Here is a 244,209-nt window from a genome sequence, read left to right as displayed (position 1 = left end):
TAATAACTTTTCATTATTTTTATTTATAATTATATCAACATTATAATAAATTTTTTAACTATTATTATTTAAAAAACTTTTATTCTTGTTACATAATAGCATATAAATATTGCCTATTATTAGTTATCAATTGTGTATTATTAAAGAAATTTTTTAATAAATATTTACCTATTATACATTTTTTTATAATTATCGGATTAAAAATAATATGGATATTTATTAAAAAAATATTAATTTTCTTTTCATATTACTTTATTAGTAGAAAGTAGTCGACGTTGAAGGTCTTCCAAGGAAGAAATCGTCGAAGTAATATCTTCCACATTTAAAATATCAATCAACAACAAATCAAGAGATTTGCTTTCTACTTAAAATAAACAGTATTGGCTCTTTATCAAATTTATAGCTCTTTTAGTGATCACCTGAACCAATCACCGCAGTGGTGTCGGGATTATTGGGTTCATTAGTTGAGAGAGTCGTGTTGCTTCTACGTATAAGTGATAATAATGAGAATAATAATAATGAATATTTATTTAAATATTATTTATTTTTTACTATTAAATTATTGTTTAACTATATTTCCTCTAAAAATACTTTTAAATTTATATTCATAAATAATTATAATAAATAAATATTAATATAATAACAATATAATACTACTTTTGGTTCTCACTAAAATTCTTCTCTAAAGTGGTTTCAGCTTCTAAATATAACAAAAAATAAAATTAACAAATTAAAGCAAAAGTAACAAAAAAATTAAATTTACTTTTTTAGTATACGAAATACTTTTATTTATACATTTTGTTTCTTTTATTTCTTATAACTTTCTTAAAAAAGGTCGGCTACTTTATTTTTTTAATGAAACATTTTGTGATTTGCAAAAATGAAATAAATATAAATATAATAAATAATACCAAAAAAGTTAAAGATAACTTATTTAGAAAAAAGTAATAAAAAACTTTATTTATAATATAAATGAAAATATAATTGATAACTTTCAACAAATATAACAAAAAAGTGTTAAAATAAATTGTTAATAAAAAAAATGTTTATATAATAATATATATTTACTTAAAACAGAAAAGTTACATAATAACAAACTATAAAAAATTATAAAATCTAAGTTAATTGCTGTTAACAAAAACATATTTTTTAATGAAATAACTATTATTATTTTTTATAACACTTTTATTTATTTAAACAGTCACGCATAAATCTGGCTAATTAGCGAAAGAGCGAAAAAGCTCAACGACGTCTAGTTCTAATAACCATTAGCCCATCCAGTCAAAATTTTTATTATAAAATACAAGTATAAGAAATATGTATACAGTAAGCCAAAAAGTAAAATGTTTTTAATATACATGAATAGAAATAATAAATTTTCATTATTTATAAATAAGAAAAAGTTATATAATATATATATTTACTATATGCGGAAACTGAACAAAAAAGTTAAAAACTTATTATTGCTATATTAAAAATATTTATACAAATTATTTAAAACACATTCGACAATTTTGAAACGAAGAAAATATTTATTAAATATATTTATGAGCAGAAATAAAATACTAAAGCATGAAAGTTAACACATCTTATTGTCCTATAAAAAAAAATTATAATGTATTTATAACACTTCAACAATAGTACAAAGAAAGTATAAAAATATACACTTTCATAATAAAAATTATATACATTTATATATACATAAAAGCACTAAAGCGTAACGCTACATATAAAAAGTTTTTAAGAACATAATAAAAAACTTGAATATTAAAAATAAAAAAATAAAGCTTAACGCTACATAAAAAATATTTTGTAATGAAAACTTTTTACAGATATTTATATAAAAATAAATACCTAAAAGTATAACAATACATAATAAAACATTTTTTCTTATAAACAAAAACTATATATATATATATATTGATTTATAAATGAAAGAACCAAAGCAAAACGTTACATAAAATTATAAGTGTAATCTAAAATAAAAATAATAAAACATAAAAGTAGAAACTTTTTATCGCTCTATGATGTAATATTTTATAACAATTTTTAAAGGGCTCATAATAATAATAATAATATATATTACCGCCTAAGCCAAGCTCTATGCAAAGAATTTTATGATAAGAATAAGATAAACCCTTCAACTTTTCAAGCATTTTCGGTCCAACTTTGCTATAACACTAAACAGTTATAAAATTATAATAATGAAAAATATAATTATAACCAATAATTAAATAAATTAAAAATATTATTATAGTAACAAATTTTATTATCATAATAAACATATAATAATAATAACTTAAAAAAGTAAAAATATAAGGTTTACGAAGATTAAAAAAAGTAATAATAATAAACAGTATAATTTTTATTATAAATATATTAATAAATAATAATCATAAATAAATAAACTTTTTTAAAAAAAGAAAAAACGGAACGCTTCACACTTTTATCTTCAGAGTCAAATGCAAAAAGAAGAAGTTCCAAAAAGTTTTTAGGAAGAATAGTAATTCCGTACTTCTCAAGAACGCCCTCCATTTCCTATAAAAATAAATATAAATAGTAAATAATAATAATAAAAAGAAATATTATCATTATTTATTTCTGTAAATAATATAAATATAAATAAAATTTTATAATAGCCGTAATATAAATTTTTTATGATTAGTATAAAAACTTTTTAATAACTTTTGTATTCCATATATTTATTTTTTTAAAAGTATATAAAAAGTTCATCATATTAATAAAAAAAAATTTATATTTGATATAAAACTTTATAAACTATATACTTTCATTAATATTAACATAAAAGTCATAATAATAGTATTAATATATTCATATATGTTGTGGCTAAAAAAAATGCCGGCTTCTCATTAATGATGCAGTAATATAATATTAGAATATAAAGTATACTGACACAATAGCGCTATTTACCAGTGTATATATATATATAAGGCGGCCTCCCCCCGATATTGTGTCCATAAAGTATACTTTAGTAAATAGCACTATTGTAACAACGTTTCGTTATATGTTATTATACAACCATTGCACTATATATTAGAAGCAAGAACTTATTAATTTAGCCAAAATACCTCAGCCAAAGAGTATCTACGTCTAATATATAGATACAATTTTCGGAAAGTAATACCAGAGCACTAACTAATACAATACAAATAATGTATCACTGACGAGATAAAGCACCAATAGTGCAACTTATGATTGCTCGCTGAGGTAGCCTTTTAACTCGTGACGCTTGAGTCAAATACTGGAGTGCACACCCATAGCTATCATCCGGAACTATTCGCCTCTGTTAAGGTGCAGTATAAAATCTCGCTTAACCCACCCAGATGCTTCTCATTAAAAAGTGAAACAATGGAAGCTCAGAAAAGGCCCAGCCGGATCAACGAGGGATGATAGATATTTATATGATTCAAAGATCAAAGGACGGACACAATCCGGCTAGTATATCAACAACAGATGCAAGAGATGACACAGAACAAATCCTAGAATCTTTTATTGTCAAACCGTAGGAAACCTGGAAGTATAACACAATTTGTCGAGATCACATGTAAGCTAGAACCTGCCTAAGATGAATAACTATAGCACTAGTATTAAAATAGTCGTTAAATTATGAATATATTTATATAAAGTTAATTTAAATAGTATTATTATATTTAAGTTTGTTATAAAAATTATAAATATATTAATATTTAAAATTTATATGAATCTCATAATAATAATAATATCAACTGAATATTTATTATAAGAATTAATAAATATCTGTTTTGATATAGTCATTAATTTCATAACTATAATATTGATATTCTAATACTTATTATAAAATTATGGATATTTATATTATGATATTTAATAAATTTTCTTATAATAATTTAATATTTATAGTGATAAATATTTAAATAGAATTTTCTTTAAAGTTCTATATTAATGCCATAATAATAAAAGTATTATTTTTTATAGATATTCGTTACAAAAATATATATATATTCATATTTATAAAAATTTAATGTAAATAAAAGAACTAACTTTTTGATAGTGCTATAGTTAATAATTATGATAATATAAAAATAAGAAGAAATAAATAAATAACATTATACCTCAAAGCAAAGTTTTCGTATAAGCATTTTCTCCGACTTTGCAGCTTCCAGAAGAAGAAGAAAAACTTTATTAGAGGGATAACAACTACACAACGTGCGTAGCAAAAGTTTAGCTTTTTCGCAGGTAGAAACGTCTTCAAACTTTAAAATATATATAAAAGTTAATAATTATAATGATCAGAGAAAGTTTTAAGATAATATATGAATGATAATAATAGAAATACATTATTAATAAAAATAGTAATAAATATTGGAAACGGATAAATAATAATGAAGAGAAAAATATTTAAACAAAGATTTTCAAATAATTATAATATTAAAGAAAAAATTTATATTTTAAAAAGTAAAATAATTAATAAAAAAAGGTTCATAAATAATAATTATAATATGATATAAAAAAGTTTTCAGAAAATATAATCGCTTAAGAGATTTATTTATATAAACTATAAAGAAATTTATTTTTCAAATAATAAAATAAAAAAGTTTTAAGAAAATATAATCGCTTAAGAAATTTATTTATGTAAACTATAAAGAAATTTATTTTTTAAATAATAAAATAAAAAAAGTTTTAGTATAAGGTTTATCGATAATAATAATAAAGTATTAAAAATAATATTAATAATAATAAGAAAACTTTTTCAAAAAGCGCTCCAATAAACAAAGAAATCTGTTGATCGCTGAGCCGCCCGCCAAAATAAGAAGTCCAGTTCAAAAGGCTTTCTAAAAGTTCAAGTGCCTTAATATATTCACAATTATAATAGTAATAACAGTAATCTTTTTATTGGAGAGAAACTTTATTATAATTATTATTACTATATTTTAAATAAATACCTTTAATATTTTTCAGTATACATACTTTCTATAATAATTTCTCTTAAATTTTATTATATAACAATGATAGTAGCAGTAATTATGACCCTTTTATTGTATAAAAACTGTACTATTATTATGATTTGTTAAAGAAAAACCTTTTTACGAATTTATCATCTGATACTATGCTTATATAAAGATCTTTTGAATTTTATTATATAATGATAATAGCAATAATTACTCTTTTACTGTATTTAAACTTCTATTAATATTACATTACAGATAAAAACCCCGTTAGAATTTTCATGTTCTATACTTTTTATGAAAAGATTTCTTTCAATTTTATTATCAATAGCATCATTATACTTTTATATATAACTTGTTAATACTTAATAATAAGAATAAATACGCAATTAATATACATTTATTATTTTAATAAATTTAATAAAAATTTTCTTAATAACTTTATTTGAATAATTTTAACATAAAATTTTTTATAAAAAAATTTCATAATGGAATTATTAATATAATATTTTTAAAACAATAATAATATTTGTTTGAACAAAAATTATCATGATTGAATTTCAAAGAAAACTTTAATAAATTATTATTATTCAACTGTTTATTTTTTATTTATTTTATAAAAATTGGTTAAAACTTTTATTATTTATATATTAATAAAAAAAATTAATATTTTCAACTTATTTTTATAATTTTTATTAATATAATTACTATTATTTTATATTATATATATTATAAAACTTTTTTACTTTTAAATGAAGCGGCGACGAGGGAAGTGTTAAAAGCCAATTTGCATAATATAATAAAAGAGGTAAACATTTGACAAGAGCCTATAAAGAAAAATTTTAAAGAATAAAAAAATAATAATTATGAATAGTTTATTACTTAAAAAGATATTATATCACTTTTTTTGTTACTATTGTAAAATTATTCTATTAGACATCACTAAATAAAAAAATATCTTTGTATAAAAGTAAAAATTCTGTATAAAACTTTTTAATAAATAAACAACTTTATTATTCTGTTCAGAAGAACATGCTTCACATAAAGTTTGCAGCCCTTCTAACTTTTCTCTATTGGCTTCACTAAAAAGTTGGTAAAAAAGTGCCTTAAAAGTAGAAAGAATATAAGTGGAGAGTCTTAGTAATAAAAATAATATATTACACGTTGCACGCATTGCAACATCAATTTTTTCAACAAATTAACATCAACTGAATGGTGATGGGATACAATAATGTCGAATGAGATGCTGCTATCGTCTGGATCAAACACAAAAACCCTCATATCAGAGTTAGAATTTTCAAAAGCGGGTTGTTTCATTGGCTTAGACTCTACTAATGGCCAAGCATGCGGAATCTGCTCTTCATTAGTTAGAGAATGGTATTGGCAAGTGATCGTTTCGGGCTCTTCTGACGATGCCGTTGTATTTTCGGGGGCTGACGGACGCGTGGAATAAGAGAGTTTTGATTCGTTGGGAGAAGACTAGCAAAAAAATTAAGGAAAAAAGTTAATATCTAAACTTTTTTTAACTGCTATCAATATTAGTATTTATATATATTAAGAGTTTTAACAGAAACTTCAGAGCCAGATTTTGCTTTTTCCAAAAGAGAAAGTGCATATGTTATAGAAAACTTGCTGATTGGCGCTGTCTCAACTTTACTTTTTATACTGTTTTGTAAAGTGTTATGCAGGTAAACTTCAACTACACTAAATATGAAGGAAAAAAAACCTTTCATAATTCAAATACTTCATAAAAATAGAAAGCAACGTGCCCGCCTTTTTGCGTACGTCGGCGTTACGGTCCTTGCAGGGTAGTACAGAATTAAAGGTAAAAAGAATACGTAGGTATTTATAAAAAAGGTAAAGTATATGATACGCAAAAAATGTACTCTTATTGAATCAATCAACCATTCATATAAAGGAACCTCAAAACAGTGAATAACAGGGGCCAATAGCTGAGAAGCGGTCTCAGTCAGAGCTTTACTTGAAGGCTTTTCTGAAAAATAAGATGAAAGCCAGCAAAGTAGTTCCGCACGAAGAAGAGGTTGAGGTTGTAAAAGTGCTTTTGAAAAGTCTTCATTCCCTTCGTTTTTTTTAAATATTAATAATATAAATGAATATTAAAAATAATAATCAACAATAATTAAATAAATATTATAATTAACAATAATATTAAAGTATGTCAAGTATTATATAATAAAAGATACGCAGTAAATATTAAAAAGTACATATAAAATATAAATAATATATAAAATAACACAAATCGTTCACTAATATACTCAACAGCAAGAAAAAATATAAAGTAATAAGGTATAAGAGATAAAGCGTACTAATGATATATATATAAATTATTATAATGTACGTTAAAAATAATGAATGGATATTAAACAATAGTTAGTGGCAGTGATAGTGATAATTAAACTTATACCCAACAAATTTTCTAAAGCTATTTCATTGGATATTGCGGTTAATACTTTTAGCGCCGCTTCTCTAACGTTTGTTTTGTTATCGCTGAGACAATTCTCATAAAATAATGAAAAGTAAGTTTTTCATAAAAAATAGAAAAAGTTTAAAAAAAAAACACCACAACAATATTTAAATTTAAAAAGTTGCAAAATGAAGTTCCATTCATACCAAAACAGCAGGTATGTATTTTTTGGTATATTTTGTAAAAGCAGAGCCCAATGAGTGCACTTGGTTAAAAGAGCATAATTATAAAGAGATTCAATCCCCAAAAATTTGGTCATACCCATATCACCAAGCACGTGGAGAGCCAAAGCAACTTGGTTCTTATTTGTATCAAATAGTCGTGGATACTGGCATGTTAAAAAAATTGTGTAATTACTAACAAGCAGCAAATAATAATATCAAGTGTTCTGGTAGTAAATACCTTTATCGGTACAAAAAACAGTGAATAGAACCCAAATTACTTACCAAAGTTTCTGGTAGTTCTCCTATGTTCGCTTCCACGCAAAAGTTGGCCTTTGCGAAAACTTTTTGAAGCTAAAAAAAATATTTGTTATTATAAAATTAATATAAAAAACCTTTTCTTACTATTAATTTATTATTTTTTATAACATCAAAAAATATTTTATATTTTTTGTCTTTTTAATATTTATAAAAAGTATATTAATAAAAATATTTTATATGTTCTAATAGAAATTGAAATAATATAAGTAATGAAATTTAAGAAACCTTGAGCATTCCTTCGTTCCGCGTGCGCCAATTACTATCTTTTAAATCTTTTACTATTATAAAAATAAATAATATAAAAAATATATAAATAATAGTACAAGAGCAATATCACTACACAAAAAAACTTGAAAAATCATAATAACAGTAATGATAATGATAATATACAAATATGTTCTTTTGCTAGGAAGCCTCGAATATCCGTTCTTGCCGCTTCCACAGTAGATATTGTCTCACTAATGGTGGAAATGAAACAATAAATTGGTGAAAAAGCAAAAAAATATTATAGATTGGCTACTGTGTACGTCATTAAAGTCGCAACAAAAAAATTATTTAATGTAAAATAATAAGAAAAGTGCAAGACTATATAAAAACTGCAAATTTTTTAATGATTTTAAGATATGTAAACGCTTATTGAAAAATATTTATAAATATATAATACTGTTATAAAAAAGTTTTTAACTAATAAATTGTTATTACTTTAATATAATAAAAATTATTTATTACTTTCATTAATATTATTATCATAACTATTATTATATCAATTAAAAAACACTTTTCCATGTAAAATATAGTTTTTGTTATAGATTTACTCTACTAAAAACTTTTATAAAAGAGATATAAACTAGTAAATTACTATAATAAAAGTTTTTCATTACTTTTTTAAAGATTACCATCATAACTTTTATTTTATTAATAAAAAAATAATACTGTTCCATATAAAGTAAAATTTATGATTATTATTATTGTTGATCATAGATTTTTTAAAACACATGCTTTTATTAATACTTCAATATAACAATTGCTATTACTTTTAATATAACTTATAACTAAAAGTATAGATATTGATCTGTATATAATCATTATATATACAAACCAATACCTGCCAATGTAAATATACTTATTTTTATAATACATATACTTATTTATTTATTTAATATTAAAATAATTATAAAAATTTGTATTGGTTTGAAAATTTTTTACAGTTTGCGTAAAAGTTTCTTATTACGATCATATGAAGTTAAAAAGTTTTAAAAAAATTGTTTTCTATTTACTTTATGTATATTTACGAATAATAAATTTAATTATTATAATATTTTATAGTAATTATATATTTTTATTAAAGTCTTCTTTAAAGAAATATACTTTTCATATATTTGCTAATAAAATATTGGATTCACTATTATTATATTTTATTTTTGTAATAGTTTCAGCTAACAGTTTTCTTTAAATATACAAAAAAGGTTATTATTAAATGAATACAAGAAGAGTTGTTTTTATTTATTATATTATATATTATTTATAAAATTCACGTAATGAAATTATAATTATAATATTATTCCCAGTAATATTTACTGGCTTTATTGGTTTAAATGTTTCCCTAATAAATATCTAAGTTTATTATTGCTTTTATATAAAGTAAAAGAAAAGAAAGAAAAAGTTTTATATTTATTATATTTAGAATTCATAAATAATATATATTTTCTATTTAAAATTTTTCTGGCTTTATTAATGTTAAAGTATACTTTCATAAATATTCATTTATTATTATTTTTACATGACGTAAAACAATTAAAAGAAATAAAGGTTTTATACTTATATTAAGTCATTTGCTATTATGTATAAATTTTACTATAATATACTATATTAAAAGTTCCCCTGTACGTATATATAAGTTTATTATTACTTTCATATTAAGCAAAACAGATAGAAAAGAAGTTGTTTTATATTATTATATATATCAGTAAAATTTACTCTAAATATATTTTAAATTCATTATAATTTTTTAAAACTTTATATTCCCTTATTTCTGTGATATTATTATATATAAAACAATAATAATATATATATAAGTTTTAATAAGTAAATATATTTCTTTTATATATATTTTTCACTCTCATAAAAAATAAAATATTAAGTAAACTTTATTTAATGTATGTTTTCTTTATAAATATGTATATCACTAAATATCATTTATATAAACATTGATATGAATTTTAATTATTATTCTTCTAATAATAAAGTTTATAACTTTTATACATAATAAATATTACCAAAGAGTATTTCTTTCATATTTATTATTTCTTTTCATTATTAATGTAAAAAAATTATAGATGAGTTATTAATATCTTTAACAATTTTATTATTATTATTTTGTTAAAAGTAAATTCTTATAAAAAGTTGTCATAATAAATACTTTTCTGCAGGAAGAAAGTTTTCGTTTTCTATTTTTCTAGTGGGCTTGGGGGGGAGCATACCGGAAACCTTTAAAAAAAATAATGATAGATAAGTAGATGAGCTTTTATTACAAAGTTTAATGACTTTTTTATTAAGTTTAAGGAAAATTTTTAATAACATAAAGTTTTATTATTAATTATTATTATTATTATCACTATTATAAATATTATTATTATAGTATCACTACTAATTTGTTTTAAAAGTAAAAACTTCCAACAATAATTTTTCTTACGCAGAATACAGAAATGATATCTTCATAAATATTTAAAAAAGTTTAAAGAAAATATTTATTATTTTCTTTGAAAATTGAGACAATTTCCATAAAATTTACTGATTAATATATTATTTTAAATTTTATTAAAACGATCCTTACTACTAATAATAAATATATACTCGCATAATTTTCTTTACTTTAAATATTTGAAACGGTAAATCTTCCACATAATAATAAATAAATAAAAGTTTAGTTAATAAAGTAAAAAATAATAAAATATTTTAAAAAGGATAACCTTGGAAAATTCTGATTGCAACGTTAACAAAAGAGGAGACTTAACTTCCTGGAATTTTACTTCTATATGCGCTCCAGCTAACAAACGCAATATCGTGCAAAACTTTACAGCTTCCTTGCGAACAATAGGATTGCTATGGCATAAGCAGCTCTAATAATAATAGTAGTGGTTAAAAATTAAAGATAAAAAAGTTTTTAGTAGCTTAATCAGTGAATTATTATATATAATAATATTAATAATAATAATAATGATTATAATAAAACTTAATTATTATAATTAGTTTTTGGTATATCGATATATTAATTTTTATATATAATAATATCAATAACAATAATAATAAAAGTTAATAAGTAATATGTCTGTATAGTTTTTAGTATCTTTTATTTTTTATATTAGCGTCAAGTACTGTGAAGGAAGCTTCGAAAGAGACCCTCAAGGGAGTGGCAAAGGTCTGTTGATAAACCCATAGAATAACCGGAAAAGCACTGCAACGTTATACCACAATCCTAATACACCAATCACTAAAGCACTTAGGAAGTAACCATACTTTTTACCGCCTCAGTAACGTTATCGTTCGAAAAAGTACCGGATTATTCGTAGTATTATACCATTTTATAACTAATAATTATAATGAAAATTAAAAAAAAATAAAAAAAAGTTTTGGGTACTTTTGTTTTCTTTATTATAGCTATAATAAAAGTGGTTAATAAATAAATTTATATTAATAAAAAAGTAATAACAGTTTTCTTTAAAAAAAAGTTATGATAAAATTTTTTTATGAAACATATAATTTTATAAACAATGAAAATACTAAATTATTAGTTAATAATAAAAATTATAAAAAGGTTTTTTTGTTTTGTAAACTACGTCAGTAAAAGTAGTTAATAAATTTTTATAAATAAAAAGTTTTCCTTAAAAAAAGTTAAAATAAGATAATAAAATTTTTTCTGTAATCACTACTACAAGAAAAGTTTTTAAAAATAATCTTTTAATGCTTTAATATACAAATAACGATAATACTAATAAAAGTTTTTCTTAAAAAAAGTTTATAAATAACGTATAGAAGTTTTAAGGCATTCTTTTGTTTTATTTATTACGACTAAAAAAGTGTTTTATTAACAAAAATAGAAATTATAATAATAATAAGAATAAATAGTTTTCCTTCAAAAAAGATAAAAAATATACAAGTTTTTAGTTTCTTTTGTTTTTTTTAATTCTACTATAAAAAATTGTTCAATCAATAAAAAATAGAAATAATAACAATAATATTAAAGATTTCAGAATTTTTTATAAAATTTAAGCTGAACAATAAAAAATATGATGATCATGAAACACGTAAAAAGCAGTAAAAAGAAGTATAATTAAATTTAAAAATATAGCAAATATTATTTATATTCCAGTATTTCTTAAGCTCAATGGCTGTAAATATAATAATAAACAAAACCAGGCAGAAAACGCACGCCTTTTTCGTGAATTCATTTTAAAATGGATATAAAATAAAGGCGTACATGCAGTGCATTGGCCAATAAAATTAGATCATTAAATTATTTGTAAAGTATAAAAAAGGCAAAGACAATCCAATCAGATTAAGTCTGGCCGTCATGTATAGCATATATTTTCCAGCTCTATTCTACGAAGCACACGAGGAAGTCATTAACTTGCAATATCTACTTCTCAAATTTGAGTGGCTAATTCAAATTTAAGTAGGCTTATTGGCTGCCTCTTGTAGAGATAATAATACCAGAAATACAATAAATTCTGAAATAATAAAAGAGCCCATTATTTTTAGTGCCTTTTGCGTCCATAAATATGCAATAATAATTTGCTGGGATTGTTAATAGTATTTAAATTTTTATGAAAAATTTCACACATTTTTGTTGGATATAAATTTAACAATTTCTAGATAAATAAAAAGAAGAATTTTTTAATATAAAAAAAGGCGGGCGACCCAAAAGAGTTTTATTGACGGAAGTAATTCGATTCAGCTGTTTACCCCAAAAAATTGAAAGCATGTGTGCGAAGGATGAAATAACGAAATCACCCAATAAAAAAGCACTAATAAGCCGGTTGAAAATACAGACTTCCAATTAGTCGTAAAAAAAATCTCTTTAAGCCATATGATTGGCCACGCCGCGCTAGTAAAAAGAGTGAGTAGCGACGGTAATGAGGATCATATAAAAAGTTTATAACAATAGAAAAAAATCTTCATGCTTTTGCTATAAAAAGTTTTTTCCCCGTAATGTAAAATAATAAATAACAAACTTCACTAACTTTAATCAGAATACTACTAAAAAAAGGCTCTTTTCCAGTAAACAAAGTGAACAGCGATAACTGGTTTTAATTTTTTAAAGAACTACAAGTAAACACTAAATAGTATTATATAATACTATAAAAGATTTACTGTTAAAATAAAACTTTTTTTTATAAGTATAATAATAATGAGCTATTCTTTAAAAAAAGGATCAAAAAACTTGTAGGTAGCATGATTGGTTCTTCAAAGCATATTTCTCTGGTATGAAATTTCATAGTTTTCACAATATTATAACTTTTCTATTATTTACTTTTTGTATAATATTTATATGTTTTAATATTTATAAATTTATATAAAAAAGTTAAATAAATATGATTAACAAAAATAATCTCATAAATAAATATAGAAATAGTAAAAAATAGAATTATTGTGGATAATACATATTTTAAAATAAATAAAAATATATATTAAAAAAACTACAGAAAACTATATCTGGTCAGCTTGATTATAAAATATTGAATAACTGAAATAACAATCAATTTTTTTAATGAAATATTAATATATTGCAATATATATGTTACATATATATATATAAAGAAAAGATCGGTACAAATAAATTTTCAAAAAAAAATACGTAAAATAATAAATAAATATTATAAAAAAATAATAAAAAATATAATAAACTCTTATAAAAGTAATATTAATATAGTATTAGTATAATTATTTATAAGAATACTATTACTAGAATTTATATATTATTATCACTTTACCTTCGCAAAGGATATGCTTTTATCCAAATTTAAAAGCAGTCCGAACTCTTGAATAGTTTCACTCAACCATATTAAACTTTCATAAAAATTATATATATAAATATAAATATATAATAGCAATTACTAAAATAATTGAAGGAGAGTAAAAAATATTATTATAAAAAGTAAAAGAAGCAACAGGAAGAAAAAATAATAAATTTTTAATCTTTATAATGATTGAAATATTAGAAGTTTCGTAAAACTATCCATTATAATGAAACTGTACTAGATTATACACAAGAGTATAGTATAATAAAGTTCTTAGAAATTAGTGGTTGTCACAATTATATTACTATTAGTGCACGGAAAAACAGTGAATATTATTTATTTTATATATATAAATATTTATGCTTTTATTTTATTATTAAACTTTAGTATTTATTTAAAAGTATTATATACCATAAAAACTTTGATTATTATTATTATTTGCTATTAAAGTTTCTTAAAACATCATTATAATAATATAATAATTAATATATACTCTTTTATTTTTTTATTCATTAAAAAAATATAAACCAGTTAGATAAAACTTTGGGATTCTTATGGGCCAGCGCGCTGCCATAAATTTTTTCAAACACGTGGCTTAATGAGGTGCGCTCGCACAGCAGCTTTAGAATTTCTCCTGCGGCTTTTCCATTCTGTTTTGGGTTTTAAATTTTTATAATTATTGTCTTTGTTGTTGTTGGGTAAAAGAAGCAAAAAAAGAATGAAAAGAATATTATTACCTACAATATATATATAATGAAAAATAAGTAATAAATATATATGTAATAGATAATAATATATGGATGATTTCTTTCAAAATTTTATAATCCTTTTGAAAAAGTATAAAAATAATGATTACACATTTATATAACTTTTTTCTTTATAGCTTACTATCAAAAACTTTTTTTATACCGCTCAACTATTAGTTCAATTATATAAGCAAAAAATATTGCGAGCATTTCATAAATGATATTAATAGCTAAAAAAAAATTACATAAAAGTTCGAGAAAAAACTTTTATAATACAATTCACCTTCATATCGGGAAGCTTATCTAGCACAGCCTCGCAAATTACCGAGACTGATTGGATAGTCACCTTGCCCGTTTTAAAAAGTTGCAATAAACACTGTAAAAGAGTACCGGCAACCTATAAAACAACAATATAACATATTGAGTAGCAGTTTTTATTATAAATAATAGAAAACCTGAAAGTTTGTATCTTTTATATAATGAATAATATAATGAGCAAAAGCTTGAAGAGGTAATCGACCTGAAAAAAATAAAAAATAAAAAATAATGAATAATTAGAATTAGTGTATAATTAATAATATTCATAATGTTTTTTACTAAATAAATAAATAATGACAATAATAATAATATACAGTAAAAAATAAGAATAATGATAATTATATCCAAGAAAAACTTAGTAGTAATAACAAATAAGAAATAGTAAATAATAATATTTTCCTATTATATAAATTTAATAATGATAATGTACTTAAAAAATATATTCTATAATAATAATATACCGATAAATAATTGATATATAAAAAAATGAATAATGGCGTAACCAAAAAAGGTTAAATAAGTTTAAAAAATGGTATATTTCGTTTCTATTTATATCAATACATCCAAAATATTAGTCATTGTAAATACTTTTATTATTAACTAAGTAATTTATTATAGTTATTTCATAATTTTCTGTGCATATCTCCATCATATTAATATTTGCTATTTTTTGTTTAAATTATAAATATTTAAATATATTATTTCCATCTCAAGAATTTTTTTCAATTTTATTAAAAAATATAAATAAATATAAAAGAATTAAACATATTTGAAATGATAAATAAAAAAAATTACTAATAAAAAATAAAATAGAAAAGTCAAATAAAGTAAAATAATATCAAAAACAAAAGAATGCAGCAAAAGAAATAAGGAATAATAAAAACAACATATTGAAGGCTAATAATAATATTGTAATAAAAAAAAAATAATTATAATAATAAATATAAAGAGCCATAGAAAATAATGAACGGGTCTTAGCAAAGAGGCTCTTCTTACTTTGCACGGAATTCTCTAAAAACTTTAGCAACTCTTTCGAGGCTTCGTAGCGTTCCTTCCAAAGTTTGCTGTTCAGTCCAGTTTTGATAGAAGCGGGAATAGTAGAGTCCACTATTATAAAAGTTATAATTATGCTGAAATAAAAAATAAACATAATAATTATTATTGGCCAACATATTCTCATCGCCTCTTCAGCCTGCAATAGCTGTTCTTCGGGAAGTTTTGGTTTCTTATGTAACAGAATAAAATGGTTTGTAACAATAATAATATAATGAATAACCTTATCATAATCAATAGAGTTTGACGAGCAGCTTTCCTTAGTAACGCTTTGTTTTCCTTCGTTAACTTTTTTGTTGGATACAGGACGTTTCAAACTGTCCGTCTTAATAGAAATTTTGCTTGCAAGTTTGGGGGCCAAGCCGCTTAATGCAGGCTTTTTAGCCAAGTGCTTTTCTTTAGCCGGTAACTTGGTTGCCGGCTCCTCTATAAATGCACGGGACTTTTTCAAAATATATTCATTAAAAAAAAGTACAAAATTGTTACTGATAAGTTTTTGGGGAACATTCCTCATAACATTTTCGTTTTTCATTCCTTTAACAACTTTTTAAACAATTTTATTATAGTAAAAAATTTATATCATTAAAAAACTCTCACTGCCTTCATATCAACCTGCTTTATCGCTGAACTCTTTCACTTTAGCAGTTTTAATAGTGTCCAACTCTTTAAGATACTTTGAAAGAGCTGCCTCCCCAAAAAGTTTAATAAGAGTTCCTATGAAATATTCATTATTATTACTATATATTATCAGTAGTAGTGGTAGTAATTTTAATGAAAGACAAATATATATACGAGATCAAAAATACAATGACAATATTATTATAGTAAAACTCTTCTAGCAAAGTTTCATGAATTTTCCTATTGGTCAAAAAATTGAAAATAAAGTATTTTTTTTAATATAATATGAATTTATGAAGCAATCAGTGATGTCTATAAAGTGCCCAACCGATTTACATTGCATCATCACATTCGTTACAATTATATTGGAGCACAATATAAACCAATCACAGTATATGTTAAAAAAAGAGTCAACAGTAACTCTAATTTACACATTCATTATTATATTTGATGTAAAACGAATTTAACCAATAATAAGGCTTTTAGTTTTTTTTATGGGGAAAACAATTAAGTTTTCACACTAAATAATTATACCAAAAGTTTGCATGGCACTTCCCCGAACTTCCGGAGTGCTGTCATTCAAAAGCTATAAGTGAAAAATATTTTTATTCATTATCATTATCATTACTCTTATCATTATGATAGTAGTATTTTTTACTTCTCCATGAAATATATAATTATATTTTAAGAAAATTCATAAATTAAACTGATTATTTCATATTTTAAGTTTCATTAGAGAAACGGAACACCATTTATTGGTTCCATTATTTCACTTAATATAAATATTTTAAAAACTTCTTCAAAAACCGAAAAGATTACTTTTACTACAACAACAAACAAATTTATACATAATATTCGTAAACAAATATATTTATTAAAAGTTTTATATAATATTCTTATCAAGATACTTTTTGCAATCACTAAAATATTAGAAAAATGCTTAACAGTCAAGTGTAATCGACTATTGGTTATTATTTTAACTTACTTGCTGTAAACACAAACAAAGTTTATCCCGAAAAGTAGGCGGAATGGGCTTATCAACAGAACAAAATATTCTATTAATAATAAATAAATAAATTATAAAAATCAACAACTTTCTTTATATAATAATAGATAAGTAACGGTACGTCTTCGTAAAAAAATTATAACTTTTTTTATAACAATAATGATAATGAATTTCAATGTTAATAATAAATATATGAGAATAATAATTACAAATTTTGATATATATAAAAAAATAATAACCACAACGCTTTTTATATTATAATGATGAATAAATAAATTATAATCCTTTTATATAATAATAAATAATAAAAAATAAAGATTACAAATTTTTATATATAACAATAATAATATAATAACTTTTTTATACAAAAAGAATAAAATATTTTAAATTCTTTTATAAATAATAAAAAAATAAAAAATACAGATTTCATTAGATAACTAATGATAATCACAACTTTTCTATATAATGATAATAATAACGAATAAACAATTAAATAATGAGTATTAGAACTTTCTTTTACTTAGTTATAGTATTGAAAGTACCTCGTAAGAAAATCACAACTTTCCTTCCTCACATTAGGATTTCTATGGCTCAGCCCACCTTCTATGCAAAGCTCAAGCACTTCGCTAATCTCCGCCTTTTTTTTGTATATAAAAAAAATATTAATAATAAAATTTAACTTTATATAAAAGCTAAAATATTATAAAAAAATTGAAATATTATAGAAAATTTTGAATTAAGTTTAGCATTACTGTGAAGTAAAAAAAAAGTTTTCATACCACTTCATAAATAGCATCCAAGGCGCAACGTAAAGGCTCTAAAACGTTTTTCTTTTTTTCTTTGCATTTATCAAAAATGCAAGGAAGTAACTAACAAAAATAATAATTAAAAGAAATAATGTTAATATAAATAATAATAGTAATGCAGCTGAACATGTTCTTTCCCAAAAGTTGTTTAGCCCAAAATATAGCAAATTATAGAATTTTTACAGCTAATAATTCACAATTCGCAAGTATTTACACACTCTTATGCACTTTCTGAATGACTGTCTTGAAAATAGCGCATTTATATTACTTTTTTTTTTAAGAATTTTATTATTATCCTGTTCACCATATAATGAAATAATAACAAAGTAAAAGTTTAATAATATTACTTATATATAAAATATAAATAATAAGTAAAAATAAAAAAAGCCTAGATATGAAATACTAACGAGTAAGCCATAGGAAGAAAAGGCAGTTCCCAGACCTTTAGCAAGAGCAGCAACGCAGTTTAACGCAGAAATAGAAACATTCACATTCACATCAACGAGGCACTTTACAGAATAATAATAGCAATAAAAAAAAATCTTCACTATTCATAAAAATAACTCTAAAAATACTTCTTTTAATGAAGTGGCCAATGGAGTGAAGTCGCCCTGCTTTAGCCTTTTATTGGTTACTTTTTTAGTCAATTCCTCCAATGCGTCGCGTTTTAGTGACCATTTTTTTTCTTTCTTTTATCGTTATGATTGCATGAAGATAAAGAGGGAAAAGTTATATACAAATCAGAAAGCTCAACAAAACTTCAAAATAAATAAAATAATAAAAAATAATATTAAGTAATACTTTTTATAAAAGTATAGATTATCAGACTATATTTTATTTAGTATAAAACTTTAATAATTTTTTTAAGAAAAATAATAAAAAGATATACTTTAAAAAAAAGTAAAATATTAAAGAAAATATTATATTTAATATAAAAAGGTATAATAAAAAAGTGATAAACATAAACAATATACTATGTTTGTGAAATAGTTATTCAAGTTTTGAAGGATATCAATTTCCTCCAAAACTGCTGCCCTTGCTTATATATTAATGTGTAAAAAAAAATAATTAATGTTTAAATATAAAAAATAAAAAATAAATATAATAACTTTAGGAACAAGTTATAAAAGTTTCTTTTCTTAAATATTATTTATTAATACAAATTATCGAATACAAAAAACTAAAAGAGCTTTCAAAAAATTTCCAAAAATATTATTATAAATAGATAAATTCTAAAAGATAAAGTAACAAAAGTTATTTTACTTTGGCAATACTTCAAAGACAAATATTAAAGGTAAATTATTATATAGAAATGTTAAAAAAACTAAAGGGGTTTTTACTAAATATTTATATAATTTTTTATGTATTAATATATTTAGTATAATCCCTCTGTTTATTATTACGTCTATATTGATATTTTCTTTTTCGTATATATTATATTGCAAACGTATATTTTATAACGTCGTAAAGAAAAAAATAAATTGATAACTTTGCAAACATGTTATAAAAGTTTTTTATAATATAATATATACGAACAGTATTTTTTTTTTATTTTTTTTTATTTTGAACAAAAATAACAAGTATTATTTGTAAGCACTTAAAAGTATATTACCACTAAAATTTATTAATAAGAAAAATAACAATAATAACAACTTAAAAAAAATATTCATAATTTTTTTATCATATAAAAAATATTGAAATTATTATTTATATTTTTCTTAACCTGCATAACCCGTATAAAAAGTTGTTATATATATAATTTCACAATTATATAAAAGTATATTTAGAAAATATATAAAACATAAGAAAGCCTTCCTCTATAAAGTCTCGTATATATCTTATTGTACAGTATATGCAATAAAAATAATCCTAAAACTTACTCGTGCCTTCATCGGAGCTTTCACTGGTGTTATTGAAATCATTAACTTCGTTTTCTTTAAAAGTAGGGTTCGATTCTTGTTGTGTTCTTGATAAATAATAAAAGTATTAAAAGTAATAATAATAATAATAATAATAATAATAATAATAATAATAATAATAATAATAATAATAATAATAATAATAATAATAATAAAACCTTGTTAACCGCAAGGGCGTTGGAGTTATGGTTATATTTTCAAAGGCAACATTGAGCTCCTTTGCCTTTTATTAGATTATTATTACTATTATTATTATTAATTATTATTATTATTACTTATTACTATTTTTATTATTACTACTATTATTAGTTTAACTTCACGAGTATAAACATGAAAAATAACACACCTGAACTGGTTTTATGTTACTTATATAGCGACGAACATCGTCCTTTATCCACTTGTAAAGCTCGACAGTCAGGCTAAACGCTATATTTATTATAAACAATAGTAGTTACAAATATAAATTCACCAAAAACATAAAACTTAAAATAATATTTTTAATAACAATAAAGTCCTTTTAAAAAAGTTAAAAAATATATAATATACAAGAAGTATAAAATTACGTTCAAAAGATAATATAACTATCACACACAGAGAGGCACGTGTTTGGAAATTAGTCCACGCGTTTATAAAAATACAGAATACCGGACCTTCCGCCCTGACGACTTTATCGTTGTGGCCAAAAAGTGATTCTAATTTTTCAAGCGCGGGTCGTACATTAACAACTTTAATGCCAAATTGTCTATAGATATTGAATTAGATTTTAAAAATGGAAGTGCAATATTTTCATTAAAAAAAGAAAAAATCAAAAGAAATACTGTTCCGCTTAGTAAAGTTGATATAAAATAATAGTGAAAAGGAATAAGGAAAAATTTTTATATTTAATAAAACCATTACAAAGTTAACTTATCAAAATATTAACTTATTTAAAAGAGATTTACACTATAAAATAGTTTAAACTCATTAACCAATTTTTTATTATATTTAATAATATTTTATATATTTAAAAGTTTAATAAACATATATAAAATTGTATCTTCATAATCTAATACACATTAGATAACAATATTTAAAAAAAAATTCCTAAGCTAATTAATTCCATAACCAAAAGTCTATAAAACATAAAAATAATTAAACGTACTCAACGCAAAGGCGGATAACCAAAACACACGCCGCAACGATTTTTGGTTGCTTAGAGGTAAATCCCTCCAGCAATTCTTCCTGATGCAGAGAAATTTGTTAAACTCAAAAAATGAAAAAAGTAGTAACTGCCGTAATATTTTTAAAAATAGCAGAAATAGTTTGGAGCTATTTATGATAAATTTTTTGTTAATTTTTAACAAAAAATTTAATATAAAATTGTTTATCATAAATTTATAAATATAAAGCGTTTTTAATAAAATTTTACTTATTAACCATAAAAATAAAGATTCGAAATTTTAAATTACTTTAAAGTCAATTATAATAATTTAAGTATGCTACTTGTTGAAGTCCACTTTATAAAAATATATTCTATTACAAAAAGCAAAAAAGAGACCATGCAAGATGCAGATTGTTCAATTTCTACAAAAAGTAAAAATAATTCTTGTGATAAGTCACGTGTCCTTTTTTTAGAACTTGTTAAGCACTTGATCACCACATTCTTTAAAACAGCGTTTGAAATCCTAAAGATTTATAATTTTCAATAATATCTTATAAAATTTAATATTAGTCGACCTCGTGGCACAAGCTGCTTTCTTAACAAATTCAAGGACACACTCTAAAGCTTTTTCTTGAACGCTCATATTCGTCTCTACAGCGAAGTCGGCCACAGAATCCACATATTCCATCCACTCCTTACTATTCGGATCTTCAACGCTAAAAGTAAAAAAATACTCTTTTTTAGTAGTAGTATTATTAATCACTGGCTCCAACCTTTTAAAGGATTCCAAAAGTTCTCCATAAGCGCTAACTTTGGCTCTCCAATTCTATATTAAAAATAATAAAATAATTTGATTAAACAATAATAAAAATTATGTTTTATTTCACTTGATGGACGAGCCTTTCTTTTAAAGGAATTATAGTAAAGTCTTCGTTAACAGCAGCCATTTTATAGGCATTAGAGATATTAAAAAGAAGTCAACTTAGTCAAGCGAACCCTCTAAGAAGATAAGCACGAGTAAAGAAAATTTGGCGGAAAAAAAAAGATGGTTATATACACCAACACAATGTTTATGCTTGCTCTAACAAAACGATTTTTTCAAAACTGTTTACCTATAACGTGTGCGGGCTCTACAGAGATATTTAAAATGATTAACTTTTTAATAAGTAATAAATTATGATACCACGCGAAACTTGTAGCTTTATTTTTAAACGAACCTGAAGAAGGAAATAACTGTAATATTATACCTAAATGTGGCTACACTGAGTAGTTATTTAGTCTTTAAAGCAAAATTGTGTTAATAATGTTGCTTGTGTTAACTACTTAACCACCAAATCAAGTACAATTCCAGTAGGCAACTCGTATTTATTTAACCACAAGTTTCTGTATAACCTAAGATATTTAACTTTTACGTCCTCATAAATAGTGGTATAAAACTTTTATAACTATTGTGTTGAACATCTTTTGCACTCCTTTAGAGGTATTAAAGTTATTTTAATTTAAGATGTACATTATACATGTAGCCTTTCTTTCCACCATTTAGGGGGTTTTAGCTATTATTGAATTAATTTTAAGGTTTCTTATCCAGTTCCAGTTATGCAACTAAGTTTCCTGTTCTGTTTCTTGATGTTATATATTTCCTCTATCCAGAAAACAACATAGTATGAGCTCGCCTGAGCCCGCCTCCTTACAAACCGATTTAATAAGTCATCCTAAATGGATTATCTATGCTTCTCTTTTCACAATTTCATTACCAATTTTTATTATTATCAAATAACCTTTCCTTAATAAAACTTTCTCTTAAGCTCTTTAGCAACTGAGGTTTCCTTACAACAAAAGCAAAATGGAGGCGTACAGCGCATTGTAACCTCGAGAATTACCGGTTCCCCGTTGTTTTGTCCACAACTAAACTTGATAATTTTTTTTAGCTTGCTCTCTACTATTTGTTTATAAAGTGGACCCCTCCGTTGAAGTTTTTATAACTAAGTTTACTCTATGTTCTACAGACTTGAGATCATTTTGTTAGTAAGTAGTGAATTCTCACTGGGACCTGTAGATATGAATTTATATGTTTAGCAGGTATTTTAAAAAAAATATATAAAATGGAGAAGCCGAGTACTCCGTTAATTTCGCCTGCCTCGCATACTCAGTCGGAGAGTCTTTCAATCCCTGTACTTTCAACTTCTTTGACAAATATTTCTGAATTTCCATCGTCTGTTCAAGAAAATATATTAATAGAGGAATTGCTTTATTGTTTACTGGTAAAGTTTTTATTATATTATAACAAGATTTTGATTTTAGTTTTTTTCACTTACCTAAAAAGGGGATCTACGATGGGCTAAAAATAAATTTTACCCGAAAAAAAACTTCTGAGGGGCTTATACGTCTCCGAATGGAGGACCAAGTCGGTTTGTGGATTATTTTAAAACACTAATTTAATTATAATTTTCTTTTCTCCAGAGCCCGTTTTACGCCAACTTGCCGAAAAAATAGCGCTTAGTGGTATTGTTCATCTTCTCTTTAAGCGTAGCAGTTTTTTTACTTTACTAAAGGCTTGTATTTCAGTCAAATAAGTTCTTTCGTGGAAAAGAGACAAGTTCGGGAAGCTGGTCTCATTAATCATTGCCTTTCTTCTTCTTTAAGAACAATTTTAAAGGTTTTATGCATTCTGCGTGATTTTTCTTTTATTTGGAAAATTTTACTTCTTTTCATTATAAATAAAACTCAATTTAATTTTATAAAGAGAATTGTGTAACAACCATCACAAATTTAGTTATTCCATTAAATCAAGCATTTATATTTATTCAATGTATTAAGCGTTTCGCCTTATTTCGCATTTCTTTTGGATTTAGGAACTAATATATTTTTGGGGTTTATTTTTTTTGGAATTTTCACAACTAATTTTTTATTTATAAATGCTTTTATCATTCTCTATAGGAATACTACTTATTTGTAGCTCAATTAGAAAATCAACACAAACAGGGAAGGCTCACCTTACAACTTCTTTGGTACCTACAAACATTAACTTAATTAACTTTTTCTAAAAACTAATCTTTTTTTAGAAAAATGATTTTTTTTAGGACTTTAATTATAAAATAAAATTACGTTAAAGTTTGTTAGAGTAAAATCTAGTGTTTAGTTTTCTTTTATTAAAAATATTATACATAATATTGAAAAAATATTTTATGATTTTTCTTGATTATAGTTTTTGATATTAATATCGTAAAATTAAAAGTTTATTTATTTATAGATTATTACTTTTTTTGATTTTAATTAATTCTTTATAGATTCTTAAAGTTTCTAAAGGTATTTATAAGTTTTTTTTTAAATTTTACTAAAAGTTATTACATGAAAAACTTATTATAAAAAGTCATCAAAAACTTATTATTTGTTCATAAAATTTAATTTCTTAATTTAAATCAAATAAAAAAATAGTATGTTCATTTCATCTTTAAACTTTTACCTTCTATATAAATCATTTGGGCTATGAAGTTGATTCTGTCATAAGAATATCAACTTTTTTTATTTATTTAATATTTATATATATTAATTCTTAAATTTGTTTTATTAATAAATTTTAATTGCCATCTTATTAACTTTCTTAAAATTAATTCCTCCCGATGTTGGTTATGTTAATTTCTAATTTTCATATTTTCTAATTTACTTTTCTTTTTTTTGTAGGTTTTACGTTGATAATAATATAAAAACTTTGGAATTGATTTCAAATCTTTTGTCACTAATCGGAAAACAAAAAGGCTTCATTTTTAAAATCCTCAGTTAATCTTTAAATCTTTAATCTTTTTTTGGCAGGCGCTGCTGTCATCACACTGCTTCACTCTAAATTAGATCGTTCTTTGAGGTTTATTATTAGAGCTACTTCTTTATATATTATAATAATTTATAGTTATTAGATTATTAGATTGAAATTTTTTTACTTTCATTATAATTTTATTTCTAATTCTGAATAAAATTTAGTGTAGATGATGATATCATTATATAACCTTATTAATATACTAAATTTAGCTTCAATAGCTTTGAAAAGTTTTCTTTTTATTTTAAAATTTTAAAGCAAAGGTCTCCTTAAAGCAAACAGTTTAGCTAAACATCGCTTTAGAAATATTTTTTAATTTATTTATATACTCTTGTTTTTAATTTTATTCATTAAACTTAATTTAGTTTATTTTGGTAAAAAAAGTTTAACTTTTTTTAATTTAATTTTTTTATAAAATTTATTAATTTATCTGTAAACGATTTAGGCAAGCATAATTTAATGTTTTTATTTTTGGTTATTTAAAGGGGCTATACAACATTTTTATCTTATAATTTATAATTTTGCGTGATAATTTACAAATATGGGAAGCTATATTACATATTAAGTTTTTTCTAAGATTAGATGAAATAAATAATCATCCGACCTTTAATTTTTTTCCAGTATTATATTTAAGTTTTATATAATTTCTCTTTTTATTTTTTAATAACAATTTAAAAAAGTTACTTTTTATTTTGTTCTACTCTTAAAAGCTATTTTTTTATCAGTTTTTTGAGGCGCTCGTAAGGTTTATATAAATAGATGAGCTCTGCTACACAGTTCTGTTTGAAGTGAAATTATTTTCTGTCTGTAAATTTTTTCATCTCTATCATATATTTAATTAAATTTTTTTAAAATTAATTATTATTTTTGCTATTAATTTTTAAAAAAAAAACTTTTTTTTATAAATTTCAAAGCTCTGCTTTACGGTTTTATTGGTGGTGAAAACAATTTCTGTACTTAAATATTTTCTCTTTATTATTATTGACCTTTTTTCAAATTTATATTTTAAACAAAATTTTTGGAATACTAATAATATTAATTTATATTACTATTAGTGTTGGCTCTGATTACGACTTGACACAATACTTAGCGGAGGCGGCCACTCGTCCTTTTTTGCAGATGCTGCAAGATTGGATTTATAAAGTTTTTTTAAAAATTATATAATCATTATTATTTCAAATAATTTTATACTTATATTCATTATGTTTATTATTACTTCGTATTTAATGTTATAATCAATTTATAATGTTTAGATTTTTTTACTGTTATCGATATAGACATAAACTTTTGTAGTATTTATCTTTTATTTATGATATTATAAAAAGGGAAAGTTTGAGGATCCCTACAACGAATTTATGATCTCTATGCAAACTTTCCACGTGGACCGTCTCGATTCAAGGTTTGTTGCTTTACTTATAAGTTTTGTGTGTGGCATTTTATCTCTTTTTTTAGACGTTGGAATAAAGATTTCGTATTGGATCTTGAAAAAGTTCCCCGATTTTTTACAGTGGACTCTGAAAAAGTATCTATAATAATTATTATTACTTTATATAAAGCCCCGAGCGGGCATGTGCTCTGGTTATTATTCAATGTCAACAACTTTACTCTATGTTTAAAATTTTATTTATGATAAACTTCAGTTTTATTTCTTTTTCTTTCTATTGTTATTACTTCCTTTTCTTCTATATGAAAATAGATTTTAAAAACAGGAAAGTATTTAAACGTTATTAAAGAGTGTAATAGAAAAGTTCAATTTTTAGATCCCAAAACTATTTCCTACTCCACGTCGTACTTTGCGTATGATATATAAGAATAATAATAATATTTTAATGCCATACATAATTATAGTAAGTAAATAAACATTCCCACATTAATTATTTTAAAGTTTTTTAACATTTAATTTTCGTTATTATATTTACTATTTTTTAAATTTTCATTATTATCTATAATAAAAGATATCGTTCTTACATTGAAGAAGCCTACAATTATGCAAGCAAAACTTTATTGAATGTTTTGCTTAAAGAAAAACATTTGCTTCTTCATTTTAGGTGAAAACTGTATTATTAATATTATAATTATAATTATAATTATTGTTATTGGTATTATTATTATTAATATTTCACTATTACTTTAAATATACAATTATTACGACAAGCCCCTCCTTTAGATTTAAAATTTATATTCATAATTTTTTTGGTTTAATAAATAAATATTTTGTTATACTTTTATTTCTTGTCAGAACTTTGAAGGGGTATTTCTTGCACGGCTCCAGTTTTTTTTTATCGGACTTTTTAGATTTGGCCGAAGACGAGCTAAGCCTAGCCGTTTCAGAAATATTAATTTCGAAACTGGGTTCGTAAATTTATTATTAACATTAATATTATCACTATCACTATTACTACATTTATTATTTAGAATTGTTTTTGGAAAGAGCTCTTCAAACAGAACGCACAGATTTATTTAAGCAGCAAATAAAGTTTTTTTAAAAAACTCATATATATTGAAAAATATAATATATATTGAAAATCTATTTCATACTAAACCTTTCTAAAATTTCTATATAGTATTATATTTGAACTTTCTTTTATATATATTTTATTTTGAATATATGAAGCTTATAAAAATATTAATTATTTGAAGTAAATAGCAGTGTTTAGTGAAGCAATAATAAAACTTTTTATATTTACGGTTATTAATAATTGCCTATAATAAAATAAAAAGCTGTAAAACGATAGTTTTATAAATATTTTACCTTTTTAATTATACAATAAATATTTATTTTTCAATATTTTTTGAAGTTTATAATATTTAAGAACTTTTACTTTACTTTATTCTACGATTAATATTAACAAACTCACTTCTATTTAAATTTTATAGTAATTAATATATATTATATACTTTTTATATTTTTGCTTATACAATTTACATAATTATTTTATAATAGTGATAAAAGTTTACTTTGCTACTGATATAAAATTTTTTTATAATTATCATTAAAATACAGTAATAATAACTTTTTTATTATGTTATTTAAGTTTTTAATAGAATTAAACCCTTCAATATTCTAATATATATTGTTTATTTAAAGTTGTTACGTCATGAATATATAAAGATTAATAATAATATTTTATTATATTGTTAAAAAGTTTTTACTATCTTTATTCTTATGAAGCCTGTATTTTTTTTATTTATTTATACTAAATAAAATATATTTTTTTTAACTTCAAGTGTTTACAAGTTTTTTGTTAATAGTAAATATTTATTATTATTTAATAAATTTTCTCTATAAATTTATATAACCTAATAAACTATTTTTTATTAACTTCTGTAAATTCTTTTTTTTTTTTTAAATTTAATATTATATTATTATCACTTTATATTCCTATTTACTTTATTTAAGGACTTTCTACTATTATAATATGCTTGTTATAATAATTTTTGTAAATTAATAATAATAAATAATATCTAATCAGATGTGCGTTTGCCCCCGTCGAACTTTTTACTGAACTTTTTAATATTTTGAAAATAGACGAAACTTCTATTATTAAAACTTTTCAGCCAGCAGAGAAGTTAGCTTCTACGGGTACTATAAAATTTATTTATCTATTGTATTGTATACACTTATAAATATAATGTTTAAGTAAATATTCAAAAATAAAAAAAATATATTATATATTTTTTATGGTGACCGTATAAAACCGTTACGAAAAAAGATAATTAAAAAAATATTAAGTGCAAACGGAATTACATAATAAAAAATTTTAGATTTGCATATGAAGTTACTTAATATTTTAAAAAAAAACTACTTTTTATCATTATATTTTTTTATTTATAAAATGTCTGTTACTTTTGATTTAGATTAACAAAAAATAATATAAAGAGTATTCTTTTCACTAAATCACATTTTTATATGAAGAAAAAGGAACTTGTCATAAAAATTCTATAGCTCTTTTTTCTTGTTTTATTATAAAAAACTAATAAATAAATAAATTTTTGAAAATTTTTACAGTTCTTACAAGTAATAATTTGATAAAAAACTATAACTATTAGCTTTTTTATACAAACTAATTAACAAATATCGTTCAAAACCTTGTTATCTTCTCTTTTATAAAAAATATACCAATATAAAGAAAATCAGGACTTTTTATATTGCTATACAAAACTAATAAAAAAATATTTTCTTAAAATCTAGTTTATATTTTATATATACAAAAATGCTTTATTGAACAAATTTTAATAGTTTCTATATTTTTATATACAATTAAAAAAATAAAACTTTTTATTTTTTATAAGAAACTAATAAAAAGTAGATATACTATAATACTAATGTAAAGTGTCAATATAACGTCATATTATTCATATTTCTTGTAGGCAACAACTTATTTTCGTTGGCTTATACACTTCCTTGGCCAATGCCGTTAGTTATCAGCAATCGTACGTTTCTTTATTACAATAACTTTTATTATAATTTTTATTTGCATCATCTTTTAAACTTATTATTATTATTATATATATTTAATGTTAATTTTTATATTGCAAATTAGTGGTTACGTTTATTAATAAATAATTATCATAAAGATTATTATGTTTAAACAGCGGATTTAAATAGGAAAAATATATATATTAATTATAATTTTTTTTTCTTTTTACTACTTTTACTTATTTTAAAATATTAATAGGAGTTTTGACAAAATATACTTTTCTCTTCCGCTACTTATTTTTTTTGATGGTTATTGGTAAGAACCAATTAATATAATATATTATTATTACTATTTTAATTATTATTTAGAACGCCGCTTATGTTGTTTATGGAAAGACTTTATACGTTCTTCAAAAGCTGTATGTTACCTTTTTAGTGTTTGCTTATATTATTTATATAGATATACTATTATTACCTACAATTTTTTTATGACACAACTAATATTTTCTGTAATATACATATCTATTTCTTAAAAAAATTTTAATAGACTTCATTATATATGATAAACATCGTACATTTTGCTTAATATCTAGAACGATAGTCGAGTCTACGCAGCAACGCTCAGAATAATGCTCGGCTTTATAAAAAACTTGCGCTCTTTTTATTTGCTATACTGCATTGAAAGCAATTGGAGTGGTTTTGAAAATAAAATTCTCGCAGTATTATTATATATATATATTATTATTATATTATTATTATATTACGCTACTATTATTATTATAATAATGATAATTATTATTTATTTATTTAATACAATTATAATACTTTTATATTTTTCAAGGTAAAAACTCTTGACGAAGTTTTAATTACCCACAATGATTTTTTGGACACGTGCTTAAAGCAGTGCATGTTAACCAATAAAGAACTTTTCCAGGTTTTTTTGTTATAGTATTTATTATTTTAATATTTAATTTTTCTATACAATATTAATTATAATAATAATAATAATTAAACAGAAGTTGTATTCTTTGTTAAAACTTATTGAGGACTTTTGCGCTTTTTCTTTTTTGGATTTCATTTCAATTCAGGAAAGTGCACGTATCTTTTCAGAAAAACTAAAAGAATATGTCCGTCTACTAAACTTTCATGCCTCGACAGACTTAAATCAACACCTCCTCCGCTTAATAATAATAATAAATTATAACCAATTTTTTTAAAAAACTTCTTTTTATCTTTTTTTTACCAAAAAGTTTCAGGGTAAAGTGATCGTTTTTCGCTGCTGTGCGACTTTAACCCTGTATTATTAAAAATATTAATACAAAATAAATATCAAAATCATAAACATATTAGCAGAGGATATACATGTATAAATACAAAACTATTTCAACAGAAATGTAATTATTCGTAGCCACCTGGCTTGGTCGAGAAACTCCAATCAAATTTGACTGTATGACAAGGAATGTCTTTTTTATAACTGAATACATTCAAATCATATGATATATGGAAAAAAATTTGCTATTCAGCTATTTAACAACAAAAATAAACTAGTTAAAAAAAACAAAATAAACTCAAGAAAAATGAAGTGCTGTTTGGTTTCAGCTTAAAATAAGAAAAAGTGATATTTAATATATATATATATATATATATATTCATTTATATATGTAACCAAGTTTAATCGCATCACGTTTGTTAGATAAGAGAAAATCTCAAATCTCAAAAAAAAAAAAAAAGGTTTCCGACACGGGCGAATAAACAAAGGAGCATTGAAAATCTCGTTAAATAAATTTCTCTAGCGTAAACTTATAAAGATTAACAATATGTGAACTGAAAATAGTTTAAAGTTTAAGAAAATAAGTTGTGTAGCTATATTTTAATTATCACTATTTTACTACAATATATTCATATATTTTTACTACACAATTCTCAAAGAAGGGAAAAATTATTTTGTTAAGTCACCCGTAAACCTACATCTTTATCATTTATAAAGAAAACGCGTAGTAAGTATTCTGATTACGGTTCAGAACAGCCCTCCGAAAGGCTGAAAAGTAATAATACTTCCTTTTTCCTGTTTAATAATTATAAGTTTAACTTTGAAATTCTAAAGATGGCAACTAATTTAGTAAATGCTACTTAATACTGAACTAAAAAAAAACAATCAATTACAGCCAGTTGCAAACCAGGAACTTTGCAAAAATGGAATACTATGCAATCCTTCGTTTTATTAATTGTAGTCGACAATAGATTTTCAACAAGCATAACTTTATTCATAATCCATGTCTCATTCAAGGCAAGCCAATCCACCTATTTGAATAGATTCTTTTTATACTATACCTTCTTAAATAGAATAGGGGAAGTGTTATATTTCAAATTTCGCTTTTGGTTAATGTGATATTAGATTTAGTTTAAGTATATACCTGTAGAAAATTATACTACATAATTATGATATGTATACATATCATCTTTTAAGAAATAATCCACAAGCCTTTCGACTTAAGGTTAGGTGCGTCTCTAATTTTAAGGGGTAATTATATTAGTTAAATTAATTGGCTCCGCGGTATTTATACGTGTGTTTTAATTAAATGTGAGAAATGCTTAAGTTCAAACAAATGGGTTTAACTCTCTACACTTAACTACTCAAAGAATTTGAGTTGCATTACCTAAACGTAGAACGTAAAAAAAAGCTTGAAACTTGTTAAAGAGTTGAATGGCTCAAAACAAGCATAATATTATTAGTTTAACTACAATCTATCTCTACTTAAAGAAATTGATATTTTAAAATGAAGATCTCTAAATCGTTCAAGTGATGCTGCTACCGCAGTGGCTGCTTGTGTAGATGGTTTTCGGGATTGCACCAATGATACAGAAAAAGCAGGGATTTATAAAAGACTGTTTATATTTAGATAAAATAAGAGTCCAACAGTTTAAAACCCCGAAATTAATCGAAAGGTGTTAGGATTTAATACCTTAATGATTTCCTGCCCACTTTATCAGGTGGTGGGAAATTCAACAAAAGGAATATATGGATAGCTTACTAACCAAGTACGAGATGGGAGAAGCTAAAATTGTAAAGTACCCTGTGATAAATGAAAAATTACCAACCTCTAAATTCTGTTAATAATAAGAAACATAAATACTCACTACAGTATTTCGCAACTTGCTCGAAAATGGATATGTAGTTGGTAGTAAAAAAACTAAATTCCCATATTAAAGCTTATGCAATTTAACACTGAAACGTTGCGAAACGTTTCGTTATTTCAAAGAAATGATAGGATACGAAATAAAGCGACGAAAAAAAATTTAAACAATCATATATTCTAACGCTGACTACGTCTCAGAGTATAACAGAAAATTTAGATCTGCTACCATACTTAAAATAATTGAATGTCCTGTAGTAGGAGGACAAGGCAACAGTACATGTTAACTTTTTATTCGACCAAAGCAGAATTCATAGCAATTGCTGAAAGAATAAAGAGGGAAAAATGGATAAATGCCGTGCTAAAGGAACTTGGAGACATCTTTGGAGATCCCATAAGTATTCTAACCACAACTATCCCACAAAACATACATTAAATCATGGAATTAGAACAGAGGTACCAAGCCATTTCGTAGTTTAAGATCTAACACTCGATTATACACTATCGTGCAAAATTGTTTCAATGTTTTGCATTTTTTTAATTAAGATAGAATAACTTTTCAATAACGTAATGTATTACATTAAATTTCATTTACAGTAAACTTCTATGTCCTAGCTACATTTGGTTAATACTTGATCTTAAATTGGTTTATGAGCTTGTAAAGTTCAAAGACTATAGAAACAATTTTGCACGTAAAAAAAAAATTAATTTAATAATCGAGGTTTCGTAATTAGTATAGCTTCCTTTTGCCAGAAACACTATTTGTACCCTCTCTGGCATACTGGCAATCAGATTGTAGCATTGATCCGGTGTTATATTTTTCCATTCTGATTGTACAAGTCACCAAAAACTCGCCAAGTTAGCAGGAACCGATTCGTGTGATACCAATTATCTCTTTAATGTTCCCCATGTATGCTCAGTGATATTAGGTTATTTCGGTGGCCAGTCTAGCACTTGGAACGATAGTAGTAGGAGCCGTGATCTCACCGGTTGTGCAGTATGACGGGACAGTATCCTGCTTAAAGTTCATTTTATCAAGTCCAAAGCCATACCAAGCGCATTCTAAGTAAGTCATTCTTGATAATGTCCAAATACGTGCTTGCGGTGATGCTCCCTGTCACTTTTTCCAAATATCTGATCCCCTTAGATGTTATACAGGGCCAAATCATGTTTATAAGTTTGCACCACCTGGCGATCAAGTATTCGATCATCGCTGGATAGCTCCCAACACCACCTAATGCCATCTGGACCATATCTATTTACCTTGTCTCGTCCGAGGAAAAATTACTGTTTCCCAGTCAGAAATGGACCAATATCCGCATTTCTTCGCAAACTCATACCTTAGTCGCTTGTGACCGTCTGTCAAAGTGGGTTTAATTAACTTTTTTTGGATGGAGACCAGCAGATGTAATGCTCTCGATATGGTCGATCTTGCAAACTGGGTTTACCTGATGTTTATTTCTATGATTTTTAAAGCTTTCTGTGCAGATTCAATTAATCAATGCCACCTGTCGTACATGTCGAGCTACATCCCGATTTTTCAAGCTCTTTGAACGCCCAGGTTCATTGCAAAGACGATTTGGATCGTATTAAGCTTTGAACCGGGGAATAGTTGGTCATACTGACACCACACTCACGAGCGATCTCAGCGTAAGGCTTGCCTGTCCTAAAAGACATTTTACATCATTTTCTTGACCGATTGAAAGTTTACGCAGTGTTAAAATCTATAAATAAACTATCCTTTATAGTCACTCAAACGCTTTGAAACAAAACCATTGAGTGATCATAAAAATTGCGTATAAAATTGGAACAATTTGGCTTTAAGGGGGTCACAGGCAAAATCGTTTTAGTGGATACTTAAACTTTAAAAAGCGATGAAAACTTAAGAAAGCAAGTCCTCTAACACAACCTACATTAAACAGAACTCAATCTAAGCTTATACATATATAAGGGATCAACATAACCTATTATTAATTAAAGCCTTATAGAATTTTTACGAAAAAATTTAAAAAATAAAAACAATTTTGAACGATAGCGCGGACAACTGTTTTTTTTAAGCCTTTTGCCCTCATGAATAATCCGCTTATTTTTTTTTCTTTTACTCACGTGGTCAGCACTTGAGTTCTTTTTATTTTTTTCCTTATGGGAGGTGTCGTCCTTTATTCTCTTTTCTGTTCTCTTTTTAGATATTTATTTTCTTCAGTTCGTGTAATATTTTATTATTAACACTTTTTTTTTGGTTTTATAAGCCTTTCCTTTTTTAAAACAACAACTCTTTCGGTTTGTTACGACGTAGCAGTTTGTTAAAGATGAACCTACAAGAAAGTGTCTCATTAAAGTACTGTCTTACTAACGAGCTGTTAGCTGATTTTTTTACTTAATGTTTCACTGGCGCTCCGTTCACTAAAATAGTCTTTATAGTAACCAGCCCATAATTGAAAGAGTCAAAATGAATCCTCTAAAAATTTTAAAGCTTATATTCAAGTAGCCGTACATGAAGCCTTCTTTTATAATATTGTGATAGCCTTTTCCTCTTCAGTTGTGAGTCCCTTGTTCATGCGATAGCAGACGCCATTAGTGGGTTTAAGAGTCTGTGTACCCTCAGTCGATAATGTACTTTAAATTTTTAGACACTTTTCCCTCCCCCTCCCTCCCTCTCCCTCCCCACCCTCACTTTCACGATCTCGGAGGCTTCGGGCTGTAACTTAGATTAGGTAGCCCATCGTGGAATTATTTTAATTTTGAAAAATGCAACCTAATCCCCTCCAGTCGTAGTTAAATAATCTGCAAATGTTTTCACATTCTTTTCCCTATATGTAATGGCGTTACTTGGAATCATGAAAATCTTTGTTATCTTTTCACATGAAGAATGTGTAAGACCCGGCTTCATTCCTCCTAGGCTACGCCCCCTCATAGCACTCTACTTAGGTTACGTGGTTAGTTTCATTTTTGATCCATTTAGTGTATACACCATATACACACCCGAGGAGAAACCAAGTTGCGTTTATTTTCTTTATGGTCTGGGTGAACTTTCTTGCTACGGATCCTATCCTGGTTTATTATTCTCATGATCTTTCTAATAATCTGTTGTTCTGATGTGTTTTATTAGTCTGTCCGTCTTGTTATTCTTCTATACTGTTTATTCCTTTTATTGTCTCTTATTTAATAAAGTTGTATACGTTCTTTGTCTACTGATACTATTTTCATACAAACGCTCAGCCATCTTCATAGAAAGGACGTGACCTTTCAATGCATTTCGAGATGTGGCGAAATATAAATTCTAAAAGAACAAAAAAAGTTCAAATGAACGAGTTGTACGTACACGAAAAATTGATAGGTTAAAAACTTTATAAACTAAGTTCTCGAACAAAAATTTTTTTTATAGTAAGTTATAGGGAAGTTTTTAAATTGTAAAATAATTCTTATCGTTCTTAATAAAACTCTTAGTTTCAAAATTATTTGAAGATTAGCGACACCTCTACTAACGAAAATACACAAAAGCTAAAGTACCTTTTTGCAAGCAAGTGTTTCCATTTAGCATTTTAGGTATTGTCGTAATTGAAAACGCGTAAGCTGAGTGTCATCGACATAGAGTACAAAGCGGAGTGTGAGGATTCGCAGAATTTGGTATGTTCTGCATGTACAGCGCGTGGTACGGAATTTGAATAATATCTCCCATTCCTGCGCTTTCTTACAAATTACCAGATTGACTGGTAAAATTCAAAATTATAATTCGTAAGTGTATATATAGCTGGCTTCCTTAAGTGTTTATGATTAAATATTAACCCTTCTTTGGTTCCGCAATAAATTATCTCTTTGCAGGTATTTAAATTATACATCCTTTCAAAGAAAACTCTTTCTTTACGTATCTAGATTTCTGTTGTTATTTCTTGTTGGCAGTCTTCTTAATTCTACGTCTACAAGCTTATTATTCTCTTTTCCATCCCCCTCGCTAGGATCTAGCTCTACTTTCGTTAAAATCTGTCTTTAAGGCTGTTCATTTTACCTTTACCTTTTAATCTTTCCATCATTTTTTTATTTAATATTTTCGCCCTTTTTACTTCAATAAAAAAGAGAATTGATAGAAGATAACCTTTCAAAACAACAGCAGTCAGTAGACGGTGTGACAACAACGTAGTTCTAATTTTCATTCGAACGGTGCATTTGCATAGAAACAGAGTTAGTTAATTATAGAGGTCTAAAGGAGCACCTAGTACTGTAGTTTCGTTAGGAGAACCCTGTGTTATGAATAGTCAAAGATTTCTTCAACGCCGAGGAAGACAACACTCGTGGATTTCTTAATATTAAAGTTGAGTTGTTTATTAAACAAAGCGCAGGAAATGTTATGTCACCTAGTGAACTCTGAAATACAACTTGAAAAAAGGCATAGTAGAACAGCCTACACAATGTTTACCCACTGCTTGAACTAGGCTAATGAGGCGCGATTTATTGGGATTTAATGAAGCCTATGAGTTCTTAAGTAACATTACATTAGTAACTGTTATCCATCACGATCGGAAGGAGGATAGTGACATGCAGAATTTGCAAAATAAGCGAGATAATTCGTCACCAGCAGCAACAAACGTCTAGTTAATAAAATGGTGAGGGCTATGTTATTTGATTCTGACTTGCCCTAGATATTGTAGAAGAAGCACTGTTGTATTCTGATATACAAGAAATATCATTGCGACAGCTCTGCCACCCAAAACCACGGCCCATGAACTTTTAATTAAGGAGAAATCTGTTGAGGAAATTCCGTATATATGGTTGCATAGTGTTCTATTTTTAATCAGCTTCCCTTACCTAAATTAACAAAAGAGCTAGAAATGGTTTTTTTAAGGGTTGAGACATTTCTAAGCATTGTTGTAAGATATATGGGCCCCCAAACAACTTTAATATTTACATAGAAAAGGTTCGTTTTGTAAAAATGATAACGAGCAAGTGTAAACCCAACCACGTTAAACTCTTACCTCTATTAGTCCTATTGCAGTTTTTATCACTATAAAACAGGCTGATTGGGAGAAATGCAAAGATGAGAGATTGTCTTCGATTCTAGCTGTCAAACAGGTTGTAAGTGAGTGGTCGACATAACAACGATCTAGGCACTAAAGCGTGAAGATCAAATATCGTTAATAATATCTAAATGCCCTTATTGTGAACGTTCGGAGTACAACACCACTACATATCTATTAAATAAGCTTTAGAAAGTGAATAGCGATGAATGACTTTAAGCTATTAACCAGGAGTTCGGGTATAATGCAAAGAATAAAACTTGGATACCGGCCATTCTTCTTAGGAAAAAAAAAAGAGGGTCAGGTAAGTGGTTATTGAAAATAAAAAGCAGCTCTGATGGGAGCATTGACAACTTTAAAGCCAGATCTGCGCCAAAGATTTTATGCAAGTGTATGGAGAAGATTATTTGCTAAACTTAAAACTATTCGAATCTTTCTTTCTTAACCGCTCCTTTGAGAATGTGAGATTACGGTTTATGTGGGCGAGATGCATTTACTATTTCTTTACTTAAAGAAGAATTTACCTCGCCATACCTCAAGGTGCTATCCATTAAAGAAGGATTTAGCTGTGTTAAACTACTTAAATCGATTCTAGATTTTAAGCAACAAGTATGAGGTGGAATTAACTATGCATGGAAAATTGATTAGGTTTGGTTTTCAACAATGTTACAATGCCATGTGAAGGTTATAGTAATAGCGGTTATGCCAGTTGCAAGGATACAAGGCGTAGCACTACAATATATAATTTTTTGCTCAATAGAGTGCCCACTATATGGTAATTAGCCTTGCAGAAACCAGGGCCTTGTCTATTAGGGTATTTAAATTTTTACTTGCTGATATCTAAACCTTAAAGTTCTTTAAAGAATAAATTTGTACACGATGAACAAAAGGAAGGGCACAAATAAAAAGCGCAGGCAAAAATGACCGCGACTAACTTTGTGGTAAAAAGGAAAATTACCCTTATATACAAAAATAAGTGGATAAAGAATTTAAAAAAAAAAATTATTTTCTAATTATGACAATTTGCGTTAATTTTCTTAACACTTCCCCCGATCCCTTCATTATTGTCAACGCTTATCACAGAGTTCGTTTTAGTATTTTAAATTTTTTTCTCCGCAAGGCCCTTTGTAAATAAACCGTCTAGCATCTCGTTGCTGCAAAAGTATTTTAAGAATATGTGCCCTTCAGCTAAAACCTCTACGTAGTAGTACTTGAAGATGGCATGTCTAGAGAGTTTTCCACCTCACCTCCGATGCAATAGTAATTACTGGTTTATTATCAATATTTGTAGTTAAACATTATTGCGAAAAAAAAAAGCCAGTTTTTTGGTTAGGCCTAAAAGCCCTTTGATATATAGTATGCAGGTTGCCAATGCAATGTACTCGGTTTCTGCTGAGGGTGGAGGGCTATAACGCTATGTCTCTTTAATTCCCATTATGGGCAAGCGTCCTGCTCCTCATAATCATATTTGGAGGCAAAACCCCCGTAAGAGTTTATTCCTATTTTCATTGTGATTGTCTCTCCACTTGAAGTTTAAAGGTTTCCGTTCCTTTTACCTATCTAAATATTTTTTACCGGTTGTTTATTCTAAACCATAAAATTTTAAATGCTAAGACAATTTGTTTACCGCCAAGATAATGACAGATAGCATATTGTTGGATAAGTGTTGCGAAGCGCCAATAATCTCCTTAAACGGGTATTCATAAGTTACCTTATTAGTTTTAATCAAGTCATTGTTGCACACATTGGCTATTCGGAGTTGCTTGTTCTAAATCATATTCTTAGGGAAACTTATAATAAATTCTTCTCGGCCAAAAGTTATATAATTTTTCCTCATATACTTCAAAGCCTATAGAGTAATGGTAGGACACTTTATTGTAACCAAAGCCTATTAAAGCGCTCATTGTTCTTACTTTATTTACATGGTTAGTATTTTTAAATCTATGTATAATGCAATTTTGCACTTGTTATTTTTAGATTTCAACACACAGGTTTCTACGAGATTTTTTAAAGCCTAATTCTTAATTTTTTGGTAATTAATTTTTTACCACAAAAATTTCGCTTGCTTCGCATCGTAACATGTCTTGTGTTACAATGAACGTTTTCCATGAAAATTACCTTTATAAATTAAGTGATCTTTCGGGTGTTAGTTTCGTAACTATAATCAATGGATTGTTCTTGTCTCCGGGTATATTAAATTGCGAATCTAATAGATTCTAATTTTATTTTCATTTATTCCTCTACCTTTATTTTCTGGAACGCTTTTCTATCACTATTAAGCTCTTACGGCTAGATAATAATTTGAATTTATGTTTCTTCTCAGTGGAAAGCCATCAAAATGAGCTGTTTTCGCGTATAGCTAAAAGGGGTCTAGAGACTTGAGCACGAAACAGGAAACGAGGCCGTGAATTTCGTTTCACTTGTTATTAATAGGCTTCAAACGCATGGTTTCTGAGATTTAATAGAGCGCTACAACACTAGAGAATAATAAATTAAAGTTTTTGAATTTAATACGGTTAGCACCTAAGGAATTAGTTCTTAGGCTGACAACGCGATTACACATTCACATATGACCCCCTAAAAGTACATGGATCTTCGGGGAGAATTTTTTGAATCTCTTGACGGCCTTAAAAACTCAGGTTGTTTCTTATTTGCTGGAAACGTAATGAAGCATACTCTCTCAAACCACTTCATATTTTAATTTCTTTTATTGGGCTAAGCTACAAAATAAACTTCCTCAAATACTTTAATTTTATCTAATTGCTCTTAAACTAATAAAAATTACATTTTATTCCCACCGCCCCTTACAACATATGACCACGATAAGCTTTCCATTAAAAAATAATCCTAGTTAGATGGCATCGGTTTTGACCTCCTTTTTTCTAGTGGAACTTGAGACGTAATATATATATTTATTTTCCTGTAGAATAAGCGTCCACTTTTTTAACATGGTAGAGAATGTAAGACACCTGAGAATCCCACTCATAACTTTCAAGAATTTTTATTTAATAAGACGGTTTAGGTCGCATAAAGGGTTCTGCTAACCAATCATTTCGGGCTGGAGATGGGAAGAGATATAGTAGACTCTTTATAACTGCGCTTAAGATCTTTATATTTTTGTAGCAAAAGTCTAATGGATAAGGGTGACATTGGTCTTTTAGAAAATGCACCTCAAAGTCCTACAAGTTTTCTGGATTTTAGAATAACAGATTTAAATACTACCGATAACAATGTATTGATCCCCCAAGAAGAAGTTAAGAATGAGGAAAAATATGTTACTATTGAAAAAGACCACTGTAAAACTTCTTCAGAAATCTTTCAGGACATTAAACTTAATACCAAAGATAACTTTGTAAACGATGCTTCTGCTAATGAGAGTAATAATACCCAGATTCAAGAATACAAGATTGAAGACACTAGTAGTAATAATAGTAAAGAGATCTTTACAGGTAGTACCCCTAGTATTAATCTTCCAAACGATTATATGAGTAGCAATACTAAAAACATTGAAACCCGAAAATTTAATTATGTTACTAAGCCTTCAAAGAGCACTCCTGAACAAACAGAAGTTTATAACAATGGTTATGGGATATTAAGAAAAACTTTGCAGCAGTCCACCGTTTCTCTAGGCACTTACTGGAATCAGCTGAAACAATTTACCATGTCGGAAGTTGGAGAAATTAACGAGGCCGTTGGGAAAGCCAATGAAGTCTTTACCGATTCCTTTTCCTCTTTGAAAAGTAAGTTACAGCCCATACCCTCAGCTAGTTCGCCAGAATCCTCAAAAGTATACACTGAGCGTACCTTAACGGGTTATAAACAAAAACTTAGTACCCGAAGAGACAAACTCTTACAAGAACAACAAACTATAAAGATATTATCAAGGGCCCAGTTGATGAAAAGGTTGTTTAAGAGAGACAGTGAAATTATTGCTATGTCAGAGCAACTTCTGGCATTACAAGAAAAGTCTATAAAGAAGAATGGGACAAGGAAGGAACATAATAATGAAAGACAGGTTTTGTAGCTCTTGTATTTTATGTTACTTCTCAATATTCTTTTTTTATAACACAAAAGGAAGACCCTTTATTTGAAAAGGAACAATATCCAGCGCTTGCTTGTCATAGTCAGAGTACTAAACTGGACGTTCAGCCAAAAGAGTTTGAAAGCACAGCGGAAACTGATACTCAGTTTAAAGACTCCCAAAAGCTTTGTACACTTAATAGTAAAGCCGCCACTTCAGAAACTCTATATCAACGAGCTTTAGAGGAGCATTCCCCCTTGAAGGAACTACGTAATAGTGAAAAAAAAAAAGAAATCGAGAAGCGTTTAATTGAAGAAAGAGAGAAGATGAAGGATCATAAAGAACAGTTGCAAGGTACCTTTCAGCAAGTAGACAGCTGGCCAGAGCGCTACGAAAAAAGTTCTCTTCGAGTTAAAAATCTTGAAGAACACCTTAGAGAGGCTCATCAAAAAATTTACGGACAAAACCTTGAACTTCAGGGTAAAGAAAAAGAATTAGAGGATTTGCACGCTATCTTAACGAGCTTAAAAGAAGATTTAGAAGATGCTAAAAATTCCCTAAACTGCAGCAAGAAAGAGAACATAGCGTTGGAGGCTCAAAGTAAAAAGGCCGAAGAATATATCGAAAAACTTAGAATTGAGTTAAAATCTACAAAGGAAGAATACGAATATATAAAAAAGGAATTGGAAGCTACTCTACAACGACTGGCTGGCACTGAAAGTGATTATGAAACTTCTAAAAAACTATTAAAGAGAAAAATAAACAACTTAAAAAAAGCGCTGTCTAAACAACTTAAGCTAAACGATGATAAACTCAAAGAAAACAAGTTGGTTCCCTGTAGGGACAACGTTCCTTCTGTTAATAATATTAATAACACTGAAAGTAAAAGAGAAAATGATATAAAGTTTTGTTATATTAAAAATGTTCTTCTTAAGTTCGTTACAAGTACTTGTAACGAACAGAGAGCTCTAATATCGATTATAAGCCAACTATTAAAATTAAATGAATCAGAAAAAGAAATGCTTGTAAAATCTTTAGAAAAACAATCGAATACTTTTTGGTAAATAACTAATTGTTTTATTGATATTACACTAAAGTAAAAATAACTAAAGCAAGGCAGTTTCTTTTAATTAACTTTGCATTCCTATATGCAACTTTCGTCAAATTCATTAATATTGAGGAGATCTGGATAAGTTAAGCTTCTATATTTGCTTGCGTATCTCCGCCTCACATAGCCGACGATGAATACCAAACCAAACACTGCAGCCGCCAAGCCGAGGCAGCCGAGCATTACTACTTCCAAGAGGTTAATTTTCGGGGTCGGGATAGTAGTTGAATTACTAACTGCTGGTCTTTTAGTTATATGAGGGTAACAGACTTCAGGGGGCCTGCAGGCAGGAGATGAACAAAATTCTGTCCCGTGAAGAATCAGTTGCCAGGATTTTAAGGACACCAAATCCTCCTCAACTTTTTCTACCTGCAAAGTCCACTTACCGGTAGGCCTCTTAAATAGAAATTGACTAAAAAGAAAATTTAGATTTATAATATGATAACTTCGCCCCAATAGTGTACGCTAGAAAACGTCCAATTATTAAGACAATTTGAAGAATAATAGTCCTTTGGCCGGCGCTTGAGTAGAATAGACACAGTTTTCATAGGAGAAATAAGCTTTATCTTTAAAAAAGTTAGTAAAACTAATCTTTTACAAAACATCAAGGAGAGACTTTTATGCTACTTCTCCTTCTGCATGTAACAGTAGTATTAACTTGGACATACTCAAGAAAGTTGACTTCTAAAGGGACCAAATAATTCCCCATTAAAATGGTTACGAATTTATGTATACCGACTCCAGGCAAGTTAGGAATGAAAATAGAGGAATTTAACGAAGAACCTTCTACAAGCTACGCACCAATAAGGGAGAAAGGGCAAGGTAAATCTAGTAATATGAGAGCATTGCTACTTGCGGAGGATTGACTATCGGAGATACGTAAGTTTTCATAGGAGGAACGGTTTCCCAAAGTTTTGCAGCAGAGACCATGAGCCCAGCATTCAATATGCCAAACCCTGTTTCATGGCTGACATTTCGCCTTTAAATAGGCACCAGTTAACAGTTTCACTAACACGCTTAACAATTTGGTCGCTACCCGATACCATTTAACGAATAAAAAACACCCCTCCCGACTTTTGGTTCCGCGGTGGCTACTGTAAGATGAAGGATATCTCTCCACGTGAGATTCATACTAAACAGGCAACTATATAGTATACGCATTTACCTATAAAAAAAAGCAGTACTTTGCTTGTAGAACAAGAGCGTAAATGGCGGAGGCAATCGGAGCTGCTGCAGAGGTTCCTCCGTGAGTAAAAGTACATGAATTGTGCAAATCACTCGTTGTCTAGACATAATCATGCTTCAGATTTATAAAGAAAATTGATAATCCACTCACGATGTATGAATCTCCACTTGTACCCGAACTATACGTGGCTGCAATTATTGCAGAGCACGTCTCAGCATACTGAGGCGAGCTGTTATCTCGACTCACTGCGCCGATCGCCAAAGTATAGATACTGTTCACGTAACCATCGCAATTACAGTCATCTTGTTTTCCTCCGTTCCCAGAAGCAAAAACAAATATATTTCTTTATAAAAATTAAAATTAACTTACTCTAAATTTGTAGTTATAAGTAAATTAAATAGCGGACCCTAAACCATTTCGACCAGTAAGAACAGCGTTTTCCAAGGCCTGGAAAGTTAAAGACCCCATGCCATCTACAGTTGCGCCATCGTCGCTGGGCCCCCAACTCGAAGTATATATGTGAGTGTGCTATACAATAGTTTTCACTACAGTAATTGGAGCTTGTAAGCCTTCAAAAATCTATAACTACGTTATTTTGATATGATAAAGCCTGCGCTTCCATGTAGTCGGAAATAGCAGCGTCCAACAAACGTATGGCTTTTAATAAAATAAAGCTGAGAAAATTGAATTATTTTATTATATTTCAACTATTGTTTATTTACCACCGCACTTGGCATTATACGCTAAGCCCACCCCGCAAAACGAATTAGGAGCAGCCGCGATTTCTCCAGCACATCTTGTGCCATGCTTGTTAATATTATCAGAAGAGTATCTTGGAAACGGATCATAATCTTGATCGTCAACATCAAAGCTAGCAAGAGGATCCTAACAAAATAACTTTAATAAACTACTGCAGTTCAATTTTTTTAACAATGACCAAATTAATTATTACATAACATCTAATTAAGTCAATATTGGTATATTCCAAGCCGTCGTCAATCACAGTCACAACAACACCATCACCAAAGAAACCTTGTCGCCAGGCCTCTTGAACGTTCGTATCGTTATGGTGGTTGTGCTAAAAAATTCTTATTATGCTTTCATTAAAAAAGTACAGTGAAAAAAGACCAAGTGCCACTGACGAGGATAGTAAGGATCGGAAATTGTAAAAGTAGAGTCTATATATCGTTTTTTTCTGCTTAATATTTTTTCCTGTTGGATTTCTATAGTTCGATTGTCTTCTTTAAGGCGTTTGTAAATGGCATATTCGAAAAATCCAGTGCTGTTAAAGCTGTGATAACAAGGACTACCTTGAAAACTTACACAATAAGGGCGAGGTCGATATGAAAAAGTGTTGGTCAGATGTAGAACCTTCATAATATACGAAATTTCCAATAAATAAGTAAAATTAGTAAAATAATAAATTTAACTTGAATTCAAAGGATAAAAAAAAGCTACGTAGTAATAAAGTATATCATATTGCCATGGTTTAAAAGCAGAATCAGAGGGGAAAAACTTGCGACAAACCTGACCAAATAAATGCAAGTCATGTTCTTCAGCAAAATCTATTGCCTGTTGAAGAAAAGTTTGTTCTTTAAGAGGTTTTTTAAATGTTACAATCCAATCGTGGCGATGGCTATGTAATTTATTTATTTCAACTGCCTTTTTTTTTGACTTATGCATTTCCGATCATGGAAAAGCGCTATGTAAAAAAAGTATCAGACAACGGGATTTCGACAAGGGCCTATCGCCAGCAGTTGGATAGCTAGATTTGGGTGGGTTGGTCATTTAGCCTTAATATTATTAGTAATTAACTGCCCTCTTCCTTACAGATGAGCAACTTTAAAGAACTGGAAAGTCCAATAGTAAAATCGTCCGCGGTATCTATATATATACTTTTATTTATTAAAAATTTTCTTAACAGTTTAAAGTTACCTTTATCATTTGTAATACGATTTACCTTTGCCAGAAATATTAATATATAGTATATATAGTATGAACTAATGTAAGATTTAACTTTTTCCTTTATATGAGTATCTGGCGTTTCGAAAGGCCCAACTGCGACAACGCTGGCGAGAAAAAAACAATTAAATTATCTAAAATAAACTATGAAAAGAAAGATTCATAATAAATCAAAAAAAAATTAAAAATGAAGAAAGTAAGACAAAATATGAAAAATTTCTTCCTGACGGTTTTTATTTTTATACTTACGTGCCACCTTTGTCCTCTATGAAGTTATAGCGCTTAGTCTGTATTCCTTATCATCAAAGTATTGAAACCCAAGTGCGTTACTTTTTTAGGGGAACGCAATACTTACCAGGTCCTAGAGTGGTGGAGAACCTTAAAAATTTATTTTTCAGGGATCTTGTCTCAAAAGAAAGTAAAACTACAGATCAGAGTGTAAAGCTTCGCTGACTTTTTGATGCAGTTAAAAAAAATTATTAAAAAACCTACGTTATTATTAATATTACAATTAAAGTTAGTAAGATCTCTTAATTACTATTTTTTACTGTTTACTATTATTTAATATTACTATCTTGTAGTTAAAATTATTTTCTATAACCTTGGTAGTTTCATTACTTTATAGTATTTCTGTTTTAATTATTAGTATTATAGTAAAAATATTTCAAAACAAAATGAAAAGTATTATTATAAAGGGGCTATTAAATGCTCTATAATATTCCTTGGTTAAGCGCTAATATATTTATAATACGGTTATGTTTGCATTCACGAAAAACCTAATTTATACCAAGCACCCATAAACCTTCTTGCGTTTTTTTGTATTAGTTTCAGGCTATCTACGTTAAAAGTGGAGAAGAAGAACTAACTACTGCTACGTAACTCAAAACTGGTCTAAAAATAGCTTTAAAAATAGTTTTGTTATCATAGTTTAGAGCGTATATAATTGTAAATCAAAAACATGCCTCATATTATTAAGTTTTGTTAATTAAGCATTTAATGTTAGCATTTTGAATAAGTTTTTTTTTAGGTGATATCGATGTGTTTCAACTTAATTTAATAGATGGGAGATTTAAAATAGAGAAAAAATTTTTAATTTCCTTTTTAATCTTCTCCTGAGGTGACCATGGCGAGGCACCATAAATGATTAACGAATTACTTCACATTTACTAAAATCTAATAAGTTAAGGTAGGAAATGCATTTAGTAGAAAAGGGTGGTGGCTTCATTTTTCTGTAATAGCAGCCCAACGCTAAAAAGTTTAAGTATTAAGGAAAGGTCGTCAGACGTGCATGAAGAAAATAACATAGGTGATCACAAGGGCCCCTGGGGATAGGGTGTATCTAAAATTTAAATACCCTGTTTTACCCGACAGTTTAGAATAAATATGAAAAAAGTGAAACACTTAAACAATTTGTATGCAACTTTTATGCCATACTAATTTAAAAATTTCAACAAATTAATTTCTCATCAACCAATTATATTTTAAGGTTTAAAATTTACTCATATGGCATACTATTCAAAACAAACATAAAGATAACTTAGTGACTGGTTAAAATTTGGATTTTTGCATTGTTATTTTTTGTAATAAAAGGGTAACAGAATTTTCCTCATTTGTTGTCTTCCCTTTATTCTTTTCTGCTTTTTTTCGCTTATTTCACCAGTCAAAAGATTTTTAAACGCGAAAAATACTATGGGGGTTATTCAGTCGTGGTTATACAATGCAATATATGTAGAAATGTGAAGATGTGTACGGCCTGTTTTTGTCCAGCGGTGCTTTTAAGTTTAAAATCGTTAATAATTTGTGTTTTTAGTTCTTTGACTTACTTATATATGAATACATACATATATTTCTGAAATATATTATTATCGAAGCTTATTAGCCTGGGATACTAATATTTTGAATTTTATCTACCCGAGAGACATTTCAACAGGAAGGTCAGTTGCTTGAAGTTAATAGTTAATAATATATATAAAGAGAAATTATTAACTCGAAAGTGATCTATAGAAAGATATAATCATTTGTACTAATATTATTGTAAGTATAATAGTGGTAGTTATTACAAAGTTAGAGTTTAGTATGAAAGATTAAATTAGAAAGGTTTTGTGGTAAAAGTTATTTCTGTGCCCCGGTTAATAGTGATTATGTATTGTAATTAATAGAGGCTATGATGGTGCTTTGGTACGTGGTAAGTTAAATCAGTAAACATGCCTTTATGGTGCGGTTTCACTGTCTCTGAGAGTTACTTAATTAATAGTAATGCGCGAAAGTATATATTACATACTGTACTAAAAAAAAGATATAGCGTTTTTGTGAGTTTCCAGTACAATACCATTAGAAGGGCCGAAGCAGTGATCTTAACCCTGGAGTATTAACGTAAATAGACTATTCATTATTACATGGGGTTACCAGAGTAACCCCTTGTAATAGTGTACATATTTCATAGAATTAATGTATTTTTTTTTCTAATAAATTTATTGGATAGAATTAATGTATTTTTTTTTCTAATAAATTTATTGAAATTACAAACAGTATAAATATTTTTCTGGCAAACTTAGTATCGGAGCTCATTGCACACAGGTACTAAACGCTTACCACAAGCAAGGTGCTTAAGGCACGATACATTTGTATATCTTAAATAAAAAAATGACCCCATTTCAGCAGTGCTAGATGGCCGGCAAAGTATAAAAATCCACTAAGAGATTTTTTTTTCTAAGTTCTCTGTAGGTTCAAAATGCCTACAGTTTTTATAATTATTTCGATAGCGGTTAATATAGAGTTACCAAATAGCACTTTTTTCTAACCGTCCAATTCCGTCATAACATCTCGTGCGACTTCACTTGTTCCAGGAAAACGAAGTATAATGTATCCTTTGGACTACAAAGGAAGAGGAAAATTGTTTTGACACCAAGTGTTCATTTCCTTTATTTAGTAAACTACAAAATAAATTGATGACGTATTAGCAATAGTTTCTTCACCAGAAATTAATGTTTTGTTATCAAGTTCCGAATGCTCGGGGGCGATGTCTTTGTTATCAGATTTAGAAATTTTTATTTATAGTCAAAATTCACGAAACATTCGTAATCAATATGACTATCGTCAGAAATGTAATCATTTTTTCTTCTTTAAACCAATCTTGCAAAACCTAATTCATATAGCATGGCGTTGAGAATAAAAAACAAGCATAAAATACAAACCTCTTCGACAGTCAGGGTCTGTTGGTCTCATTGATATTCTTTCGGGTTTGAAAAGTCGCAGGTTATCAACAGGGGATTTTTTATCTATATTAACACCAAGAACATAAACAGTATAAAGTAAAGCTAATTGACTTATAGCAAATTTACTCCAAGCCGATACAAACATGAGGTTACCCGTCACCAAAAAGCAACTAATGCTAATTTTACAATGAACCATAAAAAAAACTGTCAGACTGTTATTGTAGCACATAATCTTAAATAGAGCACACGAAAGCACATAGATAGCAGCCTACGCGGAATAAAATAGGGGCGATTTTGAAAAGTGCTTAAATTACGCGTAACCCGGTTAATACTCTAGAACTGGTTGTAACTGGTCATGTAGGTTTTTTTCGCTAGTTGTAGCAAAATTTTGTATTTCCATTATATTTCTTCAAGAGGTTTTAAGATTATTACTTTTTTTTGTAATTGAGATATTAATTAAGAATTTAAGGTGACATACCAATTGATGAAGTTCAATCAATCCTCTAGCGTTTATAAGTCTATTGCCCATTTTATTGTTTTTAAAAACCCGGTAGGTAACCTTAAAATAAAGACAAGCGCCACTAACCCCAAGTTAAGAACACTACACAAGGATCTGAAGAAAGCTCGTCTACAACGGTAATATTAGAGATTACACTTAAGCGCATGAAATAGCAATCTACACGAAATAAAATTGTGGCAATTTCTATAAATTGCTTGGGGTTACGCGTAATCTTTAATGTTGAATAGAAGGTATATGTTTACGATTTCCTATTAAGCTTTTAGGCCCCTTTAATAATACAAACGCCTTCTAGAGTCTAAACTACATAGAACTACTTTTCTTAAAGCTCTACAAACTGAAAAGATGACACAAACGAAAGATCGAATCTTGTTCTTTGAATTAAAATGAATATATATACACAATTTGAAATAACCCTAATAGTTTAAATCCACTAGTTAAAATTAATATAAATCCAGAAGAGCATACCCTCAGTTGTGTGGAGTCTACCCCTTTTTTAACTGCGCACTGTATTTGGACCATATAATTAACACTCCCTCCGCCTCTTTACAGTACGCACAAACCCTATTGACTTTTCATTATTTTATTTTTAAATTCTGAATATTTTTTGCCGCTCCAAATTTTAGTAAGCCAGCATCTCTTCGCTTCTGCGGTATCTCAAAGAAATTACATCATCTGCCAACTGATCCTTGACAAAATGAAATTTCACGTTTATATGCTGTGAAAGCTTACTGCCACTCATTCCATTTGCAATGTTTACAGCTGACTGGTTATTTACTTTATCTGTTTGCCAACCCTACTGACACCCCAGTTCGGTTAAAAAGGTTGGTATCCATTGAACATAACGGTCAAGGAAGAAAGAGCGATATATTCCGCTTCCACGGGAGACAGGGCAGTAAGTGATTGCTGTTTTGATTCCAAACAACCGGACACTTGTTTAAGCATTACGATAATTCCTCTCCTGCTCCTTTTATCACTCTCGGACGCAAAACTGGATTCTGAGAAAATATTAAAGGTCGGCTCCTCCCCTTTAAAGCGGTTAATTTAAAGTCCTTTGCGCCCCGTGGATATCTAAATGTCTGCTTTCCTGCTTTTCAATGCGCAACGCTATACCCTTTCAGGTGCTGAGCAAGTTTGTTTACAGCGAGACCAATATCGGACTTACTTTCCTTGGCTAAATACTGTAAAGATCCTAAGAGTTCATTGTAAGGACAGGTGTAGGTTATACTCTCCTGTCTTTTTAAGCAGACACCGCTCGAGGGATAAGACATAGGTTTAGAGTGAGTCATTTCGAACTCTCGAAGGAGTGGTTGCTTACTCAAAGCATATTTGAGTAGGTGTTTCCGTTATGCGCAACCCTATGAATTTATCACTATTAACTTTTTTGAAGTTAAACCCAATATCTTTAACTATTCCCTTAGCAAATTCATCATCGTCGGTAAGGGTTCAAAGTTCATCTACGTAAAACATGGCAATGCATTCTTGATGCCCGTCACCTTTGTAAGGAATGCACGGTTCGATTTGGGATAGCGTGCAGTTCACATCCTTTTAAACCTCCCTGGTGAGTTCAAACAACAACTCCCCCGCTTGCTTTGTTCCATAAAGAGCCTAATATAATTGCAAGCATTTATTTCCAAGACCTCTTTTGTAAACTAAGTGAATCCCCATGGGTATTTTAACTGCAAGGCTAACATCAAAATTTGCATTTGTATAGGCATTTTTAAAATCAAATTGTAATTGTCCTAAAATCAAAGTGTAATTGTCCCAAACCCTGATCATTCGCTAGTAGTATTCCTAATAGTCTCCTTGAATACAACAGGATTCGTGGCTCCATAATAATCTATTCACCGAACTTGGCTAAACCCCCTGAAACATATCCTTGCCTTTTAAGAGCCCTCATCTTTTATTTTAAAGGTCTACATGATATCTTTTAATTTTTTTTTTCTTATTAACCTTGTTCCGAATGTTTCGTGCATTTAACACAAAGTTAGTAAGTTATCACTTTGCACCAGTTTTCGTCCTTTAAAGCTTCAAGAGCGTTAAAAGAGACAGATTTTAAAAGTATTTAGAGGTGGTGGACCGGAAAGCTGAAAAAGCTTACTATTTATGGAATGCTAGAACTAGCTCTTGAACATTTGTAAAAGGCAAAAACCAGCAGAGATTATGGCGTACAAGGACTCTGTATGAGACATGTGATAAAAAGTTCTCACCAAACATTATTAGATATCCTGGTAGTTACCGTTAGTCGGCGCTCACGTAATTGAATTGCCGAGATATATAGATTAATAAATAGCATAGACTTATGGATGCTTTGAAGTTTTTAAAGAGTATAATAGCCTGCTAAATATTTTAGGTATGTCACCACTGTTCATGCTCCTTAAAACCTTAGTTAGTTATGTCAATTTAGTGAAAGATAAAAAATTTAGTGGTTACTGGAAAAATAGAGGGTGGCAAGCTATTGAAGACAGATTACACAAAGCTAAAGGCGCATGCCAACTCTCGGGCCTTATACTATACAAGAATAGAGAAATGTTATAATACCAATGTGAAGAAAAGAATTAAAATAAGAGAAGGTAATATTATTTACTTTAATAATAACAAAAAAAAAATTGGCGAATATTAAATCCGACCGACAGAAGTAGCGCTGTCAAATCGGATAAACGAAATAGGTAAGGAAAAGGCGGTAACATTTTGCTTACGGATTACATAGAAGCCTCAAATTAGTAATTTTTACCAACTTTCCGGTTTCATTTAGGAAATAAGAGTTAAAAAGACTGGACAATGGCCAAATAATTATTTGTAAAGGTTGCGATAAGTACAGGTACGCTAATGTATATCAACCCTTTAACGGCAAAACTCTGGGGCTTAAAAGAGATTTGTTTTTCTGCAAAATCAATTCCCTATTTTGAAATTGAACCTAGGCGACAGATGGTAATCGTAGTAACCAGTAACCTATAAGGGGTTAAGAAACTATAATAGGTACTTTTCCCAGAGCTTCAAAATTGGGGCGTGGAAATTAAAGATAAAAGTTCAAGTCGTTCCCTTCCATTGGTGCGTCTATTATTTAACCTTAAAATCCTTGTAGCCCTTACTGTTTGCAATGGATTTTACAGTTAAGCTCCCTTAAACGATGAATTAAATGTACAGTAAAAAATAACCTTAATATATTATCCTAGAGCCTCTCTCGGAGGTTTTTAACAATACGTTATATTTATAGACCAGCTTTCCTAAGTTTAGCGCGTGGTCTAGTTACCTCGTAATTTTTGAACATGTGCAACCATGCCGCCATTTTTATAATACCGGTCTTTTCAGTATGACTTGTAGTTTTGGAAGCTAAATCCTTTCTTTCATTTATTTATGTTATTCTACTTTTTTACCCCAAATATCTTTATCTTTGGCAGTTAAGAGAAGTATTTTTAAAAAGCATTTATATCCTTTTTAATCTTTTGCAGTTGTTTGATTTTATTATAAGTCGCTTATCGATTTAAATATTGGAGAGTTATTGCTTTTATTAAAACTTAACAATTATTTATAAATATCTCTATCTATGTTAGTAAAGATCTTTCATCTGTGTTTGCAGTTACCTAGTAATACTATTTTGAATTCCCTGTCGGCGTTCAGCAGGTTCTCCTAGGAAGTGCGTTTTTTAAACTCAAACTTTATAAGTTGAATCGGTGTAAATCGGTGTAAATTATTACTATGTTTAAATTTTTTTCGTAAAAATTCTATAACGCATTAATTAATATTTGGTTATACTGATCTCTTATATATATATATATATTAAGATCTATTTAATGTAGTCTGTATTTGAGAGGAATAACTCTTAAGTTTTTATCGCTTTTTATAGTTTGAGTATCGATTGAAATGATTTGCACATGACCCCTCTTCGTCCGAAATTATTTGTCTTGGACGAAATCCATCATAAGGAGGTTTTATTAAAGCGTTTGAATGACTATAAAGGATAAATTTCTGACTTTTATATTTCTAACTACTTATATGAAACTTTCGCAGATAATAAATGTTATACTTTCTTTTTGAAAAGAAATATAACTGAATGAATATATAATGACTTATGCATTAATAAAATAGTAAATAGACTGAGTAAATAAAAAGGATTATAATAATAAAAAGAGAAAAACGCAAACAATATTTAATAAAGAAATAAAAAGGTAAAGAGACAAAACCCAGTGTTTAATAAAATTTTATACAACTCTACGATGAGGACAAAATTTAGTAACTTCTTGAGATTATCAATACTAAACGCATTAAAAACTCACTATTGATAGGATATACTTTTAAATATATATTGCATGTTTTATATTAACAACTCTGAATTAGAGTTAGGTCCATAAGATCAGATTATTTCAGTTTCCTTTTTTTATATTGCTCAAAAATTTAAATTTGCTCTACATTGTAGTTTGATATAATTGTCGACGAGTCTATAATTTTTTTTTTAACAAATAATGCTTCGCGTTATAAGTAACTTTATAGATCCCTAACTGAGTTCTTTTGCTTGGTTGATTGGTTTTGGTTTGAGTTTATTCAATTACTAAGCCCTACAGACTAAAATGAACAACCGCAAGACAGAGAAGTGGTAAATAGGAGAAAAATTATCCCATATATCTTTTATTGAGTATATATATATATGAGCTGCTAGTGCAAGACACATACATTCATTAGATCAAGTGGCATTGAATAATTCTTTCTCATTCTTTTAATCCAAAAATTGCTGGAGTTTAAGCCTCCAAGATTGTCTCTGAGCACATGGATCCCCCATCACCACGTCCCGAAGTTTAATAAAAAATTTTTGTCCACAAAGAATTTTAGTAATTATTTGCATATTTTCAGTCTTACCATAAACGTATTTCCGAGTGCCATCAGTTAATACTTCTTTAACATAATGAAATTTAAGGTTGGTGTCTGGAGGGTTTGCTACCGTTGGCGCTCATGGCTACGAGCATTGATGGCTGGCTATCCACGTTTGTTATAAATTTCCCCAAGGGGCAGATTTAATTTTATTAAGCTTTGCATCCATTTACAGTATCGCAAGCACGATGTTATGGTGATATACTCGGCCTCTGCAGAGGACAAAGCTAAAACAGACTGCCCTTTCAGTCCTTAAACTATGGGGCAATCATTTATACATTTGTGTATTCTAGTACGACCTCTCATATTATACTCAGAAGCATAGCTTGCATCTGGAAATATTAGCAACTTTTAAGCTTTTGTATCTTCTGGCTACTAATTTTAAGAAGCTGGTTCCGCTTAAGTACCTTAAAATTTGTTTGGTTGCGCCCCAATGACCTTACGTCGTAAGCAGTTGTGATTGAGCGCGTTCGTTTACTGCGGTAGCTATATCAAACCTAGTCCCGTTCGACAAATAAAGTGACCCTAAGATTTCTTTATAAAGGCAGCTATAGGAAATGGTAGTAAGTTTTTAAAGGGGTGAGTTGCTCATTGGGCAAAGGGCAGGTCTAGCATCTGTAAGCCTATACTCCAAAATTTTAAGTGTCATACCTTCTTGAGCAAATATTATCTTCTCGTCATCTTCTCTAATACTGAGGCCCTCAAAGGAGTTAGATGTGACCTCTTTATACTCGAAACCAATGGATTTGATCATGTCTCTTTATTTATTAACACCGCTTGTAAGAATGCATAGGTCATCTACTTAAAGAAGTGCATAATAATTGAGGTAGTAGTTGTTAATGTATGCATAGGACACAAGGCTCCACTGCTGATTGCTGGAACCCAACTTCTTTCAATTTTTTTGTTATTAGTTCGTACCACAGGTGCCCTCCTTGCTAGGTCCCATACAATGCTTTATTAAGGGATAAGCACAGGCCTTCGATATTACCGCTATAAACTAGATGGACGGTAACGGGTAGTTTAATTAATAATTTAACATCGATAGATGCGTATATGTATGCATTGTTGATGTCAAACTGCAGTTGATGAAAATTCTGGTGGTGCGCCATAACAATTAACAATCTCGTGCTTTCTTTCGAAGCGACAGGGCTCGAGAACTCGTGATATTCTAATCCATGAACTTGCGTGAAGCCTCTAAAGCAACTTCTTATTGTGAAAGAACCATTTTCTTTAATTCTAAATGAATATGTAGTGTCTTTGAGCTCTGCATCTTTTTGAATTGGGACTAGCTCCAGGTTTTATTTTTTAGGGAAAAGAATTCTTCTCCATAGCCCCGAACCATTTTTATCCTTCAGTGCCCCATGAGCATCTTTGGGAATGGAGTAAATTCCTTCATCATTCACGGGCATGACAAGATGTCGCATTTCGTAATCCCGTACATCGTTTATACTTTCTCCATCATCGAAGGTAACTTAGTACCTTTTCCTCTTAACTTTTCTAATTTTTGAACCACTACACCATCTGCGGGGGGCGTTGCAACCAAATTGGACTCACACTGGTTGATTTCTGCAAAGCTTAGCCCCACTATTGTCTCCGCAATTACTTTCTTCTCTAGTGGCATTAGACTCACGTCGGACTCGGACTCGACGTAAATATTCTAGCCAGATTCATCTATAAGTTTGGTTCTTATGGACATTGGTTCAATCTTGATCACAGTCAATTGTCATTGTTCCCCCGGCGCTCCTCTTCTCAAACAAGTCTTCCGGAAACTTAGGTCGTCATTTTCGAAATCCTCGTCCAAATTAATTTGCGTAAAAGGTGTGCTATACACCGCTGGAGTGTTTTCTAATGCTCCTCAAACTTCATGAAAACTTCTACTCTCAATAAGTCCTGGTTTTAAGTTAAAAATACAAAAGCAGTTTCCGCACGCATTTATAACCGGACCTAATAAAATACATTTAGGGCCCTTTTTTTAGATTAAGAAAATAAACGATAGCCCCAAATCTCCTAAGTTTTGTTAAATTAGGTTAAAAAAACTTTCCCACGCCTCTGAAGTTTAATTTAAAATTAGCGCAGCGTAATTCATGCCTTCACCCCAAAATTCGTATGATAGTTTCGACCCAAGTAGCGTTGCCTTGGTCATCTTTTTTAACAAACCGTTAAATTTTTCTGCAATTGGATTAAGAGAAGGTGTGTTGGGTACTCTATATGTTGGACAAATCCCTCTCATACAAATATATCTTTCCATACCTTAGATTTAAATTCGGTACCATTATCCGTGTGGATTTTTTTTTACTTAGTTACAGATACCCAAGATATCATCCAAGAACTACTCTACGGGAGAATGGACGTCGATTTTATGTCTTTCAAAGAGGACCTAGACAAAACGAGTCCTTTTGCAAACTATCGTTCGGACCATACTGCGCCACCAAAGGATTGGGTATAGGGGCCATGAAGGCAAAAGTTCCGTTCCAATTTAGACTTTACCATCACTATTCTCTCACAGTTCATGTAATACATTCCATTTTGCTGAGGGGCAACAGTTTTCATTGGTAATTTTACTAGTGATTGATCAAGATTGTGGCCCATTTAAATAATCATAGCTTTTTTGTCCTCAACAATGACACTGTTGTTGTCACATATTTTGCCAACTCTTATAATGTTGGTTTGGAGTTAGGTAAAAGTAAGTCTGTCCGTTGTATAAGGAACGCACTCCCACAGCTTTGGTGCATTCGGACAACCTCTGGACAGGTTCACTTGTGGGGTTCATATTTTTCATAAGATTAACAACGTTTACCACGTGACAACTTTCCCCCGAGTCAAGATATGCTCATCATGGGAAGGCCGTGTGTCTTGATAACGTTAACAATTGTTTGGTGACATTAAAGCTTTTGCTCTTTGAAGTTGCCGCCCAACTGACATTATTCAAATGACCTATACGATTTTTAGATTTGCATGAATTCCGGTGTCCTACTTTACCGCACTGATAACAATCTTTATCTATATAAAAGCAGTTTTTCTCCTTATGACCGTTTCTCTCGCACCCAAAGCAATCTCTACTTTTTTTTTTTTTATTAAAATAAACAGTTTTCTGTTAAATGATTCGCTTTCCCGCGAGTTAAAAATTTGTTCATTTTAGCCCTTTGGGCTTTTTCTCATTTAGGTTGCTACCGTTCAGCGCGTTAATGAATTCTTTGGTTTCCGCTAAGCGCACTACTGAATTATTATCTAAGTTACTTCCAACCATATTTCGTTGCATTAGTGACTTTTTAAACAAAATCCACATTTAATTTGGTAGTGCATTAATAAGTCTGTCAATTTTTTTAATACATCTGAAATGTTTCTGTTAGTAGATACATGTTCAGTCTTCCTACTAGGGCGTTCAGACGGTCTTGTAGAGAGGACATTTTTAATTTGGCTTTAATGTAAATTCCAGTAGTCCGCGTTCTAGTGCCAATTTTGGGGTGGGAACTTTTGCGTTTAACTTTGCCTTTATGGCATCCCCTAATAACTTACCCCATTTACATCTATACCTTTTTTTTCGGATTCCATTTGTAACTTTTTAACATGAACTATCAAAAAAAAAATTGTGTGTAAAGAACTGTATAAAGGAAGTATATCAAAATCAAGGAGGATACTCTTACTGACCATTTCGTTCTTATTTATAACCTTTACAAAAGGTTGAAATACGCTTCCATATATGTACAATAAATTTAATTGAACCAGATAAAATTTTACTTTGTTTAGTTTGTTTCCAATTAATAAGGTATATCAAATTAAATTTTTTGTTGAAATTTAATTTTTCTTTTCTTGTTTTTTTATTGGTTGTTTCTCGATTCTGATTGGATTAATCATGGATCATTTTCCTGCGCAAATTTAGAGGGTTAGTGTTTTGTGTTTGTTTGTTTTATGGTTGTGTACTTTATACTTTAATGTATTATACATGTTTTTTGTAATTTACGTTTATTTTTTTATTTTTTTATTTGTTTTTTTTGTTTTCCGAATATTGGGTTTTAAATTGTTTTAATTGTCGTGTATACTAAGTTATGGTGTTATAGACCGTTTTGACAATATAAAATAAACTTTTGTTAAGAGTACCTATTAACACATCCCATGCTATTGCTTTCATCCTTAGAATTAAACAGAGCCTCGATTGCTTACTTTCTGTTTAAATGAGCTTCGAGTTGTATTTTTCAGTCGGGAGGTTCACATTAGTTTTCAAATTTTCATCTACTGTGAATCCCATATTTATTATCTTATTTTAGGCTTAAGCTTGACCAGAAGTGTTTTAAAGATCCCTCGGTTGTAATCTTGGAGGTTAAAAACGCAGCTGGAATGCTATGATACATTTTTTAGAAGAAATGGCTTTAATTAATTACCTTTCACAGTCTTTTAATTTAAAAAATACATCATAGCAATTTTACTAGGGTTTTAAGCCTCCAAAAAATTGACTACCGAGGCATCTTTAAAACTTATTCACATAAGAAATACTACGACCGTTTAGAAATATTGATTAGCCCTAAAATAAAAAAGACAACAACCCTACTCCAGTTTTGGTTTCATTCGTTCACTGCATTTGATGGCGTATCTGATAATGTAGGTATATAACTTAATTATAGTTTTTCCTGATACAGGTACAAAACTTATTCCAATATATTGAGAAGATTATACGCTAAATACCTATCAATAATAATGGTACCTTTATCTTCCAGCACACTAACGAAGGGTTAAATAAGTTTTCCTTAAACTTGGTGCAGGACATCGTAAAGAAAAAAACCAATTAAAACTTAAATGTCTTCGATAATGGGCATAATCTTTTAATTTTTGTCTACCTATCTTGGTTATTATCCCCAATTACCTCCTTATAATAAGCTCATATAATTAGTTATTCTCAATAAGTTTAATACACGAATGTTATTCTTAATTTTGTTGATTTGAGCGGTTTATGTTCTCTAAAATATTTAAGTTATATTAACTCATATCATATGCTAACTCTTCGTTTAGATACTAAAGTTATATTTATATTACCTATTTTTCATGAAAACCTAATAATAAAAATATTGTAGTAAAATACTAAAATTATTTTAATCTCTTATTGCCTTTACTGGTTTCGCGCTGGACTCATTAAAAAGTAATATTTGCCTCTTAAGGGTTGTGTAGAACCAAGCTGATGTTTTTTTACAGATAGCTATGAAATTTTTATTCTAGTGGCAGTATTCTCCTCAAAGCTATGACTGTAATATTACATGATAAGACTATTCATCTATTTTATATAATTACATTTACTATTATATAGAACAATGGTGCCTTACAGAAATTTTCAAACTATAATGATCTGAATGGCAAGGTTCTTTAGTATTCATTAAAATCGGGCATCACTAATTTTGTTTACATCTTTTATTAATAAATATTAATATAATACTTCTTGAAAAGAAGCCTTTAGAGGTTGACTTAACTGAGCTAGAAATAACTAAGGAAGATAACTTATTTGACGCAGTGGATAGTCTCTTATATCTTTTACTATCTTTTAAATTTCTCTTTTTTTATTTTTAATTAAGTACTAATAGTTCCAATTAGTTTAAATTTATTTATCAGCCACTATAATTCACATTTTTTCCCTAGTTCATATTCAAGAAAATTTAGAGGATGAGTTGGTAAAAGAAGCCCTAGCACAGGTCTTTGCGTTTAACTCAATTATTTAGTATAAGTTTCAAATTAAAAACAAGGGGCTTGATTTGAGAGTTTATGCACGCGAAATCGAAGAAGCTTTAGAGAATGTTCAAAAAGATTCTGTCTTGGATTGTAAGCTCACTTAAATTTATTAAATATCTCTATTAAAAAAATAAATTTGACTTTTTAACTTTTTATATATGATATAAGAATTTAAATTCTTAAGTTAAAAATTTACTAACACTTCAGAGTCTAGTTGTACTGGTGTTTTTACCCTGAAGCGAAGTAAATTATTAATTAACTCATAATTTTATTTAATTCCCTTTATACATAACTACACAGATGCAAGAGAAAGTTCAAAAATTGCTTCTCTTCATTTTCAGATCAAAAATTGCGAACAACTATTAGAAGACGCCGAACAGCTTTTGGGTTTACATAATAGTTTTCTAGTTATTACTGTTAAAATTTAAATAATATTTTTTTTACGAGTACTATAATTTTTTATTAATTATGAATGTAAATAGGCAGGCCGTATAGTAGAGGCAGATTTATAAGTCTTGTCATGAAGCTTTTAATAATTTTAAATCTAGAAAATTTAAAGCTTGCAGCCGTAGGCACTTTCATTTTTTTTTATTTTTCAAGCATATTCCTTCCGTTGCTCAATTTTTACCTTTCGTTCACTTTTAATTAGTGATTCATCTTAATCATAATCTACTTTTTAAATAACGTTTTGTACCAAAATTAACTGTTTTTAAAAAAATTATCGCAATAATTTAATTTTTTTTTTTTTGCAAAATAAACGAATTTTGATGGTTTATAAAAGAATAATGCTCGCTGTGCGTCACTCTGATTAAAACCTTCATTGCACGTACATTCTACTAATTATTATATAAGGTCAGTTTCAGAGCAATTTAGGAGAAATTAGTTTTAAAATTCAGACCTTGCAGACGCAATCGCTCTCCTTGAACACCAAATTAGTTAACCGAAGAGTAAATTGTTTTTAATTTTCTATTATATATTCATTTATTACGACTTTGCAAGGGAGTTTATGATCAAATTTACTCTTTTATAAGTAATTCTTTGATGCCACCAGATATGATTAAGTATTTTACTATAAAGATTATGTTATAAATATTAATATGTAGATCCACTTTAGAAAATTTACGTGATTCTTTTTATATAAGGAGTTTAGTATGTTTTTAAATAGCTGAGTAAATTTTTTTATTTATCTATAAAGTAACCTGGTTGTTTTAAATTATCATAACTTAATCCAAAATTATTTAGCCAGAACGTAAAGTTTACTCTTATTTATTTCTTTTTCTTCTTTATAAGTGTTATCGTAATGGATACAATAACTTTTACTATTATAAACTTATGCAAAAGTACGAAATTCATTCTTCTGCATTTAAATTAATCTGGTCTTCTTTCACAGCTGTATATGTGAAAGCGAAGTAAACGAGACGTACATGCAATATTTATTAAAACTGGACGAGAGAATTGAATTTTTTCAAAACAAAAGCGAAAAGGATTATCTTTGTAAGTGCGATGCGCAGCCAAGCTTGGATTCTCTTCGTATGAAAGTATTCTAAAAAAGAAAGATCTTTTATTCGTTATTTATTTATCTTAAGGGCTCATTATTATTATTTATAATAAAAGTATATTTTTATTACCAATACAGGCCGTCGAGAAGGTTCGAGAATTTTTGCTTCAACGTATTTACGGACTTAGAAAGCCGAACACAAATGTTCAAATGTACCAACAAAGCTTTTTGTTACCCAACAAATATTTCTTCAAGGTTTTTTAATTTGATAAAGACTTTTTTATGAATTTTTTACTACTCAACGAATTTCGTAAAGATTTTTTGGAATTTTATTTTTATTTCGTATAGCGGCACGTGTCAGTAAACTTTATCCTTATTATTCTATAGTTTTTGAAGCAGCATGGCCGCACCTCCTCTCAGGAAGTTTGCTTGATATATATTGAAACAATGCAGAAAATATTTTTGAGTTTTTTTCGTCATTATTTTCAGAGCTTAATAAAACTAAATGTAATTTTATTAAATGTTTACTAGTTGAAGTATTTTTTATTTATTTACTACAAAAATATTTTTGTTAGTCGTCTTATCAACGATTATTTTTTGTAAAATTTTTTGTTATATTCTAATAACTTTTTTTCTAATTATTATTTTATAAAAGCTTGTTGAAACGTTTATTTGATATAACGGCGCCAAAAATACTAGTTCGCTTCATTATTTTATTAAATAACTTATAGTTTTTCTAATAAAAAGTTTTATTAGAGTTTTTTTTATAGCTTTATAAAAAATATTATGTTACTACGAAAAAATTTATAAAAAACTTTACAGTTTTTCAGCAGTTTAACGGAATTGCCTTAAATTTTTACAGTTTGTCATTAGTTGAACGATAACACTTTTTTAATAAAAAAAATCTACACAAGCTTGAAACACCAGAAAAGGACTATCTGATTGGTCACTTTGAATATTCAAAAATTCCTTTTTCAGCGACTCGACCTTCTCAAATTGTTATGAATTTAAATTATTATTTTATTATTATTGTATACAAATCTTTATTTTTGAAACTAATAATATGTAGAAATAATAGACTAATAACTATTTTTTCATAATTTTATAAAACTTTTAATAATAATATTTATTGCTTTTCTTTATAAAAATATATTAGGAGCCTAATTTTTTTTTGATTGGGGAAAGGCTTAAATGCCTGGACGAATTGGAAAAGCCGGTAATTATCCCTCACGTTGCCGAGAAAGCCAATCAAAAATATTACTTTGAAGTACAGTTCAATTTTTCCATATTACTGTTATTTTAATTGTTTTATTTTCTTTATTATAAATTCATGTGTTGTAATATCTCTTTTCTTGTTGAAGTTTTTTATTGAAGTTTTTTTTACTTCATTAATTACTATTCATTTATGTCCAACTATTCCACCTTATTTTTTCTAACTATATAAGTTTTTTAGTTTCATTATTTTATCGTAAAGTTCGTTTGAACTCATCCTTTTCATTAAATTTATAATACCTTTTTTATTTATATTACTATTCTTGTTCTATTTATAAAACAATTAATATACAAAAAGAACAGACCACCTTATAAATAAAACTTTTATATGTCCCTATCGGTCTATAAACCACTTTTACTTTTCATCAGAAAGTTTAACTTGTTTACAATCTTTGCATTATCTGTACGGTTTTAATAATCTACTCAAAATTATTTGTTGAGTCGTTATTTTATATGTAAAGCCCTTTATGTAACGCGTATGAGGAACTTTTTTAAATATAAAGCAATGGTTGGTCGGAATGAACGTGTTGGGGTTTATATGCCATTAATAATAACGAAGAATCAATAAAAAAAAAATTAAGCTCTCAACGGAACATCGTTATACACTTATTCATTTTTTTATTACTGTTTTTACTAACTAATCATATTATAATACTTTAAAAAGTATATTCACTCTTTTTTTTTGTACTATTATTATTAACAACCAATAAGAATTAATTTTATTTAATGTATAAGGAACTTCTTCGGTCATTGGATTATATATTGGTGGACAATGCCAGTGCAGAGTTTCTTTTTGTACTAGGTTTCGCCTTCCTTATATGGATACACAAACTTTTTGGTTGTCATTAAAAAACTTTCGACTTTTGAATAATATTTTTTTTTAGAATTTTTCAACTCCAAAAATAGCAGCGCTCTGAATATTTTTAATTCCATCTTCAGTAAAACCATTGATTTTTTGGCGGTATGTTGTGCGATTTTTAAAATTAAGGAATATTTTATTCTAATGAAAAAGTTTATTTTTTTATTATATGTCATAGGAAAAGTTAGACTCTTATTTTAAAGACTCTTTTGATGTTTTTGGCGCATTACTGTGCATTAGAGTACTTCAAAAGTTTTTAAGAGTTTTGCAAATAAGAAAAATCCCCGCTTTGGAAAAACAACAACTTCGCCTCGAATTTGTAACAATAGTTAACTCAACAAAAAATGATAAAGTTTTTTTATAATAGTTCAGCTTATTTGGCCGCGAGCCAAAGAACTGCTCAACATGAATGTTGACAGCATTAAAACTTTTGACACTCACAAAATGAAGCCGAACTCTACAGAACCCCAAATTGTTGGGGAAAAATATATATATTAATATTTTTAGCGTTATTTAATTTGTTGAAAATCAAAAGATCACTGAAAGATTTGCAAATTTTATCGCATCGCTAGCGGCAATCAATGAAGGTTGGAACGACCAGCAGGCTAGTGTTCTTCCTTGATTACTGATATATATGGTGGGGTATTTATTTAAGAAAATCGCAGTAATTTTATTTATTATAAATTTATCCGATGGTTATGCGAAAAATTTAATTGTAGTTCAGTTTATTATGGAATATTTCAAAGGATTTATCATGTACATTCACCTTCCATGTATATTAATATTAAAAATAACGAAGCTTACTAACCACGTGTTTTCAGCTTTTTAAGTTGGAAAGCGCCTGTAAAGATAATTAAGGCGTTAATAAAAAAAACATTTTTTTAATTCATTAATATAAAGAACTTAAAAGTGCGCGCTTTTTTTGTTTATATGAACCAATAATACACATCACAAGGCATTTGGCACGTGTTTAATATTTTTTAATGCTGACCGGCCTTTAATTTACGCGCTTCCAACATTTGGGCATCTCAGAAATTATAGTGATTTACTACTAAGCATAAATATTAACATTAGAGGTTATTAACCTTTAACCCTTTTTTGTAATAGTTTTTTTTTTCATTATAAATAATGAACAAATTGCAGATTGACCAGTTGTTGATGAGAATGAGTTCTGAATTTGAGCAATGCTTGAAGAGAATGTATAGAGTAGTACGCAAAAAAAAAGAGAAGTTCACTTTTATAATAAACAACTGTAATACAATTATAACAGCATTCGAGGTAAAATTATTAGGAAGCAAATAATGGGGTATAGGAGGAATAATAATAATAATAATAGAAACAGAACTGGATGCAGAACCCATCACGTGAGCTGGAGCGCTTTAGTTTAATTTTGAACAGAACAATTCAAGTTTAGTGTCACGTGATTTGCCTCTTAAAAAGAATGTAAAAGTATACTAAAACATTCAGTGAACTTAAGATTCCCACCTATTTTGTTCTTAAAGAAATTGTACTAAAATATTCTTATTATTCAGAAGTACGTCGATGAAGTTCTCCGCCCTTTTTTTGGGCCAATGATTACCTTCGTCATTGAAACGGAACCTCTTTTATCCCGAAAAGAGGAGATTGAATTGGATAAAGGTATGTTGGGAAAGAAAATACGCAAAGAACATAGTGCAAGTTAGTGTTTTTTTTGTCGCAATTAACACGTGTATTCCAAAGAAAGCAATAAAAATCTTTTAGGCTTTTTCGCAACTAATAAATAAAAATGTTAATGTCCTTTTCTTATTACTACAATATTATTGGTTAGTTGTGTTAGACTGTGTGTGATAGCTATTGTGTAGGCTCACGGCGTACTTATCGTGGTTGGCTAGTTTTGACGTGTTTTTATTTTTTATTATTGTTATGGCGTTATAGTTTTTTTACAATTATTATTATTTATAGAAATGATCGAACATATAATTGAGGGATTTTCTTCGGTGTGGAAAGATGCGTTGGAATTTATTAAAGATGACGTCATTAAATCCTTTACGCGTCCAAAAACTGGTAAATCCTTACAATTAAACTAAATTAAAAGTGTTTTACATTTTTGCTAATCTACGAAGTCAGTGGCTTTCTACGGTCAAGTGAAGATCTTTTTTATACATATATAGATTTTCTTTTGGAAGCTTATTTAGTTCTTTTATTATATAATTTATGTTTCTTGCATAAATTAATAAAACCCTTTAATACTTCTCGAGAACAATCTTTTTTCTTTAATTCAAACTTTTGCAGTATTTTTTAAGCCTATCACGCTTGCCTTTTTTTAGATCCATAGACTTCTTCCCTGATATACTTTACTCTATACCATTAAAAATTTACAGCATTTAATTATTTTTTTTTTCAAATTTAAATTCATCTATAAAGTGGCTGTCATTATTTATTGAAACTATTTTTTTTTACTTTCATCAGCTAGAATTTGTTTTTTGCTATTAAAATTTCTTAGGATGTACATAAAAAAATTTGGATTTTAAATTAAAATTATTTTTACTATAATTTATAAAAACCACATTGAAAAATTTATTATTAGTTTATATATATATTATTATATTTTTTTCTAGGCACAGAAATCTTGCACAGCGCTTTAACGGCACTACTCTATTATTACCAGGTTTGCTGTTTTATAGATTTCTTTTGATTATAGAGGAATATTATTAATCTTGCGAGGTCAATTAATGACTTCTAAAAATATTTTATAGTAATTTTATCAATTAAAAAAATATATATTACAATTTTAAATGGTATATATTCTAAATGTCCTGAATTATTTCCTTTTTTTGTTAGTATCTTTTCTTTAACAAAACGAAAAAGCTTCTTTTATTATATTATATATATTTAGTTTTAAAAAGGGCATTCGTAAAAAATTAAACAAATTTTTAATACTTTTGTGCATCTGTTTATTAATTTTGCAAACTTCAATAAAATTATAAAATAAAATTAGTTTTAACCGAATTAATTCTATTATAAAAGCGTTGATATAAAACTTCTGTTTAGTTTATTGACCTTCAATGAAACTATCATTTTGGTTTTGTTGTTGTTGTAAATTTTAACATACTTATAGAATATTGAAGTATATTTTCACCAAAGCTTTAATAAATTTATACTAATTTGAGACCGGCAATCTCTTTTACTAAAATTTTTTAATAAATAGTATATAAATATTTTTATTTAAAAGGATATTGCTCTTTACATTCTATAAAAATTTTGTATTAATATATAAAAATAAATTTTATTATAAACGTTAGAGCAAGTAAACCTGTAAAGCTGCATGATTGTAGAGAGCAAGTATTATACTGCTGTAGCTTTTTACAAACTACCAGCATATTAGGCTTCGTTTGCTCAAGTTTTAGATCAAATTAGGAGGGAAGATTCGGAAGCGTTATATAATTAATTCACTCGTACTCACTAACATTAAATTTTTTAACAATTTATAAACTTTGAAACTAACTTTTTTTTTCAGTTCAAGGCTTCGCATTTAAACAATTATAAAGATTATATTAGATTGAATTTTTTTTTAATCTTACTATCTTTAAAAATGTAGAGATTCCTCGATATTATGAATAAGAAGCCGTTTAATGAGATTTCTTTGAAAAACGAACTTATCAATCGACATCACGTTATGATGGAAGTCAAGAAGCACAGAATCGAAAAACATGGCGAAAGCGAAAACGTTGCTTGAATCTAGGTTTGTACTACACAAATTGTAAATTTAAAATAAACTTTTTTCCACCAGACCTTTCCCTTTTTTTATATAAACTTCTATTTTATTACTATATGTTACAATATTTTAAATGTTTAAACCACTTGCGTAATAAAATTGGGCTGACTTAAAATTTACGAGAAAGTTGATGTAATATTGGTTTAAAAATTCTGTGAATGCCTTCCATTTAAAATTAGTTGCAGAGCAACTCGAAATTATTTTTGTTATAATAACTCAATAATGAATAAAGAAGTTGTCCGTCAACATAAAGAAACTTTAATGACGTGCTTAGTTAGTAAACTTTATATAAAAGGCTTCTCTAACACGGCGCTAAAATCTAAATAATCCCCATAAACAAATTCGTTTTCAAGTTTGATCTTGGGAAGTCGATAAAAAGGTATTAAGCTTCGCTTATCTATTAGACTATCTACTTCCGTTCTTCATCCGCCTTTAATATTACTTATTATTTATGCCTTAGCATAAAAGGAGATCAAGCTTATAAGCAAAAAGGAATGCTTTATTTCAATAACCTTTAATTTCTAAATAAACAGCGGTTATAGTAATGACTTAACTTTTGTCTAATAAATATAATGCCCTGCTATTCAAACTGTAAAGTCTAAGGGTGTGGAGGATGCGTGCACCAAAGACCACCTTTTTATACAAATTTTGAACTTTGATAAAGCGGAGAAGTAACTTTTTTAGACTTTAGTAGCCAGTGGGTAACAGTAGACCACTTTCTTTTTTAAGGCTACCTTCCATAAATTAAGTAAAACGCTTTAAAAATATTGTACCCCCAACATGAAGTTCACTAGGATAGACAAAAAAAATACAAAAGCAAACGTTACTAAACAGTAACGTTTCAGTTTTAATTTCATACTCTTTACACGGAAGCTTTAGTTCCGATATATACTTTTCAAGTCTTAAAAACAACATATATATTGGGTTAAAATTAAAGTTTAATCAATACACGACTAATTTTTTGTGACCTACACACCTGTTAAATTAAAAATAATTCAATTAACCCTAAAATACACTTTTCCTTTTGAACTTATATGAAACCTTCCTATTTAATAAGTTTATAACAAAAGACATACTCGGCACGAAGAGAACGAGTATTAGCGCTTTACGGTTAAGGAATGCCAGCAGAGCGCACATCGTGTCTAAATTTTAACCAACAAAAAGATTTCTAGAGTTTATATTTCCCATTGGCTTTTATTACTCAGCAGGATTGATTGGATTTTTGCTATGCGGGGGGGAGTACTGTAATAACATTTTGGTGTTGTACATGACTTTTTTTTGGTCTAACCGTGTAACTAGTGAAAAAATAAAGTTTATTTATGGATAGGTACGCTTTTTATTAAATTATATACAAGTTCACGGTCTTATTTGCTATTAGCTTCGGACAGCACTTACAGTCCTCAGAGAATCTACCGCCTTCTAATAATCCTTGTAATACATATGTTTATTACTTCTACTTTTTTTTTTTTGTGTTTCAAATACACATATTACAACTTTCAGGATATTTTTATTTTGGGTAGGTAGTGTGTAGTGTGTTTTACTTAAACTTGAACTACGAAATTTATTTTTACTAGAGTAGAATAATTTTAGAAACACACTTTTCCTTAGCCTTTTAGATACTTGACTCTTTTTGGAGTACAGTTAGCTTTGGTTTTAGCTATATATGTATACCCCTTATTAATTTCTTTTTTTAATTTAGACGATAATAAAGCGTCTTCCTCAATAACTCCTCCGCCTCAGCAGCCTCCCTTAGCAAGTTCGCAGCCACTTCCATCTTCCCAGCCAGCAGGGAGTACGTTCCAGACTGACTGGTCTCAGTGGTATCAGTGGCAGCAGTGGCAATCTTTTTATCAGCAACAGGGTTCCTTTTATTATTGCTACCTCTCGAGTAAACATTTTCTTATCATAGCACAATTTTTGGTTCCAGGGTTCAACCTTCAGAATCTGCAATATCCTTATTACACAGTTCCTAATCCACAAGGCTATCAGCAATATTATCCCACTAATTATTCTTCACTACCTCAATTTTCTTATTATTCATCCTTGATTTCTCCCTTATCACAAAACGCACAGCACAGTTCCCCTAGCAACACGGCTTCAACTAAACTCACTTCCTTCACTTCTGGGGTAGAGCAGGCAACTAAGCTCACTTGGCCTCCAAAACCAAAACAATTCTCTCCTTCACTGAACAGCTCAGCGGAAATCGCAACTGTCCCGACTACTCCTTCAGCCTTGTATACTGTGGATCGATGTGGAGAAGAGTCCACAGAAAACAATTTTAAGGGGAAAAATACCCCGTAATCTCTTTTTTAATTTTATGAGTTATAGAAAAACTTTTATAATTATGTAAAAGTTGAAGATTTTATTTGCGTTTGTAGTTTTCTTTAGACCTGTTATATTCTCATCTTGGAATTTTTAATGTTAGTTTATATTGGATTACTTATTGTTAACGGTTTATTTACTTTTAAAAATAAGTTGGTTTTGAAATTTATTTGTTTTAAGTTTTGCTTGTGGAGTTAAAGAAGCTTTATGAATTTTTTTTATAAATTATAAATTTATTATTGTAAGAAAGAAAAATTAAAGCAATTTTGTATAAGTTGAGTATTTTTATTATTTTAGTTCAACATTTAGTTGTTTTATTAATTGCTGTCTTACTTCTACAGCTCTTCCTTTATCGATAATGCAAGCGGTTTGCCTAAGTCTTTGCAGTAAGTGTTTACTTCACGAAAATTTTTTAAAAAAAAATTTTAGTCGAGATATTATTTATTAAACTGTTGAATTTTGTTTAGAAAATAAAACAATTATATATATTATTAAAAAAATAATAAAATCTTCAAACTTTCTTTAAAATTAAAAGAATCTTTAAATTTTTTTGTTAGAAAAAGAAAATGTCGTTATCGTTTCAGTTTTATAAAACTTTTAGAATTTTAAATAATTAGTAGTTTATTGTAAGCTTCTGTTTTTTTAGTTATAGGGGCGCCTACAATTTTATATTAGAGTTTGTGTTTTATATAATTAACTTTACTAAGCCTTAAATATTTTTAATTAGTTTTTTATTTTGTTTTTTTAAAATCTAATTATAATTTTAAAAGCTATTTATTACATATTATCAGTAAAGAGAATTTTCTTTTATAATAAATTTGTTTACGATCTTAAAACGTTTTGGCTAACTTTTATAAGAATATAATTAAAACAAATTAATCACCCCCATAAGTTGAAAGTAAAAGATTATTTTATACTATGAAAATTGAATTTGATTTTTGGTTTCGAGATAAGCAAATTGTTTTCGTTTTATTGTTGCGTTACAAGTCTAACAAAATTTTAATCTAAACTTTGGTGCATCTCTTTTCTTGCGACTCGCTCTTTCTTTTGGCAGCACCCTCAATCTTATAAGTGTGCTTTAGAAAGTTTTGCTTATTGATTTTTTAAATTATATTCTATTCTTTATGGTTTGAATTTTTGAAAATTTGTAAATTTTATAAAGTACGTTTTTTACTAAATATAATATTATAAGGAAATTTACTGTTAATTAGATAATATAATAACGATGTTGAAATTTTTTATTTTTGTTAAAAAGCTTGTACTCCTTTAATTTAATAAAACTGAAAAGATTTTTAGTGCGATTTATTGTACCGTCGTTCTTGGGCTGCATTTTAAATTTTAAATACGTATTTTTTTTATGGACTATTATATTTTGCTTCAATATAGTTATTAAATGCTTAAATTGGAAGAAAAAGTAATTGTTTTGTTACAAATTACTCTACCTTTGTTTATTTGTAGATTCTTTACTTTAAAGTTTTCTTTTAGCCATAATCTTCACTCTCTGATTTAAATTTGTTATAATTAATTTTCTCTTCTTTTGACGTGTTTTTATATTATTTTCGGATTTACTGTTCAGTTTAGTCCTTTTCATTAAAAAAGTTGCTATTTTATAATTATTTTTCAAGGAACTATATCACACGTGCTTTTTCGCACTGTGTGAATGATGAGGATCGGGACATCGTGCAAGAGCACCTCAAAGGACTCATTCTCGACGCTCATTGTTCCGGAAGTATAAATAAAATTCAATGGCAAAGGCTACCAATCCCGTCTATTGATTCGTTAAGGTTTTCATAATATTATGAATACAATATTTTATTTTTATAAGGGTTAAGGCTTATTTATAACAAACTTTAATTCATTATTATTTTCTTTTTTTAGGGATTTTTAAAAAGTTATGAAGTAATTTTTTTATTAACTTCAAAATATTTAATAATTATTATTTAGTTATTATTATGCACTGCCGTTTTTTGGCAAAGCTGACAAGTTTTTTTATGATGTGCTTTTTTTCTGGAGGTGGGGCTTTACTTGTTTGAAATAAAATTTTTATAGATCAGTGAAAACTTCACGTGTTTATAATTTTTATACATAATAATTCGTGTTTATTTATTTCATTATAAATATTGCAAGATTTTTTAAGAGCGTCAGGCTTGGGATATTAGTACTAACTTGATATCTTCTTTTTTTAATTACTTACATGTTATTTTCTCGGTTAAAAAATTTGCTTCGTTATATTTTTAGGAACTCTTTGTTCTGGTTTATTTGAAAATACTAATTTTTTTTCTTTTTTTAATATATATTTATTTAAAAATAGGCAGAGAAATTTTAAGCGTAACGATAGTACTAATAGCAAAGGAAAAATTGTTGCCGGGCCCCACAGACATAAAAACTTTGAAAATGATAACATTATTATGAGGTGGTTTCGTATAGTTATAAAACTTATATTAACTTTTTATACGCATCGCACACAGCGAAGTGTCGCTGGAAAAAAATAAGTTTGGAAAAGGCGGGAAGGGGAGGAAGTCCAAAAAGAAAAAAAACGCGGGTTTCCTTTTTTTTTTCTTTCACTATTATATATGACTATTATGGTGGATTTTCATTATTTAGAATCTATTTATATTTATCCTGTTAAAAAGTTACATTTGCTATTATAGAGAACTTTTATTTATATTCTGGAATATTCTTATCCCTGTGAGCATTTTTATTTATGAATAATACTCTTTATTAACACAGTAGATTTCTATCTTTTATTATTATATAGGAGATGAAACCCGCTTGCTTGTTATTACTGTTAATTTTTTTCTTTATTTATCTTAAAGAAAAAGTTTATTATAAATAATAATACTTTCCTAAAACTTTTTACTTAATATTTTCAAGTTTTGAAAACAAAAGAAAAGAACGAAATTATTTTTGATCAAGAAGTTTTGCAGAACATCGAATCTCGGGCTCAGCGCTTTTTAAGCGAGCATCAGAGCTACCAGCAAAAGCTAGAAGGTGAGCTGATAGTCACTTTTTTTTTTACAGACTTTTATGTATATTTTTGTAACTTTTGTCGATTTTTAGTGATTTTTACTAAATTATTTATAATTGTGTTCACTGCATGAACTTGCGGGTCACTTTCATAACCTGATATAGTCTTCACTTTGCACTGTAAACCAATGATATTGCTCTTGTTAGTTTGTTATAGCTAAACAGGGCTCCTCACATTTTTATCTTAATATTAAGTTCATTATATTTTTGTATATGTTAATAACAGCGCAGCAGAGCCAATTACGACTCGCGCTTTTCACAGAAAATCCCGAAACTCCTTTGGATAGCAACCTCGACTGGAAAGAAGTACTGTTCTTTTATGAACTTTGCATATTTATTTACTACCATAAATACGCTATAATAGGCGCACATTACTGGTAGTTGTATTGAACTCGAAAAGAAATACTTGAGACTTACTTCGGTTTTTTTGCTTCCGAAAATAATAAATAAATAATAATGATATCAGTAACAATGAGAATAAATAATTTATGATAATAATTATGAAGGCCCCTGATCCGGCCTCGGTCAGGCCGCTTTCCGTTTTAAAGGAATCCTTGAAATTAGTATTTTTTATAATTAACTTTTACCTTTTTTTTGGTTGCTATTATAATGATTTTTTTTTCATAACTTTTAAGGTAAAAGAAAAATACAAAAACAGTTCCAACACTTCTGAGCAGTATTTAAGCACGTGTGAGCAGCTGAAGTCCATTCGGCAGGATCTCACGGTACAATAGCGGGCCCCCTTTTTTTCATTTCTTTGAAGGTTAATAGCATTAGAATTTTTTTTAGGTTCAAGCAATTAGAAATGAATTTACGGTGATGACATACGAGACGCACGCCAGAATCGCGTTAGAACAGGTCATTATTGATACTTTTCAGCTTGTATTCTGTTTATTATTGTTAATATTTCGTTACTTATATAAATTACAGTGCGACTATTTAGAGTTCAACCAATGCCAAATCCAGTTAAAGCAACTCTACCAGGAAGGAATTGCTGGTCACTACGCAGAATTTCTTGCTTACAACATCCTTTACCTCATCTACACCAATTCTATTTCTGGTTCGTCTACAATACACAAGCCTTTTAGCAGCTCATGCTCATGACGTGCCACTCGTATAGCCGCGTTGAAATTGCTTATTAACATACCGGAAGACCTGGCGGACGACCCGGCTGTCCAGCATGCCTTAGCTTGCCGCGCGCATGTGTCTGCTGGTTTTCGATTCTTTGCTCTTCTATTGTTTCATTGTACCGATGTTTTGCATAGGAGATTATCACGCCTTGTTCAAGCTCTACACCAAGACCCCTAACATGGGCATCGTAAGTCGTTTGTTGGCCTCTCTTCCTCTTCTTTCGTTGGATGATTATAATTTTTTTTAACCACTAGTATCTTTTCGATGCGTTCGCATTTCCTGAACGTAAGAAAGCCATGAAAGCTATGATGAGCGCGTGAGTGTTACATATACTTCCGTTTTATAATTGTAGTGGTAGCAAGTTTTAATGTAATTAGTTATCGGCCAGTCATAGCTGTGCAGTTTGTAAAAGAAGTGCTCTCATTTGAGGATGAAAACGAGTGGTAGCTTTTATAATTCATTCATTGCTTATACAATGCGGAAGATTATCTATACGTTTTTTACTTAAATTTATTCCTTTGAAATTTCTCAATAATATTAATGAAGAAATTATGTTGCTTTAGGGATGATTTTCAAAAAAATATAGGCATTATTTTTTCCGAAAAAGATAATAACTTTATTGACTGTCTTGAAACTTTTAAGTCCATGCAAAAGCTTAAAGCAGAAGAGAAGGATGATTCTAACCTTTAGACAATTATTAATATTTAAATAAACTTCATTGTGATTTTTTTAGCCCGTCGAAGCGTTCTATAATGCTTTTTATGAATAACAAGTATGATTGTTTGTTAAAAAGTAGAGAACATAAGAGTATTATAAATCCACCGCTTATAGGAAACACGCCTCTACAAACGAATAGTGAGTGGTCGCCATCAAGGTGTTCGCGGACATAGTGAATTTTAAAGTGATTAAATATTTGGAATCGTTTATTTTGCCTGTACATAAAGTTTTGGTGGTTTGCTCAATGTTTTTTTGGTATCCTCTTTTCATAAGTCTTTCATAAAGAACCTTTATAAGGATTAAGGATTCCCCCTGATACAAAGCAGTTTATACCTGCATGCTAAACCCGCAATATAATTTTTCGTTGTACTCGTATGATACTGTTCAAGGCTGTATATAAATATAAATTGAGTTGCTTTCCATTGACTTTGCAGACGAACTTATGGAACTCCTTTTTAAGATGTAGACTCAGAAAGTTAACATTTTGATATACATCTAGTGTCAAGTTTAGCTTAGTACATTAGGACACATGGGTAATGAAATCCGTTATTTGTACAACTTAGTATCCCATATAAGCTATGTATTATCCATATAACTTTTGTAAAACTAAATATATGCTCTGAATCTATGAAATAGTGGATTTCACAGTGTGCTAAATAAAAGGCGGTCAAAGCTGACGCTGCAAGATTTCCCATAGGAATTCCTTGTAACTGCCGGTAAAGTTTGACTATAAAGATGAAGAGATAGTTACGCCTTAACATGATAACCCTTCATAGTAGTTACTATAAAAATTTACGTGTTCTTATCACCTTTAACAAGGTATTCCACAGAGAATCCTGGTTTTTTAAAGAAGTACATATATTGAGATTCGTAGCCTAAAGAACAAATGATTTTATTATCGTCAAGATATTTCCTCTAGTGAAAAAAAAGGCTTAAGGATGAAGGAAGTTTCGAAGGAAGCGGTCAGAGTTTAAAGTGTAGCCATTTTACAATTTCCATCGAAGTCTCCTTGGTTGGGATGGAAAGTAAGATTATCGATTCTATTATCAAAAATCAGTTGGAGTCTTTTTAAAAATAAATAAATTTTAATTTTCTTATCAAGGGAATTCCTATTACGTTGCTTATTATGGGATAAGTAAATATCATAAACCATAGTTATGAAGTTAACCATATACTCAAAGTAAAATTAAGGGTTAGATGCAAGGTATATGTTATTGTGGATTACATCTTTACCTTTCTTTACATGATCCCTGAGGTTTGCCACAGGAGTAAATTGAATTGGACGGAGATATTGAGTTTCTCTAACTCTCTGTTTTGGCTTCTTAACCTATTAGCCTATTGGATTCTTCAATGAGTTAGGTTAGCCGGAAGATGTAATATTTGGTTTAACCGACTTCTCTGCAAAACTGTTAGCTGTCCCGTTTTTATCAAATATCTCTTATGGCAAAAGAATTATTTTTCGAGGGACACACTGTTAAGATGCGGTTTATCAGATTTAATGTTTCATTTACATATTTTTGATAAGTTTCCGAATATCCTTTTTATTTTTCAGTAACTCCATATTTACTGACGGTTCTGGAGTCGAGTAACTTGCTTCCTGCTTTCTCTCTTTCACCCATATTATATACTCCTTATGTTGCATCCTAACAAAAGACCGCGTTCACTACCCTTGGCACCTTAAAGCCCGGGCTATCGTTAAAAGGGAGATGTGTATAAAACTTCATATCTTCTACTTATAAATGAAATGCAAATACTACGGCTGCCGTTTGTCAGTTTTATCTTAAAACAACTTTATTGCAGCACGTTGAAAATTTATCGAAGCTTCTAGGAATGTTTCCAAGACTCTTATCTTTTATTTTATGGGAACGTTCCTCTTACTTTATAACTTCGACAAGAGTTTTCTTAAGACAAATATTAAACAACCTCGACATAAGCGGTGTGATTTTTAAAAACATATAGTTATACAGAGTGTTTTGTACCCGAGCGAAAAAAAGCTCATGGTACAGAATATGGGGCCTGAAGGATTGAGTTAAAAGATGGCGAGGGAAAGACTGGTTAGTTTTGCATTGAGTATCATTTATAAACAATGAACCCCAGGAAACAGGCTTAAGTTAGCGTTCTCTTATCTGTACATCCAGTGATGGTAAAGATGACACGATTTTCTTTACTTTTCATGCGCCACGACCTTAAAAAGGGGATTGAGTGGGGATTTCGTCAAAGGCAATACACTATTCTACACTACAGTTTAAAACTGTTTTAATGTCTTGTATTTTACATTTAATATATATAATAACCTTTCTCTATGTTCTAGCTACATTTGGTTAATCCTTGATCTTATATTGGACGAATGCTCGAAAAGATGAGCTTGTAAGGTTGAGAGCCTATAGAAACAATTTTGCAAGTAATATAAATTTATTTTAATAAATGAGGTTTTCGTAGTTAGTATAGCCCCCTTCTGCCAGAATCGCTACTTTTATCTTCTTTGGCATGCTGGCAATCAGATTGTAGCATCGATCCGGTGTTATATTTTTATATTCTAATTGTACACGTCGCCAAAGCTCGTCCAAGTTAGCAGGAGCCGATTCGTATGACCCCAATTTTCTCTTCAAGATTCCCCATGAATGCTCAATGGGACTGAGATCAGGCAATTGCGGAGGGCAGTCTAGCACTTGTAACGACTGGAATTGGAGCCATAATTGCATCGATAGTGAAGTGTGACATGAGACATTATCCTTCTAAAAAACTATATACCAAGTTCTAGGCCCTGCTCTGGGTGAGTCCTTAATTATGTCTATAACTACGTACTTGCGATGATGTTCCCTGTCACTTTTCCGAATATCCGACCCCCTCAGATGTTTTACAGGACCAAAAATAATCGCTCTTCCCCCCCCCCCCCCCCCCCACCCCTCATGTTTATAGGTTTGCGCAGGAGAATTCGATTAACGCTGGATCGCTTCCAACACCATTTTAATACCATCTGAACCTTTTTCCAGTCAGAAATGAACAAATCTCGTTCTTTGCAAACTCTAATGTTAGTTGCTTGTAAGTGTGGAAAAGCGGGTTTTTTAACTTTTTTTTTTGTATTGTCGATCTTGAAACTGGTTTATCTAATGTTGTTTCTATGACTTTTAAAGCTTTCTGAGCAGATTCAATTGCACCCGATGTCACTTGTCGTACAAGTGGAGCTCTATTCCGGTTTGTCAAGATCTTGAACCCCCAGGTTCATTGCAAGGAAGGTTGGAGCATATGAGCTTTGACCCGGGATGATGTAACCTTTTTAACACCAGACACTACATTCACAAGCGATTTCAGTGTAAGGCTTGTAGTCTAAAGGCATTTACATCAATTTCTTTATCGATAAAAAGTTTACGCATTCTTAAATTAAGATCTCTTAACAAGCTATCCTTAATAGTCTTAAACGCTTTAATAAAACCTCCCTATGGTGGAGTGAGCATGAAAATTTCGTCCAATTCTAAAGCAATTTGCACGAAGGGGGGGGAGGAGAGAGCGAGATCACGTGCAAGATCATTGCAATGAATACTCCAACTCTAAAAAGCGATAAAAACTTAAGAGAGCAATTCCTCTCATACAAATATATAGGTCTTAATCGACACGCAAATACATAAGAAAACAATATAACTAGTTATTTAAAGCAAAAACATAATAAAAAAATTTAAGTGGTGTAATATGAAACCATAAAGATAACAATTGGGATCACTCTCAACCAATGAAATCCGCTGCAAAGGTGGTCGTATATAACAGCTAAAGTCCGGATTAATTTAAAAAATGCAAAACTTTTACCACTTAATTACCTACTTAGAAAAAAGTTGATCTTTTTTGTATTACTATTTAAATATGCTGAAATTTATCCCTTTTTATAAAAGTCGACGAAAATATCGAGGCCACCAATCTATATAATATATAACAATATTTTTTTACACAATGAATTACTACGTCCAAAATTATAAAAAGCCAGATTAAAAAAAAATTGAAGTATTGCTTGTGCTTTATATATAAAGTTAGCTTTTCAAATGAGGGACCCTTTCCAGGGGTGTATGGCACTATGATTCGTTTATTATCTTATAAATCTTATCGGACACAAAAGTGGCGAACATGGTGTGATATCCCGTGTGCAGCGTCCTCATGGTCCACCCCCTGCAGTAGTTATAGTCATTCGAACATGTGTTCTGTACGAAGTTAACTTTCTTAGCAATTAATACCGTTGAAATGTTGATACCCCCTCCTTCCTAAACTTGTCCATTAAAACACGTGTAACGGGGATGCTGCCCTTGGTGGCCGCCTGGATCACAGGCATGAGCCTTCTCGCGCGCTTCCTCGTTAGTGGCCACCATAAGCGGGGAAGAAGGTTTAACTCATACCTATCGATTGGCATGGTGACCGTGACGGAGGCCGCCCCGCCGGCGAAAGACGTCAGCAACTGTTGTGCGTTGCTCATTTGGTCGTTTCCTGAATAGTCTTTAACGCTTTTACGGATCCTAAAAAATGATGATTAATTCTTAAATATTATTTAAACAGTTCTATAAGATTACCAGTCTATGAAAAAAAAGCGAGTCCCCCAGTCCATAGAACGCTTGAACACGCACGTGGGCATTCCCGTGGCTAACATTTTGATGCCTTTGTGGAAAACAATTAAATTTCTTATTACCTACTAAAAGCACAAGTAGTTTATATTATAATTAACATAAAAAAGAACTTTAAAGTAAAATAATGTTCCATAGTAATAAAAATATAAATATGGAGCAGAGGTTTATCCAATAACTTTCTAGTTATAATAATTAATTACTATTTCATGTATTTTTTAAACTTCTAACAAAAATGTACTACTAAAAAATTAAAGTTTATAAACGGTAAACAGATCGACCAATAATTTAAACTAATATTTAAATTTTTCTTAATAGCTATTATAAAGATAAGTTCATTACAAAAAGTTTTGTGTAAATCTTATTGACCAATAATAATAAAAAATTAGACCACATATATCTAGCCAAGCATAGTAAGGACTGAGAATGAAGAATCAATAAAAAATTAAAAATAAATTAATAGAATCTTCTATTGGCCACGAAATAATCACAGACAAGCTACAAATAGGGAAAATAAGGTTTTTATACTGTTTTTCATAAGCCTGCGGGATCGTATGCAATGTTATTGAAAATTTTACGCTGAAAAAATATGAGCCAATTGATTAAGAGCTTTCATTTGACAAACAACCATTCAATGTCAATGAATACTCAAGCTTCATAATGGGTTAAGTGGTAAATAATCATACCAAAAAAAAAACAAATAAAACATAAATGGGAAACGACACGTAAATGTTATGTATTTTATTCAACCCAGTAAGCATGTTTATTAAAAATAGTTATACAGAAGAATTTTATAACAAAACATTAACAAAATAATAAATCATCATCATACTAAGGTAGATTACTTTAATATATAACTATTTATTTCTTAAATTATTATAAACGATATAGCAATTTACATATAAAAACATTGAAAAATGAAAGTCAAAGTAAATATTATCAGTATTTTAGCTAGAAACATTAAAAGCTACAAATATATATATATAATAAGTAACCATCACGCTTTACTCCTTCATATAATATCGATTGAGAAAACTTCATTTCCTCCCACACGGACATGGCGCGAACGCCACTAATAGCCCTCTCGCTTATGCTTTGGTTAACGCGCGTCCGTGCTAACAAGATGGGAGACATAAACAGACCTGTAATAGTAATAACATATTATAATAGACAGAAAAGGGGCGCTGAAGTAAAAATGAGGTTAAAGTTATGATTAAAAAATTTATATAGAGATTCGGGGTACACTAAAATAAGAATAGTTACGTACTAGAAAAAAAGTCGGATGTGATAAAAATAATTGGTACCTTGAATGGCACCAGCAGAAAATCCAGCGGCCAAAGCAGCCTTTTTCTTATCAGTAACAAAGTCTCGATACACAGTATCAAAATAAGCCTTAGAGCCACCCAAAACAGATCCCTTTACAAGTCCTAAGATGAAGCCCCAAGGCCACAAGCCGGCCTCAAATCCTCTGATCCCCTTATACAAAAAATGAGTCGAAGTAATTTTTTTAAATTTAAAGATCTCGATAAGTTATATAGTATAAAGTTAGCTAATAACCTGCGATAAAATATTTCTACATATGAATGGATAGGGTTCAGAAGTTCTCTGCTTCTCCATCTTAACATTTTCCATAAACAAGCCTATTAAATTAATATTGCACCACGGAAATTATAAATTAAGAAATTCAAAAGTTATAACAAATTACTTAGGTTTACTTATTAAACCTTACTGTAAGAACAAAAATACACTTCAAGAAAGACAGTTATATATTAGAAAGATATAACATAGAATACAATCGTCTACCCCCTGTCGTCATTTCTAGTATTACACTAGCCCCAGTAACCAATGCTTTCAATCCCACTTTCACATCTTCTGTAGTTTTCACAGTAACTAATTGAGAATTGTAGTCATTTATAGCTGTAGACATATAAAGCACATATAAGCAGATGTAACTTAAAAATACTTTAAAATAACAAAAGGTTTATCGAGACCCATCACCTGACGACATGAGCGGACACACGAAAAAATAAAGCTAGGCGATGATTTTTACGTTATATTCACGCTTATTGCGGTTGTTTGGTAAAAAGTAATCTAATAAGTTTAAATATCCAATCCTTATAATACTTTGAAGCACCCAAAGTAGATACCATTTTAACGTATTTCTAACTAATTATTAGCCCAAAAACAATAAGTTTCGCAATAGGGCATCTATAGAATTTTTAATGTTAAATGAAAATAAAATTTTTTGTTTGATAAACGGTTAAAGTAGAGCTATATTAAAGAATTCCATAGCGCGTTAATAAAAATAAAATTTTAGATTAAATTAAAAAGAGGTCTAGGTTTGTAACTAAAAATATACTCAAACTATCATTAAATTAAAATAAAAAAGGCCAGCAACCTTTCCTCTAAATTGTAAGTTATCTATTATACTTTTTTTGAGTATTTTATTGAATTATCAAAATTCTGTTTATTACTTAACGCAGCATTACTTCCAGCGTCAACTCAATTGACGCAAAATTACTTTTAAAAGCTAACACACCAATCTGATAACCACGTTATATTTTAACGAAATAAACATTTTGTATGTACATAACAGCAACCCTATAAAAGTGTCTTCTCTTTCAAGTGCCCAGATATTTTTAAAAATTGCGTAACGATTGTTTCTTGTGTTCTATATTATTGCTTTAAGCTTTGAGACTTTTAAATTCATTCTTCTTACTCCTAAATATTTTTTAATATGTTTATTTTAAATCACCAAAATATTTCTATTCTAAGTTCCGTTTAACTTATGTTGAGGTATTTTTAAAAAGTTATTCTTGTCTCTGCAAATTCTATTCTTATTATTTCTTCACTCTTCTTCCTAACATCTCTTTAAATTAATTTTTGGTAAATTCATCTCATGAAAAAAGGAAAAAAAATTTTTAACTCCCACTGTGATGAATTCCTTACCTTACTTTTGTATTCTTAATAAAGAACTTTACCAACTGCGAATTGTTTTCATGTTTTATAATATACAGTACACCTGAATGCTAGAAGGCAGTACGAATGTAGTTATATCAACAAAGGAGGTCAATGACGCGTGAATTACCTTTTTTCGCCTATTTATTAAAATTGCAAAACCAGATTAGATTCGGTGGTCACCTTACAGACTGAATTTTATCTAATAAAATACCTACAAATCATCATAACATACTGACCGATATCCTTGCCGATGCCCACGAACGCTAATTCAAACTCAAACCTCATTGGTACTAGCATTGATTAATTTCGTGGTCCCGCTGGTGGGTTTAGTTAGCTTTCTCTTCTACTCTGTCATCAACTGCTTTACTCAGATCCAGAGTTAGCCTTCTTCTTGCGCCATAAGTCACGTGCATCTGTGACCGTTTTCTAATCATATATTGTATAGAATTTAGTTAACTTACAGCACGGATTTAAACTTTGAATAATTGAGCTTATAAGGTAGCATTCAAATTAATTGCATTACTATGTATAGTATATATACATTGTATCAAATAAAACATGTGTGTGCAAAAAGCTTCTCCTATCTGGGTGAGATGTCATAGCTGGCAGTGGTGCGGGCCGGCGTCTCCTGAAGGCCTTGGGTCTTGTGCCTAAGGCTGCCTCTCCCGGTCGGTGGTTTTTACCTTGGGAGACCTGAAGAAAATCTACTGCTTTTCCAGTCCTTCGGGACAGTCATAATAGCTCGTACTCTGTGGTACTCTTGTCCCAACCAAAATTTAGATTAAGCGGATTAAAATCTCTCACGAAGGCCGGCCTTAGTATGCTAATGCCTATATAAAAAAATTGTGGCTCGTCTATCCCCCCTTTCTTTCTTTTTCGGACATGTACCTTTGCTTGGGGCTTTTATCTTCTTTTTTATAAAAGGAAAAATAGATACGTATATTTTCTCCTACAAACATTTTTCTTATCAGTTGAAAGGAAAATTTTGTGCTCTTCACATCTTTTGTTTAGTGTGTAGTGTGCAGGTGGATACCTTTAACTGGTCTGTGGACGACAATGATGTATTTCATAAGATGATAACGCCTTTATGTGTTCTTTAATTAATTTCTAGTCAACTTCTAGCGTTTTATTTGCTAATTGCAGTTGAGCACTTTTATCTTGATGGGTTATGTCAAAGAAAAAGTTTTTTTTGAAACATTTGTCATAAAATATCAGTTTGCCTATAGTCTAAAAAACAGCCTTCACATATGCAACGCAATTCACCGTTAATACGCATATGGTAAGAGCAGTTACCAATAATTTTTTTTTTTCGTTTGCCTTCCCCTTGCATATTCAGTTTTGGGTTTTCTCATTCTAAGGGGTATTTAGAGCTTCAAGTCTTACCACTGCCATTAAATTTTTCAAGCGATCAATATCCTTAAACAAAGAATCTCTAGTCGCTTCGTCGAAGCCCTCTTTGCAATTAATTGGCAACTTGCTAAAGCTTTGCAGTTTCTAACGCGCTCCACTTTTTCTTATAGTGCTTAAATTCTCCTTCTAAATTTCTGTTTTCTTTACAAGGTGACCTAATTAGTCTTAATTCACCTTTTAATGGCTCCTTCCTCTTAAATTAACAGCAGTTTTCTGTAACGCTGTTTCTTGCAATTTCTGCTCCCTTATTCGTTTACTTGAATTTATGAACCCCTTTTATCTTTAGTTACATGTACTAATGTTTTTTTTTAACACATTCCTTTTCCTGAATTTCGCATCGTCACAATCAGATGAAATCCTTCCCTTCTTCCACATCTATCGAATCAGCCTAGTTATTGTCAAATTGTTTTAAAAAAAAATTGTCCAAGTGTTCAATTCCGGAAGTGCTCGGTACAGAAATTCTAATGTAATCGGTACTTAGGGCGCTTGAAACGAAACCTAAAAATACCGTAGTCTATGTTTTTTGGTATTGTTGATTGGTGTCAACACTACCATGTTCATCATTTATTGAATGACAGTGACACCTTCTATTTCTGCAGCTGTTCTACGAGTTCCTTCCTTTAAACCTGTAGATAAGTCACAGTTAAACCAAAAATCATATATTGAACTGTAACTATGTTACCTGATATTTTTTATGGAGGATGCACTCAGGGCATTCGTCTCCTAATTCCTCTTGGGAAATCTGATTAAGCGGAAAATAAACAACACCGTGTCCTCGGCGAAATTTCATTATATCTAGTTAAAGTTACTTATTGCTCATGGTAATGGCACAAAGAAATAAAAGTTACGTAGAATTAATGCACCCTTTCTAAAAAGTTCTATCTGTTACTTTAACCAATTAGTTTCAAAGTAAACTTTAATGTCACGTCTTGCATGCTATTTTAATATTAAACGTTAATAAATATATGCCTTAGATTACTAAACACTTGCTATTTTGATTATTCATCAGCAAACAAACAATTTTTCAATAATTGCCATCTAACACAAATAATAATAAATTACATAATTGATAAATTAAAAACGAATATATAAAGCATCTTTTGTAAAAGTTTTCAACATGATTTTGTTTTACAACTAATAGCCTTTATGATCATTCGTTCAAACGCTTTCATTCTGTGCGTATAGCAACTTATTGCTGCAATTATAGCTTAAAAAATTTAATAACTACCATAACTACAAACGCTTTGTAAAATTAGGAAAAAAAATACATAATAGTTAAAGTTATGTTACCCTTATACCCGACAGAAATCCTTCTTAAAAAAAGTATAAAGCCTCCTTACGATAAAAAACGCGATAATGTCCCATGAAGGACCAAAATTACTTTAGCATTTTTATAATAAGCAAGTAAAACAGCCTTAATACCAATATTATATGAATACCAATAAAGAAATCTCAATTATCTAAACTATTATTCTTATTCATTAATAGAGATAGTATTTTCTAAGTGAGTACTAACCTCTGGGTGACAATTTCGGAATATTACAAAGCTTAAAATTGAGAATCTTTTAAGTTGCCTACTGCATGTGGCTTTCTCTGCCACGCTAATTTACCTTTTCGTGACTTTATACTGATTTTAACAAAACATACCAGGTCGTACGTTTTAATGTATTATGAATGAAATTAACGTTTTTTTCATCTTTAATTTGCTCAGCGTTTAAACTTAATTTTTTGAATTATAACTAAAAACTATAATGACAATTGAGACTGTTAAGAAAGAGGTCGTTACTAGCAGTGTAATGGCCTCGGATTCCATCACTTGTAAAATGGATTATAATAATCTTAAAGAGGATGGTGAGTATTCTAGTGAAAAAGAAGAAGGGGAAATTAAGCTAACAGAAGTTGAAGACACTTCTTTAACTTGTGAAAATCCCCCTAAACAATCCGACGATCGTTTAAGAAATTCTGACAAAAATAAGGGAGCTGACCATAGAAGGAAACATCGTAAATCTAAGAGGGATTCGAGTAATTTACATATATCAGGGAGACTCAAGTCTCACAGAAGAAAAAGTTACAAAAAGAAAAAAAAAGGGAAAAGGAAAAGAAGTCATAGTTGGCGCCAGAGCGATAAGACTGTTAAAGTTGATACTGTACCACCCTCCAACCTTAACAAAATTGGTGAAAATACTGATTCTTTCTTGGAAAGTGAAGGAAGAGAAGCGGCTAACACTGGCGCTTTTAATACCGTAAAAGTTTCTTTTATTTTGAAACCATCCAGTGTTGACAATAAATCAACTCGTGAATTTGCAGAATCTTTTGATAAAGATACGTTAAGCTCGGGTAGAATTACACCACTTAATCAGGATAAAGCTAATGAGACGTGTACTAAAATGAATATTGATAATAATACGTTTGAAAAGTTGCGGACTATTGACAGTCATTCTGAACTTTTTGAGAGTGAAGAAAGAAAACGAAAAAAGGATAATAAAAGTGTTGAAGGGGACCATATTCAAGAGTATACTGAAGAGAGAAAGCGTGTACACGTTGGAATAGATAAAGAAGCTAGTGTTAAGAAGAGCGAGGATAGTAGTATCAAACTGCGTGAACATAATGTAACTGAAGAAAAAGGCAATGTTCATAAGAAACATCGGAAAAGTAGTGCTAATAGGGAAATTAGGCATAAAGAAATAGAAAAAAGTAGAAATAAAGCATCACAAAATTTCCGAGGGCGAACTGGGGAAGTTAGGAATAGCAAACGACGGAGCAGGAGCAGAGAGCGTGGTCGAAGTAAGGATAGAACTGCTTACAGGCATCATAGTCGAAGTAGAGCAGGCCAGTACCGGACAAGAAGTAGAAAGCGATCTCATAGTAGAAAAAAGGAGGAAAGTTTTAAAAGCAATAAAGACCAAAGAAGTAATAAAGAAAGGAGCACAGGAGGAAGACGAGATAAACATTGTCACCGAGAGAGAAGCGGCAGTGGGGGAAGAGCCCCAGAAGCAAGAAGAACGATTATTGATAAGAATCATCTTGTTTTATCAGTTTCAATGTCAAGGGAAGAAGAAGTAAGGTATGTGAATGCTGTCGAACAGCAGCTGGAGACCGAAGACGAGGACCTTATCATTGAGGTCTTTACTCTATATGTCTCCGATTTATTGTCCGTTTAAAATTAGGACAAATTTTATTAAGGAATATAACTAAGTTATTATTATTTTTATTAACAGAAACGTCGAAAACAGAGAGAAGAGCTTCTTAAGTCCCTGTTAAATACTTCTCAGAAGGAGGCGTCATTAGTTAAACAAAATGATCAAGCCTCTGTTTCAAAAATGAGAGAACTAATTAGTAAACCCGCGCACGAGTGCTCCTCATCCTCTATTGACAACAACCTTAACAGCTTAGGCTCATCCACATACAATGAGGACTTGCAGCCTATAGAAAAAGTTATTAACCAAACTCTTCCAGACATGTTTGCAGATGATGCGTTCGAGGTCAACACAAACAAAGATGAAAGCTTAAATAGTACTCAAACAATAATTTGTTTATTTTCTTTTGAAGATTACAACTTGTTGTTTTTCTTCTTTTTATACTTTTAGCTAGCGGCATTCAACTTCTAGATGCGGATATCCAATTAAGCGATAACTGGGACGATTCAGAAGGTTATTATCGGACTCGTTCTAGCGAACTTTTAGACAATCGATATGTGGTGAGTTTTTGACTTTGGCGTGATTACGTACGCAATGTTCGTTTAGTCTTTATCTTATCTACTGATTTTTGCTTCCCTTTCGTAGGTGTACGGAGTTTCTGGTAAAGGTGTGTTTAGTACAGTTGTTCGCGCACGAGATACAAGGAATGACGACAAAGACGTTGCCATTAAGGTTATTTATTTGCCACCGCTGAATACACCTGCGTATTATTATAAGTTGATTGCTAATACTTTTTTTTTTGTTAGATAATCAGAAATAACGAACATATGGAGAAAGCGGGTACTAAAGAGCTGCAATTCTTGGAGACGTTGAACAAAGCTGATCAGCATGACCGCCACCATATTGTTCGGATGTTCCATCACTTTTATCACAGGTCTTTGCAGACTTCATATATTGTGTTTGCTGGATCAGAATTATCTTTTTATGTTTATCCAGAAACCATCTTTGTATTGTCTTTGAGGCCATGAGTATGAATTTAAGAGAAGTTTTAAAGAAGTATGGAAAGGTAACATTGTGGTTGGGCAGGTTAGTTTTTTTATAAATTTAACTTCGTGAGGGGGTTGGATTGCATATGAAAGCGGTGAAGTCTTACGCACAACAGCTTTTTCTGGCGATGAAGCTGCTCAAAAGAGTCAAGTGCATTCACGCGGACATTAAGCCAGGTCTGCTTTTTAATAAGTTTTCAGATATAGTGGGCACTTTTTTCTCTCCTAACGGGCTCCTGAAACTACATTGACTCGTTTAGTGGTCCCATTTTTTTGAGTAAACTCCCCTATTAAGTTATTAAAGCTTCGCTTGTAACTTATTTGTCTTCTATATTAAACGTAATATTAAGATAATATACTGGTTGATGAGCGTAAGTCGTTTTTAAAGCTGGCCGATCTCGGGTCAGCTCTTCACGTGGAAGATGTTGAGCTTGCTCCTTTATTGGTCAGTCGTTTTTATCGCTGCCCGGAGGTCCTTTTTTTTTTTTTGCTACTCTTCACACCAACACGTTTCCCTTTTTGAAGGTCATGCTTGGTTATCCATATGACTATGGCGTGGATCTATGGAGTGTTGCTTGTTCTTTATACGAACTTTACACCGGAAATGTACTGTTTCCTGGTGCCTTTTTTGCAAAATATAAAAAACTTCTTTACTTAACATTACTTTTCAGGCAAAACTAACAACGAAATGCTTTTTCTCATTCAGAAAATGCGAGGAAGAATTCCTAACAAACTATTAAGGAAGTCTCAACTGAAACAGTTGCGTGTTATCATATTTTTCATTTAGTGTCATAAATCGTTTTAGTGCTACCTTCCTCTAATAATATCGTTTTTACAGCGAATTTTTTGATGAACACAACGATTTTCTGTTACTTGAGCTCGACAAAAATACACAGAAGGACGTTTTAAGAGCCATCTCGTCCATTCCACGTGGACCCACTATCCATGAGATGGTATATTATAATCACTGAATACAGATTGAGAATGACCGTGGCAACTCTGAGTAGGTGACCGGCGGGAAAAACGCATATTCTGATTCGATAGTAAAGGAGTGGGAAGTGAAGTTTTCCGATCTTCTTGATAAGTGCTTAACGATTGATCCAACGAGAAGGATATCAGTGAACGAAGCGCTGAAGCATCCCTTCATAGCAGATCGTTTTGAATGAAATGGTTACTTTGCAATAAATGGAGGTGATAATATATTAAAGTGAGTTCGGAAGTAATGGGGCGCAACTTATAAGACCCCTTGTCTTGTTAGTACAGGATTATAGCTTATAAATTATAATAAAAATGTAAATAAATATAAGTAACGGACAAGCAGTTTGATATAAATTTATTTTGCTGTTTTGATTGTTTTTTCTTTACAGTTAAACAGATGAAAAATTAAGGTAGTTAGTCTTTGCTTTTATTATTCACTAAGGCATTCTTTGAACTTTTGGTGAACTAGAAATTTCTTTTAGAAAACGGGTTTCGTGGGAATAATAGTAATAGTGTTGCATGCACAGACTAAGCTCCCAGCGAGGACTTGAGAAGGCATAAGAAGAAGATATAACTATTAAGAATGACGTCTGTTAAGCATTTGCCGGCAGAACTTGTGAAGAATAATAACCGCACCAAAAATTATTTAACCGGGAGAAATTTTCTCAAATTTTTGCTAATAAAAAAAACCACTTATAATTAATTAATTTTAGGTGGGAATATTCTTTACACAACCATTAATAAAAAATCGTGGTCTTCCCTAAAGTCTAGAGTAAGTCTTAGATTATAGAGGACAATCTTTGTTAACGCCACAGCGAAATTTTAAGAAGGGAAGACTTTATATTAGCCTATAAAAAAGTTGGATTTGCTATAAAAAGAGTAATATAACATTTTTTGCAAACTTTGTTGTGAGATTAAAAATATCTGCACTATGTATTGAGTTTTTTACAAATTAAAAGCATCGCTTTAGAAGGGCCGGATTTTTTAATTGCTTAAAAGCGGTTTCATAAGAGGATCAGTAACTTATTTAAATTTATGGTTTTCATCACTATAAGAAACGCGTTTTATAATAGCATTTTTTTTTTATCGATTAAAAAAAAAAAAAATTTAAAGTTGGGCTTGTTTTAATAAAGTTAGTTTTTCATTTCCTTACCTATAAGTAAAGAACCAGGAAAATAATTAAAATCTGCTGTATTTAAGTTGATCATAACCTACAAAACGAAGAGCCTCCCGTTCACTTACAGTAGACTCATACAATGGAAATATAAATACCAATCCTGGACTTATGGATAGCAGGAGTCTTTACAGACTCACGAGTAGTGACTGTTGAGAGGCTGAAGAGCCCGGCGATACAACGTTGTTTTGTGTTTTCAACGAATCTGTGGTTTCCTTGTGATTCTCTAAACTCAGTACTTAGCTAAGATGCAGTATAGATGCAGCACCCTTACGATTATATAGACTTAAAATTTAGCCAGCAAAAGTGTACTACAGAGCTTACTTCAAAAGATTCCTTCAATATATCACACGAACCGGTTTCTACAGAATCACACGGATGCAGTTCTACAAATACTTTACCTCAACCGTTTTCACGCACTTTATCAAACTCTTCTCTTTCGCTTCAAAACTCAACTAATTTTATTCCATCACAATCCGCCCTTAGTCCTACAAACTACCTGTTTCAGGAAAAAAATATTTTTCCCGAATTATACACGCCAAGTGAACATCTTTTTTCTTTAAATAAAAAAGATGCTGTAAATTTGTACCACTTAATCCATTTTTCGCCTCTTGGAAATGGACCTGGTAAAAACGTGAGTTTTCTAGAGGATATTTTATAATTTTATAAGTTTACCTTGACTTCTTATATTTTTAAGGATGTTTTAAAATCTACTTTCAGAATTCTGCCTCAACTTCCTCAAACTCATAGAGACGTTAACTTACCTTTTGTTTTTAGTTTACGTCCTTTTTCGGAGGTATTATCAGGGTCTTTTTTTAAAAAATCTTAACTAAATAATAATAAGGAGGTAAATTTTAGTAAAATTGAGCTTTCAGAATCCGAAAGATGTGAGTTCTGCCGTTCGTTTATTAACCCCTTTGTTACAATTAACGATGGTTCTTGGGCTTGTAGCATCTGTCTTAATCTAAATAAAGGTAAATTAGTAAACTTTCTTGGTTTTTTTCAGAAGGAACTATATCATAAAATTGCTTTTTTCTGTTGTAGTCCCCCCAAAAAATTTAATACTCCTACGCGAAGCTTTTGTGGAGTTTAACGCAACCGAAGAGTTTGTGCAATTCTCTCGTGAACCTTCACCTGCTTGTTATATTTTTCTAGTTGATACAAGTTTAAAAAGTTTCAAAAGTGGTATATTTATGATTAATAACTTGTTTGTAGTCCTTTACTATATTTCTAGTATCTTATCTTCTTAAGTTATAAGTTGATTTAACAATTTGATTTTTTTAAAAAAATACACATATGAAAATGTTAAACCATTTTTTTGTTATTGTAGTTATAACCAACTTTATATAACATTGTTGTAACTACTTATATTTTTAAAGTGTGAAAACATACTTGGATCAGAAATTATCTACGACTAAACTTTTGTAAACTTGAAATTTCTAATTAGTTTGTCTTACAGGAGTACTTGAACTCACCTTATCTAGTTTAATTTCAAAACTTCACTCTTTACCAGGAGATTGTCGTACTCGTGTTGCAATAATAACTTTTGACCACCAGGTGCACGCTCTTTACATCCCTTAGGAATTATTATAATTCTTGTTAAAGAATTTTTTTTCCAATTTTTTATATATATTCTGTAATTTTATTAAATACTATTATATTTACTTTTACAAAAAATTATTTTTATAGTTAATTTAACAACTTTGAGAAATATCGCCCTTAACAGTTAATGGTTAATAATGCTTAGGAGCTTTTATAAAAATTAACCTATGTAGAGGTATAAAAGATTTACTTAATAAATAATTAAACAGCCCATCTTGCTCTCACTTAAAAGCTTTTTTTTCTAGCTTAAAAGTTTATAGCATATAATCCCTAGTTCGGAAGGGCTTCAGCCTTCAGTCATTCAAATCTTTTTTTTTAAAGAGCTAAACAAGCCTTTCAAGTATTTTTTCGCCGCGTACAAGTGGTGTTAATCATGCATTTCCTTTTCCTTTAGCCCATTGTGGTGCATGGTCGTCGGGAAGCCCTCTTGGATTTGCTGCTTATTGCTCTGGGGGGCATGTTTGCAAGCCTTGACGGGTGCAGGAGATCGAAACTCTACATAAACCCAATGAAAATAGTTTTCTTATACTGTATTTAAATTCCAAATAGGCGTGTTTTGCATGCATGAAAGGGCATCATGACTTCTATTAAGTGATATTATATCAATAATAAGTATAAAAGCAATTTTAAGGGTAAATACAAAAATCATTGAAGTTATGTAGTGTAAAATGACGGGCTTATGTATTTATAGTGGTACTAATAATAGTTTTGAGTTATACAAGGTTATCTATGATATAATTATAAATAATGGAGCAGTTATCATAATTGCTACATAGTTTAAATAGCAGACAGCTTGAATTGCTAGTTGTCTTAACATGTATGTAACTCAGATTCATTTTTACCGCTACGAAGAGTCCCTTCTTAGACCGCAAAAATGTACCTCTCCAGAGTTAGAAGGCACTATCTAAAATTTAAACTTATTCCGTACTAAACAATTATAAACAAGAATATTTTTGTAGACCCGTTCCTCCCTTTTCCAAAAGAGGATCTTCTTATTTTGAGGGAGGAGTGTTCTCATTTTATTGAAAATATTCTTGTGGATATATTAAACCTTTGCAAAGAAAAATACGGCTCCAGCTCAAATTTAGTCGAATCAGATTACTCTGCTTTATCACATGGAGTACTAATGCAGTCTTACTTGAGTGCTGCTTTTAAGCTCTTGGTTAATACTATATTTACTATGTTATTTATTTCTTATTATTTATAAAAAACAAGAGGAAAAGTGGAGGTCGCATTATTTTGTTATCTCATCATCTCTTCAGCTCTCCTATGGGCGATGTATTGTTATAATATCTCTGCTCTATCTTACAATTAACTATAAAATAAGAGTCTTAAAGATTTTCTGTTGTTGTTTTCAAAAAATTGTTCAAAGAGAAGTATCGCCATTGATCAATTTCTGGTTTCCTCCGGTTCAACCACTCTAAGCCTGTTGGGTGAGATAAAGGCCTTCCATCCACCGGATTTTCTAATTAAAAGTTATTATTTAATTTACTTAGCGGCCCTGTCTGAAGCAACAGGAGGTCACGTGTTTCATTATAGGAGTTTCAATGCTTCGCAGGATCTTCCTCTTCGCGATAAATACATTTCTGAGCTTGAAAATTTTCTTTGCACGAAAGTCTTTGTTGAAGTTTACATCAAGATCAGGGCTCATAAAGTGCGAGGAAGACGATGACTTCAGCCCTCATGCCGTGTATTAATATATTTGTTGAATCAGGCGCTGAAGATACGTGCGCCAGCGGGCTGTGTTTGTTCTGAACTATCGGATTCTACCGTGGTTTCTATGTCGAAGGTTTTATTGGCCCATTCTCGGCTGCCTTACTTTTGCTACTCATAAAGTGACAGGTGGACAGCCGATTTTTTTCTTTAGTGCTTCAACTTCAGCTGAAGGAGCCTTTACCTCATCTGCAGACGTGCCTACAACTGACCACGCTGTATACCACTTACGATGGTAACTGGCGAACCACAATCATGCACTTGACACTCCTTTCTCCCTCTTTTTAGGTATACGTAATATAAGAGTGATGACGTTTCGCTTTCCTACGAGCAACAGTGTGGCAGATGTGCTTCATGGGGTAGATGGATATACACTTGCTTCTCTCCTTCCAAGACTCGGTATGACACGCACTTTTTGAACAAAAATATTTTCGTACTTTTTTTTGCGGTACAGCAGCAATGGAGAAAGACACCGCTGATTTCACCAAATCATTTCTGGTGAACATTTCTATGCAATTTCACAAGACTTTTTCGATGCCCACTCACGGCCTCCACTATCCGGCCAGTCTTGCTGTTCTGCCTCCTTTTGCCTTCGCGCTGTCTAAAAATGCAAGGATTACCGTTTCGTACACCTTCACGAGCCACTAACTTTGATGGTTAGATCGGTGCTAGAAGAGGTGATGTCCCGCCGGACATGCGCGACTATGCCCGTCTGTTGTACAGAAGTTTACAAGCCGAAACTTTACTTGTATACATTTACCCGGAATTATACTCCTTTAGCGACGCGGATGAGGGCGTAGTATTGCATGCTACAGTTGAATTTATTATTGGCTATAATAATAATCCTCTTCGGGCAGAACATATGCTTGCTGCCACCCTCTTCGCAGTATCTTTCTCCCTCAAAAGTACATGTGCTGTACAACGTGACGGTATGATGCAAACAGTGCATCACTTTTATATACAGCGCTTTACATTATTCGCATGTAGAATCTTTTGGTGTTCATTGGGAAAAATATTAGCCGAAATATGTGCGAACAACTTTTCATGGCCGACCAGCCAGCCTCGATATCTTGTTGCCGTGTAACTTTTAATCTGTCCACTTTTTCATTTTTTCTAGTACAGCTTTGGCGTTCGTTAGTTACCACCACGCCTACGCAACTCGCTATCGGATGCCTTCCATGAACTGTTAGCGGCGTTTAACCAGCGATGTCATCTAACACCACTCTTGACTATAGTGAGCGAAGCAACTGCGGGAGAGTTCTCCCCCCACGTGTTTTACCAGGCAACTTGCCTACTGTTTAAATTACTTTTTAAGCTTATTCAAACTGCAGTCGCTGATCAACGACCGCACGATGGCTGGAGAGTCGTATATTGACTTTTTAAGAGACATCGAAAAAAGAAAAGATGAGAAGTTAAAAACTACGAATTGACAACTTTTAAATAAATCTACTAAAATTTTTTATCCTATTTTTAAATCTATCCGAATGTCTAGCTACAAGTAGTCCTCATATTCAGCGAGTTCGTCAAATTCCTCAAGCGGATTCATCTCTTGTAAGTCCACTTTATACCGAAGAATCGCTGTCGCAAAAGTTACTTCCAGCAATGGAAACATGATACCACGAGGACGTATACCTCCCACTCCCCCGAATCCCTGGACAAACTGTGCACCTTCCTGCGATTTGTCCGTCACGATCTCCATGGAACCGCATGTCTCCTGGTAGTGGTCGGCGAACCACTCGACCAGCGGAATGCTCCGGACGACCTCCAGCATCTGGCCTACCTCAAACACACGACTTTCACGCAAACCCCCGTCCACCGCCGTCCGCCTGCAAACCTGTGTGCGGGTCTTTGAAGTTTTCGGTGTCCTTCTCTTGCTCGGGCGTCAAGTACAAGAATTGAATTTCTGCATCAAACAAAGTAATAAATAATATACAGTGTAAACAAAAAAAAAAAAGGCAAACCTTGTGTCTCCGGATTTTTCGCTTCCAGTCGGTTGATGGGAAGATTTTCCCACACAATCAACACATCCACTGCACCCGATTCCATGGAGGCCAGCGTGTCCTACAAAAAAAGCATAAGATAACTATGATGCGAAGAAACTCCTGTAGGGACCTTGTAACCGTAGCAGTACTTCCCCGTGTCCTGAGAGATCTCACTAAAATACCTCGAGATAAGTTTGACTTCTTCCATAAATTTTACTCCTGATAGCAATTCCGCGCAATTGTCGATGGCTTGATTAAACCCGTTTTCTCCTAAATTTTTTATAAATTATTATATACAATATTAACAAAAGTTTATAAAGAGTTTAGGAGTTTAATAACAGGTCGTATATAACTTATGTACGTAGCAGTATGCAATGCGGAAGTCAAAAAACATAACCTCCGTAGGAAACGTCCGTGACCTCGAGTATCTTTGACTTCAGTCGTGGATCAAGGAGATCGGACTGCGCAAGTTCATTTTTAAAACCAGCACTTCCCGCTATGATTAATCCAGCAACATTAGGCTGTGATAAAACACCACTAAATACAAACTACATATAAAGGTAGTGAAAAAACAAAACACAAACCACATCGTTGGTTATAAAAATCTGCTTTGAAGTCTCTGCAACTTTCCGAATATAGTTATGTCGCTTTTCCAAACGTAAACGGGCAAAGCGTAAAGCGGATTGTCCTCCTCTTCCATGCTTTTTGGGAAGATCCACTTGTAAAAAAACTTTAAATGGCTAAACTTAGTGTTAACTTTTAAGTCAAAAACCTGTAAACTTGTGCAAGATTTCTCTTGTGTTTCCGCACAAGGATCCGAAGAGACAACCGTTCCCATCCATAACCACAAATCCAAATTTATCGTCATCAATTAATAACTCTACAACCAATAATACATAGTAAATTAGCAAGAAAAAAATAACTAGTTACCGTTTAAGGCTTCTGTGTGAAAACGATTATCGCACATATACAAGGTAGTATTTATAGGCCTGAACGGCACGATGTCTATGTTCACTTTTTTCTCTTTGCCTTCCTCTGTTATAACTGTTCCACAGTAAACAACAAGCCCATTAGAGGGAACTTTACTAATTTGCTTTAACTTCCCTACAATTTAAGGAAATAAGTTTAGATTTAATTGTATTATAAAAATATTGAAAATAGAATACTAACTAGTTCGTGCAAAAATATAAATACCTACTTACTGGCTATAAAACATTAAATTCTTTCAATAAACACATAATTAACCCCTTTTAAAGTGGATTTGAAAAAAAAATTTTACAGGTATAAAACTCTCAACAACCTCAAAGTTATTCATTCTTAAGTACGCGAAGTTTAATTAAAAAAACAAAAAAATCCGTTAAGTTTAAGAGCTAGTAAACAGGTAATATTACGTTTTTTTACTAATAAAATGAATCTCTACAAAAATTTCTGCTTTATTTAGATTTATATAAATACTTAAATGAATTTTTATGTGTTTTAAGTTTAAAGTTTTACTAAAATATAGAAAATTCTTTACCTTGCGCTGAAGTAATAGCATTCAACACGGATAAACGGTTAACACGAGATTTTATATTGGAGGCTGTTCCATATTCTTCTTGTAGTTTTTGGACAATTCTAGACATCTGGTCCTTCGGTCTAATTATTAAAGAAATCATGCTTGTCCCTGATGTTACAAAGATATACTAAATGTATTGTTATATACAAAGAAGAGGAAGGGAAAAAAAACTTTTTACAAGTAAAAAGCAACTATTTATTTTTTTATATACTTACCATTCCCTCTGGCTGCTTCCAGCTGCTTGATTAACTTTTTTACTTTCCACATTTGAACTTTAAAGTCTGAATCACTAGTGGCCATTATATTTCGACTAATAAAACTACTAACTTCAAAAACTCAAAAAAAAAAGGTAGATTATATCACTAAACAATAAGAAATATTCGAGTTAAAGTGTTGATATTACCCCCAAAATAATTTTAAATACAAGCATACAAACAATTACAAAAACAATTTAAAATTTCCAGAGATAGTACTAAGCACACCACGTGTGTTAGTTTGGAAGGCTATCAGGCCGGAAATGTTGGAGAAGTTACTCATATAGCAATTTTAACTTAAAAATGATAACACGTAAACACAAATCTCGAAAATTTTCTGGATTTTTAGCGTCAATTAAAAAAAATTAAATAAATTTTATGTGTACTAAATGGTTTGTTTTAGTATACAGAAAATTATTATAACGTAGATCATAATACAACTATAATGTGAACACATATTTGCGAATTATACTGTAAGCTAAGCTTAGCTTACAATTTTTGGGCGAAGTAATGGTTTCCTTTGCTTTTTCACTTAGCTTGAAGTACTTAACAGCTAAAACTCAATAATCATATATGACACAATAATATATACATTAACTCTTATCTATACTTTTTTAAGAGTCTAATGTCTTCCATATAACTGTAAATTCAGTATATCGTAATGAATTTTTGGTGTACTGATATCCTATAGTGTCTAAATAGTACAATTTTTTCAGGGTACAGTATAACCCTATTCTACTCGAATTACTAAATTGTGGCGCCCACGGGAGTAACTATAGGGAAGCAGTTCATATAGTGATGCCCATGTACATGAAAAAATTCTTCTATTTTTCGTAAAACAACGTATTATTTTTTTTAACCATCTGTTTAATTGTAAAATCTTAAACAGCTAGAAATTAACTTTCATTTACATTATCAGTCGTTTCGCATTTTCTAAGGCAAGTACTGCAAAAAAATTTATAGGGCACTACCATCGCTTTTGCGGTTCTTCTAGCGTGTGACAAATCATATCGGGTGTCTTAGAGATGTGATGTATCGTTACATTAAAGTATGACCTACCTAGCTTCCAACTCATACTGAGTTTTTATAAATTTAAGTGCGCCTGCTTAACAACGACAAGGAACATTAGTTATTGTAAGAATGTCGGCTTTTTAAACAAGTAAAGAAAAGGGTTTTAAAAGAGGGAAAATAACACATCATTAACCATATAATGGCACTGATAACATCTTTCCTTGTTTAACATAGCTTAGTCGAATATTTTACACTTCACTTTCATTCATTTTAACAAAAAAACAAATGCTGACTATTCTTAAAGCATGGTCTTAATATCGAAGGGACAATGAAATACATTTTTTAACAAGCAAGCAGTGAAGAAAAAAAGAACAAAGAATAAAAGCGTTTAGCTTTTCTTTTTAATGACATACACTACTCTGTTTTGATTTTCCTATTAAAAATTTTTTTTTTGCGTAGTGTTTAATCCCTCCATGGCCCTGGTAGAGGGGGTTAAATTTGAAATAACTTGCTTTAAAGGTGAAATTCGCAAACTTGTGCATGTTGAACAGTCTTATAGAAAGAAAGAATTTTTGTAGAATTGCCTTCTTGTTTATCTTAATAAGACAAAAGTTTATTTATTCTTACATTGTTTCGTGCATGTGGAGAGTGTCTCCTACTTGGGCAAACAGATCATATACCGTGTAATATATCATATGAATGACACTAATTATATAGCTTATCTAAAGAAGACGGCCCCGTTTAATAACTGGAATATAAAATTCGGCAATACTAGATCCCTTAATATGTTAGATAGTGAGACCCCGCCCCAAAAAAGCGGGAGTTTATTTACTGAAGGTAACGAGGCCCTCATGTTAGTGCAAGTTTAAGTTTGCTTGGTTGCGCCTTGGGCTAGTGAAATTTAATCTGATATTTAGTGCGATTTACTTGTGCTACCATCGTATATCTTTAAAGACTTTATTAAGTGCTGAGGTACACACTTAAGGTATATGGAGATAAATTCGGAATTTGTTCATACTGGGGATAGTGCTTCCCTGTACAATTACACGCTCTCCCCGGGATGGACAAGAGAGGAAGTAGAAATTTTACGGTTTATATGTTTTAATTTATTTTTTGTATTAACATAAAAATCACCTTTAATAAGCCAACTTTTGTTTGTAGTTTTGCTCTTATGAAATATGGCGTGGGAAAATGGACAGAAATCTGTGAAAGCGGCTGTTTACCAGGTTATTTTCTTAACAAAGCCTCAATTAAAAATTTTTTAAATCTTAACTGTTGGTGTACTGGCTTAAAAGTTAATTTCTTTTTTTAAGTTTGTGCGTTTAACCACCGTTTCTACTAAACTAAAGGTAAGACACCTTCACAGTGTTCCATGCAAACACAACGTCTTCTGGGTCAACAGTCTATAGCCGAATTTATGGGTTCTTTATATCTTTTGCGGTTAAAAAAAAATTAAATTTTTTACACTCTGTCGTAATTTTGTTAGGCTTGCATCTTGATCCGGACGTTATTCGAAAGGAAAATAACTCCAAGTTTTCTTTTAATAATATTTTTAATTTACTGTTCTAATCCTCGTTTTTTTTTTGCCTTTAAGGATTGGTGTACTTCGAAAGAATGGCTGCATAATTAATTCGGGGAATAAATTAAGACCAGATGAAGTTAAAGCGTTGAAAAAAGTCCTTAATATAAATATTATTATTGTTTATTTGCAATAGTACACCTAACCTAAGAGTACAAATCTACATTATAGAAAAACAAGGAAGTTTACGGAATTCCTGTGGAGGTTTATTCTAACATTTCCTTGCCCCTTTACCGAACCGGTTTTAATTTTTTTTGCTTAAGTTAATAGTTTCTTTTTTGTACTTATTTTTGTTTTTCATCGCCTAAAATATTTAAATATTGATTAATTTTGTGTCGTTTTCTTTATACTCGTGTCAAGTGGATAAACTTAATAATTTCACTAGGGGGTACACTTGCTATCGTAGCTAATAAAAAAAGCATAGTAAATTAAACATAGCGCTTTTGACAGTAATGACTTGTTCTTCTGGAACTACTAGAAAGTAAAGATGGCGAGGTAGACGGCGTGACAAGTGCGGGTGACGATCATTCTAGCTGTACTCCTTTTACTTCCGATGATGACTCTGAGGTTCGCTCCTCTTCTCTTTACTTAGAATTACAAGTTAACTCCTTTTACTTTAGAGAGAAGAGAAAAATTTGCAGGAGTTGCTTGCTGCAAAATGTAACGGATGCAGTAAAGATCAACTGGACGTTAGTGAAAGGGAGCTGACACGAAAAATAGAACAGCAAACCGAAGAACTTTCCGTACTACGAAGCAAGAGGAGAGAGTTACTACAAGCAATCGGGGATATGGAGGAAAAACTTAAACAATTTAAAAACAATAGCAAAGAGGAAGCAGCAGTAGCGCGCTTATCACAAAAAGGAAACTCTAAGTGCACTGTCAAAGAAACAATTCAGCTATCCTACTTGCCAGAACATAATAGCTTGCAAGTTGGCGAAAGAGCTTTAAAAAAGAAAACAAAGGAAAGGTTTTGCAAAGAAAGCAAAGGTACCCGTCACCCTTTGCCGCTTTTCAGCCGCCGAAAGCCCTTGCTTCTCTTATAGGAAAGGGTATCTTTAATGACGACAACGCATACGATGCAGACGACGTGAGCAAATACCCGTGCGTCTGCCACGAGGCAATCAAACCCAACGACTACTGGCTAGGTATAGAGACTATTTCTTAACTCGTCGTTCACATACTTCCTTTGGCAACTTTCATTTGCAGCTTGTGACGGCTGCGACACTTGGTACCACGGCTCTTGTGTGGGTATTCAGGAGCAGGAGGCTGCCTCCTTGGAGTGGCTCTGCTCGAATTGCCATTTTTAGTCTTTTATCACAAAAAAATCTCGGCGACACACAGCAGGGAAAAAAAGGAGGTTAATGTTTTGGGTAGCCCCCCCCCTCCCCTCGGGAATACTTAATTTTTTATCTTTTATTACACCCGAAGAGTACGTATAATTACATATTAAATTTCACAAGTTAATCGCTTTTGCTTTTACTGAAACTTTCTGCATCGTTCTCACGCTTTTTTTACTTTTATCGGGTGATATCGTTTAATTAGATATTGCAAGAACAAATAGAAGTAGCTCGCATACATTGCGCCTGGAAAGTTTAGCGTTTTGGAACAGGAGTAGGAAATTTTTTTTTTGATATATACCTGCGGCTAGTAGGTTATATTTATGAACTTCACACTTGGTGCCATTTACTTTGTAAATAAAGACGCTTGCGCAGATTACAATCCCGAGAACCATCTGTGACACTTGAAACGATGTTATCCACAGGGGATTTAACCATCTAGGGACCTACAGTTGGTAAAGTGTTATTGTTTAATGTAGTTATTAAAAAGTGTGTTAAGGCAAATATAGCGAGTGAGGTACGAGTGATATAAATGCAGGCGGATATGTTTAATTTCTTAGACGGAAATACCTTCCTTAGCCCTGCTAAGAAATAGTAGAAGTACATAACAGCGTGCACAGAATAATTTACTGCAACGAAATAAAGTCCTGTCGACGCTCGAGTGGCCTTCGTAAAGAATAGTTTACATCTTAGTATATATTATAAAGATATAGAACGTTACATAGGCATGCCAGCAGTACAATAGGACTGTTACGTGGTGGTACCAATGCAGAAAAATTAAAGGCTTTTTTCGTAAAACGATGAATAGAGTGTCAAAAAGCTCTGGAATTTTTGAAAATACAAATAAAGTCGTCCACATTCCGGAAGGCCCTTGAAATATCAACCAAAGAAAAACACTTTAAATTGCTTTATTGGTTGCATACAATAAAAGAAATACCGCAGCCAAATGCCTCTTCGGCTTTGGTACAGACTGACCATTGATATCCATGAAGGTATATGTTATTTATAAGGTGTGGCAAGGTCCTCAAAGCTCCGCAAAAAGAAAAAAGTGATAAAGAAAGGTTCCAAAAGGCCAGAGAGTATCTGTGATCATCACAAATTTTGTAGTGTGTATAAAATGTATTAACGTTATACTACTTTAGATCAAAAGGTTTGTTTTTCTCCATAAACGAGCGGCCTAAATAAACTGCTAACAAATAGAATGTCGAAAGGTACACCACCGACAACATCGTCTCTTTACAGAAATCTGCGTAAAAAAATCCAACCCAGTTATTTTCTATTTACATAAGGTATATCAGCGTGCTTAAAAACTTAATTTTTTGGTACACCTAAAACCTGTTTGAAAAGGATAGAACTGAGCTAGATGCGGGTACGTTGAGTAAAGTTGGTCATATTTTATTGTATTATTACGCCAAACTATAGATAACGACATGCAAAGGTAAGATATTTTTTTACTGGGTATAAAAAATAGCAAAGTAGATCTATGTGTAAACAATTATAAATTTTTTAAAATTTTAAATTAGAATGATACGGCCTAAGTTATTCTAGCACACCAGTTTTCTACTTCTGAAGTTAAGTAACATAAGGGCCTAACGTGTTTGGAAACCTTAAAATTATAGCCGGTTTTATTTGACCGCGAAAGGTACTTATTACCAAATTTATTATATGAAAATTGGAAATTTTATAATTCTGATAGGTAAGAATGCAAGCCTTTTTGGGATTTTAGTGGTTTCAATACTACAAAAAATACGCTTAATTAGTTGTTTCTTCTTTTATTGGCCGAAAAGTTTTTTTTCGAACTGTTCGTCAGTTAAACTTTTTCGGGCTTCTAAACTTTGTCGATAACATAAACGCCGGCTACAGATCCCAAGTCCGCAAACCATTATAATATATTTGTTTTTAAATTGCAAAAGTTGCAGCTTTGAGTTAAAAAGTTAATCAGACCCCTAACAACCATTTTAAGGGTACAGTAAATGCTGTTTACCTATATAAAGTTTTAATATTAATCAATGTAATGTTACACCATGAAGGTGCTAGAGTGCAAAGTTAGTTACATTTTTGTACTCATTTCTTCTTTTGCTTAAGAACGATACTAGTCACTTAATTCTTTCTAATTTAATAATTTAAAAGTATATTTATACATATAAGAAACCATTATAAAACAATAAATAACAATACGATTATATGTGTTTAAACATTTATAATGTAATAATTCCTGTATATCTTTTTTAAAAGTCTTAATTATTTAAGATTGTGTTGTAACATAATAACATATCGTATATCTAAGGCAGTATTTCTTTTTATTTTGAAATTTTTTATAGTCTCTGATGCAAAGACAGCACTGTTAGCGTCCATAGGTTTATTCGTTGATAAATGTATAATAAAGATTACTTTTCGAATTACTAGTGGATGGTACTCTTGTTTTGAAAGTAACAACTCAAAGACATACTAGAATTTTTGCCACTTATTCCACAGGACTGTTTACCAACAACTTACCTACTCTTAGGTTGGAGAAGCGGGCGCACTATGCAGCTCTGTTTTAGTGGTTGCCAACGACCGTGAGATTCTCCCTGAAACAGGATATATTCGCTGGCGTCCCCGGCGGTATATGATACTAAATCGGAACAGGAAAAAAATATTCCCTTGAGAAAATCGAAATCAACTTTAAAAGTTTGCACCAATCTGGGGCTTGCCTTTGATGTTAACGAGTACAGCACCCAAAGGCGCCTCCATATCATAGAGGGTGATGACCTGAGCGAAGGTAAGCCAACATTTTGCACGCCAATTATTTAGCACTTCTAAATAGTGTACGTAGCCTATGGGCAGCTAAGTCACAGAAAACTTAAACCATTCCACACTAGCATGATTGCACACTACTTTCAAACATAGTTTTATCGCTCTTATAGTTCGATAAACAAACTAGTGGCGAATTAACTAGTTCAAAACACCTGTAGAAATAATTGTTCTTCAACAGTCCGCTCGATGCTCGTGCTTGCACCAGCATGTCTTTCCCGTTACTTCATTGCTTGTCTTTCTTGGTCATCCTTGGCTAGACTGTCATAGAACTACAGGCAAGGTAGGTTTTGTGTGTGCTACCTACAACTAGTATGTAAGATATTGAGCCTTCTAAATGAAACAAAAATCTCTAAGAGGCTCAGGAGGCCTATAATTATATACTAAATGACTCGAATAATTTTTATTCAGTGAATATAAGAAATTGATAGCTTCAAACTTACGAAACTTTTTTGAGGCAGTAACTCAACTGTGACTTTATTCGGGAAACAGATATCAAATTTTCTAATCTAATTTTCGAAGTTTCATGAAAACAAATTGCGAACTAGTGCGGATAGGGTCTTTATCATCTGCAGTATCTCTATAAGATTAAAACTCTGCTCTTTTGAATCCCTAAAATCCTAACCTCGATATTTCGGTCAGTAGCCTTATAATAACTCCCTGAGGTATTTATCTTCTGAGAGTTTATAGCATTTTTAAAATTTATATATTTTTCTTATTTGCGATAGTCAGTAAGCTCTTTAAATATATTTTAACACCGCGTGAAACTGACAGCATCTAAAATATTTAGTTTGTATTTAGTAAAGTTTTTTTTTTTCAACTAATAATAATAACGGCACTTTTTTTTTCATCAACACTGTTTTATGAGTTACCGAACTTATAAAAAGTTTTTCGCCGGAAGATTTACTTAGAGGGGAAAGAAATTCAGTTTCGGAAGCACTATTATCATTATCTTGAGTTTAAATAATATTACGAACACTATTACTATAAAAAATTATTGTGGTTATTAATATTTTTACAGACAGTGGCTTCGCAACTCTTAGTTTTATTTCTATATATTAATTTTTACGGGTATAAGTAGGGTTATCATATTATCGCTTACCATACAATTCATGTAATTTTGGAATCAATACTTTTCAGTAGTTCATTATCCCAATGATCCAAAGTTTTAGTATAGAATTTAAATAATAAAGTATTAATTCATTGTACTTACAGTAACACCAATAGGTTCTTTCTTCCTTTTAATATCATTTGGTGACGAATTTAGAAAGCTTAGCAATAATAAAATCGAAGTCCTTAACATTTGATGAATTTTCACTTAAGTTCAATTGTAAACTCGAAATAAAAAGATAGCTGCGAGAACTAATTATCATTTTCTTTTACACGGCATATAACGCTTAACTTTACTGGAAACTTAGCGCTTTATTTGTATTACCGGTCATCAAGAGGTGTGGTCACAAGTATGGGTTAAGTAAGCGACAAATAATTGCACACCTCTCGATATGTGTACACACTGCCTGCAAATTGTGTGATGTAAGTTATGTACATTTCAAATAAATAAGCGAGTAACCAATTAACTTAAAATGATTTTATGCGAGCGTGGAAATGTGTATACAATAGACTGGAAATACGTATCGCTCGAGAATTTGGAACATGGCATTGTAGTGCAAAGAAATTTAGTAAATGAGTTCTGATTCTACCCTTCCTTTTAAAAAAATTTATAATTTAGCAGCTCTATTCTAATCTTGAGGACTACAAGAAGCGATAGTTTATAAAATTATTAATAACAGTAGAGAATTGCTGTTTTAATATAAGCAGCTGTGTCTCAAGTTTATTTTGTGTTCTTAGTGTGTCTTTTTAGATACGAGACAGTACGTATCTTTGTAGCCTATCATTTCCACTGGCATACACCTAGTTAGTGGGCGCCCATTCAATCTTACGTTTAAGGTATAATTTTCTTGAGTTAACAAAATATTATGGACTACCCTATGTTGGTGGATGGATCCTAAAACAGCCGTTTAGTATCTGCGAGGTATTCACTTGTGTTAATATCTTCCGTTGCCTAGTTAATAAAATAAATCCTGGTTCAGCATGCCAACTCGCTTATAAATTGAAGTGGTACGACCTCGAGCGAGTAATTTTCACTTTTCATACACTATATAAAAAGAAACACTCTGTAAGGCATTTACTCAGCAAAATAAATGTCCCCTTAAATCCTCACAGTTTACAAAATATTATCAGTATAATTTCATGTGTTTTATTAACAAAGTAAAAATTTTTTGAAAGACGCAGGAAACTAAGTGCCTTAGTTTAAATTTAAACTTATCATAGTTACAGTGTAAAAACCTATAGCACACAACAGAATAGGAAATAACTGGTCTTATGCTATCGATAATGTAACGCAGTGTGGTTTTTAAGTGGCAGTAAAGTTGATTAGCGGCCTCTCCTATGGTGGGTTTGAGTTTAGTCGTAATTGTGATTGGTACTTTGTAAACATATATATTATAAATATATTTCATAGCCTCTTTTTTTAGTTGTGATTATAAATTCTTTTAATTTAGTTGCGTTTTTCCCCTTATTTCAAAAAGCTTCTTCTGCGTGACTGACCTTTATACAAAAGTTTACAAGGCCCACGAATATGTGCAAAAAAAAATTTTAAATATGACGCCGTAATATTGCTATAGTGATATCATATTGTATTTATTAATCTACTCTTATACATTCTTTTATGTAAAAAAAACGATTTTATGTGTACATTTTCTTTAACTTAAGTAGCAAAATAGATCAGACTGTGTTACAAAGTTCGTGATTTAAAATTTAAAAGGGCGAGATTAAAAACGTGGCCATCAAAGATCGAAAAAGAGTGTCGAGTCGGCGTGAACCGAACCCACGAGCTTGGGAGTGTGCCTCAATGCTCTTAACCGCTAAGCTACGAAGACAACCCTCCATCCCGGCTTGATAGTTTTACGTATTTAACATGTTAAAATTAAGCTTATAACAGTCACTAGGTTTCCTGTAGTAGATAAGTTTCATGGAAGCGTGTTCAGGTTGCGTGACCTTAATAATAAAATTCAATTCAAAGGGTTTCTGCCCGTGATAATTTAAGCCCTAATAGCAAAATTTTAAATTTCTTATTCATCTTGACCTGGGCTTCCTATGTTTCTTTACGCAAGATGTCATAATTCCCTGATGAGTAGTGGCTATTTATTGTATAAGCCCTTGTCGCAGTTAAAGAGACCCTTAAGGTTCTCACGTTGTTAAGCAAAAATGCTACGCAAAGAATTGTATATTCTGCATGGTTAGAAAAACAAGTAAAAAATAAAGTAGGTAACTTAAGAAGAGGGCTTGATTGTAAAAAAAAATTTAACACTTGAAACTTAAAATGTGTGAAATAGCGATAACAATAAATATACATAACAATATAGTGAATTAAATCTTTATATTTCTTTAGCGTTAAAAAATAAATATTCCAAAAAAAGGTAGTATTTTCAATGAACGTACTGTTCCAAATGTGCTAACCAAGAAGTACGGTTTACTTTATAGCTCAGTCATAATCCTTACGGACCTTTAAAGAAAATGTTAAAAGTAATTTTTAGATAAAGTAGAGTTATATTCGGGGGAGGGGTCGACAGTTAACCTCATGAAAATTAGTCAATGCTATTGTGATTATTACAATTTTGTATATTTTAAAGAAACGGCGATTATATTGTTCAACCCGTACTTTTCAAAAACAGTCAAAATTTTTAGTACAACATTACACTCTTTTACAACCAATAGTGTGGCTCGAACGAAAAAGTCAATATTGTTTTTTTAACCGCGCTTACTAGCCGAGCTAAACGTTAAGGTTCTCTAGTCTCAATGTGACTAAAGTTAGCTAGTATTTTGCGGTTCAACATAATGTTAAAAGGTTATTATTTATTTAAAATACTATTTTAAATTCTTCAATATTACAATTGTAGATGCTAGGCGAATCTTTAAAGGGAGAGAATGTGGTTAACCAAAAAGTTTTGGTTTATGTGAGTGATGAAGCGTTTAGTAGTGCACTTCAACCTGTCAATTGTCCTTTAGAGGTACCTTCCCGTATACAGAGAAGACAAATAAACTAATTAGAAATTTATAGTACTCGAATGGTCATAGCAACACTAGCGGGTGCAGTGCTAGCAGTTATGTCAGCGAAGAGGATTCTTTAGGGGTATGTTCATTTCTTTTTATTTTGAAATTAGTTATTATTATATCTTCCTAGAAAAATTCTAATAGCTCTTATAAACATATACTAGACCTCTTTGCCTCTATGTGAAGGAACCCATCTTTCTACGCCCGTATGTTTCTCTCTTGTGCTCTCTATAACTCAGTTAGTAGCTTTAAAAAACTTGTGTTACTGTATAAGGGCTTAGATAAAGAGAGGAGAAGAAGAAAAAGCACACCTGAACGCCATAGGAGTACTCTTCGGCGACCCGTTTGTAACAATGCTACCACTCCTACTTACTGTAATTTGCACAAGAAAACTTCATATCTCACTTCCCACACTCTACCACAGCATTTTCTTGCACTTTGAATATGCATCCTGTATAAGTACACTATATAGATAGTACTGACAAATCTTTTTTTGGTGATTATTATGTGAAGAACTTTAACTATTCTTTATAAAGACATTAAGCTTGCCTGGTAGCCGACCAGATATAGTTAGTCCTTATAATAATATATTGTTAGCTTAGCTATTTCAAATTATTTAATAATTTGTTCCTTTTACACTTAATTTTTAAGTTGGGTTCCTACTTTAACTAACATCTTAAACGTGCACTTTTGAAGTATATAGCTGCAACCAAGTTTTATACTGAATTTTTAATATATATATATATATTACATAGCCAGCTATACCCTTAAACGCTCTTCAACATATAAACGCTCCTCTCCATGTTCCAGGCACGATTCTTCCAAGAAGATCAAAGATTATTATAGAGACCATCAGCCATCTTTTAAGTTGTGCTTATTACTAATTGCTATAACGTATTATATTCCCCCTCCCCCTACAAGTTCTGAACAGGAGAATTTTCAGCCCATCCTGAATAACATTCTTCCAAATCAAGAGCTGCCAGCAACCCCAGCGCCCACTTATCGGTTTGAGTTTCCAACGACAACGGCATCTGCTTCGAGCTCCAAAGGGGACTGCCATCTACTAAGCAACAGCAAAGATAATCTGCACTCTTCGACATCTACCAGGAGGCGTAAGGTGGTGCTTTTGGGGGAGATGGCGCGGTAGACATCTATATATTATTTTGAAAAGAGCACAGTTAAGGCCAGCTGCCAGACCGACACCTCTTTTCGGATGCTGGATAACCAGGAAAGTTTAAAAGACCAACAGATCAAGGCGTTGGACGGACGTATTAAGCTGATAAGTCAAGAAAACGAAGTGTTATTCTTCCTTTCCTTTCTCTTATACACGAGTCTTAAATTTCTAATGAACACGCACAGCTTTTGAAACAGCAGAATGACACTTCTATAAAAAGCCAGGAAAGTCTAAAACGCTCTCTGGCTTTATTGAGTACTTTTTTGAATTTTATCCTCCTCCATTTTTCTGGGCCCGGAAAGACTTCCTAATACTCCGCTTATAGAAAAGTTCGTCTACAATTTCATTGTGGAGGATGCTAAAAAGAGGCGGAGAGTAGCCCGCTATAAATGCGACGAAAACTGCGTAAAGCTCGTTTCCTTAATCTACCGGCGCGAAGGGCACGCCCTCGTCGTATGTGATCTCCCATTTTTATATTCGCTTAATGCTCATTTACTTGCAATTAGGAACATTGGCAAAACGGGTCCTCCTTTAGAGAGCTGTATGTAAAGGAAGAGCGCTTGAAAACGCGAAAAGAAGAAATAGAGAAACTACGTAAAAACCTGAACAAAAGAAGACCAGTGAAAAAAGGAGTCTCCTTATCTCTTGAAGAAGATACGTCGAGCGAAGGAGTTTTCTCTAAACCGCAGTCTCTCTCGCCATTATCTTTGGAAGAGTAAGTTCTACATATTATAGTAATCAGACCTTGAACGATTAGTGGTAGATACAATCAACTCGATGAAGTACTAAAGTTGCGGGTGTTGCAGCATAAAAAAAAAGAGGCGGATTTATACTCTGAATTTGAGAAACTCGAGAAACTTAGAAACCTGGTAGGTTCAATAGCAACACGTGTACAACAGGCTAAGACGTTTCTATAAACCAGCACATACGCGAATACAAACGAATACAAGACGAAGAGCGGTCCTTTTACAACAACTTTCCGATATTGAACGGCCGCTACGTTCTTCTCGAACTGCTCGGAAGAGGTGGCTTCAGCGAGGTAATGAAGGTATGCCACACTCCTCCTAAGATGGGCTTTGTGCTGAACGGCGAACCCTCGCATTAGGGCTTTGACCTCGAAGAATCCCGGTACGTCGCTTGTAAAATTCACTCGCTTAACAATCAGTGGTCGGAAGAAAGGAAGGAGAACTATATTAAGCATGCCTGTAGGGAATATAATATCCACAAGGCTTTAGATCACACAAAGGTGGTCCGTCTCATAGACGTCTTCGGTGCGTTGTTTTCATTACTATAACCCTTTTCCTTTTGCTTTCCACGAAATTTCTACAGAAATCCATCACGATTCTTTTTGTACCGTGCTTGAATATTGCGAGGGCCACGACTTAGACTTTTACCTAAAGCAAAAGAAAATTCTTTCTGAGAGGGTTTGGCTTTTTATTCATAGCGGTTGTTCAGCTCGGCTAATGGTCACTATCAAAAAGGAAGCCAAGTCTATAGTTGTTCAGCTTTTTGATGCACTTCGTTATTTGAATGAGCTCGTTCCCCCAGTGATTCATTATGACCTAAAACCTGGTTTAACTTTTACCCGCATCTACACTTTATTGTTTCTATATCCCTCTCGATAGCAAACATTATGTACCACAAGAAACTGGTTAAAATAACAGACTTTGGGCTGTCAAAAGTAATGGAGACGACATCCACCTCCGTTACGGAAATGGAGCTCACGTCTCAGGGGACAGGGACTTACTGGTGACCTCCGGCAGCCCACTTGAATTCAGGAATAATAACTATTATTCCTTGTAGGTATTTACCGCCGGAAACCTTTCAAAGTGGCCCTTCGCCCCCCACAATTTCTTCAAAAGTACATTTTTATTAGTTTCTTATCCTTTCAGCAAGCGCTTACTTGGTAGGTCGACGTTTGGTCGGTCGGCATCATATTTTACCAATGTTTGTACGGAAAACGGCCCTTTGGGGATGGCCTTTCCCAGCAGTCCATATTGCAGCAACAGACAATACTGAACGCCAAGGAGGTAACGTTTCCTCCGAAGCCCTTCGTCACACAGGAAACAAAAGTACAACACTGTCATCCTCGCTAACATCTCTATTAGTTAATCCTAAGTGTTCTGCTTTAGGACTTTATTAAACAGTGTCTAGCGTATAATAAGGAAGAACGATTAGATGTGCTTTCGACCTGTAAGCTGCCTTACCTCTTCTCTTGCAAAACAGGGAAATAACCGAACGTGGCGTTTTTAAGCTTTTTCAAGCGTACGGAAAATTTAAAACACTATTTCACATATTAAAACTCGTTCTTATTATAGTACAGACAACTATTACAAGAGCACTTTGCATACTTTATTATACTTGGCACTGGAGCTTATATATTACTTTACTAAATGTGACCACTTAGTAATGTTTAAGTATTATTGGTCTAAAACGTTACATCTTGTTTATCATAAGCCGTATAATATAGCTTGCAATAAGTAGATAAATTTGCTGATTTGCACTTCTCAGTGACTACCAACTTATTTCCACTCTGCCTATAGAAATTTCTAGGTACCCTTTAGTAAAATAAGTAATGGGAAGGGCACGCAAAAGACGGCAGTTATTTGCAGATGACAGCCGCCGTTACTAATGCAATTTTACATACGAAACTTCTTAAACCGTTTAATCAAAACTACTTAAATATACCTCAGCAGCAGCTATTAACTAAGTACCACTCAAAACATACAAAATGCGTGCTTAAAAAGAATGTGGCCTTGTATGACTTGAAAGACAACGCTCGTCTTTTCCTATAATTCTTAGCCGAAAACTAGAAAAATATGGATATTTACAGAGTGAGATAGATGAATGCCTATCTCATAAAAATTATGATACAAGTATTGGTGTTTCTATTGCATAATACAGGGAAACCACCAAACATTCTTAACCAACCTTGAGAATGAATATAATCTAAAAAGAAGTTTGTAACAAATTGAGCTTTTATAAACGACTATTGAGCGAAATTGAACGATTAGGTTCAGTATTGAATATTAATACTAATATGAAATACACACCGCTATTATTATTGCTAAATACTATAATATCTCTTAGAGATACAAAGTGTACCTGATATACGCTACCTCATTACTAAGAAAATTGTGCACAACAATATTAACAAGTATAATACGTAAATTTATATCGGGATTGAGAGTTGTCATCGTAGCCCAGCAGTTTTATTACCTGCTAACCTCGCCTTATTAAATTCTAAAGGAAATACACCTATTCAAGGCAAAAAGAAGTTTTAGAATATCTATACAAAACGGGAAACATAAATTTAAATTTATTATATAAAGAAATTAGAGAATATAATGTACTAATTGGAGTTTTTTCACACGTATCTTGGGCAAATAGTTAAGACTTCCACATTAGCAAACAGAAATAAGGACTACTATATGTTATGTAAACCGGTACTCGCCTTAACCAGTTGCTGCCTAATAGGAGTGCGCCGTGCTATTCGCAAAAACGATGCTCCACATCTAATTTTCCAGCTAGCTACACCTTATAACGATTTCCAAATACGTGATGGTTAGAAGTTCTATTTACGAGTTATATTTTAAGGATCAAGTTGAATTTAGAAATTAAAAATATATAGCGAGTTGAAAGAATTAATTTTCCCTAGTAACTGATTTTGCGAAAATACACAATCTGTGTGACTTAAAATAATTCATAAACACTATGCGCTTGTAATTATTTTTAAACCTATTCCAGTAATAATTGGTTTACATCGACTTCGGAGTTTAAAAAGCTTGAGAAATTTTAAATGTATATAGCAATAGTAATTACGTTTATACTTTGAGCTTTAAAATTTCATTCCAGTTTCTGCAACTAATATCGTTGAGTGAGGTTACATTGTAATAAGGAAAATAATTATAAAAATAAAGGAAATCTTAGATAAGGAATTGTGGACAGGGTATTTATAATTTCGCTTATAAGTGTATTTCATTAGCATATATATATATATATATAAACTTTTCATAGTAAAGTTTCTAAAAAATTAAAAATATAATTATAAGGGCGAAATCTGGAAAGCATTTTATTAGTTAATGTTATAGTAAAACTGACACATATCATTTAATATGAAAAGGTAGGTCTGCCAACAAACTTATTTTGATATTTTTTAGGTACTGGCATGTTAAGTTCAACCTATGATGGCTTTAACGCTTAACCTTTTTGAGAGAGATTGGGAGAGGGAGGACACATGTTTTTTGTTCGAGTTTGGCCAGAAATGTTATTAGAAAGGTGGATACCGAAACTAAAGTCGACATTGCAAAATAAAACCTCCTGAACTTTCCAAAAATCTTTTTTTAAATATTTTAATATAATTAGCTTTTTAAATATCGTGGTTGCACGTTTGAATTCAGAGCATTCGGTAATATTAACAATTAGCTACTATCTTAAGGTACCATATTATTGGTTAACCTCATTAGAAGGTTGAAAGAATGGGAGTCTCTGGGCGCCTCTGCTAATTATACTGTGGCTAACCTGTTCTGCCGTGGTTTTAAATAAAGTTGACATGTCTTCAACGGCACACAAAATTTTTATTAAAGATGGTAGCCCTATGCAATTTTGGATCCCCCCAGGCACTCTAAGAAAAACTTATAAAAAAGTTATTGAGGTATCTACTTTTACTACACTAATTTTTCATAAGGAAATATACTAAACTCCACTCTATTCTAGGCAGTTGTTATTTGTAGCGTTACTTATTATTAAAAATTAACATTTAGGCGTATTATATCATTATACCGCATTTAGTTTAACTACTCTGCTCTATATTTATGAGCAAGTAGAATTTAAAGCCGGAGGAGAAATTTTACTGCATATTTATTTTAGTTCTCAACTGTAAGGGTCTAGTTAACTGATTATAAAATCTTATTAGGAACATGGAGGATCTGTAGTGAAACATTGTCATTATGCTAAAGCCTTGCGGCTTGTCAGATCTGATAGCAAAGAGAAAGTTATAAACAATTTTGCCTTGAAATAATTTATTTTTAATTTGTTGAGCTACTAATAAACCACACATACCATCTGTTAGAGATTTAATAAAGGATGTTTGTTAGTACATAAACTATTTCTTCAGGGCGTTTCAGTGAATTTTATAGATGACTGCCTAAAACATTCTCAGTTATTATCACCAAGCGATTACCGGTTTTTTTTTTGTTTTAATATTCAGTAATTTGTAAGTTATATTTTACAGTCTGCCGAAGGACAAAAAACTTAAGCGTTCACCTTTTAAACCCGAAGATCATTATATAATTTTTGTATTTAAATAAATGCTTATAGTAAGTTACCTATCCTATCTTATAACTTATTTATAGTCAGAACTGTTTTCAAAAGTAAATGAAGACAAAGCATTCACCTTAACTGCCAAAGAATGGAGCACTCTGGGGAGTAAGGTAAGTAAGTAATTTAAAAGTTAATACAAAATAAGAAAACTTCTAATGCCACTAATAAAATTGCTATAACTATTGCCTTTAATCCCAATCCCTTCAGCTTTCACCATCGAGAAGAGGAGATACTGTGAGGTAAACTCTTAATTTTCATTGTTACCCGAACTTATAAGTCACGCAGATGTATAAGCTTTTTAAAGTAAATTTTACTTATTATTTAAAGAAAGTTGTAAAGCTCGTATAAGATTTATAACCGCGGGAATATGAAGGGAGTTACTAAGCTAAATTTATATAATCCACGAGGCTTATATTGTTAAGAAAACAAAATGTTTGCCTTATGAACCATTTATTTGCAATTCTAAGGGATAATTGGGTTCCTACAGATCACACTTTACTCATACCTTGCGACCGAATTTTCTTATTCTTTTAAGCAAAAAAGAAGTCTCCATTAAGTACAATGGTACTATTATTATAAAGGATTCGTTTGTAATTTTATAGTTTGTCGTTTAAAGACGAAAGTTTTTGCAAGTTTATTATGTCAAAGGACGGCGAACTAAAAATGATTGCGGCATCGGTAATTTAACTTTGTTTAAATAAAAAAAAGTTAAAGAATTTAATTAGGCTATAGAGAAGATGCTAAAAAGAGCTCAAGAAAAATTGCAGAGAAATAAAGACTTTGCAGTTTCAAGTCCTTTGTATGGCCTGTTGAAGACTTTATATGCTCTTTTTATTGATAAGCGATAATTTTAGAAAATTAACGGGACGCGTAGTAACTCTGGAAGAGGGCACTCCCGCTGAAAGCCCCATTCAGGAATGGGGCATCGCGGAACGGGACAATAAAGAGGAAACACCCGCACGAAAGCGGGAGTTTAGGAAACGACAAGCGCAGAAAGAAGACCAAATAGAACGCCCAAACACCTTAAGCGACATTAGGTTATTGTTTCATCGCCCCTCCATTCTAGCACGGCTTTTGATCTTTTGACCAGTGCGCATTCCGAACAAGAAAAATTAAATTTCATGGAAGCTCAAGTGAGATTTCTCGCTCAGAAATACCAGCAAGCCCTTTGCCTTGTCTTCTACTGCCTCGTACGTGTATCTTCCTGCTGCCCTAGCCAAGCGTCTGTTCACTGAACCGTCAACAATGGCGTCTAGTACTACACTAACTGGGACTACCACTCAGCCGAGTGTTTGCTTCAGGATAAGAGACCCGATCGTATGTGACAAGAAAAGTGCAACTTTATACTTCGCTTTCTAACATTCACAAGGGATAGTGTGGAATGACTCACTGGACAAATTGTTCTCAGAGCAAGATCCCGCCGTCTTCCAGAAACTCTACCAGCTCTGCGGAGATAGAGAGGTGGAAGAAAGATTTGCTTTTCTAAATAAGTAGAAAACATTTTGAACTTGTCCGTCATCCTTTACCAATAAAGGAATCTCTAAACTTTTTTAACCACGTTGGTGTCTTGCGTTATTTTGAACTATCCAAAGGCTTATGAGCTCGCGACATTGGCCTTTTATTCAAAACAGGCGACAGCAAGAGCTACTCTCCAGCCAACAAGACTTTGGCTTTTTCACAGTACTACTGAAAGAAAGATCTGTATGAAGTTAGGCGTCTCTTGCGCGTGCGTTTCTTTTTGGCCTTTTTCTGAAGGAGATTTCAGTAGATGAAGATAAGCGCGAAGCTGAACAGAAAACTGGCGTCACTTTGCTAACAAAGATAGCCTTTGCTTCTTCCTCTTCTTCTTTTAATTTTTTCATTCTTTTACTAAGCTGTAGATAAGTATTATATAAGGCCTAAACGTATGAAACAAATAGTTGGATTTAAAGAAAACTTTTTTATTGATTTCACACTCTTTCTCTTCAACGCAATAAGTGGTCTCTAAAGCTTGAGTACTATCTCCTTGGGCTTCAGTGGCAAGCTTAGGTAATTCCTTGAAAGGAACCGAAGAGACCACCCTATTATTTGAAGAGTTTTTCTCTTCCTCTATTTTTATTAAAAATAAATCACACTTCTTAAAACAATTAAACTTACATATATAAATTTCAGTACAAAAAGATATATACCAGAGGAAGAGCCTACGGAGTGCCATAATCCTAGCCCTAAAGAATTTTATTAGTGGTAAAAGAAAGAAAAATATTTAAAACTATATGTATAAAAATTGCTTAAAACTGCAGATCTTCAAAAATGCGCAAGTATATACAAGAAGTAAAGGCATATAAATACCAGTTGCCTCGTCAATTGCAGTATTACAAATAGTTCCTTTATTAACTGCAGGTCCAAAGTCCAAAAATTCTTGTAAATAAAAAATAAACGTCTATGCGGCTAACAAAGAAAGCCAGAACACTTTAAAAATTAATATTTTCTTAAAGTAAAAACATGAACCTTTTTTCTGCCTGTCTTGAGCCTTCTTCTGAACCTCGATCAGGGCGGCTTCAGCTGCAGCGGCCCCCTGAAATTCTTGAGATTTGCTCATTATTTGGTTTGTTCCTATGAAATAAAGCTACTTTCATATATTACTCAAATAACGGTAAAGAAATATTCAAAAGACCTATTCTAATAATTAACTTTAAAAAACATACTAAAGAGAATACCCTTTAGACTACAGTTACTACTACCATATAAAATTTAGAAATTTCGAACTTCAAAATAATATTAGAAGGGTATCTATTTAAGAAATTATTTACTTTTATTTCTTTCTAATTCCCTTAGAAAGCTCGAGTCATTAAGCAGGTAGCTATTTTCAGACAAATCTTTCTCGTATGCAGTCATAGCATCCTTACATAACAAAATTTTAAACAAAGTTTGTGGTCTTAATTTTTTATAACAGCAAACACACATAAATACTCTGCTTAACTGGTCAATTTTTTTTAGTAGCTCAGCGCTCTCTGCACTGGCCTCAGAAGATTTTTCACGGGCTTCTCTAATCCTATAAAACAGTGTGTTTAAAATAGTTTCCATAAAATTTATTAGGTAAATTCTACCGTCTTGCCACTGCTGCTTGATGCTTAGGACCTCTTAAAGTTTTAATAAAAAAATAAAATAGATTATCTACTTTTAAAAAAAACTACAATTGCACCTCTCATGTAGCATAATAACTGTCTTGTGGTCATTCATCCAACATTTACAAAATTTACAGTAATGCTTAGGAGTGGAAACCCAATAGTCAGCCATTGTACATGAAAAGACTTAGGTAAAAGTTAAGTAGAAAAACAGATATAGTAAGAGAATGTGTAAAAATAATTTAAAAGCAACAAATAAAGACTAACAGGTAATTATTACTTAAAGAAAATTTTTTCTGAGGAGCAACACGCGTCTGAAGGTGAAGTTCGGTTTGGGCGCTTGACTTTTAAAAGTGCCAGTAATCCTCAATAAATTTTTCGAAGGTTTTTAAAAGGGGCTTTTACAGGACGCGGAGGACAGTTAAAGGAAAGTGGCATGTTTTAAATTCCGTAAGGTTGGCCTTTTAGCTAATAGGTGGAAGTACTAAACTTGTAAACCCCTAATTCTTTGTAATACCTTAGTGCGCACTGTGAGTATACATAGTAATCAGAGTTCTAACCAGAATATAGAGAATGTAGTAATAGGCAATACAGGCAGTAGGACCTGTAGAGTATAATTAAACATCGCGCTGAAGAGAATTTTAAAATCGTAGACACCGCAATTACAAAGACGACAAATACCAAAAAAATGAATAGGAATGCCAAGAACCACTGGAGTTTTTTAGTGTTTTATTTGTAATTGTTCGACACTCTAGGCCTGTGTGGTTTGTATTTGTAGGAAAAGTGACTAGTGCAAAAAATTATAAATATGCTGATATATTTATGTTACAGATACCAGTGACTCTAACTGCGGACGAAGTATCAATATTTAAAGGAAGGAGACAACGGACTTAAAAAAATTCAATTAAAAAGACCTAAAAACAGATAATCACCACCTCAAGTAGTAGGTGACTGATTGGGCTATTTTAACAATTTTTTTTAATCGTTGCTTCTTGCATATAACAGGGTTTTTAACGTTTTAAAACTTAGTTCAACGTACATGGCTATACACACTTGACTGATATTAAAATCCTGAATGCTATCAAGAAATTGATGCGAACTAGAGTAAAGGGGAACATTTTTAAGAGGAAAACAAAATGACTTAGTAAAGGGTTGAGCTGGCGTATGATAAGAGGATAAAGTAAGACCTTAAAGATAGGTAAATTGTATATGTGAAACGATTTGATAAAAGTATTTAGTTGGGTCGGCGAAAAGAGTGGAAGTAATGAAATAATGGCTTATTCAAATTTATGTATAACAACAAGTGTAATTTAAACACGATATCAGTTTAAAGGAACAAAGTTTACGTGTTTTAAATGGATTATATATATTTAAAAAAGCTTAACGGTAAGTTATTGAAGATTAAATTTCTAATTGGAAAGGTAATAACATTGGAAAAAAAAATTGTTTAAGTTTATCAACAAAACACGCGAAGAGCTCAGTGGCTTATTGAATTTTTGTTTAAAAGGTCGCCTGGTGTAAACCATTGATAATGCTCACTAAAGAAAAATTGTACAATACCAAATGTATTTAAAACAGCTCCAACAAATACTTTTTCTATAAAAATATATAATATTTGTCAGCTTGTAATACGCTGAATACTAGAATATTGTAAATAATACTTTGACTTTAGTACGCGTCACCACTTATGTTAGTTTATTCTTATACATATTAATATATCTCCTCTACTCCCCTTGAAGGTATGTGTTCCCTTCCAATAATGGGTACCACGCTAATTGCTTCCTTTTTCTTTCTCTGTGGGATATTATGTGAGTTTAAAAATTCTTTAAAATATAAGTATAAGTTCTTTAGTGTTGTGTAGATTTAGCCTTTTCTATTTTAATATGATTTGAATCTTAATACTGTTCTTAAAATGGCACTATCACAAGTAGTGACTATAAAAGCGTAAATATATGTATACCCAAGGTAGGAACATATATATACATATTTTATTAGACAATATATATACAACACAGTAATTAGGCTTTCCCTTTATACCTACCGGTTCCATGCAGGAAGCAAAGATTAGCCCCTTGCAGGTATGGTATATTTAATCCACGAACTTGCTAACTTAATAAACGCACGTGTTTATCACTAGGCCCAAAATATATAATGCCAACTATTCAAACGTTTAGTTAAATTAATTGTAATGTCGGGGATAAGACGCTGACAAAGCGACACTTTTTGCTGATCGCCCTACTACTCAAAGTATGCCAACCTGCTTCTTTAGTTGCGGATGAAGTGCTTCTTTAGTCGAACTTCTTCGCTAATGCTGAAGAGCAGCTTGAGACAATTACCATATCAAAACATGATTATTAAAGCTCTACCGAGACGCAAAGCACTTGGCTGCGAGGGTATCACTAACGCAAGCAAATACCACTGAGGGTGGTAGAACGCCTATGCTGCCTCGTCAACTAGATGGTGGTCCTTGACACCTCTCTGTTACGCTGAGACAAGAGCTGTTGTTGTGTTAACGAAGGCACCATGACAAGCTTTTACAGTATTTTTTTCTCTCGCCATCCACTGGCAAAGTAGTTATAGGCGTCATACTGCGCCGCTTGGTTGACGCTAGCCATGCTTTGTTAAACTTCCAGTGTGTATTTCGTCCAGGTCATTTCACGAGGCAACAGGACCCCGCTTAATGGAACGACCTGTGCCTATAATTTAAAAAGAGGTCACGTGGAAAAAACTTTGGATCGAGTATGGCAACACGGGTTTACTTTGCAAATCGCGCATCGTAGCCCTTCCTATTGTTCTAATTAACGTGATCAATCCTTTTTTAAGAAACGCATTTTTAATTCTTATGTAAACGATGCGCGCTCACCCCTACAACTACTAACAGCTGATGTCCAGTAAGGTTTTCATCTTTAAACCCTAGTCTTCGCCCGTTAAGTGGGCAACGTGCCACAACCTGGCAACACCCACACGCGGGGCATATGACTGGCGATTTATTTCTTGTCAAATGACCGGCCTTATTGCACCGGCACCTGCAGTTCTACCTAGTGACTCTTGAGTTAATAAAAATTAAGAACAAGACCTTTTTTAGCCCGATAAAAGGCGTACTACACCACCACTCCGGGTAACCTTCAAAAAAAATGAATTTACTTTGCGGTCCAAAGAGATATACTTGGTGGCCGTAAATGGCTTTCGTGGAGATGGAGGTCAAGACAGCGTTTATAACTCTTTCCCCTTTGCTTTGTGCCAAAGCAAGCTCTCGTTGCACAAAAATTAATCCTTGTATGTGTTATATCCAGCTAATAATGATATACGCGTCCACTTTCTAGACCTACGATTAACCGGCAAGAACCATTTCACTTCCAGTGAGGCAAAAGAAGCTACTAACGTCATTTAATGCAATATTAATTTACCTTTTCATACCCTCGGTCCTGCGAAAACATAAAACTTATTTTGCAGAAAATGTTAATTTGTGTTAATGCGACATCTGCTATTGCCCCTGTTAAAAATTGTGATATACGCGGTTGCAGCTTTGTTTCTGAAAGACTAAGAGCTGCTTTAAAATCCATTCGACCCCCCGTTTGGTTATTACTACTATAGCCTTCTCGCACAAATAGAAAGTGGAAAACACAACCAACAATATGATAGCTTTATAACTCAGAGGTGAATATACTTAGGAAATTTGTCCAAAAAATCTGGACGATTACATTTTACTTTTGGACATCAGAGTAAGATCATAGGACAACTTGATCAGCTCTGGGTGATCAAATGCGCAAATTTTTCACATCTCCAAAGGAAATTATTTATCCATAGATTTCCTCTTAGTGAATCTTCATCTTCAGAAATAATTATTCAAGTTTTCGGTTAAAACTAGTAAATATTGGGTTATTATTTTAGAGATAATTTGTGATTAACTTGAAAATTTTCTTTCTCCTCCTATTATACGTAACTATCTCAAAGAGTCAGCTTCTTTACAAAAACATCTATATATCTCCTAAAAGAAATACGTCGGTCATATACGCAAGCTCAGCATCTACTTCTTATTAGCAAGTCAGATTTTCATTCATCTCAAAAATTAATTTACTTATTCTTTAAGTTCAAGCAGGCGTGCAAGAACTTTTCCTTTAAATGACTACCTCACTTTTGGATGTGTATGCTTTCGTATGTTGGACCTACTCTGTGCGCCATATAAGTGGGCTGCAGATTTTTTAAAACAAACTCCTCAGGATAATCACAAATGCTTCATGGTTGCTTAGTTAAATGAAAACAATCCACCAATAGTTTATTAGTCTCTGCTGTTAGTTATAACTTAGACTGTTTTAACCCCTTATAGGTTCCTGGTTACAATGTTTACCACTTGGCGCTTAGGTTCAATTTGCAAGAGTAGCTCTATGGAAATTTGACTCTAAGGGACAGGCTCGGTCTCGGAAACAATCTCTACTAAGTTTGAGTACCATGTTCTAACGGATTAGGCAGCAACCAAGAAAGCATAAAAATGTGGTAAAATTGGTTACCATTGAACGTTAAGTTAAGCATTTTTTGCGCGATCTTTTTATTGGACAAAAAAGTGTTCATTGTGGATGTAATAAGTTGATTTTTGGTTAGATTACTGTTTCTTTTTAGAATATTAATTTGGATATATAGAACTAAATTTTGAAAAAAAAATATTGGTAAAGTATATTTTTTTTAACATAGGAAGTGATTTCGCAGAAAAAACAAATCTTATATAAGACCCAGAGTTTTGCCCGCTAAAGGGTTAATAATTATCACATTCAACTGCTATGAGGGCAAGTGGTAACCAGCAAGTTAAATTCAACAACTTTCTTTTTATAACTTTCTTAGGCCAGGTCGAGACCTTGACTAGGCTAATTATTTTTACTTCCTTTTGATCATTTTATAAGTGCGCTCTTTTGAATACTAAGGGTTTTTAAAGCAAATTACCCATATGTATTTTAAATTTATTAAATTTAAAAGTATTTACTTAAGTTTTAACAACACTGTAAGTTAAAATAGATGAGTATAATAGTATTTTTTAGCATGAGCCTATAGTGGTAGTATTAGTTTATATGTTTAAATTTATCACTTAGGGTATTTAAACCTTTAAGCCTTTAAAAATTAACTGTACACAGATATATATAATATATACAAAGTACAGATATACGGGCGTAACTAAGACGAAAGCGCAGGAAAAAATCAGTGCGACTGCTTGTTTATTTCTTAATTTCTTAGCGGATGTTCCTTATTTGCTAATTTATTATTATTATTGAAATTGCCTGGTGCTCAATCGGGTAGTAAAAGATAAAACCGAATTTTCGAGCTCTAAACAGGTTAACAGCGTACATATAGGCTTTAAGCTTGAGTAAAGCAATCTCATATATATTCCTTATGTACTGATAATTAAGCGATAACAGAATTATTAAAAAAATCATAGTTTCGCCTAAAGACGGCAATTTACGTTAAAAATTGTGAACTGGGATCTTTTCCTCAACACATATGTTTCCTTCCTCAAGTTTTTTGAGCTGACTTATCTTTTATTTTTAAGCCTAATCACAACATAAGAACGTTTAAGAGACTTTTATGTCGAAGGTTTATACGGGAAAACAGTCTTTAATAATTTATAATTTTTAATTATCTGCACTCCTAGACTTGAGTAAATAATTATTAGAAAGAACATTAAAGCAACTATATAAAAAATATTCGCAACCCTTTAGGTATCTAGAACAGGCTTATTAATTACAAAATTTATAACAATCGTATCCAAGCAGCGATAGTACCAAGGCCTAATGCGCGCTCTTAATACCAAAACAGTCCCAAAAAAATTTTTAAAAACTAGATTTCTACGTTGCGAGCTTTTGTCCTTTACACCGATTGAATTGTTATACAATAATTTTTGAATATTAAATTATTGACTACCATTAACAAAAGGGTGAAATAATTTTGATTAAAGTAAGAAAATGATTTGTTTTTCTATCAAGTTAACCACAATAATACATCTACTCTTTTTCTTTGTGCTTTTATTGTGTTGTTCATATGTTAAAGCAGTCTTAAAAAAATATATATATTTTTCCTTCTAAATCCAGGCTAACCCCTATTATAAATTCGAAGCCCATTGCGCGAGCGCCAATAGGGTGAGCTCAACTGCCAGCACATCGATTGGTGTGCTCATTAAGCCGTTCTTAAGTGTATTGCGTAGAAAAACGGTACCAGGGTTCTATCCGGAGACCTTGAAGTAGGGATCGACGTGAACAAACCACAGCGCCCTTTAAAACTGGGTAAATAAGCTAAGTAAAAAAATAATAAAGTAATAATAAATTGTATAAATATACTAATATATGCTATCTTATTAATTAATTTATAAAAATACTTAGTTGACTAAAACATATTAAAATAACTGTTTATATATCCTATCACTATTATAACTGAAATATTTTTAATTTTTAAAATGTGTAAATCAAAATATATTAAATGTGAATAAACAAATAAACAAACATATGGTGGTAAATCGAGGTATAAAGGAAGCGTCTTTTAGTTGTGCTTAGGACTTTTATATTTCAACCCCTTACGGGCAAAACTCTGCGTCTTATATAGGATTTGTTTTTTTCTGCGAAATCACTTCCTATGTTAAAAAAAATATACTTTACCAATATTTTTTTTTCAAAATTTAGTTCTATATATCCAAATTAATATTCTAAAAAGAAACAGTAATCTAACCAAAAATCAACTTATTACATCCACAATGAACACTTTTTTGTCCAATAAAAAGATCGCGCAAAAAATGCTTAACTTAACGTTCAATGGTAACCAATTTTACCACATTTTTATGCTTTCTTGGTTGCTGCCTAATCCGTTAGAACATGGTACTCAAACTTAGTAGAGATTGTTTCCGAGACCGAGCCTGTCCCTTAGAGTCAAATTTCCATAGAGCTACTCTTGCAAATTGAACCTAAGCGCCAAGTGGTAAACATTGTAACCAGGAACCTATAAGGGGTTGAAAGCCCAGGCAAGCCCTCCCCACCAGTTACGCAGCACTAAGTTGCCGGTTTATTACTTTTTACAGTAGTCTAAAAATTTTAGTATAAAAATAAATGGAAAAGAAATCTAAACTAAAGTTCATTTATTACGAAAGTAGACTTGATTTTTTTAAAGCAGGAAGAAAGTTTTTCTAAAGAAGGATATGTTAAAGAATTATATAAAAAATTACCTCAACTAAACGAAGATAATAAGTTAACAGTTAAGAACCTGTACACGTTTATTAGCATTCTTTTTTTTTTCCTTACTTGTTCTGTTACAGTGTCAGTTTTTGGAAGGCTATAATAATTAAAAGCTGCAGAATACTAAAAACGTTGGAAGGCAATCTAACAGATGTAGAAACCAGTTCACGGTTTACAATTTCTGTTCAACATCTCTTCGAAACTTTTACTTTTCACGGCTACAGACCGTCTTGTCTTGAGCAAGTTTTGGTATGTAATCTGTAAACTAATTAAGTTAAGTTGGTTTTAGTTTTATAAACTACATTTAAAAAAGTTATTATTAGTTGGTGTTAAAACTATTAATTGTCGTGTAACACCTATATTTTAACTATATAGGATATTATGAAGCAAGAGGGGAGTTTGGAAAGTCTTGATATGTATAATTCGGGTAAGTTCAGCACATCCATTTTTTTTACCTAAGTTTAGCATATTTTTTAAAATTTATTATGAAACCTGCTATTTTTTTTTAACAGTTTACTATATATATATACACGGAAGATGCTTTTAATGGTTTTTTGAATTGGTTTTTTAAGTCTTTAAAAGGCTTGTTTTGGAGCTATGACAAAAATTTAGAGAAGCTAGTTGTGCTACCTGCGGTAGAGGTGTCTAATTACATCTATTTAAATATTTTTATGTCACTATCAAATAAGATAGAGTCTGAAACTTTTTACGATGAGGTTTTAAAAAAGTCTCATGATTTTGTCGACTGCTTGTTCAGTATGGATGACTTGCTCAAAAAACGTCATGAACTGAGTTCTTGCATATTCACCGATGGCGACTTAAAAATTGTTTTACGATTTTTACAAAGGCGAGGAAGAGTTCTAGTGGATTCCAAGAATGATGTTAGTAAGTTATGCACTTTCCCCTCCCTAAGATGAAATTATTGTTTGTTACGAATAACACCACTTAATAAAGAACTGTGATAATTAGCTTCTATTTCTTATACCTAATCTGCACTTTGCACGCTGTATTCATCCGCGCTATGTTATATTTTTTAGGTGATTAAGTTTGTCAAGAAAAAGTCCTCTATAAGCAGCAATGATTACCAAATTTTACAAGTTAAGAATACCCTTGAGAAAGTACGCAGCCTCTATCACAAGTTCAGCGCACAAATCGATGAGTAATTTGAAAAATATATAAATTTTATTTTCTTTTATTTTGTCTTGGGAGAGAGGTAATTTTTTGGTGTATGGGGGAGGGGGTATAAGTTGTACTAACTATCTATATTTATCTATATTTATATGATTTTTATAAATTTATTGTATTTAATAAGATTTAATTTTATTAAATTAGTTGAATATCTTTATCCTTGTATGTCTGTTTTTGTTTTTTATATACAATAATTAATATAACTAATAATTTTTTAAATTTGGGGGGGGGGACCTTTTGTTCCTTCCCCCCTCTTCCCTCTCATTTATCATAAACATGAAACATAGTGCAGAAACTTATTTGATCTGCCTTATGACTAAAGACTGGGCTAGTTTTTACCTACATTTTAGGGTCTAAGAGGATTCTTCTCATTATTAAGTTATTAAGCAATAATAATCTTAATGTAGCTAACCTTTGTGCGAATCCCTATTCCCTGTCATACCGTCGTTTATGCAAAACTTTTATTGACAGGGCCAGAGAAGCCGCTAAAGATTCTGGAAAATCTAATAAAAGCAGAACTTTACTTTATTTGAAAAGAAAGAAAGAGTTAACGATTTATTATCTTGGTTATATATTTATTTAGAAAACATTTTATTACGAAGCTATGAGAAAAAAGTTGACCAGCTATCTAAACAAATGTTGATTTTGGAAAGAATACTTGAAGAAATCAGGACTCTTGATGCTTCAAAATCAGTTACGGCATATTGTTTTATATATGTCTTCTTAGCTCAAACCCTTTCAAATAAGGTTACTGAAGCTATCCAGTCAGGCGTAGAAACCCTAAAGAGTCTGCTTCCTTTTAAAGTAGAGGTAGTTATTACGTAGTATTGGTCGTAGAGTCTTAATGTAAAACTAGTTCAATTTATTAGTAACTTTTTTGCTTTCAAACTTGCTCTTGTAGCAACCTTTTACCATACTATCTGTTCATGCCCATTTAATATAAGGTTTTGGGAACCATGGATTCTTTAAAAGATGTTCTTAAAGAAGTTGAAAACTTAAGCCAAATTGTTCAATCGGGTTTTATTCTACTTATGGAACAATACCAACATTGGATTTAAGAAGACTTGACTCTTATTATATTTCTACAGACGACGATTACGCTGGCCTAGAAGAAGAATTTATGGCTATTGTATCTGAACTTGAAACTGGGAAACAAGAAAAGCCAGACAAACTCGAGGAGGAAGAACTTAAACGTTGCTTAGACGAATTGCTTTCAGTCCCGGCAACACCCCCTCCCGAGGAAGAAACTTCCTTTGAAAAGAGTGTTTTGGACCAATAAAACTTTACTTTAGTTGGCTATATTTATTTTGGTCTGTTGCGCTTACAAAAAGAAATATAAGCCTCCCTGTGGCACAAGTAGACGCTACTCCACAAAATAATGAATAAATATATTATGATTTTTGCGGCCCTTCCAGCATTTTAATAGCTGGAGGGTTATATTAAAATTCCCTATTGACACAAAATCCGAAAGTAGACTATTATTATTAACCTGTACCCAAATGGAAGCGATAACACTAAAGAGTACATCTAATTGGATCTTTAAGTAATATTGCTGGTAGCACTAGACCTGACATCTCAAACGCGAGATCTATGCTGACCCGATTCATCCATTGCAAGATTGAAGAACATAAGACTTAGCCACTTAGAATTTTTAATTACTTATATCAGACAAGAAACCTTTTGATTTTAAATGAAGTGTAAAAATTATTCCGACAGCAGATTTTTAATTAAATGCTACTGTGATGCCTCTTGGGGGCTGACTCCTACGATTATAAGACTACCAGGGGTATAATTTTACTTAACGAATATTGAATGCAATGACCTCCTAATACAGATAAAACAAAAATTGATATATTTTCTTTTGAGGCCGAGTACATTTCCTTTAATCAAGGCTATATTAAATACATCGACCCTAAATCCATACCCTTAGAAAAATTTTCATATTGTCAATTAAAATTATATACTGCCAACGAAGCAGTAAAAATTATAGTAAAAGGTGATGTACCGAATAATAGGGTAAAACATACTGATATTAGTTTATCGCTAGATTAAGGATTAACTTCAAAAAAAAGAAAATTACTTGCAATAAAAATAATCCTCAAGGCTAAATCTGGCAGACATATTTATAAAGCCATTCTCCTTTCAGAATACCAAAATCTCTAGATAATGACTAATCGAGAATACTCCCGAAAATTTTTAGTCCCCGAAAAATTGATTAATTAGATATATAAAAGCGATACAAACCTGAATTAAGTTAATCTCTATTCTTAATTTTTGTTTTATACTACTGGGGTTGGCTGTAGGGCCTAAAACAAGCTATTGAGTTTAAAGGAAGTCTTAGTATCTCCCGGCCATAAAAATTTATATTTAAATAGTAATTTTAAGAGTTTAAACACCCATTAAAATGAAGGCGATAGCTAGTAACTGAGGAAACTTAGATATTTTTAAAAACCACAAGTCGGACACTAGCTATTATCCGTAGCCGGTGGTTAGTCCATTGAAAGTTTGATCTATGTTCGTAGCGTAGTACCTATTTCATATGACTCACTGCTGAAAGATAGCGCCTATATTATGTACTAGCTAGTACTTAGCTCAAAGAAATTGACCGGGTTAAGACTTAGTTGAATAGTACTTGTTGCTATAGACTATAGGCTAGTATATAGTATAGGCTCTATACAGAATAGTGTTATTAGCTAGTATATAGTAGGAATGTCCGCGGCGAGCCCTCAGTAAAGATCTTAATTTAAGAATGAAAGCAAATCTTAAAATTTTCCACTTCTTGTTTCAAGACAAGCTTCTTTGCTTAGATTAATAGCTTTAAAAAAAAATTTGTGGCCGCATGAAAAAATTAATTTAAATTTGTTCTCCTCAGTAATAGGTATTTATTCCGTTTTTTTATTTTATTTTCGGTAAATAGTTAACAACTTGGGAGGTAATTTATATATATATATATGTATATATAGTATGTATTTGCTTTAGACGCACTCTTCTCTACTTTCCAAACTACTTATATCAACTTTTCATAAAGTATGATATTATCTATTCTAGAGGCCCCAATATAAAAAGATTATTTAGTACAAATACTATATATATTATATAATTTATTAATTTCACAAGTCTAACGGCCCCTACTGAATGCAAGATGCAGGTCACCCCACAATCTGGCTCTAGACTTAAGAGATCTCTTAAACATCGCGCCGCTGGGCTATATATATGTATGATTTACGACTAAGACCTCACTAAGTTATATTACTTACTAACTACATATAAATTTAAAATTTGTGGTTCAATTTTTATTATATATTTTTCGAGCTGCAATCCTTTCAAGTTTTATTAATTAGATTCTTTGAGTAATTTTAGCGGGTTTAAAATACCTTGAACAGGCTTATAACTGTTAAAAGTTATTATAGAGCAATTTTAATAATTGCATTTTATAAATAAACAGTTTTTTAACACTTGAAAATAGTAATTATTCCCTTAAGGTACCGCCATTAATAATAATTTTGAACGAACTTAAGTGAGTATGAATACCTAAAAAAAAAAAGTTAACCTTTTACTACGTAACATCAAAAAATTTTAATTAGGAAAAAATGTAAATATGTCTAGGGACAGTAAATAGTTAGAAATCTAATATGAATTTTTTACTCTGGTCTTTTCTACATACTAAATATATAAAAAAATTTATAATAGTTAAATATAGGTATTCACCTTTACAATTAAAGGTTTAATTTTACAAAAATTCTAAAAAGTAAAAAAGGTTAAAGATAATAATATCTAAAAAACAGATTTACTTGATTCAATATTTTATTTTAAATGTTTAACTAAACTATCCAATGGAACTATTAGTATTTTTTGTTATCTTAATAAAGGAAAATTACATATTTGCACTAATGCAATAATAGAATAGGGCTATTAATATAGTTTTAAAACGAATATTAAACAAAAACGCGTGTTTGTAGCACGGTCTCAACTTAATTTTTAATAAAAATGAGCAAAAGACCAAAGGGTTGTTTTTAGTTCGTAGGCCACTCACGAAAAAATGATTTATTTATTGGTATAAGTAAAGAAACCATCCATTTTATAACTGTTTACATATCAGCGATGAGTGAAACAAAGATCTTATTTATGGAACCCTAAAATATCATTTTTTAATGTTACTAATGATTTTTTCAGATGCTCAGTAAATCGGCACAGTCCGCTTAGTTATGCTTAATAACTTGATGTAGAGGTATGCAAACAATAAAAGTGCGCTTAAAAATATTTATAATTTTATAAAGTAAGCCAGTGCTCGAAAGGAAGCAGCCAAAGAATAAGAATAACATCAATAATACTAGCCTTGTAAAATTTTAGTACCGTTAAAAATTAATAATAAAATGAACAATAATGTTAGCCAGAGTCTCATTAAAACCAGTCTAGGTTTAGTAGAGTCACTTCTCAGGCCCTGGTAAATCAGTTTTGTTAAATAATACAAAGGTTTTAATCGATAGACTCTAAATTATACTCTCTATGTAATTTGTTGTTGCCCACAAACAAAGGGACATCCACCAACATTTAGGGAAAGCGATTTGGTAGTATGTGAAGTCGTTATGTGCGGCTCGTAAATAGGTCCAAGCAAAAACACATGGAAGTGTAGACCATCAGCGGTGTATAGCCGTTTTTATAAACCGAAAGCTTAATTTTTTTTTAAAAACAGCTTGCTTCTCCTGCATAACATTATAGGGTATTGAACGGCTATGTTTGCTTGTTTTTTGTGACGCCGTACATAAGATGTGGAGTCCAGTTAGTTATCACGCCAAGGTACTCTTTATTGCGAGCAATGACAGTTGATTTAGTAAGGGACTTAATATTTGAGGAAACACCCTTTTTTCGTATGACACTTTATAGCTACTCTTAAACGTACTGTACTAAGGTCTTGTTGAAAAACAAGCCTCAAGCACTGTCAAATAGGATTGTAATATTCCTGAACACCAGACAGGCGGAGCTAGAGCTTTAAATATAGAGGTATCATTGGAGTTAGGACAGGTATATTTTTCGAATGGTTGCGGCATATAGGACATGTAGGTACAAAAAAGTGAAGACTGTAATAGAAAGCCTTGGGGAACACCCGCCTTGAGCATTTTAATAACGAACTTCATCTAGTTCACTTTAACAGTAAAGGTTCTATGTGTAAGGTATGAATGTATCATTGCGATCAAGTTATTAAGTTTAGAATTAATCTTTCTATTACAATTTTTTATCTATTTATACGACGTAACAATTACATATATTATCATCTATCAAAGTTTTTCCTTCATCTACTCGACTTAACCTGAAACAACCGTTAAGTTGTAATAATATTATCTTGTTTAAGCTGTTTATATCACAATATCAAATCCACCAAGGGCTAGCAAGGACTCGAGTTCTTTATCAGGTGCTTCCTGGTAAGTATCTCTGTTTTCGGATTGCATGGTTTTATCGTTTGTTAAATATCAAATCGATCTCCAAAGGTTGTTTTTCAGTTTGAGTTCGATAATCTCAGAAGCTTTTTAATTTGATTTGACCTCTATTTCTTCTTTAGAGTAGAGCTGATCTTCACATGATTGCAAAATTCGTTGTTGTCAGTACGATTTTTTTAAGGGCTTCTTTGTTTGCAAGCTAATCTTTGTTTTTTAGTTTTAATAGTTTCCATTTAATAAGGGTGATATTTTTTGTTCATGGATGTGGCCTGCGCACCTCGACTTCTTACCTCAGATTTACGTTAAATTCTTAACCAATTTATATAGCGTTTTATTTAATATATACTTAAATATATTCGAAAAATTAAACTTCTAAATCCATAATTACAGACTATATATAACATGGTTTTTACTCTGATACACTGGAGCTCCACTCTGCAGAATACTGCTAGTCAGCGAGATCATATTACTAACGTATTGGTTGAGAATACTGGGCTTAGAAAAGGAATAGAGGCTTTAGACAAAATTAGCTCACTTCGAGAGAGTAAGTTGCGACAAAGTAATGTAAAAAGACGTAAGGGACCTTTTGGGTTAAACACTATGACAACAACACTATAAAAATAATAATACTTTTAACCACAGTAAAAAAAAAACGGGATTAAAAACAACAATAACAGTAGTGCTAACAATAGTAACTTTACTAATAGTAAAGATTTTAATAAATACAAAACCATTAATTATAATATACTGGCCGTGGTAACAATACTAATTATAATAGAGATATTACTAATAGTATTAATAATACAAAAACTAATGATAATAATAGTATTGATAAAAATAAAGTTTATAATAATAATTTCCTATGAGCAACCAGCCTAAATTTAATAGAATACCTCCGATTATACATTCTAACAAACTAGCTTGGGAATTTATTAAACAACAAAATATCGACAACTAAATAGATATTAAACGTGTCAAAGACCTAAGACACGGAATTCGTGTGAACTTAGTCTCTGCCGACAACTACAGAAAACTGGCATAAACTCTAGACGGAAACTACTGAATATTATTTACACACCAGTTGCCTTGCTAAAAAGAGCTTAAAGTGGTATTTCGAGGTATTTTCGCGGAAATGGATCGAAAACTGAAAAGACAGATCTGATATCTCTATGGTTCAACCCGTGGAATGCGCTTATTTAGAAAGGAAAGACAAGCTCTGACTCTTTTACTCGTCAAGTTGACTAGCGAAGCAAGGATTTATTACTTAAAGTACAGGGTATACCGCCGTGTCGGCTGAGCTCTTAAAAAGAGGCGGGAGGATCTGCCAGTGCCATGAGTGTTAACTACTTGGACATAGAGAAAAATATTGCAAGTCATGTACAATTGCGTCGATGCGGTGGCCCTCACGAGTCGAAGCCCTACACTAATGGCGAGAATGAAAAGTCTACCGGCGCTAATGCCAAGAGGAGCATCCTTCAAATTATAGAGAATGCATAGACTACCAGTAAAATGCACCTATGAGAAAAATTTATTAAAAATATTTCAGCTTAAACTCCCAAGAATCCTGAGAGTTTCGTTAAAGAAAATATAAGCTATGCACAGAGTACTAAACTGAACTTATCAACTGAAACTACAAATACAGTTCTATTAAACGGGATGATGAAAAACTTTGTAGCGACACTTATTAATACGATCAGCTCTCACCTAACAAAGGCCATAACGGAGATATTCAAAAATTTGGATAATTATAAAGTTGGATATACCGAGAACAGCTCCTAGTTCCTTCAGAAGTCCGGCTTGGAATGCCGACGACGTCCGTCGCAAGAAGCAAAAACTACAGGAATTTATTGCCCGAGGAGACCTGGACATAATCCTCATTTTTGAAACATATCTGAAGGAGGTAACCGATTTATAGTACCTAATTATACTGTTTACAGGAGCTACAGGGAAGATACTGTGGGAGAAGTCGTAGCTGTCCTAATTAAAGAAAACATTACCTACCGAGCGCTCTTTTTCCACTTGGTAAGTTTAGAAAGGGGGCTCCATCGCAATGGAAAAGTCAATATAATTGCTGCTAATAAATCACCCATTAAGGTTTTGCATATATTTGATGAATATAAGGTTTTTGCGGTTCCTCCAGCATCTTAACAGCTGGAGATTTATACTGTAAAAGCCCTCGGTGGAATAGTAGGCGGAGGAATACCAGTGGAAAGAGGTTTGCCGAAATAGCCGACAATTAGGGTTTATTTGTAATTGTTACAAAGGACCCAACGCATCGCCCAGTCAAAGGGGCTTGTAACGTTTTAGATTTCACGATAACGCGAAATATCTAGGTACTTGCAATTGCCAATACGCTAGTTAAACTCTCTTCAGATCATAACCCCATTCCCAAAAAAATAAGAGATAAGTCGGCCTCGAGTACTGAAGTAAAAAGGTAACTAGTTGGCCAACATTTTTTTTTTCTGGATCATATAAACAAAAGCATAGCTATCAAAGCGCCCACAAGCTCCTCGATCTACTTTGACCAGGGGCAATAAAAAAAAATTACACTACCCATCCATTACCCTGGACGCTCATCGAATAGTAGAGGTCGACTTCACTGAAGGCCCATTCATCTATGATAGATTCCGACGAAGATGAAAACTATCCCAAGCAAGTGCCCACATGATTTCTGCTTACCTTTTAAGACCTTAGGTAAACAAGGTTAAGCTTACCACCAGTGCGGGACTTAAAACTTATCCAGCATCTTAATACAAGAAAGTCTCGCGTACGACGGTATTTCTAATTTAAAGCTTAAAAACTTACTCCACGAGTTATTTCTCTGATTTCGAAAATAATTAATCAAGTATTTACCATTGCCTGCCTCCCCAAGTGGTGAAAACTAGCAGAAGTAATTTTTATAGCGAAAACTAGGCCGTTTTAGCAAAGGTTATCACCCAATAAACTAGGTGTCCTCCCTAGGAAAGGTGGCAGAAGGGGTTATCCTTACTAGGTTACAAGAATTTGTGGATAGTACGTGCGTCTTGCCTAATTTTCAATATTGTTTTCGAAAAAATTACTCCACGATTCACTAGGTACACAGGCCTACGGAAGAAGCTATAAAAGCTTTTAACAATAGGAAAGAAAGAGGTGTGGTCTTTTAGATATTGAGAAAGTTTTAATAAAAGTTGACCCGATGGCCTAGTCTTCAAGATGATTACCGCCAATTTCCCCTTTTACTTACATGCGATAGTTCACTTATATTTAACAGATAGAATTTTTACTGCTAAAGTATGTTAGCTGAAGTCCGCTGTTAAACAACTTAAAATGTGGATCCGTAAGACTCCTTATTATCCCCTTTACTTTTTTCAATCCACATATCTGATATGCCACAATCGCCAAAGATAAACTTAGTCCAGTACGCTAATCACAGCTTTATATGATAATTTAAATCTGCCCGGCTGGTGTTTAAAGAAAACATACATTTTTATTAGGCAATACTTGAGGCATGGTTTCCAACATGGAGGTTAACAATGAATGCGTCGAAAAGTAGCTTTATGATTATAACAAGGAGGTTACTTCCCCCCCAGGCCCCTAGCCTCACACTAAACTAAACTGGCATCCCTCGAAGAGGGAAGGTTTAATTATCTCAGAGTTATGCCTGACGACAGACTAAACTGGACTCCGCAACTTCCTTACGTCGTTTTATAACCAGACAAGCTATAGTCGTCTTAAATCCTTCACTATACAAAAATAGCAAACTGTATTAAAAAAAAACAAACTTCTGTTATACAAATCGTTTATGTGCCCGCTGATAGTTTATCCTCTATTGCCTGGGCCTCTTCCTTAGTGAACATATCGAATACAAATATGCAAAATTGCGTTCTGAGAATAGGGGTGAATGCCCGTTGGTTTGCGCGCCACGGCTCACTACATAGAATATATAACCACGAGCCCGTTAAATATCTTTTTAAAATTTCACGGAACTAGCTTACTAGAGATAGGGTCAACACAACATACTATTTTGGCAGGCTCTTGATTATGGCTCTCGTTGGTACACCTAGTACTTGCGGCCAAAATATTTCTTAGATCTATTAGAGGGAGAAATTGCTAAGATAATAGTTTATTTTAATTGCTAAGATAATAGTTTATTTTATTAACTTATAATTACATAGATATTTTTTTAATAATTTTAAAGTATAAAAAATAACTGTTTATTATATGTAATATAGTTCCTACTTCGTTATTACGTCTTCTTAAAGATATACACTTTAGCTGTGATGAGGAAGTGCATCCGTTTTCCTCATCGATGGCGCAATGGACCGTTAGGGGAAGTTATGGCTTTTGCACCCTCAATTAGTAGAGGGAAAGTAGCTTAAGCAGCAACTAATTAGAGATCAAGCCTGTAGCAAGCCAGTGCTCTAAATAGAATTAAAAAACTCCTCCTGGTGTACTGGCGTCTGCTTGCGTTCGAATAAAGTCTAAGCGGGTCTGGGTCTGACTTGTCAAGCATCCGCAAGAAGTCATTAATAGTAACTATAAGAAAATTGTTCTAAATACGTTGAAGATAACTTTCTCCTTCATATTACATTTTTATGATATACTAGGAAACTTTCTTTTTGAGGAAGGATAGCTAATGTGCCCATTCACAGTGCTCTTTGGAAATAATGGACATACATTTTGGTATCATATGTCGTGATAATTGCTTTATTATCATAACCATGACCATTTATTAAAAATAAGCTTTTCTCTTTTCTACCTTAAGCGCCATCTTGTCCTTTTTTTTAATAAAAGCTTTCATATTTTTAAAACAGAATCAAATCCTTTTTCATATAATTTACCTACGGGGATTAAGGTAAGTTCAAAATTTTTGTTTAAAATAGCTTTATTACTATCTAAAAATTCAAGGTGACCGGTTGGCTAGGCCTCAGAGCTGTTTATAATTGTATCGATAACGTGTTTATCAAACCGGATATCAGTTAACCACTCTTTATCTGTAATATAATGAGGATAGATCCCTGTGTCAACAATCATGTTTATCCCTGATTGGTTTTTCCCGGATATTTATTTTTTGTTGTGCCATTTTTCTTATTAAAACATAATTTGCATGTTTGCTTAAGGTACGAACCTTAAGAACTTTAATGCTGGCCCTGATAGCCTTCGCGGTCTAAGGCGTAATAGATAGCGATAATATGCCCCCCACCTTTTTAACATAATCACTCTTCTTTGGCAGGAGTGGTCCTGAGCCTTAACTCGGTAGCTAGTTATATCTTGCACAGATTAGGTAGCTTTCGTCCACTCTCTTGGCTTTGCTCAAATAGTATCATAGTAGTATGTTTCGCATTGGAGAGCAAGTGCGCGGACATCCTTACTAAAGCTGTGATCAATGACCTTGGCTTTTATCCGGTTCGATAAAATGGCGTTAGCCTTGGCGTGCTGGTGCTACATATAGTGTATAGGCTACGACTTATTCCCCTGGTCAATTACCTACCTAAGCGCTTAGGCCAACCTCGGGTTGTTATCCATTTAAAAGTAAAACACAAGTAAATCAAGCATAAAACTACCTTGCCGTAGTTACAGCACCAGAATAAAATAGCTCAACTCTAGTCAACACCTTATTGAATCTTTGACCTTCTGGGTAGTAACACTGTTTAGGAACTTTTTAAAATGCTTTGGATAAGCTCCCTTCGTCTTTTTTCCTGTAGTTTTACACTTAACTTCCAATTGGTAACTAATTTTCAATAGTTTTTTAAATAGGGTTGAGGAGTGAAACAACGTTTAAAAGGCGCAACTTGTTCTTATATATAGGCTAAAATGACAATTCTAGTCAAATACCCCTCTGACACTCAACCAATTTTTTTAAGTAAAATGTGAAAGGGGATCCTTAATATACCCTCATTCACTCTTTATAAAAATTAACCGCGTTTTGGTCAACGTTTTGCAGATAAAAAAAGAATTGCTATCCGGGTAGAGACTAACGCCTAGGAGGCTCCGCCAAGTGTGTGCACGTGCTTTCAAGAAAACCTATTTCGTCTTTAGTATTAACTGAGCACCAGGACGTAAAATTAATAACTTATTCACGAACTGCTTAGAAGAATAATATAATTAGCAATAATATGAAAAAGTAAACCCCAATCGCGCTAGTTGGAAACAGCCAGTATTTTTATTAAAATTCACTCTAATAAGGTATGTCATATGATTTTAAAAAAACTACTGAGTTTATAATATTAATTTTTATATACTGCACTTTTATAGCGTTTACTGTAAAGAAGGAATTGAAGTAAAAGCGTTCCATTAAGTAAACTTCCGCAAAGATGGCCCACATATAAAGACTTGTTGCCTGGGGCTTCTGAACATGCAAATATAAAACAAAATTAAAAAAAAAAATTATACAATAACAAATAAAGAATTGCTATATTTAGTAGGAGACTCAACCTTTGAATTATGAATAAAAACAACCTTTCAAACTGGTATAACATCGAAGTACACTACCACCGAAAGTTAATAATGCAGTAAGAATGGAAACTTGACCAGTACTTTTATTAACGTATATAGATCTTATCTAATATTAAATTTTTATTTAAGAATAGTTTAATAGTAAGAACGTCAAACTATTCAACATATATTGGCACAACAAAATCTACAATCAGTTTTGAAAACAAAAAAAGTACTCCAAAAAATAGGACTATTTAAATAGATTAAGTACACTTGCCTGAGGTAGCTTGCTAGAAGTTAAAATGAAGACGTTAAGCCAACTCAAAACTTTCAGTATTTCCAGTGGAAGGTACTTAAAAAAATAAAAAGCAGTGAAAACAAAAGTTCCCAAATATGAAAGCTGTAGCAAATGAGTCTTCCTTTCAGAATATTTAAAAAGCAAATATATAATAATATGATCTTGAATCAGCAAATTGAGAGTTTCGGCCCATGATCTAGGTAAAATAAAGAAAAGAGTGGAGGGCATTCATTACAACAAATAGGATAACATAAGATTACGTAAAAGGGTTGTAATTCCGATAACAATTACAAATTATTATCAAGTAACTAAAAGTTTCCAATAAGAAAGAAAGCAAAGAAATTGATTTTGTGGACTTAAACTTAAAAATTCGCAATATCTGGGGAACTTTAACTATCATGCGCGCAAGCATTTAAAACAAGGCGAATATTTAGGTTAAAAATACATACCAAAAGCAGATACAAGTATAATGCCTACCCCTAGCCCTTTACTTATTACTAGTTTCCGGTTGCTATGGCAACTTTCATCCATAACTCAAGGCCCTTAAGGATCAAAGCGACTCTTTCGTAGCTATATAATCCGGCGTAAGCAAATCTGCTTCTACTTTTACTGGTGTCGGCCATACGTTACTTTTGTATTCGTAACTCGCAAAGATTTTAAAGTAACGAATGAACATGAGAACCCGACCTTAAACGAGGTTCTGAACACATGACATAAAAATTAAGATATAACTTTAATGTTATAATAGACTAATTTGAAACCAAGAAAATAACCTTGAAAATTCTTTTTTGAAAAACAATGATCAACAACAAGATATGTTAATAGGATCTGCGTTTTATTAAATCTTAAACAGATAATTATGAGTTGTTGCTCGGTAGGTTTGTGCAATTCAGTTTTTTCTTTACTAACTGTGATCGTTAATTACGGGGGTAGGGCGTCCCAGAGAGTGGTGGCTAAATTAAACTACCATCAAGGGTTGCAAAAGTATATTAAAGGACATAGAAGGTAAAAAGAACTTTTATTTTATTAAAACTTTGTAAAATGGAAGAGAAATAACTAGTTCTAGAGCTATCGACCAGAACTAAATAGTTAGCAATACCGTTTAAAGAATTTTAAGGTTACGATCGTCCTATTTAAAAGTGAACCTGGTAAACAAGGAAATACTTACGATAATAAAACTAGTAATAAATTAATATCATATAGTATTAGCAGTGTCAGTACCAGTACTATTTATCAGATAAAAACCAAACTACTCGCCATGACCTAGCATGCATTCCCCGTCTTTATTTTACTTGTCGGATAGATATTGATTGTGACCAACGCATTTTTTAAATTGTCCATAAAGTTTTAGCACTTTAAAAAAAATTTTTAAGGCTTACCAACTATTATAAGGGTCTATTTTTACTTCTATATAAAAAAATGCCTCTGGCTAGCTTCTAAGCTTCTACTTCAAACTCTTGGTTGTAATTTCTATTCTTGATTGACCACAGATATAAATTAGTTGTGTATAAGCTCCATTCCTCGTTCTAAGATCTTAGTCGTGTCTTCCATTATATACTTGCCCTCAGCTCCACTTAGTTTTACTCGTTGTCTCTTCGATATAAGTATCAGTTGATCTTGAAGAGTTCTATTACGGGCTATTATCAGAAAACCTTTAAATCTTAGAATCGTAACATTACTTACGATGATTACTACAAAACAGGACTTTAGTAATAGTAACATGAGTACTAGCGTAATTATTTAAGAGAATTTACAATCTAAAGCTAGTTAAAATTAAATAATTTCGTCAAGACGCAGAGCACATAATCGAATCATAGACTGCCTTATTTTACGCCAATAGGCTTAAATCTTATACTTACTACCGCCCTTTGGACTAATGAAGACGAACGAGGGGTTTTTAATTGAGCTGGATATCCAAGAGGTCCATTCGTCTTAAGTTAATATGACTCTATAAAAACTTCAGAACACCTCTGCACCTATTGCTCGTTAAACTACTTAGTCTGAAAAAAGTATATATAAACTCAATGTACAGTTTCATAACAGTTCTGTGTAAAAATCTTAAAGCCAGGGACGCCACCTATTCGGACATAAAATTTCCTTCTCAAGCTCAAACGCGTGCACGTATTATAAATATAGAAAAGGGAAAAGATAGAACGCCAAGATGTGCGAACTGCAAGGGTAGTTACCGCAAATTAAATATGACGTAATCCACCCCTGTAGATGGACGCCTTAAAAGACTGTAATAACAGGAAATATTAAATAGAATTTATATTATTAATGCAGAATATCAGTTAACAGGTACAATATATAAGTCTATTACGCCGGATTGAGAGTTATCGACGTTGGTCAGCGATTAAAAGCATGAACTCGCAAACTTAGGTTGGTGGCTTTGATTCTTACTGATAAAATAAAAATTTCAGCCGATACAAAACACAACAAAAGTAAAAATTAAAAATTGCCAAATATAGAATGGCCACAGCAAGCAAGGTTATTTAATGAGAAAAATTAATTCTTGTAAAAAAATAATTTAATTAAGAGTTACAAAAACAAGGAAACTCATTGGCGAAGATCTCAAAGTACATTAATCTGCAATATCCGAAATTTTAGGAGTAACTAACTAATAAATTGACCTCTTTAGTAATTCTTTTTTATTTAATGTTATTACCCGAACCAACGTTCTTGTTAGGTTTTGATGAGTTGCAAATTTGTTATTCCTAGGACGGCATTCTCGCGGATATTGGTTACAAAAGCGTTGGTATATTTATACCTAAGGTAGAAATAAATTTATAAAATTTATTAGACATAATACAACACGGTAATTAGGCTGCTCCACTATACTATAACACGTCCATGCAGAAACAAAGGGCACAAAAAATTAAATACCCTCTTACGGGGGGGTGTTCTATTTACTTATACCCATGGCATACTAAATTTAAGAAAGCAGGTGGCTAACAAATTAACCAAAATTTTGGGTTGTAATACCAAACCTCCAAGATTCATACATTAAGCTCGGGTAGTTTACTTATTGAGGTCGTCCAGAAATCAAATTTCAAAATCAGTAGGCAGTTTATTTGAAAAACTAGGACTTAAAAGGAATATCAAGTGGCGTTTAGGATTTTATCTTGGAAGCGAAGGATGTGCAAAACCAAAAACTTAATTTACTTGAACTAATAACGTAATACGTAATACCAATTACACCACTTATAGGTGCTGCTATACAATTATCAGAAACCAAATAAAGTGAGCTCAGGTGCTTGGAGGCACATGCAGTATACATTAAACTACAAAAAACGGTGTGTATCTACCGTGTCAGCCCACAAATCCTAAAAAAAAAACTAAATGATAAAAAACGAATAACATCTTTAGTTTTTTAGCTCAGTTCTGCTAACTTATGTTCTCAATGGTATCCTTAAAAGTATGGAAAAATGGGCTACTCGGTTAATTAAATTTTGCCTATTTTAATATTTGATGATCCAACCCACATTACACTTTACGGTAACTAAAAGTTACAGTACTTTAACATACACACATCTATTATTATCATTCACGAACCATACTCCAAACCTTATAGAGCTAAAGGACATTTTTTTTTGGTATACTCATTTACTACCGATATAAATTAAAGGCCAACTTTTTCGACATTATTAACCAAAAGTCGAAAATATGAATTTCTCATCAGTTGCGTCTCGATAATTTTCTTTATTACTAAAAATTAACCCTGCAAGGAGCTTCGGAATCTACTTCGACTAATAATTCCTTTAGATCCTTTGAACTAATAATGTCCTCTGCTCTTTAACGAAGTGAATTTAGAAAGATGCATCTTTCAGCCCAGCGGTTACTATGTCTATCCCTTACTGATAGCCATATAACGCATTGATATATCCAAAAGGAAGGACAGTCCACTGCACTCTGCAACCATCTGGCTTTGTAAATGGAAAGTAGTTTCTGCTTTCTTTATCTAATTCTTTTTGGTATAGCCTCTGGCATTTTCCAAAGTGGTAACATACTTGCTGTTTCTAGTTTTCATATTCATCAATTTCTCATTAGGGGCACTATACTTCTCAACATTGCTTTGTTTATTAAACCTCCTCAGATCGAACATCCTCATATAGGTTTCGGGCTCTCTGAATAAAAAAAACACCTCTTCGGTAGCAAACTCTAAACCAGGCTTAGCTATCACATGTCCACGGTTCCAATCGAACTGTGGGTTAATTCCAAAAATCCCGCTTCTCACACTCTCATTGAATAACCCTACGCTTTACATCATCCTGCTCCAAACCGGAGTGTATCTTGTTTCAAATTTACTTTTGAGGGCTTCAGTGTCAATACAGATTTAGAGTGGGAGCCCATTTAAGCGCATACATACGGCTCGCCAATCTCTAATCATTTTTTCATTTATTTTTGCGCATCTCAATATAGATAACTGGCGCTTGACGTCAGTCACCTTTAAATCATTGAGCTGACTATCAAGGTCACCATAAAAAATTCTTTATGTATAGTTCAACTCTTTTTCCGTAAAAATATGTTCTTTACCTTGATTTCTAAACATTTTTGGAACTTCATCTTTAGAATGATTATCCTAACTTTCTATTTTTAAAAGAAGACTACACATTACACTATTTTTAGTATCACTAGAAGCTTTCGCTTCAAACTCCTCCAGAGAAACGCTATAAATAGATGGCTCATTATCGCTTTTTCCAAGTAATACGCCAATACCATTTGGTGGTGGCTCATTATTTACAACATTAATCCGTATTTTAACCCTTTTACCTTTTATATACAGCATAACACTTACATACCAGACGGTGTCATAACAATTTTCTCCAGACATACCGCATGCTTTCTTCTCAGGTACAATCTTTAAAGAATTTTCCTTTGCAGTTATATAACCAACAGAGCTCTCATTAAAAAGCGATTCAAGCCTAAATATACAATTTCCGATCCTTTAACTTACCTAAAACGGTTGTGTTGACTCTTGAAGCACAAAGTCAGAAACGAAATTTTATTCGGAGTTTTAAAAGCGCATTAGTGGCTTTTGTGCAATATCTTCTATTATTACTCTTTTCTTAATTTTTTTTTTTTTAAGTTTAGATTCTAAGTTACTAGTTATTTTTATAAGCCCAGCTATAATCGTTAAATTACAATTCTTTATTTTTTTTTAAGCTTATAATCTTTTGTTTTCAACAAGTCCTTTTCTATATCTAATTTAACTTTATATTTATTTTATCTTCTAAAGACTTTTTGACATACAATAACTGACCTTCCATTAATAAGTTATAAGTGTTTCCTAAAAAGTTTCAAATCTAAATGTTAATTTTACCGGCCGCAATTCCTCTACCTCTAATATAAATATAAGAATATATTTATATAATATAATAATTAGATATATCATAGACTTTAACTTAATATAATTATGAAGTCGAAGAACTAAAAGCACTAGGAATTTATTTGATAATTTTCGACTCTCTAGGAGCACCCAACCTCAGGAAAAAAATAAGATAAAAAAATTTAGCAGCAGCTCATGCGTGGAATGCATTTATATAAGCACGTGCAGCCCACGTCCCTCATACTATAAAAGCCAAACAAAAAGTTAAAAATCTCAAGATCTTTTAAAGTTGTTTCGTGTAACAAATCGCTAATGAAAGGTTGGTAATTTAAAAAGAAATATAGTAATTAATAACATGGAAAGGGTTCTGAAAAGGTTAGAACAGAGAAAAACCCTGGACGAGAGGCCACATCAGAGCATAAAGAGATCAATAATCCGCTTTAGTATTTATATCTTCCATAGTAGGCAATTTTCAAATAATTGTTATACGTGCAGTTCACGTTCTAAGCCGAGGTGAATTAACATATTCCTTTGAGACTTAGCCCTCTAGGTTAATATATCTGCTTGTTTATGTAAAATCACTTTTGGTGGGTGCCTGCTGGAATAAACATTAAATTAAGTTTTTATAGTTTTTATAACAAAGCGACCTGTAGAAGTGCACATGGGAAATCTTGTTGCACGCATAAAATCATAGTGAACTTAATTTTTGTATGGATATAGGAACCAATAAATTTCCTAACTATGGCCCGGGGTTTATTCTGAAAATATTATTAGTATTTATGAGGGCGAGGTTTCGAGATATGCAATCAATCAAAAAAGAGTCAAGTCGGTGTACATCAAACCCATGACCTTGAGCGCGCGTCAATGGTTTTCACCTCTGAGCTACGACAACCCTCCTCTCGGTATGACGGATTTGCGTATATGTGTTAAATACCCCTAATATTATGCAAGCTGCATACCCAATTCAACCTTTATCTACTGTGTGTAGCTATAAAATAGTTCGTAAACTCCGCAATTTTTCCTCATAGCATTTTTGTTATGGGCGCTACAGTCAACTTGAGGATGAGTTCTAACTAACAATAGATAAATTTTTCTTAAGCCTTAAAGTTATGTTTAGAACACCTTTATTGCTAATAAATGCTTTTCGAGGCCGAACATATGTTGAAGTTTGAAGATGCACATTAACACCTTGCTTGTCTAACTATTTTCGTATTAAAGTCATTTTTCGGGGTCTTGCAGTCAACTGGTTAGTTACCTAGATCGTTAAAAAATACTCCTACAACCTTAGTAGAAGCTACAAAAGGTATGTGCTATGTGTTTAGGCCATAAGTAGGCAGTCACATTGTTGGGTAGTTTATGAATAAAAATATTAAATCTACATCGTTCTGCTATCACCGCCATTTTAATCTTAATAAATATAAGTTCGATGTACGCATGTTCTAAAAAATATTCTGGGTTTAGAGTTCGGGATTACTTCGGAGAATTGGAAGGTGCTTAACGCCCCGTCGAAAGCTCCGCTCTTAAAAATGGTAAAAACACAATGTAAGCGTAAGCTCTGAGGCAGGTTTTATCTTATCTGTGCCCTAGGGGCTTTCATGTCTGTGTGGTGGCTTACTTAAGATAGTCTCGCTAAGTTTCTCTCCTCTGTAATTCGACTCCTATTGGCAGCTTATGAAGTAATAATTCATGTTCTTCCATGCTTACGCTGGGTACAAACAATTACCTGTGGAATTACTTCTTCTGAGAGGAAATGAAGCAGAGTCTGTTGGGCCCTTGGACAATCATTGGCAAGTAGACTTATGTCTAAACGCTGCACCTTTTAGCTACTAAGTGCGTCTGATTAGCTCTCGGTTGTAAGCTAGGTATATTGGGAAATAATTATAACAGTATTGCTCCGTTCCTGAGCCATTGGTACAATTTGGTGGCTAAGAAAATTGAACGTACGAATGTTAATAGCCGCAACATGAAAGTGTTGCTGAAGAAAAAGTGCTGTTGTGAATAGTGTTATTAACTAATATATATATGGAGCGCGCGTCCCAATTTTTGTAAAACTATTAAAAATTTTTTTTTATAACTCAGGCTTATAATGGTCAACCGTTTAATCTGCTTTCTTCTCCTCAAAGTGGGGTTAGGTTACGAATGCACTCTAATGCATCCCCCGAAGGAGTATCATGATTGCCCAGGAGGACTTGGGGGTAGTGGAGGTAGTATATCTGCCTGAACTATCAGAATTTTTGTTTGTAGGAAAATCGAAACGTAACCACCCAACCAGAAAGATGCGAGTGGGCACCAACGGGAATCGAACCGCGACCTTAAGTATGCGCCCAAAGCTCTTAATTGCTGAACTACAAACGACTATTCTCGATGCCTTACATTTGATCTCGTCAAATTATCTATACCGTTTCACTTGAGCATTCAGTAAATAAATTTCTGCCTCCTTAAAAGGGCGTCCCCGTTTGTCGTGGCAAAAATTTCAATAAACAGATGACACCACTAAATTTTTAAATTGACTCGAATAGGGCTTTTGTTAAATAATTGGTTTTTCTCCTCTCTATGTATACTTGGTTTCTGTCGACCAAGGAACTGAGGTCTTAATCAATGAGCATCTTTGTAATTACTTTAATTAAAAAATTTTTGGGTTTGTATTTTAACAAAAAGTTCCCAAACGTTCGTCGTAAGAAACTTTAGTATGTGCCCCGATTTTAGTGTTTTAATACCTTTTGCAAAGAGTCCGCAAGATATTTTTCAGGTGTGCGTTGAAGCTTGCACGCGAGGGTTGGTTTTAGTGTGGTAGTTGATTTAGTGGGTGTTCGTTTGTGTAACTGGTGGGCACCTTGGCTACTTCTTATAGGCGCTATAATTAGGCACTACGCGAGAGAAGTGTTAGTTTTAGAATAAAAGATTTTATAGAAATTAATATTAGCTTCTAATAATCTCGCTTGTGGTTACTATTCCTACTTGACAATTTCATTGCGTTTTAGGTTGTGTTTTTGAACTAACTATATTATAATATTTTCACAGTCTAGACCAACGAATCAAATTTTGAGAGCTGCATGCCTGCTTATATGTTTATAAGGACACCCATAGCTTTTTCATAACAATCCTTAATATCTGTAGAATTCGCAGTACGCATTAAGCAGTATTTTTTTCCCCATCTCCCTTCTAGTCAAAGTGTTAACGAATTGAACATTAAGTTATTACCCTAAAGAGGTTTTCTTATAGACTTTGGAGACAATATTTTAAGCTAACTCCACTAGAGCTTACAGACATTTAACTATTTCGTACTATATTTTATTTCCTGCTTTTGAAAGGTAAGTTCCCGGGTTAAATCACACGACATTGACTTGTAGAGAGATAATGTAGGGATAATGGTCTGACCAACCGAAGTAAGTAGTGCTGACCAGCTTACGAGATATTCCTGGGTCGTTCTTTTACAAAATTTAGTGAATTACTTCCCCTATAGGTAACGTGTTTTTACTTAAAGGGCTGTCAATATAAATATTTCTATATAATAATTGTTAAATAGGTTATAAAATAAGATCTTTTAAAAGAATTCACGCAAGTCTTTACGCAGATGAAATACTAGTGTAAACACACTCACTCGACACCTTTACCTCCCGGATGTGGTTCAAAGCAATTTTTTTATAGAATTTGACTTGTTTTAACTGATAAATTACATGTTCGTATCTGGTAGATTGTTGTTGGTATAATCCTTGCCTATGGCCGTTAAAACTAATTTAATCAGGTAGACTCTCGAATCTACTTTGACAAAAATAAGAATTTTTGTTCAGTTGTTTTGTGACGGGAAGAAAATATTGCTTGATTTTCCAAAGGGCAAGTTAAAGACAATGTTTTAAGCTATAGGACTAAAAGTTTTGTCATTAATTATCTAAAGGGTAATTAGGCGGGAGATTAATGAAGAAATTAGAAAAAAAAAATTATTACCATGTATCACTTTACCAAGTGTGTCTGCTTGGTGTCCCCCCCCCCGCCTTTAAGGAATATTATATTATTTCTCCGTCATATTTTTAACCTTTAAGTAAGGCATCTAATGAAACATGGGCTCAAACATAACATCTTACGAAATATTCAAAAAACAAGAGTTTTCATGGGTAGTTTTGCACTGTGCAGTTTTTTGTGCAAAGGTAATTATATCTAAGTGACAGCCTTACCTGAACTAACATCATACTTTAATAATATAAGTAAAAACAAATCAATTACTACAATACTTTTCCACAAATTTATCAATGCTTTGAATGTAGAAGCTCTTTATTAGAGGGTTGCAAACTTAATTACAGAATGCATGGGTTGTAAAAAAGTCCACAAAGTTAGTAGTAATACTTTAATAAAATAACTAAGTAGATTAAAAGTGTAAATGGCTCTTTAGTAGTGTTAGATTTCTCACCACGCCTAAAAGTGGACGCTCACCTTTAGGGGACAGATATTATTTACTAACGTATCGATTCCTAACAAGCAGGATAAAAAATAAACGTCTAAAGAAAAAAAAATCATTACATCTGTTTGATCTTTATACAACAGAATACAACTATATTTTAAAGTTTATCTTTAAAAAAATTTTGCCAATGAAGACTTGCTCTGCAGTAACTATTAGGAGACGCGTGACAATTAGTGGTCGACATCACGTCTTCCTTATTTCCCTTATCAACAAATATTATTTGCTAGCACTTAGCTTATTCCACAATGGCTTGGCGTTGTTCAGGGCGAGAAAATCTAGAACTAATTCATAATTTATATAATGGTGCTTTATATAGCTAGTATTACTATTAATTAATAACTATTAGTAACTATATAAGCTGGAATAATTACTTCTCAAAGAGTTAAAGATGCTATGTTACAAGTTGATAGAATATTTTATTGTCGTGATCCGAGTAAAGCTTATCTAGACTCTCCACAGGATATAGGTATTAAAACTTTTCTGGCTATCGTTTAAAAAAAGTAGTATATATTTACCAAAGATATTTAGGCATCTCTAACTTTCTTTACTTTCTTATTCTCAATGGTTTAGGTTATAATGCTACTATTTCTGCCCCTCATATGGTACTTTTAAGTAATTAACTATATTATAAATGTTATTGATACTTTTCTATCATAGCATGCTTTGTGTTTGGAGGAATTAAAAGATTGCTTACGAGAGGGTTCTGTGGCTTTAGATGTTGGCTGTGGTTCAGGCAAAAAAAAACCTTTAAGCTTAAGCTTTTTAATTATTTAAATATACTTCTATGTAAATTCTCTTTATGTAAATAATTTTTGCCAATTTTATAATATTAACAAGAGGATTATACGCCACAATAACCTTAAATAAAAAATTATTAGGATATCTTACTTCTTGCATGGCCCAAATGGTTGGAAACAGCGGCAAGGTCTACGGTATAGACCACATCAGAGGCATTAATTTTTTTTTCCCTCATTGCCTAAAAAATTTGTTAATATAGTTATGGTCAATATGTACTTAAAAGATCTCATCCTGTTAAGTGAGGCCAATACTCGAAAAGGGAATCCGAATTTACTTGAAGCTGGTGTGCACTTAATATTTAACTTTAGTTTTAAAAATTTAAGTTTACTTTTTATCAGGTATAGTGAAGTATATAGTTGGCGATGGGAGACTTGGACTCGCTGAGTTTAGCCCGTATGACGCCATTCACGTCGGAGCGGCCACCAAGGAGATCCCACAACAGTTATTGGACCAACTTAAAGTCGGTGGAAAGATGGTATTGAAGTAATAAAGAACTTCTGTAAAAAAAAATAATAACCATTTAAAAAGATTGTCCCTGTTGGTGATGCTTTTGGGCAGGAGCTCTTGTTAGTGGAGAAAAAAGAGGATGGTACTTTTTACTGTTATATTTATTATATTTGCAGTTAATAATAATATCATAAGGAAAATTATGCAAGAAGACGGTGACTGGTGTGATATATATCCCCTTAACTTCTGAAGATAACCAGTTAAAACGGGTTTTTTAAGGCTACTTATAATATAAACCATCAAATTTTAAAATAAACCCAAAACCATTTATAAGTAAGTGTTGGAGCCTCAAAAGTATCCTCTGGTAGTTTTCTCCAGATGTAGTGTATTAGAATTTTGATCTAAAGGAAGGTTGTACACTTTGCACCAACCAGAAAAATGCGAATAGACATCGACGGGGATCGAATCTGCGACCTTGAGACTTGGCGACAATGCTCTGTTTACTGAGCTACGGTGACAAACTCACTTCTCCGGTCGATAAATTACGTAAACTAACTTTTGTTATAGTGCTTAAACTCTGAAGTATTGCGCCAGGGGTGGTTACAAAGGACCAGGTAGCGTTTTTAGTTAAGTAAGCCTTTTTGAAAGTTGAAAGAAGATAATTTTTTGCACCTGGCACACTAAAAATTGTGGGAACACCCATAGGTTTAACGGCAGGCTGTGCACAAATTTGTGCAAGTTTTAGCCCTTTTTGCATATTGTAAACTACTGTGGCGCTGATAAGGAGGCAATAAAAGGATAGCCAACTTGTGTTTATTAGGGTATACTTTATAAATACAGTCGCGCACACACATAAATTTCACTTGTAGGGTTTTTGTGTTAAGGTATTTATATCCATTTCTTATGGGTATTGCTAAATTTAAAAACATTCTAGAACCTTGCGGCGTATGTACAAAATTAACAGTTAATAAAATATTGCAAGCATGCTATCACAATAACACTATACACAACACCTAGGAACTCAATTTAAAACACAATATACGGAAAACGATAAACACTGAAAAACAAAAGTAAACAGACTACAAAAACATTGTATAATTAAGTATAAAGTACAACCATAATACGTACATAACCACAAAACACTAACCCTCTAAATTTTCAAAGAAAAAAAGATCCTTGATTAACCCAACCAGCAACCTGAGAAACCAATAAAAATACAAAGAGAAAATGTTTTATCACGTAAAAAATTTGATTTAACCTATCTTACTAATTGGATATACAAACTACTAAACAGTAAAATTTTATCTCGTTCAATTTAATTTATTGTACGTATATGGTAATTCAAGCTGGTGGGTATATATATATTGGACAGTCGACTATTAACTTATTTACTTTTCGTATTGAGGAGCTGTAAAAGTATTTTATTTTATTTAAAAGTAAAAATTTAGCAAATAATATTTAAACTTATAATAAAATAATGACGCGAGGAGGGGGAGGCTTTATAAATGTACAATAATTTATTGGAAGGGACGCCGAAAAGGTGCGCTACGCTAAAATGGTATACATATGTATAAAAATAAAATGTAATATAACAGCTACAGAGGCAACAGACGAACAAAACGACAAAAGAAGGTTAAGAGTTAGGGCATCTATAGCAATACATACATGAACTCGTCCAGTTAACTGATCTGATGTTTTATGCTAGTTACAATACTAACACCAGGAATAGAATGTGGTCATATTAGCGTAATAGCCAGTTGAAATAGAAATGCTGAACCAGTTAAGTTTAATTATGGGGTTACGGAGAAATTTCACAAATGCTTTTATTATTTATGTAAAAGCATCTTAATTAGGTCAAGGCTTCCATTGTAAAGTTTTTTAAGGGTAAAAAAGTTGCAATTTTAATGATTCTAATCGCCGGTAGGTACAACTCATACTATTATATTTTCCTGCTTTTCTTGACACAGCGTGGCAAGTGTAGCTAACATTTTTATATTTAACAAATACCGCATCTATAAAATAATTGAATAGAGTGGCTTACTTTCACCGCTAATTGAAGTAAGGGCTTATTAGTGATATTAAAAAAGGTTAAGTGTGGCTAGAAGAACGGTTTTTTTTATTAGAGTTTGTCTCCTGTACTCCGTTGTTAACTGGAGAAGTGTTCTAAGCATAATAAGAAAGAAGAGACTGACACCCTGAAACGCTGGAGTACAAAAAATTTATATATTAAAATGCGTGAAGAATGATTCCCATCTCAAAGGGCTATTCCGTTCACTTGTTTAAAAAACTTTCTATACCAGTACGACAGTTAAACAGTACAACACACATGATGAAATATTTTTTTTCGCATGTAGCTCGTTTAAGTTTTCACCTAAGTTTTACATGCATTAAATGTTTTGTTGAACAAGTATCTAATTCGTTTATAATCCGCGCTCTATAAATTAGTAGCGGTTAATATTTTGTACTAAACCCTGAAATAACAAAGTGCCTGGTTAAAGCTCATTTCTGCTGTTCCAAGAAGGTAGAGCTTGCAAAAAGTGAAAATTAGAGAAAAGAGAGAAATAAAGTTCGCAAACTTAAATAGGTACATCTAAGGAACCAGAGAAATCTAAAAACACGATATAGAGCGCCAAAAGTGTATTCAAAAAATTGTAAACGTTTTAAATTGTTTTTATAAAGTCTTAAAGATATTTTTCTGGTTTAAATGGCGGAACAGAAATAAGTTCGCAAATGGTATTATTTCAACTCTTTATAATAAAGGGCCTGTCGTATAATTATAAAAGTTTTTACCTCTGTAACTATTAAAATAATTATGAACCCGTTCTATGTTTCACTATATAGTTCAAGGTTCCTTTTCTGCTCCTAGCCCTCTTTTGTTCTAAGCGCTGATTAAATTTTTATTTAGTATTAGCTTCAACTCGCTTACCTCCGTTCGTGAGTCTTGTTCTTTTACCTTTTTAAACCTTAGATTTAAGCCTACTAATTTATTGTTCATATCTTATAATTATCTTCGGTTAAGAGCACTGAACAGTAGATGACTATTGTTTTCAGGACTTCCAGAGGGGAGGGAACAATCAAGTAAATAAGTACTAGATAAACAATATTAGGTTGTTACTTTATAGGTTAACTTAAAAGCGATATTATACTTATCACAAATTTTGAAAATCACTTGTTAAACTCTTCCTTCATGGAAAAAGGTTATTATTTTTTTCGAAAGTGTCCATCTAATATGCCTTCATATGCTATTCCGAAAAGATTGTTTTTTAGAGTTGTATTCCTTCTTACTTTAAATTAAAAAGAAAATACATGTAATAGAGTTCAATAATAACCTTTAAACACCTTTCGAACAATATATATAAAGTTCATTTAATTAAGTAATACACTGAATTTACAAATAATATAATGGAAAATAATAGCTGAGTATATGGTAACAACTCTTTATTACTTAAAATGGTATCGATAAACCGGAGTTATAAGATATTAAAAAACAGTTGCAATTTTGATCTTAAAATAGACAAAGGCTATAATACTCATGAACCAAATGATATCAAGAATAATAAGGTTGTAAGAAGACAGTTATTATAAATAATGAAACAGAGTTAGTATACCTAACGATCTTCGCCCGGTGTAATTGTTCTTATTAGTTGTGAAAAAAAAAATTTATTAGAATAATGGCCCAGTTTTAACTTTATTAAATTACAATTTTACGAGTTGGGAGTCTATAAGCAGTTAAGTGTTCATATTTAATAAGCTTGAACTTCTAAAAGTGTTGCATATTTTTGCACCAACTTTATACAACTTAAAAAGCGAAATCATGAACATATAACCACAGTTTAAGTTGGCAAAAAAGAATAAACTTTTTAACTCTTCTGCTCCTTAACTATATCTAATAAACTTACTGTAAATAATCACTATAAATTTGTTGTGAAGTAGACCATCTTTCTTACTTCGAGTCTTTACAACTTCCGCGCTTATTCAGTTTACATACTATTTGCGAGCATATGCATTGTTTCATGTATAGTTTATCCTCTTCACAGTCGCTTGTTGCCTTCGTCCTTGTTCAATGCAATGAAACTTTTCCCCTTCCTGTTTTTAACAAATCTAACACTACCTTGATAATATTTTGTTTTTTCCTGTTAGCCCCATCTTAAAAGTGATCATTTTAATTAGTGAAAAAAATGTAATACTAAACTACGAGATAAATAGATAATTTTGAAAGCTACTCCAAAGTAATTACTACTTTAAAAAATAAAAAGTTGACTTTAAAAGTTTGGGCTGCTTTTTTTGTCTAGTTATAAAAGGTAACAAAAAGTTATATAACTTACGTTATTTAGTAAGAAAAAGGTTCACTTAATACTATTTACCGACCACATATGATACGTAATTAAAAAAAAACAATTTTTCTATTGAAACTTTATTTGTACGCCTAGCCTAACGTATAAAACTTAAATTTTAAAAAAATAATTAGAAAGATTATTATTCTGCCCTTTTGGTAAGGCTTTTTAAACATAGTACAAAGTTAAGGCAGATAATCCCATAACAATCGGCATTGAAAGATTTAAGTATAAACATAATTGTGTGGTGCAATGAAAGTTTGGAAAAACTTTGTACTTCGCAGAGGTAAGCGGAACATAAAAAAATACGAGGATAAACAAGTTCAAAGTGAAAAGTGCACGGACATTTACTACCTATCACACGCTCTTGAAAACGTTTACTATAGAAGGCAAAGGCTTTACGAACTTATGGAGGGCGCTCCAAGAAGTATTAAAACTTAACGAAGACTTTACTTTGGTATACACTGTGTTACATTATTTTTTTTTTCAGAACCTTTTGTTTGCTCAAATCCATTATTCTGCTTACCATGTGAAGACTTTAAACTGTATAGCGAGAAGATGATACAAAAGTTTGATATCGGCACTACGCCAGCACTTATTATAGCAACTTCTTTGGGTCCAAATTTCTATAGGTCTAAAATGTATGTTTTCAATAATAAAAGTTAGGTCAAAAAACTTACGTAGAATTGCTGCTGAAAAGTGGAGAGTATGTAGATGCAAAAAGGTTTAAAACCACTTTAAAAAGTCATTATTAGAGCATAAACTCTGAACTTCGTAGCTCTCGAGGACAAACAGCCCTTCAAGAGGCATCCAAAAACGGAGACACAGAGGTTGCTTCGATCTTGATCGATAACGGAGCCGTAGTCAACCAAAGAAACTATCACGGCGTAACCGCGCTAATGCTAGCATCCTATTGGGGGCACCACAGGATGGTCAAGGTAACTAAATTTCAATGTGGTAGTAAACAGGCTTAAAGATATTACATACCATTTGGTGCTAGCTGATATAATAACTTTGTTAAGTTATTAGTTAGATCGGGAGCCGAGATTAACTTAGTAGATGAGGACTTAGAATCCGCCTTAACCTGCGCAGTGCACAATAATAATATATTATGTGTCGAAGAATTAGTCGCAAGAGGGGCAGATGTAGATCTAGTAAACAAAGAAAACGAATCTTTAGTAAACATAGCAACAAAAAATGGTAATCACTGAACAATGACCTATTATTACTTTGCAGTAACACTTAAATGAGTACTAACATAATACCTTAGGGTACCTCGAATTGTTAGAGCTTTTGCTTTCAGTGGGAGCCTCGATTAGGAAAGAAGTCACTTGCGCACAACTAATGCTTAATAATTGTACGCCTGCACAAGAGCTTCTCTTTAAAGAAGTTCACAAAATAAGGTTTGGCCAGTAAGAATAAGCTTTAATTTTGCACCGCTCGCTCTATAGTTTTTTTTTTAGATCGCTAACTTGTTTGGCAGCAAAAGCCGTGCGAAAACTTGCCAACCGAAAAAAACTGACAAATAAAATTCCCGAAGGATTGAGATTTCTAGCAGGCTGCTTAGAGGACTAAATAAAAGCAGAAGTCCAGTACAAAGAATTTTTCTTCTTTATTAAACTTCCATAACATGTAATAAGTTAGTAACAATAACGTATACACGCTTAGAGTTTTAATAAGCCATTTTTATAAGTTTTAAAGACACAAAGCCAAGGCAGAATGCTAAACAATCGCATCGTTATTTGAAGGGTCTTTACTTTGACTCGCTAATTTCTGCTTTCTCTTCAGCTCCACATTTCTTTCTTGCTCTAAAATAAAGTGAACCTTCTTTCAAACACAGGCGAGCGCATAAAAAAGGTCAACCACGCCGGCGCTTAGCCTTCAACAATTTCTTTTCAGCCAACCTCCTCTTAATGCGCTGAGTTTCTTCTTCCGATTTGTGCTCTAAAGCAAAACTCCATGAAAAAAGAAGGCTACGACAATAAAAGTAAATAGATAACGTAAACTGTGGTAAAGGACGTCGCCCTCAGAGACTCCCTGTACAATTTTCAACAGATGCAGCGTCAGCCGTGGGCCGATCTCCTTTAGCCCAACGGCCGATACCTCACTCTTCTGGTTGCCCGTTCCTGCAGATAATATTCTCTAGTCAATTCGAAGTCGCTTGCACGCTGCAGCGGTGGAAACGACCATGGAGGGTTTGTGGGAGCGCCACTTTGGCGTCTTCATCTTCTACCTCGCTATCAGAAAATACACCAGAGCTAGAATGATTTTAAGGAGGAATAGTCTTAAACAGTGTAAAAAGCAAGGCCTTGCTAGACCTACTCTTGTATAAAGTTAGAAATGTCGTTAAAGCGGCTCAGATCAGGTACTCTGGACTGTACAGCAACTTTTTTGACGGAACGGTTTATCCCGCTTGGCTTTACAGATATTGCATAGTGTCGAAAATAAATTACATCTCCGTCTTTATGGTAATCAAATAAAACGCATCTTTTCAAATTTTTAAGACGTACCTAAAAATTGAGAGAAATAGTTGTATAAAAAAAAAATAACAAGCTCAGCGTCAAAAGCAAGGGAGAAAGTACACATTTTTAACATCAACTGGAGGGAACAAGTTCTGAAAAAAGGCCGTAAGCAACTTGTGTTCAAATTTCGATCGGTCAAAATTATTAAGGATCAACTGTAAATGGTTATGTTACTAAAGGTTTGGTACTTGGTTTTATTATAAATATAAACTAAAGCAGAATTTAAATGTTCTTTATAAGGGACAAACGGTCGCTTGCTTAATGCCCAAATTTCAGAGTTTAAAGAATACTAAAATATTTAATGACCACTAGAAAAAAAATATGTAATATATAAAATTTACTTCTTTAATTGCAAAAGTCAATGTGGGCCCCCGAGGTACGCGAGAAATGCGCTATAGGAAACCTAAAGTCTCTATAGTCAAATCTTAAAATTATAATAATATATAACCAGATTCACACTGTTCATGGTTTCTGATAATATTAAGAAGTGTGTAATGTTTAAAGGGCCGGAAACAGCTATAAAGTCTTTAAGATTATTACGGCGTTTAACCTAATAAAGCAATTAGAGTAAAAATTAACAACCAGTTTTTTCTTCTTTTATTAAACTGAAAGTAAGCTAACTAGTTCATTTAAGACGACGTTGTCTGCCATAGAAAAACGTGAAAATACTTCAAGATAACTATGCAAAATCGCGTAGCATGATGTGGATTTGTTAACATAAATAAAAATTTCCAAGTACGTCCGTGTGTATATTATAACGTTTTAACGTTTTATCAACTTGAAATTAAAAACTAAATAAAAAAACTATTTGAAAGTTAAAAAAAGGCCAATATTTTCATATAACAATTGTTTTTAATATATAAGTTAAGTTCCCAACATAGTGTATATTTCAAATAGAAAAGAATATATTTACTTTCAGTCTGGTAGCAGTATAAGGCTCCATAACATATTTAAGATTTTTTTCGAGTATTCTAGCGTTTTTACTTATTTCATTAAGGTGAAAAACAAATGTGTTAGGTAAATTAGATTCGTTTACTTTTAATTTCGGTAGTTGTTTCTATAGTGCAGAGTAAATAATTAATGTAATAGATATATAATAAAAACCTTTGTCTTTTTTTCCCTCTTCATTACAAAATCGTAAGATATCCTACATAAATAAAAAGCACTGAATTCAGAAGCTTTGGAGAGTATAAATTTCACTATCACTTTAGTGTACACGAGACAATCACGTGGTCAACATTATTTTGACCCCTCTGAGATCACGTGATGCAATACTGTTAGCCCTACAGTTCTCGCACGGAGTCTCAAGATCTGCAAACTATTTTGTTTTGTAAACTTTCAAATTAGATAGAAGTTAAAGTTTAGTGTGGCTTGTATCCTAATATTTCAACAAACAAGTGTTCAAAAATTTACGGTGTTTTTATTTAATTTAAAAGTAACAAGTTTTAGACTCCAGGGTTCTAAGGGACCTGCTGCGACTACTGTAGGGTTAAAAACTTGTATACCCTTTTTTGTAAGAAAAGGTGGTTAGCTAAAGCTTAAGAAAATTACACTTGCCTGAGGCATAGACTATTATAAATTTGTTTTAATAAAATAATATAAAAATTGTATATTTACCTCTTACCCATATCACTCAGAATTCTGGCAAGAAATTTATTGATGTTGTATTCTATTTGTATTAGTGTTTATTTTTTTGTGAATTTTATAACCGCTTTCTTTATTAAAGAGAGTCTTTCGAGCTTCTGTACCATTATACTGGCCTTAATATAGTTGTGCTAAGCTTTCTTCCAGTCCTATTTAGTATTTAGTTTAAGTGTTAACAAAAACGCAATAAATCAGTAGTAATTTATTGTTATAACCAATATCCTTAACGTTTTTTAGCAGGAAAAAACTACATTACAGTATTAAAAAGAAAAATCTGTTCAACTGTATCCTAATAAGAGACCACTACAAAACAGATATATATAGCATGAATCCTACGAAACTACTTAAAGTTAACAAGGATAATTATATTAAAGTCAGTAAACTATTCAGAGATCTGCAAACTTACACACTAAACAGAATTTCACTTGGAGCAATTAAAATTTTCACCCTCAATTAAAACTTGAAAAATGAAATTTCTACTCTATTATATGGGTCATTAAAATAAAGAACGCTAAGTACAAACTTACCAATGTCATAAATATTATTCATTATTATACATTTCAGTATACGAAAATTAAAGGGAAAAAAAAACTTTTATGAAGATTTTAAATACAGTCAAACGGACTAATTTATAAAATTTCTTTTTATTGCATCTCGTATTCCTTTCCTTTGTACTTTGGAATTCTTGTTCTCATGAATCTATTCCTCAAAAGGGGTTTGAGCAAAGATGCCCACTGGCATATTCTCCTGAAGCAAGGTGCACTGGTGGAGAAATATTAAGATTTTTTTTTCTCGACATTTGGGCTAGTAGTAAAGTACCGTTTTAAAACCTCCATCTAAAAAAGGCGGTATCCCGAGGGGCCGCAGTCCGCTCCTCGCCTCCAATTCTAGTGGTTTATATAAAATTTTATTTATGCTTATTTTGCGAGTTAGCGAGCTGCGTACTTAATTAATAAGTAGCCCATCTTTCAAAGTCTTGAGCAGGAGATTAGAGGAAAAAAGTTTTTAACACAATAAAAATCAGTGCCTTTATAGGGGTACTTATGGATATCCTTTCGTAATATATTTTTAGGTTAAACCCCGAATAATTGTTGAAAAGTGCATTTTACATTTTTCACACATACATGTGCGTCCCAACGCATGCTTTTACTTAAATTAGTTGGTAATTACTTAATAAAGTTTAGCAAAGTTTAGCTAGGTTTTTACCTTATAAGAAACCTGTAAATTTATTAAAAGAAGATCCGAATTAGATATTAAAATCCTAAAGAAAAGAATTGCATAGTTATTAGTTAAAAAGAAGACAATTGGTTATTGATTTTAAAAAAACAAAGAAATAAGGTCAACTCTATTAATAAGAGAAAGCAAACGAAGAAGTTGAAACTAATATATAGAGGGGCGGCAACAATTCGTTGCAGACGCAGATCTTGTTTAAAAAGCGATATGTCACAGTTACAAAAGTTTTTGAAAATTTAGAGGTATGAAAACCTAAAGATAAGATAAAATTATGGATAAAATGGGACTCAGTGTCATGAAGAACTTACACACCCTATTGTCGTGGTTGAATAGAATAGTATAGTTTCTTGGCTGTCTACAAGTAAATATTATAGAACCCACGACCTCATCTGTACACAGTAAAACCGAGTACCCTTAATCTCGTTATGTTGCTCGAATATCTAATTTGTTAGAATGCACTGACTACGAAATAAGATGAAAGACAGTCTTTTGCGGTATAACAAAGAAAATTTTTTGTATTTATAATAATATTACTCAAATAACTAATTTAAATTTCCTAATATACTTCTTTATTAGTTAGTATTAATAAAAGTTTCAAGGTTTTAGGTAATTTTTAATATCTTACAAAACTCAGTAATATTGGAAACAAAAACAATGTATAAGTTATATGGTAAGTGATTAAATTATATATTTAAATTTTAACTTTCGTATGATGGTTGTGCAGCCTGGGTATCCTTATAAAGATTTAATCTCACCCTGAAGGGTAGTCAACAATGATAATTTAATATGGGCATAGCAGCCTAACAAATCTTCTCTTACACAACTGTAGTTGTCCACTAAAAAGTCAATATGTACTAGAATTTTTGTTATAGGGAAGTTGTAAAAGTTAATTGGCTACATACGTAAAACCATCTCACCGAGTCCAAAAATTTTCGTCGTAGCTCAGCGGTTAAGACCATTGACACGCAAACTCAAGACCGCGTATTTAACCTCGCCCTTTAAATTCTAATACAAGTAACCATAGAAAATTGCGAGTTGGCACGAGGGGAATCGAGTTAGCTGCCTTGAGATTGCGTGACAATGGACTCGCTCGATAAATTACGTATAGAACGGAAACACCTACCCTAACATTCGTAACTCAACTTCGCATGGTTCTTAATTAAATTACTTTTTCCACCTAACCCGACAGATCCTACTCTTGGAAAAGCGAGAGGTTTTTAAGATTTTGCTTACACAAGCTCTTAATTTATGGTTAATCCGTTTGGTTTTTATATAATTATCATTTGTTTCCTGTGTTTTATTTTTATCTTGTGGTAGTAATAAATAATAATTATTATGCCTTTAATATTAGTTAAATTTAAGAAATAAACACTAAAAATATAAATTTAGGAATTATTGCTTTCTACTTCGTTCCCAAAAACAACATAATATAATAGTAATAGTGATAATATATGTAACCATTTAATATTTAAAAACCTGCAAGTATCAGCCAACTATAAGTACTTTTGACAGGCAAAGTATTTTTTAAGAACCTTAGCAGTTATAAGATTTACTTTAAAAAAGTAAAATTATTATGCAAATTGGTATCTACAATATTTTCTGAGTTGTTTGCAATGAGTAAAAATTGTTAAGATCCAAGGACCGTAAATTATAGTGCGATAAATAATGAGGGGCAATAATAAAAATATTAAAAAAAGAGTACTAGTAAAGGGAAAAAGGATAAATAAGCAGGCTTAATAATGGCGTAAGGATATTTCAGAACTTGGAAAAGTCATAAACAGAAACTAAACTTAAAATTAACCTTGAACGAAATAACTACTATTTACTACGAAAAAAGCTTAAAGCATGGCCTCACTCTGTTCTTCAACTAAAATTTATTCTAAGTAAAAAACTATATAATATTGTTCTTTTTCAATGCATTATATAATAAATTACTGATGAAAAATCACATACTACAAAAAGTAAAAAATGTAAAAACTTTTTTTCTGCTACTCGATTTATATGAAATGGTAGGAAGGGTAAATGGATATGAACCAAGATATTAAAAGAGTGAAAAGCTGCAGTGAGGGAAATGCTTTTGGTCGAACGAAATGACATGGTAAAAAAGGGTTGGTCACCCCAGAACTAATTTTACGTAATTTTCAGCAACTACCTTCAATTAAGGGCGCCTAATATTCATTTTACAATCTTAATTCAAGCATTGCCTATACTAATTTCATATTTTGACACCCTAAACTTTATAAATCTATAAACGTTCATTCACCTTGAAGGCTGTACCTAGGGGACTTTCAGAAGAACACTACCAAGGTATTTACAATTGCGTACTACAAATTTTTGTTTGCTTCGTCTTACAAAATAAGCTACTCGTCTTTTTTTTTTAAGGGTTTGAGTCATTAATAAAAAAATTACAATACTAAAGTATAATAATTGGTGCATATGTGGGTGACTGCTTAATACTTCGTGGCGATAAAAAAAATTTGAGACACCCTAGAGAGCAATATAATATAAGGTAATTTGAGTAAAAGTTCATAAAAAAATAACTTTATAACCTTCGACCAGAAGCAAAAACAAGAAGAACTGGCATACACTGAAAAAATACAATCATTCGTTAGATGCAAAAAAAAAAATTATGACGCGGAGGAAAGAAAGTTCTGGGGGTAACAGACAAGGAATGGTGGCATCAATATAAGCCGTCGAACTTACATAAATAGAAGAGTTAATAGATGTTAATGGTTAGTTGTAGTTTAGACTGTGAAAGGGCTGGCATTGTGAATATTTTAGAAAATGGGTCATTTGCGTAAAACGTTAAAAATTTATGTGAAAGAGTAAGGGCACGAAGTACGCAATAGTGGAGCCTCGAACTATATATATAAATATACTAGTAAATAGCACTATTAGCTAGAGTACTAATACACCGATACCATTACGAGTTTTGAAATTTAGTATTGAATGACGTTGGGAAGGAGGTGCACCCATAATCATAAGTATTATTCTGTGATAGATTATATAAAAGCTGTTCCTCTACCTTAAAAAGCTATAATGAAACGGCTTGAACCTTCCTTTACTAATTTTAATATTAGTTGTGTGGTGTAATGCTTTCCTTGAAAATTAGATTAATGGTTTAAACTTAAGTTTGTATCATCCTATTCCTTAAAAAAGCACAGCCTATTCCTCTTTTGCTAAGCAGGTGATTTTCAGTTATTTTATTCTAATAAAAAATAATTGCGATAAGTATCGATTTTCAAAAGAAGTGATGTATGTTAAATTTTTTAAACATAACACCAGCAAATATTTAATTCTATTGCGACTAATTTTTTAAAGTGCTTCTAAACATTGTTAGGTTTCCGCAAACAAAAATGTAGACGTATTAAGTCTTAACACAATCTCTTACCCTACAAAATGGTTTACATATTAACTTTATATCTTTATCTTCAATTCGAAATTTAATTTTTTTCATTATCTTAAAATTAGAAGTCAATTTTCCTTAAGGGCGACGGACTCGAACCAGTGTTATATTTCCCACCACTATAAAATGTGAACGCCCTCCTCAAGGGAGCAAAAATCATTTATTAAGGTATCCAGTCCCAACAAGCAACAGTAATAATGCAAGTTAAGTTTAGCAGAATGTACATCTATCTCTAATAATTATGATTTTCACTCGGGCACTAGTCGGGTTCTGTAGCTAGAAAGTTGGCGTGAAGCAGTTCAATAAGCCTTTTTCAGCCTATAACACATTTTGATTGAAAAGATAATATTTATAAAGCTTAGCGCTAGGGATATAATTACGGCGGCAAAACTATGGATTTTACTATAAGCACGTACCAAAGGTCAAATACCGCCTTATTTACAGAATTGTAGGTTATCGGACAAAAGCGGATCCAACCCTCCTCAAATTTTACAGGTAATTTTTTAACTTTCAACTATAGCCCTTAGAGTTCTTTGTCATCCTCCCTATTGTTAGTTTGGCTGCTCATACTTATTTATGAGGTTAAAACTTTTTTATAATATATAATTTCTTTTTTTGTTATTTAGGGGTCACAATGACTTTTATTTAGATTATCTCTTTTACTCAATTAAAATTTTATATACATAGTGTTAAAGAACGAGCTCCAAATTCTTTCCAGGAGAAAGCATTAGAAAGCGATAGCTTTTTTGATAGAAAGAAAGGACTTGATAGACTAGCAAATAAAGATGAATTGCCAAGAGAAGGTCTTCTTAGAAATAAAAAAAGAGCGCTATGGTAGTTTTATTGAGTTGTTGTAAGTCACCAGTAAGAGCCGTAAAAACTTCTATTTATTTTCAACAGTTTTCGCGATACTTCTAGCCATAACTTTTCCTTTCAGGGAGGCGACTCACCAGAAAACCTTTTTCAGTTTTCTAAGGTGCAACAAGATCCCTTAAAGATAAATAATTTTAAGGTATTTTATAAAATATTAATACGCTCAGGTGTTTCAAACTCCAATGACTTTACTAATATATTACTTACTTAATAGAATCAGTTTTTCGCTTTAGAAAAAAAGAAATATGACTTTGAAAAGTTAGACTTAAACAATGAAGTCTCTTTTAAACCTAAAATTTAGTTCACTTAGCCTTAATCGCAGGAATTTTCAAAAATGTGATCTATGCAAAAAATTATGCAAGAAAAATACGGTAGAAGGATAAATTTTTAGCCGTTAAGGTGTAAAATTATAAGTTTATTGTTTTATACTTTATTTTTGCCTAATACGCAATTCTCTTTCAATTAAATGACATAATGCAACGACTTTATCCGAGTCGAGTTCATTTTGGCGACCAAATATTTTACCAATAGTGTATGGGTTATCATTCTAGATAAATAAACTATCTTTATAAGATGTATATTTATAACTCTAAGCAAAGACAACCGAATATACTGGTAAAGTAGCGTAAAATTCATCTCCCTTTTTCAACTGTAGATTAAGTAAGAACAAGGGTTTCTGCTCTTGCTGCTTTAGCCTTCTGATAGGCACACTCCGTTTACGCATTTGAACGTAAGTTTTTTTACTTTCCTTCATAGAACATTCTTCCATGATTATTTTTGTATAACTTTTAGCGATTACTCAAGCCATACACTCCAAACGTGCTAGGCAAAAAAGAATAAATTGATAACTAACTTTATCATTATATATAACTATAACAATATTACATACAAACTAACTTTGTCATATTTAAAAAATTGCCAAAGTTTCTATATGCATCTAAAAAGAACACACGTACGAAAACATAAACGTATAACTGTTAAACAAAGACAACTAAAGAACACACTGTAAAATGAAGTCCTTAACACTGTAATTTGGCTAAAACATCTAAAACGAAAAGTTGTTTATGTTTAATGCAATCAGAAATAAGTAATCAGCTTATATGAGAATCAATATTGTTTTTTTAAACGCATTACAAAATAAATGGGCTCTTCCGTTAATCATAATAAATTTACTACAGTAAAATAAAAATACAGATAGGCTAATGTTAACATTTTGCAAACGTGTAAAACGATTGATTTACGAACACTATCAACGGTTTTGCAACTCAAATTTTATTTTCAACAGTGTAGGCTAAAGACGTACCTTAAGCTTAAGAGTTAGTGAAGACTAGCCAGGGTGTTATAAGTTAAAATTAATAATATAGACGCACGGTTAAGAGGGCTAATGCCCGTAGAAATAGGGGCTAACGGGAATTTGAAGTGCAATATTTTGGTGCAAACAGCACAAGTATATAATAACTGCCACTACGCCCTTCTCCGAGACTGGAAAGCTCCCATGGTGTAGTGCGAAGCAATTCAATGAAAAATAATGATCTTGCCTATTTTTCTCTACTTCTTGGTTAAGAAAGGCTTTTTAGCTGAAACGGAAGTACTACGAGAAGGGAAGTTATAAACGACATCAGCCAAAATAATTCTAAAGGTAGGTATTGTAATTTTAATGAAGTGATTTCCCACGGCACGCAGTATGAATTTTAAGTAAATAGAACGCCAACAATAGAGTTGCTTTATATTTCAGCAGTGTTGTTACCCATAGCGCCACTATTTTGTATCAATCATATAATTAGCTAATAGAATGTCTATGGAGTAACTAAGTAAGAGGATTACCCCATACCATTCTAGTAATTAATTGTTGAGAAAAAAGTTCTCAGTAATAATTTAATTAATAGTCATTTTACTAAGCTGATATCGCTGGGTAAGGAATGGAGACTAACGATTACATTCATGCCGTTATAGCTGTTCCTTTTTACATGAACATATTTTAAGGTATTAAATATAAAAAGCAATGCGTTGAATGTCGTGATCCTTAGTGGGTAACACGTGCACGTGGCTAAACTCAAGCTAAAGATATTTATGGAAGATTAATGTAATTTGTTAACTACCTTTGGCTCCCTTGATGCCTCTAAGCAAAAATTAATACTATTAGAACGCAATAAAGAAATAGAATTGAAAAAATTAGGCAATATTTATTAACGTGTTAAGGAATATGCTTTAGTTATTAAAACTTTAAGGAGAGTAAGAAACCCTGTTACTATTTAAGTTGTAATTTAATTATGCGAGTGCTACCATGAAAATCCTTTGACTTCTTGTAACAGTTTAATAATTTTTTAAATGTGTTTCCCTGAATCTGGCAGTTTATGATTCTACTATTAACTGCACATATAATGATACCCTTGTTTGCATCTAATATATGTAGAAAGCTAACGTGTCTTATAAATCCCAACTCGAGTGGATTTGCGCCGAACCTTTTAAAGACTTTTTTCTTTAACTAGAAATATTATTATGATGACTTCTTTTTGTCAATAATGTTATTTACGTAGACTTTTTACTATTCTATTTTAACGTTATAAAAAGGCTACAGTAGTAAATTTTTAAAAATTTTAATGGTTCATATTGTGATAATTCCTTTAGATAACTTGATACTATTTCTTCAGTTTGGTGAAGCGTGCAAGAACAGTAGAAGCAAAATCTTTTTTGTCTTTATATTCGTATATAATTAATTAAGAAAAGATTCTTTTTTCCGGTACTTTATCGGAGTTGACGAACTCGAAGAAATCAATAAATTTAAGCTTATGATAGCCTACAAACAACCTTACTAATCTGAAAGAAATGTTAGGTGAAAAGAGTTAATTAGAGTAGTTGCTTCATGTTTTTATAATTAATGGGATTAGGAAAAAAATTGTTTATTTGCCTCATTTGAGGTAACCATTCCATATAAAGCCGCTAGTAGTAGATTCAACTGGAATAAATATTTCCCATTTTGTCCTTTTATTACTGTTACTTTCATACGGCGGTAAAGGTAAACAGGAAGAACCGAAGTTTTTTACCATCTTTAATAGAATCTCTTTCGAACCGAGTTTAGATTACCACCACGACTCCCCTCAGCGCGTGCTCACCATGAATTTAGAGGTCAGCTAAGGAAGGTGCCATAATCACGATTCTTTGGTTTTAATTGTCACAACGAATCCAAGCCTCAAACGGAAGCTTGCCATGTTTAGCAAAAAGTAACCAAACAGAGAGCTTACCCCCAGGTGCCTTCAGGAATAACGCGCTGGTTAACGCGAATTTTATATATAGGCTTGTCTGTTACAAGCATTTGTGGGGCGATGCATCTGTCCGTAAAAAGCAACCGTTACTTGCATGAAGAATGTACATTGCCATTGCGAAGGCTCATAAGTTAGATTCAAGTCAACAGTCGGCACAATGAGCGCCTAGTGCTACCATTAATGGCACCAACCTATACTGCTGCCTAAATAGAGCTTTAATTGATGGCCGACGCCTAACACCGCTGTTGTCTCAGCGAAAACAAAGCTTGCCTACGTGTATCTTGCGCAAAGTTTTAAGATAAATTGCGAGCACAGGACACGGGCAAGCAACGAGACTAGAGAACAAATCTCTAATCTCTTATGCGAGGTTTTCAGAAGCTTAATTATGCAAAAATACTAATTTTCTGACTAAAGTAGTATTAATAGTCAGTAACATAAGTATAAAAATATTATTCTAAACTTAATTATAGTTTATTTTAATTTTATTATATTATATTATTTAATTAATTTATTATATTATTTTATTAATTTTATTAATTTTTTATTCTACAATAAGGTCGTTACTTGTTTGCTTTGTTGCTGGGTAACAATGTCAAATATAGTATTCAATAGTAAGTAACATTATTGTATCAGTATATTTCTATAGAAATAACAGGCAGTACATTATTAGATTTTCTACAAATATACAAACATCACCAGTTTTCAACTAGTTTGTTAGTATTTAGATGCAATGCTAATAGTGTACTTTTTTTATTATTATTAATAGAATCGACATGATATAAGATTATATTTTCACGAATTCACTCTAATTCTATCGACTTAGCCCTTAGAGCCATTCTCAAGTTAGTTCTAAGGGATCTACTTAGTCACTTTGATAAACAGGCAGTCAAAGGAGTCAGGTAGGCAATCATCCTAGTGTATCAGCGCCGTGTTTTTGTACTTGAATCATTAGGCTGCAATGGCTAGTGTTGGATATTAACTCTTTCAAACTAAACATGTATGTGCTAGTTCGATAGACAGCTTACAGGAATTACAACTCATGAAGATCTAATGTGACTTGTTTTCCCATTTTTAAAAGCATACCTTTCGATGTCGGCCGTACTTAGCGCTTTCCGTGGTTAGCGTATACCCTGATCTCGCTCTCATCTCGCAGGGCAACCATATTAAGAATCTTCGGGTAATCTTTCATTAATAAACTTTTATTTAGAAGTTTAAAGCAAATACCTTGAGCTTACTCAATTTTTTCAACACAAGTCACGAAAGCCACAATCCTAGTGGGTTGCTAACCACCACAAGTTTGTTATAAGACTACATTGTGCTTTAAATCCCCAAGGATGGTCATCTGGTAAGTGCACCTAAATTAGGTTTGAATTAAGGCGTCGTTGTAAGAGAATACAAAGCAAGTCCAACGACGAATCTTGACCGTCGGGTCTATATGTTGTGACCGCTTTACGAGATTATTCTGGGGGCCCTATCATGAATCCTTGATGTAACCAAGAGTGTACAATCTGAACGAAGAATCATAAGATTTGATCCAACAGTTGCTTTCGATGCTACCACTGAAAGCTCCACCTATCGCAGTGGTCTGTTTAGGTAAGGAAGAACCCCCTACAGGACTTAGTCGCTGCTGTCGTAGCCAGCAAAGGAGGCAAGCGCGCAGGCGAGCGTAATTGGTAAGATTGTAGTATCTAAAAGATGAGATACACAGCAGTCGCACAGACGCGTACCTCGAGCAAAGGAAACAAGGATCCATTCTCTTTTGTTCCAATTTGGTAAAAGAAACCTAACTATCACTTTAGAAATGATAATTAGATCATTCCATTAAAATAGAACGAAAAAAAGGAATCAAGTTGTGTCCCTCCTCTTAGGCATTCGTAGTAGGCAACATGGCTTGCGTAGCTATGTTTCCTACGAGAGCCAGGTGGTTATTCAATAGCTAATAATTATTAATGCTAATTTTATAATTAGTTGATATTATGTTTACGATTTAGATACTTTTATTCACTTATTATTGTTTTTAAGAGTTATTTTTTTTTACAATAAAGCATGTAGCGTTCATATTTTGGCTGCGCTTTTTGCTTGTGTCCTTACAAGTGTACTTCGTATATGCCTGTACTTTTTAAAAGGGTTTGAAGGTTTAAATACCCTACCATAAGGAAGAGTCATAACTTAACCGGCTAGGCTAAATCCATGGATTTCAATTTAGGTTTGAGTACTAATTTAGAAGAAAGAAAACTCTAAATGCTCTGTATGGCTTAACATTTACAACATATAATGTTGAAGACAAAAACTCTATAGCGTGGAAGCTATCATAAGTTCCATCGATATGAGCCTTTATCTAATTGTAAGACTTGTTAATAATATTAAAAGGAATAATTCAAATCTAAACGAAATAAAAGTATTATGGGAAGAACTTAAAGAAAAATTAAAACGTAAGAATACCAGTCATTAGAGTCGCTTTTGGAAAGGGATAGATGGAATTGAGCTTGAGAAGAACGAAACTATAGCTTCCCTCTAAGATATTAATTTAGCTGAGCGAATAAACTCACACAACTAGTGTTTAAAATTTTCGTAGTATATAAAAGAAATCGGTTTTTGGTTCTCCAAATTATTTAGAAGTGAAAAAAATTTAAAAATGGGAGATCCTACCGAAAGATAGCATACTTTGAACTAGTTTAATGGCAAGTCTGGCAAATTGCCTGCAATCTGTCTGAGTAAAGTGAAAAGGAAGCTCCCAGTGTTGGTAACATTAAGGGTACGAATTTCACGCAAAGACAATTCAGTCAAAGTCAGGGCTTTTTAATTTCCAAACGAAATAGTCATTTAGAGAAAAATTGCTATTTAAAAATAGATTTTATAGATGCAATAAACCTAATAGGTATGTTTTTTTTAAGACAAGGAGTGTTATAAATGCAATACTTTTGGACACATCACCTCCTGCTACAGAGAAAAAACATAGAATCAACCTTTCAGGCAAAAGAAGGACAGGCAATCTTATTTGGGCTCTGGAAAAAGTTGCCATGTAGTCAACGATGCATCTATTTTTAAAGATTTTAGAATAAAAGATGCAAGTACGTGGGGTCACCTGAAAACTCTTTAGCGATAGGCGAAGGTCTCTTATTAAGAGAGCGGGCGATATTTATTTCAGAAACCGATAGTAATCTACTCAACATGAGCATATTGTGTGATAAAGGAGAAATGATAATTTTCGACAAAGAAAAAGTAGTTGGCATTCAGGAATAACCATTTTTGCAGCGTAATAAATGCCACAGAGGTTCTTACTTACAAGGAACAGTGAAAAAATTAATGAAGTGATCAAAAAGATAGTTAGTATGGTCACATTGCTGTTAAGAAAATGAATAAATAGCCTTATAAAATAATGACCTCGTTCACAAGTTTGAAGACAAATAAGCCGAATTGGGATATAAGCCTGGTGCTAATGTAAAGATAACTAAAGTCAATCGAAGATTAGCATATGATTATGCTTACTGGCAAATGTTTACTGTTAACCAAGGCATTGTATGGGGCGAAGCAAGCGGGGTTTTTGCGGTACAAGTAAATTACCAAAAAAGTTATAGTTAAGCTTTAAACAAGTTCTGGTAACCTTGCATGTTTTACCCATAGAACATAACTTTTAGGGCGTATTTGGGTTAAGTAGTTAATTTAAGAATACCAACCGATGCTGTCAATAAACAATGAGCCCTCCAATAGGCTTTCATTGCAAGGAAGTAGCAGACAACATCTTTAAAGGCTTGAAGTATTTAAGGAAAACAGTTATATAACTTTAGGCCAGAAGGAGGTAATAAGAAGTTGCTGCAAGAATATGTCTTAGAATAGGCAAAGATCTTGAAATACCATACGCATGAGTTGATTAAAACTGATAACATAACTTATGAATGTCCGTTCAACGAGATTATTAACTCTTTATCATATTTTTTCAGTGGTACGCGGTTTGAAGATGGTTTAGAACAGAGGATAATGCTAAATAAATATTAAGATATTTGAATGGAACGAAAACCTATAAACTCCAAGAGGAGGGGCAATTGAGGCGGGGCAATCTCAACTTAACATAAAAATTTACACTGACGGGAGTTCTGCCTCTGAAAATGCCATGAAAAAGCAGAATGGGTATAGTTATAGTAATTAATTTAATAACTGCCCTATCTTATGAGAAGTAAAGAGATGTAAAGTTACAGTCCTATCCTCGATAGAAGCCAAAAACATTGTATTAGAATCCACATAAGATTGTTAGAGGGCTTCACGACCTCACAAAGGAACTGGGTTTTCCGAAAGTTTGTTAAACTATAAATATGAATAGTCATACATAGCATCGTGCTGTGCAGGCGGGAAACTCTATACATGTCAACATAAAATATTACTACGTAAAAAGAGGTTTTAGCTAAGAGATATATGCCTAATATACTGTGGCAGCCAGGAGATACTAGTCGTCGTTTTATTCACAAAGGTGCTTGCGGGAAGAAAATTTTTAAAATTTATAGAGATACTGGTTGATAAGCGTTGGTTATTATGAAGGGATCGGAAGGGAGGGTGAAGAAAAAATTTCCAGTTTAAAATTATCAACTCAAACTCCCATAACCACAAAATATTGATAATTAAATTTTAATTCTTTTATCCGCTTATTTTTGTATGTAAGAGAAATATTTTTTACAGTAAAGCGAGTTGCGTATATTGTTGTCGCTTTTTGCTTGTACTTCGAGTATGCCTGTACTCTTCGAAAAAGGGTTTGAAAGTTCGAATTACAATTTAGTAAAGGTTTAAATTCCCTAACATACAGTGCGGTTAATAAGTAGAAGATAATTTGTATCTTTTAGTTTCCTCAGGAAACCTCCATGCATAGGAATTGTTAAAAGAATAACCATTTTTTACATTTGTCGTCCTAAATATTAGAAGGTCGCATTTTTAAGGACATTATAACGGTGGTAACAAAAGCTGACGTTTTTTGAGCTGTATACGGATTAACTTCTTATATAAAAGCACAATAAGGACCTAAATAACTTAACATGAAAATTTTAATTAATACAAAAGTAAAGCACTTATCGTTATATTGAATAAATTTTCCACTTTACGGATTGCAGTTGACTTTCAGTCACGGTCTTAGGTCAATATATATACAATTACAATTATCAAGGGTATAAGACCATAAAAACAAGTATTTTTCAATTTTCAAGAAGGGGATTTGTTAAGCCTGAAGGGCAGTAAATGTAAGTTTAGAGTCTAACGGATGTACAATTAAAAAGTTTAAAATTTTACTTTTAACAAAGTAATATTTTATAATTAGGTTGACATGGGGATGGAAGAGGACCTTTTTGATTTTATATAATTATTTATTAATTATTACTTGTTCATTCTGGTGCATATCAAAGTCGACAAATCTGAAACTCTAGTTACCGAGCAGGTTAGTTACAGTTATGCAAGCCTTCCACTTGCGTATGCATGCGCACGCTTCATGAAAAAAAGAGTAAATAAGATTCCTTGGATAAGTAAATTTAAAAAAGGCAAAGGCGTATATCTAATTTTATAGAATGCCGATTTACAGTGGTAAAAGCAATTATAAGGGAATCACACTAAGTGGAATTAATATTTAGTAAGAACTAAGGAATTTCGCTGATTCATTTTAAAAACGTTTAGTGGTTTAGGCATGAATGCACCAGGATTTCTAAAAAGCGAGACCAGAAATTTGTCTATTAATATCAATAAGAAGCTTATAGTTCAAATTTAAGTTACAACAATCTACCAATAGATAATGCGAGATTTGTATAGCCTCTTAAAATACACTGCATCAAATCTAGTTAAAAGCCATAATAAAAATAAGTCCACAGTTTTTTATACCATTACTTTTAAGTGGAATGTGCGGGGGCTAAAAAAGTGTTTTTCGGTACAGACACTATATTAAAACTGTTAATATTTCACTTAGGGCGTAACAACAAATATGTATAAATATTGTATATCATATGCAATTTTAAAATCTAAACTTCGACTCTAACGCCATTACGATGAAATATGAATTTGTAAATGCACATTAAAGAACTGAAAGGCCTTTTTAAAGAGGGAATACTTTAAGCACAATTGCTAAGAACATCCAGCTTAGTGGACATAGCGTTTAAAGATACCGCAATATAACGCTAACAAAAGTTGTATAGGTAATCTATCTACTGAAGGTGTGAGTTGTCACCGTAGTTCATGGTTAGAGCATTGTCGCGCGATCTCAGGGTAGCGGGTTCGATTCCCGTCGATGCCAACCCGCATTCTCCTGGTCTGGTAGTTACGTGCACAACTTCCCTACAAACAAAATTCTGGTAGATGCGATCACTCTTAACCCAAGTAAACTCTCCAATGGTTTTAGTGTGGCAGCATGCGAGGTGCTGTTTTTAAACGAACAACTTAGTAAAATATCTAGAAGCAAAAGCCCGTAATGAATTTTATGAAGGAAAAACAACCATTATTAAAAATTAAACCTTAACGTGTAAGTCGTTAGGCTTCACCCGTAAAATTAGAGGATAAAGAACTAGAAAGGGTTTTCTCATCAATATCGGTAGGTCACACGAAAATAAAGTGCTTTAGCTTATAATTACAAACTTACAAACCACTAATTATTTTCCTACGACCTGATATAATTAACGAACACAACATGATTCGAACAAGCAGTTAGTACTGAACCAGATTTTTCCAACAATATCTCTTAGAATACACTTGGTAGTATAAGTAATAAAAACACTACTATATAATAAAAACTAGAAAAGGTAATAAATAATCTAATAGGAGGAAATCATGAGAAGGGGTTATCTTAATATATACTTGTGTAAATAATAGTTTTTCTTTTGTTTCGTATTAATTTTGAGACACTAAGGATGTTAGACTGCAGCACATATCCCTTAAATAATTAAATATATAAGAATTGAAGAAGCAAAAACTATTTTAATAAAACTAATGACAAAGAAAATCACAATTTAACATCAAAAAACACCACTTACGAAGAAAAACGCAACATCTTAACATAGAAATAACTCGAAATTTACACAAAGCAAGAGAAATAACAAAAGGATCCCAGCAAACCAAGAATAGTTTTCTATTATTCATACGCTTCTATCATTTCTAATACTACTATCCCTGGCACACATTATACAAACATCACCGCAAACGGTATAACAGCATTTGTACACTTCACCAGTGCATATATCAGCTATGGGTTTACTCTTAACCTAATTTGGGTCTCCTACCAAATCAACGTCCACTTAACCCTTATTTTGTCAGGGTTAAGTCTCATAACCGCTTTAAGTATATTAATACCTATATTTTTCTTTATGTAACATTATGCCTAGTTAATAGGGGCCAGTAATCATTTGATTAGTTTTATCAAGTTCTAACACCCTTTATTAACCTAAATTAAATGTATGATATATTGACTGGCATTGCCATTGTTAGAACTCGATACTTTAATAATGACATCCTGCCCCCTAGAAGTGGGTGTCCACCTTTTGACGAGATGGGAAATCTACCAGCATAGATTGTTCTGGTAAAATTCCGCCACCCCCAAAAAAATTGATTATTACTAGTTTTGGACAAAAGGTTAGGTAATGACTTTATAAAATAAATAAGGAATAAAGTTAATATGTAAATCATATAATAAGATAAGGGGGTGTGTTAAATGACTTCTGCTCCTTTAAGGAGGGCGTCCACTTTTTATCGTGGTGGGGGATCTAACAGCCATAATAGCAATATATTAATTTTATGGGGCAGCTGGCTGCGTACCAGTAAGATTTCCCCACATATTAAAAATCGGGTGAAGTATCAACTTCAACAATCTAAGAGGGATATCTATTAATATAACATTACTCAAAAATTTTTGTTGGATGTTGTCTATTTAAGGCTTCTACTCATATTTTCCATAAGACGTTAACAATAAAAAATTAAAAATTTTAAAGATATAGTTTAGGCAAAGTCAAAAAACATACTTTTACAATAAAATTTTATAGACGTCAGTGAAACCTTGCAATAGATAATTGTTAGTCCTTCTTCGTTGGTATACAAATTGACTACATTATATAAAGCAATGCTAGGGGTTTAATTTAAACAATTTAAAATAACACATTCATGAATCAAGTTAGTAAGAAAACAAAAACGATTATATACTACACCATAAAAATAAAAATGGGTTCACTTACAGCCCTGAAAAAAATGCTACCATTTTTAGGCCCTTAATATAGCTACCAGGGCTAGATTTATTGTTGTTTTTGCAATACACTTATCAAGCAAATTTATAGTATCCACGACTTGCGTAATAAAATAAACAAAGAATATGGTTATTGTAAACTTGTCAAAAAACTTGATTAACACTGCAGTCTGAAATGTTCAGGATTTCATAGGAAACCTATGTAATATAGTATTAAGAAGTGAGCAGCGCCAATTTTTTTTGTTAGAAAAATGCTAAGTTGTGAAAGTATATATATTTATTACTTGAGAATTTCAATTAAGTATTTATCCCCTACATTGAACTAGTTTATAAATAATAAATTAACTAAATTTCAATTAGAGATTTGTAAAATTAATATTTATAAAGGTTTTGATTAAAATTATTTTTTTAAAATAAAAATTTATCATCTTTCATCCTTACAGTACATAGTAAAAGGATGGCGGTATTCTTTTCTCACACACTATTGGCCGTTAAAAAATTTTTTGTTTCAACGATGTCACGCGTTTTTCTTACAGTTTTAAAAATACTCCCTGTTTTGAGTCGGTTTTAGAATACTTGTCTGTAATGGAAAAAATTAAGGCCATCGAAGATGAGGTATATTTCAATTTTTATTTATTATTATTTTTACGTTTGTTAGTCTCTTCCTTTTTTTTAGATTGCGAGGACACAAAAAAATAAAGGTTTTTTAATTACTTATTTTTTTTCTCTTTCACCTTTATCTTTTTAAATAGCTACCATGGGGCACTTATGCCGTTTGAAAGCTCAGTTGGCTAAATACAAACGGGAACTTCTACTCCCCCAAGCTGGAGGTGGTAGTGGTAAAGGAGAGGGATTTGACGTTCCGAAGTCAGGGGATATTCGCATCGGTTTAATAGGTTTGAAAGCTACTATACAGCTTTTTATTTCTTTTTATCTCAGCAATCTCTTACAGTTCTGCGTACTTTAATATATTTTTTATTTTCTAACCATAGGATTCCCTTCGGTTGGCAAATCTACTCTTTTAACTAACCTTGCCGGAGTTCATTCTGAAGCGGCTGCTTATGAGTTTACAACTATGACTTGTATTCCTGGTTAATTTATTTTTGAGAAAGAGATATTGTTCTGTTAATACTTTTTGCTTTTGACATCAGGCATACTTGAGTATAAGGGAGCAAAAATACAAATATTAGATCTTCCGGGGATTATAGAAGGGGCCAAAGACGGAAAAGGAAGAGGAAGACAAGTTATAACAGGTACATTGGTGTTGTTACTGTATTTGGAATTATTTATTTCGTAAAGTCGCTAGGACTTGTAACTTGCTTTACATTGTGTTGGACATTATGAAACCGATTGACCATAAGCGAATAATCGAGCGTGAATTAGTAGCCATGTATACTATTTTATATCACACTTTCGAATTTATTATAATTGGTAAAGGAGGGTTTCGGAATAAGAATTAATAAATCCCCACCAAATATTGTTTTTCATAAAAGAAGTAAGGGAGGGATCAACTTTTCCACCACGTGTGTAAGCTGATTCATAGTTACGAAACTTTGTGAGTTGTGAGTATATTTAACATAAGCCAGAGCTAACTTATCTGGATGCGGACTCCGTTAAGGCTATCCTGCAAGAATACAAAATCCATAATGCCGAAGTTTTGCTGAAGGAAAACGCCACTGCGGACGACTTCATTGACGTTGTTGAAGGAAATCGGTGACGTTTGCTTATTAACTTATGACTGCTGTTGATTTATAGAGATGCTGCCTTAGAGTTTACATTCCTGCTATCTACTGCTTTAATAAAATTGACCAAATTTCTATTGAGGTAAAGCTTTTGTCGGCTGGTTTTCATAGCAGTTTTTAAAATAGCGCGTTGGGTGTACTTCATATTCCTGTTATATTGCAGATACGTCTTAATAGCTTGTGTTAAGACATCTTCTTTGACAGGAGCTGGATATTGTTGTGAAGATCCCTCATGTGGTTCCTATTTCAGGTACTTTCGTTGCTATGAGCAATCCACTTATCCCCCGAGTTATATGTTTTCCCCTCCTCCTCGCTAAGGTAGGCATGCAGAAGGCCTGGCGTTTTGCTTTCCTCTTTACTGCTTTACTGCGCCCAGGACACCACCGCTGGAACTTCGACGAGCTGCTGGAGAAGTCCTGGGAATACATGAACTTGGTGAGAGTGTAAGCACTGCACTGCCTATTAAAAATCCTTATGAGTGATTTTACTTCTCACTGCTCTTTTTATTCTCTCGATTAGCTATACAAAGCCGAAAGGTCAACTTGCAGACTTTGACGCCCCCGTCATCTTGAAAAGCGAAAAGCGCACCATTGAAAATTTTTGCAATAGCTTACATCGTGACTTAATCCACCAATTTAAATAGTACCTTTTTAGAGTTCTTCTAGCTTATCGCCAAAATTTTCTACCTCTACTTTCTTTATTTACCGAAGCGCTCTTGTCTGGGGTACCTCTTGTAAATTCAGCCCACAACGATGCGGCAAAGACCACGTGCTTGCGGATGAAGATGTTGTACAAATTGTTAAAAAGTAGTTTTATTAAAAGTATTTTATTTAGAAAAATATAACCCACTTTCAACTGCGATTTCTTCTGGGCCACTGGCGCATTGGTGGGAGTCGAACCTACGGCCTCGAGTTTGCCCGTCAATGCTCTTAACAGCTGAGCTACGACGACAGCTCTCGAGCCAGGTATGATGGTTTTACGTTTTAAATGAGAGCCCCTTCTATCAGTGGTCGCAATGGCGACTGTGTATCTCCCACGCGCACGCTAAAGGCGCAATTGTTTAAATATGACTTCAGCACGTCGTAAAGACCACGAGGGGCGGTTAACGAGTGCAGTTTGTGTAGTAGACCTTCATGCCAAACTTGGTTTGAGGTCTTCTTAAAGTTAAGGAAGGGGACCCCTGTTGTCTTTTTAAAGTTAAAAGCTCGAGTAGTTCAGTCGGTTAGGCGGAGCTGCAGGGTCGTTGAGTTTTGCCCGAAATGTAAAAGGGAACTCCTGCAATTAACGGCCCTCAAGACGGCGCGGTAAAGTGAACGAGGTGCCTGAGGATATCAGTAGTGCTTATATTTTACTATGCACATGAAATCGGAAAGATAATTTATATTGAAGTGTTGAGTACCGAGTTTACCCAAAAAGGAATTGCTCGTTTTACTTAATTCTTTACAAATTGAAGTACCATAACGACTTAACTTAATTTTAAGTGTAGCTCATCTATAACAAGTTTATAAGCCCTTTTTAGTGTTTGTTCGTGTCGCCTTTATTGCACAAACTTTTAAAATATACTAAAAAGTACTTTATATAATAGTCACTTTAAATACACTCAAGCAGGTCTTTAATAATTTAAACCTCTATAACAATTTGGAGTGGAAACTGCTTTATAGGTCGTCCTCAGGCCCACAGTGTTTATATAAATAGTTAAATTTAGGGAGAAAAGGATACTACAAGTGAAGGATATTTTCATAAAACATATTGAATAGCTAAGGGGACATAAACTGGTACTATCTTAGCTAGCAATCAAGCACAAAAACTTAAACGCTGTATTGGTGGTAAATATAGTAAGTGCGCAAGGGTTCAGACATCCAAACATAGTTGGTCTTATCGAGTAGAATATATAATCTATAACTGTTTTACCAGTACAGAGAAGATAACAGTTACCTATATAAGATAAAACCTTTTTATACAAGTAGCACTTTATTCTGCGCTTCCAATTTTAAGGGTGACATACACATTTCTAAACCTCATCGTTTTCCGTAACAATATTTTTTGAGGGATTGTATAATGAACAATCCTCATCAATATCATAGTTAGAATCTTCTAGAACTGGCGGACTCGCGGGCTCAGGAAAAGAAGCAGGAAAGAGCAAACCGGGAATATCCCAGCGAAGATCCATGCCTAAAAGAGTTACTGTGTGATTCCCAAAACTAAAGTAACGTTGAAATCGTTGCCTGCAGGGGGTAAAACTCCCTGGGAAAGCAACACGGGGGCTGCAGGTGCACTGAAAGAGCCCGTAGAGGCAGCGGATAGACTGGTGTCTGGTGGGTCGTGAGGGCTGACAGGATCTGTCCCGCGATCAGCAGGAGTCGATATTGGACGGTCAGGTACAAGCGTAGCAGTAACTTCACTCTCCGTTCCATCTTAGTAAAAATGAAGGAAGCGGAAAAACTAATTGAGTTGAAAAACGAAATGAATGTCCCGATGAGTTACCGCTCAGCTTCCCGCAAGGATGGCCTTTCGGAGAGATAAGGGCTGGTAAAGGTTTCACTCGAGGAATCTTGCCTAGTTGGTAACTTATGAGTTTCATCCGCCAAGAGCGTCAATAGCAACGAGCCTTGTTGGAGTGCTAGTATATCGTGCTCAATCTTCTGAAGTTTCTTTCTTTTTCCCTCTATTTGGGAAAGGAAGCCATTGTCGCCGTGGAAGACAGCTTTAGCGCCACCACTACTTGTTATAGAGAGTGACAATAACCATAGGGAGCCGGTCATATAAAGCGTAGCATAAAACAGGGAAGGGCGCAGTAACAAGACCCATAGAATCAACTATACTTCGATAAGACACTTCTCAACTGACTGTTTTCCTCTTTAAAGCGAGTAGACTTGGAAAAAAGCTCTTCGTTCTCGGTCGGAAAAGTTGACAAATTACGGCGCAGTCGGGCTAAATGGTCAGCATAAAAGGCTCTAATGAAAAGAGGCGAGAGGGCCTGCGCTATGAGTCTCCCAACGCACCATCCCTACCCCAGGATCTTCCCACGCCGCCCTACTTCGTATATTTCTTTGCCCAACACAGTGCACTCCCGAGTCCTAAGCAGGCACGTTATGAGAGTGTGGCTCATAAGACACAGAAAGGCCACGTTCCCTCCAGAACTTGCTGAACATTTGATTTCCAACCGGTAAGATAGCAAGTCACGTCTCTAAAACAGACAGAAAAGGCTTCATCCGAGCCAACGAAGTTCTCGGGGCACTTCTATTGTCCTTTAAATTTTAACAGTCTTCGAAACAACACTAAAATTATAAAGAGAAAGCCTGAATGAAGCTCTTAAACTCCTTTACTAGTCCGCGGAAAACTTGGAGCCTCGTCGTCCAGAAGATGAGTTCCCCTTGAAGGTCGAGCCACCGAGCAGTAACTGTCCGCAAAGAAGAGCACAATTAAGTAACAAGACGAGAGAAGAAAGGATTCATACCCCCATCCCGTGACGTATAAAGGACAGCAACTATATCCTCCACGCGGATTTCTAAATCTCTAGACAGTGCTTTCATCTTGCGGTATTCACCGTTTTCTTGCTGGCCCGGAATGCTTGGATCCAAAATAAAATCATGAGTGCCGATAGAACGATCAATATGTGCTTCTTCCTTGCAAAAAAGCGCCTTCCAAAAAATAAAGCGAAAAATAAAGAGAAAGCTAGCAAAGCTACCAGATCGCGCAGCGTAGTCCCGAAAGAAGCTTCCTTTTCGCACAAAAGTTTGTTTAATTCTGTTTCCTTTGCTTTTAAAAATTCAAGTTCTCGCTGCGTAGACTTAATTTGTCGTTCTTAAATCATGAATAAGTACAAGCGCAAGTAGTGAAAAGGCAGTAAAGTAAGCCATATAGCTGAAGCGGAGTTACGGCCACATGAATTTACCAATATGCTCGTTTTCAAACTGACAGATTCTGGACTCCTCAATAATCTCACCGTTAGAGTTGTCTGCATGCTCCTCTTAAAAGCATTAAAGTAATTAAATAAACTGTAACTGAAATAATAGAAGAGTTTCTACTCTGAATTTGGTTAAGAAGTTCCAGATTCTCGCGTTCTAAGGTGGCCAAGCGGTCCTGTGTGCATCTCAGGCTACTCGAAAGCGAACGTGAACTTTGCCCCGCCCCCCGACTAGAACTTCTTCCTTGCTTATTTGCGCCATAGCTACTTGGCGCGAATCTATATCGCCTCATAGTAAGATGCGCTCCTATTGAGCTCAACCACAACGACAACTTTTTAACAAAAAACAGGGCACTGTAAGCAATAAACATAAAAACGCCAATTTCAAGGGTAAGTTGAGGCTTTTGGAGTAGTAAGCCAGTCTGCTGGCACAAATGTATATAAAAATGTTATGAGGGGCTAAAGATGATTAGCTGAGTCGAAGGCGATACAATCTCGAGGTAACTTTTGCGCAATAAAACAATAAATTCCTTCGCAAAGAAACTCAATCCATCAGTAACTTCTACAAATCTAAGATCTAATTTCGTGAATTAAATGTAATAAAGACGTAATATTTAGCCAAGAGCACTTGCAAAAGAAATAAAATAATAAATAAAGCTCGGAAATGCCTTCTTCAACACCTCATAGACATCTAAGAAAAGTTTTAAACGCAAATACGTGAACAGAGAATAGAGGTAACAGAGTTTTACTGTTAAGTATAGTAGTAATCTCCGAGTAATTTGCAGTATAAAGCGTGGACAAAAATGACGGCGCTACACTCGTAATAAAAACTTTGAAATAACTTAACCTTCAAATAGCATAAAAGATAAAAGTAACTATTGTTTAATGGCTTCTTCCTGCGTTTACCCGTAGCGACGGAATTCGGACTAACGTAAGTAAGTGCGATTTCTCCCTGGATGGAATTGTGAAATTCAGAATTAGAAGCTCTCTGTAGCCAAGAAGTCTTTGGGGAAGTATTATTTACAAGTAGTTCGGCTACAGATCCTGAGCTAGAGTTATCTAAAGAGGTAGTCTCTAGAAAGGGCTTTTGAGAATTCGCTTCTTTATTAGTTTCTTCATTATTGTAAAGGCCAACTAACATATCTCGAGGGCACATTTGAGAATTTAAAACATATTCCTGGGGGGTATTCTCTACTTCTGCTATTAAACTGTATCCAAGCCATAAAAAAAAAATAAGATCGTCTTTGAATTTAAGTTTTTAAAAAAACCTTCCGAGAGAATTTGTGGGCAATTGAGAAAGAGAAAAGTCTCTATTATTAAAGTTAAAGGTAGCTTTATCATGTTTCACACTTAACTCTGCGTAATTATCTTGAAAAAAAAAGGTTATACCAACATCTGAAATATGGCGAAGTGAATACTTAATAAACCAATTAATCTAGAGTTCTCTAAAACTTGAAATATTTATAAAGTAGCTATAAATTACCTACCCTTGTTAAATAAATTGTTTACTGAAGAGAGTAACGATGAAGCAGCACAGAACCTACTCGTTGCTCCAATTCCTAAAGCAGGTAAGCCCCTCTTGCAGAAAGGAGAGAGCGTTTTGTTTTCATTTCCAGTAAAAACTTGTTAAAATAGCTTATAAATCGGAATACTTCTTATAAGTTATGTTAAGTAATAAATTTTCTTAACTATAGGGTCTGGGTAAAATAAAACAGTATTTAACCTTTCTCCTCTCCAGGTTTCCTGGAGGCCTTACACTTTACTTTATAATAAATTATGGGAAAAAAAAATAAAAATTTGAAAACAAAATTTGTCATTAGCACTAATACACTAAACAAAAGACCGGAAATAAAAAGCAACAAAATATAAGGCTCGTGACGCACAATATAGCCCAATGAAAAGTTTACAAGGTTCATATCATAGAAAATTAGGTGGTTAATGAAAGCTTAGAAAAATGGTTCTCTTTATGAAGGTGAGTGGGTTTCACCTTTTAATAAATAAAACCTTGTGCTAGTTAAAGTAGAGCAAATTAAAGTAGATTTTGCGTAGTAATATAGGAAAAGCCTTTTGGAGTTAAGGAATACCTCCCTAACTTAAATTACTGATTTTTAAAGCAAAAAATGTTACAAGTACTGGGAAGAAAATAAAGGCTCAACAGTGAGAACTGAGTTGAAAATATTATCATTAGGAAAAAAAATAGAAAAATTGATTAACAGACTTGATAAAGGAACAAGGATAGTTTGAGGTGAGACTATATCAAAAACAGAACGATTATAAAACTAGAGACTGTTAGGATTAAAAACTGGCCTTATAACGGAATTAACTTAAAAATAGAACAGAACTTAAAACTAAATATTAGAAGCAAAACTCGAAGCTTCAAATACAAGTGACAGGCACTGCAATAAATTAGTGGAGGAAGGTTTAGATCTACCTCTTGCTGGGTTGCAGTACAAGCGCAATATATCTTGGCGTTATATACCTTTTTTTATGCTTATTTGGTTGCTTATCTGTGAAACCGCATTTTATCCGACTGACTTCTAGGAGGCCCATAACGCATACAAAACTCTTAATTCTGTCATTATCTTTATAATAAAGACCTTTTTCCCTGCTAAATTTCGTTTTTAATTTTTAAGTTACAAGTTCTGTTTTAAACCACTTTAGAACGCCAATTGGAAGTTGTACTTACACCGAGTTTCTTTTATATATAATATTATCATTATTATTTGTTCAAGTCTGTCTATCTTAGAACTCCTAACTACCACATAAAACCTTGCTACCGTAGTATTATAACAGGCACTTTATTTCTAAAAAAAGGACTAAATTCTAGTCTTTTTCTAAAACCCTGGCATACAACGGTTAATACTCGAAGGGTTATCGTAACTGCTCGAAAAACTAAGGGCAAGTGGAAAAAGTTTCACCCCAACCCCCTCTATTTGGTCTAGTAAAATAGAATTATGAGATAATTAACTAGAGGAAGACATTCTACATGAATGGAATAAATATCTACCAATGACTTTCTATGTACAAAAATTTATATACTAATTTAATGGAATTATGCTTAATTATAAAATTCCATCTTGATAGAGTCTTCTTTTCCAACTCTATACATCATTTACTAATTCTCTTAAGGTTTACATAGCGCCTCACCTGGTCCTAAATTGGATAATTGTTAATGCACCTAGTGTTATTTTAAGCCAGGGTTGATCTAATTTTTAAGCAAATATTACAAAAAGCTATGAAATTCCTAATCAATTACCAGAGTAGGCTATTTGTCCCCAAAGACACCTAATCTAAGAGAGGCTGTTTACGAACTATTACAACTTACATAGCTAACACAGAACTAATCATTTCTCAAGCAGGTCAGAGATATCTCGAAGAGGTATTTTACTCTAGGCCAAACACAAAGAAAGGTTAAATAAGTAGTTAAATCCTTTAACTTGAGGCCTACAGTTTAACTGCTCAGATAATAGATCGTAATAATTAAATACTTGTTTGATTGCATCAGCTGAGTTGTCTATATCAGAAAACTGGAAGTTATGTACCGCTTACTAGCACAATCATCTTTTATTGCTTCTTTAGCATTATACACTTTCGAATTCACGTAAGTGTAGTGAAACCGCGAACCATCACTTGGGGAAACGTTTAGGGTTACGAGACTCGAGGCTCTGGGTAGCGACCAACAATGATAGCCAGACCTTCCCTGCCATTTAAGCCTAATTTTTTTTCTTGGCGCTCATCAAGTCAATAAATGTCTTAAATTTTTGAGCTCTCCACAGGGTAATAGCATAATATGAGATTTTAATTTACTACCTTAAGCCCTAACTTCATTAGAAATACAAGAAAATTTCAAAGGGCATTGCGAGGACGGCGATAGTGTTCGCAAGCATTTGGTATTCAAAGCCAGCCACTCACGTCGTCCGATCTTGACGCTCCTAAAGTGCATCACTTTTTGGTCATTTTACGCAGGGATTTTATCTGTAAACATTCCGCGTAGAAGAGCTGAATCGCAAACCGGAACGGCTAAAATTTTGAGGCTTACCCTGAGGAACAAGGGTTGAGAGTCCTAGGACCCTAGTAGGCAATACACATGGCGAGGAAGACGGGCACAATGGCCGCGCTAGATATCGCTTTGTTAAAAAAATATATATGCCTTCCAACGGCTACTGAGGCACTGAATGAATCGTCGTCGAACCAAATGCCGGCCCTACTCGAATTGAGCGACCAATAGTAAGCAATAAAGATTTTTTTTTCCGATCTCACATGAATGAAGCAAATTCACCGAATTGCTCGAGAAGGTGCCCCCCCCCCCTCCCTCCCTCCCTCCCGTTTACGGCACCAATCGCATTTTCCGCTAAACGAAACAGTGCTGTCGTCGGATTTAGCGCGCGGTTGACAGAAGCTCACAGCAAATCAACGATGACACGTCAATTGTGTACCGCCTTAACGCCTTCCTGAAGAACTAAAGGCATTAATATGCGGGCGTCGGCGACTCATACGAGTAGTCATGACCTTTCATCGTGTAAATGACAGGCTAGTGCTAAGCAGCCTTTACCGGCACATTAGGAAAAGCTGACAGCGCATATAAACTTCCATTAAGATAACAAACCAAAGAAGTATGAAGATGGCGACATCAATCGCGTCTCCTAGTAAATTTTCAAGAGTTAAAATCGCGGGCATTCGACTCGGCCACCTCTTCACAGCGACCATACCGTAGCCGAAAGCGATAAAGACAAAGCAAAACTTTATGCTGATCATCTAACTTCCCAATGTTCGCCATCTACTCCCTTAACCGTCGATAACGCTTCCCTTATGCCCAATCTTGTCTCACCTGATATAACTGATATTCTGGAGCTGGTTAGCAGAGATGAGATCAAATCAATTGTTAAATTACTATCGGAACAAAAGGCTCCCGATCCTGATGGCATCACTGATTTGGTGTTAAATAGTTACTAAAGGTTTCTATGAACCATCTATGCTGTCTCGTCAACTCGGTGTCTACCTTAGCCTATTTTCCAAGGCGATAGAAAATGACGGTGGTCGTAATGTTACCAAATATCCCAACTGGCACCAGAGCCTCGCAGCTATCAACCTATCAGCCTTACGTCGGCAGTTGGTAAGGTAGCTGCAGGAGTGATATTTGATCTTTTTAAGGCAGTTTTAGATGCTCGAGGAATTTTATTAGAGTTTCAGCTTGGATTTTGCAAGAAAGACTCAACGACTAACAAATTCATCACCTAACCAAGTGGACGGCCAGAGCCTTGCGTTTTTAATTAAGCCACCGGCGCTGTCTTTCTCGATTTTGGGAAGGCTTTTTTAATCGAGTATGGCATGGTGGCCTGTTATGCAAGCTACATGCTTTGGCGATACTGCGCGGCCTTCGCAAAGTTCTTTAGTCGTACCTTAACGGCCTGGTCTTCCAAGGGCGAATAGGTGCTGAACTGTCATATCCTGGGCTATTTCACAGCGGTTGCCCCTCAAGACTCTCTTCTATCACCGCAGCTATACGCACTCTATACGAGCGACGTTCTTCTACCAAGTCCACCCTTACACGTGGGTCATCATTTACGCCTATGATACTATGATTTATCCTTCTTCAAAGTCACCCGTTTGACTAGTTCAGCTCCTATAATTGTTATCATGACGCGCTTGCTAACTGGTGTCGTCAATGGGAGAAATGTCATGCGCTGCCGACACCGTTTAACTTTTTACGACATGGAAATTTCCGTGGTGCTCACAGGTAAAATACCTGGGGTCACTATAGTTCTAAGCTATCGTGACTTTCACATGTAAATTACATGGCGGCAAAAGTCAAGGCAGCGACCTAGATGCTATATCCTCTTTGTAGGGGCTTCATGTGCTGTGCATTAGACTAAGACTCCAGCCTGGGCCTACGACTTAACGGCAGTAATGCCCTCGAATCAAGTGCGACAAAATAAACTGCTACAACTTTTAGCAAATGCGCTGTGGTAGGCCTGCAATAATACACTTCACGACGAACCATAAATTGAGCTGCTGGACGCAATCTTTAAAAATGATACTTTCGCCCTCTCCGAACGATAACTGTGCACGATATATTACCTTTTAGCGGAAGAACTGGACGGCGCACTGTAAGCATGACGGTTGAAGACTAAGTTGGTGATACAGTCAAAGTAAAACACATTTTAAGATAATTTTACTTGTACTCGTGGACGACCAAAAACCTGTTTGGGAGCTCGGGTATTCGAAGTTGTTAACCCTACTGAGCACCAGGAAACGCTATTTATTAATAAATCACCCCTCTTCTTTTTCTCCTTTATTTTGTTTGCTTAATATAGGTGGCGGGTGTGGTCCTCCTCCGGCAGCTCAAAATTATCAATTAAAAATTAGGTTAACAAATTAGCCCTACAAAAGGCATGGAGAAATTTTTAGAAAGGAGGTCTGCGAACAAACTTACTAAAAAGGTCGTAACAAGTGAAGTAAAAAAATACAATTAAGTTGACCCATTTAACAAGCTTAACATAATTCCAACCCTAACAGATTTTTTTTCTTTCCTTATAGCTATTTTTAATAAAGGCAGGAAACTTCTCTTCTCCACGTATTATTGTTACGCCGCTTTTAAAAGGCAATTAGCCTTCTTTGAATACTGATTTTCTCACTACGAAATTGTTTCGTTTTTTTATTATAAAATAAATAATGGAAAAGCTAGTGCATGGCCTGGTATACAGAAAAGTAATTTGTGCCTCATTTAAATTGGATCTAAAGATATTAGCTAGCTCTACTCGCATGCAAGAGATATTACCATTTCTAATTAAAGGTATTCTTATAATAAATACATATGTCTATCTGCGCTAACGTAATTCTAAACAGAGACTGGAAAGAACAATTCAACCTTTTTACATAAGTTTAGTTAGGTGACTAATGTTAGAAGTAGCTTTGCCTTGAAGAGCTTATTATTGCAAAGTTTTAAAGGTGGAACTACTTACATATTGCCGAATTGAGTTTGCAGTTGTGCTAGTTTTATTTAAATACTAATTAGCTGATTAACTCAAAGTTGAGATTAATTACTAAAGAACCACAGGCAATTATAACAACTTTGAAAAAGTGCAAACCTTGAGCAAGCTAAGAATCAATTTTTGAAACTTAAAGTTAAAATAATCTAAAGGCTCTATAAGAATTTTTTTTGTATAGTTATCTCTATACCGTCTGAGAGTATAAGTCGAGAATTACCTTTTTAAAAATTATTTTAACCTGATATTCCAGGATCCTAAGGGGGATAAAGCTTACTGAATTAGTTTGCGCCAATACACAAGTTAGTCTAGGGGTTCCTAATCCTGAATATTGGTTGGCCCTCCCAAGTAATCCCTTGCCAATTGCAGCATATCCGCTTTGTCAGATTTGTTATATAGCGCACCGGCACTATCTACTCTAGTGACCGAAGTATAATAAAGACTACTTAGTGTAAATACTGTATATTATGAACTATTAATTTCACTAGCCCCCGACCCTACTCAACGCAAGAAACAGGTCGCCCCCGCGACCATACGATAAAAGATAAAGATCTCTCGAACCGCATCACTGGCTCGCTTATATACACAAGTTTACAACTTAGCCCTCACTAAGCTATATGCGCTCAATATCTACAGATTTTTCACGAAGTCAAAAATTGGGCCCCACTTCCAGGGAATAGGAAATAATAATTTCTGTAAAGCCGCTTTACCCTTCTTTTTGGTTGCTAGAATCATTCTCGTACACAATTTAAGCGAAACAAAAAGAATGACGAAAGATTTAAAATAATTCATAATTGTATCTCCTGACCTACCTTTTTTTTTAAGAGCGCCGCTTAAGTCTTTATTCTCAAGTCTCAATTTTAGGCTTTTAGGGATCCCTTAAATATATTGTACTAGGTAAATATATATACTCATAACATTTACCTTTAAGCCTTATAAATAATTTAGTCGTTTATGCCTCATGACCTAAATCCTAGTAATGGGCTTAATATTAACCCTACGTACCAGTTTAATAGCTGAAACAAAGTAGGGGCCCCTTTTTAGTATTACAAACCTATTTATTTTATTAAACGTTATCATTACTTGTGAGTGTAGGTTGTATTAAATGAATGTATCACATGTGCCTCTTCTCTTTAAGGCGACAGACTTACGGAAATACAACTTACACAGGTTTCTTAAGGCCAAAGCTTACTAGACAAATTCAAATCTTCGAATTCAAAATCAGTACTCTGACGAGGAAGTTTAATCCTTTACAAAGTTTGCTTGAATCCTTGGCATAAAGCTACTCTGGGTCCGCCGCCATAGGTGAAGAGATCGTTAAACTTTACCTCACGAAGCTTTGTCTAGCTAAACTTAGGCAGAACTTTCAACAGTTGGTGATTTATAATTGGCTGGCAGGGATCGCTAACAGCTTGGTTTTCCTTTAAATTTCTGTCGCAAGCAGGAACTGGGCGAGTTAAGTAACTCATTCCTACTTAAAAATTCTTTTATAAGCCTTGGGGCATCTATAAGTCCCTCCCTACCTTCTATAGGATGCCTCTGCAAGTACCTCCGGGAATCAGTGGACAAGTCAACAAGAACAGGTTCCTTTGATCTATATAAATATAATTAGCTAACCGATATATAAAATAACTGCAGAAAAAAGAAGCTTTAATATAATTGCTTACAGGTTTAAGAGACGGAGGACTGAAGGAGTGTCGCGCGGCTAAGAGTGTAGAATATTGTTTAGATGTAATTTGTGAACATACTACAACCAAACATAGAAGAACTGTTACAAGTGAGATACCTCCGCAAGCCCACCCAAGATAACGTCTTTCGCGTACACATTCCCAGGCGGTGTTCTTACAAGTGTTTAACAAAAAAGGAAATAATCTAGCAGGAAACCGAATACCTTCCAGTAACTGTGAAGGAATCGCTAGAATTGGAGGAGTGGACGGGCATTTGGCCGTTATCTTCAGGTTTTAAAACGCGCTCAATATTCTGAAGAAGGGTTTGGAAGGGCGCAGCGCTCTCAGGTTCAGTTCTCATTCCGGTGCCGCCTCTGCCAGTAAGAGTGATCAGATAAATGCTCTTTAAATATCATGCAGGATAATATATACAAGCCTTTTTTGGTTGCTCGGGTTATGAACTTCAAGAAAACCACAAGTATCACCAAAGTTAATATTGCTTTTCTTGTTTGGCAACTCTTTTAATAATAAATGCAACCCTTCAATTATTTCATTTTGTTGCTCTACAACTTTTGACAACGTTTGAGTGCTCGCCAGAAGCGTGGAATATTTTTCTTCTAGTTTATTTACTCGATTCTGTAATATTTGCGTGTTCTGCGAAAGGGCTTGCAACTGAGCTTCTTCCATAGATAAAACTCGCTGAAGTCCGGTAGATGACAGACCTTCACTTATTCCAAAAAGTTTATCATTTCGGCTAACAAAGTCGACAGAATTCTTCTCTTCAGATTTATATGTGCTAAAATTTGTAGTTTTCTCCTTAATAATAGAGTTAGAGGGAATCTAGGCAGTAAAGGTGAGGAGCGTTAGGAAACCATGGCTAAAAAAGAGGAAGGCTCCCCTTCGCAGTCAGTGGGAACTAATAGGCCATCTTCATAGTAATCCCTTTTTTTATAAAGTTATAATAATCATACACCATTATTTCGACCGGTCGCCCGCTAGATCTACAAAATTAAAAACAAATATAATACTTAACAGGGAGAGGCCGGAAATGTTAAAGAGTATGTCAAAGCGCTGGTTCTGACCTCTGTCTACTACAAAGGACATCTCGCCTACGCACAGCAACGTCTCGCTAGGCTGATGTTATAGTCTAAACAAGCTATTACAATGTAAACTAACAAAAGGCACCTGATAGCGACAAAGGTAGCAGCGCGGAGATTGCTCAGGGAAAAAAATTATGACTGTGAAGTCTCTCGAGTTAACTTCACCGTAACGGGAAGCACAAGGCTTATGGCGTGTATCGAAACCACAATATTTGGTAACTAATGCAGAGAGAAACCCACTTTCTATCGAAACAATTCCACAAACCCAACTAATGAAAGTAAAAATTATTAAAAACCAGCCACCTTAAACAGACATAAAAGCAGCAAAAGAGAGCACTCAAAAATGGTAGCTATTAAAGCACAACCCAACGTGTGTAATAAATAAATACAATCCATGAAAAGGACTCTCCACTTTATTGATGTGGACATTGGAAAGACAAAGTCCTTCTCTTGTTTCTGTAATAAAACTAAACAAATAAAAAAAAAGTTAGGAAAGGCTATCAGGCTACCCTATAATTTGTAGAAAATCTTTGGTACCCAAACTTGGGCTTCCCTTTGGTAAACTCTTTATCTGTCACTAAAAAGTCATAAAAATTGTTTTTATAAATTTTTAAGTCGCACAGTTGAATTTGCCTAGTAAAAAACTGACTCCCAAGGCCACTAACAAAACCTCACGAGGGGACATAACCGTTAAAAAAGAATGAATTTAAACTGAAAAAAAACGTTTACATAAAAAGGTTATCCGAGCCTCCGAAAATAATACTCTTACAAAAATTGAAAGATAACTCTTGGCCGAAATATTACAACTTTGCACTAAAGAGGTATAAAGTCGTTTTTTAACGTTAAGTTTAAAATTCTGAGGAAAGGGTAAAAAGGCATCTTTTTGATCGCTTTTAGAAATCTGTTATCGTTAGTAAAATAATAAGTTACTTCTTAATAAAAAAAAGCTTTTAAATATACAAACCTCTACAGTGGCATAAAAGTCAGAAGGTTTATTAACACAAAATTTACAACCGAGAAGCTCTAAAAAGTTGACTAAAATAAATAATGTATACCTGAATTTAATAAATGGTAAACCATCTTCTGAAAGTACTTCAAATTCAATATACCCATGAATAAAGATTGCATCTGCGGAAAAGTTTATGATTTCTTCCAACTGAAATATAAGATTCTTTTTTAAAATTACTCGGGGGAGACATTTAGGCCTCACAATACTATTGATAGTATGGAAAAAGAATATAAAAAATATACAAAACTTTATCTAAATGACCTTATTATATAGTAATTACCTCCACATGTAGTTTGGAATCTTAAGTTGGAGTTTTAAGACTTTTTTGCTAAACTTAAGACGTCAACGAAAACATCAGAAAAATCAATGGGGTTAGTCCCTTCGCGACAATATGTTAATGATTTCTAGCTGACAGTGTTGCTAGAAGGTTACAGGTTTTCAGGTGGTTTTCAAAAGTTATTGTCACCGCTCGATGTCTCCTCCACCCTTCGATTTCTTGAGACAGGTTTACTGTTATACTCAAGAAAGTAGCACCAGGTAGTCATTTGTGACTCAACCCTAAAAATGGATAATACAAATTAAGCGCTTGAGGTTTTATTAACGAGGCTTAGTATACCGGTAAAAAAGAAATATAGTAAAAAGACTGGTAATAATTTAATAATGACTAAAAATACAATTTACTCTTTTATGGTTTGCAGATCACTTAATCCCACAAGTTTGGGGGCTCAAACTAAAGCGTGAGCTTGTCAGAGAAATTTAATAACTTCCCATTATTAATTTTTTTTTATAAAAAAAGACGGCAGCTTGTAAAAGCAGTAGTATACGACCAGATATTGTTCTTCTAAGTCAATAGTTTTAAACATGTCTAAACCGAATAGTCGATCTCAAGATGACTTCTCTAGTGTATAATCCCTTATAAACTAAGAGTTTCAAGTTTAACTAAGGATTCTTTATCAGTTTATTATATAAACACCGCAAAATAGAATACATTACGAACCTAATTAAAAATAAAAATTTTTATTACTAATAAAGATATACCACTCTTGTGACCAATTTATTATACTCATAAAGGTTTTTAAACCATTTTTTTAAACTTAAAAGTCTTTTATTATTGTTGTAATTAATTTGACTAAATCTCATCTAACAACGATGTACCCTTTAATTTTTCCTCAATGTATTTGACTAATAATTTCATCTAATAGTCATCGTTTGAGGCATACTATAGGCGACTAAAATAACCATTTCCCTAAAACTATTAGTACTTTTCGCAAATTTTTAAGAAAAACAAGGACTTTATTGAACAGGGCACAAGTTGCACTTTATAGAATAAACCTTGGCAAGACCGCAACTATGAAAAAGGTTGCAGTATTTATACCCCTCATGAAGGCTTATTGCGCTCGTTCCCATTTAGAGATGTTCTAATGCAAAACCACTGGTTATTGAAAAAGAACTAGATTTTAAAGGAGCTGCTGTAAAAAAAAAAAAGAAAATAATAAACGCTTTTATTACTCTAAACAGATTGACATCTTTAGTAAGCCCTCTTTTGGTGATTAAGTTAATTTTATATAAACTATTTAAAAGTAAGATTTTTTGGCACATAATACTTATAAAACTTAGGTAGCTGTTTTTATTATATTACACAAAAACTCAAAAAAGGCATCGGTTTATGGTAGGCAAGAATGTTTTAAGTTAATAAATTTGAGATACCCAGAAAGCTTAAAGAGAGTTTAAAAACGTATTTAATCCGTAACTGTTAGTCCAATAATTAATGTAGCTCAAGTAAAAAAGGAAATATTCACAAAAAGGTAGTTATTAAATCAAGTTTCTAATACTTTGGATAGTTAATGTTAGGATAAATTTTATTATCCAATAAATTAGAGCAAGCATTTTACAGAAGAGCTGTAAATATCACAACTTTTAGTAACTTTACTACGCAAGGTATTTAAACAACAAAAACTTAAAGCAATTTTACCCTTTGATGATTCGTAAAATAGTTTCTTGTTAGAAACTGGGGACTTTATTAAGCAAAAATTACAGAATCCCTATTTTAAAAGCCTTTACCTAGTAAAACAAGTTAAAACGATTACGCTCTACCTATTACTGCCTTGGATAATTAATAATGCACCTAAAGGATGATAATCAGTTAATATTCAGATGTGGAAAGCATTAGCAAAAAAAGAAAGTTAATATACTGAAAAAAGCTACATGGAAAAGAAAAATACAACCAAGGCTACAAAATGAGGAAATTTTAACGACAATAGCATAACTAGAAAAAAAAAAAAGTGTTAACCTCTAACTGTAGTAATATCATAATAATAATTAAATGCTGGTTTCTTTATTAGCTAGTAGTAACCTAGTTATAAAGTACAGTCAACGGCAAAATAATTGTCTCGGTAAGCTGAGCATCGTGTACTTAAAGCTTTAATAATAACCTTTCATTTTTTCTATTTCTGTTTTAGAATTGTAATTATGCTCCGTTTACTGAATTTGTTTTATATTCGTAGTAAAATACAGAATACTGGCCTGTGAAAGGTTTAACGCTTGCAGGGGTTCTAACGTTCAATTCTATAACCATACCTGGTCTGCTACTAACATTGGTCGAAGCAAAGGCGAAACATGTCTTTACCTTGCGATACTTTTCAGTTATCATCCGCCCCCCTGCTATTTTCAGAAGATAGATCGAGAAAGTTGTTTACAAATTATCTTGCTATATGTTAGCCTAACAAATAAATTGGTCAACTCTCGCTCTGACTTTGCTACATTTCCTTATTCAGGTTTAAAGAAAAGATTTTCATCTTGTCTTCTACGAGAGGATAAGGAAATGGCCTCAGAGACTGTCTATTTCGTTTGACACGAAATACATACTACGGCCTTAGAAGCGTGGTTCCGTAATTTGGAAGGTTCTACTTGATACGTTCGTAACATCTTACAACCGCCCTTCAGAACCTCAAGGCATCCCCCGACGACGCTATAAAATGGGAAAAGATAGCGCTTTATTATAAAGAACACAGAAAAATATATATTTCCGGAGAGGAAGACGTTAAAATTATATACATGCAAGGAAGAAGAGAAAATAATTAAATGCTTGCTCTTGATGGCGTTAACTAAATTGGAGCCCTCGAATTACAATTGGTAAACGAATTAACCTAATAAAGCATTAAGAGCGCTGTTATAGCGCTTTTGCAATAACAGATACCTTAGATAATATCTAATTAAGTAGATTAAAGGAGAAAAGGCTATTTTTACCTATTACTTATTATGTGTAACAACTACAAATTTAATGTGATATAACACTTCGGTTAAGGACGCGGATGGCCCACTTATTTAATTACAAAAAATTGGCTATTATAGAAGATAAAAGAAATCAAAATCCTCCAAAAGTGTAACAAGTAACTTTTTAGCTTTTTCGAGACTAATAATACTTTACTTAAATTAAAAAAGTCTTTAAGGCGATTACTCCTTGTATTTTTCTCTGAAAAAGAGGGTTTTCTCTACGCTCTAATGTATACGCAATCGTTTTTACTTACGTATATACTAGTGCGAACGAATTATATTTTGGAATGACTCGAGAGCGACGTTTTTTTTTTAATTTTTGTTATGTAATAGTTCTGTGCCCCTCAGGGGTTTTAAATTTATCGAGTAAACTATTACCGTGCCTTAAGTCTTTAATAACTTTATATTATAATTTATAGTTTATAATGTGTTGTTTTATCATATAATATATTGTTTATAGTATATTATTTTCCGAAACTTATACCAGCTAAAAATTCATTCATTACTATAGGGAGTCACTTTGTAAAAATAAAAATTAATGGCCCAATATCTAAAGTTAAAGATAATATAGCTAAAGGGTTGTTAAAATGCAAAGCAGAATGCCAGCAGGATTTAAAGGAGTTTACTAGTTTTAATAACAGAAAACTTTGTATGAGGCCGGACAAAGTTTCATTTGGAATAGGTTTAAAATTGGTTTTGGGTTCTCTGACAGATAGTAGTTTAATAAGTTATAAGAATGTATATAAGTATTTTATTTTATAATAATGATAGAAGGGATATACGTTTTTGGTTAAAGTACTTTACATTTGGAATAGCAGAGGTAACAGTACATAATATAATAATGTGGGTTGTAGTGTGCTTGAATGTAGTAAGACATTAGCTATTATATGGCATCATATATTATTGAGAAGAAGCGATTATTAAACTGTATAATATCGAATATAGCAAACGGTGTTGGGCAGTTAAGATTACGGAACGTAAAAAGAAATTTGAGGATAAGGAAAGTGGAACGTGTAAGAGAATGATAAATTCACAGGACGAACTTTCAAAATAAAGAGCTGGTTATTACTTCCAGGAATTTTATACGTTATTGGTGAGAGATCTAAAAACATTCATTTGAGGAGTTTAAAACGTAAAGAAGGAACAAAATAAAGGACAGAAATTTAGCTAAGAGTATTTAAACTAATTTGGAACAAGAGGAGAAGTTGTGGAATAAAATTTTTTAAAAGTAGAACTAAAAGAGTGTTCTAGCCTTATATGGTATACTTTCTTACAAAAGATAAAGTAAAGCTTAAAGCAATTCGACGAAAAGTAGGAATGAAACTATAAGCAAGTATTGGTAGCCATTTTAAATAAAAGTTGCTATCAAAATATGTGATGACTTAAGGGGCCTTTGTAGATAATGTGTTAGTAGTACACGGGTCCTAATGACAGACTAATAAATATGGAGGCGAGAAACTGCAAATATTTTACTACGTCAAATGATGTTATAAGGCTTTACTAGCAGAGCTGGACAATTTAGAGTGGGTATTATTTTGCCTTTACTAGGCCCTTTCAACGCAGAGCGCAATGGGTAGCTTTGTTTGGTGGTTAAGTAAACGCTCTGATTTAAGTAAAAAGGTATGGATTTTATAACCGTCTGTCTGAAAAACACAATCTCTATGTAGATGATTGCCTAGTGTAAAGTGAAATCAAATTGGATCAGTTACAAAGCTTTATGGGTCCTTTTTTACCAGATTTAAGTATTTAATACTGTCGTTCATGGTTAATAGTATACCGTCTACTAAAAACGGATAAATGAAATGGTATTGAACAGAGAGCAATGACTAAATTCAGTTTTCCTCGGGGTACCATTAAGACTGATAACACTATTAATACTATTTTTTCAATTTCCGCTAACTAATTAGCTTCCCAATATTGGTTTATGAGCAACTTTAATCTTTTAACTAATTTTTCTTTAGCGTAGGCTTCTATACCAATTTTGAAAAGGATCTCAAGCTTCTTAATCGGTATTCTTTTCCTTGAGAGGGTGGTGGCCCCAGTGTACGCTCCCGAAGGAGTTATAATTACAGTACTGGAGGACTGAAAATGCGGAAGATATTAAGCCTGGGCTCCTGCCCTTCGACCTAGCGAGGTGGTAAACCCGCTAAAAACCATGTATGGGAGAGAGAGGTCACCTGAAGGCCATTTAGCAAAGTGCCGGCAAAGCCTCCCCCACTGCGAGCTTCGTTTAGTTAATTTTGCACGTATTTTTATATTAAATAGAATTTACATCATCTCACTCACCTGATGGTTTTACATACCGTTGCCTATCTGAATTTGGCAATTCCTGATATTATATTGTGTAAAGTTAATCTTTTATCTAACAAAGAAAAACCTTGTTAATCTTTATTAGATTGGAAGGAAACTAAAAAAACACACACAATGAATAGAGGTTCCGTGCTCTATATATATATATTTTTAGGATAGTTTCGAGGAATCTGATTTAATCACTCTGAATACCAACGGGCTTGCCCAAATTTTTTTATTTAAAAATTTTTTTAGTAATCTTTGGTTTCTTCTCTTGTTAAAATGGTGTTTAAACTACATCCGTTGTAGTTAAGGGGTCTTTATTCACGGGGCAGATTTCTATAAATGGAATAGCTCGCGCCCTTGTAAAAAATTTTGTTTGGTTCTGTGCACCTCAAAGGAGTTTTTAACTTGAGCAAAACAAAGTTATTATTGTGATTTTTAAAATTTATAGCTGGAATGGTCAAACTTTTCTTATCCAGTGGCACTTCATTGACTGAAATTATTCGACGTGCTACTTCCATTTACAATTTGGACACCTATGGATAAGTACCTCTTCCCCTCCTTTCATTTCTATTAGATATATAATTTTGTTGTCAATAATTTTATGATAAAATGTATTATACAGAACAATATTGCAGTCCTTTTATTTAAAGCTAACCTTAACCTAAATTAATACGGGAAATAGAAAACTACCAGAAATTTATTTTATTCAACAGCTCACTGTTATTTATAGTTGTAAATAAATCGTAACTATACTTATGTATATGTTTAAAAAGAAAAACCGCGATTTTTAAAAATAGATCACAATATCGGGTTTTTTTCCAGATAAGCCTAGGATTTTGTTTCGACTGTGTCAGTTCCTCGAAGTTGAGATCTATTTGTGACCGTTTAAGAAAAATGAGGTTTTTCAGTTCATCGGTTAATACTGCGAGTAAAAGTGTCTGCTCACGAATAGGACTTGAGCCAATTCTAAAAAGATAGCGGAGTGCCTTGACTGGATAGTTACTAATATTTGTTTAGTTTTTGCGTATTGCGGTTTGATTTTGTAACTCTTTTACTTAAAGGGGGCCACTGCGCAGATGAAAAAGAAAATATTTTGTAAAAAGTTGCACATACTTAACATCCTCTTTTTTTAAAAAGTCGATAAACCTTTCCACTAACGACTGTTTCAAGACTGGAACTTGCTTTCTACACTTTGTGGAGTCTTAGTTTATTGCGGTCTTCCATGTTCTCACAATTAAGAGATATGGTGCAGTTCACCTTTATCCATCTTCCTCCTAAAAAGTGTCATTTTAAAAATAATTATTGATTTCAACTGAACACTCAAAGTTTATTTTTTTTTCGCAAGCGCTGCTTTTAAAAACTTAGGGATTCACAATATCTGTCACAAAAGTTACTTTTTTACAAAGTCTTTATTCCATATAGGTGAGAATTCATCGAAGAGTTGATCCATTCTCCTTTATATGTACCAAAACTAATTTTATGAAATTTTAAAATCTTTCGATAATTTATCCAAGAGAAAGGCAAGGAACACTGCGAGGCAGTAATAATTCACGCCATTTTTTTTCAATTCATTTGAAAGGAAAAACATGCGACTTCTCCTCAGTGAAAAGCCTTGTGCATCGTATCCCGAAGAATCCAATACCTAATTTTTTTTGAATGTTTGGATCTGCTACCCTCGCCTTTAACAAAAGATTAGAGTTGGGGTCTCATAATTTTCTTCAGCTGTAGAATAAGTTTTTTTTACCTAACGAGAAATGAATTTATAAGAGACCCTCTGACAGGGTTTCTTGCTAGCCCTTTTAAAGATTGTTTGCAGATTAGACAAGGTTTTATACATTTATATTTTTGCTACTCAACTAAGAGTTAATGAAAAATTCATGTTAAAATTAGAACACATTTTATTAACATACCGCATTAAATTAAAATTTTTGGCATGGCTAAACAAACATAAAAATTGAGATAAAACAGTTAAGAGTCAAGGATTGTTGCTTTCATTCGATATTGATTCCAGAAGAGCGATATCGTCGTACTTTTTTCAGTCAAAATAGACGACTTAATCAAAACTCATTGTAATAACAAACTAGTGTACTGCTAAGTATTTGTTAATGCTTTAGACGCTTTAGTTAATGATAACAATATCAAACTTTATGTTTTATAGGAAGGTATGCCTTAGATGGCTTTTAGCAAAAGCCCTAGTGCCTACTAAAAAGATAGTTTCTAAGCCAAGGAAATTTCTAACAGTTTGATGGGGGCAACACAGTATTTTCCTAATTATACTTAGTTATATTTTTCTTTTAACCATTTGTTTTCCAAAGTAATTAGTGTAGCCACCTCCGGACTTTCAAACGGAGCTTTTACGCTACTCCGGCACTACTTATTAGGGCGAAAACTTTACTGTTTAGGCCCCTATACGGGACGGGTCTCAGGGTCTGTTGGAGGGTTTCTCGAGGTTTAAGATGGTGGTGCTGACTTAGAGAAGCCTAACTTCACTGGGAAGGGTCACACGGACTATAAGCAGCAGACAGAAATAGTAGCCTCCCATGGTGCCAGAAAAAAAATCTCTAAATTTTAGTTGCGAGTATTACAGCCAGGCCTTTTATATGCTTAATTTTGGTCACTATGAGACGCTCCAGGTCCAACATGGGTTGTATATATATTTTTAGTCGAAATCAAACGCGCGAGGCTACCTTGTATAGGATATCTGAAAATAAATATGAATAGTTTTATAGTTGCCTTATGTAAATAAATTATTGAACTGATATTTTCTTTACATAATCACTTCGTTAAATTATTTTCAGTATTTCATTAGCACCCTCCCTGAACCGAGTGATTGAAGTCTTTACATTTCTTGAGAGTCTCTACAAAGGCTTACGTTATGACTCTTATGATTTCAACCAGAGATATACTACAAGTTTTTCCCATGGGAGAGCAGAGCATAAGAAAAACTGTTAATTAGTTGTTGCTTACAGGTTAAGGCTTGAAAAAAGAAAATATATTATTGATAAATTTCACCGAGGCAAAGTTATGACTTGGCATTAGGTAAACAGGTGGAAGAGTTCAGTATTACAACGACTACCTGATCGAATCTTTAAAAGCTTAAGACTACCAAAAATAAATTATCACTTTTATTTCCCAAATTTTCACTTTCTGTTTTTAAATGTAACATAGGATTTATTAAACTAGAGAATATAACCATAAGTATTTCAACTATAACTTTAATTTTTATTAAAATGTTCATTTTTTAAGCCTGAAAACTTTAGGGAAAGAAAAGACAAATTATTCTTATTTTTTTTACTCTTAACCATATGTATTGCTCGTGAAATAATAATGTTTTGACTACACTTGCACACAGTGTAAAGAATTTCTTTTAAAAGAAGTTTTCTGTAGTAACTGGAAAAAAAAACAGTTGTTGACAAAAAACTTTAATTGTTTACCGAAAAAGGTAGAAATTTCATCGTTTCAGCTTTTGATTTTAAATTACTAGTTTTTTTTTTAATTTAAACTATTAAACTTTCTACTAATATAGTAAGTTAACTGTCGTCTTTAATTTATTTTAACAGTCTAGAGCTTGATTTAAGTTTTTACTTCACAAACCTTTAAGCTATTTGCTGTTAGTGGCCTGTATAATCATTTTTTTAAAAGATCTCTTTGATCATATATAACTTTTCGTACATTGTAAACTATATAAAAAAATTGAATATTATAATTCAGAGTGGTCTAGCCGCTACAAAAGTGCAAACTAGTTAAAAGAAGTAATAACTACTTCAAAATTTATAAATTATCTTCGGTCTCAATATGGTGGATGCTTCCCTCCAACAGTACGTTATCATTATGTGCCATAGAAAAAAAGAGGCTGAGAAATTTGGGGGTTCCGCTTTCCTCGAGAAATCTTGAAATGGAAATGGTGACCTCGTTAGGTAAAAATGCAGGTCTCTTGAAGAAAACTTCTACTTTATATGGAAACTTAAAAGTATTGTCTTTGATATTTAAGTCTGTGGCAAGTTTCTGACACTCGTTTATACCTAAAAAAAAAAATTAATAAAGGCATACGAAGAAATTAAACAATTACTTCAACAATAAAAAAAAAAAAAAGTAAAAGCTAGCTCAAAAAATACTATATTTTATAAATACAAACAGAAAAAATATACGTGGACATAGTTAAATACATTGACGTGGCTAGGGTTTACAAAGCAGTTTTTTATTATATGCTAATTCTAAGTCTTTGAAAGGAAAGCACTCAGTAAATAATTCTACGGTAGATAACGAGTTAATCATACAAAGTGCAGCAGTATAAAGCCCGTGAGCAACGTGGGATTTAAAACCAAATAGTTTTGCTAAAAACGGATGGAGATGAATGGGGTTATAGTCCCCCGAAATAGCGGCATACTTTCTCCCAATGTCCGATGATAGAAATATCTGAAAAGAATAGAAAACAGAAGGAAGAAGATAATATATTCAATAACGTGCAGAAATATCAATAAGTAAACATGTTTGATAAAAACAAGTAAAAGAAATTTTAGTAATAATAATAAAACTTTTATAAAATTAATTAACAATTGTGGAAAAAAAGCAGTATAACCTTGGCTTTAACAAAAATACAAGGTAAAATAACGAAACAAGTTAATAAAACAAAAATCAACTTAAATTTTTAAAAAATAAGACTACGCATAACTACATAAATCTAATTATTTTTTTAAGTTTTGAAAAAATAAACCAAAGAAAAGGCAAAAATTAGAATAAAGGGAAAGAAATTATAATTTACTGTGTGCTATCTATTAGATCCTAATAATTTTTCTAAAAATTCTGTTACCTTTTTACTCGCCACATGATTGAAAGATATTTCTGAACACTTCTCAGAGCTCAATATAAAATAAAAAGTTTTTTTAATTATTACTATTATGTAAATAACTTATATCTATTGTAGGTACAATAGTTAAGTTAACAAAATATAATTAACTAAAAAACTTAAAATTATTATAAATAAGGTTTTATTACTAACAAAATTAAAAATTAAAAACTCAAGGTATATGGACATACATATATAAGGAAGTAAATATAACATAAGTACAACTAGTTTCATAAAAATTGAAAATAAAGAGACGCTTGAAACTTTCAACCAACAAAAATATTAGAAAACTGAAAACAAAAAATTTAGTAAGGCCGCCTTCAACTTTCTTACGAATCTCCTTAATTTTTAATTTGTAATAAAGGAAAAAACTTGAGCTCATAAAGGTTTTAACATGAAGCTTACGGTATTTTTTAAAAAAAAACTTTAAAAAATTAATTATAAAGGAATCAGTCGTTTTTATTTAAATTAAATGTAACACAACTCTACCACGTAACCATTTTAAGGTGCTTTTAAAAAAATTATCATAAAGTTTTTTACAATTAATGAAAAGAACAGCGTTCTTAAAGGTCTTAGAGGATTATGAAACGGAAAAGGGAGTGATTTCTATAACTTATTTGATAAATAATGTTACCTCCTTCAGGCTGTTAACTCATTCTTTTAAATAAAAATCAACCAGCTAAAAACTAATTTTTTTAATATTAAATAACTTATGATCTTTAGTAAGTAAAATATGTTTCTACAGTAAACAATTCTTTCACAAAATTCTTTTTTCAAATTAAGTTTGGTAAAGAAATGATTTAAAAGTTCTTTAATAATACACAATTTAGAAGCAGTTTTAATCCATTCCCTCTTGTAAAGATCGGTCTATGTAGTATTTTCAATATATTAAATTGTACAAAATCATTGCTTTATTAAGCAAAAATAAATTCCTTATGGAGTTAAAAAGCTTTGCCTACTCTTAAATTACGTAAAATCCCTTAAACGTGTTGAGTACACAAGAGATTTTTTGAATATTTATATGTATAAAAAAAAGTAAATACTATTTTACACGTAAAATATATAATTATATAAAAACCGACTTAAATTTTTTCTTTTTCTGTTCTGATTTTGGTATATCGCCAAAAAAGTACAAAAAGCGGACCAAACTAAGACGTTTCGTTTGTCATAAGCACATATTTTTAAATCAAATTCAATGCCTCGCGAAACTCTTCTAATTTCAGTGTCTGCTGTCTAAAGTGGTAGTATAAAATTACACTCTAGTCTTTAAAAAACCTTATCTTATCACCTTCGTTTCAACCAGGAGTTTTTCGTTAAAACTTAAAGACTTATACTGGACAACTTGATTTCGCACGTGAATTAAACCGGGAACGGAGAATGGAAACTTAATAAAACTAAATTATAAAAAAGTAATCTAAATAAAATAATATGTACCTCTTTATCGAGAAAAACCTTTAATCCGGTTGTCGATAAAGCTAAAGCTTATTAATAATAAAAACATTTTTAGTTTTCAATATTATTATTAAATTAAAAATAATTTATACGAAACCTTCAATATAGAGAACAGGAATTTGTCCAAAATACTCATCAATTATATAATCTATAATTTTGGTGTAACGACAAAAGTTTTCAACGTCAAAATAAATATGTTCTTGATATTTTATAGTTGGCAACAGTCTATAATTTTCTAAAAAAGAAGTCCCATTACAGGATTTAGTTAAGCAAGATTAATAAACCTGAAAGCCTTCGCTTTTTAAAAAAAGATTTTATTACTATCGTTAAATATAATAGAATGACGTAAAAAAACTTTAAAATACTGGCACAACTACGCTTACGACAACCAAAACTAGCCAAAAACATTTCACAGTTGCCCCTAAGAAAAAATTAAATTTTCTGACTCCATATAAACTACCAAGAAAGCCCTCGAAGAGGGGTTTCTAAATAAACTAAAATTGCAAGAGACTAACAAACGTAAACAAAATTTTAAATATATCGATTTTGGGTTTCTAAATTTTAGGTATCCTGTAGATTTAATATCTAAGGTTCTGGTACTAAAGGTTATGTCACTAACTTAATTAAATAGCGCTCTTCTACTACAAAGAACACCTTCAAGAAAATACTCCTGTAATTAGTAGTCCTTACGTCCGTTTACTACAAAAATTAGTTTGAAAATTTATATCAACACCTATGTCATTTTACATCATTACATATTTAAACTACTTAGTAAATTTTTGAACTTACCAAGAAGTTAAAAACCATTACTAGCGTAACAGCGAAACCATTTAAAATTTCAAGTTATCAAATCCTGTTTAAGACGGATAGAAAGGAAACTCCATATTTAAATTTTATGCCTTTAAATGCTCATTTCATCTCTTAATCGGCTTCAGCGTTCGTTTTAAATAATTTGTAAATATAGCCTTCCTTCTATTAATCGTATAGCATTTTCCATCAACGCTAAAAAGTGGTTTTTCTACTTTGAGTAAGTAGGGCTATAATTCTTTTAAGCATCATAATTTAATGTTAGATCCCTATTCCGCTATCAAAGACCGAGAAAGAAAGTTGCGCCGGTGGGAATCGGAACCCGCGAAATTGAGTTTATGTCATTACTCTCAAGCACTGAGCGAGGGCGGTAACTCCTAATATTAACTTGACAGGCTGTGTGTACTAACCTATTTAAACAGCCCCAAGAAAGGTCTCCATTAATTTCTACTATTTTACCCCATACAAAAGCTTTGAATTTAACAAAGACAAAATATAACCTTTTGGGTTTACAAATTTTGAGCAAATTAGGTTGAAAACGTTACATGCTCATTACTCATTACTAAGAATTCATAAATTGTTAAAATTCAAGTTGGGGGAGGGGAGCTGGTACTTTTAAAGAAAATTTAATAGGCGCTTTTCAGTACATTTTTGTAGTAAAAAAGTTGAGACTATGTATGAAAACCTTAAATTTAAATATAAATTTATATTAATTATATAAGGGTTAAATGTAAGTTCAAAAATGGGACAGCCAGCAGTATACAGTACTGGAGTTACTTAAACACCCCTTTTTATTGGAGGCCTTCTGAATTCTGACTAGGTAACTTATAACTTGTTATTGCTAGTTTACAAATACTGCAAAAAATAGGCTAGTATCTTGTGTACGACACATTTAATAAAGGTAAAAAATATAAAAAATGGATGAGAGAGAAATGCTAGTCTTAAGTGATATTAATATTGTAGGTTTTTACTTTTTTGAGAATTAGTGTATTAAAATTAATAAATAGCTTATTTAAGAACTTCATTAACATATTGGTGGGCTGTAAAGACCTTTGGAGCACATTACCCTTTGGACAAACTACAATTTTAAAGAATCATAAAATAGCGCTTTGCATTTAACCTCTTTTTACAATGGGGCGCTGTACCCTTATAAATTCGACCCTTTTGAGCATATACGGTCTTTTCATCTTATCAAAGTTATTATGTATTATGTTTTCCAGCCAAACTTGAATTAATAAGTTAACTGCAAAGATATTAGACTGAGCTTATAAGTCCATCCAGTAACTCGTATCTCGTAACCTAAAGAATTTTTCCAACGCACCACTCCCTAAAAGTGGCGATAGTCAGTTGTAAAATTTTAATACTTGCTCTTTTTTAATCTTAGTAAGGTTCAACTTTGTTATACAATTCGCTAAAATACATCATATCACCCAATTTTGTAAAGTTTCAGGCTTATATAAAACCTTAGGCTTCAATTTAAAATTATTTTATAAAGCTTATATTACAATTTTTCTTAATGAATGGAAACAGTCAGTTTTCACTAAGCATCTTTAAATTTTAAGCTATCACCTACTTTGACTTCCTTAGAGTTTATAATATTTTTTCTCTTGGTATCCTTTATTGTCATTCATATATTAATTTTTTTTTAGATTATTGGGCGCAGTTATTGTAGTTATTTTCTTATTTCCCTTAATAATCTTATTCGAAACTATTGAGCTTCCAAGGGTTATATTACGCAATAAACTTATAACGTTAGGCAGCCTGTTAAAAGACAATATATCTACTCATCCACAACTTCAGTTCATTCTAATTTTTTTTGTGAAGCTTTTTTAATAGTTCGTATGACTCTTTTTTTCTTTGCCATGGGCGATTGACGGTAACAAGTAGTTCTGAACAGTATATTGGTGAAATAAATTGGACTTTTTATAACTAAATTTTCAACAAATATTAATTCCGTTGGCCTTTGCCAACGTAACATTTTTATAACCAGCCTCGGTAATCCTAGCCCTTCTAGTAGTTAATTTGTAAAGAGAATAAAAGTCCATGGTTTTTCATCGATACAAACTTAATAGTTTGACTCAAAGGGTTTATAAGGAGGGGAATGACCTTAAGAATTTAGTTAATTGTAATTTTAATGCAAATTAACGGAGGTTTTATATAGTAAGTTGAAAGGTTAGGTATTTGTGTTCCGGTGTGAATACCTCTTGTTGTTAAGCCTTTGCTTACATGGTTAAAATTCAGAATGATCTTTATACAGATAAGCTACTGCTAAATCACTACATCCTATAAATGTAGATAATTTGGCTTAAATTTTTACATAATGCAAGCAGTTATTCCTTCCTTTTTTATATCCATATATATTACTGAAAAGTTATCTTACATAACAAGTACGCTATGCTAGTCTGCTTTAGTCCAATAATATAATGTCATAAAGTCAATGAACAACCTATAAAAGAGTATAACAGGGGCCCCTAGTTATATGCGTAAGTAGATAATTGCGATATAGCTAATTTATAAGAAATATCCTTCATCACATCAACTACAATATTTAATAATGCAAAAGAAAGAAGATAAAAAACCTGGTGGAATTTCATTAAATTACTAAAAAAAAAAAGGGTATCATAATCACTTCCCACATGCGTCAAGTTACAACCGCCTCTCGGTCTAATAAAACTTATCGATAAAACTACTAGGCCTGACATTAGCATACACTATAACCCTACTTGAAGGATTTCTGGACAACGATAACAAAACACAGTTAGAACTGAGTAAAAAAATTATCTGTCTACTTAACTCAAACAACAGACTTAAGTTGGAAATTAAACGTTCCAACCCAGCTCGTATGATGATGGGGCATGTTATGCTCGTAAATGGAAGTCAAAATAGACAAAATTAGGTTAGGATAAAAATATTATCTCGTAATGTGGATTACGTGGCATTAAGCAAAGTAAGTTGATTATGTAACACAAATATTAGAAAATCTGCTAAACATATGCTTTCATATGGCAGTGAAGAACGCCTAACGAGGAGACGCCTCTTACAAAAGACTCCTACTCGTAAAAATTTCTGTCATCAAGTGAATAAAAATTACAAATGGGAAAATATGGCTAACATATTTAAAAAAACTATATTTATTTAAGAACAAAGGAAATCCCTCAACTCAAAATAAAACAGGACAGACACACCGAAATATGGTTATATTATGATAAAATTATGAACACAAACAAATTTAGAAACAACATAAACATGTGATAACCGCTCCCAAAATTAGTATCTGATGAAGAACCAATCAAAAACATTACAAATTAATTTTAATAAAAATAATATAAACATTTTCTTAAAAGGAAATAATTTAACCAAATATTTCTATATACAAATATGGCATTACAAATTTTAATTTTTCTATAAATGGTATCTTTAATAAATATGTTTATTTAAATTATTTAAAAATTAATTAAAAGAGAACATATCTAAAATTTTGAAGGAAGTGCACTATCGAAAAGTACATCAACCGGTTCGATTTGAAGTCAAAATTTTCAGGAACTTAATTAGTACCGCAGAGAAGGTTAACGATGTACTGCCCTTCTGTTCAGAAAAACGAAACGGACGTTGTACTGAAAAATTAGGATGCCCACTCGCTCCCGAATGAAGACTAAGCAATCGGCGCTCGAGGTTACTAAGTTATAGATGGGCATCGGATTAACTTATAAGTTACCGCTACCAAAGAAACCACGTGCACAAGGAAAATTATGTGTGTACGAGCCCTCATTGCCACACGACTATCCCTCTTTCTTGGTTTTGCCTTGGAATGAGTGTATGAATTGCTCTTTCGCCCTCAATAAAATATTTTTAAATCTTTTATTAGTCATCACTGTTTTAATTTTTACCAGGTGTAAATGTAAAAACAATATTAAAAATAAAGGAAATTTTTTATATGCTTTTGGTAAAGGTATATAGATGGCTTAACTGCTTTCCTTCAGTTCTCACCTTCTCTGGTTGGTATTGTGCTACTTCCTTGATCTAGGAAAGATTCTTATATTACTCCACTACTTTCACGTTACTTTTTTTTAGGCTTCAAGGATTTCATCTTCCAATTCTGTGTTTTCTTTTTTACATGGCTCATTATTTTAAATAATACTAACTATAGCTTACACTCATATCACTTATTCCTAACACATACTTTCGCTTGGGGCATTTTTTACTGAAACCTAGTTTCGGTTACCCCAAACTTAACATATATTGCTTAGCTACTGCAAAATATATACAACCGTCCTATGCATATGATTTTATATAAAAGACAGGTTTTGTTTAATTTACTTATGACGTTCGATATTTCAAATTTAAATTTACTAAAAATTTTAAATTAGTTAATCAGTAGTGCGATTGTAATACAAAACCTACTACTGTAATAAGCACCTTGTTCAGACTTTAAAAAAAATTTTTTTTTATTTCGTTAGACCAGTAAAAATACTTAAGTTACAATTCTTAAATCTTCTTCATCTATCTACTTTACCATTATATATATTTGTTCTCTCTTCAAAGTTACTGACTTTCATACCTCACTGACCTTCCATATCCACATATATTCTTTTAAATGGGCCAAAGCGTTAATTTGCGAACTTTGAGAGCAAGTATATTGTAATAATAATTATATAATATAGGTTATGTTTTTGATTATTTAAACCCGCTGTGAGCACGGCACCCCCTATAAAACTAACAAACTAAATTTAAAAGTCCAAAAAATGGCGCCGTGCTTTTAAAGTTAAACCTTCACAAGTAGAGAGATCCTCATAGGTGGGATTAAAATATAAGTGGAGAAAAGGCAAAACCTTTTTATGGCCGAGCGCTTTGCCTTCTCGTAGAAAGCTAAAGATAATAATTAGTTTATCGATAGTAAACCTTTATGATGGCTATATTTGTTAAACCACAACGTGAAGTGTTTACAGAAGAGGACTTGAAGTACTTTCAAAAATCCAACTGTCACAAGGAATTTTCTAAATTTGTAGAATCACTTAGTTGGAGCGTAAAAGACAAAAGAATTACGGAAGTTATTTCTGAATCTCAGGTGCGGTTTTGAAATTTATTTTCATATAAAACTTCACGTAGTTTTAGTGCGTTATAAAGAGAGATAAATTGGAGATGGAGTCTTTTTTACTTATTAAAATTTTCTTTATATATTACACTTTTAATTTAAATTTGACTAAGTAAATTATGTATTACTAAAAAACTTATTAAGTTAATCCAAAAACTTGTTCAAATTCTTATTGAACTCGAGAGTCTTGTTAGTTGCTTTCCTCCAAAAGAAATGACTACCCGTTATGGTAATCCTGTTTTTAAGGATTGGCATAGTGAAGTAAAAAAGGTTATTTTATTATTTTAATAGTTACTTTACAGAATATACTATAAAATTGTAGAGGCATCACGGTTGGCTTGAAGCTATTCTTCCTTCACCCGATGCCGTTATAGAATTTTCGGGTCTCACCTTGAAAAGACTTAATTTTTCATTGCATTTCTTTAAAATTTACTCTTTATTTCTTAAACAAGAATATTTTCTTAATTCCTGGGGTAACCCGTTACGAATGGACTACGGGACTGGCCATGAAGCTAATTTTATCGCTTTTTTGTAATATTTTTTGTAGTTGTGACCACCCTTATAACTATGCCGCCTTATTTTTTTTTAAATATATCATTCTTCTCACGGAATCCAATAATATATTCATTGGGATCTTTGATTTGACTAATGAGAAATATTTGTGTAGTTATGCTTTACTGTCAATATTGCTTATTTTAGAAAAGTTTAACTACCCACACTATTGTGGGCGACTTACTTTCCTTCGGGAGGGAGTTTTTGCTGAACTCTAACAACCATTGGAAATTAATACTTACACCCATAACACTTGTGTTTTTAGTCAAGTGCTTAAGGAGATGTTTAAAGAATTATATAAGGAGTAATTTATATGAAAAATGTGTAATTATTTATCGACATAAAGGATCTTAACAGTGGTCGGTGGCCGCTCTTCTATTTGCTGGTGTGCTTCTTTGTATATGTGGCCGACAGTTTACTTATTACTGTCGATGTGCAATTTATTTCGGATGAACTAATACTTAAATAAATTAAAAACCGGTTTTTTAGCTGCTTCAGACCGATGCAATGTTGTCCAAAAGAGGCAATTGGGCGTTAAAGAGAAAGCTAGTGCAATTGTTTTTTAAAACTGTAGCGCACAAGCGAAAGGAATATTAGAATGGTGGACTCATTATTACTAAATAACTCCTTAAAACTTATTCAATTTTTGTACGGGTTAATTGTGGGTACCAGTACTATGAGCAATGTAATAAGGGTGATTGCAATTTGAAACAATGTTACAAAATCTAATATATGCTCAATATTATGTAATCACGAAGATATATTTTTATACTACGACACTCATATTGATATATCTGCTATACGTATTGTTATTTAAAGCAATAATGTATAATATTTATCTGTAAGGATTTATAGAAAGTTATAATATTTATTAATATATATAAGTGTTACGTTAATAAAAAATAGTTTATTGTATTTATAATTGTATATCTCGGTAACTTATGATTAACTTTACAGGTTTTGTTTTTACAAACTCAAACTTATTACCGAGGAAGATTTTACTGCGGTAGTTCTACGAGTGTTTATCAAGTACTAAGTATCTAGTTCCTATTAATCTACTATTTTTATTGTTAATGTGATAAAAAATTACTTAATTACTTTTTCTACCCTTCACACATTTAGTAATTATTTATGGAGTTGCATTTTCCCTTTTACGTTTGCCTAAATTGGATTGTTGTTACTTAATAAGTAATTAGTCAACTTTATGTTTTTTTTGGGGAAGCTCTATATTTTTCTCAGTTTAATTAACTTTTCCTCTTACTCTTGGCCAAATTGGGTTACTACGGGTCCATGTAGGTAGTGAAACATGTTTAACCATACTGACTTTTGTAGAGTTGAGTTTAAGAGCATCACGATAATTATAATTTTCTTTTTATTATAATCGTCCTTAACATATTATTTTAATTGCGAAAAAAATAGATGGACACCCTTTTATACCCTTATGATTCCCCACCCAATTTTATCTTTATTTTGACTCGGCAGATATATAAAATTAATGTTTCTTCTCCAACAAACTTATTGGTTGGAACCTGCCGGATCCCATGGCGTGTGGGGCTTGGACGACTACCATTTTCTGCCTTTCTACTTTGGAGCCGCGCAGTTAATAAGTACCTACATGTAATAGGGTTTGACAGGGTGGCGATAATTGTTTTACTTAAAGCAACCCGGTTTGGTCACATTTTGGTTTGGGCTAAATATAATATAAACATATTTAACTACTAGTTCGTGTAGAATTTTAAAAATAAACATGAGAAGCGGCCGGTATGTACATTTCCAAGAGCTTGTGGGTTCAATTATCAGTTATTTTCTTTATTTCTGGCAGGAGTATCTTAATTAGTATTATGTATATTTCTTCATTTAGTTATTTTGTATTGTTTATTAGATTTATCGCTTGGTGTTAATAATATTAGAATATATAATAAAGCACACATGCAAAACTACTTTTTATCCTAGCTTAGAAATGAAATTAAATAACATACGTAGTAATAATCCTTAACATTACATCAAATATTTCCTATGAATATATTAAAACGAGAATTTTTTTTTATAAATTTACTCCATTATTTTCTGAGATTAAATTAACTATTAAAAGAGCATTAATATGTCAAAGTTTTATCACGTTTTAATTTTTTTTTCTTTTCAAATTAAAATACCTTTCTTTATTATTGCTCCTGTTGTTTACCGCCTACCAAGAATTTTAAGCAGAATTTGAGTTGACCTGCTGAATATTATAACAATTTCATGATGTCACATTAATTTGATTATCATGTAGATCATAAATATCTTCGACCGAAAAGTATACATTCCGCTGATTATATTGAACAGTTCTCTTCTGATTACATATATTTTCAGTGTATCGAAAACATTAATAAGGTCTACTATTTAATTATCTTAATGCGATCGCTCTTGTGTTTACCGTAAATATTGCCTAACTTTTAAAATCTTTTTTATTACTCCTCAAATTAACATGTAAGAAACATTAAAGTTGCTACGTCTCATTTTTTACTGTCAATTCCAAAAGGTAAACGCATAAGTTTATAACTTCGTGTGTTTAGGTGAAAACGGAATCTCTTCATTGGCACTCTCCGCTGCTTAACGATATAAGCGGCGTGAAGACTTGGGCTAAAGTACATTCCGGTCTTCTAAAAATGTACAAAGCCGAAGTTCTTGGTTGTCTTTATTACTTTTCAGACTCTTTTATTTATAAATAATAAACAATGCTTTTATTGCTTTAAAAACGTTTCAAAAATATTCATATTGTTTGAAAGAAATTTTAAAGTTATTGTATCAGCAAATTTTAGGGAATCAACCCTTTTTAGTATTTAAGAACTTTGATTATGAGTGTTCTTTCTTTACTTATCGTAAAAATAAAGTTTGTAAGTTCTAATGTTTTATTAGGTAAGCTCCCTATTATGCAGCACTTTTTGTTTGGATCGCTTCTCAAATTTCATTCACCTTCGCCACGCACTTTGTCTCAAGAAGAGAAAGAAAGCATTATCAACCAAGAACATCACCATTCATGCTGTATGCTTTTATTTCATGTTTGGCTTTTTAAGTTCTTTGACATGTTTTTAGTATATATTTTTTTATTGCTTGATATTAGTGCTTACTCTCCCAAATAAAGGGGACTTTACAATTATAAATTATAATATATTTTTATGCTGCAGGTGTTTCCCATGTTCCCTCCTCTGCAGCTGTTAAGGCCGCTAACCAACGAGTGCGTTCTAATTATATCCCATTTGATTGAATTTTATTAAACCTGATTACTTTGATTATAAAGTTTTGCTGGTCAAAAGCTTTTTTTTGGACTTAATTCATGGATTTTACTTAGTTTTAATTTAATATTTTAAAGGAGATGCGTTTATTTTATGGAACTTATGATAAAGTGAACATTTTCCTATTACGTCAACTATTTTTATAGAAGATGTAAACGAACATAAAAGGCCCTTGTCCCGTAGTAAACAACATCTCAAGACTTGTAAAAATATAGCCAGTCAATTAGGTCTTAACCCTGATACACTACAATGTTAACTACTACCCTAAAAATTAACCCTGAAAACTGCTGATGGAATCTGAAGTTGAGTAATGTTTAGTAAACACATGTTAATAAGTTTAAGTTTATGTCTCGTGCAAGTACTTCGACCGTTAGTTATACATTTTGGTGAGCGAAAACCCAATATAACTTACGAACTCTACTTCACTCACCTTGCCACTTAGAAGAGACATGGATTTATTCTCCCAGCCATTACTTAGTTGTGCTAGTTTTAAGCAAGCTCCCTATTTAGCGAGTGCCGGTTTTAAAAAGTCATTGACTTCACGTTTGGACGCAAATCTTCTGAACATGTTCTTAAATATTATGATAACTGGCATTAAAACTACTATTAGAAAAGTTACAGCTACTAAAAACTTATGATAATATCTTATTGATGAAAAGAAAATAAGATACGCTCATACATATGAGTACGAAGAAAACTTTGCTTAAATGCCTATCTCCCATGACTTAAAATAAAGTTTTCGGATAGGCTGTTCTTCGGTAGTGTCTTTAGGAGTTGAATTTCTTTAAAGTATTATATTAAACTTACTAAAAATACTTTAACTTAAATTAATGACATCAAGCCTGTTATTTGTAACTACGCGGCAAAGAGACTGCCCGTGTATAGTCAACTTTAAAATTTATTTATTTTAAATGGGGAAATTTTATTAAAGAAAAAGAAATTACACCCTTCGGGGGAGTAAAGAGATAAAATTAGGTAACAGGACACTACTAAGCATGCAGCATATAATCTTGTCACGTTTTTTGTTACGTACTAGGGATCTATGCACATCAATTCAGCTACCTTAGGTTCTTTAAATTAAAAAAAAATATATTAAAAGACATTTAACCGCATCTTATTAAGTGTTAATAAAATGTTATACAATGCAGTGTTATTTAATACGTAAACTTTTAGTTAAAAAGCTTGAGCACACTGTAGCTTTTGAATTAAACATATGTTTACAATATAGAAACTATCATAATTTTGAAGATTTACCCACTACGTTATTATTTTATTACTAATGCATATTACAACTAAAATGAATTATTAATTGTTAGAACTCGCTTTTAAATTAAGTGATTTCTTATTCTGTTAAAGTGGACGCTCATTTTTTGGTGCGGTAAGAATTTTAATAGAGTAAGAGTCCAATACTTCGATACGAGTCACCCCACCCCCACAAAGTTTGATTAGTACTAAATAGAGGTATAAATGAATTGATAGTTATTATTAATAAAGTGAAAGTGAAAGCTATAATGAAATCATTTAACAAGGTAAAGAAAAGGTGAGCCCTTATTAAATGGTTCCCTGCCCCGTTTATTGATAGGCGTCCACTTTTTGACTTGGAAGAATACTATTGATAAACATCCAGCGAGGGTAATACAAAGCGAATCAATAGTGTTATGTTCCGGTAGGGAGAGAAGACTTAACTGAGGGATCCAAAAGCGAATTTTAAGTTCCCGAAACCTATGACTAGGTTATAATTTATTAATTACTCAATTCCTGTGAAGCGCTTCAATTTAAGTAATTCAATAAATATTGGGTTTGTCCAAATCCACCATCTCCTTGATTCGATAAATATAGTTGAGTTCCTGGCATCAAGTAAAGTAGAGATGGTTCTGAGTCACCTTTTCGAAAATGACGCATTTCTGTACTAACCAATTTCTTAAGGGATACGTCTTTAAGCATCCTGGGCGCGCAGTGCAAACATAAAGAGAGGATTGTTCACGTCGAGAAACTTATTTATAGAAGTAGCTGCTTCCGACTTATGAGGCAGCGCCTCAGCTTTGGTGGTAAGCCACTACCATGAATTCAGGGGCACCTGACCTTGGGATAAGTTTGGGTAAAGAGCAGTGGTTGAAAAAAACGATATTCCAGGGCCATGTGAAAAAGGCGACAATGCGCTTGCAATCTATACCGCACTATCAATGCTAGCTAAAGATGAGATTAGTCAAGTTGGTTCTATTCCCCATAGGCACATATGGAGCGGAGTTTTGGGGCAAGTCTAACTAATTGTATAAAGTAGAAAGCCGTTGACAGAATGCGTAGCGTAATAATTAGGTGTTTTCGATTAACGCAGCATATATTACTAGGCGAGGGTTAAAGACGTGTCTCTTGTAGCTGCTATTTATTGTGATTGTATTAAAACCTGGAATAGTATTTGGTTAAGCAAAAGAAGACTTTGCATAGCAACTTGTGTGACTGGGTGCGGCCGATGGCTTGCTCCAGCTACGCCAAGCAAAGGAAAGGCAGCTAGCATATGTTAGGCACCGTCTAGAGAGGAAAAACTGATAATATAGTGAATGACAAGTGTGTCAGAAAGGCACATCTCCGCAGATTTAGGTGGAGTCGCCTAAAAATCGTTCAACCCCGGTATACTAGAGTTTTGCTTGACATTAGGGCAGCTATGAATAAAAGCGTTTTAACGCGAGACCTGCAGGGCTTTTGTTAGCGAGTGCACCCGTTGGAAACATGCTCAGTGCCGATAGATGAGTCCGACGATCAAACTGATGCTCCAGATACCACTATTCAAATTTCAAGTCGGCACCTGAGTGCTTCTTAAAAAAGTATGTTTGGCGAAAGTGAGAAGGCAGCACCTAAAAGGGAACTTCTACTCGCTTTTAACAGGTTATTAATTTAAACGATGAGTACTTTAGTTTTGCGACCGCTCCTCGTATCCTCTTTAACTGGAAGTTCTAGGGGAATGGTGACAATCTAAGTAGGGAGTTAGCTTGCATCACCTGCACTACCTATTAGAATAAAAATATCGCTGTTTAGGTCCCTACTAAGGGTGGGCCCTTGGACCAATCTAAAGGGTTGAACTGGAGTTGCTGGCCTTGAGGAGCTTATTTTACTAGGAAATGTCAAAGGAGTTATAAGCAGCCTTATAAGTTTTTGCCTTCCATGGTGCAGAGAAAATACCCTAAAGATTCTGTTTAAAAAAGAATTGATCGAACAAAAGTCGTAACTGATTCTAAAATGAATATACTCCAAGTCGAATCACTATAACTTTTTCATTTCCTTACTTAAATCGTAATGTATGGTAGGGTAAGTTTATAATTTAATTATAAAATTTAACCTCAAATGTGTAAAGCAAGGTCAAACTTTAGTAATAATAATATAGTTAACTAGTCAATTTCTCAAAAGGGTGAGGGAGGCAGGGCCTGCAGTAGCGATATAACATTTCGAAGAGAATCTAGTGCTTTTCAGTAGTTACTTTTTATAACAGTTCAAAGATGTACTGATAAAATAAAAATTTAAGCAGATACAAAACACAAATGAAACAAAAGTAAAAATTAAAAATTGCCAACTATAGAATGACCTCAGCAAACTAATTTTTATTACAAAAATAAGGAAGCTCATTGGACAAGACCTCGAAGTTCATTGGTCGACAGTATCTGAAATTTTAGTGTATAAAGAGAGGAGTAATTTACTAATAAATTGGCTTAGCAATTCTTGTTTTAATATTGTTAAGTACTCTCTGTCGCTACGTTGCCATAAAAACCTAGTATAAAGGTTGTTAAGGTCGTAGGGCTAGGATAAAAGGCTGTCACAAAAGGCGTGAGTTTCTTATCTAACAAGCAAACACATAAATCCAAACACCGGAATTGAGTGTCCTCGTTGTAGCTTAGTAGTCAAGAATTTTGTACTAGAACTAGTGAAATTATTTATACTAAGCTCTCTATGGTCAGTAACGGTTCTAAATATTATATGTTCTGGAGCCATTACATAAACTTAAAAACAAAACAACAAAATAAGGTGTCAAGTAACGGAGTACAATTTCTAAACCATTTTACACAACATATACACAAAGATTACGATTACCCAGAATTTAACGAATATTTTCTACCTGTAAACCTTTTATATTAAGCCACCCGGTCACTATCGTTGAAGCCATTGGGCTTTAATCTCGAAGTTTATTAATGCAGTACTATGAATATTTTGTTTTGACCAGGTTTCCTAGGAGGCCATATTTAGTGGTTATTTTAACGGAACTTAGGAGAGCGAGTTAAATACGCCTCCCCATCAAATACCGAAGAGAGAGTTGCATTGGTGGAAAGTCGAAACCAAGACCTTTGGTGTAGGCATCAATGCTCTAACTGCTGAGCTACGACCATAGCTCCCGACCCCAATATGATAAATTTACGTAATGAACTTGTTTATGTGAACGGCCACGTAGGAGGGTAAACACTATCACACAAAGCGTAGTCGTTTGTATGCGCAATAAATATAGTATATCTTAAAATAACCGCACAACTTCGCTTTAGTAACCGATTATATCTAAAAGTTGTTACTAATAAATTAGTGGCCACTAATTTTAATAAAGAAAAATTACAAAAGCGATATCTATTAACTGTCACTTTAGCACAGATTGTATTAGAATGCTCGCGAACAAGGTTAAAACGCAGCCATCAAAAAACCGAGGAAGAGAGTCGCGTAGGGCTGCAACCCTGAGTTTCTGCGTTGATGCTCTTAACCGAGTTACGGCGACAGCACACTATCTCCGTATTATAGTTACTTATTTTTAACCTGTTAGATTGTAGCTCATATTTTACACTCTTACATGAAATAGTAATTCAGGTTCGCATAGTTTTACTTGCCTTGCTCGTAATTTTTTTTTTACTAAATTACACAATACTTTACATAACTACGACTGGTGCGATCTTCAACAATTGTTACAGTTTTAAATAGTATTTTTATTTAGATGAGTAATATTTATGCTACTTAGAAATAAACGGTTATATATCGAATCGGACTGTCGTCGAGTCTACGGTACTCAAAATAAAATGAAAAATGAAAGGAGTGACAATATAACATATCAAAACTGTATAAAAAACGTATACGAAGAAGTATATTAAATCAAGGATGCTTTTATTGAGCAGTTTTAGTCTATATTTATACCTTAACAAAAGATATTGAAAATACGATAATAGTTACAAATTCCTAAAATACGTGTATATAAATAAATAGCACACTTTATTTTATTTAGCTCGCACTATTTAAGTGTTTTAGCAAGTCTTGTACGCTGTAAATTCGCTAGCCCTTCTTCTATATTGCTTAGCCCCCTCCTTGTTGTTCCAATACATATAAATATCGGCGAACGGCAGTTTTAACTATTACTAAATCAAACTAACTTGCAAAGTTTATTTGTTTGTTTCTATATAAAGCGTACAATATTTTAAATAAATAATATACTATACTCAAAAAAATTGAAAAAGTTTAAGGAGGAATGTTAAGCTATTAGAAGCAACTCGCCCAAACTTAAGAAAAAAAGGAAACTGAATACCTTTTATAAGAGTTTTAACAATTGAAATAGGTGAATATTAGTAATAAAAGTTGAAGGTTTTAAGACTAGGAGCATCCAACTACGGCCGACGAGGGTTTCGCCCGTAGCACAGAATACGAGCAGAATCGGGCAAATTTTTAGGCAAGCAAGGCGGTAAACGACGAGCCACAAATAGTCTATACTAACCGCAGAAGTAGCCTGTGCGTGCACTGCCCCATCACCGCCACCGTTTTTCAGTGGAGTGGTAGTTAGAACATTTTATTAGTTTATAATCTGTACTAGAGTCTCTTGTAAAGCTTTGTTGGCTTGGGATGCCGCGTATCAGTTGGCTAACACAACAAAAAAGTAAAGGGGTAGTTTTTTTAATAAAGGTGTTATTCAAACTGCTTGCTGTCAAATTTGGACACATCAAGATAGGAGGTTAATACGGTGCGGTCGGCAAACTTTCTGCCGGCCGTCTTAGACTGTGCAATTTGGGCCTCTTCGATCGTTGAATATTTAATAAATACCTGTTTGTTTTAATTAAAAGTAATCATAAATGATTAAGAGAGTGGCTCTTTCAGCAGCTTAATTATACTTTTCCAAGGCCCTTGACCTCCGAGCCGTCCGTGGAAAGTCGGGGAATCTCTATGCCGAGTATGTTACCATATTTAGCGCACTCTTCGCGTATATCCTCTTTAAGGTCTACCAATACCAACTGTAACTAAACAAATAGCAGCGAAAGCGTGAAACAACTCCAACCGTCATATTCTTCGTCGTCCACAAGTTCTTCCATTTCAACCATGTTTATTAGGACAAGCACCTGGGTCGGTTGAGTGTCCTGGTCAACCGTACAGGCAACCCCGCCAAGGTCGCCAGGAATCTAAATAATAATTCTTATCCGCAGCAGCTGGGAGTATAATTTAAAAAACCTTTCCGAGGCTAGCACGCTGTACTACGATAGAATTGTCTCCAATAGGCATTCCATTCAGACCCTCAATGGCAATATCGGTGATCCTCGGGTCGGCATATTCGCAATAAGCGTAGCCCTTGGCACATAATTAATTATATTAAAAAATATTTAAAAATTTAAAGGTACGATAAGTAAACCTTTGATAGGTTGGTGTCCGGGTCCTTCACGAGATTAAAATATACCAACTCCCCGTACAAAGAGAGTAGCTCACGCACCTGAATAAGGATAATAAGTACGTGGAGGGAAATATATAAGCGCTGCAATTAATGAAGGGACCTCCCCCTCGGTGAAATGCCCCGGGAGTTCCCTGATAATAATTTTGTTATCCGAATTGCCAGCCAAGGAGCTAACGCCTATATATATATACTCAGTTAAATATAAGAATACGACACCGTCGAGCGGAGAGGAACCAGCCATAGAGTGGAGAGCTGCGTCCGTCCCGGGAATGGCCACATAGTCCTTTGGCCGTCTGATTTTAAGAACCTGTCCTTGCCACGTAATTCCATCTAGACCAGTGGCCCGGGTGGTTTCTTCTATTGAGGCAAACTTTTGGGGGGGGAAGATTAAGAGTCAAAAAAATGTGAAGATTAAAAAAAACCTCGACAAACGCAAAATTTTTGTCGTAGTTGATCTGCACGCCCAAAACGGAGGCTCCCGCGACATTTGAAAGGCCCTTCAGATCCATTTGCTGTTGAAAGAACTCTAGCATCGAGCGCTGTAAAAACAGCGGGGAATTATAATAAACAAGACGTAAAAAATATATATAAGAGACCTCCTCGCAACCAAAAGGAATATTACCGACGTAAAGTTTTTTTGCCTGCTTAGACATATGCGTCAATGTCTAAGGGGGCCCAATACTCACCAAATGTGCAATATATAAACGGCATAAATGCCTTACAATATCGGAGATACCGGGAATGCCCGGCCTCGCCAGACCAGGAAGCCTTTAGCACAATAATTTGTGTTAAGGAGGGCTTGAAATAAGTAGATGGGCAAAAAAAAAATAGAACTTACGCCCCCGCTAATACTCCTGGGAAAAGACTAGGTGAAATCAGACCAGGCACGGCGGGGAGCACGCCAGAAAGAGCAACTGCTCGAGAGGCGCCTTGAGGCATGGCTAACCCCATTAGCCCGCCAGCCCCCGGAGGAAACAGAGGAAAATGCGAGTGTGGTGGAAGCATCTTGGCCATCTCCGCAATCTCGTTGTTAAAAGGTACACCTATTCCTGAAAGCCCAAAGTATTAAATTCTTATGATAAAAAAAGTTGATAATGCATAAACCAGGGATCAAGGAAATCATAGATTTGGGATTAATTTGGCCTTGAACTGATAAAATAGAAAGTAATATTATTTTAAATTCCTCACTTAAAAAAACTTAAACTCAAGTAGAACTTGTAAGAAATACTTCAGGAAAAAAGAAGAGACCAATCACAAAATACCTATCATATTCTTGTATTCCATAGCGCTTATGTTTTCTGTATTTGCAGGCCTAACATCCCAATATTTAGATGGGCTACCATATAAGTTATTATTGAGTTAAAAAAAATACTAAAAAATATAAAAAAGAGTATTTACAATCTTCTGGCTCCAGGTTTAGGGCGACGAGGCCTGTGGGAGCTACGGCTTCGGCGTCTACTATGTCCGCGCCGACGGCTGCGACTGCGACTTCGCCTTGATCTTCTATCTTTATGTCTCTCTCTTCTATCTTTACTGTTTTGGTAGTTCTCACGCTCACGACTACTAGGTCGCTCTATTTCATGATCCCTGTGATCTTTAAAAAAAAACCAAAGTCAGCCTACTTTTAAAATTAAGCTTTAAATTTACTACTTAAAAAATGAGGTAATATCAACTTTATAATATGATTTCCTTACTTTTTTTACTTTTAACCCCGTGGTGTCTACTTTTATGCTTTTTTTCCCGGCTTCTGCTTCTACTATTTCTAACACTAGAACCGGCATGTGTTTTATTATCTTCCAAAGAAATTCCGTTTTCCACTGTTTTAGCTTCGGGTGTCTCTAACAAAGATTGTTCCTCTGTCATCTTGTTTGCAGTAAACCCATTGAATTAAGTAAAGATAAACCGGAAAACCTATCTTCGTTCAGTAAGCAAAGCAAACTTCAAGGTACCACCGCCAGGTAGACCAAAGTTCGATCCCAACTCAGCCTCCGGCGCATGTAAATTTACTCTTTAACACGCCCACCCACGCTTGAGTAAAATTTATCGATTTACTGATATTCTGTCTACATCAAATTTTTATTTAAATTATAATTTAATAGATAATTTTGGTTTATAATTTACTAAATAACTTTTTTTTTCCAGTTATATTTGTTATTAAATAGGGAAGACCAGGCGGCGCGGTATCACCCTTAGTTGTTTCTCTAGTACCAAAATTGGGGCATTTAGCAAAAACCTTAAGAACTCAGTAACACCAGTTATAATATGGATTTGAAAACAGTTAAGTTGCATACGTACTTGCGCTTGAAAAGCCACTAACTGCGTGCGAAGGCTTTTGTTATAAAGGCGTATGCAATGAGTAATTGATTGGCACTATCTATTATCCGTAGCCGATGACTGCTTCCTTGAAAGTTTGTGCTATGTTCGTAGCATAGTACCTAGTTCATTGGAATCGCCGCTGTAATATAGTACTTGTTCCTATAGAATATATAGTATAGGTACTGTATGATAGTGTCATTAGCTAGTATATAGATTAGAACGCCCCCGGCGAGCTTCATCGTTTTATAGAGGTTTTGGGTAAAGTTAAGCAGGTTGCATGGGTTTTCAGTAGTACTTCTGTTAATGCTTTTTGGGCTAAGCTTGCCAAAACTCCTATCGATTTTTGTTGGTTGTTATAATAGGTAAGCGAAGAAAAGGTAACACAGCAATTGGTCATAGCGTCAATACAAGTTTTTACAAAGTAGAGCTGTGATCTTCAGCAATTTATGAAAAATTTATTAAACAATTTTTATAGGCTAACCTTTTTATGGCATGTAGAGTTTTGATGGTCAGAGGAGAAGCTTAAAACGGTTTAAGAAATTAGCATGAGCGTAGATATAAGTTTCGAAAGTATAAGTTTTGAAATTACCTCGTACTATCTATTTATTTAGAGTATACTAACTTTGGCAAGATATAAAATGTATTAATTGGCGTATTGCCTATAACGTCTTTACGTTAGGGAAGGAAGCTGTAAAATTTTAGCAGCGTCTCAACCGCGATAAAACTTACGCGTCAAGCTTAGCAAGCCTGCTAAAGCTTCCAATAAATATATAGTATAATAAAACCCTTTATTTATCATCGTCATAAGTTAAAAATTTAGTTTGTTAGATATGCAGGATAAATTCAGGCCATATGAAGATATGCGACCAAACTGAATAGCGAGAGCCACGTTTGGAAAAACAAGTGTAATAAAAGAGCTACAAATTCTTTAGTTACGTTTGTGCACTTACCTAGAACCTGAATTTTCACTTACGCTGGGGCTCATGTCTCAGACAAATGGCTTGCGCCTGGTGGAAAGCCCCTCGCTTCTTGTTATATTCTTTATAATGAAACGCGTTTCACGTCCCTCCCTTTGTAATGTCGGTCGGCTCCGGTTTAACCTCCTTCGTCCATTACATTTGTTCTTAGTTTTTGGCTTATTCTTGGTTTCTTAAGTTTTAATTTTTTTATATACTTACTAGTCTGTCTTTATGCTCTTATTAATATTAAATATATTAAAGAGGTCTAGAGGCTCAAAAGATTAATACAGCATAATTTATTTTCCACTGAGGGGGGTGTTGGGGTAGAAATATATAATTGATTTTTATATATATGTTATATTACTTACTGTTTTCTTAATATTATTATATGCTGATATTTACTATTTTTAATACTATAAAAATTATTATTATTCTATTATATAATTATTGTAATTAGTATAAATGTTTAGTATTAAATTATTTCTTTTATTTTTTCATGTTTTGTAGCTTTAGCGCGCTTTATATCATCACACCCTTTCGGCTTTAAGGTGTAATATCTTTTATGAGATTATATAATTTAAACAGTGCTACCAGAAAGTATATTTATTGTTTACCACAGGCTTTTACAAAAAGATTCTTAATGCTTACTCTTTAACAAAGTATTTTAACTCACTAGGGTAAAATTTCATTAGGGTAACACTTAATGATAATAACTAATCTTTTTAAGAAGTTAAAAGTATATATACATTTGTTTTACGATTTTCTGTGTTGGATTGACAAATAGAACGCCCTTTCAACTAAGATTATATTTTAAACAAAACATTTTCCATATTTTCTTTGTAAACGAATAAATAAAGGTTAGGGATGGGTGCTCTCTTAATTTTCCCTGCTGAAATTTTGAGGTAAAATATTCGTCGTCTATAACTTTATGGCAGAAAGCTCTCGTTTAGATAACCAACTATTTTCACAGTCTAGCCCTTATGCCTTTAGCGTCGCATGTTTTTAATGAATTTAGGATACTCATTCATTAGGGGACAGTTTTGCTCAATAGGTTAATAAAGCAGCATGTGAGGACCTAACCATTTTTCGCCTAGCGGGTAGCGTTTCTGACAATTTTCTGTTCCTTCTTAGAATATTTATATAAAACTGGAGTAACTTTCATGTGTTATACCTATCATTATATTTGCATTAAGTTGGTTAATAAATTTTTATTAATAGAGTATCTTCCCGATTGAGCGCCATGATCTACAGCAACTTGTTCGCGCTATGTATGACAATATTATAGCCACATTGCCCTTTGCCTATTCGCCGACTACTGTTTTTTCTTTGGCAACAAGTAATAATCTTAAACTTGTTATCGCTTGTTGTAAGAAGCTGAAAAGAAGTTATCTACGTATTTTCCGAAAAAAAAAACCAAAAAATTTTCTTTCAATAGTAAAAGAAGCATGTTTCGAAGGTTTATTAGCAAAACTAGAACCTACTTATTTAATTTTTAGCCGTTTTATGTTAACCATTTCACTTAAATTAAAAACTGTTTGAAAAAATTAAGGTGTACTCTGGTGAATTTGGTGGCCACAGAAAGTTGTCTAGGAAAAACCGCTCGCTTTTTTCAATCATGGTATCTTCACTCGCGTTTACAAAATGTGTTTGCTATGAGGCCGCCCTCTCTAAATTTGTCACGCGTTACCAATAGTCAGTGTCAAGGCGTTAGTATTCATTTTTTCAAATGAGACTTTCTAAATCTTGGTTTCAAGTAAAAAGCTTTGAAAGTATAGTTTCAAAATATAAAACTTTGAAAACTGAAGTATGTTTACGCAATAATTTTTTATATTAACTGTTATTAACTTATACACTGTATAGACCGGTAAAAAAAGAAGACCCCTAGTACTGTTTCCGAATATCTTTATAAAATGCATTAGACCTGGGAAACCAGTGAATAAGAATGTCGCTAAAGTTACTACTTGTTATCTGAACATTTTTATCTAATTAAAGTTTACTCTACTACATTCATCTACTATATTGTTAAGGTCGAATTTATTTTTAAGTGTCTTAATTGGGCTGGAAAAGATGGTTTTTCTTCTACGTACATAAAATATATCAATTTTTATTACCATCGTTTTTTTGCCTGCTCTTCATCGCTATTATTAGCTCAAACTATAAGAAGTAGGTTAAGTTTACCCTTCATCGTATCGCAATAGTTATGATATCTTGTCTTAGCTGTTATTTACACTACTACCTATAACGCTTAGTGCTTTTACATGGTTGTTATTGCTATAATATTTATTTTTATTAAAAAAGTTTGTGGTCCCAAAGGAATTGAACAAACACGACATCCGCAATTATTTGGAATTAATTTATGATTTAACTGTTTTGAAAGTTCACACTGTTATTATGCCTGGAAGAACTTGGCGTAATAAAAGAACTGGGATCAAATACAGAACAGGTGAAGTTAAAAAGGCTTTTGTCTACTTAGACGAGGAGTTTACAGTAATTTTTTCTTCATTGCCTATCCCCTGTTTATACTTAATATTATAAATTTAATAGTTTCCCGAATTATATAAAACCAAGAGCAGTGAACAGGAAAATAAATATGAAAAGCAACTGAATTTCAGGGAGACCGGTACAGAAATGGGAGGCAAAGGACACTTAGACGAGTTAATATAGTTGGTTTGACCTTTGTCTTCAATAAAAGATTTTTGTTGTACGACACCATTTATTAGAACTTCCTTTACTTAAGTAACTTTACCATCAACCTTAATATTAAAAGTGCATAGCTCTCCTTTTGAATAAAACGGAACCGAAACACTAGCAACTCGATTCCTTAGTAAACTGGCCTATGGTAATAATAGTGCGTATTTGAACTTTTAGGTTTTTAACTTAAGAAATATTTGAATGAGCATAAAGCCAGTTACACATTATTCTTTTACTCGCAGATTGCTCATAAATTATTCCCTCTTTAAGCGCCCTAGAGCCATGTAAATAATAAACCATAAACTTTAACACTAGACTGTAGGGGTAAGTTCAACAATTTCTCTGTGCATACTGCGGCTCTCTGTTGTATTTTCGAAGGTAAAAAAGGTCTTGGCACTTTCGCACAACAGCAATAAAACTTACCTGCCTTTTTTTTAAAAAAGGTTTATGGCTTCACGAATGTTCTACAAGTCCTTCAGCGATCGATTTGGTGGGTCGAGCAGACTCAAAATAATTTTAGCGCTTCCTAAAAACTTTTGACAACAATTAAGCACCACAGTTCGTGATGTTTTTTCTTTGCAAGAATGCTTAAGTATATGGTAGCAATTTTCACTTGCATCACTGCGTTTAACACAAAAACTATATTATAAGTCGCACGTGGTATTTTCCTGGTCCCAACCCCTAATCATTACCAAAGCACATTTTGTAAGAAAAAAGTGCCTTTATATGTATTTGGAATAAAAAGAAACTGAAAAATAATGCAAATATAATTATTGTTACTAACAAACAGTTAATACTCAATCTTTAGCCTTCAGAATGAACAAAGGATCACTTTTATTTGGTTTAGTAAAGCTCCTTAAAAGATGAAAATAAAAACTTAATTTTATGGTAACTCAATATAAAACAGCATAAGTTTTTTAGTTTAAATAACACTAACAGAGCCTTGAACTTGTAATACAAGGCAAGCACTTTGCTACGAAGAACCTAACGGGTTTAAAGCATAGCTTTCCAAGTGGTTTACCTTGCATGCACAAGTAGCTCTAAAAAATTTTCAAAAAAACATATATGGCCAATTACAATTTAAAAAAGGGGCCATTTTTTCAGAAATCTAGAATGATTGGTTAAACTTACTTAAGTTAACTCTCTCCCTTCCAATAACTATACAGCCCTTTGTTGTAACCTACTACGTAAAATGAATTCCACAACAGCACAAGGAAACAAGCAAATAACTATGATTTGGACTTAATTAAAAATTAAGTATTTCCCAATACTTATTTAAAGTTGTAAACTGGCAAAAACAATTAACACACACGTTAAATGAGCGCTGTTGGGTGTCTTAAAAAATTAATTTAAGAAAAAAGAAAGTTTTCATCCGAAAACTCTACCCTAGACGCTCAAGATATCCTTCTAAATTAAAGGAAAAGTATGTTAAAAGACATTCATTGAAAATGAAGTAACAGCAGAAAAGGAGAAGCCTGGAAGACCGTCGTTTTATTTTAGGGGTATTTTTACATAATCTATTTTTTTTAAAGATCGAGGGTTGGAAACTTAGGTATATTTCTTAATTTTTTTTATTAGGTTCAAAGTAGCAGCGCATTGTTCTTTACTTGTTAGACATCACATATATATATATACTTTAAATCTTTCTGATTTATCAGATTGACGTGTGCTTTGTATAGTAGTATCTTAAAAGAAAACATGAGACTCTAAAAGCCACTTATTTAATAAATAATTATAAATAACTTTATACAAGTCGTTAATGACTGTAAATGTTTTGTATAATACTAATTTGTTTTTGCATTTCTACTTTGAAAAAGCCTTTTTACTTGTAAGACGCCATTTTGTAAATATATCCCTGCAGTAAGTTTTAAAAAAATTATAATCTTGAAATTGAATATAAAAATCCCTCAAAAAATTTACCATAAAGTGAATGATTCGTTTATATTTGTATTTTTATAAGGCTTACATAACATTAACTATAAAGTGAATTATACAAAACATGCTGAAAGTATATTAAAGAGGTTTTTGTATTGTTCTACGTACTAATGGTACTTTAGGGTGTTGTGCTCAACCGCAGAGCTTATCGATGAAAGTCTTATAGCTTAACCCTATTGCTATGTATGTTTTAGTTCAGACAATTATATAAAAAAATATTTACATTTCTTATTTTGATTTTAGATTTTAAAGTAGTCATCACAATACCCTTAACGGGTGCTACTCTAATATGTAAAATTATGTCATGTAAATAATTTTAAGGACAACTAACCACTATAATAAATAATATTCCTATATATATTTTTAATATATGCTAGATTATAGTTTATTCTAACCTTCTTTTGGATAACCGCAGTCATAACTATTCTTGAACATAAAATATAAAAAGGATTAGCATACCATTTATATACATTTTAAAAAGGCAAATTCTAGCAAATTTGTTTTTCAATACGTTTGGAAATTTTTTTTTATTCATTGCTACACCGAAACCTTAAGTTAAGCTTAATTTTTAAATTAAAGACGAGGATAACGAAAAGATTAAAGTACTTACAACTTTGTAATTGAGGTGGCAAAGTTTTATAAACGGACAGGTAAGTTTTTTTAAACCTAAAGGTTTTGTTTTTTGTATTTAATTTATAGAATTATAAGATAGTACTGGAAAGGCCTTTTATTAGACATACCAACAGTTTTTAGTATACTTATTAAAAAGTTAGCTATATGTTTTTAATATAAAAGTGAACGTGGCCGCCCACTGTTTTTTTAGTAAACTAATGCCGAACAGTTATGCGGTTTTGTTCTAAACGTAAGTTAGTTTAGTGCGATCTAAATATTACTTTTTAGCAAGGTGCCATTATATGCCTAAACTATTTTTATAAAAAGTACGACAAAAACATATGTACAGAAATTTAACTGAAAACTTCAAGTAAGATATCAAAACTTATGACTGATAGACGAATTATTCCTGCCAGGGGGTTCGCTAAATCGATGAACCAAGTAACACTTAAACAACTATAATACTTTGAACTGCTAATGGTTAAGCCGTTCTTCTACAACCTGCTATGGCTTTTATCTATTTTTTACAATGGCAAGTTTTATTGTGAAATAAGTATACTAACGGGCAGCAACTCAAGATGTACAGATATATCAAATTTTTGAGCAATAAGAATGAGTTCTAGCTGCTCTTAAAGTTTACCCTTTTCCATCCCTCAAGAAAGAGGGCTAGTTTGAACCTAATCGTACGAGAATGGTTTGGCTACGTTTTTCACGTTTAGTGGGCTCCGCTTATTTTAGAATTAGTATTAACTGGACCGAATATATGTGTCATGTGGCTAGGAGCGATTATTAGACTTTTGAAAAATATATCTTAAGAACATTCATATATAAAAGTCCACCACCCTCCCTTTTCCGCGACCTCGGTTTGTGCTCCTTTCCCGCTGTTTTTCCCCATGAATTACATCTTTTGCCTGCCTCTTTTTTCGCTCTTGCTCCTTCCTGTTCGGTCGAAAATTTATTTTCTGGAAACTTTTAACGGTACGCTTTTATCTCTTTTTCTTTATCCTCTCTGCTATATTGCATTAGTCCTTTACTTTGCTGATCTAAGTATATGAATAAGATTCCTGGAAGGACAGATGGGTACCTTCAGAGAAAAAGGGTCAAGACCAAGGAGATTTTATCCTTTCACCAGGAAAATGGTTCAGAGACGAAGAAGAAGATAAGGGTTAATGTTTTTAGATATATTTTTTGTATAAGTGAAATATTCCTTTTTATAGGCATTAAAACTTCACAAGATAATAAGTTTTACACGCTCTCCTCCAAGTTCCCAAGTTTTTCTAACGAGGGAAAATCGCTTGTTTTGCAGTTCCAAGTTAAGCATGAGCAGACTATTGATTGTGGCGGAGGCTACCTTAAGCTTCATCCCAGTAATATTGATCAAAAGTTGCTGGATGGGGAAACTCCTTACCATATCATGTTTGGGCCGGACATATGCGGTACTTTTTTTGTGCGTGTCTATTATCTTCTCTTTCTTTATATTTGTGTTAGGCTCATTGAGGAAGCTGCACATAATATTTAATTACAACGGCCGAAACTTGCAGAGAAAAAACGAAATTTCCTTTCCTAGTGACGAGTACTCTCACTTGTGTACTCTTTTGGTCCATAGCAACAACACCTATGAGGCGTTTGTTGACGGAGAGAGTGTTGCCAAGGGAGCCCTGGAAGATGACTTCGACCATCTTCCTCCCAAGTTTATTGATAAAGTTGGTGACACCAAACCCGCCGACTGGGACGACCAGGAGTTTATTCCGGACCCCACGCACGTCAAGCCTGAGGGCTACGACGAGGTGCCAGGTTTGCTTCTTACTTCCAACCCGCTCGCGCTTTCGTTACGGGTGACTTATTTTTCTAGAGTATATCGTGGACAAGTCACAAGCGAAACCCGAAGATTGGAATGTTGAGGAGGATGGAGAGTGGGAGCCCCCTATGATCGAAAATCCCGAATACAAAGGTGAATGGACCCAGAGGACTATGAAAAACCCGAACTACAAAGGAGTTTGGAAACCTGCTCAAGTTAGTAATCCTGATTACGTTCCGGATGAAGAGTTGTATAAGTACTCCGACATTGGAGCAGTTAGCATTGAGATTTGGCAGGTTAAGAGCGGAACTATATTCGACAACATCTTAGTGGGGGACGATATGGTGGAGGCTGAAAAGTACGCCGAATCCACATTCTACCCGCTGGCTGAAAAAGAGAAACAACTGAGAGACGAGCATTTCGAAGCATCCAAGCCTCCGGAGACCTTTAGAGATGAGCCGGAAGGCGAGGGGGACGACGAGGATGGAGATGAGGAGCCTGAGGGTGATTCCTCGAGTGAGAAGGATGAGTTGTAGTCTTATTATTATTTGGTTATGTGCATTGTAGTCTTTAGTAAAAGTTGAGTAGTGCGCCATATTCCTCCATCTTCGCTCAAAAGGTAGACAGGCAGTCACGTGGTTAACTAACCAGCAAATAACTCAGTATTTCATTAATTGGGTAGAAGAAGCTTGCTTCTGGTTTCCGTTAAATACCCATTTAGGTAGTATCAACCGCAGACGTGACGGAGTTTTGCCTTGTAACACTTTGTTAATCCTTTCACGGACAAAACTCTGGGGCTTAAAATGTATTTGTTTTATGTTCACTGGTAACTAAATTTACCACATTTTTATGTTTTCTTGGTTGCTGCCTAATCTGTTAGAACATGGTACTCTAACTTAACAGAGATGGTTTCAGAGTACGGAACCTGTCGTTTAGGGTCATTTACCATAGAGCTACTCTTGCAAATTGAATCTAGCGACAAGTGTTAATGGTAACCAGTAACCTATAAGGGGTGAGCTCGCTTATTCTCTTTCTATCCGGCCATTTTTGTAAACATTTTAAGTATATAGCAAGTAAGTCTACTCTTTAAGACTGCTTCGGTTACAAGTTTATAACACGTAGCGTTGATTGGATTTTTAAGGAAATTAAATAGAAAAAAGGCAAGCTTTGGTGCTGCGTGGTTGATCTCTTCTGATAGTAGAAGACTGCACTGTTAGCCAACATAGCATAGTCTTCTTTTTAAGTTAGCTACATAGAGTATGCATTACCAAAAATTGCTTATTAGTTACAAAACTCTCACCCTGGAAGCGATAGTTAAGGTCAAGAAAAAACTAGTAGAGTTTTAAGTTTTATTTTACCTAACACTTTTTTTTTAATAATTCAAAGGCGTACAAGTGGGCTCCCCTTTCCCCTACATCGTCCACCTTTGCAACGTATATTGGACATCTTTTGATGGTATCAGAAACGCGGCCTTTGTCTGTGGCTGTCTTTAGAAATTCTGGAATTTTAAAAGGAGTCAACGAGGTTATAAAGGAGGAAAATAGTAAGGTAGTAACAGATTAAAAAAAACAAGTTTACTTACTGCCGTCAATAGTAAAGTACTCAAGGTTACTTGCTCCAATACCCCCTGTTATATAGAAGCCTCCAGTTGGGAGCCATTTTAACATGGCATTACCCGTTTCACTGGCGTAAGCATTAAAAAAGACATCCATGGATTTTCGGCATAAAGAGCAAGTTTTGGCGTATTTAGCTATTATAGAACTCTTTTGGGCGCCACTTGCTTTCCACTCTTCGTAAACTTCCTGATTTATTTCCCCGGGAAACTTCACATTAGAGAGAAATTCATAAATTAAAGAAAGTCCGTTCCCTTTTCGATATTTTATTTAAATTATTGGTTAATAAAGTAGGCGGATACCAGAAATGATTCTTTCTGCCGAGATTCTATTTCGGTGATTATATTTCTTCCTAGCATAATTAAGTAACTCGCACTCTAATTCATTGTGGGGGCTCCAATCACAATGACCTCCTTCGCTAGGAAAGCAAGTATACTTCTTGTTGTCTGGGTCCTGTGTTAAAAAACATTCACCAAGTCCAGTTCCAGCGCCTATTACAGCAATAACTCCTCCTTCCTGTGGCAAAGCCTCGTTTACTTTAAGACACTCACTAGTGTTCAGGGTTAGTACACCGTAACCCATAGCTAAGAAATCGTTTATAAGTTGCACATACTCTATACCAAAGAAACTCTGTAGATCAGAGCCACTTATAAACCATCCACCCTTTAAATTAGTAAAGTCCACAGTATTATTTACAATAGGGCCGGCACAAGCCAAACAAGCAATTTTAGGAAGTATGTCTATTCCACTTTCCTTTAAGAACACACTCACAATTTCCTTAAACTCTCTGAAATCTTCGTTCTTGTACCTTTTTTTAAAAATAAGGGCCCCCGGTGCTCTCTCCCCTCTACTTGGGGAACTGGCGTTGGGGACGATAGAATACAACACAAGGCGGGTGTTAGTCCCGCCACAGTCACCGACAATAACTAGCTGTTCGCCCATAAACGAAGCACTGAACCAAAAAAAGAATTTATTTGTGCTAGTTAATACGTTACTAAATCTTTTCCCAAAAAGGGAATTTTTTATAGAAGTAAACCATATCGCCTGCCGACTACTATCGAACTTAATTAACTTCCAAATCTCTTCACTGGTAAGTAATAAAGTGTTTAAAGCGTTTGTATATCCTAGTTATTGCAAAAAACTGGATTTTTTTTCACCTGCTCAACGATTCAAAAGAAAGGCCAGCGTTGTTGTATCGATATTTTAATGAAATTGTACGAGATCATAGAAACAAAAAATGAATATTGAGTACTTTTAGGACGCTCTGGTCACTATCGCTTAAACGCTTTAATCTTGTTGAACAGTAAATTATCGCCTTGTTACCCATCGCTATTTGATAAAACCTTTTTTTTATAACGTGTGCATAAATAAAATAGATAAAATTTAATCGAATTCCTCGTTTCTTCTCTTATTTCGTTTAGGCTTTTAGTTTCATTAAACTCGCTCCCAGGTCATTACCAACCCGCAAACCTCCTTCCTACTTTCTTACCTTTCGCGAGGTCGCCTTAATACAGTTTGTCTCCCTTCTAAAAAGTATATGCACTGTAATAGAACTAAAAAAAGAAATAAAGAATAAAGTCGACTTTCTTTTAGGTTTCTACCGCTTTTATACATAAAAATTACAATCCTTTTGGGCAAATAAAATCTGTTCGGTAATATTCCCAGTTGCTTATTATTTTAGCTTCTAGTCGATTGGACTGTGTACCCTTCTGTTAAAAAGGTCCCCTCTATACCCTTTTTTATCAATCACCCTTCGGATTTTGTTTTTTAAAACCTGTTGCTTTAATTACTCACTTTTACTACTTTAGCTTCTAACGGGTTACCATTTGCGGTTTTAAAGTTTTTTTAACTTTATTATACCTTAGCTTTCCTCATAATTCAGGTTTTAAACATCATACAGTATAGGCTTACTTACAAAGAGTTAGGCAACTCATTGCAAAGCTCTTAACCGCAGAGCTACCACGACAACTCTGAATCCTGTAAAATAAATTTACATAATGAACCTGGTAGTGTAAATGACTTGTTAACTCCTTGTCGTCCTTTAAATGCTTCATGTTCTTGAGGACTTCTAGATCTGATCCTTAGACACCCATACATTTCAACTATATACTTCTTTCCTAGCTCAAAATTGAACTTTTACAAAGTTGCCTATACTGAGTGTGTGATTCCACTAGCCTAACGGGACTTATGTATCTCTTACAAAAAGCTATCTTTAATAATAGGAATATTCCGCCCTTCCGCTATTATCATATCTGTGGACTTCTGATTATTTAAGGGGGCGTTGCTCACCGAAGGGAAGAATCGCTTTACTAACCCTTCATCAATTCGACATCGCAAAAACAAAAGATTTCCTCAAGTCGGGAGAATTGCTCCTTGTAGAGCTCCTTTGCGTTTTCAGGTATGTAACTTGCTTTCGGGTAATAAACCGATTTTTACGCATAATAGCCTGTTAAAACCTTGTAAAGCATCGAAACTTCTCATATCCATTCAGGGTTTCATTTTTACCTTTTACTGGTTGGCAATTTATACTCCAGTGCTTCGACAACCTTGCCCAAAAAATTGTAACTCCTTCCTTATATAGTACCTTAAGTTGCTTCAGTTTTATAACACTATACCTCCCCGGCTGCTAGTTTCAACGATATACTCTTCGGTCAGCGTACTCACTATTAAACTGGTCGCTCTTCTGTCAAGTAGCAGCTAAAAAAAAGCTATTTCAATCTTCTAGGTTTACTTCCTATTATTTAGTTATTTATTTTTAATTATAACATGTATGACTTGAGAAGAAACCACAAGAAAATCTATTAGCTCAAGGACTACACAAAAAAATACAGCCTCCTTTTTATCGGAGTCTTTCTCTTTCCTTATTTAAAGAACAAACTCTTTCCGTTGTTATAACTCAACTGAAGGCCTCAATGTTAGAGCCTTTTAATGACTAGTCAGCTACTTATAACTCTTCTTATCTTCTCCTTTAACTAATTCTCTCCGATATTTATATATTCTTTACAATCTTAACTAAGCTGTTTTTATTTAATTCTATCTCAATGTTTGAACTTTGTTTAATTCTCAATCCTATGCATTGAAATATGGTTAATGAGATAAACCACTTATAGCCCGCGGATTGGAAATTATGGTAAATTTTATGCGCAACGTCACCATCGAAGGGAACAACTAACTTTTGGCTGTAAAATCTAAGCCAATAGAGTTTATCTAATATAGTTTACCTAAAACACACACATATACCAATCTCTTTTCAGTAAGAGCCAAAAAGACCTCTTTCCTTACGGGGTAGGCTAAAAGTCTGAAAGTCCTGGCTCATATGCTGACCAATGAGTTTAGCAAGGTTCGAACCTAGTACATGGGGCCAACCCTCTGAGAGTAGATTAACTAGGCCATATGGCGGATCCGGGTAAGAATTGTCTCCACCTACACTCAATCCCACAGGACAGCCATGCTACTCCTTTGGAGGAGTAACGCTGATCGTCACTTGCGCCATAGTATACAGATTAAGTAGCGAAAATTCCCTAAATTAGCTGTAAGTTAGGTTAGGGTTAAAGTTAAGAGTCAATACCACAATTGTTTTATTTGCGCTCTTTTTTATTACTATCTGCTTGCAATGGGAACCTCGGTCTATGGGCCAATTTGTTTGCTATCATATTAGAATTGTTGTTGGTCGAAGACTGATAAGTTAAAGCTTTATTTCAAAAGAATGCTTATTATAATACCGTATGAACATTAAACGACTACGAGATGTTACTCTTAAAAAAAACTTGATCTAATGACGCATTGAAAAGGGCACTTTCATTATATGAGGAGAGTCACACAATTTTTAATAATTAAGGCAAAATAATGACAAATGCGCTGTCTGGCCGGGTGGTTTAGTTATATTTTAAGCTTGGGGCTCTTGGTGGGGGTAGCTTTCAACACTGCTTTTCTCATGTATTTTCTTCTAAGGAGCAATTGCCAGCAATTTAACGAACGAGAAATTTTAAGTCAAAATATTTACGCAATACTATTATTTAAAACATCTCAAATTCTACGGGCTATATATGATAGGAGCGCTGGTTTTTTAAAGTTTCTTCGCATGACATGTCACTAAGGACGGAGAAGAATTCAAAGTGGTTTGCATACCAATAAATGGTATAATAATAAATATTTAAACGGACTAGATTTTACTCATTTAAGATTACTTATTAAATTAACTGCTGATGCACTATATTCATGTGCGAGGATGGAAACTTTAAACAGCATTTTGTAAATACAGTGTTTATTAAACTAGAGTCAATGTTATTAACATGTAGTTTGTGAATTACCTTCTTAACATTGAACAAATTCGGGGTAAAAAGATCAACTCACGCAGTTTAAATCAAATTATAAGTAATCTCCGAATCACGCTGAGACTTATTTCCTATTTTTATCGCGGTAGTTTCAAAGGTTGTAAACTAACACTTGTTCAACCTTCCCATAGAGACAGACATTTTCTGCGCATCATTAAATCGCTTTTGTATTTAACTCCGGACCAGTAGGGCTCTCCTTCGAAGTAGGTGCACTTTTATAATCACTACGTTTTGGTTTTGATTGTGAACACATGGATGAATAATATTCATATAGCACCGTCTTAAAAGGAACTTACTAAATATATAAAGAACTAGGAAGGGTTTTCAGAAAAGTTAATTAGAAAAAAACACCTAGTTAATTTTTTGTCGGTGTTCATTATCGTGTTAATCTTATAGTAAAATTAGGGGTTATGTGGGAGCTACACGCAAAATTAAACACTTTTTTAATAAAAAGTCCTCTTAAAAACATCGATTAAAAAGTTAGATAAAAAGTGCCCTCATCGTTAAATTTGTTTTACTATACTTATTAACAAAAAGCAGTCGCCTCATTATCCTAAAAAAAAAGTGAAGGGTAAAGCAACTTATCAATAAATAACTGTTTGTTACGGGGATACAATTATTCTTGAAGTTTTCACTTAAATACAATTTTGCTAAAAACGTATCTTTTACCGTAGACAATAAATATATAAATGTAAGAAACGGCTTGATATAGTCTCTCATATAAAGAACTTTTAATCTTTAAAGCATAAAACCTACCGGTAACTAACACAAGACTCTCATTTTGCTGCTATAAACATCTTCTATCAATTCGTTATTCCCTAAGAAGCTTTTTAAGTAAAGCTTTTTATAAATTTCAAATTTGGTTGGAAGGTGGCTCTCGAGAAACTGCAACATCTCTAAATGGAAACGATCCAGAGGTGACAGTCCTAGTAGATAAAAACTTTTTCAGTCAAAGTTTCACAAATCGACTATATAAAATTTTTATTGCAACAGAACCTATGCACTATAAAAAAATATTTGTTCAGGTAAAAGAGGGTGGTAACTTTGCATTCACCCGCTCCAGCTCTAATGAAATTGTCAAGGGTTATAAACATTTAATTAAAGTGGTTACTGACCAAAAATGTAAACCATTTGGCTTAGCACCAATAGTATACTGAGAACTGTTTGGTAAAATACGTGCCTTCTGTGGCCAACTTGTTAATTTTGTGACATACCACAACTCGCTTTATTCTTTATCCTGCAAAAGCTTTTTGTTTCATTGAGGCTATACTGAAGGTATGACCGTATGTGTGAAATGCCATGATGAGATAGAAGGACCCGAACTTGAAGGGCACCATCTTGCGTGTGCAGAATGCTATGTCTGTTATGGTGGCTTCAAGGACGGTGGATGCAAGAAGGACCATGAAGGTTGAAGACTTGAAAGCTATAAATTTAGCCCCTGAACGCATTATAAATTATTTTTCATCGATCTTTCAGGCCGACTTCTCCATGAAAATTGTATGCCCAAGTTGACTTGTGCATCTTGCGGAGGCGGCCTTATCGGGGAGATGTTATCTTTTGAAGGCAAGGATTATCATAAAAAGGTGATAGCTTAATTATTTTACTTGTATTAAGACCTGTTTTTAATGAGTTTTCTTTAGTGCTTATGTTGTTCAAATTGCCAAAATAGTTTGAGTGGTGTGCCTTTTGGTCGTAAGTTTTTTTCATATATTTTCCCTATTTCATAGTTGACATCAACTTTTAACCACCTTCTGGTTTGAAATAACCTTACTATATAATTCCGTTTAGGGACTTCCAATGGCGAGTTGTCTTGCCGGGATTGCTGTAATATTTTAAAATACTGTTATCAATATTTACTGCTCTTTATAGACTGACTGAGACTTTTATTTTTTAAGTTAAATTCTAATTGATAAAATATTCTTGTCAAGAAGTAGTAGTAATGTCTGTTATATAGTGGAAAAGACTTCAACTAAAAAAGAAGCTCATGAAGAGGAAACAAAAAGTAAACCGTATGGCCAATATACTCGCTGTGTGGTACTTTTTTTGTATTTATTAAGGCAACAACTATTATATAATATTTTTAAAACTTAGAAACCAGTAACAATGAAAAGCGGGGATTGTGGTATTTGTCAGAAAGTTTGTATTTTTTTGTTTATATTTTATAATTATTAATCAATAGGGGTATGTTCTAGATGCAATAAAAAGGTTTACGCTGCAGAAAGAATACACGGGCCGGAAAAAACAACCTGGCATAAGGCAAACTATCCAAACCAAGAAATTTTAATCCTCACTACAATTCTCTTTAGGGGTGTTTCAAGTGCAAGAACTGTTCCTGCGCGTTGGAAGCCGGAAAGGAAAGCACAAAAAATAAAGAAATTTACTGCACAAAGTGCTACACTGCTAATTTCGGCCCGAAAGGTTGAACACGTCGTTTATTATTTAGTGCCTGTGAGCTAAAAAAAAAAAGTTCAATCTTTATAACTGTTCATTATCGATATATTTACAAACACGTCTCTGCTTACATGTAGGCGTGTAAACTTTTCGTTAAACATAAACAAAAAAAAAGAAAGTGAAAGACTATCTTGCGTTTTTATAAGAATAGCCCGCCAATTTGTTACTGTTTAAAATTTTTTTATACGGCCAAACTGTCTTGTACGAAGAATTAAAACCATAAATCTTCACTATTACCGGAGATATACAACTTTATAAACTAAATTTTAAATTTCTTCAGGTTACGGATATGGAGTGGGGGCTGGTGCCCTAGTAAACACCGGGAAAACGGCAGAGAAGGGCTCCAGTTGAAGGTCAGCGCCCAATTCTCATATATTAGTTGTGGATAAAGGCAAGTACGTTAATTTAAAATTAGTGCGCCATATAGAAAAGCTTTTTACTTAATAAAAATTTCTTTACCATAAAATCCTTCCTGCATTTAAGTGTACACTAGAAAAAGGTTACCGGTGTTTTATAAATATTTAATCGGCTTCAACTCCTTCAAATGCTTAAAAGTCTCTACCACCGTTTCTCACTAACAAGAGCGACTTTAATAAAGAAAACAGAACAACTTTTATTTAAACGCTGCTGACGTAGTAATTTGCAACGGTTGCAGTTATAAAATTACACAGTGACCTCTATATCCACTCCAGTGTCAATCGAAATGGCTGTCTGTAAAAAATTTATATGTATAAAAAAAAAGTTTCCCCGGGTTGAATATGTATACTTACGATCTCTTTGACAACTTCTTTGGAGAAAGCGTGGAGATCGATTAAGCGTTTATGGATTCGCAGTTCATAACGATCCCAAGTTTTAGAGCCTTCGCCGTTGGGAGTCTTCCGAGTTGTTATGTTAAGTATCTTAGTGGGCATACGAACGGGCCCGCGAAATTTGACGCCCAATTTTTTAGCATTAAAGGTTAAATCCCTGCAAACTAACAATAAAAATTATAAAAGAGCAAAAAAAAATTTCCAAGTAAAAAGCTGCTTTTAGCTTGATTACAAAAGGTTATAAACTGATTAAAAAATATGAAAAATTATGTTAAAAACTAAAGAGAATTTAACGGTTGTAAAAGACAATCTAATCGAATTAAAAATTCTATTTCAGAGTAACTTACAAAATAAAATTAGTATACCTATAAATAAGGTTGATATGAAAAATGAGTCAGTAAAATAATAAAAATCTGTGTAAAACCTACAAAACATCATAGAAGAAACAGGGGCAGTATATGTATATATAGCTACCATTTTCCACACTCTTCAAATTTGCAGAAGTAAGAGAAATACGAATTCTAAGAGGGGTAGAGGGCGCAACTGACTTTTTTTCCATTGTAAAAAAAAACTTAAATGCCAAAGAAACTTTAATACAAACGAGAGAGCGGAAGGCCAAAAAAGCAGGTATCGGTTGAGGATGCAAGTATTAAGCTGTTATGCCCATGTGTTCCAAAGGCGTCCTTATGTTCCCCATCAGTTACTCTTTTGGCAAACGGGGCGTTAAGTGTGAGATCCCCTTGAATGTTATAAATATTTAGATTGCAAGTATATATTGTCGCCCATTTAATAGAAGGCTCATGTAGTAAATTGGGTGAATGCATGCTCCTAAACAGATTTAAGGTTCCCTGCTAAAGTTTAACACATTTTTGTTACAATTATAATTGTAAAACTTATATTCCTTTCACTATATTAAAAGATTTAAGTAACTACTTTTTTTTTACAAAATATGCGGTCAATTTTGTTCAAATTAGTATATATTGCTAGCACATAGCAGCCTATATCGTAGAGATGCCAGAACTAATTGTTTACTTTCTACATGGTTAAACTTTTGCAAGTAATATAATATTTAGGGCCGAATTTTTTAAAAAGAAAAAGTGCTTTGTTAATTGTATTAACCTTTTTTGTAAAAATCCTTGTGAGCTGCACACATCACCCAAATTTAGGTTTATAAATATTGTTGAATATGTAGCATTAGTTTACTTTTATAGTCCATCTATATTATATGTTGGCTTGGTTTCTAAAACATTATAATGTTATTTCCTATATGGTAACATTTGCAACTTATGTCTTTTTCACATGCAGAAAAAGTTTTACTGAGTTGTTAATTGTTTTTAGGAAAAAATTATTTAAGAGTAATTAATGTATAGATTTTGAACTATGATTTGCTTATAACAACAATTTAAATAATTAGCTAGACGATTACATCAGTATTAAGTTTTAGTTAACTTTGCATAAATTTTTATTAATATTTTGTGCTCACCCACATTCCACCTCTGTCTTTCGGGAAACTGTGGACCATAAGACCTCATCGCAAGTTTGAAGTATTCTCATTAACTTTTTTAGCAGTGCTATGCTAACCGTGTTGTTTTTAAAAAATACTCGTGGGCTCTATGGAGGCTCTTCCTATAGTCAAAAAGACGGACAAAAACTGCTTGGAGATTTCTCTAGATGCTAGATTAGGTGTTTTTTATATTATATGTACAACGGTCTTTCCGATAATCACTTTTATGCTTAAAGTTACTTGTCAAGGGCTTATTCTTTTACCTTTTAATATGAATAATAGAAAGCCTCTTTAGAACAGAACAAAAGATAAAGCAATTGTCCGTACCTCTAAGCGAGAACCACGTTAGCGTTTATGTTTACTTTTATTTGACTTAGGACTTGGCGTACTTGCCACATACTGTACTTAATCTTATATAAAATTAGATTGAGAGAGTTGCTCCTGATTATGTGCCCCAATCTTTGCATCAAAAACGTATTCTTATCAATATTTTTTAGTTTTTTATTAAAAACTATCGCAGTAACCTTATTTTTTATTTTTTATCCATCTTAGAAACATTTAAAGAATGCAAGTTAAATAAAGAGGTTACAAGGGGGAAATATTTAGTTATATATACCTTAACAAAATTTTATAGACCACCTTGATAGCTTTAGATTCCTCTTTCGTTGAAATTCAGGTATGCGTGTTACCTTTAGAAATAGTTATTGTTTCCTTTTCACTATTCATATTATACTTTTAAGGAAAGGGAACGACCTTTAGATCTTAACCCAGAAGAGCTGTAGCTGTATTTTGAGGATAAACAGAATGTACATATCACCTATTGCTCTTATTTTAGCTCTTTAGAATGCGCTGCTAAAGTTAACTTTTTTGACATCTCTAATAAAAAAACGGAAACCTCTGAGAATACGTTGGCTCTTCTTCCTTCAATAAGCAAGCAGGTTTTATATATTTTTAAAGGTTTATATTTTACATAAGTCAAAGTAGTTTCAAAGTGTATGAGTAAATAGTCATAACTTAGGACCTCTACAAAATGGAAGATCACCGCTTCCTAAAGAGAGTTGAAGCCCTTGAAGCTTCTACGTTATCTCTGCATAGAAGATGGCTAACACAGCTACTGTGCGTTGCTTGTAACACGTTGATCTCTATAATTGTTTATTTTTCATTAATTAGTTTGGGCTTCAACATCTTACTTTACGGCTACGGGAGCAAGCGGCAGATTTGTGCTCTGTTCGGGCGGCAGCTGAGCCACTACCACGTGATTCACTTTCATGGTTACCATCCGGACATCACCATCCAGAAGGTTCTTTATATTTCTTTCTGTGCTTCTTCTTAGTGCCTTCTCTACCATTTTACTTTTCAAAGATGATATCTTTTATAGTCAAAGAAATATTTAAAGCTGGTTGGACTTCTCAAAGTGTGAAAGAGCAGATTCACTTTATTGAGATGCAATTCTCACAGGAGAGTATGCTTAGACGTTCGTACCCCGTCTCTCTCTGCTTAATTTTTTTTTCAGAAGCCCAGGACTTATTTCTCTTCGTGCACAGTCTTGACGCCCTCCATCTTCGCTCGCCCCGCACGCAGGAACTCCTGAGCAAGCTTGCCAGTCTGCCTAAAGTCCATCTCCTTGCCACTGTCGACCACCTTCACGCTCTTCAACGTATAAACTTGTTCCACCTATAAAACTGCTGGTTAGCTTCCCACCGGCTGTGCAGCCACTGATCTTCTCATACGAAGTCAATACGACTTATTTTTTGGGCACTTCGCACTTTTACTTTTTCTGATCTTGGGCCTTGTTGCAGAGTAGTTTGATTGAACCACTTGTTTAAATTATTTTTGTAGTATGGAACTTATCTACTCGTTCGGATTTCAACTGGTGCTGGTACGAAACCACAACTTTTGCGCCTTACAAGGTTATTCTCGCCTTTTGTCTCTTTGCTTAAAGCAACCAATCTTTTATTTTAATTTTTTTTTATAGTGCGAAACTGAACTTTTAAGCAGTCAACCTCTTGAAGAGAAGAAGACCAACGTGCGGGCCACTGTCACTGTTCTTCGCTCTCTCAGTTCAAAGACACAAGAAATCTACAAGTCGCTTCTAGAGTATTATCTGACTAAGAAAAACGACGACGAGCTTGGTTATTTCTCGCTACCACGATTTTTGAATCAGCCAGATTTAATAATAAACCGTTTCAGGCTTAAATAAAAAGAAGTTATTAAAAATTTGTTTGGACAAATTTATTGTGCATGGCCCTGAAGCTTTTAATTTACAGTTAAATGAATTTTTAGATCACGGCATTGTGGCAACTAAAAAGGTGCGCTTTCTATATTTCCATTAACTTTTCAAATTAATTTTGAGTAATAAAGGCGAAAAATGGTCAGGACTTGGTCTCCATTCCTCTAGACAGCGCTCAGCTAATAGCTTTAACTCGTGAATTGGGTTGGGACCATATTATTTATTAAATTTCACGTCGAAAGATTTGAAATTCGGATTAAAGTTATTTTGCACTACACATTTTAATAAATTCCCCACTTTGCAGGAAACTGGTTGTAAGTGAACAAGGATCCTGTAGAAATTGCAGTCTAGTAATTGGCAATCCCAACTAAAGATTTAAGTTGCAATACAAGTTTAAACAGGTTACTCAAATATTTTATAGTGCACCGTTTGCCCTATTTATTTTAAATATAAAGGATATATCGTTTACAGTGTGGTTAAGTTTGAATTCCTATAAAAAGTTTTATAAACTTTGGTCGGTGAAATAACAGGTGTGCTTTATATAAACTCCTCTTCATCTCTAAATGAATAGTTTGTATTGAACTCCATTTTTATCACACGTAAAGTGCGTTGAACTTGTATGTGTGAAGCAGATAGCCTTTCATCAAAACAGACTATTGCGTTCTCGAGCGTTTCTCTTTTTTAATTAACTGTGTTTTTGTTATTAACATGAAAATTTGAGGGTTACTCTACAGCGTGGCCAGCGTTGTCGTGCCGGTCCAGAAAAAAATTTGACTCATTCGCACCGTTTGACTAAGTGGATGCAGCCGCCTTTAGATTTAAGCTGAATATGAGTTACGCGTAACAGACTCCAGCTTATTAAAAACATTCTACTTGGACTATACTAGTGCATTTTATTTGCATTATTTTGTGACACCAAACCACGTTTTCAGTAGTTTAAACAAACGGTCGTAAAAAACAAAACAGAGAAGATCCTATTAATTTTTTAATTGATGCTTTAAATGTCTTCCCTTTAAATTTTTTTTTTAAAAGATAAACGCCCTACTACAACTAATAAATTATATTATGACTTATTATTATTTACTTGAATTTTTAAAAAAATATATCTTCAAAAACAAATACCATGACAGCTTTGGATCAACCTACCTGCTCATATACTTTTACCTACTCCAAAGAAAAAAAAACATTTAAAATAAGGGTAATGGCCTTCATTTATAAAAAGTCTTCTCTACCGGATCGACTTCTAAAACCGTTTGTATTAAGTATATGTAGTTTAAGTTATAGCAGATAACGACTGTTGTATGTAAAACGATAGATCAAATTA

The 244,209-nt window shown here is 32.1% G+C and overlaps 29 protein-coding genes and 9 long non-coding RNA genes across 57 annotated transcripts; 23 read left to right on the top strand and 15 right to left on the bottom strand.

Moving 5' to 3' along the window:
- Positions 1–286: 286 nt before the first annotated feature.
- LOC135142936 (uncharacterized) lies at positions 287–2,170 on the bottom strand. Its single transcript, XR_010282648.1, has 4 exons — positions 2,087–2,170; positions 658–700; positions 420–484; positions 287–361 (listed from the first exon to the last, which is right to left on the bottom strand). It is a non-coding gene; the product is annotated as an uncharacterized LOC135142936 (long non-coding RNA).
- Positions 2,171–2,379: 209 nt separating this feature from the next.
- On the bottom strand, positions 2,380–16,586 carry LOC135142950 (cytoskeleton-associated protein 5-A-like). The gene is made up of 25 exons (XM_064074768.1): positions 16,534–16,586; positions 16,271–16,473; positions 16,165–16,219; positions 15,991–16,101; positions 15,132–15,196; positions 14,960–15,073; positions 14,459–14,580; positions 13,904–13,979; positions 10,883–11,032; positions 10,333–10,400; positions 8,304–8,371; positions 8,139–8,191; positions 7,878–7,946; positions 7,693–7,759; positions 7,578–7,636; positions 7,372–7,465; positions 6,869–7,026; positions 6,673–6,746; positions 6,515–6,611; positions 6,108–6,425; positions 5,956–6,051; positions 5,693–5,773; positions 4,747–4,848; positions 4,113–4,253; positions 2,380–2,538 (listed from the first exon to the last, which is right to left on the bottom strand). Exons 1-25 carry the CDS (start codon positions 16,577–16,579, stop codon positions 2,380–2,382), a joined length of 2,646 nt encoding a protein of 881 aa, XP_063930838.1. The 5' UTR covers positions 16,580–16,586.
- Positions 16,587–23,290: 6,704 nt separating this feature from the next.
- LOC135142949 (gamma-tubulin complex component 2-like) lies at positions 23,291–25,318 on the top strand. The gene is made up of 7 exons (XM_064074767.1): positions 23,291–23,562; positions 23,617–23,798; positions 23,861–23,945; positions 23,998–24,039; positions 24,090–24,193; positions 24,475–24,545; positions 25,219–25,318. The coding sequence occupies exons 2-7, from the start codon at positions 23,640–23,642 to the stop codon at positions 25,316–25,318; spliced, it is 561 nt and encodes a 186-aa protein (XP_063930837.1). The 5' UTR covers positions 23,291–23,562; positions 23,617–23,639.
- A 17,745-nt stretch (positions 25,319–43,063) lies between these two features.
- LOC135142943 (furin-1-like) lies at positions 43,064–45,976 on the bottom strand. 3 transcript variants are annotated; one of them, XM_064074759.1, is made up of 14 exons: positions 45,757–45,976; positions 45,358–45,600; positions 45,182–45,307; positions 44,952–45,114; positions 44,819–44,886; positions 44,636–44,757; positions 44,380–44,572; positions 44,228–44,328; positions 44,080–44,175; positions 43,896–44,022; positions 43,779–43,836; positions 43,660–43,727; positions 43,490–43,609; positions 43,064–43,439 (listed from the first exon to the last, which is right to left on the bottom strand). In XM_064074759.1, the coding sequence occupies exons 1-14, from the start codon at positions 45,910–45,912 to the stop codon at positions 43,080–43,082; spliced, it is 2,001 nt and encodes a 666-aa protein (XP_063930829.1). In that variant the 5' UTR covers positions 45,913–45,976; the 3' UTR covers positions 43,064–43,079. The 3 variants fall into 3 exon arrangements, with proteins under 3 accessions (XP_063930829.1, XP_063930828.1, XP_063930830.1); XM_064074758.1 differs by having other exon boundaries at positions 43,660–43,836; XM_064074760.1 differs by lacking the exons at positions 43,064–43,439; positions 43,490–43,609 and having other exon boundaries at positions 43,672–43,727; positions 43,779–43,829.
- A 13,997-nt stretch (positions 45,977–59,973) lies between these two features.
- On the top strand, positions 59,974–62,530 carry LOC135142948 (vacuolar protein sorting-associated protein 52 homolog). Its single transcript, XM_064074765.1, has 11 exons — positions 59,974–60,025; positions 60,086–60,136; positions 60,223–60,292; positions 60,412–60,464; positions 60,516–60,591; positions 60,802–60,888; positions 61,354–61,448; positions 61,501–61,562; positions 61,892–62,039; positions 62,138–62,254; positions 62,387–62,530. The coding sequence occupies exons 1-11, from the start codon at positions 60,020–60,022 to the stop codon at positions 62,528–62,530; spliced, it is 909 nt and encodes a 302-aa protein (XP_063930835.1). The 5' UTR covers positions 59,974–60,019.
- Positions 62,531–62,927: 397 nt separating this feature from the next.
- LOC135142963 (vacuolar protein sorting-associated protein 52 homolog) lies at positions 62,928–67,853 on the top strand. The gene is made up of 13 exons (XM_064074782.1): positions 62,928–62,997; positions 63,156–63,266; positions 64,007–64,073; positions 64,156–64,232; positions 64,309–64,449; positions 64,503–64,604; positions 64,666–64,734; positions 65,274–65,408; positions 65,467–65,538; positions 65,663–65,768; positions 66,072–66,173; positions 66,728–66,777; positions 67,708–67,853. The coding sequence occupies exons 6-13, from the start codon at positions 64,536–64,538 to the stop codon at positions 67,843–67,845; spliced, it is 741 nt and encodes a 246-aa protein (XP_063930852.1). The 5' UTR covers positions 62,928–62,997; positions 63,156–63,266; positions 64,007–64,073; positions 64,156–64,232; positions 64,309–64,449; positions 64,503–64,535; the 3' UTR covers positions 67,846–67,853.
- Positions 67,854–69,118: 1,265 nt separating this feature from the next.
- On the top strand, positions 69,119–75,092 carry LOC135142953 (leukocyte receptor cluster member 8 homolog). Its single transcript, XM_064074769.1, has 20 exons — positions 69,119–69,211; positions 69,263–69,315; positions 69,584–69,745; positions 69,812–70,181; positions 70,548–70,592; positions 71,832–71,990; positions 72,518–72,619; positions 72,675–72,748; positions 73,081–73,197; positions 73,460–73,539; positions 73,598–73,654; positions 73,740–73,796; positions 73,869–73,958; positions 74,023–74,091; positions 74,164–74,293; positions 74,354–74,446; positions 74,499–74,551; positions 74,619–74,680; positions 74,742–74,807; positions 74,928–75,092. The coding sequence occupies exons 1-20, from the start codon at positions 69,204–69,206 to the stop codon at positions 75,052–75,054; spliced, it is 1,974 nt and encodes a 657-aa protein (XP_063930839.1). The 5' UTR covers positions 69,119–69,203; the 3' UTR covers positions 75,055–75,092.
- Positions 75,093–79,109: 4,017 nt separating this feature from the next.
- Positions 79,110–82,327, bottom strand: LOC135142960 (mitochondrial basic amino acids transporter-like). 4 transcript variants are annotated; one of them, XM_064074781.1, is made up of 9 exons: positions 82,283–82,327; positions 81,476–81,572; positions 81,240–81,322; positions 80,987–81,158; positions 80,678–80,824; positions 79,632–79,716; positions 79,461–79,577; positions 79,302–79,400; positions 79,110–79,236 (listed from the first exon to the last, which is right to left on the bottom strand). In XM_064074781.1, the coding sequence occupies exons 3-9, from the start codon at positions 81,312–81,314 to the stop codon at positions 79,143–79,145; spliced, it is 789 nt and encodes a 262-aa protein (XP_063930851.1). In that variant the 5' UTR covers positions 81,315–81,322; positions 81,476–81,572; positions 82,283–82,327; the 3' UTR covers positions 79,110–79,142. The 4 variants fall into 4 exon arrangements, with proteins under 4 accessions (XP_063930851.1, XP_063930850.1, XP_063930849.1 ...); XM_064074780.1 differs by having other exon boundaries at positions 81,486–81,572; XM_064074779.1 differs by lacking the exon at positions 82,283–82,327 and adding an exon at positions 81,681–81,760 and having other exon boundaries at positions 81,486–81,572.
- Positions 82,328–85,755: 3,428 nt separating this feature from the next.
- Positions 85,756–89,493, top strand: LOC135142942 (serine/threonine-protein kinase PRP4 homolog). The gene is made up of 12 exons (XM_064074756.1): positions 85,756–87,175; positions 87,272–87,566; positions 87,641–87,750; positions 87,836–87,922; positions 87,997–88,124; positions 88,187–88,256; positions 88,308–88,413; positions 88,587–88,708; positions 88,762–88,855; positions 88,908–88,995; positions 89,075–89,189; positions 89,244–89,493. Exons 1-12 carry the CDS (start codon positions 85,805–85,807, stop codon positions 89,400–89,402), a joined length of 2,745 nt encoding a protein of 914 aa, XP_063930826.1. The 5' UTR covers positions 85,756–85,804; the 3' UTR covers positions 89,403–89,493.
- A 1,125-nt stretch (positions 89,494–90,618) lies between these two features.
- Positions 90,619–92,898, top strand: LOC135142947 (protein transport protein Sec24B-like). Its single transcript, XM_064074764.1, has 6 exons — positions 90,619–91,022; positions 91,086–91,184; positions 91,233–91,362; positions 91,433–91,573; positions 91,848–91,945; positions 92,821–92,898. Exons 1-6 carry the CDS (start codon positions 90,648–90,650, stop codon positions 92,896–92,898), a joined length of 921 nt encoding a protein of 306 aa, XP_063930834.1. The 5' UTR covers positions 90,619–90,647.
- A 184-nt stretch (positions 92,899–93,082) lies between these two features.
- Positions 93,083–94,979, top strand: LOC135142956 (protein transport protein Sec24B-like). Its single transcript, XM_064074773.1, has 11 exons — positions 93,083–93,152; positions 93,206–93,268; positions 93,318–93,423; positions 93,487–93,644; positions 93,705–93,779; positions 93,833–93,938; positions 93,992–94,102; positions 94,161–94,502; positions 94,561–94,632; positions 94,691–94,783; positions 94,842–94,979. The coding sequence occupies exons 1-8, from the start codon at positions 93,117–93,119 to the stop codon at positions 94,349–94,351; spliced, it is 846 nt and encodes a 281-aa protein (XP_063930843.1). The 5' UTR covers positions 93,083–93,116; the 3' UTR covers positions 94,352–94,502; positions 94,561–94,632; positions 94,691–94,783; positions 94,842–94,979.
- A 61-nt stretch (positions 94,980–95,040) lies between these two features.
- LOC135142928 (eukaryotic peptide chain release factor subunit 1-like) lies at positions 95,041–97,595 on the bottom strand. Its single transcript, XM_064074739.1, has 11 exons — positions 97,456–97,595; positions 97,202–97,348; positions 96,616–96,789; positions 96,458–96,565; positions 96,270–96,403; positions 96,083–96,206; positions 95,816–95,955; positions 95,665–95,764; positions 95,538–95,606; positions 95,336–95,479; positions 95,041–95,281 (listed from the first exon to the last, which is right to left on the bottom strand). Exons 1-11 carry the CDS (start codon positions 97,538–97,540, stop codon positions 95,196–95,198), a joined length of 1,311 nt encoding a protein of 436 aa, XP_063930809.1. The 5' UTR covers positions 97,541–97,595; the 3' UTR covers positions 95,041–95,195.
- A 1,812-nt stretch (positions 97,596–99,407) lies between these two features.
- Positions 99,408–101,679, top strand: LOC135142959 (uncharacterized). 2 transcript variants are annotated; one of them, XR_010282652.1, is made up of 11 exons: positions 99,408–99,595; positions 99,667–99,731; positions 99,855–99,926; positions 99,992–100,037; positions 100,100–100,181; positions 100,256–100,325; positions 100,563–100,651; positions 100,705–101,071; positions 101,128–101,229; positions 101,291–101,441; positions 101,627–101,679. XR_010282652.1 is itself a non-coding variant. In XM_064074777.1 (10 exons), exons 1-10 carry the CDS (start codon positions 99,495–99,497, stop codon positions 101,389–101,391), a joined length of 1,095 nt encoding a protein of 364 aa, XP_063930847.1. In that variant the 5' UTR covers positions 99,408–99,494; the 3' UTR covers positions 101,392–101,542. The 2 variants fall into 2 exon arrangements, 1 of the variants encoding a protein (XP_063930847.1); XM_064074777.1 differs by lacking the exon at positions 101,627–101,679 and having other exon boundaries at positions 101,291–101,542.
- A 6,351-nt stretch (positions 101,680–108,030) lies between these two features.
- On the top strand, positions 108,031–111,787 carry LOC135142931 (serine/threonine-protein kinase tousled-like 2). The gene is made up of 20 exons (XM_064074741.1): positions 108,031–108,121; positions 108,174–108,284; positions 108,335–108,406; positions 108,492–108,533; positions 108,602–108,701; positions 109,083–109,194; positions 109,249–109,444; positions 109,499–109,624; positions 109,687–109,756; positions 109,827–109,954; positions 110,008–110,216; positions 110,265–110,370; positions 110,424–110,549; positions 110,607–110,772; positions 110,831–110,925; positions 110,983–111,073; positions 111,127–111,250; positions 111,305–111,362; positions 111,412–111,573; positions 111,634–111,787. Exons 2-20 carry the CDS (start codon positions 108,174–108,176, stop codon positions 111,733–111,735), a joined length of 2,196 nt encoding a protein of 731 aa, XP_063930811.1. The 5' UTR covers positions 108,031–108,121; the 3' UTR covers positions 111,736–111,787.
- A 2,250-nt stretch (positions 111,788–114,037) lies between these two features.
- Positions 114,038–116,377, top strand: LOC135142939 (uncharacterized). The gene is made up of 13 exons (XM_064074752.1): positions 114,038–114,155; positions 114,417–114,494; positions 114,618–114,685; positions 114,735–114,798; positions 114,856–114,933; positions 115,031–115,062; positions 115,311–115,387; positions 115,440–115,501; positions 115,549–115,622; positions 115,678–115,860; positions 115,914–116,013; positions 116,080–116,140; positions 116,193–116,377. The coding sequence occupies exons 1-13, from the start codon at positions 114,054–114,056 to the stop codon at positions 116,315–116,317; spliced, it is 1,104 nt and encodes a 367-aa protein (XP_063930822.1). The 5' UTR covers positions 114,038–114,053; the 3' UTR covers positions 116,318–116,377.
- Positions 116,378–116,432: 55 nt separating this feature from the next.
- On the bottom strand, positions 116,433–118,288 carry LOC135142940 (uncharacterized). 2 transcript variants are annotated; one of them, XM_064074754.1, is made up of 10 exons: positions 118,208–118,288; positions 118,005–118,113; positions 117,910–117,942; positions 117,773–117,854; positions 117,613–117,703; positions 117,311–117,415; positions 117,152–117,220; positions 116,992–117,027; positions 116,760–116,911; positions 116,433–116,697 (listed from the first exon to the last, which is right to left on the bottom strand). In XM_064074754.1, exons 2-10 carry the CDS (start codon positions 118,097–118,099, stop codon positions 116,533–116,535), a joined length of 828 nt encoding a protein of 275 aa, XP_063930824.1. In that variant the 5' UTR covers positions 118,100–118,113; positions 118,208–118,288; the 3' UTR covers positions 116,433–116,532. The 2 variants fall into 2 exon arrangements, with proteins under 2 accessions (XP_063930824.1, XP_063930823.1); XM_064074753.1 differs by having other exon boundaries at positions 117,613–117,854.
- An 8,423-nt stretch (positions 118,289–126,711) lies between these two features.
- Positions 126,712–127,721, top strand: LOC135142966 (uncharacterized). The gene is made up of 5 exons (XM_064074785.1): positions 126,712–126,866; positions 126,923–127,013; positions 127,068–127,130; positions 127,265–127,337; positions 127,409–127,721. Exons 2-5 carry the CDS (start codon positions 126,957–126,959, stop codon positions 127,597–127,599), a joined length of 384 nt encoding a protein of 127 aa, XP_063930855.1. The 5' UTR covers positions 126,712–126,866; positions 126,923–126,956; the 3' UTR covers positions 127,600–127,721.
- An 8,052-nt stretch (positions 127,722–135,773) lies between these two features.
- LOC135142951 (uncharacterized) lies at positions 135,774–138,070 on the top strand. Of its 2 annotated transcripts, XR_010282650.1 has the most exons (6): positions 135,774–136,266; positions 136,342–136,417; positions 136,549–136,589; positions 137,480–137,793; positions 137,844–137,920; positions 137,990–138,070. It is a non-coding gene; the product is annotated as an uncharacterized LOC135142951 (long non-coding RNA). The 2 variants fall into 2 exon arrangements; XR_010282649.1 differs by having other exon boundaries at positions 137,480–137,920.
- Positions 137,828–139,040, bottom strand: LOC135142952 (uncharacterized). The gene is made up of 5 exons (XR_010282651.1): positions 138,945–139,040; positions 138,447–138,663; positions 138,194–138,296; positions 137,982–138,083; positions 137,828–137,912 (listed from the first exon to the last, which is right to left on the bottom strand). It is a non-coding gene; the product is annotated as an uncharacterized LOC135142952 (long non-coding RNA).
- A 3,966-nt stretch (positions 139,041–143,006) lies between these two features.
- LOC135142934 (uncharacterized) lies at positions 143,007–143,569 on the top strand. Its single transcript, XR_010282646.1, has 3 exons — positions 143,007–143,189; positions 143,251–143,318; positions 143,380–143,569. It is a non-coding gene; the product is annotated as an uncharacterized LOC135142934 (long non-coding RNA).
- A 70-nt stretch (positions 143,570–143,639) lies between these two features.
- On the top strand, positions 143,640–146,269 carry LOC135142933 (uncharacterized). 3 transcript variants are annotated; one of them, XR_010282644.1, is made up of 5 exons: positions 143,640–144,343; positions 144,568–144,695; positions 145,255–145,322; positions 145,381–145,838; positions 145,917–146,269. It is a non-coding gene; the product is annotated as an uncharacterized LOC135142933 (long non-coding RNA). The 3 variants fall into 3 exon arrangements; XR_010282645.1 differs by having other exon boundaries at positions 143,640–144,695; positions 145,917–145,997; positions 146,066–146,269; XR_010282642.1 differs by having other exon boundaries at positions 143,640–144,695.
- Positions 146,270–148,382: 2,113 nt separating this feature from the next.
- LOC135142957 (protein-L-isoaspartate(D-aspartate) O-methyltransferase-like) lies at positions 148,383–149,794 on the top strand. The gene is made up of 9 exons (XM_064074774.1): positions 148,383–148,552; positions 148,608–148,715; positions 148,820–148,851; positions 148,907–148,982; positions 149,128–149,199; positions 149,271–149,330; positions 149,386–149,522; positions 149,576–149,636; positions 149,690–149,794. The coding sequence occupies exons 1-9, from the start codon at positions 148,495–148,497 to the stop codon at positions 149,770–149,772; spliced, it is 687 nt and encodes a 228-aa protein (XP_063930844.1). The 5' UTR covers positions 148,383–148,494; the 3' UTR covers positions 149,773–149,794.
- A 4,467-nt stretch (positions 149,795–154,261) lies between these two features.
- LOC135142937 (suppressor of SWI4 1 homolog) lies at positions 154,262–158,869 on the bottom strand. 8 transcript variants are annotated; one of them, XM_064074745.1, is made up of 19 exons: positions 158,814–158,869; positions 158,608–158,756; positions 158,401–158,475; positions 157,968–158,143; positions 157,455–157,497; positions 157,264–157,407; positions 156,799–156,900; positions 156,692–156,742; positions 156,562–156,639; positions 156,413–156,505; positions 156,151–156,338; positions 156,016–156,086; positions 155,829–155,954; positions 155,692–155,772; positions 155,266–155,636; positions 155,094–155,207; positions 154,816–154,912; positions 154,509–154,738; positions 154,262–154,454 (listed from the first exon to the last, which is right to left on the bottom strand). In XM_064074745.1, the coding sequence occupies exons 4-15, from the start codon at positions 157,976–157,978 to the stop codon at positions 155,551–155,553; spliced, it is 1,074 nt and encodes a 357-aa protein (XP_063930815.1). In that variant the 5' UTR covers positions 157,979–158,143; positions 158,401–158,475; positions 158,608–158,756; positions 158,814–158,869; the 3' UTR covers positions 154,262–154,454; positions 154,509–154,738; positions 154,816–154,912; positions 155,094–155,207; positions 155,266–155,550. The 8 variants fall into 8 exon arrangements, with proteins under 8 accessions (XP_063930815.1, XP_063930816.1, XP_063930813.1 ...); XM_064074746.1 differs by having other exon boundaries at positions 155,104–155,207; XM_064074743.1 differs by having other exon boundaries at positions 154,816–155,207.
- Positions 158,870–163,350: 4,481 nt separating this feature from the next.
- LOC135142935 (uncharacterized) lies at positions 163,351–163,794 on the top strand. Its single transcript, XR_010282647.1, has 3 exons — positions 163,351–163,467; positions 163,534–163,645; positions 163,721–163,794. It is a non-coding gene; the product is annotated as an uncharacterized LOC135142935 (long non-coding RNA).
- An 11,751-nt stretch (positions 163,795–175,545) lies between these two features.
- On the top strand, positions 175,546–177,851 carry LOC135142932 (developmentally-regulated GTP-binding protein 1-like). The gene is made up of 14 exons (XM_064074742.1): positions 175,546–175,575; positions 175,637–175,661; positions 175,713–175,856; positions 175,953–176,051; positions 176,112–176,213; positions 176,260–176,342; positions 176,398–176,487; positions 176,543–176,673; positions 176,730–176,784; positions 176,907–176,952; positions 177,079–177,145; positions 177,222–177,344; positions 177,413–177,488; positions 177,537–177,851. Exons 1-14 carry the CDS (start codon positions 175,546–175,548, stop codon positions 177,633–177,635), a joined length of 1,170 nt encoding a protein of 389 aa, XP_063930812.1. The 3' UTR covers positions 177,636–177,851.
- An 821-nt stretch (positions 177,852–178,672) lies between these two features.
- Positions 178,673–182,416, bottom strand: LOC135142958 (uncharacterized). Its single transcript, XM_064074775.1, has 21 exons — positions 182,333–182,416; positions 182,097–182,231; positions 181,878–181,977; positions 181,634–181,817; positions 181,486–181,561; positions 181,359–181,439; positions 181,238–181,300; positions 181,101–181,186; positions 180,731–181,034; positions 180,598–180,672; positions 180,391–180,506; positions 180,160–180,343; positions 180,002–180,102; positions 179,830–179,942; positions 179,714–179,779; positions 179,622–179,656; positions 179,525–179,558; positions 179,311–179,423; positions 179,187–179,258; positions 178,928–179,116; positions 178,673–178,874 (listed from the first exon to the last, which is right to left on the bottom strand). Exons 4-21 carry the CDS (start codon positions 181,763–181,765, stop codon positions 178,714–178,716), a joined length of 2,001 nt encoding a protein of 666 aa, XP_063930845.1. The 5' UTR covers positions 181,766–181,817; positions 181,878–181,977; positions 182,097–182,231; positions 182,333–182,416; the 3' UTR covers positions 178,673–178,713.
- Positions 182,417–186,682: 4,266 nt separating this feature from the next.
- On the top strand, positions 186,683–187,787 carry LOC135142965 (uncharacterized). 2 transcript variants are annotated; one of them, XR_010282655.1, is made up of 5 exons: positions 186,683–187,049; positions 187,162–187,210; positions 187,295–187,402; positions 187,456–187,557; positions 187,625–187,787. It is a non-coding gene; the product is annotated as an uncharacterized LOC135142965 (long non-coding RNA). The 2 variants fall into 2 exon arrangements; XR_010282654.1 differs by having other exon boundaries at positions 187,147–187,210.
- Positions 187,788–188,820: 1,033 nt separating this feature from the next.
- Positions 188,821–191,158, bottom strand: LOC135142954 (uncharacterized). The gene is made up of 12 exons (XM_064074770.1): positions 191,092–191,158; positions 190,900–191,032; positions 190,752–190,829; positions 190,448–190,631; positions 190,296–190,396; positions 190,135–190,204; positions 189,699–190,078; positions 189,487–189,636; positions 189,382–189,436; positions 189,263–189,300; positions 189,119–189,189; positions 188,821–189,066 (listed from the first exon to the last, which is right to left on the bottom strand). Exons 5-12 carry the CDS (start codon positions 190,364–190,366, stop codon positions 188,939–188,941), a joined length of 963 nt encoding a protein of 320 aa, XP_063930840.1. The 5' UTR covers positions 190,367–190,396; positions 190,448–190,631; positions 190,752–190,829; positions 190,900–191,032; positions 191,092–191,158; the 3' UTR covers positions 188,821–188,938.
- Positions 191,159–197,133: 5,975 nt separating this feature from the next.
- Positions 197,134–198,406, bottom strand: LOC135142967 (uncharacterized). Of its 2 annotated transcripts, XR_010282657.1 has the most exons (4): positions 198,334–198,406; positions 197,719–198,213; positions 197,403–197,506; positions 197,134–197,343 (listed from the first exon to the last, which is right to left on the bottom strand). It is a non-coding gene; the product is annotated as an uncharacterized LOC135142967 (long non-coding RNA). The 2 variants fall into 2 exon arrangements; XR_010282656.1 differs by having other exon boundaries at positions 197,134–197,506.
- A 2,094-nt stretch (positions 198,407–200,500) lies between these two features.
- Positions 200,501–208,239, bottom strand: LOC135142946 (3-hydroxyacyl-thioester dehydratase X-like). Its single transcript, XM_064074763.1, has 11 exons — positions 208,225–208,239; positions 208,032–208,064; positions 203,603–203,722; positions 203,522–203,534; positions 203,335–203,472; positions 203,220–203,266; positions 203,074–203,169; positions 202,864–203,018; positions 201,750–201,798; positions 201,217–201,355; positions 200,501–200,961 (listed from the first exon to the last, which is right to left on the bottom strand). The coding sequence occupies exons 1-11, from the start codon at positions 208,237–208,239 to the stop codon at positions 200,711–200,713; spliced, it is 1,056 nt and encodes a 351-aa protein (XP_063930833.1). The 3' UTR covers positions 200,501–200,710.
- A 711-nt stretch (positions 208,240–208,950) lies between these two features.
- Positions 208,951–212,940, top strand: LOC135142945 (uncharacterized). Its single transcript, XM_064074762.1, has 10 exons — positions 208,951–209,109; positions 209,281–209,406; positions 209,459–209,519; positions 209,589–209,667; positions 210,646–210,717; positions 211,171–211,295; positions 211,961–212,061; positions 212,244–212,358; positions 212,587–212,712; positions 212,856–212,940. Exons 1-10 carry the CDS (start codon positions 208,951–208,953, stop codon positions 212,933–212,935), a joined length of 1,044 nt encoding a protein of 347 aa, XP_063930832.1. The 3' UTR covers positions 212,936–212,940.
- A 5,939-nt stretch (positions 212,941–218,879) lies between these two features.
- Positions 218,880–221,590, bottom strand: LOC135142944 (splicing factor U2AF 65 kDa subunit-like). Its single transcript, XM_064074761.1, has 15 exons — positions 221,328–221,590; positions 221,032–221,227; positions 220,896–220,969; positions 220,738–220,782; positions 220,472–220,682; positions 220,356–220,401; positions 220,230–220,298; positions 220,056–220,172; positions 219,868–220,003; positions 219,734–219,810; positions 219,595–219,672; positions 219,417–219,533; positions 219,247–219,367; positions 219,083–219,189; positions 218,880–219,014 (listed from the first exon to the last, which is right to left on the bottom strand). Exons 1-15 carry the CDS (start codon positions 221,494–221,496, stop codon positions 218,880–218,882), a joined length of 1,698 nt encoding a protein of 565 aa, XP_063930831.1. The 5' UTR covers positions 221,497–221,590.
- A 2,133-nt stretch (positions 221,591–223,723) lies between these two features.
- On the top strand, positions 223,724–225,624 carry LOC135142962 (uncharacterized). The gene is made up of 7 exons (XR_010282653.1): positions 223,724–223,810; positions 224,127–224,176; positions 224,246–224,364; positions 224,458–224,712; positions 224,769–224,861; positions 225,207–225,395; positions 225,453–225,624. It is a non-coding gene; the product is annotated as an uncharacterized LOC135142962 (long non-coding RNA).
- A 3,396-nt stretch (positions 225,625–229,020) lies between these two features.
- LOC135142941 (calreticulin-like) lies at positions 229,021–230,654 on the top strand. Its single transcript, XM_064074755.1, has 5 exons — positions 229,021–229,124; positions 229,207–229,311; positions 229,364–229,582; positions 229,635–229,940; positions 229,999–230,654. The coding sequence occupies exons 1-5, from the start codon at positions 229,040–229,042 to the stop codon at positions 230,478–230,480; spliced, it is 1,197 nt and encodes a 398-aa protein (XP_063930825.1). The 5' UTR covers positions 229,021–229,039; the 3' UTR covers positions 230,481–230,654.
- Positions 230,655–230,812: 158 nt separating this feature from the next.
- Positions 230,813–235,210, bottom strand: LOC135142927 (glucokinase-like). Its single transcript, XM_064074738.1, has 9 exons — positions 235,159–235,210; positions 235,058–235,087; positions 234,840–234,980; positions 233,473–233,637; positions 233,047–233,110; positions 231,860–232,509; positions 231,527–231,811; positions 231,308–231,442; positions 230,813–230,916 (listed from the first exon to the last, which is right to left on the bottom strand). Exons 1-9 carry the CDS (start codon positions 235,208–235,210, stop codon positions 230,813–230,815), a joined length of 1,626 nt encoding a protein of 541 aa, XP_063930808.1.
- Positions 235,211–237,125: 1,915 nt separating this feature from the next.
- LOC135142964 (cysteine and glycine-rich protein 1-like) lies at positions 237,126–238,752 on the top strand. Its single transcript, XM_064074783.1, has 9 exons — positions 237,126–237,298; positions 237,368–237,474; positions 237,532–237,583; positions 237,680–237,715; positions 237,846–237,925; positions 237,983–238,013; positions 238,071–238,147; positions 238,198–238,309; positions 238,623–238,752. Exons 1-9 carry the CDS (start codon positions 237,169–237,171, stop codon positions 238,691–238,693), a joined length of 696 nt encoding a protein of 231 aa, XP_063930853.1. The 5' UTR covers positions 237,126–237,168; the 3' UTR covers positions 238,694–238,752.
- Positions 238,753–238,966: 214 nt separating this feature from the next.
- On the bottom strand, positions 238,967–239,765 carry LOC135142929 (uncharacterized). Its single transcript, XM_064074740.1, has 3 exons — positions 239,626–239,765; positions 239,113–239,315; positions 238,967–239,053 (listed from the first exon to the last, which is right to left on the bottom strand). The coding sequence occupies exons 1-3, from the start codon at positions 239,708–239,710 to the stop codon at positions 239,006–239,008; spliced, it is 336 nt and encodes a 111-aa protein (XP_063930810.1). The 5' UTR covers positions 239,711–239,765; the 3' UTR covers positions 238,967–239,005.
- Positions 239,766–240,740: 975 nt separating this feature from the next.
- LOC135142955 (origin recognition complex subunit 2-like) lies at positions 240,741–243,798 on the top strand. The gene is made up of 18 exons (XM_064074771.1): positions 240,741–240,834; positions 240,938–240,999; positions 241,081–241,129; positions 241,208–241,239; positions 241,290–241,331; positions 241,396–241,433; positions 241,491–241,593; positions 241,674–241,771; positions 241,826–241,955; positions 242,018–242,117; positions 242,169–242,312; positions 242,495–242,565; positions 242,631–242,787; positions 242,846–242,964; positions 243,017–243,089; positions 243,190–243,286; positions 243,341–243,415; positions 243,491–243,798. The coding sequence occupies exons 1-16, from the start codon at positions 240,765–240,767 to the stop codon at positions 243,201–243,203; spliced, it is 1,302 nt and encodes a 433-aa protein (XP_063930841.1). The 5' UTR covers positions 240,741–240,764; the 3' UTR covers positions 243,204–243,286; positions 243,341–243,415; positions 243,491–243,798.
- The last annotated feature ends 411 nt before the right edge of the window (positions 243,799–244,209 follow it).

The sequence above is a fragment of the Zophobas morio genome, unplaced genomic scaffold (genome assembly GCF_036711695.1).
Source record: "Zophobas morio isolate AGI-343-1 ecotype UQ-CSIRO unplaced genomic scaffold, CSIRO_AGI_Zmor_V1 ptg000055l, whole genome shotgun sequence".
NCBI lineage: Eukaryota > Metazoa > Arthropoda > Insecta > Coleoptera > Tenebrionidae > Zophobas > Zophobas morio.
The sequence above is the reverse complement of the archived record's forward strand: the minus strand, read 5'-3'. Positions and strand labels throughout refer to the sequence as shown.

Coding starts and splice junctions, on each gene's coding strand:
- LOC135142950 (XM_064074768.1), bottom strand. CDS start 16,579: ATGAAAAACGAAAATGTTATGAGGAATGTTCCCCAAAAACTTATCA. Junction 8,192..8,303: donor CCTAGCAAAAGAACATATTT/GTATATTATCAT, acceptor TTTTTATAATAG/TAAAAGATTTAAAAGATAGT. Junction 2,539..4,112: donor TACGAAAACTTTGCTTTGAG/GTATAATGTTAT, acceptor TTATTTTTATAG/GAAATGGAGGGCGTTCTTGA.
- LOC135142945 (XM_064074762.1), top strand. CDS start 208,951: ATGGCTATATTTGTTAAACCACAACGTGAAGTGTTTACAGAAGAGGAC. Junction 209,520..209,588: donor TGCCGTTATAGAATTTTCGG/GTCTCACCTTGA, acceptor TTCTTAAACAAG/AATATTTTCTTAATTCCTGG. Junction 212,713..212,855: donor AGAACATCACCATTCATGCT/GTATGCTTTTAT, acceptor TTTATGCTGCAG/GTGTTTCCCATGTTCCCTCC.
- LOC135142947 (XM_064074764.1), top strand. CDS start 90,648: ATGCAGCACCCTTACGATTATATAGACTTAAAATTTAGCCAGCAAAAG. Junction 91,023..91,085: donor GAAATGGACCTGGTAAAAAC/GTGAGTTTTCTA, acceptor TATATTTTTAAG/GATGTTTTAAAATCTACTTT. Junction 91,574..91,847: donor TTTAAAAAGTTTCAAAAGTG/GTATATTTATGA, acceptor TTTGTCTTACAG/GAGTACTTGAACTCACCTTA.
- LOC135142940 (XM_064074753.1), bottom strand. CDS start 118,099: ATGGCTGACTATTGGGTTTCCACTCCTAAGCATTACTGTAAATTTTGT. Junction 117,221..117,310: donor TCAAGACAGGCAGAAAAAAG/GTTCATGTTTTT, acceptor TTTATTTACAAG/AATTTTTGGACTTTGGACCT. Junction 117,028..117,151: donor TGCAATTGACGAGGCAACTG/GTATTTATATGC, acceptor AAAATTCTTTAG/GGCTAGGATTATGGCACTCC.
- LOC135142939 (XM_064074752.1), top strand. CDS start 114,054: ATGTCTTCAACGGCACACAAAATTTTTATTAAAGATGGTAGCCCTATG. Junction 115,623..115,677: donor TTTGCAGTTTCAAGTCCTTT/GTATGGCCTGTT, acceptor CGATAATTTTAG/AAAATTAACGGGACGCGTAG. Junction 116,141..116,192: donor TCAGGATAAGAGACCCGATC/GTATGTGACAAG, acceptor AACATTCACAAG/GGATAGTGTGGAATGACTCA.
- LOC135142964 (XM_064074783.1), top strand. CDS start 237,169: ATGACCGTATGTGTGAAATGCCATGATGAGATAGAAGGACCCGAACTT. Junction 237,716..237,845: donor GTTGTCTTGCCGGGATTGCT/GTAATATTTTAA, acceptor TCTGTTATATAG/TGGAAAAGACTTCAACTAAA. Junction 238,014..238,070: donor AATGAAAAGCGGGGATTGTG/GTATTTGTCAGA, acceptor ATTAATCAATAG/GGGTATGTTCTAGATGCAAT.
- LOC135142948 (XM_064074765.1), top strand. Junction 62,040..62,137: donor TGGATTCTCTTCGTATGAAA/GTATTCTAAAAA, acceptor TTACCAATACAG/GCCGTCGAGAAGGTTCGAGA. Junction 62,255..62,386: donor CCAACAAATATTTCTTCAAG/GTTTTTTAATTT, acceptor ATTATTCTATAG/TTTTTGAAGCAGCATGGCCG.
- LOC135142929 (XM_064074740.1), bottom strand. CDS start 239,710: ATGGAAAAAAAGTCAGTTGCGCCCTCTACCCCTCTTAGAATTCGTATT. Junction 239,316..239,625: donor TTTGAAGAGTGTGGAAAATG/GTAGCTATATAT, acceptor TTTTATTGTTAG/TTTGCAGGGATTTAACCTTT. Junction 239,054..239,112: donor AAGAAGTTGTCAAAGAGATC/GTAAGTATACAT, acceptor AATTTTTTACAG/ACAGCCATTTCGATTGACAC.
- LOC135142946 (XM_064074763.1), bottom strand. Junction 203,723..208,031: donor CACAATACCAACCAGAGAAG/GTGAGAACTGAA, acceptor TAGTTTATTTAG/AAACCCCTCTTCGAGGGCTT. Junction 203,019..203,073: donor AACTCCTGGTTGAAACGAAG/GTGATAAGATAA, acceptor CTACCACTTTAG/ACAGCAGACACTGAAATTAG.
- LOC135142953 (XM_064074769.1), top strand. Junction 72,620..72,674: donor AATGATAACATTATTATGAG/GTGGTTTCGTAT, acceptor CATCGCACACAG/CGAAGTGTCGCTGGAAAAAA. Junction 73,198..73,459: donor CTACCAGCAAAAGCTAGAAG/GTGAGCTGATAG, acceptor TGTTAATAACAG/CGCAGCAGAGCCAATTACGA.
- LOC135142932 (XM_064074742.1), top strand. CDS start 175,546: ATGGAAAAAATTAAGGCCATCGAAGATGAG. Junction 176,488..176,542: donor TCAACTTTTCCACCACGTGT/GTAAGCTGATTC, acceptor ATTTAACATAAG/CCAGAGCTAACTTATCTGGA. Junction 176,674..176,729: donor GACGTTGTTGAAGGAAATCG/GTGACGTTTGCT, acceptor ATGCTGCCTTAG/AGTTTACATTCCTGCTATCT.
- LOC135142942 (XM_064074756.1), top strand. CDS start 85,805: ATGACAATTGAGACTGTTAAGAAAGAGGTCGTTACTAGCAGTGTAATG. Junction 87,751..87,835: donor TTTTAGACAATCGATATGTG/GTGAGTTTTTGA, acceptor TCCCTTTCGTAG/GTGTACGGAGTTTCTGGTAA. Junction 88,709..88,761: donor GTTTTTATCGCTGCCCGGAG/GTCCTTTTTTTT, acceptor CCCTTTTTGAAG/GTCATGCTTGGTTATCCATA.
- LOC135142955 (XM_064074771.1), top strand. CDS start 240,765: ATGGAGGCTCTTCCTATAGTCAAAAAGACGGACAAAAACTGCTTGGAG. Junction 241,434..241,490: donor GATCTTAACCCAGAAGAGCT/GTAGCTGTATTT, acceptor CTCTTATTTTAG/CTCTTTAGAATGCGCTGCTA. Junction 242,965..243,016: donor GCATTGTGGCAACTAAAAAG/GTGCGCTTTCTA, acceptor TGAGTAATAAAG/GCGAAAAATGGTCAGGACTT.
- LOC135142937 (XM_064074743.1), bottom strand. Junction 156,087..156,150: donor ATTTCTAACTTTATACAAGA/GTAGGTCTAGCA, acceptor AAATCATTCTAG/CTCTGGTGTATTTTCTGATA. Junction 155,637..155,691: donor GAAGGCTAAGCGCCGGCGTG/GTTGACCTTTTT, acceptor ACTTTATTTTAG/AGCAAGAAAGAAATGTGGAG.
- LOC135142941 (XM_064074755.1), top strand. CDS start 229,040: ATGAATTACATCTTTTGCCTGCCTCTTTTTTCGCTCTTGCTCCTTCCT. Junction 229,125..229,206: donor TTTTCTGGAAACTTTTAACG/GTACGCTTTTAT, acceptor TATATGAATAAG/ATTCCTGGAAGGACAGATGG. Junction 229,941..229,998: donor GGGCTACGACGAGGTGCCAG/GTTTGCTTCTTA, acceptor TTATTTTTCTAG/AGTATATCGTGGACAAGTCA.
- LOC135142963 (XM_064074782.1), top strand. CDS start 64,536: ATGAATGTTGACAGCATTAAAACTTTTGACACTCACAAAATGAAGCCG. Junction 64,605..64,665: donor ACTCTACAGAACCCCAAATT/GTTGGGGAAAAA, acceptor GAAAATCAAAAG/ATCACTGAAAGATTTGCAAA. Junction 64,735..65,273: donor AAGGTTGGAACGACCAGCAG/GCTAGTGTTCTT, acceptor AACAAATTGCAG/ATTGACCAGTTGTTGATGAG.
- LOC135142959 (XM_064074777.1), top strand. CDS start 99,495: ATGGAGATAAATTCGGAATTTGTTCATACTGGGGATAGTGCTTCCCTG. Junction 99,927..99,991: donor GTCTATAGCCGAATTTATGG/GTTCTTTATATC, acceptor TAATTTTGTTAG/GCTTGCATCTTGATCCGGAC. Junction 100,038..100,099: donor CGAAAGGAAAATAACTCCAA/GTTTTCTTTTAA, acceptor TTTGCCTTTAAG/GATTGGTGTACTTCGAAAGA.
- LOC135142943 (XM_064074758.1), bottom strand. CDS start 45,912: ATGCATAAGTCAAAAAAAAAGGCAGTTGAAATAAATAAATTACATAGC. Junction 45,115..45,181: donor TTGACTTAATTAGATGTTAT/GTAATAATTAAT, acceptor TTATTTTGTTAG/GATCCTCTTGCTAGCTTTGA. Junction 43,837..43,895: donor CGATAGTCAATCCTCCGCAA/GTAGCAATGCTC, acceptor ATTGGTGCGTAG/CTTGTAGAAGGTTCTTCGTT.
- LOC135142928 (XM_064074739.1), bottom strand. CDS start 97,540: ATGGCCACTAGTGATTCAGACTTTAAAGTTCAAATGTGGAAAGTAAAA. Junction 95,956..96,082: donor CACGGACGTTTCCTACGGAG/GTTATGTTTTTT, acceptor TAAAAAATTTAG/GAGAAAACGGGTTTAATCAA. Junction 95,282..95,335: donor GGGATTCGGGGGAGTGGGAG/GTATACGTCCTC, acceptor CTTTTGCGACAG/CGATTCTTCGGTATAAAGTG.
- LOC135142957 (XM_064074774.1), top strand. CDS start 148,495: ATGGCTTGGCGTTGTTCAGGGCGAGAAAATCTAGAACTAATTCATAAT. Junction 148,852..148,906: donor CTATTTCTGCCCCTCATATG/GTACTTTTAAGT, acceptor TTTCTATCATAG/CATGCTTTGTGTTTGGAGGA. Junction 149,331..149,385: donor TCCGAATTTACTTGAAGCTG/GTGTGCACTTAA, acceptor ACTTTTTATCAG/GTATAGTGAAGTATATAGTT.
- LOC135142949 (XM_064074767.1), top strand. CDS start 23,640: ATGGAGAAGCCGAGTACTCCGTTAATTTCGCCTGCCTCGCATACTCAG. Junction 23,799..23,860: donor AATTGCTTTATTGTTTACTG/GTAAAGTTTTTA, acceptor TTACCTAAAAAG/GGGATCTACGATGGGCTAAA. Junction 23,946..23,997: donor CCGAATGGAGGACCAAGTCG/GTTTGTGGATTA, acceptor TCTTTTCTCCAG/AGCCCGTTTTACGCCAACTT.
- LOC135142960 (XM_064074778.1), bottom strand. Junction 81,323..81,485: donor ACTAGAAATGACGACAGGGG/GTAGACGATTGT, acceptor TTAATTTAATAG/GCTTGTTTATGGAAAATGTT. Junction 80,825..80,986: donor TTCTGCTGGTGCCATTCAAG/GTACCAATTATT, acceptor TTACTATTACAG/GTCTGTTTATGTCTCCCATC.
- LOC135142954 (XM_064074770.1), bottom strand. CDS start 190,366: ATGTCCTTTGTAGTAGACAGAGGTCAGAACCAGCGCTTTGACATACTC. Junction 189,637..189,698: donor AACCCGAGCAACCAAAAAAG/GCTTGTATATAT, acceptor TCTTACTGGCAG/AGGCGGCACCGGAATGAGAA. Junction 189,437..189,486: donor TCCTTCACAGTTACTGGAAG/GTATTCGGTTTC, acceptor AACACTTGTAAG/AACACCGCCTGGGAATGTGT.
- LOC135142956 (XM_064074773.1), top strand. CDS start 93,117: ATGCAGTCTTACTTGAGTGCTGCTTTTAAGCTCTTG. Junction 93,424..93,486: donor AACCACTCTAAGCCTGTTGG/GTGAGATAAAGG, acceptor TAATTTACTTAG/CGGCCCTGTCTGAAGCAACA. Junction 93,780..93,832: donor CCGTGGTTTCTATGTCGAAG/GTTTTATTGGCC, acceptor ATAAAGTGACAG/GTGGACAGCCGATTTTTTTC.
- LOC135142958 (XM_064074775.1), bottom strand. CDS start 181,765: ATGTGCCCTCGAGATATGTTAGTTGGCCTTTACAATAATGAAGAAACT. Junction 181,562..181,633: donor GATCTGTAGCCGAACTACTT/GTAAATAATACT, acceptor AATTCCATCCAG/GGAGAAATCGCACTTACTTA. Junction 179,259..179,310: donor TATACTAGCACTCCAACAAG/GCTCGTTGCTAT, acceptor GTTACCAACTAG/GCAAGATTCCTCGAGTGAAA.
- LOC135142931 (XM_064074741.1), top strand. CDS start 108,174: ATGCTAGGCGAATCTTTAAAGGGAGAGAATGTGGTTAACCAAAAAGTT. Junction 110,371..110,423: donor TCGAGAAACTTAGAAACCTG/GTAGGTTCAATA, acceptor TCTATAAACCAG/CACATACGCGAATACAAACG. Junction 110,550..110,606: donor GCTTCAGCGAGGTAATGAAG/GTATGCCACACT, acceptor CCCTCGCATTAG/GGCTTTGACCTCGAAGAATC.
- LOC135142927 (XM_064074738.1), bottom strand. CDS start 235,210: ATGATAGCAAACAAATTGGCCCATAGACCGAGGTTCCCATTGCAAGCA. Junction 231,443..231,526: donor GTACTTTACTATTGACGGCA/GTAAGTAAACTT, acceptor TTAAAATTCCAG/AATTTCTAAAGACAGCCACA. Junction 230,917..231,307: donor TGAATTATTAAAAAAAAAGT/GTTAGGTAAAAT, acceptor ACTTGTCGCTAG/ATTCAATTTGCAAGAGTAGC.
- LOC135142966 (XM_064074785.1), top strand. CDS start 126,957: ATGTTGATTTTGGAAAGAATACTTGAAGAAATCAGGACTCTTGATGCT. Junction 127,014..127,067: donor CTCTTGATGCTTCAAAATCA/GTTACGGCATAT, acceptor CTTTCAAATAAG/GTTACTGAAGCTATCCAGTC. Junction 127,338..127,408: donor AAGCCAAATTGTTCAATCGG/GTTTTATTCTAC, acceptor ATATTTCTACAG/ACGACGATTACGCTGGCCTA.
- LOC135142944 (XM_064074761.1), bottom strand. CDS start 221,496: ATGACAGAGGAACAATCTTTGTTAGAGACACCCGAAGCTAAAACAGTG. Junction 220,173..220,229: donor TTCCTTTTGGTTGCGAGGAG/GTCTCTTATATA, acceptor CTGTTTTTACAG/CGCTCGATGCTAGAGTTCTT. Junction 220,004..220,055: donor AAAATTTTGCGTTTGTCGAG/GTTTTTTTTAAT, acceptor CCCCCCCAAAAG/TTTGCCTCAATAGAAGAAAC.